The 288,358-nt window shown below is 37.7% G+C and overlaps 1 protein-coding gene and 2 pseudogenes across 4 annotated transcripts; all 3 read left to right on the top strand.

Annotated features, from left to right (window-relative positions):
* Positions 1–29,265: 29,265 nt before the first annotated feature.
* LOC105716099 (large ribosomal subunit protein uL22-like) lies at positions 29,266–29,812 on the top strand (annotated as a pseudogene).
* A 75,428-nt stretch (positions 29,813–105,240) lies between these two features.
* Positions 105,241–286,955, top strand: MAP4K3 (mitogen-activated protein kinase kinase kinase kinase 3). 4 transcript variants are annotated; one of them, XM_012450641.2, is made up of 34 exons: positions 105,241–105,646; positions 156,673–156,730; positions 186,732–186,822; positions 198,551–198,615; positions 202,256–202,311; positions 202,869–202,916; positions 206,169–206,211; positions 207,577–207,649; positions 213,460–213,591; positions 213,775–213,837; positions 213,925–214,006; positions 214,106–214,216; positions 222,070–222,148; positions 225,586–225,644; positions 227,096–227,158; positions 234,934–234,992; positions 242,114–242,152; positions 242,675–242,728; positions 245,046–245,088; positions 246,834–246,993; positions 248,177–248,286; positions 252,812–252,853; positions 256,947–257,031; positions 258,806–258,885; positions 264,430–264,490; positions 264,572–264,689; positions 269,901–269,959; positions 271,866–271,969; positions 276,079–276,250; positions 278,291–278,359; positions 278,438–278,530; positions 282,194–282,264; positions 284,825–284,880; positions 285,533–286,955. In XM_012450641.2, the coding sequence occupies exons 1-34, from the start codon at positions 105,551–105,553 to the stop codon at positions 285,618–285,620; spliced, it is 2,682 nt and encodes an 893-aa protein (XP_012306064.2). In that variant the 5' UTR covers positions 105,241–105,550; the 3' UTR covers positions 285,621–286,955. The 4 variants fall into 4 exon arrangements, 3 of the variants coding, with proteins under 3 accessions (XP_012306064.2, XP_012306065.2, XP_064220091.1); XR_002478564.2 differs by having other exon boundaries at positions 105,534–105,646; positions 282,169–282,264; positions 285,533–285,567; XM_012450642.2 differs by lacking the exon at positions 227,096–227,158.
* Positions 144,598–144,694, top strand: LOC135269783 (U6 spliceosomal RNA; annotated as a pseudogene).
* Positions 286,956–288,358: the final 1,403 nt, after the last annotated feature.

Here is a 288,358-nt window from a genome sequence, read left to right as displayed (position 1 = left end):
AGCATTATTCAATTGAGAAATCTGAAAAAGCAATCTAAACAACAATCTTCCTGTCAGTGGCTGTATTATTAGACTGCAGCTTTCCAGTTTTTTGTATGTTGACAGGAAGCTGATCTCTTGAAGGAGAAAGAATAAGACAATATATACCCATGGGATCATTTATTCAGCTCCGTTAAATGTGAGTCAGGGACAGTATGTCTGCATATAGCTATTTCAACTGCAGTGAAGAGTCTGAAGTAACAGATTGGTATGATTTCCAGGAAAGTTCTAGAATGAAGTATTCATATTTAGATGATGATTTGTGAATATTTAAAATTAAGAAGTGATGGCCAGGTGAGGTGGCTCACACCTGTAATCCCAGCACTTTGGGAGGCTGAGGCAGGCAGATCACTTGAGGTCAGGAGTTCGAGACCAGTCTGGCCAAAACAGTGAAACCCTGTCTCTACTAAAAACATAAGAAATTAGCTGGGCGTGGTGCAAAGGGGGCACCTGTAATCCCAGCTACTCAGGAGACTGAGGCAGGAGAATCACTTGAACCTGGGAGGCGGAGGTTGCAGTGAGCTGAGATCCTGCCACTGCACTCCAACCTGGGCAACAGAGTGAGGCTCTGTCTCAAAAAAAAAAAAAAGAAAGAAAGAAAAAGAAATTACGAAGTAATTATTCAGAATCAGCCTAGGTTCACTAAGAAAATGATATCCTGTTTTTAAAAAGTTACTATACCAATAAAGTTGAGAAATTCCATAGCTGAAACATACCCAGTTTTAGTGACATATTTCATTAAGTCATGAAATCATCATAGACAAGGCGAAAAAAAATAAATATGGGCTCAGTGAAAATACAGTTATACAGATGTGTATTTTCTTCAGCGGCCAAATTAATGGCTGATAAATAGACCCATGTGAACCTGCAGGGAGGTTCCTAATATGTGTCACAGGGCTTAGCATTTTATCAGTGCCTGGGATAAAGTTTTGAAAAGCCCTGTTATCAAGATCACAGGGTATATTGGAAGCTGGAAGGCTAATGTTAGATAGCAGAATCTGGATTAGGAAAGTTTTCAGTAAGACAGAAGAATCAAAACAAACAAATATAGTTTAAAAAGGATAAGTGTAAAATTTTACATTAAGAATTTTATGGTTGGTCACAGTGCCACACACCTGTAAATCAGCACTTTGGGAGGCCAAGGCAGGCAGATCACTTGAGGCCAAGAGTTCAAGACAAGCCTGGTCAACATGGCAAAACCCCATCTCTACTAAAAATACAAAAATTAGCCAGGCATAGTGGCACACGCATGTAGTCCCAGCCACTCAGGAAGCAGGAGAATTGCTTGAACCTGGGAGGTGAAGGTTGCAGTAAGCCAAGACTGCACCAATGCACTCCAGCTGGGCAACAGTGTAAGACTCTGTTCTCAAAAGAAAAAAAAAGAGAAAGATTTTATATAAAGACAAAATCTGGGCTGAGCGTGGTGGCTCATGCCTGTAATCCCAGCACTTTGGGAGACCGAGGTGGGCAGATCACCTGAGGTTGGGAGTTTGAGACCAGCCTGACCAACATGGAGAAACCCCACCTCTACTAAAAATACAAAATTAGCCGGACATGGTGGCACATGCCTATAATCCCAGCATACTCAGGAGACTGAGGCAAAAGAATCACTTGAACCTGAGAGGTGGAGGTTGCAGTGAGCCAAGGTCACGCCGTTGCACTCCAGCCTGGGCAACAAGAGCAAAACTCTGTCTCGAAAAAAAAAAAAGACAAAATCTGGCTTGATGGAAGGTCATCTGACAGAGAACTAGGTGTTTTGGTCAGCCACAGGTTTTATATTGTCCATTAATGAAATATGAATGTTAAAAACAATAACATACAGCTAATAGACTCCAGGCAGTTCAAACTTATTTTCTCCCAGTTTCTTAAGGATTCTTACTTTCTTTACACTTTTCTGGATTTTTCAAATTTTCTACAATGAACATATGCTATTTTTAAGAACAGAAAAACTACTCTTAGAATTTGAAAATATTTTAATAACTGTCCTATTTTAATAACTGTCCTATGGATGTTGGAGCAGGCTATTTTGAATAGTCATAGAGGCTGGAACTAGGGAAAATGGCTTGCAGTTATAGGAGACAACTTTAGCCTAAGTATCAGCTCAACAGAGAGTGAGTTCCCGTCCCTGGAAGTGTTCACACAAATGCTGGCTAACTACAGAAGTAGCATAGCACAGCACAGCACAGCACAGCACAGCACAGCACAGCACAGCATAGCACAGCATAGCAGTGAAAATCTCTGGCTCTGCCAAACTGCTTGGGCTTGCACCTTGGCTATGCTACTTACTTAGATAAGGCATGTCCTTAGATGAGGCATTCCACTATTCCTTTAGTTATAAAAAGGACATGATATTTGTCCACGTGGTCACTAAGGATTAAATGGATTCATCTGTATAAATGTTCTTAAGACAATAACTGGCCTATGCTCAATAAACACCAACTATTATCATCTGTCAGAAGTGGTACATAAAGAATCTCTGCCTTGCTTGAGAAATTAAGACTAAGTGATTACCAAAGATTCCCTCCAATTTCATAATTTTATTGTTCTAAGTCAGGGAGCACCCTTTCTCAGGTGGTACTCTCTTATTACCTAGCCTGTACTCCTGAATAGAACCTTGATAATAACAAAATTATTGCAGGAAAGCAAAATATATTACAAAGGAAGTGTCCAAAGGCTACTCAGCATCTCATCTATTTCATTACCCATAACAGGAAGTAGGCCCAGTGGTGGCACTGGATGTATAAACCAAATCCATGATTTGAAGTCCCGATGCCTGGACAAAGAGTAGGGCATGGAAGAAGAAGAAGAAAGAAGAAAGAAGAAGAAGAGGAAGGCAGGGGGGAGAGGGAGCGGGAGGGGAGAAGGAGAAGGAGAGGAAAGAAGGAACCAACAGAATGACAGAAAACAAATTATTTATTTATGTGTTTATTTGTTCATTCATTTAACAAATACATTTACTGATCACCTACTATTCACTAGGCACTGTGCTAGTTCTAAGCCCAGGAAACCAGGCACAATTCCTGCCCTGATGGAGTCTAAATTCAATGAAAAATATATTTCAACCAAAAAATGACACCAAGAAACATAAAGTGACAGCTATGATCAGCACATAAAGGAGGAGTACCCAGGGCCATGTGGTAGAGATTTGCCCTGGTCAGAAGACAACACTGAGGAAGGCTTAACTGAGCTAAGATTTGAAGAAAGGGTGGAAGTTACAGACATAAGTACATTCTGGACAAAGAGCAATTGGTGAGAGGAAGCATAGCAGGAAAAAAAGAACTGAAAGAAGGTCATAGTGGCTAGAGTAAAGAAAGCCAAGCAGAGCATGGTTTAAGATAAAGCTGGCCAGGCACGGGGGGTCATGTTAAGGAAATTGCATCCTAACATAATGAGAAGGCATGCAAACATTTTAAACATCTCAGGGAAGGCATGAAAATCAGATTAAGAACTCACTCAGGATACACTGTGGGAGGTGGAGGGCAAAATGGTGGCAGATAGACCACTGAAGAGGCTTTTAAGATTATCCAGAAAGAGGTGAAGGTAGCTTAGGCTAGGATAGTGAGAGTGGAAGTAGGGGAAAAAGTACAGATTCAAAGAGGTTTAGGAGGCAAAATTCAATGTGAAGGGTAAGGCAGAGGGAAAGGTCATGGTAACTCCAAATTCTGGCCTGCTTAACAATGCTGGTGATGCCCTTCAGTGAGATAGGGAACAGCAAGAGACTGGGGAAGGATCAAGAGTTTGGTTTTGGCTGTGATATGTTTTAGAAGCATGTGAAACTTCCAAATGAAAGTTTTAGGAGGGAAATTGGATACATGGATCTAAAGCTCAGAGAAGAGACCTGGGCTGGAGAAATATTTTTGCCATGAATGAAGTATAGAATAAGAAGAGAAGACGGCCAAGTGCAGTGGCTCATGCCTATAATCCCAACACTTTGGTTGGCCAAGTTCGAGAACAGCTTGGCCAACATGGTGAAACCCCATCTCTACTAAAAATACAAAAATTAGTCGGGCAAGCTGCCATACAGCTGTAATCCCAGCTAATCAGGAGGCTGAGGCAGGAGAGTTACTTGAACCCTGGAGGTGGAGATTGCAGTGAACCTGCACTCCCGCCTGGGTGACAGAGCCAGACTCCATATCAAAATACAAACAAAAAAGAAGACAAGACTATCTAGGAGTGGGCCTTGAGCATTTTAATATTTATTGACCTGGGAAGAGTAGGATAAAACTGCAAAAGAGATAGAAAGTGAGCAGTCAGAGAAGATGAAGAAAACCAGGAGAGTCTTATGTCACTGAAGACAGAAAAAGACAGTGTTTCGAGGAGAAGGGACAGTCAACAGTGTAGAGCACGCCAAGAGGTGAAGGAAGGTGAATGACCCTGGCATAAGCTGTTTGTCGAGCTGATGAGATAGGAGCCAGCCTGGTAGTGACCTAAGGAGTGAGCAGGAAGTAAAAAGAGTCAACAAGTATAGATGTTCTTTCTAGAAGTCTCTGTAAAGGGGAGAAGAGAATGTGAAAGCTTGAGGGGAAGGTAGGTTGGGATAGAGCTGTCTCCACAACCCCGCCCCAAACCCAGTAGGAGTCTCGTGTATACTTTAATGTGGCAAATGGAATCCAGTTGAGAAGGAGAGATTAAATATGAAAACATAATGAGAGAGTGTGAGTGCAGTAGATGGGCAAGGAACTGAAAAGAATGCATGACAAGGAGGACTAGCTGTTTGGCCAGGGACATGAGGCAGGTAGAATTGCCTGGCCACGGTATGGTCACAAATGGTGAGAACTCTGTTGACATTATGCAAATACTGATGGAGAATGAAGCAGTTGGGGTCAAAGGCTCCATGGTGCTCCCCGGGTTTAGGGTTCTTAACGAAATATTTGCGAGAAGCTGATAAGTTACCACTAAAGAAATCCTAGCTCAGATATCTCAGAGATGAGGTCTCTGCTCAAAACAGAAATTGCAGCAGTCCCATGTGAGTTCTTATAGATCTCTTCTGAGTTGAAACCCAGACCAACCACTCTCTGAGGAAATGATATGAACTATGTTTCCTTATTCAAGACACAAAATTACTTCCCTGCACCATTCTATTTTGCAAATGAGGAAACTGAGCTGTATCTCTAGCTGGGAATCATCTCAACCAGCATGGAAGAATTTGGAGTTAGTTTTGGTCCAAGTTTCCGATGTCTTCAAAAAGGTAGAATGTCCACATGGCATAAAGCCATTATCTGAGACACAGTGTCCTCAGACACCCACAATCTCCTGTGAAGTCACAGCAAGGAAGAAAATCTACTTTGTTTGAGCATCTTCCAGGTGCCAGGCTCTCTGTAGATTGCTTTTGCAGACATTATCTCATTTAATCCTCAAAATACTCTATGGCAACTAGATTTAAGCCTCTATCCAGAATGAGAGAAATCTGCTTTGCTGGGATCTCCAGGCTGCTGAATTTACCTCTCCACTGGCCTTCACATATGGCCCCAGGCTAGCCAGGGCTGCCAGGCCCATGATGATGTAGGAAGTGAGTGTATGGCAGGACATTTCCCTGAGCTTTTCCACACTTTCCCAGCCAACCCAATGGCTGGCAAGGGCTTATATTTTTATCTTCTCAATTTTTCATCTTTCCAAGTTGTGTTCCAGAAAAATATCTGTGGTCATTGCCCAATAGTACCAGAATATACAAATGTCATCTGCTAATTTTAAAAAGGGGGTGGGGAAGGTTTATGGAGCACTTAATACAGACCTAATACATTATTCTTTTTAAGCTGACAACACTCACTCCCAATCCCCACAATCAAAACATTTCCCATCCAGTTGACAGGGCCAGAACAAGCCACTGAGCAGGGCTTCAGGGAGGAGATGGATTTTTCAAGGAAGAGGAGTTAAATTATCCCTCTCTCCATGTCTCAACTGTATATTCAGTCTGCCCTGCCATTAGGGACTCTTAGGATAAACAATTTTCTTGTCCCTAATTTCAATACCTCCTATGAGAATAAATCATTATTCTGGTTTTATGTCCTGAATTTATATAAATTTTTTTGGTATTTTTTTTTCAGCTCTAGAATCAGTGATATGAAAAGCATCATTTAGAATCAGTGATATAGGGCCAGGCGCGGTGGCTCACCCCTGTAATCCTCCATTTTGGGAGGCCGAGACAGGTGGATCACAAGGTCAGCCGAGCCAAGATGGTGAAACCCAGTCTCTACTAAAAATACAAAAATTAGCCAGGTGTGGTGGCAGGCACCTGTAATCTCAGCTACTCGGGAGGCTGAAGCAGAGAATTGCTTGAACCCGGGAGGCAGAAGTTGCAGTGACCTGAGATCACGCCACTGCACTCCAGCATGGGTGACAGAATGAGACCCCATCTCAAAAAACAAAAAATAAAAAAGTAAAGCATCAATAGAATGCTAAAAATTAACCATCAAACTTATAAAAGTAGTCCCTAAACAACTTGTTCTTAAGAATTAGCAGCTACAACCCCAAAGGATCTATGCCTTCACATGGCAAATCAACATGATGTGAATATAACCCCAGAGTGCCCTGAGGATTGCTGAAGTGGGTCAGAGACTCAGAAGCCTGCTCCACTCCCAGCAGAAGGAATTTCTACCTCCTTCCCTCTCCCACCTTCATGTATTTCCCAGCTTCTCCTCTCTCCGCTCCCACACCTCCTCCATCAATGTAAAAGTCGGGCAGCCTTTCCTCCCATGAGTTTACACCAGCCGGTCCCCTATTAACCTCAGTAATTAAGCAGTCATCAAAAAGTGATTGAATACCAGCTACATGTGAGACTAGCTAAAACCCCCTTTCATTATCTATCATCTGCTTAGCTCATTAAAAATGCAGAACACAGTACTTTGAAAATACAAACTATAGAAATGCTGAATAATAATGGTAACTAACCACAACCCCCTTCAGTCTGGGTAGAAAGCAGATTTTACTGAGATGGATCAAATTACCTAAGGAGTACATTGTGTCTACTGAGTAAAGGTAGTCAGCACCCATACATGTATGCTATATGCTTTATTCAGCTGTTAAGTCACACCTGGCATTCAAAGCCTGTTTCACAAACAGAACGGCCTTGAAAGCTTTTCCTCTTTAATATACACCCAACATTGTCTTATTCACTGGAATAATTTGAAGTCGTGGGCTCTTTTCCCAATGAGATCAAGTAGGGAAAAAAATAATGTGAACTTATCGTATGTTCAGTTTATTCATTCATTTCTTCATTGAGCATGTGCTCCTGCCTCCTATGCCTAAGGCCTTATGCCAGGCACTGGGATACCAGGGCAAATAAGACAGAGCCAGGCCCATGAGTTGCTCACAGTTTAACAGAAACCCATACCAAATATAGCAATAAAGTGTTACAGGTACCATGATAGAAATCTGCAGTCATTACAGAAAGGGCCCAAAAAGCCAGAGCTGGATTCAACCTATGGAACTTTAAACTGCACAGAGGAGATGAGAAAGAGTGACTTGACCAAAAATGCATAGCATTTCAGATACATGTCCAAGCATTATTTTTCTATGCAGTCTGTCATTAAAGGAGTAATGTTTCCAGATACAAAAGAATTTATTTCTGGCAGTAATAACAGGCATGCTTAGTGGCTATGATATTGGCTCAATCAATGTGTGTGAGATGTTTTTAACTGAGGTTGATGATTTGTATTTTCTTCTGCAGAAAACTTCACAATTACTGTCAAATATTTCTAGTTCTCAGCTAGCTGATCTACAAATAAAATAAAGCAGCGGCTCAACTCATTCTGCAACAATTTTCTAGCCCAGTGCCTACCAAACTCGCACATCCTAGAGCTGTGACTTCACTATTTAAGATATAGCTGGTGAAATCTGAACAGGGTCTGATATGGTTTGGATTTGTGTCCTCACCCAAATCTCATGTCTGATTGTAATCCCCAGTATTGCAGGAGGGGCCTGGTCGGAGGTAGTTGGATCATGGAGGTCAACTTCCCCCTTGCTGTTCTTGTGATAGTGAATGAGTGCTCACGAGATCTGGTTGTTTAAAAGTATGTAGCACATCCCTCTTTGCTCTCTCTTCCCCATTCTCCAGCCATGTAATATATGCTTGCTTCCCCTTCCCCTTCTGCCATGATCGAAAGTTTCTCAAGGCCTCCACAAGCATGCTTCCTGTACAGCCTGCAGAACTGAGAGTCAATTAAGCTTCTTTACCCAGTCTCAGGTAGTTCTTTATAGCAATGCAAGAATGGACTAATATAGAAAATTGGTACCAAGAGTGAGATATTGCTATAAAGATACCTGAAAATGTGGAAGTGACTTTGGAACTGGGTAATGGGCAGAGGTTGGAACAGTTTGGAGGGCTTAGATGAAGACAGGAAGATGAAGGAAAGCTTGAAACTTCCTAGAGACTTGTTGAATTGTTGTGACCAAAATGCTGATAGTGATATGAACAATAAAGTCCAGGCTGAGGTGGTCTTAGATGGAGATAAGGAACTTATTGGGAACTGGAGCAAAGGTCACTTTTGTTAAGCATTAGCAAAGAGGTTGGTGGAATTTACATTTAAAAGGGAAGCAGAGTGTAAACATTTGGAAAATTTGCAGCCCAAAAAGAAAAACACATTTTTCTGGGTAGGAATTCAAGCCAGCTGCAGAAATCTGCATAAGTAAAGAGGAGTCGAATGTTAATAGCCAAAACAATGAGAAAAATACCTGGACAGCATTTCAGAGACCTTTGTGGTAGCCCCTCCCATAAAAGGCCCAGAGGTCTAGGAGGGAAGAATGGTTTTCTGGCCCTGGCCCAGAAAAGTTTGAGCAAACTTGGGACACTGCTCCATGTGTCTCACACCCACTCCAATTCCAGCCATGGCTAAAAGGGCCCCAGACATGTCTCAGACCACTGCTTCAGAGGGTGTAAGCCATAAGCCTAGACAGCTTTCATGTGGTGTTAAGGCTGCAGGTGCATACAGGGCAAGAGTTGAGACTTGGGAGCCTCTGCCTGGATTTCAAAGGATGTATGGAAACACCTGGATGTCCAGGCAGAAGTCTGTTACAGGGGCAGAGCCCTCATGAAGAACTACTAGGGCATTCAGGGGGAAATATAGGGTTGGAGCCCCAACACAGAGTCCCCACTGGGGTCCTGCCTAGTGGAGCTGTGGAAAGAGGGCCCTGTCTTCCAGATCCCAGAATGGTAGATCTACCAACAGCTTGCACAGGCACTCAATGCCAGCCATGAAAGCAGACAAAGGGGCTATATCCTGCAGAGTCACAGAGGCAGAGATGTCCAAAGCCTTGGGAGCTCACCCCTTGAATCAGTGTGGCCTAGATATGAGACATAGAGTCAAACAAGATCATTTTGGAGCTTTAAAATTTAATAGGCCTGGCGTGGGGCTCACATTTGTAATCTCAGCACTTTGGGAGGCTGAGGCAGGCAGATCACAAGGTCAGGAGATCAAGACCATCCTGGCTAACATGGTGAAACCTCATCTCTACTAAAAATACAAAAAATTAGATAGGTGTGGTGGCAGCTACTCAGGAGGCTGAGGCCGGAGAATCATTTGAACCTGAGAGATGGAGGTTGTGGTGTGCCAAGATCGCACCACTGCACTCCAGCCTGGGTGACAGAACAAGACTCTGTCTCAAAAAAAAAAAAGTTTAATGACTGTACTGCTGGGTTTTAGACTTGCATAGCGCCTGTTGTCCCTTTGTTTTGGCGGAGTTCACCTTTTGGAATAGGTATATTTACCCAATCCCTGTATCCTCATTGTATCTTGGAAGTAACTAACTTTTTTTTTCATTTTATAGGCTCATAGGCAAAAGGGACTTGCCTTGTCTCAGATGAGACTTTGGGCTGTGGACTTCTGAGTTAATGCTGAAAACAGTTAAGATTTGAGGGGACTGTTGAGAAAGGATGATTGTGTTTTGAAATGTGAGAATGACATGAGATATGAGAGTGGTTTGGATTTGAGACCTCACCCAAATCTCATGTCTAATTGTAATCCCCAATGTTGGAGGATGGGCCTTGTGGGAGGGTGATTAGCTCATGGACACAGACTTCCCCCTTGCAATTCTCATGTGAATAAGTGAGTAATTTCTCATGAGACCTTGATGTTTAAAAATGTGTAGCACCTCCCCTTCAATCTTTCTTCCCCATTCTCCAGCCATGTAAGACGTGTCTGCTTCCCCTTCACCTTCTGCCATGATTGTAAGTTTCCTGAGGCCTCCCAGCTATGCTTCCTGTACAGCCTACAGAACTGTGAGTCAATTAAATATCTTTTCTTTGTACCTAGTCTCAGGTAATTCTTTATAGCAATGTGAGAACAGACTAATATAGGATTTTAGTTCAGTTAATAGCATCATACAAATGTTAAGTTTCTTAGTTTTGAAAATTGTACTACAGTTATACAGATATTAAAACAGGAACTTGAGGAAGGCAATATATGGGAATACTCTGTACTAGTTTTGCAACTTGTCTATCAATTTAAAATCAGTTTCAAGTTAAAAGTAAATAAATATATGTACATAGATATAAATATAGATAGGTATATGCATATATTTCCATTTTTTATGAGATCAGTGCTACTCAAAGTGTGTTCCACAAACTCTTTATTACCAATCATAGACAAGCTAAAGCTAAATATACAAAATGAAAGCAAGCATTTAGAAACTTTTATAACAATTTGACATTTCTAAAATATTTAAGCATATGATTCTTTTCCTAGAAGTTCATTTTTATCACATTTTTAAAAAGCATCAGTCTGTATTAGGATTCTCCAGAGAAACAGAGCCAACAGGATATGTATGTGTGTGTATGTATAGATAAAGATTTATTTTAAGGAATTGGCTCACATAATTGTAGAGCCAAAATCCAAAGAAATTGGATGGGATAGACTATGAGCTGGAGATTCAGGGAAGAGATGCAGAGTCCAAAGGCAGACTACTGACAGAATTCCTTCTTGCTCAGAGGAGGTCAGTCTTTGTTCTCTTAAGGCTTTCAACTGATTGGATGAGGTGCATCCACATTATGAATCATAATCAGCTTTACTCAAAAGTCTACTGATTTAAACATTAATCTCATCCAAAAACCACCTTCACAGAAATATCCAGAATAATATTTGACCAAATATCTGAGCACTGTAGTCCATATAAGTTGGTACGTAAAATTAACCATAATATAGTCCATGGCAAATTAAAAAGAAAAAAAAAGCCCTGCATTGGAGATATTTTGAGAAGCTTTGTGTCATATAACTTTTAATAGTCTACCAAATGGTTGTATTAGTTTAAAAATTTATACTAAGATTGCTTATTTCATATAGGAACAGGGAAAAGTCCTGGGAACAGTGTCCTGGCTGGTGTGGGGAGAGGAGGATCTAACCACTTTTTAATTCTGACCAATGAGCCTGAACCATTAAAACCTACCTTTGTATTTCTCTAATTCAGTTCCCAAACTGTCTCATGTCACAGCATTTTAATTTTTTCACAGAGCCCTTAGGCAAAAAGAAACACCTACACCAAATTTCATTTATCCAGTAGTTAGGTCCCAACAACTTAGTTGTTTGAAAAAAAATAGTAGAGGGAGACAGTCAAGATGGCCAAATAGACACAACTCTGGTGCACAACACCCAGCAAGAGAGACGCAGAAATCCAGAGATGTCCTAGCTCCAACCGAGGTACTAGGTGCATTTCAATGGGTCTGGTCTACAGTGAACAAAGCCCAGCAAGGGCAGACCAAGGCAGGGAGGGGTGCCACTTCACTCAGAAAGTGCATCTGACTGGTGAGTCAGAGGCTCCCCCTCTGGCACTCCGGTTCAGATACAGCGCTTTCCCCAAAGCCTCAGCAATACACAGAACAGGGGATCTTAGCCAGTCAAATACTGGGAATTACAAGCATAGAGTTGAATAATCCAGGACAGTGTCCCAGTTTGGTGCACAGATCTAAGCAAATGCATAAGCCCATAAGCTGGCTGGGAGAGCCTGCGGACTGAGCTATCATATCCTCCCCCTGCCCGGAGAGAGAGGGAGTTAATGTGGGAAGACAGACAGAGCAGCTGGGCGGGCCCCTCCCCCATGACCAGAGAGAGGGAGCTGAAAGTAGGGAGACAGGTGGTGTGGCTGGGCGGGTCCCTACCCTCCCCCACAAACCCCAGAGGGCTGAAGCGCTAACTCTAGTGGATTATGCAGCCAATGCCACAGTCTGAGCTGAACCCTGAATGATCTAGCCCTGTGGAGGAAAGACATAACCCACCATTAAAGGGGTGGGACTAGGTTTCATGTTTTAACAAAAAACACAGGAAGCCTATGTAGCAACGGGACAGCATTCTTGACCACGCAGCACCACCTCCAGGTCAGTGGAATAGGCTGGCCTAATCTCCCAGTGTAAACAAAAAAGACACAAGAAGCTTCCCTAACAAACTGAAAGAGTCCCTAGAAACCCAGTAGTGCCTCGAAAGGCAGACAAGCGACCTCATCAAGCAGCCTCCCTGAGATCATAGCCAGGTAAAGCCAAGAAGATGGGAAAAAAAACAGCACAAAAAAGATGAAAGCATCAAAGACCAGAACACTTCTTCTCCTTCAAGGGATCACAACTCCTCAACAACACGGGAACACAACATGACCGAGAGAGAGTACGATGAATTGACAGAAACAGGCTTCAGAAGGTGGATAATAACAAACTTTTCTGAGCTAAAGGAACACATTCTAACTCAATGCAAAGAAACCAAAAACCTTGAAAAAAGGTTAGACGAATTGCTAACTAGAATAACCAGCTTAAAGAAGAACAGAACATAAACAACTTAATGGAGTTGAAAAACACAACACAAGAACTACATGAAGCAAACACAAGTTTTAATAGCCAAATCGATCAAGCAGAAGAAAGGATATCAGAGATTGAAGATCAACTCAATGAAATAAAAAGAGAAGGCAAGACAAGAGAAAAAAGAGTGAAAAGAAATGAACAAAGCCTCCAAGAAATATGGGATTATGTGAAAAGACCTAATCTATGCTTGATCGGTATACCTAATATGACGGGGAAAATGAATCCAAGCTGGAAAACACTTTCCAGGATATTATCCAGGAGAACTTCCCAAGCCTAGCAAGGCAGTCCAACATTCAAATCCAAGGAATACAGAGAATTCCACAAAGATATTCCTCAAGAAGAGCAACCCCAAGGCGCATAATCATCAGATTGACCAGGGTTGATATGAAGGAAAAAATGCTAAGGGCAGCCAGAGAGAAAGGTCAGGTCACCCACAGAGGGAAGCCAATCAGGTTTACAGCAGATCTCTCGGCAGAAACCCTACAAGCCAGAAGAGAGTGGGGGCCAATATTCAACATCCTTCAAGAAAAGAACTTTCAACCCAGAATCTCATATCCAGCCAAACTAAGCTTCATAAGTGAAGGAGAAATAAAATCCTTTATGGACAAGCAATTACTGAGAGATTTTGTCACCACCAGACCTGCCCTACAAGAGCTCCTGAAAGAAACACTAAGCACGGAAAGGAACAAGTACCAGCCACAGCAAAAGCACGCCAAATGGCAAAAACCAAAAATGCAATGAAGAAAATGAGTCAACTAACAGGCAAGAAAACCAGCCAGTAACAAAATGGCAGGATCAAATTCACACATAACAATATTAACATTGAATGTAAACAGCCTAAATGCCCCAGTCAAAAGACACAGACTGGCAAACTGGATAAAAAGTCAAGACCCATCAGTGTGCTATATTCAGGAAACCTATTTCACATACAAAGACACACATAGACTCAAAATAAAGGGATAGAAGAAGATTTACCAAGCAAATGGAGAACAAAAAAAAAAGCAGGCATTGGAATCCTAGTCTCTGATAAAACGGACTTCAAACCAACAAAGATCAAAAGAGACAAAGAAGGGCATTATATAATGGTAAAAGGATCAATCCAACAAGAAAAGCTAACTATCCTAAATATATATGCCCCCAACACAGGAGCACCCAGAAAAATAAAACAAGTTCTCAATGACCTAAAACGAGATGTAGACTCCCACACAATAATAGTGGGAGACTTCAACACTCCACTGTCAATATTAGACAGATCAATGAGACAGAAAATTAACAAGGACATCCAGAACTTGAATGCAGAGGTGGACCAAGCAGACCTAATAGACATATACAGAACGCTCCATCCCAAATCCACAGAATATACATTTTTCTCAGCACCACATCACACTTACTCTAAAATTGACCACATCATTGGAAGCAAATCACTCCTCAGCAAATACAAAAGAACAAAAATCATAACAAACAGTCTATCAGACCACAGTGCAATCAGATTAGAACTCGGGATTAAGAAACACACTGAAATCTGCACAACCACTTGAAAACTGAACAACTTGCTTCTGAGTGTCGACTGGATAAACAATGAAATGAAGGCAGAAATAAAGATGTTCTTCAAAACCAATCAGAATGAAGACATAACTTACCAGAATCTCTGGGACACCTTTAAAGCAGTGTCGAGAGGGAAATTTATAGCAATAAATGCCCACATGAGAAACAAGGAAAGATCTAAAATTGACACCCTATCATCAAAATTGAAAGAGCTAGAGGAGGAAGATCAATTCAAAACCTAGCATAAGACAAGAAATAACTAAGATCAGAGCAGAACTGAAGGAGGTAGAGACACACACACAAAAAAAAAAACCTTCAAAAAATCAGTAAGTCCAGGAGCTGGTTTTTTGAAAAGATCAAAAATAGACCGACCACCAGCCAGACTAATAAAAAAGAAAAGAGAGAAGAATCAAATAGATGCAGTAAAAAAAGATAAAGGGGATATCACCACTGATCCCACAGAAATACAAACTACCATCAGAGATTACTACAAACAGCTCTTTCACATAAACCAGTAAACCAGGAAGATATGGATAATCCAATTCCTGCACACTTGTACTCTACCAAGACTAAACCAGAAGGAGGTTGAATCTCTGACTAGACCAATAACAAGGGCTGAAGTTGAGGCAGCAATCAATAGCCTACCAACCAAAAAAAGTCCAGGTCCAGATGGGTTCACAGCCAAATTCTACCAGACGTACAAAGAGGAGCTGGTTCCATTCCTTCTGAAACTATATCAAACAATACAAAAAGAGGGAATCCTCCCTAACTCATTTTATGAAACCAACATCATCCTGATACCAAAACCAGGCAGAGACTCAACTAAAAAAGAAAACTTTAGGCCAATATCCATCATGAACATTGACACAAAACTCTTCAATAAAATACTGGCAAACCAAATGCAATAGCACATCAAAAAGCTTATTCATCTGGATCAAGTAGGCTTCATCCCGGGGATGCAAGGCTGGTTCAACATACGCAAGTCCATAAACATAATCCATCACATAAACGGAACTAAAGACAAAAACCACACGATTATCCCAATAGATGCAGAGAAGGCCTTCAACAAAATTCAACAGCCCTTCATGCTAAAAACTCTCAATATACTAGATATTGATGGAACATTTCATAAAATTATAAAAGCTATTTATGACAAACCTACAGTCAATATCATACTGAATGGGCAAACGCTGGAAGAATTTCCTCTGAAATCAGGCACTAGACAAGGATGCCCTCTCTCACCACTCCTATTCAATATAGTATTGGAAGTTCTAGCTAGAGCAAGCAGGCAAGAAAAAGAAATAAAGGGTATTCAATTAGGAAAGGAGGAAGTCAAACTGTCTCTATTTGCAGATGACATGATTGTATATTTAGAAGACCCCATCGTCTTAGCCCAAAATCTTCTCAAACTGATAAGCAACTTCAGCCAAGTCTCAGGATACAAAATCAATGTGCAGAAATCACAAGCATTCCTATATACCAATAACAGACAAACAGAGAACCAAATCAAGAGCAAACTCCCATTCACAATTGCTACAAAGAGAATAAAATACCTAGGAATACAACTAACAAAGGATGTAAAGGACCTCTTCAAGGAGAACTACAAACCACTGCTCAATGAATTAAGAGAGGACACAAACAGATGGAAAAACATTCCCTGCTCATGGTTAGGAAGAATCAATATTGTGAAAATGACCATACTGCTCAAAGTAATTTACAGATTCAACGCTATCCCCATCAAGCTAACAATGACCCTCTTGACAGAACTGGAAAAACCCACTTTAAACTTCATGTGGAATCACAAGAGAGCCCACATAGCCAAGACAATCCTAAGCAAAAAGAACAAAGCCAAAGGCATCACACTGCCGGACTTCAAACTATACTACAAGGCTACAGTGATCAAAACAGCATGGTACTGGTACCAAAACAGAGACATAGACCAATGGAATAGAACAGAGGGGTCAGAAGCAACACCACACATCTACAACCATCTGATCTTTGGCAAACCTGACAAAAATAAGTAGTGGGGAAAGGACTCCATGTTTAACAAATGGTGTTGGGAAAACTGGCTAGCAGTGTGCAGAAAGCAGAAACTGGACCCCTTCCTGTCACCTTACACTAAAATTAACTCCAGATGGATCAAAGATTTAAACATAAAACCTAACACCATAAAAACACTAGAAGAAAATGTAGGCAAAACCATCCAGGACATAGGCATAGGCAAGGACTTCATGACTAAAACACCAAGAGCAATGGCAACAAAAGCCAAGATAGATGAATGGGACCTAATTAAAGTTTAAAGTCTCTGCACAGCAAAAGGAACCATCATTAGAGCAAACTGGCAACCAACAGAATGGGAAAAATTTTTTGCAGTCTACCCATCTGACAAAGGGCTAATATCCGGAATCTACAAAGAACTAAAACAGATTTACAAGAAAAAAAACAAACAACCCCATTCAAAAGTGGGCAAAGGATATGAACAGGCACTTTTCAAAAGAAGACATATATGAGGCCAACAAACATATGAAAAAATGCTCATCATCACTGGTCATTAGAGAAATGCAAATCAAAACCACATTGAGATACCATCTCATGCCAGTTAGAATGGCGATCATTAAAAAATCTGGAGACAACAGATGCTGGAGAGGATGTGGAGAAATAGGAACACTCATATAGTTGGTGGGAGTGTAAATTAGTTCAACCATTGTGGAAGACAGTGTGGCAATTTCTCAAGGATCTAGAAATAGAAATTCCATTTGGCCCAGCAATCCCATTACTAGGTATATACCCAAAGAACTATAAATTGTTCTGCTATAAAGACACATGCACATGTATGTTCATTGTAGCCCTGTTTACAATAGCAAAGACCTGGAACCAACCCAAATGCCCATCAATGATAGACTGGACAAGGAAAATGTGGCACATATACACCATGGAATATGCAGCCATAAAAAATGATGAGTTCATGTCCTTTGTAGGGACTTGGATGAATCTGGAAACCATCATTCTCAGCAAACTGACACAAGAACAGAAAACCAAACACTGCATGTTCTCACTCATAGGCGAGTGTTGAACAATGAGAACACATGGACTCAGGGAGAGGAGCAGCACACACTGGGGGCAGTTGGTAGGGGCTAGAGGAGGGATAGCGGGTGGTGGGAAGGGTGGGAAGGGATAACATGGGGAGAAATGCTGGATATAGTATACACCTATGCAACAATCCTGCATGACCTGCACATGTACCCCAGAACCTAAAGTAAAATAAAAAGAAAGAAAAAAGTAGCATACATAAACTAAAAGGAAAAAAATTATTTCATTCTCAAATACACATTACTTTTAAAAGGATGTGTATGCCCGAGGCCAAGAGATCAAGACTGTCCTAGCCAACATGATGGAACTCTGTCTCTACTAAAAATATAAAAATTAGCTGTGCATGGTGGTGCACGCCTGTAGTCCTAGCTACTTGGGAGGCTGAGGCAGGAGAATCACTTGAGCTGAAATCATGCTACTGCACTCCAGCCTAGTGACAGAATGAGACTCCATCTAAAAAAAAAAAAAAAAAAAAAGGATATATATGCCAATTGGGCACCAAATATCTTCTCAAATCTTGGAATCCATGTGGACACAAGCACCTTCACCTCTTATATTCCACACTAATTTTCTCTGCGTACTTACATTTTACAACTGCTGAAAATTCAGCTTCCCAAAGACAGGATATTTTTGAAAGAAATGTAGTACAGTCTAATGTTGGAACAATGAACTACCTTGAGCTAACAGTTCAGTTGATATCCAACAGATGTCAAGTGCCACTATACTTCCCTGATATTTAAAATACGTCACAGCACCCCTCTAAGTTTGCTGCAAAGTCTTGGATGCCTAAGACACAGTTCTATTCTTTTCCCATTTTTAACTGTTTTTTCATGCGCAAAATATAAGCATATTCTTTTTTTTTTTGAGACGGAGTTTCGCTCTTGTTACCCAGGCCAGAGTGCAATGGCGCGATCTTGGCTCACCGCAACCTCTGCCTCCTGGGTTCAGGAAATTCTCCTGCCTCAGCCTCCTGAGTAGCTGGGATTACAGGCACGTGCCACTATGCCCAGCTAATTTTTTGTATTTTTAGTAGAGACAGGGTTTCACCATTTGACCAGGATTGTCTTGACCTCTTGACCTCGTGATCCACCCGCCTCAGCCTCCCAAAGTGCTGGGATTACAGGCTTGAGCCACCGCGCCCGGCCCAATATAAGCATATTCTTTAAGCGTCTAGTAACTACCTCTGTTAAACCTAAAGTTATGCAGACTATAGCACTGTTATGTCATAACTCTGATTTTCACTGCTAGCAATCACAAAACTGTGTATTCTCTTTTCATTCTTTATCTGTGGTGAACATAGTAGACAAGATGACCTCCAGCGGCCAGGCATCTCAAATATATGCCTAAGAGAGCATAACAAAATATTTCGCTCTGTGTTATATTTAACTCACAATACAGTTCTTAACTATGTTACTTTTTAACAGATAATTAGATCGAGACTGAAAGCAGTACAAAAATAGATATAATTTGGTACACTTCTCACTAATGGTTAACCATTTTCAATCATGTCTTAATCTAATTCTGATTTTTCTGACCAATTATATTATTTCACTCACTCTAAATTCTTATAATTGTAGCCAAAAGTCCCTTAGGTCATAAAAGCGACTCTGACAACAGTTCTTCTGGGCTTACACACACTTGAAATCAAAAGCCTTCGTTTTCTTCCCCTGGATCAGTATCTCCTCATCGTAACCATCATCATCATCATCATCGGAATATGAACTATTTATCTTGTTTGGCTGGTGCCAGAAATGACTTCTCGCCGTCTCCTGTTTCTAGCTTTCTCCTGGCTGATTTTCTACAGGCAAGGGAAAGGAAAAGAGAGAGAAAAATCTCCCATATCCCCTGCAAGACTGTTTCTTCCTAACAACGATGAAAGACTCCCTCCCCCAAATTTTCTGAAGCTTCTTTTATCTACTATTTACTAGCAGCTACACACATTGATACAACCTGTCTCTGATATTAAGCTCCTGTCTTATAATGGAGACCATATTCCCTTTCCAGGGATAAATCCAAGCTTATCAAAACACTGTTGAAAACCTCTTTCATAATAAACAGAACACAATTTTAGATAGTGGCACAGAGTGACTTCGCACTCTAGGACAGATGTCTGATGCCAGAATGCTGTACAGTCGTGCCCTACTCAGGATCCCATTTTCAACAGCCTGATGCTGAACCTCCCCCTTCTTTCTTGCTGGGCTTTTCTATAAATCAGTTGTCAACAACAAATATATTAAATTCTTTACACTTTGATCTACTTAACATTTTGAAAGAGGCACATTATTTACTCAACTCCAAGTTCCTTTCCAATTACTTGGCAGGGTTTAGCGGGGGAGCAGTTAGCTGGATACCTGTTTGAAGCAGGTATCCCAGAAGCCACCTTGCTGTGCGCAGACATCAGCGGGCACACAGCCTTCAGCAGGAAAGCTGATGGAAGGTGCACAGTAAGAATTAAAAGCCTAGGAAAAGTACAAGCCCCCAAGCCAGAGCAGAGTAGTTGAGTGATGGTTCCTTTTGAGAGTAGGGTGGGAACAATTTCTTGCCCTGCTCCTGGGGATAAAAGTAAAATCTAAACTTTTGCAGCAGTGACTAATTCCCCCTCAGAGAGCCTCCTGCGATTGCAGAGCTAATTTCATGAGTGGTAAATGAAGGGGCTCTCAAAGGGAGAGCTGACAGAGGAAAAAGCAGAGAAAAAGTGAAAGCAAATCCCTAAACATTACCCACGTTGCAAAACAGAAGGGAATTTTCAGAAGCAATGAGAGAGAACGGCCCACCTCCAGATCTCCCTTAGACATGTTTTCTTCCTCCCTGACTCATCGAGTTTCTTTAGGAAAGCCTGGTGAGAAGGGATTATGAAGCAGGCAAGGGAGCCAGCCTTTTCTGGCAACACAGGGCATTTTGATTTCAGAATCTGCAAATCTTCAAGAACAGACCCCGGTGTGCTAGTGTTCTAGGCTGGAGCCCAGCAGCAGCTCAGCCGCAGATGAAGCAAATCAGCTGGCTGGTGCTGTCAGCCAGAGAGACCCAAGGACTTCCCTGGTGCTACACCTCTCTGGAATTTTGAAGATCTTGGGACAGGTTTGCCTTTTGAAATGTGCAAATGTCACCAGCCGGGAGTGGCAGATGCCAAGAGGCATCTGAAAACAGATCTCCATCTGGCAATGGGCTAGGTTTCCTGGGACACAGATTAGAACAGTTTGAAACAAAGGGGCGGAAGCACCGGCTAAGCTTTTCACATATTGTTATGGTCTCTGGGTCACTTCCTGCCTTTGGAATTTATTTCCTTTCGAGGTCCAGCAAAATTCAATGAATGACAAGAAAGATGCTGGGGTTTGTCTTTGCCTTGGCCGGGTGGAGGGGCAGCTCTGCCTCTGTGAACTTGTGCCTCGGCAGTGGTTGCATTCTCCCACACTGTTTGCTCACACTGAGCCCAGCAGGGGGGAAGCCTTAGGATGGAACAATAAATTAGGGAAGGGAGCCATCTCCAGTTGAGTCAGATAAATCCTCTTGTTCCTAGAAAACAGAAAAGGAAAGCATAGATTGGGAAGGGCAAAATGATGTTTTATCAAGGAGAGCTCTTTCTCACCAGCTCCCCATTCAGAGATGCAGCCAGCCTTGAAGGGAGGAGGCTGAACGTGGCTCCATCAGTGGCACCTCCGACCTCCTGGAATCAGCCAGTACATGCCAGTTAGGTACACAGGACAGTGACCTTTGCTACACAACAATGATTTGCTTTGTTTTATTTTACTAGCATTGAATTTGCACTTTGCTCCAACAAAGACTTAATGTAGCAATCACTACCTTTCTGACAGCATTTGTATGCTCATATTGGGCACTTTGAAGTTAACATGAATGCATATTGCAAAATCCTTCTGCAGACCCCAGCAATTCCCGTACATCCACTGCTGTTGTGCAGTGCAGAGACCCCCAGACCCCAAGGCAGACAGACTGTTTTGCCCCAACGGCTGCAGGACCCTATCAAAACTTAATGTGGTCCCTGCTGCCCCTGTAATTTCTTTGAAAAAGAGTGTGTCTCTCTGAATAGTGATCCACCATCATAAACAATTTCCTTCTGAAAAGCTACCTCATACAGCCATTGTCAGGAAGAATCTCGTAGAGCCTGTTCACATGTCCAGAGTCCATCTCTCTCTAGACTGAGAGGTCAGAGTTCATAGCTTTAGGAGCAGGGGTAATTTTTGCCCTATCTTTAGTCTAAACACAGCTAAACTAGCTTGAAACGCTATTGTAAATACAAAGGAAGTTGCAACTAGTAATCAGCCTTTCACCTGGTGCCACTCAACCTCCCAGAATTAAGAACTAAAGCTTCCCCTCCAACAGTTTAAACAATCTCTTTGCTCAAGGCTGCAGATGCCACCACTGTTGAGGGCTAGGAGTGACAGGGCTGCTGCCTTGGGTTATCACTGTGGCTCAGGCGTCAATCAAATTGACCTTTCCAAATTGCACCAACACATCTGTCATTCACAGAAATGGTCTCCTGTGACCTTCACAATTGTTCCTAACCACTTTAGGAAGTTCCGGGGGAAGGAAGGAAGTAGCTAAGCAGAGATGGCTCTATGAATACCAGGGTCAGGAACACCTGTAGAGTATGAAAGCAACAAGAAGTCTGCCCAAGAGTCCCCACTTTCCTCCATAAAAAAGCACTCTGGCAGATTCAGGCATTATGTTTCCATATAAAAGTATAACCTGGGTCTGGGAAATTTGTAAATTTGAACTTTACAGAATCTGATTGCACAGGGTTGGCAGGGAGCCAGGAATCTGCATTTTTATCAAGCCCACCTGCTGCTGCTAGCGCACGTGGTCTGTGGCTCAGACTTTGGAACACTGTGCTGTAAGGAATTGTGAGTCATTGTCATGTTAGCATGGAGGAACCGGTAACACAGATGAACATTGCACCTGGACTCCAGGCCAGGCTTTGGCACTCTGTGTCACCCTGGGTAAGACAATTTAGTTCTCTGAGACTAAAGGCCTCAGGACCAGATGGAAGACCTTCAAAAATTTAGAAATAGGTTCTAAATTATGGCCCAAAGTCCTACAAATTAGGAGCGCTGGTCCGAACAGAAGAACCAGGGTTCTGCAGGCATACCCTGAACAGTCGCTGAAGTTCTTCATTGCAGAAAACTTCAGTGGCCAAGGTGGACCCTCTTGCCCAGGACTGCAGTCCTAGAACTCTGTGGTCATGGGAGGTAAGAACTGCAGCAGTGGAAACATCTTTCTTTGCTCTCAGCCATTTCCAAGTAGGAGAAAGGGAAAGGAAGAAGATTCTATTTACTTAGTGCATTATATGTGTTATTTTTTAAATTCTCACTTAACCCTAGTATCATTAGTCTCCTTTTGAAGATGAGGAATTGAAGATCAAAGATGTGGAATAACTTGCCCAAATTCCCAATGTTTCAGGGCTACTGAATGCTTGAACTGAAATTTCAATTCATGTCTTCCAAGATCCAAGTTCCATGTTCTTTCCACAAAACCATTCATAACTGAAAGTTCTGCTGTGGCCATAATGAGGGCCTGGATGTTTGGAAACCCTCAAGATAGCCTCACCTCTCCCTGACATGCATCCCACACCTGCTAACCACTCTACTTCAGAATCTGATATCTCTGCAGTCTTTCCTCCATCCCTGACCTCCAGTTGATCCCTCAGCTGCACTCATTTCTTATCCCTACAACTTCTTGACTCCCAGTGATTAAAATACATCAGCTGCCACTTCTGGACTGAGGATGATGTTTCTGGCCCGCAGCTACTATAGCCATTGACTTCACGATCAAGTCAGCTAGGTCTTGGAGAACTCAGTGTATCCCTAAGGATTTCCATGAATTGAGAATCTTCAAATGAATGCTTAAGAGGCATTTCTGCACTTACTGATTCTAACCCACACACGCACAAGCACATACACACAAACAAATATGAACACATGCATACACATACATACACACAGATCTCTTCTCAACTCAGGGCAGAGATATAGAAAACCCTGCAGAGAAACCAGTGCCCTTCTATTAGGAGATGACCCATCAAACCTCAACTTTCTAATAATAGTGATTTATTCTGGAATGCTAGGCACCCCCTAGTGGGAGTAATGGAGAGAGAAGACAGACTATTTGATGCAGTTCTCAATAACCCATTCCGCCCACAACTTCCTGCCCCTTCGCTGCCTTCTCCTTCTAGCCCAGCTCACTGTTCTTGGAATGATTCATTCTTCCCATGATGATTGGGCCTTTTGCCCCATAAAGCCCTCCCTGTCTTTACAGACATAATGGACTAAAATTAAGCAGAAGGCAACTCAGGCAGAACAGCAGGAAAAACTTCCTATGGGGAGAGCTCTTGAAATGCTGAAATGGCCTTATAAGGCAAACTAAGTAAGACCTAACCGCGCTGGGCAGAACAATACAGAATATCTCAGAAAGATATTTTTGGAGAGGAGGAGGATGAGGGAAAAGCTACTTCCCTGATTTCATATATCAATGCCCCCATCCAACACTCTCACCCTGATTTCATGACTAATATAAATGCCCTGTGCTACATCTAACCCCTTCTAAGGCCAAGAGAACACCCAACATTTATACATTTGAAATAAACAGATGAAGCCTGTCCCAGCAGAGGGGCAGCTCACCCATGAACTGGTGGGCACTATGTAGCACTGTGTCACATTCTGAACATTTGTGTACTAGTACCCACTCTTTTCAAGACCACTGCCATAGTTACTCATGATGGGATTGAGTCCACTATGCTGTAACCAAAAAAGTGTTTTCTGAGTATTTACGTTATACTAGGCTTGAGATTTGTAAGCATTTTTAAGATACGCCCACATCTAGTTCAGTCCCTTCTCCAAACAAGGGCCTTAATAAAAGATAGACTACAGCCAGGCATGGTGGCTCACACCTGTAATCCCAGCACTTCGGAAGGCCGAGGTGGGCGGATCAGGAATTCGAGACCAGCCTGACCAACATGGTGAAACCCCGTCTCTACTAAAAACACAAAAATTAGCCAGGCGTGGTGCCACGCACCTGTAATCCCAGCTATTCAGGAGGCTGAGACAGGAGAATCACCTGAACCCAGGAGGCAGAGGTTGCAGTGAGCCGAAAGCATGCCATTGCACTCCAGTGTGGGCGACAGAGCAAGACTCTGTCTCAAAAAAAAAAAAAAATTATATGGAAAGTAACATATTTAAGTGCATGCACCAAGAATCCTCCTGGGCATGTTCAGAGTTCTTATTTTAGTTAAGTATTTGGTAACTTGCTCACTGGGTAAGGGGCCAGCCAGTCTCATCTTGGGGACCAGTGCCTGTCTCTAGTAGATGTGACAATTACATAGCACCGCCTTCATGCAGAGCTTTGGTTGCTATGATCTTACTCGTTCTTAGATTTGAGTCATCAGCTCATTAGTGCCCATTCAACTTAGCCTTCCTCTGATGAATCCCCTAAAACCTTGCTCATAATCCTACCGATTCCAGCACAGGATTTTCTCTGCTATGGCTGCTGCTTCATCTTGAGCCTAGTGGCTTGCATAGTCTAATCTCACAACTGCTTACAATGTTAATCTCTTTCATCTCTTCTTTTAGAACATCATTTGGTGATGTTCATCTTTCTGACAACCAAGAACCTTGGAAGAATCTCTCGCCTCAGGCGCTCCTATTTTTGTGCCTAGCTGGGCAGCCTTCCAAATCACCAGAGGCATCGGAGAACGCAACTCTCTGTGGAGGGTTAGAGGACAAATTGGACACAAGTTCACTGGATGGCTGAAGGGAAAAAGAAAGGTCAAGGATGCTGTGGCCTGGCCAGCCTCGCAGGCCTGACAGCAGGAGCTGGAATTCCTTCTTTTATAACTTGGGCTTGGATTAAAGGCATTGTTTAGTCCAGAGACCTTTGGCCTTCACTCCAAACAGAACACTCACTGACTGGGTGGAGCAAGGCTGTCTGTTGGCAGGAAGGGCACAGTGACCTCTGGCCCTAATGCCTTCCCTAACCTGGAAAGACACAAAAGTTGTGGTGAGTTAACTGAGCCCCCTGGAGTGCTCTGTCAGTATGTAGAATGTTCCAAATCATGTAAGGGGCCTGCCTTTGTAAAGAAGAGTGGTGATGTGTTTATGAGCTCAGAGAAGAAAACATATGGAGAGAAAATGAGAATTAAGAAGAATAAACCTAACTAGTGGCTGCCTTGGGTGTCTAGAAGACAAGCAATCCTCAGAAAAAGAGGCCCCAGTTCTGAGAGGCAGAGGTAAGGGAACTTCCACTCATCTGTCTCTACTTCAGAAGAGATTAAAAACCAAACATAAATCTAAAGATGAAGGTACATTCATCTGGGGAGAGGACTAAACAAGCTGTTATATTTCAAACAGCTATTAGGATTGCAAAAATGAACACTTTTAACTCACTAGTGGAAGCATTTCTTTCCTGCAAGTCACCTTGGATCAGATTCAACACCAAAGAGAAGATTACCAAAAATTCTTTTTTTGTGCAGGCTAAGAAGCATTCATTTAGGCTGTCTGTAGTAAGCTGGATTCCTGGTCCTGGATGCTTTCCAAGAAAAAGCAAAAAGTGAGCAACCAGAGCAGTTATGGAAAATTCAGGTGTGTGCTTTGTTGGTAAGGATGAGAACAGAGGGGTTCTGCTGGCCCAGAGCTGCAAATGAAATCAATGATCTGCAGTTTGGGAGGTGACCAGAGGACCCAGGCCACTGGATCAGGCCCTTAGAAAGACAGCATGAGCTTTCAAGACAGTGCTTGTGGGCAGAGGGGCAGGTCTAAGCTTCCTGCCAATGCCTCAGTCAAGTTGGCTATGTGTCTGCCAGTATCCCCAAGGGAAAGAGTTCTGTGCCAGCTGGAGCTCTCTCAGGAAAGACAGGTAGGTAGCTCTCAGATGATGTCCAAGGAAACCAGGTGAGGGCTTGAATTGTGGCCAGCGAAGCAGGGTGTGTAACACCTGAGGAAGCCAGGTGGGGGTCATGAGCATTCAGGCAGGGAAGAAGGGGTGTGGTGTGCCCATGAAAGGTGGGTGTGAGCATTCCAGGGCCTAGATTATGTTTATGGAAGAGGTTTCCATCCATATGGAATACAAGGCACTCTTGCTGTCATAAAACCTCTTCTCCAGCTGAGTTTCTGACTCTTTTAAAGCCACAATATAAGGACATTCTCAGAAACATTGAAGAGGCCATAGATTGAACAAAATGGCCAACTATGCCACATGGAGCCAAAAAAGCAAGGCAAGCCTTCTCAGAGTCCCTTTTGACATGAAGAGGCAGATAGCGATGTTTCTAAATCTTAGTAACTGAAGTTAGAGGAATGACTCTAGGTCATCACTACCTTGATTTCCCTTCCCTCACTTCTGGGAAGTTCTAAACCTCTCTACAGTGTCTTTCCACCCTTTATTTCTCCCCTTGCCTTTCTCCCACCTATTCCCAGTGGTGTGTGGGGGCCAGTTGGGGCCAACTCCCAACTCCATGTTCAGTAACTTATAATCAGCCACGATGGGAGTGTTTATGCCTTAGAAATTGGAAAATGCTGCAAATCGGAGCTTTCTGGTTTTCTCTGGAGAGCCAGTTGTTAAATAGCTACCAGTACATCATGCCTGTGACTGAGAGTTTTTGTGTTGGAGGAAGAGGCCATGTACTGAGGTGGACCACACCATAAAAACCCTAGAAGAAAATCTAGGCAAAACCATTCAGGACATAGGCATAGGCAAGGACTTCATGACCAAAACACCAAAAGCATTGGCAACAAAAGCCAAAATAGACAAATGGGACCTAATCAAACTCCACAGCTTCTGCACAGCAAAAGAAACAGTCATTAGAGTGAATCGGCAACCAACAGAATGGGAAAAAAATTTTGCAGCTTACCCAACTGACAAAGGGCTGATATCCAGAATTTACAAAGAACTAAAACAGATTTACAAGAAAAAAAAACAAACAAGACCATTCAAAAGTGGGCGAAGGATATGAACAGACACTTTACAAAAGAAGACATACATGAGGCCAACAAACATATGAAAAAATGCTCGTCATCACTGGTCATTAGAGAAATGCAAATCAAAACTACATTGAGATACCATCTCACACCAGTTAGAATGGCGATCATTAAAAAATCTGGAGACAACAGATGCTGGAGAGGATGTGGAGAACTAGGAACTCTTTTACACTGTTGATGGGAGTGTAAATTAGTTCAGCCATTGTGGAAGACAGTGTGGAGATTCCTCAAGGACCTAGAAATAGAAATTCCATTTGACCCAGCAATCCCATTACTGGGTATATATCCAAAGGATTATAAATCGTTCTACTATAAGGACACATGCACACAAATGTTCATTGCAGCACTGTTTACAATAGCAAAGACCTGGAACCAACCCAAATGCCCATTGATGATAGACTGGACAGGGAAAATGTGGCACATATACACCATGGAATATTATACAGCCATCAAAAACTATGAGTACGTGTCCTTTGTAGGGACATAGATGAACCTGGAAACCATCATTCTCAGCAAACTGACACAAGAACAGAAAATCAAACACTGCATGTTCTCACTCACAGGTGGGTGTTGAACAATGAGAACACATGGACACAGGGAGGGGAGCATCACACACTGGGGTCTGTCGGGGGGAAATAGGGGAGGGACAGCGGGGGGTGGGGAGTTGGGGAGAGAGAGCATGGGGAGAAATGCCAGATATAGGTGATGGAGAGGAAGTCAGCAAATCACACTGCCATGTGTGTACCTATGCAACAATCTTGCATGTTCTTCACATGTACCCCAAAACCTAAAGTGCAATTAAAAAAAAAAAGTTTCTTAAAAAAAAAAAAGTGTAGAGAGGAGAATAGAGAAGCCCAGAGTGCTGGGAGGGAAGTGGTGAATTATCAGGATTGGTTCTGCCTCCCTCACAGACACACACACCCCATCCCCAGCCTCAGCCACAGTCCCAGCCCCAGCTCCAGCCTCGGCTTCAGTATTTAACAGTCATTCAGTAAGAGCCCGTTCCATATCTACAGAGATGTGGAGGCAGCTTTCTATTGATTTGGAGGGCTGGATACCTTCCTACTCAAACATTTTTTGAGGTTTCTGGTAAAGAATATAATAACATAGGTACACACAGTGTACATTCTCTGGACTAGGCTATTATACCGTGCACCATATGATGCATATTATCCATTTTCCTCTTAGGGATTTAAAGGTTTCATATACAGTCAGTCTTGCTTTTCCTATTGCAATCCCCCATGTAACAGTGTGTGTTCCTCTTCCTCCAAATGCACTTCCTGTTGACCTGTGGACTCAACAGCTTATCTATTTTTTAAATGTTTCTGAGTCAGATAGTTACTACACCCTCTAGAGTAGAGTTCTTTGACTTTAAGGCACATAAAATCATCTGAGGAATCTTTTTCCAATGCAGGTTTGCATTCAGTTTTGACTTCCACAACTCTCTCTGCTTTCTACTTTTTTTTTTTTTGAGACATAGTCTCACTCTGTCACCAGGCTGGAGTGCAATGGTTCAGTCTCAGCTTACTGCAACCTCCAACTCCCGGGTTCAAGAGATTCTCCTGTCTCAGCCTCCCGAGTAGCTAGGACTACAGGCGCATGCCACCATGCCCAGCTAATTTTTGTAATTTTAGTAAAGATGGGGTTTCACCATATTGGCCAGAATGGTCTCGATCTCTTGACCTCATGATTCACCCACCTCGGCCTCCCAAAGTGTTGGGATTACAGGTGTAAGCCACCGCAACTGGCCATACTTCTTCAACTTTAAGAAGTCCCAGAGTTCTCCCAGAAGCCACTGCTCTTCCTCTTTCCCTAAGTGGCCTGAGGTAATCTGTGAAAATGGTTCGCTATTCACTTGACCAGGAGAACCCCACAAAGTCATGGAAATCAAGAGGTTCCATCTTCATGTTCACTTTAAGAACACTCATGAAACTGCCCAGGCCATCAAGCGTATGCATATACAAAAAGCCACAAAGTATCTGAAAGATGTCACTTTACAGAAACAGTGCATATCATTCGGATGATACAATGGTGGAGTTGGCAGTGCGGCTGGACACAAGGTCGGTGGCCCAAAAAGAGTGCTGAATTTTTGCTGCACATTCTTAAAAATGCAGAGAGTAATGCTGAACCTAAGGGTTTAAATGTAGATTCTCTGGTCATTGAGCATATCCAAGTGAACAAAGCGCCTAAGAGGCCCTGCCAGACCTACAGAGCTTGAATCAACCCATACATGAGCTCTCCCTGCCACACTGAGATGATCCTTACTGAAAAGGAACAGAGTGTTCCTAATCCAGAAGAGGAGGTTGCCCAGAAGAAAAAGATGTCCCAGAAGAAACTGAGTAAACAATATTATTATAGCACAGGAGTAAATTCAGCATTAAAATAAATGCAATTAAAAAGAAATCCCAACTACATTTCTAGAAGAAACAGCCTCTCACAAGAGATTGGACTAGGAGTAGAACTCTGAACCAAGCAACCAAATCTATACCCAAGTGGGGTTAGATTCCCTTTCAAGAATTTGAAATAGAATGCTATCCTAGCCAGAGTTCCTCGCCCTGCAAAGCAGAGCCTGAGATAGAGATCTGCATGCTGTAATTTATTTAAGGATCACAGAGAACATAAGTGCAGGATAAGGGAAATGAAAAAAGATAGTAAGAAAAACCAGTACAAGGGTATGTTATTGAACTGGGCATGGCAAACAGCAACCAGTGCTCATTCTGTGGGACCTGCTAACGAGCCTTCTGATATGCATCTCAGACTGTCTCAAGTATTTACCCAGCCTTTCCTTTATGAACAGTACTGATTAAATGCTTGATAACCCTTTATTTTCCAGTTTTCAGATAGTGACTTGGTTCCCTAGCATCCTCCAAAAGTTACCAATAAATATTATTTTAGTATGATTATTAACTCATAGGTTTAAATATATTTGATGTATTTAAATCCATTGCAGCTATTATTTCTAATTAGTGCTCAAATTATCCCATCTTTGGCCAGTGGAAGCTTATTCGTGTTAGTTCCTGAGTCTCAGTCATCTTTGCTAGCAGTCTTACTTTCTGATGTAATAAGATATTCTAGAGCAGCTCTATTCAATAGAGCTTTCTGTGATGATGGCAATGTTCTTCATCTGTGCTATGTGACACTGTAGCCTGTAGCCACATGTGGTTATTAAATATTTGAAATGTGGCTAATGCAACTGAGGAAATGAATTTTAAATTTAATTTTGATAAATTGTATTTCAAATAGCCACGTGAGTAGTGCCACCATATTGAACAGCAGTTCTAGAGCAGCTTTTTGTGTAACAAATGAAGTCTAGGTTCAGAGAAGCAGGATTTGTCTGCCATAGAATTCAATCTTGAGAGTGCAGGGACTGACTGCATCTAAATAATCTGGGAAATCTTTGTAAGATATTCATTTCTGAGCCTCTTCCCCAGATATTCTGATTCATCGTATATGAGGTGGTGCTCAGGAATCTGTTTTATTGTTGTTATTTTAATGTTACCATGTGATCTAATGAGCAGCTCTGGGAAACACTATATTAGACAGCTGGAATGTAATATTTATGTTACAGTTATGGTACAGTGAAAATCATTCCAACAAAGCAATTGTACATCTTTAACTCCGTATGGCCGGTTTTAGAACTTCTCAGAAGACCGCAGCACTCTGCTAGTTATGTAATCAAGAGCAACCGGTGCTTGTAGAGGTTTGCCTCTCTTCGGCTTCAGCACAGGCCTCATTCATCCATAATTTAAAAAGACACAAAACCAAGCCAAGAGTGAACAGCTTTCCCCCTCAGACCAGCCATTAGGATCCACTATGCCTCCTGCGTATGTCAAGAACTGACATTTCACCCTGCTTGCACAATGGCAAGTTAGCCTGCCACAGATTCAGGATACTGGCAGAAGACATGAGACTCCTGGGCCAAAGACAAAGGACTTTGTTTCACTCAGCACAGCAAACAGCATGAGATTCATGTTCACATTAGTTCTCCTTGCCCCCACTAAGGTCCAAGGGGGTAACACAGAGTAGCCCAGTAGCACACACAGTAGATTCCAACATAGCCAAAAAACTCCAATCATTTATAATAGGCTACAAACAAAGTTGCTCAGCTTTGCCCCAAAAAGGGTCATCATCTTTATGATACTATGCAGCAAGCAAACCTTCTCTCCATTCCAGACCGAGATACTACCTCTGTCTTCCAAGGCTGCTTTCCAATATGCAAACATCTTTGAAAAATGTGGCCAGGCACGGTGGCTCACGCCTGTAATCACAGCACTTTGGGAGGCTGTGGTGGGAGGATCATGAGGTCAGGAGTTCAAGACCAGACTGACCAACATGAAGAACCCTCAGTCTCTACTAAAAATACAAAAACTTAGCCGGGTGTGGTGGCACATGCCTGTAATCCCTGATACTCGGGAGGCTGAAGCAGGAGAATCGCTTGAACCCGGGAGGCGGAGCTTGTGGTGAGCCAAGATCGTGCCATTGCACTCCAGCCTGGGCAACAAGAGCGAAACTGTGTCTCAAAAAAAGAAAGAAAGAAAGAAAGAAAAATGCTATCAATGCTTCTGCTTGAACATGTGAAGAAATATGAGTGACAAATGGAAAATTGTCTCCCCCCAGTGCATGTCCCAGGACACTATTCCTGGCCCATCTGCAACATGATGAACCGCTAGAACCTGAACAGAACCCCTAGAACCTTTAGTCTATATAAAGATCCTTCTACTCCCTCCTAGCTATGATGACTTTGGACGTGGCTTTGTCCTCTGGGGGGATGTAGTAATGCATCCTTGGAAGAGCAGTCTCAGCCAGGTGCAGTGGCTCATGCCTGTAGTTGCAGCACTTCAGGAGGCCAAGGCAGGGGGATCACGAGGTCAAGAGATCAAGACCATCCTGGGCAATATGGTGAAACCCCATCTTTACTAAAAATACAAAAATTAGCTGAGTGTGATAGCATGGGCCTGTGGTCCCAGCTACTTGGGAGGCTGAGGCAGAAGAACAGCTTGAGCCCAGGAGGCAGCTGTTGCAGTGAGCCAAGATTGCACCACTGCACTTCAGCCTCAGTGACAGAGTGAGACTCCATCTCAAAAAAAAAAAAAAGAGCAGTCTTTAAAGTCAGTGTATCTGAATTCACATCTCAGCCACAACACTTACTAACTGTATGTCTTTGGGAAATTTATGTAACCTCTCCATGCCCCAATTTTCTCATCTACAAAATGGGAATGTTATTATACCTCAAGGTTATAAAGATTATGTGAGATAAAACATGTATTTAACCCAAGTTATATAGCAGATTCTCAGTAAACATTAGCCATTGCTATTACCACTCATTATTATTAATGTTTTCTCATGACTTTTCCCATCACAGTGGATCCACTTGCTCATAGAGAACCCTAGCACCCGCTGGCTTCTTCCTAATCCTAGCTTATACTTCCAATGCAACTTCAGAGCCAGTCTAACACCCTGTTGGGTTTGCTGTATTCCAGAAGTGTGTGAGTTATGGCCCACAAGCCAAACTCAGTCTGCCACCTGTTTTTGAAATTAAAGTTTTTTGGAACACAGTCACATCTATTCATTTACACATTTCCTAGGGTTGCTTTAGTATCGCAATACCAGAGTTGGGTAGTAAAGCCTCAAATATTTACTATTTGGCCCTTTGAAGGAAAAAGGTTACCAATCCCTGCTCCATTCTATTCACATATGATATACCCACCCCATCCAGCAACCTTTAAGATGGGTTGTTGATCAACAAGAAGGCCAGGAAAGGGTGGCAGTGAATTACTGCTATCTCTCAGTTTAACCTTTTAGAACACTGCTTTGTATTACTGTTCGTTGAGTATGTTACATAGTCCATCAGTTGGCCATTTAACAAGCAAAACATGCCGGGCGCGGTGGCTCACGCCTGTAATCCCAGCACTTTGGGAGGTCGAGGTAGGCGGATCACGAGGTCAAGAGTTCGAGACCAGCCTGGGCAACATGGTTAAAACCCCCATCTCTACCGAAAATACAAAAATTAGCCAGGTGTGGTGGCAGGTGCCTGTAATCCCAGCTACTCAGGAGGCTGAGGCAGGAGAATCGCCTGAACCTGGGAGGCAGAGGTTGCAGTGAGCCAAGATTGTGCCACTGCACTCCAGCCTGGGCGACAGAGTGAGACTTCATCTCAAAAAAAAAAAAAAAACAAGCAAAACATTAGTAAACCATCTTAGTGTAAGAGTATTAACTCAAAGACAGAAGACTTTTTTAAAAGAAAATTTCCTTGTGTTAAATAATTTTATCAAACAGTATTCTAAAAATGAATTTGCCTTTTAAATAAGAGTAAATATAGATAGAATTTGTCACTTTAATTCTCTCCACAAATGAAGACAGGCATTTGATGAATACTTATGATGGCCATAGTTAATAAATATTATTCATTAACTATGTATTTAGTACTGGGTTTCAGAAATGAGTCATGAGATATGTTTAGTCATAACAGAATAACATGTTTAGTCATTACAAATGACCACTTTCTCTTAGCCCCTCAGAATGTCAATATCCATACAGAATTTTTAACTTCTTTTAAAACATGTCCTTTCAGAGCAGAGACAGAAAGTTATTTGACATGCTGGCTCACTGTAACTTCCACCTTCTGAGTTCAAGGAATTCTCCTGCCTTAGTGTCCGGAATAGCTGGGATTACAGGCACCTGCCACCACACCCAGCTAATTTTTGTATTTTTAGTACAGATCGGGGTTTTACCACATTGCCCAGGCTGGTCTCGAACTCCTGACCTCAAGTGATCTGCCCACCTTGGCCTCTCAAAGTGCTGGGATTATGGATGTGAGTCACCATGCCTGGCCAGTTGATGTTATTACCACATTCAGAGGTCAGCCTTCAACAGCCTTCTGAAAAACAGCCCCAGACCCAAAAGTGCAAAAAGGGAGAAGGAGAGAGTGTTTAGTATTTAATAATTCATAGGGTTTTCTTGTTTTTATCTTTTTATAGAGATGGGGTCTCACTATGTTGCCCACGCTGGTCTCAAACTCAGGCTCAAGCAATTATTTTGCCTCAGCCTCCCAAAGTGCTGGGATTACAGGCATGAGCCAGCATACCAGGCTGGGAGTTTTGGTTACTGGCCAGGGTATTGTAAAGTTATCCAGGTGACTCTAAAGTACAGCCAGGTTAAAGCCCATTGACCCAGGCAAACTCCTACTGAGGCCAAGTGGTACACTTCAAGTCTGCTGCCTTTCTGCAGCCGAAAGCTTTCCAGAGGCCTCCAACAACCACAGCAAATAAACAATGGATCCTCTATGAAAAAAAAAAAAATTCAGAATTTTCCTTGGATGGGTGGGTGGGGACCGGGCTGGGTGGGGTTATAGGGTACTGAGAATAGGAATTTAGCCTTTTCAAAGAACAGGATAAAACTTAAATATTTAAGATCGACCATCCTATAATACGGGTGTGGTGTAATCCCTTAATTGATGTTGTAGCTTTGGCCTAGTTAATATGCTTTGTCCCAGTGTTTGGGACTATGTTCTCTTGGCCATCCTGTCCTTGGTTGAATATTCAGCAAGATGACCACCATTATTTAGAATTCTCCTGAGAGAGTAGCCCTAAAACTGAGGATTTGGCACGCTCCCTCTTTTCTCTTTGCCCATGGTGTTGCAATTTAAAGTGTTTCTGTGTTGTGTCTTCTCTTCCTTTGGGAATTTCCTCTGGAGCAGGAGATTAATCATTATGCAAATATTAAATACTCTGAACATTCTAGAAAGGAAGGGAATTTGTTTAAGCAATCCTGTTACTGCCATTTAAGTGAGAGATAACAAACAGCTGTTGTGATTTGTCCTGCATTCAAATTCTGTGCCGTTTGCATTATATCAAATTATATTCAATTTTTCCTTGAGATTCATATGCACCTCTGCCAAAACTTCTGGATTCCCATGAATCTTCAAATATATCAACCATCACCCAGCCTGTTTGCACCCACTCGGAGACCTAAAGGCTACTCTGGGAAAAGATAGATTAAAACATTTCTCTCTCGGAATGTTAGTTTGACTGAGATGTTATTTAGATTCTTTAAATAGCCTAAATGCTTGGAGTGATTGGAAAGGAAATGCTGCAGTCTAATGTTCCTAATAAATAGGGGAAGTCATGCTCTCTCAGGCACAGCCCTAAGGGAAAAACAAAGTCCTCTCTTTGTCCTGAAGGTCAAAACTCCATGGCTTGGCTTGTCGTATTCTCTCCCTCTGTGTCCTCGTGAGTTTCTAAACGATAGACTACGAGTTAATAATTCCCTATATTAAAATTCCCTGTTCAAATCACCATGTGGTTTCTCTCTTGGGGTCTGACCCATACTGATATGGGATCCTTGCTAAACACTGAACCCCCCAAGGGCAAAAGGCAGTGCTGCAGGGCTGGGCCCAGTGTGAGGCAAGTGAGGCAAGTGAGGCACGAGCTTTCGTGGATTGCAGGTCATTCAAGTGCAAGGTCACCTGGGGGTGAGTGCCTCCCTGAACAGTGTACCTTTAGATCCATTGCTTGCCTCACCCTCATCTATACCCTGCTCTGCCATTTTTCTTCCTTCTTTCTTTCTTTTATTTTATTTACTTTTTTTTTTTTGACAGAGTATTTCACTCTCGTTGCCCAGGCTGGAGTGCAATGGCGCAATCTCAGCTCACCGCAACCTCCGCCTCCCAGGTCCAAGCTATTCTCCTGACTCAGCCTCCCAAGTAGCTGGGATTACAGGTGCCTGCCACCACACCCAGCTAATTTTTGTTTCTTTTCTTTTTTTTTTTTTTGAGACAGAGTCTCACTCTGTCGCCCAGGCTGGAGTACAGTGCTGCAATCTTGGCTCACTGCAACCTCTGCCTCCCAGGTTCAAGCGATTCTCCTGCCTCAGCTGCCCCAGTAGCTAGGACTACAGGTACCCGCCACCACGCCTGGCTAATTTTTTGTATTTTTAGTAAAAACAGGGTTTCATGTGTTAGCCAGGATGGTCTCAATCTTTTGACCTCGTGATCATCCGCCTCAGCCTCCCAAAGTGCTTGGGATTACAGGTGTGAGCCACTGTGCCTGGCCTCAGCCTAGTCAACAGGGTGAAACCCCGTCTCTACTGAAAATACAAAAACTTGCTGGGTGTGGTGGCAAGTGCCTATAGTCTCAGCTACTCTGGAGGCTGAGGCAGGAGAATCACTTGAACCCAGGAGGCAGAGGTTGCAGTGAGCTGAGATAGTGCCATTGCACTTCAGCCTGGGTGACAACAGTGAAACGCCATCGTCTCAAAAAAAAAAAAAAAAAGAAAGAAAGAAACCACCAGGCACAGTGATGCACACCTGCAGTCCCAGCTACTTGGGAGGCTAAGGCAGGAGGATTGCTTCAGCCCAGGAGTTCAAAGCTGGAGTGCACTATGGTCACACCTATGAATAGTCACTGCACTCCAGCCTGGGTAACACAGCAAGACTACATCAAAAAAAAAAAAAGAACAAGAAGAAGAAAGAAAGAGAGACAAAGAGAAAGATAAGGGAGGGGAGGGGAGGAGAGGGGAGGGGAGCAAGGGAGAAGGGAAGGGAGTCTGAAGATTAGGTACCTTTCAGCCAGAGTAAAGAAGTCAAGACCATCTTCCCCAACTGTGCCCTTGACCTGCTACTGCCGACTTTGTCCAGTTCCTAGGAATTCATTTTCTGCTTGCACAAAAAAAAAAAAAAAAAAAAAAAAAATCACAGTTTCTATAGAGCATTTCTAAAACTAAGCAAATGTGACCTGAATTCCTTCATAAAACACTAGCTACCATATAGGCCAGATTCAACCAGCTTTTATGCACATCTGGAAATTTTAACAGAAATATGGAAGTGCTACCAAACCTGATCAACTTACTTTATTACATCTCTAAAACACTTCTGCCAGATTATTAACTGCAGCTACAAAGAATAACTCCAGAAAATGTTCTTGGATTTTATGTCATCCTTAGCCCAATATGTAAAACTCTCACAGCAGAGAGCCTAACACAGAGTGGGCAATCACCAAATATTAGCTCCTTTATCTTTCCCTTCCTCTAGTGCAAGTTGTAGAAATTAAATAGTGAGCTAAGCAAGCAGATCAGGAGAGAACTTCCGGAACGCAGGTTAACCAAAAACAACAGGATACAGGCTAATTACCGACAGGCGTGGTTCACGGCCCCCTCCAGCCACGTTTTGAGGGATGATATTGTCAGTTTTACCCAGGAACTAACCTTGGCCCAGAGCCTTCAGTTCACTTGACCAGGGACTTTGCATACCAGAGAAGTCACTCCCAGCCAACAGATACACTTTCCACATTCCCTTTAAACAAGCCTTGTGTTGGTATTAAGATAAGCTCGCTAAAGGTAACTAAGGGATAGGTCTGGAAACTATGAAACTAGGATAGGAAAAGTAGACTACATAAATAGGAGGCCCTGGAAGAACTTTAGGAGCAGCCCCAGGGCATGTCTTTGAGGTGAAGGTGGAGAGAAGCAGGGAATGTATATTATGACATACCAGTTTTGATACCTGTGTTCCAAAAAGAGTATTTATGACATTTGAGCACATATTTATTGGTTTGGGAAGGAGTAATAGTGAGATGATATGCTAAGCACTTTGACTGGTGCATAGGAAATAAGTAGGCAACAAGAAAGAGTTGCCACTATCATTACAATGTAGACTTTACTATTATTTAGTTTGTTAAAGACGTTACAGGGCGAGCTGCTAAGGTGGGTATCGTGGTAGGCTGAAAAATGGCCCTCCCAAAGATAGCAGGTTATTTTCCTGGAACCTGTAAAAGTTACCTTTATTGGGAAAAAAAAAAAAAAGGCGGGGGGTGCTTTGTAGATGAGAGTAAGTTAAAACTCTTAAAATGGGAAGATTGTCTTGGATTATTTGGGTGAACCTTAAAAAATGCAATCACAAGTGATCTTATAAGACAGAGGAAGATTTCACACCACACACACACACACACACACACACACACACAGGCAAGGTGAAAATAGCAAAAACAGAAAAGACAGACATTTGAAGATGCTTGCCTTGAAGATTCTAGCGACAAAGTCACAAGCCAAGAAATGACAGCAGCCACCAGAAGCTTAAAACAGCAATGAGCAGCTTCTCTCCCAGAGCCCCTGGAGGGAGCCCATCCTTGCCAACACCTGGATTTCAGCCCAGTGATTTAGACTTCTGGCCTCCAGAACTAGGCAAGAATACGTTTAGATTGCTTTACATTACCAAGTCAGTGGTGATCTGTTACAGTAGGCACAGGAAACTTATCCAGGTATTAACTGGCTTTTCAGCCTAGCAAGACTCATCAGTAAATAACTGCCCAGCAAGACTGAGATATGCTGTTCTAGCTAACAGGTATTAATTGAATTATGCAGTTTCAAAGATATAGACAATGGTGCTGATAGGGAGCCTTTATTTTTAGCAGTTCCAATTTCTGTGATGCACATACTCCCACCATGGCCCAATTTGAAAGGTTTAACATCTGGCTTGCAAAATTCCTTACCATTTTAATAATCTGCTTGCACAAGCCAGAAGGAGCCACCTCCAGCCCCTCCCGGTAGAGGTGCTTTAAATCATGAGAGAAACTGCTCTAAAACTGTATTGGGCATAATTTAATTTCTCCTTGATAATTCTGAAGGGCACTTCATGGTATTGCAGCTCCTGAGAGTCAGCATGGGGAACATTAATTACTGTTGCACTGCATACATGCAGAGCTGCTAATCAACGGCATGGGGGGAGATAGTTTCCAAAGCTGATGGGATGAGAAGGAAGAGGCAGAACCAGAACGTCCTAGAGACTGTCGGTTGCATGCTTTTATTCCTTAGAGAACTCTGGAAGGAATCCAGTAGAGGCCATCACATCCTTAGGTAAATTTATTATGGTATAAATTGTAATCGCAATGACAGAAATCTTAATCATTTTTTCCAATGGCATAAGGCTTTGTAATTTTCAAAGTGAATTGGATTTTTACCTTAAGCAAAATAGAATAGAGGCTTTATCTCAACCAGAAACAAATTAAGTGTGTAAAATTCAGTCTCTCTCTTCAGCCCCATGCTACTGACTTCTGTATAGCAGTCCAGCTGTATTTATCTGGGGCTTGGGAAATTTTCTTGGTTCCTGGGAAGAAAGTTAACTAAAACATATGACATCTCTGGCAGCAGTCACAATTTCACACAAAAACTTTCTTGCAATAACTTCACATATTTCTTCCCCTGCTGGAATCACTATCTCTAGGGAAAGCTTGGGTCTAAAATGACAACTATATTGAATGAAAGTGAGGGCTGAATGCTAAATCCAGCAGCTTGTATCTCTCTAGAAGTCTTCATCTTAAAATCACTTTTTATGGATGACATTATGACAGAGACAAATTCTAGATTGTTTTCTTTTTCTGCCTTGAAAGCGTAAAAATCGTCGTAAAACTTCTCAAGTAGCCAGGCATGGTGACGCATCTGTAGTTTCAGTGACTCAAGAGGCTGAGGCAGAAGGTTTCAGCCCAGAGGTTCAAATCCAGCCTGGGCAACATAGTGAGACCACCCCTCCCAATCCCCACACATACCAATCTCAAAACAAACAAACAAAAAAACCTTCTCAAGTAAAAAAATAAGCAAATACAGTTACAACTCTGGCTACTCAACAGTGTTCCCTGTGGATGATGGAGTGTTTGCTATTTACAGGAAATTGGAGGTGGGGTGGTTACTGGAGAGTGGGTTGACAGAGATTGGTGGGTTATGTGATTTAATCCTGAAATAGAATGGTTACAAGAATCAATGTTTTCAAATTTCAAATACTGTCTTGCTTTTGCCTTTGTGTATATATATATACATAAAAACAAAAGCAAAACAGTTATTAGCTATCCTTGCTAGAGATATAGCAAGGAGAGCTAATCAACTCTTTCAACATTTCAACATCAAAAGATAAGGGTATCACCTGTGTTTTAATACAGACATAGCTCAAGCCCTTTATGCTGCCGTGTAAAAGATTTTTAGAGCACATTTGTTGATAATTACAGTGATGAGATGGTATTAAAAGACTTGACAAGTCAGTTTCCATAGCAGTGCCTGTAGTCCCAGCTACTCAGGAGGCTGAGGCAGGAGGATAGAGTGAGCCCAGGGGTTCAAGTCCAGCCTGGGCAGCAAAGCGAGACCGTCTCTAAAACAAAACAAAACAAAATACAGGCTTGACAACCACCTACTGAAGGCAACATGACCATTACTTATAGGAAGGAGAGGATCAGAGCTAGGAGAGTGAAGGACTCGATTTATGAAGCTTCAGTCCCTTCTTTAGTGCCACCGAAGAGAGACAGTTCCAGTCCTCTAATTGTCCCATAGGCTTTGTCATATAAGAATGGATAATTTGCTACAAGCTTGAAATGGCTTGTAGCAATTTACCTAATGTTGCTACTGTACTGACTAATCATCTTACTTGTGAAACTATCTATACCTTGCAGAGAACTTTAAGAAAACCGCTGGGCATGGTGGCTCGTGCCTATAATCCCAGCATTTTGGGAGACCAAGATGGGGAGATCCCTTGAAGCCAGGAGTTTGAGACCAGCCTGGGCAACACAGCAAGATCCTGTCTCCACATAAAATAAAAAATAAGAAAATTTAGCCAGGCATGGTGACTATGCCTGTAGTCCTAGCTACTTGGGAGGCTGAGGCATAAGGACCCTTGCAGTGAGCTATGATTGCCCTGCACTCCAGCCTGGGTGACAAAGCAAGACCCTGTCTCTTAAAAAAAGAGAAAAGAAAAGAAAAAGAAGAAGAAGAAAGAAAAAAAACCTTTGCAGTACACATTTTCATAAGCCCAAAAGTTACTTCCTTCCATTTCTTGCAAGGCTACGAGAACCCAAATGTCTGCCTGTTACAATTTCAACCAACACTTTTCTACAAGTGAACTGTTTAAGAACCCCTAAAAAGACTGTAACAATGGGCTATCAAGTACCTATATGAGATAGCAGGAAGAAGAAAGAGACAGCACAGAGAAATAACAATCCACACATAATCCAGTAATGCAAGCTCTGAAATTCAAACACTTCATTTCAATTGCTTCCCCCAAAATTCCATACCATATTCTTGCTTTTGGAAAAAGTCTATGACAAGAAATGAGATGGTCGTATAACAGCAGCAAAAATATAATCAGGAGAAATAATGACTTTGTAATATTCCCATGCCAAAGACACAAACCTGAGTAGTGAGAGGAACATGATCTTGGATTAGGATATAGACCAAGGTTTAAATCCTGGCTGGCCAGTTGTAAGCTATGTAATAACCTTGGGCAATTCAGCTAATTCCTGAGTCTTAATTTCCTCATTTCTTACATTTGGTAATTGTGCCTAATTGAGAAAATGCACAGTAGAAACTCAATAGTAATTCTAATTATCATGCAACTGGCAGGAAGGTCCACTGTGTGGGTTTCTTTCAGGCTGTGAGTAAGTGGACATGGATTTCTGTAGCTGGTTTCTGCCAGAGGATATGAGTATTTCGAGAAGCAGGAAGGGCTGGAGGTGTGTGAAGGCTCCCCCGCGCCTGCACTTCATTTGTACACTCTCATCGTCACTGGAGGAGTCTCCTGGCTGTGGTTAAGCCTTCGATGAGATGATTTGCAGCACTCACATTCCCAGCTGGGTGGGGGAAGCCCAGACATTCTCACTCTGCCCCTCAACCAGCTTGGTGCCAGATGTCCTCTAGCTTCACCCCCAAGGAAGTCATCTAGGGAGCAGGCATCACACGGTAGCAACAGGCCTTGCCAATGATGACATCATAGGTTATATGGCCCACTCTGTTTATCTTGCACTGAGAGGCAGGACAGCACAGTAAGGAGCACAGGTTTTTTAGTTTGTTTTTTGTTTTGTTTTGTTTTTGAGACAGTCTTTCTTTGTCACCCAGGCTAGGGTGTAGTGGCACGATCTCGGCTCATTGCAACCTCCACCTCCCGGGTTCAGGTGATTCTCGTGCCTCAGCCTCCCAAGTAGCTGGGGTTACAGGAGCACACCACCATGCCCAACTAATATTTGTATTTTTAGTAGAGACAGGGTTTTGCCATATTGGCTAGGCTGGTCTCAAAGTCCTGACCTCAAGTGATCCTCCTGCCTCAGCCTCACAAAGTGCTAGGATTACAGGTGTGAGCCACTGTGCCAGGCCAGGAGCATAGATTTTGAAGTCAAACAGACCTATTTTCAAAGTCTACCTTTCTTTTCTACCCTGTGCCATATCTAAGCCTCAATTCCCTAAACTGTAAAAGATGATCAAATAGGCCAGGAGCGTGGCTCACGCCTGTAATCCCAGCACTTTGGGAGGCAGAGGCGGGGATGGGGGGATCTCCTGAGATCAGGAGTTGGAGACCAGCTTGGCCAACATGATGAAACCCCGCCTCTGCTAAAAATGCAAAAATTAGCCAGGCATGGTGATGTAATGTATGCCTGTAATCCCAGTTATTCCAGAGGCTGAGGCAGGAGAATCACTTGAACCTAAGAGGCAGAGGTTGCAGTGAGCCAAGATCATGCCACTGCATTCCAGCCTGGGTGACAAGACACTGTCTGAAAAAAAAAAATGATGAAAGGAAAATTAGGATCTCTAAGAGGTATCTGTACTCTCACGTTCATTGCAGTATTATTCACAATAGCCAAGACATAAAAACAATGTAAATGTCCATTGACAGATGAATGGATGAAGAAAATATGGTATACATACATAACAGAATATTATTCTGCCTTCAGAACAAAGGGAAATCCTGTCATTTGCAACATTAATGAACCTAAAGAACATTAAGCTAAGTAAACTATGCCAGACACAGAAAAGCAAATACTGTGTTGATCTCCCTTATATGTGGAAACTAAAGTAGTCAAACTCAAGAACAGCAGAGAGTGGAATGTTGGTTGCCACGAGCTGGAGGGACAGGGGAATGGGGAGATGTTGTAAAGGGGTACAAAGTTTCAGTTATGCAAATTAATAAATTATGGAGATCTATTATACTACGATGTGACTACAATTAGCAACACTATATTGTATACTTGAAATCTGCTAAGAAGGTGGATCGTTTAAGTGTTCTCACAGCCAAAAAAGAAAGAAAGAAAGAAGAGAAAGAAAGGGAGAAAGAAAGAGAAAGAGAACAAAAGAAAATGATGGCTGGGCATGGTGGCTCACACCTGTAACCCCAGCACTTTGGGAGTCCAAGGCAGGCAGATCACAAGGTGAGGAGTTCGAGAACAGCTTAGCCAATATGGTGAAACCCCATCTCTACTACAAATACAAAAATTAGCCAGGCGTGGTGGTGGGCACCTGTAGTCCCAGCTACTCGGGAGGCTGAGGCAGGAGAATCGCTTGAACCCAGGAGGTGGAGGTTGCAGTGAGCTGAGATCGCACCACAGCACTCCCGCATGGGTGACAGGGAAAGATTCCATCTCAAAAAAAAAAAAAGAAAATGGTAACTATGTGAGGTGATGGACATGTATATGATATATATAGGATGTATATGCATATCATATATATATGATTAGATATGGATATCTGCACATATATGCATATCAAATAATCACATTGTACACTTTAAATATGTACGATTTTCAATTGTCAATTATACCTCAATATGGGAAAAGTCTTGTCATGAAGGAGATGCTCAATAAATGGTAGCTAATGTTGTTATCTTTGATTGGTTTGTCTTTGGATAAATTTCTGTGGCCTAAATGAGAAAGCATATTTAAGGCATATATCCAAATATTTGTAAAAGCAGAGGGATGTTCTTAATCCAAATTATATGTACCAATATTGCTCACTTGAGTGGAAGGAAATTATAGAATGGAGAATTAACTTTCTAATGACTAGACAAAATTAGTTGAGTAAATTACCCAATCAGTTCAGGGGAAGAAAAAAACTTGATTCAAAGGGTTTTTTTTCCCGTCTGTGGGTTCATTCTATTACTGCAACCCTCTCATTTGTTTTAGTTATAAAGACATGGCCATTTCATTTTCAGTGTCACCCAGGAACTAGAACTATATTTTGAATAGGGACAATTGGATTTAAAAAATCACTTTTGTACAACTAGAACTCATTTACAGCTAGTTATTCAAATATCCAGTGACAGCATAATAAAAATTTAGGGCCTCCATTTAATTAAACACTCCAGTTTACAATTCCCTGGAAGTAGAAGCACATACTTGGAAACTGCTCTCTTTAGTGTTTTTAAAATAGCATCTAACATTAAGACAGTAATTTATTAAGAAATAACTTGCTGATCTGAAAGTGCTGATGTGATTTCAAAATGTCTTTAGAATGAATCCAATTCAACGAGGCTTATATGCATAGATTTGGAGAATAAGGAGCTTATCATAGGGTTTTCATAGCCCTCTCAAAATGGCAAATGAAGATAAATTGCAGAAATAAGGACTGCATGTTGCAATCAAAAGGGAACCTGCCCACAGACTGAAACAAACTTGGAAAACAAATGAATGAAAGATTAAACAATGAAATCTAAGTAATATTTCTTGTTCCCCTATGATTAAAGCCTGACAGGGACCATGAGTCAACAGTAAATCTACACTAGTTATAGTAGACCTCATTGGATTTAGGCTTTGGTAAACCACAGCTGCCTCCAATTTACCATTGAAACGTGTTTTAGGGAAATGAAACTAGCCACCACTTCCTTTCATGCATGTGATATATTATTCATAAGCAAGCCCTTATGACAGAAGAGAGCATTCTTAAAATGGTCTAATGGCTTTTTTATATTCAACAATACAATCCCCCTATATTTTTCACCTAACTTACAATATATTCAAGAATTTTCCATCATATACTTAACTTTAAATTTTTAGATGGCTTTCTTTATCTAAGCTGGCAGCTTTACTAATGCACTAGTCCAAACATATAGATGGGAGCTTCCTCAAATATGTACCAAAAAGCTCATGATATAAATTGGAGGAATCGTAGTATAGGACCACCTAATAATAGTAAAGCCAGTGTTTATTTAATATTTACTATTTACTGAACATTCTGCTAGCACTTTTGAAGAATTATTTTGTTTAATCGGCAATCCCAACAAGACAAAATTCCAGTGTCCCAGATGATAAGACTAGCAAAACTTCAAAATCCTAACAGTTAATAAAAAATTAAATCCCTAAATGAGAATAAGTTTTTCATGGGTGATTTCCAGGCAATTTATAAAGTTTAAGTTTTCCTAAAATTAACTGTAAACTGATACATATTAATCAAACATAGCAAATGTCTACAGTCAAATTTTAAGTGATTTCTCTGCTTTATTAGCCATTTATATCAGCTTTTATATGAAACTTCTTTTCATAGATGCAGTTGAAGACAAAGGATAAAAGCCCCTTTTTCATGGCGCAGTTCACACCTGTAATCCCAGCACTTTGGGAGGCTGAGGCTGGCAGTTCACTTTAGGTCAGGAGTTCAAGACCAGCCTGGACAACATGGTGAAACCCCATCTCTACTAAAAGTACAAAAATTAGCCAGACATGATCATGTGTGCCTGTAATCCCAGCTACTCTGGAGGCTGAGGCAGGAGAATCACTTGAACCTGGGAGGCGGAGGTTGCAATGAGCTGAGATTGTACCACTGCACTCCAGCCTGGGTGATACTGCGAGACTCTATCTCAGAAAAAAAAAAAAAAAGAGAGAGAAAAAGAAACCCACTGCCAACTCTGCCAACTCTAAAAGATCTTCGATGATTTTGGGCTATTCATTCATTCTCAGACTTAACCACTGACTGTGCACCACGCCCTGGGGATACAAATTAAACATGAGCTCCACCTTCAAAACACATTTAGCCTGCTGAGAGAGATAGAAACAAACCATAGCAAATATAGTGCACAATATCATATAACAGAGGTAGGGAGAATGGAGGTCAAAAGGAGGAAGTAATTGAAAAAAAGGCAATTTTTGGAAGGCTTCACAGAAGCTGTGACACTAAAGGTAGCATCTGGGTTTTTTGTGTGTGTGTGTGTGTCTGTGTGTGTGTATGTGTGTGTGTGTGTGAGACAGAGGCTCACTCTCTTGCCCAGGCTGGAGTGCAGTGGTGCAATCTCAGCTCACTGCAACCTCCGCCTCCTGGGTTCAAGCAATTCTCCTATCTCAGCCTTCTGGGTAGGTGGGACTATAGGCACATGCCACCACACCCAGCTAATTTTTGTATTTTTGGTAGAGATAGGGTTTCACCATACTGGTCAGGCTGGTCTCGAACTCCTGATCCCAGGCCTCCCAAAGTGCTGGAATTACAGGCATGAGCCACCTCGCCGGACCTAAAGGTAGTATCTTAAACATAGATGAAAATCTGTGATGTTCAGTATGTTAACTCTACTTTTTTTTCTCAGAAGATGAATTGCCTTTTCATTAATTATTTTTCTTTTTCTTTTACCTTTTTTTAAAATTTTTTTGAGACAGACTCTTACACTGTTGCCCAGACTGGAGTGCAATGGCGCGATCTCAGCTTATTGCAACCTCTGCCTCCCAGGTTCATGTGATTCTCCTGCCTCAGCCTCCCAAGTCGCTGGGAGTACAGGTGTGCACCAACACACCTGGCTAATTTTTGTATTTTTTGTAGAGACAGGGTTTCACCATGTTGGTCAGGCTGGTCTCAAACTCCCGACCTCAAGTGATCCTCCTGCCTCAGCCTCCCAAAGTGCTAGGATTACAAGCATGAGCCACCATGTCCAGCCAAAAGATGAAAAAGGCATAGGATTATATTATCTAATTTACCTACTATTTCATTACTATTTTACGTCCTATTTCTGACTTTCTGTGTCTTCTAGCACTTACCTTGACTTAACTTTTTTCTTTTAAGTAACTAGTCAGATTGTTTTACTATCCACATAACAATTATTTCCAAAGACTTGTGATGAAACCCAGTGATGCTACACCTAGGCATATAACTCTCACAAGGAGACAGGTACAAGAACATTTATCATGCATTGTTTGTAAGGAAAAAATAATGAAAACAATTTAAAGATCCATCAACAAAACAATGGATAAACTGTGGTCTTTTTATACAATGAAATACTATCTAGCAGTTTAAATTAACTAGAAGATGTGTATCGGCCCGACACGGTGGCTCACGCTTGTAATCCCAGCACTTTAGGAGGCTGAGGCAGGTGGATCACTTGAGACCAGGAGTTCAAGACCAGCCTGGCCAACATGGTGAAACCCCGTCTCTACTAAAAAAACAAAAATTAGCCGGGCATGGTGGCATGCACCTGTAATCCCAGCTACTCAGGAGGCTAAGGCAGGAGAATCGCTTGAACCTGGGAGGTGGAGGGTACAGTAAGCCAAGATCATGCCACTGCACTCCAGGCTGGAAGACAGAGCAAGACTCCATCTAAAAAAAAAAAAAGAAAGAAAGAGAAAAAGAAAAGAAAAAGATGTGTATTAAAGGCCAAGCATGGTGGATCACACCTGAAATTCCAGCACTTTGGGAGACTGAGACCGGTGGATCATTTGAGCCAAGGAGTTCACAACCAGCCTGGGCAACATGTGAAACCCTGTCTCTACAAAAAATACAAAAGTTAGCCAGGCATGGTGTCATGTGCCTGTAGTCCCAGCTACTTGCAGGGCTGAGGGAGGAAGATCACTTGAGCCCAGAAGGTTGAGGCTTTAATGAGTCATGATTACACCACTGTACTCCAGCCTGGTCAGCAGAGTAAGACACTGTCTGGAAAAAAAAAGAAGAAGAAGAAGATGAGTATTAATACATGCTGAGTGAGAGGTTAAGAAGAAAGCACATAATATATCATTTAATGAAGATGGAAAACTTGCAAGTCAACTTTAGGTCTTATTTATGGATACATATATAGTATAACTATAAAAAAGAGCTGGGTGTGGTGGTGTGTGCCTATAGACCCAGCTACTTGGGAGGCTGAGGCCAGAGGATTGCTTGAGCCCAGTAGTTCTGGGCATCAGATGGTTACCTCCCAGGAGCAGAGGACTACCAGGTTGCCTAAGGAAAGGTGAACCTACCTGTGTGGGAAGCAGAGCAGGTCAAAACTCCTGTTCTGAGTTTTGATGTAGTGGATTGCCCTGTGAATAGCCACTGCACTTCACCCTGGGCAACACAGTAAGACTCCATCTCTTATTTAAAAAAATAATAATAAAACAATATGAAAATACAGGAATTAAAACTATAAATTCAGGGTAGTTGTCACCTCTATAGATGACAGGATAGGACGGAGATAGATTGGCTACAGGGACTTTAACTACATCTATAAGATTTTAACTTCATCAGCACTTCTGGTGGCTTGGTGAAGAAAAAAAAGATGTTAACTTGGAAGACAAGGGAGGAAAGGGGAAAAAAGGAAGAGAGGAAGAGGGAGAAAGGGGGAGGGAGGGAAAAAGAGAGAAGTGAAGCAAATACGGCAAAATTTTATTACATGGCCTAGCTAGATTTTAGACAGTTTTTGTTGTTGTTGTTTTTTGTTTTGTTTTGTTTTTTTTGAGATGGAGTCTCGCTCTGTCACTCAGGCTGGAATGCAGTGGCGTGATCTCGGCTCACTGCAACCTCCGCCTACCAGGTTCAACCGATTCTCCTGCTTCAGCCTCCAGAGCAGCTGAGACTACAGGCGCCCGCCACCAAGCCCAGCTAATTTTTGTATTTTTTAGTAGAGACAGGGTTTCACCTTATTGGCTAACTCCTGACCTTGTGATCCTTCCGCCTCGGCCTCCTAAAGTGCTGGGATTACAGGCATGAGCCACCACGCCCAGCCAGATAGATGATTTTTTTGTCATATTGTTATTGTATGCTTTTCTGTGTGTTTGAAATACTCTTCTTATTTTTTTTTTGAGACAGAGTTTCACTCTTGTTGCCCAAGCTGGAGTGCAACGGCATGAACTCGGCTCACTGCAACTTCCACCTCCCAGGTTCAAGCGATTCCCCTGCCTGAGCATCCCGAATTGCTGGGATTACAGGCACGTGCCACCATGCCTGGCTAATTTTTTTTTTTTTTTTTTTTTTTTTTGTATTTTTAGTAGAAACAGGGTTTCACCATGTTGGCCAGGCAGATCTCAAACTCCTGACCTCAGGTGATCCTCCCACCTCAGCCTCCCAAAGTGTGGGATTACAGGGGTGAGCCACCGCACCCAACCTGAAATATTCTATTGTAAAATAAGAGATGTGCTAATCTTTATAATAATAGTACATGATATTATTAACCAAATGTAATAGTCTAACAAAAGTTTAGAGGTAAAAAATTAGCAAGTGGCATATATTTTCCAGTTCTACTAGTAAAGAAACTTACTGGCATCTGGGGAAGATAATATTTGCAGTGTAACTTCCCCACTCCCTTTCCAGCACATCCTTAAAGGAGTCAAATGGAATGTCTTCGAATTACAAAGAAAAGTGCTTGTGTACATTAACTCCTCTTCTGCTGAACCAAATAGTGACAGGATGAAAGAGCTACAAAGTAAAGAAGGATGGACACTCTATTCAATATTTATTTATAAATTTATAGGTTTTTGCTTTTCAAGCCCCCTTAGAATTTTTAAGAAAGAGGTCAACAGTTTAGCATGCCTCCAAATGACGAGTGTTAATGTTAATATATTTGCTAATAATTAGTTAGTTTCAGAGGCAAAATTAAAGGCTCAAGTTGGGTAGATAAAGCATCCAGGGCCATATCCATATGTGGTCTCGAACATCAAAATAGGACAAAGGGCTGGGCACGGTGGCTCACTCCTGTAATCCCAGCACTTTGGGAGGCCGAGGCCGGTGGATCACTTGAGGTCAGGAGTTTGAGACCAGCCTGGCTAACATGGTGAAACCCTATCTCTACTAAAAATACAAAAATTAGCTGGGCCTGATGGCACACACCTGTAATCTCAGCTACTCAGGAGGCTGAGGCAGGAGAATCACTTGAACCTGGGAGGCGGAGGTTGCAGTGAGCCAAGATTACGCCACTGCACACCAGGCTGAGCAACAGAGTAAGGGTCTGTCTCAAAAAAAAAAGTTTAAAAAACTGGTACTTTTAATTTACTCTTCCCCAAGATCCTTGCTACTTAGAGTGTGGTCTAAAAACTGGCAGCACTGGCATCACTTAAGAGTTTGTTAGAAACACAGAATCTCACTGCAGCCAACTTGGGTAAGAGGAGACACAAAGGAAGTAAGATGTCAATTTCATATAAGAACAAAAAATAATATTTTTTCTTCTTCCCACTCTCCCTCATCTCCCTTCCTCTTTCCTCTTCTTTTCTTTTTCTTTTCTTTTATAGTATGCTTTAAAAGGGAAACACATAAGCCAGAGAGAAGCAGCAAAATGCTTGGTGGTGAGGGGTTGTCCCCTACCAAGTACAGCACCCATGCTAGGGAAGTCCAAGACTAAAGCAGCCAACACTGCTATCTTCCTTCACCCAGCAGAGGGCAGAACCAAAGCATCAAAAACAGGCTAAGGGTATTGGGAGAAGAGTGGTCCAGGTCTCCTACCAGGCAGGACTAGTTTCTCTTAACTCTCTAGTCCCTGAAAAGAAGCACTTCCCAAAAGGCAGAATCCCAACTGAGCTGCTAGATTGTGTACTGCACTTCAGTCCAATGGAATGTTCTCACCCAAGCTGGCTCCATCCAATGGGGAGGAGTAAACAGATGCAGGCAAGGGAAGAGAAAATGTTATATGTAAATTTTTGGTGCCGCAAAAGAAGTAGCACTCAAATATTAATTTTCTCAGCAAGGCAATCTACTTCTACAGAAGGGTGCATCACATAGATGGAGCAATGGTGAGCGCACCCCTGGACAAGGGAGGGGAAGGGGTTCTTATTCCTGATGCAGGTAGCCCCTACTGCCGTGTCATTCCCCTATTGGCTGAGGTTGGATGGCACAATCTTAACTAATCTTGATTGGCTATTTTAAAGAGAGCAGGGGTATGAACCGGAGGGGCGGGGTGGGTAGTGTGGCAGGAAGGACAGTTACAGAATAAGTCAGAGCAGGTGACCAGGGGTGATTCAGGTCAAAGTAGGTGACCAGGGAAACAGATGTGAACTACTGATAAGAACTGGTGGGAAAGTTGTTTACCGAAACTAGAGGCTTGCAAGGGGGCATGGAGAACCAGGAAGTTGAACTTTAAGATGGAGAATTAAAGACTAAGAGAGATGAACATACTGACATACTGATTCTTTGAAGAGAAACTTGGAGTTCACTACATCTAACAAAAAGAATCTCTGGCTGCCTGGAGGCCCTCACATGGAAGCGGCTAGAGAAATGGTGTGTCAGAGTCTTTACCATGGTACTTGTCAGTGAGAATCCAACCAACCACATAGTCAAGTGTGGCTCAAAATGGCCAGTAATGTCTACCATTGAAAATCCAGTTTCTATCAAGAAGAAATGTAACATGTAAGAGAAACTCAAAAAAATTACGAAATGAAATGCAAAGATATGCCAAGAAAATGTGAAACAAATTCTGGTTTTATCCCACTTTGCCAGCAAAATATATCGCATAGAGGGTCATATTAATAGAGACTTTGGCCAGGTGCAGTGGCTCATGCCTGTAATCCCAGCACTTTGGGAGGCCAAGGCAGGTGGATCACTTGAAGTCAGGAGTTTGAGACCAGCCTCGCCAACATGGTGAAACCCCATCTCCACTAAAAATACAAAAAAGTTAGCCAGGCATGGTGGCAGGTGCCTACAATTCCAGCTACTCAAGAGGCTGAAGCAGGAGAATTGCTTAAACCCGGGAGGCAGAGGTTGCAGTGAGCCAAGATTGCAACAGAGCAAGACTCTGGCCACAAAAACAAAAACAAAAACAAACAAAAAAAAAAAAGAGGCTTTGGCTATAATGGGAATTCTGTGGAAAAGGCAAGACAAATAAAGGGGAAAAACAATTTTACTACAGGATGAAGGAAATATGTTTTCATATGTTGTTTTCTAATATCATTTTATGTAGATGTGGTTTCCTAACTATAGTACAAGATACTCTGTCAGGAGCATATCTTTTTTTTTTCTTTTTCCCCCAAAAAGAACCTAATGTACTACATTGCATGAAGTAGGTGTTCAATAAATGCATTAATAAATTTCAGGAGATGCTGATCTCACCAGGACTTTAATCAATTTGACAGTAATCAGATGATTAATAGTATTCATATGAAGAAAGCATATGGCACTAAAACACCAGAATGTGCCACAATCCTCTTCTCCTTATCTTAACCAAGAATTACACAGGAAGGCAGTAGGCGGGAATTGTTAGAAAAAAGCATAAACACACAAGGATTGAGAATCCTTCTTGTGCCTTAAATTTGCTATGTGAGTCCTGCTTTTAAGTTACTTAACATTTATTACAGCTTCAATTTCCACATCTGAAATGAAAGTGGAAGGCAGTAGTTCTCAAAGCAAATAAGAATTGTGGAGATAGACATCAAGGAGATAACTTGGCAGGGATTTCTACTGAATTCCCTGGCAGAGGGATTCCTGGCCTAATCCTGGAAGTGTCACAGGCTTCCCATGTTGTCCCACAAAAGAAGTTTATCCTTAATTACCTGCTTCATTTTCTTCATTTGAAAAATAAGGAAATGAAAGTCAGTAAAGCCTGATTGAATATTTGGAAAAGATTCTAAATTCTTCATGGTTCAGAGTCAATCACCCTCCATTATAACTCCTAACCAGTATTTTAATACAAATAGAATTAGCCAAAACTTTAGTGGCCCTAGAGAGAGGGGCCATAGGGTGTAAAATGATTTTGAGGGAGAGAGATCGAATCAAGGGGTTCAGTTAACCATTTTCATATGTCACTCAAGCAGCAAAGATCCTTCATTGCCACGTGAGGGAATGGGTCATAGAGAACAAAAGGGAATTGGAATTGTCCTGATTGCACTACACTCTTGAGATGCCAAAATTACCATCTTAGCCCATTTTGTGTTGCTATAACAATACCATAGACCGGGTAATTTAATAAGAAAAGAAGTTTATTTCTCACAGTTTTGGAGTCTGGGAAGCCTGAGATCAAAGTGCCAGCATCTGGAAACAGCCTTCTTGCTGTGTTTTCCTATTGCAGAAGGCAGGAAGGTGAGGGAGGAAGACAGCAAGAGAAAGTGGAGAAGGAGGCTGAATTCATCATTTTATCAGGACCTACTCCCACAATCACTGACCCATTCTGGAGACAATGGCTTTAATCCATGCATGAGGGCAGAGCCCTCACAACCTAATCACCTCTTAAAGATCCAACCTCCCAACACTGTTGCATTGGGGATTAGGTTAACAATGCATGAACTTTGGGGGACAAATTCAAACCACAGTAATAATACCTGGAAGAGTAAAAGAGGCTTGTTTTCTCCTAAGGTTTCTCCTTATGAAGCCAAGGGTCAAGAATGTGGAGCAAATAGATTATTTATTGTTTTAAGACTGCATTGTGGCTTAATCTTGGTTCAAAGAGAATGGAAAAGGCCAATGTTTCAATGTCAAATGGTAGCAAAAAAAAATCTGGTGCCAAATTCTATTATATCAGAAGTGGTTTGGGAAGCAACAAACTAACAGGAACACAACAAGAAACACATGTGCCCTCAGAACCTTCAGTTATGTCATAATAAATACATTCACTGAAAGCAGTGGTTTGGAGGACTATACCATATTTTGGAGCTATATTAAGTAACAGAGAGAAGAGGAAGAGGAAGGAAAATAGAATCTTATCAAGAAGGAAATGAGCCAAGCAACAGCAAAAGAATGTCTAGAATACACTGAAGTCAATCTATTTAGAAACCCCAGAGACTTTTAACTCTTTTGGGAGAAGAACTTTTCATCTGTAGATGCTTCTTGGTTTACAGTGCTGAAACCTGGTGAAAGTTCGGTCAGAACTACAGGATTGTATGTTATGTTCTTTAATATATTATGCAAGCATCAACTTGTCATTGAAAAAAATAACAGATTTAAACAAAATACGATCATGATCATGTAAAATTGAATACAACATTTACAAGTAGATTGATTTCTAATGCAAACGTTTGTAGCCCCAAATGGAGACTATTACCTGTCCCAGGAGGACTATTGAGATAATGAAAGTTGAGTCAAAAGATGTAACTCAATTTGTTAATGGGGTTCTTGAGGTGCCTCATGGAAAATAAACAAATTTCCTACCCACAGCAAGGACAATTTACATATATTGGATATTATTAACCAGGTAATTGCTATCATTGTAATTTATTCCTTGATTCTTAACTTGTTTCAAAAACAAAGTGGCTTCTCTGCCAAAATTCTATTCATTCTTTTATGAGAACAGAAATTTCTTCACCCTCAAATTCCACTAATTTCCATTAACTATCATTAAATTAGTAGATTAAAACTTTGTCGAGATCTTCTTTACTGAACCTATTTGTCTATCTAATTCTGCCACCCTTATTAGGGGGCTATTAACTCAAAAATGTTTGGTTTTGGCTGGGCACTGTGGCTCACACCTGTAATCTCAGCACTTGAAGATACTAAGGTGGGAAAATCACTTGAGGCCAGGAGTTCAAGACCAACCTAGGCAACATATCAAGACCCATGTGTACAAAAATAAAACAAAAAGTAGCCAGGTGTGGTGGTGCATGCCTGTAGTCATAGCTACTTGGGAGGCTGAGGTAGAAGGTTTGCTTGAGTTCAGAAGGTCAAGGCTGTACTGAGTCGTGGTCATGCCTGGGCAACAGAGTGGGACCCTGTCTCAAAAATTAATTAATTAATATATATAATATGTATATATTATACAGGTATGCATATATACATATATACACATTTATATGTATAGATGTGTGTATGTATACATATATATTTTGTGTGTGTGTGTGTTTTTATTTCTGTTTACTAGTTTCCCTCCTAAAATTAATCACTGGGGCCTCTGTTTTTCCAACTTTAAAATGAGTGTGGGCTGGGCATGGTGGCTCATGCCTGTAATCCTAGCACTTTGGGAGGCCAAGGTGGGTGGATTAACTGAGGTCAGGAATTTGAGAGCAGCCTGCCCAACATGGTGAAACTCCATCTCTACTAAAAATACAAAAAATTAGTCAGGCATGGTGGCAAACACCTGTCATCACAGCTACTCAGGAGCCTGAGGCAGGAGAAGCACTTGAACCCCGGAGGCAGAGGTTGCAGTGAGCCAAGATCACGCCACTGCACTCCAGCCTAGGCAACAAGAGTGAAACTCCATCGCAAAAAATAAAAATAAAAATAAATAATAAAATGAGTGCTTGTATCATATAAGCCTAATATTTAGGAAAATATATTTCAGTACTATAATAGAGGCAACCCACCTTCAGCAAGACAATGAAATGATGAAAAAGGTGTTGTTGTTGTTTTTTACATATTAGCTATAAAATAATTACTAAGAAGTAAAATTCAGTCATATTTATTCACAGAAGATCAATTTTATCAGGGTCTTAGTATTACTGAAATCCAAGTGTTTACTATTTAGTAATATTAAATTATCTGATGAACTGCCTTCTATTGAAGTTTTACATTTTTAAGCAAGAACGATGTTACAGATTTCTTATACAGCCATTTAAATTCACCATGTGATACTGAAAAGCATATGTATTACATTACATTATAATGAATCATTGCCACTCTGCCAACAGGAAGTAACCATAAAAAAGCCAAGAAATAATGTGATTTTTTTTTTCAGAGTTGTATGTTGACTATACTTCAATGTAGTACTTTCTCTAGAACAGATGAGAATTCCAACTTACATAGGTACATATGTATTACATATGCATAACATATATAGCAGATGATTATATGTACACAGGCAATTGTATGTAGATATATGTATATAAATATACACATAGGACTTTTAAATTCTACCACATATACATTGCTCGTTTCTCTCAGTTACAATAAAAAGAAACTGTATTTTGAATTTAGATATTCCTACTACAAATAAATAATAAGAATGTAAGATGATGGATTAATTAGCCTGATTTGATCATTTCACAACGTATACATCTATCGAAACAACACATTGAACCTTATAAATGTATAAAATTATTTGTCAATTAAAAATGAAATTAAATTTTAAGTCTGTGTTGTAAAAATCTAAATTTAGGCCGGGCGCGGTGGCTCAAGCCTGTAATCCCAGCACTTTGGGAGGCCGTGGCGGGTGGATCACGAGGTCGAGAGATTGAGACCATCCTGGTCAACATTGTGAAACCCCGTCTCTACTAATACAAAAAAAAAAAAATTAGCTGGGCATGGTGGCGCGTGCCTGTAATCCCAGCTACTCAGGAGGCTGAGGCAGGAGAATTGCCTGAACCCAGGAGGCGGAGGTTGTGGTGAGCCGAGATCGCACCATTGCACTCCAGCCTGGGTAACAAGAGCGAGACTCCGTCTCAAAAAAAAAAAAATCTAAATTTAAAAAATTATTATAAAAATAGTCTTTATACATATTACGTATCATCTGCATCTAGTATGTGGTTCTTTGAATATCTATTTTTTTCCTGCATCTAGTATGATTTTTCTTAAGAAAGTTAGATTTTTTCCATCTAAAAACATCACAAAAGTGATAACATGTATTTCCTTCATAAATCTCTAAGAGAAAGCTTCTTGTAGCAATGGACAAACTAAGAAACCAAAGCAACTTGATTTAAAAACCTACAACCGGCAAGGCATGGTGGCTCACGCCTCCAATCCCAGCACTTTGGGAGGCCAAAATGGGAGGATCACGAGGTCAGGAGATCGAGACCATCCTGGCCAACATGGTGAAACCCCATCTCTAATAAAAATACAAAAATTAGCTGGGTATGGTGGTACATGTCTAATTCCACTACTCAGGAAGCTGAGGCACGAGAATCGCTGGAACCCAGGAGGTGGAGGTTGCAGTGAACCGAGATGGCACCACTGCACTCCAGCCTGGTGACAGGGTGAGACTCCGTCTCAACCAAAAAAAAAATCTACAACCCTGAAAAAGAGCTCTTAAAAATGAGGCTTTTTCTAAAGATTAATCTTAGTAAATTACTGTGTTGTAACTGATTCTTTTGTATAGTGTTTATTAATGTAGAAATGTGTGACAGTTCAATCACTTTCAGTTCTGCAACTAATTTGCAATAAAATTAGAAACTCATTTCTGTTTTGCTTTGGGTTGGTTTTTTGTTTCCCCAAATTAAGAAAATTCCATTAGCCTTTTCTCCGTCTCCTCTAATTCTCGTCGCATCTTTGGACCCCTAACACTTGGCATGTGCTACTTCAGACAAACAAACGCTATGCAAATGACAAAGAAGTGCCCCCCAACCTTCTCCCTGTCTTACTATTTCAGAAGCACTACTCAGGGCACAGTGGTACACATTTCTTATGGCCACTAGCATCTTTTTACAATTTTCAAAGACGCTATCAAACATCTGGGTCAATTATACTTAAATTACAGAAACATGGAATTTTAGGCAACAGGCCCCTCATTTTACCACAGAGATTAAGTGACTTACTCAACATCATATGGCCCAGTAAATGGAAGTCTTGCAACCAAACTCAAGCCCTATTCTCCAGTGAGTAATCCTGAGTGTGTGTACGATAACTACAAATAACGTGTTGTGTTCTTTCCCAAACAGAAAATGAGGATCAGCACTCTAAAGTACCAGTTAGCTCTATAGGACTTCAGGCTATTCCGGTCCTGTTCTAAGTGAATAGGAATTTGTACATTATATAAACAAAGCCAAATTTTCAAATAAGGAATTAAGACAAATGCAGAAGCACAGGAGATATTTGTGCTAAAAAAAAGAGTGTGCCTCTTTTTATCTCAGAAATATTTCATATACAGTTTCTTAACTTGAAAAGTAAAGCTAAATTTGATTAAGCACATGTCTGCATATCACATGAGCCTTCTACTACTATAGAATAGAGTGGAAACCAAAAGAAATGCCATGTATTTTATGGTGTGATTCAGTTTCTTTCCAAATGACACTTCCTTTGAAAAGGCATAAATTTGGAATTTGACTTTTTGGATAATGCTGCTTTTCAATTTTCAAATATAATTGTGATGTCACTGATCTAATCTGCATTTCAAAGCTTCTAAAGCTGAGTTTACCACCAAAACTAAGAACAAGATCTCCTTTTATGGACCAAAATAAAGAGCAGTGTACTGAATTATTAGCTAAGCTTTTGTTCTTTTCTTCAAATATTTGCATGAATTATTCAGGCTTTATATGGATAGAGCTCTGAAATATTCAAATTCCTTGAGCTATTTCATTATGTAAGATTCATATCTATTAAACCCTGTAGCATGTACTTTTCCTGTGAAAGTGCAGATTCAGTTCCATTATGATTTCTTCAGTAGAGATCCTATACAGAGCAGAATCTCAGGTGGTGGAGGAGATACAAAGACATGCAAAACAATCTTCAGAGATCTTACACATAAGGGGGAATACAAAGCCATAAAATACTTGTAAACCACAAATTATAGAATTTCCAAAGAGAAAGAGACATCTTCCAGCCAGAAACTCAAAGAAAACTGTCAGAGAGAAGCTGGCATTTCAGATGGGCCCTGAATAACCAACAGGAATTTCACAAGCTGGGGACAGTGAAATGAGGAGGCTGAGATCTCAACTTCGCCCATGCTCCTGTTTCCATCTTTGAAGCCTCTTTTAGATATGACAACCCGTGCAGTTAACTTCCCAGCTATGTTGCCATCAATTCTATCTCCCTTCCTGGTAAACACATTCTGACTATCCCAGGAGTCCCCCTTTCTGAGGGCTGCCCTTTTACTGCTTCCCCACAAAGACGCCTCCTTCAGCTCTTCTGGGTGTCACAAACAACACTAATGAAGCAGCAAAGAGTAACAGTCACAGTCTCATCAGAACCTTCAACCCACATCCCTGCTTCCTTCCCATTGAGTCCTGCTTGATGAAAGATGCCATCCAAAGCTAGAAGCCTGGTGACAAATGTGGCCATGCAACCCCACCTCTCACTTAACAATACTTCTGTGACTCCCCAAATTATATTTCTCAACTTGGCACATGAAGTTTTTCTGTCCATTCTCAGCACTCTCCTCTCCCTGGCTCACAGTGACTCTTTGTAGACCCCACCACATGCACACACAAATGCGCACACACACTCACAGGCACCCTGTTGTATTTTGTTTCTGTCCTTGCTTGTGCTTCCCCTTGTATTAGTCCATTCTCATATTGCTATAAAGAAATAGCTGAGACCAGGTAACTTAAAAAGAAAAGAGGTTTAACTAGCTCACGTTTCCTTGGGCTGTACAGGAAGCACAATGCTGTAATCTGCTTGGCTTCTAGGGAGGCCTCAGGAAACTTACAATCATGGTGAAAGGTGAAAGGGAAGCAGGCACCTCACATGGCCAGAGCAAGGGCAAGGTGGGGGGGAAGTGCCACCTATTTGAAACAACCAGATCTCCCAAGAACTCACTATCATGAGAATGGCACCAACAGGATAGTGTTAAACCATTCATAAGAAATCCACCCCCCCCAACCCCCGCTGTGATCCTGTCACTTCCTGCCAGGCCCCACCTCCAACATTGGGGATTACAATTTGACATGAGATTTGGTGAGGACACAGATCCAAACCATACCACCCCTCTATCTGGAATACAACTCCATCCTTCTCTGGGTTGCCCTGAGGGTCCTGACTTATCCTTTAAGTTTCAGCTAAATTAAATTCTTTGCTTTTGAATAGTTTCTTGCTCTTCTAATGTAAATCCATTTAGCCCTTCTGGACTGTACCCATTACCTAGAATGCACAAACACTAAGTCTTGAAACTTTGCTCATTCATCAAAGAATTATTACTCCTTAGTATCAGAGAGTGGGACAGCAAAGAAAGCTATGAATATTTATAAGGTAAGTTTTGTTATTGGGGCAGGAAATATGGGAAGACTTCCAATTACAAATTTTGAACACAAATGAGTCAAAATATTGCCACATTTAACTGTCCTGCTTCTCTGGAAAAATACCAAAATGGTCCAAAAGAAGAAATAACAAGGGATCATAGCAAGTGTGTGAGCCGTGCAATAGCAAAAGAGGAAATTACAGGAAAGAAGGTCAATAGGATGTATAATTAACTGACTCTGGAGAAAATATGAGGAATCAAGGAAGAATATGATTTTGAGCCTTAGAAACTAAGGGAAAGATGATATCTATCACGGGCCAGGCACAGTGGCTCACGCCTGTAATCACAGCACTTTGGGAGGCCAAAGTAGGAGACTGACTTGAGGCCAGAAGTTTGAAACCAGCCTGGCTAACATGGTGAAACCCCAGCTCTACAAAAAATACAAAAATTAGCATGGTGAGGTAGTGCATGCCTATAGTTCCAGCTACTCAGGAGGCTGAAGTAGGAGAATTGTTTGAACCCAGGAGGTGGAGGTTACAGTGAGCCAAGATCACACCACTGTACTCCAGCCTGCGCAACAGAGTGAGACTGCACCTAAAAAAAAAAAGATATAAGCTGGGCACGGTGGCTCATGCCTGTAATCCTAGCACTTTGGGAAGCCAAGGCAGGCAGATCACCTGAGGTCGGAAGTTTGAGACCAGCTTGACCAACATGAAGAAACCCCTTCTCTACTAAAAATATTGCTGAGCACAGTGGCTCACGCCTGTAATCCCAGCACTTTGGGAGGCCAAGGTGGGTGGACCACCTGAGGGCAGGAGCTTGAGACCAGCCTGGCCAATATGGTGAAACCCTGTCTCTACTAAAAATACAAAAATCAGCTGGGTGTGGTGGCATGTGCCTGTAATTCCAGCTACTCGGGAGGCTGAGGCAGGAGAATCGCTTGAACCAGGGAGGCAGAGGTTGCAGGGAGCCAAGAATATGCCACTGCACTCCAGCCTGGGCGACAAAGCAAGACTCCGTCTCAAAGGAAAAAAATACAAAAAATTAGCTGGGCATTGTGGCTGAGGCAGGAGAATCACTTGAATCCAGGAGGTGGAGGTTGCGATGAGCCACCATTGTGCCATTGCAGTCCAGCCTGGGCAACGGGAGTGAAACTCAGTCTCAAAAAAAAAAAGTTATCTGTGATGAAATTTGGGAGGTTTAAAGGGGAGGAAATTTGATGAGACAGCAGGGCATCAAGTGGAATGTGTCACAAGCAGATCTGTAGCTTAGAACTCAGGGGAGTGGGAAGCTCTGGTGAACAGAGAGAAACTCAGCAATGACTGAAGATGAGAATAAGCAAAATTAGCTGAAATCGAGGGTAAAACCAGAGCACCAAGCACTTGGCCTTGTGGGACATCCACAGTTACAAAATGGGAGGAAGACATGAAAGCAGTTTAAAAACTGGAAGCATCAGAAGAGGAAGTGTTCCAGGACAGCAGAGCATCCTAGCAGCCAACAGGAGAGGGATAAAAGGAAGAACAGTTCGTCAACATTGCTAGATGCTGTAGAGGCATGAAGGAAAATGGGGGCAGAAGGAAAAATGGTTTCATTCAGTGACTGGGAAACAACAGTCAGAGAGGGCTTCAGAGAGGGCAATTGCCAAGAGAAAGGTGAGAGAGGAAGCTAGATTACAAACTGCAGAGAGGCAAATGTGAGTTGACTTCTAGTCAAGATGGGGCTTTGAAGACCACTCTGATCCAAAATGATCATGATAATAGATTAAATATAAAATGGGAGAAATGTAAGGCATTATCATACCTACAAACATCTCCGTAGCCCAGAAATGGAACAGAAACAATATGGTGAGTAACCTGAAGTTGCAGACCAGCTCAATCCTGCCAAAAGCAAACAGAGGCATCCAGGCGCGAGACTCATACAGGGTACTAAGAACTAAATGACCCAAGTGAGGCAGAAGACTCACATGAAATCAAGGGCTAGGATAAGGCTACCCCCTTAAAAGGAACTGCCTAGGGCTATAGGCTTGTATGCATCTGTATACCTAGGGAGGTGAAAGAACCAGACATAGTGACATAGTCTTAAAGCTGAAATTTGACCCTAGAGAAGGAACTGGATCTACAATACTATTGGATAAAACTGAGGTCTAGGCCTGGGAGGCCCAAAAAGTAGATAACACCAAAACTGTGAGACCAGGACGGTTAAGCCTAGGGGACCAGGAAGGAAGGAATGAAGGAAGAGAAGAAGGAAGGAAGGGAGACAAGGAGAGAGGGAGAGAAATAATGCTAAAAAAGACTGCCAAAAATAGAAGCCACAACATGGAGAAGAATTCACACCATTTAAAAATAAAATACTAGAATATCTGAAAATTACTTCTTTAAAAAAAATTCATTCAAGACTTTCAAAGGAATTAAGCAGAGGAATAACATTCATAAAAATTATGAAGCATGAACAGGCAGAAATAAAATAACTATGAATATTATGAAGAATAACTAATTAAAATCCTGAGAATTGAAAATACAGTCATAGGATTTTATTTTTGAGATGGAGTTTCACTCTTGTTGCCCAGCTGGAGTGCAATGGCATGACCTCAGCTCACTACAACCTCCAGCTCCCAGGTTCAAGTGATTCTCCTGCCTCAGCCTCCTGAGTAGCTGGAATTACAGGTACCCATCACCATGCCTAGCTAATTCTTTGTATTTTTAGTAGAGATGGGGTCTCACTATGTTGGCCAGGCTGGTCTTGAACTCCTGACCTCAGGCAATCCACCTGCCTCAGCCTCCCAAAGTGAGCCACCGCACCCAGCCCATTTATTTAATTCTTAGAATGAAAAAAATATATTGGCAACAAGTATCCAACTGAAGAAGCTGATGTGCATGTTAGTGTAAATCCAAATAAAGAGACTAATAGGCAGGCAAAGAGATTAATAAAACATACACAGAGATACACACACACATATAGATACACAGACACACAGATACACACATACCAGAAGTGAAAAATGAAACAAAAAGCTAATACAGTTGGTTCTCCATCTGTATCTGCAGTTTGCACAATCACAGATTCAACCAATCGTGGACAGAAAATATTCTGAAAAATAAAAAATAACAATACAACAATAAATACACAAATAAAAACAATATAGCATAACAACTATTTACATAGCATTTATATTATATTAGGTATTTTAAGTAACCTAGAGATAACTTAAAGCATACAGGAGAATGTGTGTAGGCTATCTGAAAATAGGATGGCATTTTACATCAGGGACTTGAGCATCCTTGGATTTTGGTATGCAAGGAGGTCCTGGAACCAGTCCCCCACAAATAGCAAGGGACGACTGTACTTTGAAAAACTAATAAAATTGACACATTTCTATTAAGGCTGATCAAAAAAAAAAAAAGGAGAAGGCACAAAAGTATTAGGAAAGAAAAGGCAATATAAACAATTCAAGTAAAATTTACATACACAACTTTTTTTTTCAGACAGGGTCTTATTCTGTCTTCCAAGTTAGAGTGCATTGCCACCATCTCAGCTCACTGCAGCCTCCACCTCCCAGGCTTGGGCGATCCTCCCACCTCAGCCTCCTAAGTAGCTGGGACTACAGGCATGCACTGGCACATCCGGCTTATTTCTGTTTTTTTTTTTTTTTTTTTTTTGAGACGGAGTTTCGCTCTTGTTACCCAGGCTGGAGTGCGATGGCGCGATCTCGGCTCACCGCAACCTCCGCCTCCTGGGTTCAGGCAATTCTCCTGCCTCAGCCTCCCGAGTAGCTGGGATTATAGGCACGTGCCACCATGCCCAGCTAATTTTTTGTATTAGTAGAGACGGGGTTTCACCATGTTGACCAGGATAGTCTCGATCTCTTGACCTTGTGATCCACCCGCCTCGGCCTCCCAAAGTGCTGGGATTACAGGCTTGAGCCACCGCGCCCGGCCCTATTTCTGTATTTTTTATAGAGAGGAGGTATTGCCACATTGCCCAGGCTGGTCTCAAACTCCTGGGCTCAAGCAATCCATCCACCTCAGCCTCCCAAAGTTCTGGGATTTACAGGCATAAGCAACCGTGCCTGGCTACAAATACAAGTTTTTTAATTCTTCAGAAAATGTTGCCAGGCGTGGTGGCTCATGCCTGTAATCCCAGCATTTTGGTAGGCCGAGGCGGGAGGATCACGAGGTCAGGAAATTGAGACCAGCCGGTTCAAGATCAGCCTGGCCAACATGGTGAAACTCCATCTCTACTATAAATACAAAAATTAGACGGGCATGGTGGCATGCACCTGTAATCCCAGCTACTCGGGAGACTGAGGCAGGAGAACTGCTTGAACCCAGGAGGCAGAGGTTGCAGTGAGTCAAGATCACACCATTGTACTCCAGCCTGGGCAATGGAGCAAGATTCTGTCTCAGAAAAAAAAAAGGAAAGAAAATGTTATTTTTAAACTTCATGCTAATACATTTGTATACATGGATTCAGTAGAAATGTTTACAAACAAATATAAATTATCAAAATAAACTCAAGAAGCAATAGGGAGCCTCAGTAGATTTTTAAAAATCAGTAATAGATCAAGCAACAATCAATCAATCAAAATGATTCCCTATCAATAAATATCAGGTCCAAATGTTTTTTACAAATGAGTTTTATCAAAGTTTCAATTAAGAAATAGTAGCTATCATACAAGAACTACTTTGTAAAATTGGGAAGAAAGGAGGTACTATCCAATTATTCTATGATTCTAGGGTAGCCCTAACACCCCAAACAAATGGCAGTAAAAATATTACAGACCAAACTCACTTATAAACTGAATTAAAAAGATCCTATAGGCTTCTCTGCCTATGGAGTAAGAATTCTTTTATTTCTTTACTTTCTCAATAAACTTGCTTTCACAGGAAAGAAAGAAAGAAAGAAAGAGAAAGAAAGAAAGGAAAGAAGCTTTATCTCTAATTAGAAACTTTTTTAAAAGATAAATCCTAAATCAAATACTAGTCAATTAAATTCAAGAATGTGTTTTAAGAAATAAAAATACATCATAACCAAACAGAATTTACCCCAAGATTGTAAGAATATTTTGACATCAGAAAAGATCTATGAATTTGTTCACAATCTTGACTACATATAGAAAAGCACATTTTAAAAAACCCTCAATGAAATTAAAATAAAGACATTCTACAAAAGTAAACATTCATTCATGAATTAGTAAATTTTGTATGTATTTTATTAGGATACATTGTCCTCTGACCATTTCTTCATTCATTCATTCTTTGTTTCCTTCCCCCATCTACCATTAAAAGCAAGGCTACAATAAGTATTCTCCTACAGTCTCTTTGTGGACATGTAAAATCATCTCTTTAGAGTGTATACTTAGAAGAAGCATTGCATAGGGGAAGGATGTGCTCATCCTTAAGTATTTATATATTGCAAAGGTTTGTACAAAGTTACACTCTACCAGCAGTGTATGGGAGCTTCCCCATCCCAATGCCAACGTTTTCAATACTTTCCCCCTGAAAAAAACAGGGATAAAATTTATTTATGAATTCTACCAATATTTATTGAGAACCTAGTATGTGTAAAGAACTGAAAAAGAGTAGTAGATAATGAGGCAAAACAAGTCACAGGGTGTGGAGGATGCACGTGGATCCATTGTCATAACTTTGGCTTTTATTTGAAGTGACATGAAAAGCTATTGGAGGATTCGATTCAGAGAATTGGCATGATTTGACTGTTTCAAAAGAATCACTCTGGCTGTTGTGTTGAGAACAGACTATAAGAAAGTGAAGAAAGAAGCAGGGAGACTAGTTAAGAGGCTATAGCAGTAATTCAGACAAAAGATGATGGGGGCTTAGACCACCATAAAAATACTTCATTTAACAACTTTGTATTTCCCAGAATTGCAGTGAGTCCATGTTTAGGAACTTGGGGTAGAAAAGACCTTCTGAAACAATACATAAAACGCAAAAGTTACAAAGAAAAGGATTAATAAATTTTACTATATCAAAACTTTCAATCTGTTCAACAAAATGAGATTAAAATCCCAAGAAAAGACTGGGCGCAAGTACTGTAATGTTTGTAGCAAAGGACTTGCCTTTATACATTCTCAGAAAAAAGACAAGCAAAATTGAAAAATGAGCTAAGAACGTAAATAAGCAAATCACAAAAGAAGAAACATGAATGGCAAACAAGCATCGGAAAAGATGCTCAGTCTTACTGCTTTTGTGGGGAAACACAAATAAAAAAAGGGGACACATTTTTCATACATTGGATTAACAATAAATAAGAAAGATTGATTTAAATGTTGGCGTGCATCTGGAGAAACAGGCATTCTCTTACTGTATTCCTGGGAATATACTGGCCGACCTTTTTGGAGAACACATTGGGCAGTCGTCCTTCACACTTCGGATGCACCTATCAGTAATCTCACACTTTGGTATCCACTGTAGAGAGATACTTGCATATGTGCAAAAAGGGAGCAGGTACAAGGTTGCTTCACTCTAGTACTATTTATAGTGGTAAAAACTGATAGCATAGCAACATAAATGATCATCAGAAGACTGACTCTTAAACAGTGATGCATCTGACTTATGTAAGAGCATGCAGCAGTTGAAAAGAACTAAAACATACTGACACAGAAAAAGCTCTGAGAGATATGGTTAAATTAAAAAAAAAAAAGTTAGGCCAGGCACAGTGACTGACACCTATAATCCCAGCACTTTGGGAGGCCGAGGCGGGCAGAATACCCGAAGTTGGGAGTTTGAGACCAGTCTGATCAATACGGAGAAATCTTGTTTCTACTAAAAATACAAAATTAGCCGGGTGTGGTGGTGCATGCCTGGAATCCCAGATACTCAGGAGGCTGAGGCAGGAGAATGGCTTGAACCCGTGAGGTGGAGGTTGTGGTGAGCCGAGATCACGCCATTGCACTCCAGCCTGGGCAACAAGAGCGAGACTCCGTCTCAAAAAAAAAAAAAAAAAAAAGCAAAGTTGAAAAAACAATCCACACTGCGTGATACCATATAAGTCAAAACAAAACAAAGCAAAATTCCCTCACTGGCTCTCTCTCTGTCTGTGCATATAGATAGACAGGTAGATATATACACATACACACATGTACACAGATGCAGATGTATGTATACAGTTAGATCAATATAGATATATAAATATCTAAAAAGATGAAAAGACACTCTAACTTGAAATTAGTGTTTGCTCTAGGGAAGAAACTGAAATGGGGGCTGAAGGAGGAGGAGGAAGAAAAGTTTTTATTCTTATGTGATTTTTTTTTAAAGATCCCTGTAGCTTCACTATCCTTAGGAAAAGACCTTCCTGTTTCAAAGTTACTGCTCAGTCAGGCATCTGGGCCCCTGCACTGCATTCCAGACTAGCTGCATTCCTGGTGAAGCCAGTGATTCAGCTGAGCATACCCTGCGCCAGCCCTGGGTGCAGCTATTCTGTGCTTTATTCTAGACTCAACATCCACCCAGACTGACCATAGGCAAATCAATTTCAGTTCCTTTTTCTTATCCAGCTCAGTCGTGGGGCAGTTACCTCACAATGTGATGAGGATGAGGATGCAAGCAAAGTATTCTATGAATTGCTTCCTCAATATTCTCAGTGCCTCTGGTAACCAGCCAAGCCAGTCCTGGCCATGAGGAGGTGGAGACTTCAGGGGAAATGCTTGCCGACGTTGTGCACTGTTCACAGCAAAAGCGCAAGCTGGGGAAACCATAGCTGGAAAATTTTTAGTGCAGCAAAGTGTTCCCTACCCATATGGCAGACCAGATACAGTTTTTCTTGCACTTTTTTTCAGTAAATGTAGGGCAGATAAAACAGCCTTTTACCCCAGAGATGAAGCCCTGGAGAGATCATCCATAAATTACAACTACAGATTAATTTGGGGTGGGGTTGGGGTGGAGGAAGACAGGAGGGGACTCAAATGCCACAAACAAACTCCTAAGGAGAATGCCATGCATAAAAACTTCCTGTACCAGTCAGCAGCATCCTAATGAGAGGGAGTTCACATGTGCACAACAGCTGTGTAAATTACAAAGCATACAGGGGAGAATTAACCACATCATACTACTTCCAAAACGCTCGATTCCTTCCTTCTTTCTTCTTTTCTACTCTAAAATAATCTAAAACAATCCTATAACAATTACAAACTGGGGGAAAGGCAAACCATTCTGGGAAAGAAAAAAATAGCAGCTGCTCTAGATATCATTTTCAGATTTTGGCTAGGATTGTTTACGGTTTTTTTTGTTTGTTTTCTTTTCTTTTTTTTTTTTTTTTTAATTCTTGGCTGGCTTGACAGCCCTTCAGAATTTCAGCTGATTCCAAACACAGCTCAATAAAGATCATTCCAGAGAAGCTTCATATTCCTAAGATTCCTTAAATTTCTCTTTCTTTTAACTTAGGAAATAAGGTTGAAAGAGGATGAAAAACAGCTCAGATTGCACCATTTCCTATGCAAGTTTCTTGCAAAGCAAACTGTGCCCCCCCTTCCAACAAGAACAGAGAGACATACTTCTGACTGGGAGATGGGTGGTGGGTCCTCTGGAGCAGCAGCAGGACTGTTCATCTTTTGAAAATGCCCCAGCAGGTCCAAAGTCTGTCTGAAAACTTTTTGTAAAGGAAGAGGAGCAAAAAAAAAGAGATTCTAGTAAGCTAACCATATAAAAAAGCCAGTGACTGCACTGTGGACTTCAATCATGCACCAAATATTTATTTTGCACCTAGGCTGTGCCAGGCTCTGTTCTATATGCTGAAGAGAGAGCAATAAAGACAACCAAGTGTCTGATTTCCTCAGAGTTTCTGTGCCTGGTGACCAAACTGTTACAGGAAAGGGGTCCTGATCCAGACCCCAAGAGAGGGTTCTTGGATCTTGTGCAAGAAAGAATTCAGGGCAAGTCCACAGTGCAAAGCAAAAGCAAGTTTATTAAGAAAGTACAGGAATGAAAGAATGGCTACTCCATGGACAGAGCAGCCCTTAGGGCCACTGGTTGCCCATTTTTGTGATGATTATGCTAAACAAGGGGTGGATTATTCATGCCTCCCCTTTACAGACCATATAGGATAACGTCCTGACATTGCCATGGCTTTTGTAAACTGTCATGGCGCTAATGGGAATGTAGTAGTAAGGACGACCAGAGGTCACTTTTGTCGTCATTTTGGTTTTGGTGGGTTTTAGCCAGCTTCTTTACTGCAATTATTTTATCAGAAAGGTCTTTATGACCTGTATCTTGTGCCAACCTTCGATCTTATCCTGTGATTTAGAATGCCTTAACTGTCTGGGAATGCAGCCCAGTAGGTCTCAGCCTCATTTAACCCAGCTCCTATTCAAGATGGAGTTGCTCTGGTTCACATGCCTCTCACAAAACCATGAGGACAGCTCAAGGAAGCCCTTTCCCCCTGACTGCTCCCAGCTGGGTTTCAAGTCTCTTCCTTCTGTTGTTCCTTCTCTTACATCCCTGGTTTATTATACCCTTTACCTTTCCATTATGTAATCACATGTCCCTTTGTAAACATCAAAGGAAAATAAGCAGGCCCAGGGAGCTGATGAAAATGAGAACGATGACTCATAGGAGGATGTTTTTCTATTTTTCACTTATACAAGCCTCTTCTGAAAAGAACCTAGATGGCTTTTCTTTTTGAAACTCACTTGTCTCCTGTATTATAGTGAGTTCTCGTTTTGGCTCTGATTATCAAAATCTACTCTCAGTCATTCACTGCTACGTACCTCCAGGTTACCTGGGCCCTCAGAGTAATCTGGCAATCATTTCTTGTTTCCCTAAGCAGCTTTCTCCCCTCTTTCATCCTTCATTTAGGCTATCTTAAAAAATCTTCTGCCGGGCCCAGTGGCTCACACTTGTAATCCCCAGCAGTTTGGGATGCCAAGATGGGTAGATCACCTGAGGTTGGGAGTTTGAGAACAGCCTGACCAACATGAAGAAACCCCGTCTCTATTAAAAATACAAAATTAGCAGAACGTGATGGTGCATGCCTGTAATTCCAGCTACTCGGGAGGCTGAGGCAGGAGAATCGCTTGAACCTGGGAGGCAGAGGTTTCGGTGAGCTGAGATCACGCCATTGCACTCCAGCCTGGGCAACAAGAACGAGACTCTGTCTAAAAAAAAAAAAACTTCATACTCCCTAAAGTTCCATGCTTATAGGCCACCCAACTACCACATTCGCCCACTATACCTCAACAGATGACAGTGTCTACACTTCATAGACAAAATAGAAGCCATTGGAAAACTCCCTCCATTTCCAATCATGCCACCTAGAAGATTCTCTGCATCTGCACGTATTTTTTCCTATTCTGCACAAAGAAAGGGTGTCCTCCCATTAAGGTGAGCCCCTGCACCCAAGCTTTAGATATACCCCCCTTTAGTCTTCTCAGGAAGGGAGTTCCATCTGGTATTCCCTTCTTCACCTCCCCATTCATTTCGTCCCTCTGCTGGGTCCTTTCCTTCAGCCTAACACAAAACCCTTGGCCTCTCTTCTTGCAGACTTCCTACCAAAAACTGGTCCAGAAACTCATCCAAGAATTAATGAACAAAAAAGGTACCAGGAAAGGATCTACATTAAAGATACTATTAGTTGACCATTGGATTGTTTTTCATCCCCACGACTCTCTCCTTTTTATTCATATTCATCTTTCTGGAATATTTTCTCAAACTCTATTTTCTTTCTTTCTTTTTTTTTGAGATGGAGTCTCCCTCTGTCGCCCAGGCTGGAGTGCTCAGCACGATCTTGGCTCACTGCAACCTCTGCCTCCCCGGTTCAAGCAATTCTCCTGTCTCAGCCTCCTGAGTAGCTGGGAATACAGGCGCACACCACCATGCCTGGCTACTTTTTGTATTTTTAGTAGAGACAGGGTTTTACCATATTGGTCAGGCTGGTCACAAACTCCTGACCTCAAGTGATTCACCCACCTCAGCCTCCCAAAGCGCTGGGATTACAAGCATGAGCTACCGCGTCCAGACTCAACTCTATTTTCTAATCCTTCCAGTGAAATTTTAATTTTGCCAATCATACTCTCATTCCCAAGATTTCCTTTATTTCTGATCATTCTTTTTATAGCATCTTTCCTCTTGTTTCAGGTAGGTAATATCCCCTCAAGTCTCCGAAAACACTAATTAGAGTTTGTTGGTTTTGTTTTCTTTTTAAACTGACGTCTGTTCCCTAAATTATCAGTCAGCCTTGTGGGATACTACTCATTACCGGGCGTATGCTGATAGGTTTGTATACACATTCATGTCAGTACTCTAGGTCATGTTCCTGAATGCCAGATTTACATCTTTAATTGTCCAATAACAGGTTGCTTTGACATCCCAAAGGCATTTCAAATGAAACTCAGATTCCTCCAGGCTTTTTTATTTTATCTCAGTATACAGCATGACCATCCACTCAGTTATCTAAGACCAATCAGTAATTCTTGACTGGCCCTATTTTTCCTCAACTATATCCAATACATTAATTCCTAGTGAATCTAGCTCCTTAATATCACTGGATGTTATCTCAATGTTTCCTACTTTACTGAAGAAGCACAGGTGGCATAAATCCTGGCTATCTCCACATACTTAACCATTCTATCTCAGGGAAGGTGGAATGACCTCCCTTGTAAATTTGGAAAGGACAAACTGGGCATGCTAGTTTCTGCCACCCTTCCTCCTCGTGGCTGCGAGCCACAGGGGGTAAACATCCTATTCCTCCAGATGTAGTTTTTCTCAGGGGGCATCACAGGTTGGATTCCCTGGGAAGTGGATTCTGAAATGGATATTAGTGTATAGGAGGTTTTATTGGGGAATGCTCTTGGGATCAATGCTTGTTTCCAAGGAACAGGTGTTTCCTTGTTAATCCTAAGGAAAGGGAAGGAAAAGGATGGGGAAAGAATGAGAAGAGAAGGGTGGAAGGGGTGGGGTAGGCAAGGAAAAGAAGGGAAGGGAGCAAGATTGGGCAAAGGGAGAAGTTGAGCTGAGATTCAGTCTCAATGCAGCCCTCAGCTGGATTTTGGGGAGTGCCAAAGCTGGGATGGCCTTTCAAAATTGTTTCAAATTGGGATCAAGACTTTATATTTTCTGCTCAGATCAGTCATTAGACATGGGCCACCTCAGGTAGGAGCATGACTTTGGGCCAGTGGCTCTCTTTAGCCAAGGCAATCCCTAAAGAGGACTACTAGTTGATGGTGTCTTCAAGCAGCACTCCCAACAGAAGGAATAAATTGTTTATTTCTGAAAAAGGATCTAGGTGGCACACCACGACATTCACATCAGAGGCACCTACCCTAATCAAGGGGTTTATTTAGCATCTCATTTGGCTCTCACACTAAGCTAAGACCTATATCGTAGCTTTTTTCCAGCAATAAATGTTTTAGAGTCTATCCACAATCATTTGTTTTATTGCTGTATTTTTCCAGAGGCCTAGGCTGGGATCAGGGCTGCCATTTGAACCTAAAACATTTCTCAACAACCTTCTCACTGTTCCACTGGGTCAGGCCATCCTCGTCTGCTTCCTGAACTACAGCTTCAGTTTCCTATCTGGCTGTCCTATTATTACCACTCTTCAGTTTTTCCTGAAAAATTCAACTCCACAATTCAACAAAAGGAGTTTCAAAAGCACAGACCTGATCATCTCACTTCTGGTTGTTTAAAACTCTTCCTCGCTTTCCCATTGCCTTTGGAGATTAGACCTAAGTTTCTTAACAGAGCTGGACAGGCCAATGAGCTCTATCTCATTTATCTCATCTTATTCTCTTAATACTCCACCATTCCTCACCTCTCTACTTGATGTTTCAGTGCAGAAAAAGTACTCAAAGTCTCAATTAGCAACCAAACTGTTTCTTGACTTTGCTTTTTAAATGTTTCCTCAGATAAGAATATATTGAGGCCGGGTGCGGTGGCTCAAGCCTGTAATCCCAGCACTTTTGGAGACCGAGGCGGGTGGATCATGAGGTCAAGAGATCGAGACCATCCTGGTCAACATGGTGAAACCCCGTCTCTACTAATACAAAAAATTAGCTGGGCATGGTGGCACGTGCCTGTAATCCCAGCTACTCAGGAGGCTGAGGCAGGAGAATTGCCTGAACTCAGGAGGCGGAGGTTGTGGTGAGCCGAGATCACGTCATTGCACTCCAGCCTGGGTAACAAGAGCGAAACTCCGTCTCAAAAAAAAAAAAAAAAAAAAAAGAATATATTGAACTTTTTTTTTTTTTTTTGTCAGTCTCACTCACTTGACTGTGAGCATTTTGGGAGCAGGGATACTTCCTGTTCTTACAATAGGCACTCAATAAATATTAAATAAATGCATATATACATACATATATGAAAAGGATTTATGACCTGTTAAATGCTTATTTATTAGTGGCGGGCACTAAACCTATGAGAAAATGCTCCACTTTACTATTTAAAAAGCACTCTAAAACAAGGAGGTACAGTTTTTCACCTAGAAATAAAATAAAAATAATACTGGAGGATAGCAAGGGTATGGCAAAATGGGCATCTGATACACTGCAAGTATCAGAAAAGCACTGTGGCAATATGGAACACGTCTCCAGATGTGTAAGCCATGTGCCCTAATAATTGCACATCTAGAAATCTATCTAGTTAGAGATAGAAGTACAATTTATCTTCAAATGTATTCATTGTAACATGCTTCTCTATTTTACTCTTGAATTGTCTATGTGGTCTATAATGAGCATGTTTTAATTTAAAAATCAATAAAAGGGGGCCTGGGCATGATGGCTTATGCCTGTCATTCCAGCAATTTGGGAGGCCGAGGTGGATGAATCACCTGAGGTCAGGAGTTTGAGACCAGCCTGGCCAACATGGTGAAACCCTGTCTCTACTAAAAATACAAAAATTAGCCAGGCATCATGGCGCATGCCTGTAATCCCAGCTAGTCTGGAGGTTGAGGCAGGAGAATCACTTGAACCTGGGAGGCAGAGGTTGCAGTGAGCCGAGACCATGCCATTGCACTCCAGCCTGGGTGACAGAGCAAGACTCTGTTTCAAAAAAAAAAAGTCAGTAAAATGCTGATTGGGTTAAGAGTTAGGATTACAGTTTGTCAAAGTGAGGTTCCAGGAATGCCCAATTACCTGGTTTCCTTATGTTCACCCATTGGCATAAAGACCCTGTGTATTTCCCTTTCAAATTGTACCAGAGGTGCTGCGTGTGACTAGTAGAATATGACAGAAGTGATGGCAAGATTTGGTTTTAAAAGATAAGAGCAAGGGCAGGGTGGCTCATGCCTCTAATCTCAATACTTTAGGAGGCTGAGGCAGAAAGTTCTGCTTGAGGCTAGGGGTTCTAAGCAACATAGTGAGACCCTTGTCTCTACACACACAAAAAAAAAGGCCACGAGTGTTGGCACATGCATCTCTAGGTCCAGTTCAGGTACTCAGGAGGCTGAGGTGGGAGGATTACTTGAGCCCAGGTGGTTCTGTGACCCGTTTTCCTGCCTCTGCCCTCCAGCCTGGGTAACAGAGCAAGATTCTGTCTCAAAAAAATAAATAAATAAAATTTAAAACATTTTAAAAGACACTAGAACATCTATCTGAGTCCTCAGTCTCTCTCTCTCTCCCTCTTTCTATTTATAAGATATTATTAGACAAGGCAAATTCTCTCTCCTCGTTTCTTCTGTCTATATCACTTGCTTTTGGGGAAAACCAGTTGCCATGCTATGAGGGCACACAACAATTACAGGTAGCTGGGATTACAGGTATGTGCCACCGACATGGCAAGATACTGTGGCCTCTTATCTGCATCACATGAGTGAGCTTGGAAGCAGGTCCCCAGCTCAGGTCAAGCTTCAGATGGCGGCAGTGCCAGCTAATGTGTTGACTGTGACTTCATGAGAGATCTTGAGCCAGAAACATCCAATTAAGCTCCTTCTTGATTTTGAATCTAGAGAAACTGAGTTAACAAATGTTTACTGTTTTAAGTTGCTACCTTTTGAGTACGGTGATCAACTGTCCAGCTTTTACCAGAACTGAGGGATTTACCGGGTGTAGGATTTTCAATACTAAAACCAGGGAAATCCTGAGCAAACTGGGATAGTTGGTCACCTCAGTATTTTGAAAAATACAGCTTTTTTGATATACATAATTCACATCTCATAATATTCACTCATTAAAATTGTAAGGGTTTTACTACATTCAGAGTTGTGCAACCATTACCACAATCCAATTTTAGAACTTAGAAAAGAAATCTCACACTCTTGCTATAACCCCTGGGTCCCTTGACGCCCCTCTCTAATCTACTTTCTGTCTCTGGTCACCCTAGTTTTTTTTTTTTTTAGACGGAGTTTCCCTCTTGTTGCCGAGGTTGGAGTGCAATGGTGCAATCTTGGCTCACTGCAACCTCGCCTCTTGGATTCAAGCAATTCTTCTGCCTCAGGCTCCCGAGTAGCTAGGATTACAGGTATGTGCCACAATGGCTAATTTTTGTATTTCTAGTAGAGACAGGGTTTCTCCATGTTGGTCAGACTGGTCTTAAACTCTTGACCTCAGGTGATCCGCCAGCCTCAGCCTCCCAAAGTGCTGGGATTACAGGTGTGAGTCACTGTGCCCAGCCTATGGTTACCCTAGTTTTGATAGTAACTTATTATGCAGCAATAGATAATTAATACAGGGTTATAGATAATAAAGATGATTTTTCTCTTCATTACTCTTTTACTTTATACTTTTCTGAATTTTGCAAAGTATCTTCAATATCTTAATTTAATATAAGAAAAAATAGTAATAATCTGTTTATTGAAAAGAGGCATAAAATTTCATGGAACTGTTGTTTTGGTCCACCTAGCATCCTTCTGCTCCCTGTTCTTCCGGTGACAGCACTATCCCTCTGTTTTAGGGAAGCGCCTTTCCTCAACTCCAGGTGGTTCTGATATGGTTACCGATCAAAAGACAAAGTGGATGTGTGACTTAGACTGGAACAATCAGATTTTCTCTTTCATTAATTTGAATCTTGAGTGGAGGAACATGGGGCCAGAAGATATTTTTATTTTATTTTATTTTATTTTAGAGACAGGGTCTTGTTCTGTCACCTAGGCTGGAGTACAGTGGTGTGATCCTGGCTCACCGCAACCTCCGCCTCCTGGGTTCAAGCAATTCTTATACCTTAGCCTCCCAAGTAGCTAGGACCAAATTAGCCACCACGCCTGGCTAATTTTTGTATTTTTAATAGAGACAGGGTTTCGTCATATTGGCCAGGCTGGTCTGGAACTCCTGACCTCAAGTGACCTGCCCACCTTGGCCTCCCAAAGTGCTGGGATTACAGGCATGAGCCACCATGTCCGGCCAATAGAAGGCATTTAAAGCTAATCACAAGGAGGCAGAATCCTAGAGGGTTGGTTAAAGAACTTTTGTTTCTAAGATTTCTGTCTCCTTCCTGGTTCCTGTTCCTCTTGGTCATTCAGCAATGCCTTTGATTCTGTAAACTACTCCTATATGGTTTGAAAGGAAATCTCTTTTTCATTTAAGTTAGTTTCTGCTGCTTACAATAAAAAACTCAACCGACCCAAATAATAACAATGACTATTTCCAGAAGGGTACCTCCTCTTCCCTGACGAAAATCCATAAATCTGCCACTCCAACACAATAGTTTTGTATTTGTTCATTTTACCTGCTGGTCCACTTTTGCATAGTTAGAATCACGAAGTATGTATCCTCTTACATTTAGATTTTTTACCTAACATTACACCTGTAAAAATGGTTAGTGCTTCTACAAGGTCTTCTATCCATCATTTTAAATAAATATGTTATTATCTTGTATATCATAATTTATTAAATCTTTTTTTTTTTTTTTTTTTTTGAGATGGAGTTTCGCTCTTGATACCCAGGCTGGAGTGCAATGGCGCGATCTCGGCTCACCGCAACCTCCGCCTCCTGGGTTCAGGCAATTCTCCTGCCTCAGCCTCCTGAGTAGCTGGGATTACAGACACGCGCCACCGTGCCCAGCTAATTTTTTGTATTAGTAGAGACGGGGTTTCACCATGTTGACCAGGATGGTCTCGATCTCTTGACCTCGTGATCCACCCGCCTCGGCCTCCCAAAGTGCTGGGATTACAGGCTTGAGCCACCGCGCCCGGCCGATAATTTATTAAATCTTGACCCAGTGGTTGGATATTTGGGCTGATTTTAGTTTAGTTTTGTTTATGTCTAAGCATACATAATGTTTAAAGTAAACATATTCACAGCAAGTATGTATTCCTTTCCTTAGACTACATCTACACAATTGAAAAATGGATCTGCTGTGGTGTTATCCTTGTTCCTTTCATGAATTTGATACGTTGAAAGGTGCTTTTGTGATACAAGTAATTTTCTGTCTTAAATGTTTGGATTTCCATTTATAAGATATTATTAAATCAGGCAAAGTCAGATGAATAGGATTTACTTGGTTATAGATCGTGCTCTGTGTTATGATTGTTATACAGGTATTGGTGTGATTGGAACTTTTAAATAGAAATTTTATTGGATATGACATACACAGAGAAAATGGCACAAATCCTAAGGATAGAATCCTAATGAATTTTCACAAAGTGAACCCCCATGTAACTACTATGAAGATCAAGGAGGAGTACTGGCACTCTAGAAGGCCCCTTATGCTCTCACCCAGTTTTTACCTTCTGTCAGGTAACCATAATCCTGACATCTATTACCATAACTTAATGTCTTCTACTTTCTAACATTAAATAAATGTACCCTTTTGTGTATGGTTTCTTTCACCCAGTATATTTATACTCTCCTTCTGTGTCATATGTAGCGGTAGTTCACTCATTCTCATTGCTGTGTAGTATTGCATTGTGCAGATTTACCACCATTTATTTATCCATTCTACTGGTTCTCAAATTTTGACTACTTCAAACAGAACTAGAATTACCCAGTCATAGGTTATGCATATATTCAGCTTTCCTAGACATTGCCAAACAATTTTCCAAAGTGGTAATACCAATTTACATCCTCATGAGCAGCATAGGAGAGTTCTGGTTGTTCCAATGTCCTCAGCAATCTTTGGTATTTTCCATCTTTTTTATTTTAGACATAATGATAAGCATACAATGGTATCTCATTATAATTTTAATTTATGCCTCTTCATGTTTATTGGCCATTTGGATGTTCTCTTTTATGAAGTACCTGTCCAAGTCTTTGATCTTTTTTTTTTTTTGGTTAGCTTTATTGGGAAATAATTTCCATAATGAAATTCACCAATTTAAAGAATGCAATTACATTAATTTTATAAGTGTATTTTACAAGGTAACCATCATCATAATCATGATACAGAATATTTCCATTTTCCCAAAAAGCTCCCATGTGTTTTTGAAGTCACTTCCCTTCTTCCACCTCCCTGACCACTGGCAACACTGATATGTCTTCTGTCACTATAACTTGGTCTTTTCTAGAATTTTAAATAAATGGAATAATTTAGTTAGTGGTATTTTGGGTCTGGCTTCTTTCAATGAGCATAATTTTGAAATCCCATCCATGTCATTTCAGCAAGTAGTAAATTACTTTTTTTTTTCAGATAGTCTCGCTCTTTGCCCAGGCTGGAATGCAGTGGTGCAATCTCAGCTCACTGCAACCTCTGCTTCCCAGGTTCAGTGATTCTCGTGCCTCAGCCTCCTAAGTAGCTGGGATTATAACTGCCTGCTCCCACACCAACTAATTTTTGTATTTTTAGTAAAGATGGAGTTTCACCATGTTGGCCAGGCTGATCTTGAACTCCTGACCTCAAGTGATCTGCCCACCTCAGCTTCCCAAAGTGCTGGGATTACAGGCATAAGCCACCATGCCTGGCCCAGCTAATTACTTTTTATTGGTGAATAGTGTTCTGCTGTATGGATATTTCTCAACTTGTTTATCAATTCATCTTTTGATTGACATTTTGTTGTTCCTAGTTTTCAGCCATTATGAATAAAGCTGCAATGAACTTTTAAGACATGTATTTGTATATACATGTTTTCATTTTTCATTTTTTTTTTTTCTTGGATGGTTCAGAGGACCCCTAAAACATTCAGAAAAGAGGTAAACAGGATTATTTAACATGTTTAGTCACATGAGATTGCCAAAATGATGCCTAATCTTCTTTATGTCATATTTTAGTGAATACTAATGTATGTTCCAAAATTGTATGGGATTTCTAAAATTCTAATGTCTAAGCATATGCTATCAATCATAATTAAGTGCAAAGTTATTGTAAACCACGAAAATAAATAAACTTCTTTGTCAGTCATGTTTTTAACTATCCTGAAAATTTTGTCATTCGCAGACAATTGTTGTCTTGCTTGGTTCCTTCTCAAAAGATAATCAAGCTATATTAAGGACTTTAACAGGTATTCTCCAATATAGGTTTTTAATAGTTTTTTTTTTTTTTTTTAGCTGGGTATCTATTTTTTTTTTTTTTTTTTTAGAAAGAAAGAAAGAAAAAGAATGAAGAAGAGGAAGAAAAAGGAAGAGAGAGAGAGAGAGAGAATGGGAGTATTGCTTTCTTGCCCAGGCTAGAATGCAATTTAGTAATGGGTATTGAAAACCACTTTTATACCAATAATTATACTTAATGATGTAGACAGAAAGGAATAAAGGAAGAAAATAACAAACAAGCAGCTAACCAATATTTCATTTAAACCTATGAAATGCTATGCGATTACTGAGGAGTGATTTACTTCCAATTATGTAGTCACTTTTGGAATAGGTGTGAGGTGGTAACGTATGTTTTGTGTATTTGAAGTGGAGAGTTCTATAAATGTTTATTAAGTTTACTTGTTCCGGGTCTGAGTTCAAGTCCTGGATGTCCTTGTTAATTTTCTGTCTGGTTAATCTATAGACTCGTTAGCTCTTCTTGTTACATTGATCCTTTTGCCATTATGTAATGTCCTTCTTTGCCTCTTTTGATCTTTGTTGCTTTAAAGTCTACTTTATCAGAGGCAAGAATTGCATCTCCTGCTTTTTGTTTATTTGTTTATTTTTACTCTCTGTTTGGATAGTAAATCTTCCTCCTTCTCTTTGTTTTGAGTCTTTGTGTATTGCTGCATGTGAGATGGGTCTGGATGCAGCACACCGATGGGTTTTGGCTTTTTTCCAATTTGAATATATATGAGTTCAGTACCGCCATTTGATGCTAGCTGGCTGTTTTGCCTGTTAGTTGGTGTACATTTTTCATTGTGTTAATGCTCTTTGCTTTTTGATATATTTTTGGAAAGGCTGATATTGGTTGTTCCTTTATATGTATAGTGCTTCTTTCAGAAGCTCTTGTAAAGCAGGCCTGGTGGTGGTGAAGTCTCTAAGTACTTGTTTGTTTGCAAAAGATTTAATTTTTCCTTCGCTTACAAAGCTTAGTTTGGCTGGATAGGAAATTCTGGGTTGAAAGTTCTTTTCTTTAAGGATATTAAATATTGGTCCCCACTCTTCTCTGGCTTGCAGGGTTTCTGCTGAGATATCTGCTGTAAGTCTGATAGGTTTCCCTTTATGGGTAACCTGACCTTTCTCTCTGGCTGCCCTTAGTATTTTCTCCTTCATTTCAACCCTAATAAATCTGGCAATTATGTGCCTTGGGGTTGGTCTTCTTGAAGAATATCTTTGTGGTGTTCTCTGTATTACCTGGAGTTGAATATTACCCTGCCTTGCTAGGTTGGGAAAGTTTTCCTGAATGATATCCTGAAGAGTATTTTCCAACTTGGATTCATTCTCTTTGTCACATTCAGGTACACCTATCAAATGTAAATTAGGTCTTTTCACATAGTCCCATATTTCCTGGAGACTTTGCTCATTCCTTTTTATCCTTTTTTCTCCAATCTTGTCTTCTCGTTTCATTTCACTGAGCTGGTCCTCGACTTCTGATATCCTTTCTTCTGCTTGATCAATTCGACTGTTTAAACTTGTGCATACTTCACGAAGTTCTCGTGTTGTGTTTTTCAGCTCCATCAATTCACTTATATTCCTCTCTAAATTGTCCATTCTCGTTAGCATTTCGTCAAACCTTTTTTCAAGGTTCTTAGTTTCTTTGCACTGGGTTAGAACAAGTTCTTTTAATCCACGGAAGTTTCTTATCACCCACATTTTGAAACCTGCTTCTGTTATTGGAACACACTCGTTCTCCATTAAGCCTTGTTCCGTTACGGATGAGGAATTGCGATCCCCTGTAGAGGGAGAGGCATTCTGATTTTGAGTATTCTCTGCCTTTTTAGACTGGTTTCTTCTCTTCATTATATATTTATCCCTCTGTCGTCTTTGTAATTACTGACTTTCTAACTAGGTCTCTGAGTGGACGTCCAACTTTTGATCGTCGAAATCTGAGCAATCCACTGCGCCGGACAAAACAGCGGTGTTAAGATTGATGGTGCTTTTCTGCCCGGGAACCTCCGGACTCTGCACCTAGAACTGCCGCGCTAAGGCACCAGCAAAACCGCCGTGCCGGCCACAAGAGTCGCTCTGGCAACCCGTGGGGCTCCTCCACTGGGAATCTCCTGGTCCATGAGCAACAAATATTCGTCTGAAAGTGTGACGTCCTCTCGTTCTCTGCGCTTTCACTGGGAGCTACATGCCCGAGCTGCTAGTGATCAGCCATCTTGGATCTCTCTCCCATGTTTTCATTTTTCTTAAGCAGATATCTAGGATTGGGATTGCTGGGTCTCATGATAAATGTATGTTTCAACTAAGAAACTGTCAAACTTTCCAAAGTGACTACCCTATTTACATTCCCATCAGTAGTATGTGAGTGTTCCAGCTGCTCCACATCTTAGTTAGTACTCGGCATCATCAGTCTTGTTAATGTTAGTCATTCTAGTGCATATGTAATGCTATCTTGTTACAGTTTTAATTTGTATTTTTCCAATGATTAACACTGTTGAGCATGTTTTCATGTGCTTATTGTCACTCATGAAATGTCTGTTAAATTTTTTTGCCCATTTTATAAATTGAGTTATTTTAATTTGAGGCTTTTTTTCTTTTTTTTGAGATGGAGTCTCACACTGTCACCTGGGCTGGAGTGCAATGGCATGATCTCGGCTCACTGCAACCTCTGCCTCCCAGGTTGAAGCGATTCTCCTGCCTCAGCCTCCCAAGTAGCTGGGATTACAGGTGCACACCACCACACCTGGCTAATTTTTTGTATTTTTAGTAGAGACAGGGTTTCACTATGTTGGCCAGACTGGTCTTGATCTCCTGATCTTGTGATCTGCCCTCCTTGGCCTCCCAAAGTGCTGGGATTACAAGACTGAGCAACTGTGCCCAGCTAATTAGAGTTCTTATTGAGTTGTAAGAATTCTTTATTATTCTTGATACAAGCCTATCATCAGGTGTTTATTTTACACATATTTTTTTCCAGTCTGTAGCTTGCATTTTCATTTTTATAGTTACTTATGAAGAGCAAAACTTTTTTATTTGCATAAGTCTAGTTTATTTATTTATTTTTTTACTTTTTTTTTTAGAGACTTGGCTTTGTTGCTCAGACTGGTCGTAAACTCCTGGCATCAAGCTATCTTTCCACCTTAGCCTCCCAATGTGCTGGGATTACAGTGTGAGCCACTCTGCCTTGTCTTCTTTTATATTTATGTGTAGTATTTGTGTAGCATTTTGTGTGTGTATGTAGTATCTAAAAATATTTGTGAGATACAAGGTCATAAACATTTTAGTCTGTTTTATTTTAACAATTTGTTCATAGATGCATGCTTTGTCGTGTCATAACAGGACTATTTGGGTTTTCCATTTCTTTTGGTGTCACTTTTGGTAAATTGGATTATTCTAGAAATTTCCCATTTTATCTAAATTTTCTAATTTATTGATATTAAGTTGTCCAAAATATTTTCTCTCCAACTTTGTAATGTTTGTGTGGTCCACAGTGGTGTCCTTTTTTTCAAGTCTGATAGAGGTAATATGTGTCCTCCCTCCCTTTTATTTGTATATTGTATGTGTGATCAGTTTTGCTAGGGAATTATCAGTTTTATTATTCTTTTCAGTGACTTTTCTCCACTGTACTTTTTTTTTTTTTTTTTGAGACCAGGTCTCACTCTTTCACCCAGGTCCAAGCTGGAGTACAGCAGAGTAGCATGAACATGGCTCACTGCAGCCTCAACCTCCCAGGCTCAAGGGATCCCCTTGCCTCAGCTGCTGTGTAGCTGAGACCAGAGATAACGCACAATCACATCCACTAATTTAAAAATTTTTTTCTAGAGATGGGGGGGGTCTCATTTTCTTGCCCAGGCTGGTCTTGAACTCCTAGGATCAAGTGATCCACCCACCTTAGCCTCCCAAATTGCTGGAATTATGGGCATGAGTGCCCAGCCTACTGAACATTTTCTTCATTACTTTTTTCTCTTAATTTTACCATTATCTTTTTATCCTTTCTTCAAGTTTAATTGCATTTTGTTTCTAACTTCTTGTGATACTTAGGTAATTTTTGTTTAAAGCAATAATTCTAGCCCTTAAGATAATAAATTTTCCCCTAAACAGTTTTAGCTACATCTTGAAGATTTTTATGTTTCATTATAATTTAAAATATTTTCTAATTTCCATTGTTATTTCTTCTTTGACCTATGGATTATTTAAAAGTATACTGCTTAATTTCCACATATTTGAAAATCTTCTAGTTTTTAAAATATTATTAGGTTAATTCTCCTCTGTTCAAAGAACGTACTCTGTATTATGTCAATCTTTTGAAATACATTGAAGTTTGCTTTATGGCCCAAGTTATTGCCACTTTTAGTAAATGGTCCATGTTCATATGAAATGAAAATGAATTCTGTAGTTGTTTGGTGAAATATTCAATATATATCAATTTTGTAAATTCTGTTAATCATGTTGCTTAAATTTTATGTTTTCTTTCTTATTTATTTATTTGATTATACTTTAAGTTTTACAGTATATGTGCAAGTTTGCTACAGAGGTATACACATGCCATGGTGGGTTGCTGCATCCATCAAGCCATCATCTACATTAAGTATTTCTCCTAATGCTATCCCTCCCCTAGTCTCCCACCCCCAACAGGCCCTGTGATGTTCCTCTCCCTGTGCCCATGTGTTCTCATTGTTTAACTCCCTCTTATGAGTGAGAATATATGGTGTTTGGTTTTCTGTTCTTGTATTAGTTTGCTGAGAATGATGGTTTCCAGCTTCATCCATGTCCCTGCAAAGGACATGAACTCATCCTTTTTTATGGCTGCATAATATTCCATGGTGTATATGTGCCACATTTTCTTTATCCAGTCTATCACTGATGGGCATTTGGGTTGGTTCCAAGTCTTTGTTATTGAGAACAGTGCCACAATAAACATACGTGTGCACATGTCTTTAAAGTAGAATGATTTATATTCCTTTGGGTATATACCAGTAATGGTATTGGTGGGTCAAATGGTATTTCTAGTTCTAGATCCTTGAGGAATTGCCATACTGTCTTCCACAATGGTTGAACTAATTTACACTCCCATCAACAGTGTAAAAGTCTTCCTATTTCTTCCCATCCTTTCCAGCATCTGTTGTTTCCTGATTTTTAATGATCACCATTCTAACTGGTGTGAGATGGTATCTCATCGTGGTTTTGATTTGCATTTCTCTAATGACCAATGATGACAAGCTTTTCTTCATATGTTTGTTGGCCATATAAATGCCTTCTTTTGAGAAGCGCCTGTTCATATCTTTCACCCACTTTTTGATGGGGTTGTTTATTTCTTGTAAATTTGTTTAAGTTCTTTGTAGATCATGGATAATAGTCCCTTGTCAGCTGGATAGATTGCAAAAATTTTCCCTCATTCTATAGGTTGCCTGTTCACTCTGATGATAGTTTATTTTGCTGTGCAGAAGCTCTTTAGTTTAAATAGATCCCATTTGTCAACTTTGGCTTTTGTTACCATTGCTTTTGGTGTTTTAGTCATGAAGTCTTTGCCCATGCCTATGTCCTGAATGGTATTGCCTAGGTTTTTTTTCTAGGGTTTTAATGGCTTTAGGTCTTACATTTTAGTCTTTAATCCATCTTGAGTTAATTTTTATATAAGGCGTAAGGAAGGGGTCCAGTTTCAGGTTTCTGCATATGGCTAGCCAGTTTTCCCAACACCATTTATTAAATAGGGAATCCTTTCCCCATTGCTTGTTTTTGTTAGGTTTGTCAAAGATCAGATGGTTGTAGATATGTGGTGTTATTTCTGAGGCCTCTGTTCTGTTCTGTTGGCCTATATATCTGTTTTGGCACCAGTACCATGCTGTTTTGGTTACTGTAGCCTTGTAGTATAGTTTGAAGTCAGGTAGCATGATGCCTCCAGCTTTGTTCTTTTTGCTTAGGAGTCTCTTGGCTATGTGGGCTCTTTTTTTGTTCCATATGAAATTTAAAGTAGTTTTTTCTAATTCTGTGAAGAAAGTCAATGGTAGCTTGATGGGGATAGCATTGAATCTATAAATTACTTTGGACAGTATGGCTATTTTCACAATACTGATTCTTCCTATTCACGAGCATGGAATGTTTTTCCATTTGTTTGTGTCCTCTTATTTCCTTGAGCACTGGTCTGTTGTTCTCCTTGAAGAGTTCCTTCACATCCCTTCACATCCTAAAATACCTAGGAATACCTAGTTGTATTCCTAGGTATTTTATTCTCTTTGTAGCAATTGTGAATAGGAGTTCGCTCATGATTTGCTGCTCTGTCTATTATTGGTGTATAGGAATGCTTGTGATTTTTTGCACATTGATCTGTATCCTGAGACTTTGCTGAAGTTGCTTATCAGCTTAAGGAGATTTGGGGCTGAGACAATGGGGTTTTTTAAATATACAATCATGTCCTCTGCAGAGACAATCTGACTTCCTCTTTTCCTACTTGAACACCATTTACTTCTTTCTCTTGCCTGATTGCCCTGACCAGAACTTCCAATACTATGTTGAATAGGAGTAGTGAGAGAGGGCATCCCCATCTGGTGCCAGTTTTCAAGGGGAATGCTTCTAGTTTTTGCCCATTCAGTATGACATTGGCTGTGGGTTTGTCATAAATAGCTCTTATTACTTTGAGATACGTTCCATCAATACCTAGTTTATTGAGAATTTTTAGCATGAAGGGTGCTAAATTTTGTAAAAGGCCTTTTCTGCATCTATTGAGATAATCATGTGGTTTTTGTCCTTAATTTGTGTCTATTTTTTATTGGTTACTGAAAATATTTTACTGTTATTGTAGATCTATTTCTCATTGTGGTTTTTAATTAATATATTTTAAAGTATATTGCTGCTGTACACAGAATTAGACTTGTATCTTTCTGATTGATATTATTGTTGTAAAATATCCCACTTTATTTCTAATAATGTTTCTTTACTTGAAGTCTACTGTGTACGTTATTGTACAGCTATAAAAGCTTTTGGGGGGATAGCTGTCGCATAACATGTTTTTTTCTATTCTTTTACTATTGTATCTTTTGTAAAAAAGCATATCCATTTATTTTAACCAGTATGACAATCTTTTAGCATATTATGCCATTTTTATTTAATATTTTTAATTTATAATTAATTTATATTTAATTTTAAGTTACTTAATGAGATATTTGGGTTCATAGCTACCATTTTACTATTTTTCTTTTTGCCCCACTTATTACTTGCTCCTTTTTATCTCTTTTCTTGCCCTCCTTTAGCTTAATTATTTTTAATTAACTATCCTTTCTCCCTTTTACTATTTCCATATTATGTCAGTTATAAATATTTTTATTATTCTTTTAATGGTGATCTAGAGTTTACAACATTCACACTTGGTTTATTATAATCCTTGTGTAATTTAGTATTTTTATCACTTCTGAGACAAGATAATCTTGCTGACATCCTCCTTGGACATCTATATCATTTTGGTCTATTTGGGAGTGGACATAGGCCCTCACCATTTATAGAAACTGACTCCTGGCTGGTTCTCTCCAGACAGGTGCAGGAGACCTAAATTCTCCTGACATCAGCCCATTTCCCTTTTCTTGGAGTCTTTCCTGTTCCAAGTCATGGAATCTTCTGCCTCCATGGGCTTAAGCATTAGAGAATCACCACAGCTTAACCCTCCCTCTAAGAGGAGAAGGGAAAAAGAAATACTTCTCCTTTTTCCATGAGCCAATAGACAAGAAAATAAAATATAGTTTCTCAATCAATTTATCCTGCCACACCTACTAATATTATATGAGGTTTTGTGGCCCCGCCTTGGCATCTACCCATAATTAACTACACTATTTCCATGGGAAATTAATTCTAGGCTACAAACAATTAGACTTAGGAACTTTTAAGAATCCAATATATTAATAATATGTATTCTCTATATACCATTATTTTTCTTACATCTATTTATTGGAGGAAAGAAAAAACTGCAGAGACCAATGATAAGGCTCATGATGACTGCAACAATACTCTGGTCATGTTGCTTTAGGATTTTGCTTCAACATTAATATCTACAAATGGGGTGAACATAAAGGAATATATAAATCCCTCACCAAATTGCAAGATATTTTTGTACCCTTTGTTTTCTTTGCCAGGCAAATGACATAGGGCTAGAGGGGAGTAGTAATTTTAGAAATATACTGCAAAGTTTAAAATGCAGTCATAAATACAGATGTAGGTAGTTTACTTTAGAGAACTCTGTGTTGGATGTTGTAGCACCTATCCCAAAGAACCATGAGACGGTGGCCTGGTTTAATTAAAACATTATTAAAGTCCATTAGGAAAAGCTCCAGTGACTAAATGGTAGTAATTTTGACCCAGACCATGGAAACTGACCCTTTTGCTAAAAGTAACCATACTGATTCCTAAACATGTCTTCTTCTTAGATCCTTACTTTCAATTCCAAGGAGAAACAATGTAGTCCAGACCTCTTACTATTTCCTGTGCTCTTTAGCTTTCATCTGGACTAGGATAGACTAACTTTTCATTCTGAGGTTTCAGGTAAACCTGAATTTCAAGTGGCTGCTTCAAGCCCCAAGCACTTTTTACATGATATACCAAGAGTATATTGAACTCAAGGTAATTTTTTTTCTTCAAAATTCCTTCCTGGTTCCACAGGTGTAATAATTCTTGTTTCTTAGCTTCCCCAGACCACCATTCCCATATCTAGTCTAATCAATATTGATGTGAAGGCAGAACAATCACAAGGTACGTTTGTATGTGGTTACACGGCATATCATAAGAGAATTGTATTTTTCCAAAATAATGTGTAAGTTTGGCATAGGATCATCTGAAAACTGGAAATGATCAATACAACAATTCCATGGTCATAAAATGAGCTTTAAAAGTCTGCTTTTCACCATAAGACATCTCCCACACTTAATCATTCAAGAGCTGATTATCTAGAATGTGTAATATACAAACCTGTTATTTTTTCTTTTCACTTCTGCTGCCAGATCTTTGGTCATTTCACATTTCATTAGCATTCTCTTTCTGGGAAAATAAAAGCAAATGTAGGTCAAATTATTATTTTAAACTTTCTATGTAAAGGTTTTGTAGGAAGGGTTATAATTATTGGTAAATATAACACTTTAATAAGTATTTGGTTAGGCTCTGCTAGGCACTGAGGAAGAATTAGCAAAGTTGAAGACATTGTCTCTGCTCTTAACACTGTTACAATATAATTGGAGAAATGAGATTTATGTATATTAACGTCAAATAGTAATACAAGACAACATATATTTAAACAACAACATCAAAAAAACTAGTGATACAAACATATATGCAAGAGAACTGTATAGACCTAGAAGGGGTTTTAAAAAAGGGAGAAGGCTGGAGAAGGCTGGGCATGGTTGCTCATACCTGTAATCTTAGCACTTTTGGGAGACCAAGACGGGAGGATCACCCGAGCCCAGGAATTCAAGACCAGCCTGGACAACAAAGCAAGACTGCCTCTACAAAAAAAGAAAAAAAAATTAATTAGCCAGGCATGGTAGTACGTGTCTGTTGTCTAAGCTACTTGAGAAGCTGAAGTGGGAGGATCACTTGAGGTTAGGAGTTCAAGGCTGCAGTGAGTTATGATCGTACTGCACTCCAAGGCCTGGGTGACAGAGCGAGACCATGTCTCTAAATAAATAAATCCAAAAAAAAAAGGAGAACATGGTTGGGCACGGAGGCTCACAGCTGTAATCCCAGCACTTTGGGAGGCCAAGGTAAGCAGATCATGAGGTCAGGAGCTCCAGACCAGCCTAGCAAATATGGTGAAACCCCATCTCTAGTAAAAATGCAAAAATAAGCATGTGGCACGTGCCTGTAGTCCCAGCTACTTGGGAGGCTAAGGCAGAAGAATCGCTTTAACCCGGGAAGCAGAGGTTGCAGTGAGCCGAGATTGCACCACTGCACTCCAGCCTGGGCGACAGAGCAAGATACTGTCTTAAAAAAAGGAGAACACAGTGTGAACTGACAAAGTCATCATGGAAATTCTCAGTAAGGTGGTGAGACAAGCTAGTTATCAAAGAATGGAAGGAATTTCAATATGGGAAGAGGAAAAAGAAAGAAAATTCTGCGCGCGCGCGCGCACACACACACACACACACACACACACACACACACACACAAACACAAAAGCCAAGAATTCCAAAGTCTAGGAGCGATATACATCTTTAAATATTTCAAGCATCAACATATAGAATAACAAACTTTTTTCCTCCCACTCATCTTTGTCAAATATTAACTTGTGCCATATTTGCTTCAGATTCTTTTTTTTTTTTTTTTGAAGAACCAACACAGAATCAGCTAAAGCCTTCTGCATGCTATATGATAATCTTTTTTTCTTCAACAGGGTATAACAACTATCTTGAGTATGACGTTTATCACTACAATGAATATTCTAAAATGCTTATCACAGATAAAAATATCTAGTATTATTTTATGTGTTTAAACTTAATCAGTAGCATATGTCATGTATTTTCTGCTACTTTCTTTTTCACTCAGCATTGCATTTTTTGAGATTTCTGCATATTTTAATTCCAGTTCTAGTTCATTTATTTTAACTAATATGTTATATTCCACTGTGTGATCACAGAACAATTTACTTATCCATTCTCAGATGGATGGAAACTTACATCAATTCCAATTATTTTTCTGTTAGACATGATGCTTTAATGAAAATTCATTTACCCATCTTCTTGTATGTTCAAAGGAGAGTTTCTACATGGAGAAGTAAAATTGCTAGATTGTAAGATAAAGGCATCTTTAGCTTATTAGATTTTGCTGAACTGCCTTCTAATGTGGTTATATAAGAGTTCCCCTATTGCCTTTACCTTTGCAATTCTTTTTATTTTTTATGTTTCGATACAGGGTCTTGCTCAGGGATACAGTGGCAAAACTATAGCTCACTACAGCCTCAAACTTTTGGCCTCAAACAATCCTCCTGACTTGGCCTCCCAAAGCATAGGGATTGCAGGCATGAACCACTGTGTCTAGCCAGCCACCTTTGCAATTATATCATAGGTGTGGAACTGCTAGAGTACCCTGGAGTCAATACTTTCCGTAATCTGGTTGTTTGTGTAGGTGATGCTCAGTATTGTATCTCATGATGAAGCAACCCAACCCAAGCTAAGGGTGGATATCAAACCTCTGGGAGAGAATTTAGGAAGAGCAAAGAAAGTAATGGTGTAATGGTTGAGGACTGGTTGCAGTCCTTAATTTTTGCATTCCCAATATCTAGTATAAACTGAAACTCAGATCAAGGCTGAGTAGATGTTAAATTGACTGGAACTAATTATAAACTCTGATCTGCTTCTAGCTTTCATTTCTCTAAGCTTCAATTTCCCCATTTATAAATTATGGATAACAATTCAAGAAGTCATTCCGAAGATAAAATAAGATATAAATGTGAAGACATTTATAAACTCTAAAGAGCCATGGAAATTAAGGTATAAAAGATTAGAAAGCTGCTTCTGTGTTGTGACATCTTAGATATGACCAGATAACATTTTAGTGGTTCAAAAGCATTGCCAAGTTTCTCATTGGCATTCTTCTTGTAACCCTAATAAATCATGGAGTCCCATTATGTCTGAGACTCTGCTCAGAGTCACATATAGAGATGCACAGTAATTTTATTTATTTATTTACTTATGAGACAGAGTCTCACTTTGTTGCCCCAGTTGGAGTGCAGTGGTGTGATCTTGGCTCACTGCAACCTCCGCCTCCCAGGTTCAAGTGATTCTCCTGCCTCAGCCTCCCAAGTAGCTGTTATTATAGGCGCACACCACCACACCCAGATAATTTTTGTATTTTTAGTAGAGACGGAGTTTCACCATGTTGGCCAGACTGGTCTCAAACTCCTGACCTCAGGATATCCACCTGCCTCAGCCTCCCAAAGTGCTGGGATTACAGGCATAAGTCACTGTGTCTAGCCAAGATACATAGCAATTTTTAAAAGGTATTCTAACCTTTACTTCCAACTCTGAAAAAAACATCAAAGAGGAACCCATTCATTGTATAGAGCCACGTTTGAGTTCCATTCTACTCTCTATAATTCTCAAACATCCTTTACAAGTACTTAGTTTGTTGGACTTTTGCTTATTTTCTCCCTTCTTCCTTCTTTCAACATTTTGAAAGTTGAAATGGCTCCCCTTCTTCTCTCAGTTCTCCACTAAGACGTCCACTATCCATTCCCTAAATCCCATGCCACATATGTATCAAGGAAATGTCAGAAAACACTTGCCTGGAGGAAGCATAGTCATACTTCACTAAACCATCCTAAAGTGTACATTTTTGTCATTGAATTCAATGATGTTATCTTTACTTTGAATGTTTACAAAAATAAGGTCCATCTCTGTTACTTTTAAAAGTCCATTGTTTAAAAAGAAAAAAAAGAAGAAGAAAGAAAAGAAAAAAAAAGGTTGCTCACCAACACTCTATACTCTCAGGCCTCAGTCAGAGATCTCACAACTCCAACTATGGTCTCTATCTGTATGACTCAATTTACCCTCTCATACTTCGTATTCAGAATCTGTCACTATCCTTGCAATAGCTCCTCCTTGAATGCCCTCTCATTTCCTCAAAGTCAGCATGCCTAAATGTAAACTCACATTTATTCCAAATTTAGCTTCACCTCAGAACTTCCATTTTTCATTGTTGGCATTTTGGAGGCATGTTTGTTGGCCAGGTGTGGTATTATCAGAAGAGGAAGAGACTGGGGCCAGAGAGACTAATTAAGAGCTTGCACACCACATAGCAGAAAACAGACTGCACTCAGATTTGCAGATAGGTGTTTTGAGTTTATGTGGAATGACAGAATAATGTTCTCCTTAGGTGAGAGGATACATGAACCCTAAATACCATCATCAGCAATGCAAAAGCGTTATGCTTTTAGGCATCACAACTTCATAGAAACCTTTCCAGACATTGAGATAGACATAGACTGGCCATAAACAGCTCCACACTTAAATTTGAAAGAGGCTATTCAAAAATTTCATATACAAGCTTAACCATTTGTAAATAAAATACAAAGTGATGGAGAAACTTTCATGAATTTCCTTTCTTTTGTTTATTTTACAATGAGAACATTTATTCCATCCACACATGCTAAAACTATCTTGATAGTATCAGATGCCTAGCTGAGAAAGGTCATACTACAATTTAACTACTAATTTATGTTTAACTACTAATTTAAAGATATTTATTTTTGGCTGGGTGCGGTGACTCACACCTGTCATCCCTACACTTTGGGAAGCTGAAGTGGATGAATCACCTGACGTGAGGAGTTCAATACCAACCTGGCCAACATGATGAAATCCCGTTTCTACAAAAAATACTAAAAAATTAGCTGGACGTAGTGGCACGTACCTGCAATCCCAGCTACTTGGGAGGCTAAGACAGGAGAATTGCTTGAAGCTGGGAGGTGGAGGTTGCAGTGAGCCGAGATTGTGCCACTGCACTCCAGCCTGGGCAACAAGAGCAAAACCCCATCTCAAAAAAATAAAAACAATATATATTTTTAAAGTATCTCTAAGTAACCCAGATGATATGATCCCAGGCTGAAGGTCTGGCTCTAATACTAAGAAAAGGCATACCTTGATTCAGACAGGCTTTGCCACGAGCTCAGACCCAGCAAATGGATATGTTTCCTGGGGCAGAGATCTGGGTCAGTTTGAGAAATGAATTACCTTCCCATTGACCTTGAACTGTGAGCAGGGGATAGGAGTAATGGAAAACTCCTGGTATTTGAACTATTTTAACCGAGCTTTTGTTTCTAGTTTTAATCTGTTTTGAGAAAGAAAAACTCCAATCCAGGTTTAAACCAAATTAGTGGATGATTTTTTTCAAAAAAAGATGAACTTTCTTAATCTACAAATAGATTTGCTTTACTACTGTACAGGTTTTGTTGCAGGGGTGAAGTCCTCCTAGGAGAGAAATAGTAATGTACAATAAAGCTTCTAGTGAAAAGGGCAGCAGGATACCACTCTGGGGCAGTGAATGACTCTGGAAACACAATGTATGTGACTATATGTGTTCTGGGCCAGCTCAGTCTGGCCCAACAGCACTCTGTATTTGGGAACTAGGACACAGTGCAACACCTCTTAAGCAGAGGCATCTGAGGGGAATTCTAGGCTGGATGTTACATAAAATGGAATCAGGGAAACACTATGCTCTAATCTATCATGGTATAACACATAAATATAAGAAGGATTTTACAAAAAAATGATCTCCACCATTGCTCAGTCTGTCTCTTACCCAGCCTGTACTTCCTTAGCGTTCTTCAATACTCTTATGTGTCGCTCAGTGACAGGGATGAATTCTGAGAAGTGTGTCATTGGGTGATTTCATTGTTGTATGAACATCATAGAGTGTACTTACACAAACCTAGAGGGTAGAGCCTACTACACGTCTAGGCTATATGGTGTCGCCTAATGCTCCTAAGCCACAAATCTGTAGTGCATGTTGCTGTATTGAATACTGTAGGCAATTGTGACACAATATTTGTGTATCTAAACATAGAAAAGACAGTGAAAAATACAGTATGAAAGATTAAAAAATGGTAAACTTGTATAGGACACTTCCCATGAATAGAGCTTGCAGGACTGGAAGTTGCTCTGGGTAAGTCCTTGAGTGAGTAGTGAGTGAGTGTGAAGGCCTAGGACATTATTCTATGCTACTGTAGACTTTATAAACACTGTATGCTTAGGCTACACTAAATTTATACACATTTTTTTCAATAATAGATTTATCTTAGTTTACTGCAATTTTGTTTAGTTGTTTTTTGAGACAGGGTCTCACTCCATCACCCAGGCTGGAGTGTAGTGGCATGATCACAGCTCACTGCAGCCTCAACCTCCTAGAATGGAGTGATCCTCCCACCCCAACTTCCCAAGTAGCTGGTACCACAGACATGCACAACCAGGTCTGGTTTATTTTTATTTTTATTTATTTTATTTATTTATTTATTTTTTTGAGACAGAGTCTTAGTCTTGTCACCTAGGCTGGAGTGCAACGGCGCAATCTCAGCTCACTGCAACCTTCACCTCCCGGGTTCAAGCGAATTTCCTGCCTCAGCCTCCTGACTAGCTGGAATTACAGGTGTGTGCTACCATACCCAGCTAATCGTTTTTATCTTTAGTAGAGACAGGGTTTCAGCATGTTGGCCAGTATGGTCTCAAACTCCTGACCTCGTGATCCACCTGCCTCAGCCTCCCAAAGTGCTGGGATTACAAGCATGAGCCATTATGCCCAGCTAATTTTTTTAAAAATTTTTTATAGACATGGGGTCTCCCTGTGTTTCCCAGTCTGGTCTTAAACTCCTGGGCTCAAGCAATCCTCCCACCTCAGCTTCCCCAAATGCTGAGATTACAGGTGTGAGCCACTACCTCTTTATATATTTTTAAATTTTAAAAAAAGTTAACTCATAATAACACTTGGCTTAAAACATACAGATGATATAGCTGTACAAAAATATTTTCTTTCAGGGCTAGTTGAACCCCTGGACTCAAATAATCCTTCTGCCTCAGCCTCCCATGTAGCTGGGATTACAGAGCATCCCACCATGTTCAGTCTTTTCTTTCTTTATATACTTATTCTATAAGCATTTTTGTATTTTTAAATTAAATTTTTTTTTTTTACTTTTTAAATACTTTTGTTAAAAACAAACACACAAACACAAACATTGGCCTAGGTTTATATAGGGTCAGGATCATCAATATCACCGTCTTCCACCTTCACATATTGTCCTGCTGGATGGTTTTTTTAAAAAAAACTTTTTTGAGACAAGATCTCACTATGTTGTTCAGGCTGGTCTTGAACTCCAAGGCTCAAGCAATCTTCCTGCCTCGGCCTCCTAAAGTAGTGGGATTAGATGCATAAGCCACCACGCCCGGACCCCACTGGAATATCTTTAGGGACAATAACACACACAGACCTGTCATCTTCTATGATCACAATGCCTTCTTCTAGATACCTCCTGAAGGACCTGCCTGAGGCTCTTTTACCGTTAACTTAAAAAAAAAATGAGTAAGAGGAGTACACTCTAAAATAAAGATAAATAGTATAGTAAATATATAAACCAACAGCATAGTCATAAATTATCATTATTGAGTATTATGTATTATACATAATTATAAGCACTGAATGCTTACATGACTGGCAGCACAGTAGGTTTTACACCAGCATCACCACATATATGTAAGTAATGCATTGAACTATTATATTACACCAGCTATGGTATCAGTAGACAACAGGAATTTTTCAGCTCCATTATAATCTTTATTTTTTTTTTTTTGAGATGGAGTCTTGCTTTGTCACACAGGCTGGAGTGCAGTAATGCCATCTTGGCTCACTGCAACCTCTGCCTCCCAGGTTCAAGAGATTCTCCTGCCTCAGCCTCCTGAGTAGCTAGGATTAAAGGCACACACCACCTCACCCAGCTAATTTTTTTATTTTTAGGAGAGACGGGGTTTCACCATGTTGGTCAGGGTAGTCTCGAACTCCTGACCTCATGATCCGCCTGCCTGGGCCTCCCAAAGTGCTGGGATTACAGGCGTGAGTGACCGTGCCTGGCCCTCCATTATCATCTTAAGGGACCACTGTCATATATGAAGCTTGTTGTTGACTGAAATGTTGTCATGCAGTACGTGACCATGTTTTGTTGTCTATTTTTTGGGGGGGGAACAGAGTTTCACTCTTGTTGCCCAGGCTGGAGTGCAATGGCGTGATCTCGGCTCATCACAACCTCTGCTTCCCGGGTTCAAGTGATTCTCCTGCCTCAGCCTCCCTAGTAGCTGGGATTACAGGCATGTGCCACCACACCCAGCTAATTTTGTATTTTTAGTAGAAACAAGATTTCTCCATGTTGGTCAGGCTGGTCTTGAACTCCTGACCTCAGGTGATCTGCCCTCCTTGGCCTCCCAAAGTACTGGGATTACAGGCGTGAGCCACTACGCCTGGCCAGTCTATTTTTGACATAGTCGGCACCACTAGGAATGGTTGAGTCTGAAAAGACATCATTTGAAATCTTGGCTTCCCAAGAAGATGAGAGATTCTCCTCTAGATAGTTCTTTTGTGCTTTCAGCATCTCACCTGGTAGCAACACAATGTAGAGGTACTGGGTGCTCAGTTTTGTTGGTGGCGGTGTTACATTTGCCTGGAGGTGAGAAGATAACATCTTGCCTGATAGATTGATGACAGGGCAGAAACTTCACAGTAAGATGCATGAGACCAGGTTTCTTGTCCCTAACACTTTATGACAGTGTGAGCTCAAGAATGCTTGTGATGGTATCTGACTTAGAAGGGGGCAAATACAATTTTTGGAGATTTTTCTTAGTCAGGACCAAGGGACCAGTTTGGGGTTGAGGATTTCAGAATTACAGATAACAGTATGAATGGCATCCCCAGAGTTGAGCAGTACAGCGACCCTGAGTTTGTTAGGCTATAAAAAATTGGATATAAGTTTAGGCTATAATTTAGTGTTCTGGTAATAGGTAGTTATAATCCCCCCATAGTAAACATTGACCAGACTGCTTTTGAAATACTGAGTTCAATTCTTTGCCAGTGTTTACTCTGAAAGATATTAACAAATTAAATGTGTCCATATGAAGGGATGCAGATGAGATGTATGGAGTTCATGATGGATGAGAAAGGTTGAAGGGGATTTGGGAGAATATAACTAAGAGGGGACACAATAGCAGAAGAGAAAATATGAACTTTAATAGTTAAGGTCAGCACTGATCTCCACAATGACAACTAATAATACTTTTCTGTCCCCCACTTTCCCAGTCTCTCTTTGGTATTTAACACTCTTGATTGACTCTCCTTAAAATTTTGTTTTGTTTCATTGATACCATTTGTACTACTTCAGTAGATAGTAAGATTGAATTGAAGTGCAAGAAATCTGTGAAAGCACTTGTGAAGGATAAGGAGAAAAAGTAGCAGCAGGAAGAAAGAGTGTCAAATTGCAATCCACATCTTAATACCATGAAGGGAACAGAAGGAAGGATTGGGTAGAGAGTCTGACTGCCAGGCGGCTCTGAGAAAGGCTCAATTAGGCCAGTGGGGACCCCAGAGCAAAGACTGCCCATCAGAAGAAACTGCACTGGACAACTATAGCGATTCTCTGGCATTGGCTAGGGGCTTCTAGAGAGAGGGAGACCTCTGTGTAAATCCTGTGATAGTTCCCAAAGGCATGGTGGTGGGAGGCTGTCAGCTAATCACATGCCATATAGCAAGTACCTCCCTGGAGGGAATCTGACTGGTTCATTCCAATAGGTACCATACAATTCCATTACCATATATCACATTGGGTCCCACCTCCTTGGCCTTTTCTTTGCTAAATTCTCTTACTTTGCTCACACCCTAAGTGTTGGGGTTTTGTAGGAACCCATTTTCTGCCTATTCCATACATTTTCCCTATGAGAATTAACCTCAACTCACAATTTCCAATATACCATCACTGTATGTTGATATGCACTCTAGATGTTAATTCAGGTCACCATTTCCCTTACCTACACCATTGCAAAGGTCTCCTGATTACTGTCATATCATGTCTCCAGTCTTGCCACCTGTCTCCAGTTCATTCTTCACACTGCAGCTAGTGAAATATTTCCAAGTCACAAATAAGATCATGTTATTCACATGTCCAAAACTCATCAATAGCTCCCTTTTGTTCTCAGTTTAAAAAAAAAAAGGAAAAGAAAAAAAAAACATTTAACACAATTTATATGCTCCAACATAGACTGGTTTCTGCTTACCATTCCAGACTCATCTGTTACCATATTCACCATAAATAGAACTATGTTCATGTCTTTGAATGTAAACTTTCTACCTTTGGTGTGTAGTATACTTTTTTGCCTGGTTAATTCTCTACTTGTCTTTTAAGTATCAGCTTAGATGTTCCTTCCTCTGTGAAGACTTTAAAACTTACAAAGACTACACTTGGTGCTCTCCTAAGTGGTCCCAGGAAGTACATGATAAGGGGCAGGTGGAAGTGGAATGTTGGCTGTGAATCTATAGAGGGAAGTGAAATAACGTCACTGGGACATTGGAAATGTAATAACACAGATAATATTTTATATATCAGAGCTTCTCTCAGCAAATATATTGTATGGGATTGAAAGTAATACCTTGATAAACAGACTGGAGTGGGTGACAGATCTCCCAAGGGACATGCTAGGCAAACATTCTCAATCCAACCACCCTTCCCACCCTCCCAGCCAAACCTTGGGCATTCAAAAATTTGTGTTGCTATTTTTGTTGATGTCAGTATGGTTGGGAGCAGTATTGACACGGGGCAGGCAGGGATATTATGATGCATGGGATCATCCCACACATGGAAAAATTGTTCCACCCAAAATGCTAATAAAACCTCCATTGAGAAACACTGTTAGAGGGTATGCAAATCTGAGAACTGAGCTGAATTGCTCAGAATAAAAGTGGAGGTTGAAAGTTGCCACATGAGAACTCTCATCTCCACCCACTGCAAGGCAAAGCTCTCCCTCACTTGTAAATAAATATTGAGTACCTGTTTTTTAAAATACTGGTTTAGGCTGGTTGTGGTGGCTCATGCCTATAATCTCAGCCCTTTGGGAGGCCAAAACAGGAGGATCGCTTGAGCCCAGGAGTTTGACATCAGCCTGGGCAACATCATGGGACCCCATCTCTACAAAAAATAAAGAAAACTTAGCCAGGCATGGTGTGTGTGCTTGTAGTTCCAGCTACTCAGGAGACTAAGGTGAGAGGATCTCTGGAGCCTGGGAGGCTAAGGCTGCAGTGAGTCATGTTCATGCTACTGCACTCCAACCTGGGTGACTAAGTGAGACCCTGTCTCAAAAAAAAGTTTATTTAAAGAAAATTTAAAAACACATATATTGGTTTCAAAATTTAAAAACACATATATTGGTTTCAAAAAGAGCCAAATTATTAGCCCCAGGGGCATCTAATATTTCTTTCGGCTCTGCTTCCCTGTACCTCTCTCACTGTGAAGTAATTACCTGCGAACTTTTCTGTATTCTCAATTCAAGTTCAGAGACCATGCCCTATTGCATCATCATAATCTAATATAGTGTTTGACACATGACAAATGCTTGTATTAGTTCCTTCTCACATTGCTATGAAGACATACCCAAGACTGGGTAATTTATAAAGGAGAGAGACTTAATTGATTCACAGTTCTGTATGGCTGGGGACGCCTCAGGAAACTTAACAACCATGGCAGAAAGGGAAGCAAACATGTCCTTCTGCACATAGCGGCAGGAGAGAGAAGAATGAGAGTGGAGTGAAGAAAGAAGCCCCTTATAAAACCATCAGATCTTGTGAGAACTTACTATCATGAGAATAGCATGGGAGAAACTGCCCCCATGATTCAATTGCCTCCTACCAGGTCCCTCCCACTACAGGTGAGGATTACAGAAACTATAGCTCAAGATGAGAATTGGGTGGGAACACAGCCAAACCATATCAATATTCAATAAATTTTTCTGAATTAAAATTCCCCATATCTAAATATTAGTCCTGAGAGTGTTTCTAAATTTCAGATCTACATTTTTATCACTAATTTTACATTTCCAGTCGAGCACTTCAAACTTAGCTATAAAACAGATCATCTACTTTAAGCCAGTACAAAAACCCTTCCCCAAATTATACCAGTTCCCTTTATTATGGCAAATGCTATCATGACCCTCCCAATTGTCTAAGCCACAAGCCTGCAAGTCACTAATGTTTCCCCCTGCTTCCTCACTCCCCCAAGCCTGTGAATTCTATCTCCCAGTTATCTCTTGAGTTATTTCTCTTTTATCCATTCTCAGCACTCCAGAACCTAATTCAGAGTCTCTTATATATGTTATAGCAATTGCTTCCTAAATCATATCTTCATCTCCATCTCCATGGCTGTCATCTTTAGAACTGACATCGTTAAGACTTGCATCATTAGAATGTCTTTAGAACACTCAAAATAATAGTAATTAATATTCTATGGGGTTACTGTAGTGCCCAGCACTACTTTTCCATGTATTTTCTTTTTGATTAATCAAAAGTCATAGTTTTAAGTAACTTCTCAAGGTTTTTCAGTAATGGAACAGAGAAAAGATTTAAACCTACGTAGCCCAGTTCAGAGCTGTACTAGGTTGGCTGTATAATCTTTTGGAGCTCTCTGCAGCTTAAACACACAATAACCCACCTGAAAACAAGCTCTTCACAAGCCAGCTTCTGACTTTTTTAAAAAAGTATAAATTTTTCTTAAGCATGTTTGAATTTTGTAAGTAAATTTTTCCAGCTGGTCTGTGGTAATGATTTCAAAACATACCCATATATCAAAACATCACATTGTACACTGTAAATACATTCAATTTTTGTCAGTTATGCCTCAATAAAGCTGGGGAGAAATGAAATACATAAATACATTTTTTTTTGAGACAGAGTCTCACTCTGTCACTCAGGCTGGAGTGCAGTGGTGCAATCTCAGCTTACTGCAACCTCTGCCTCCCAGGTTCAAGTGATTCTCATGCCTCAGCCTCCCGAATAGTTACAGGCATGCACTATCACTCCTGGCTAATTTTTGTATTTTTTTTAGTAGAGGTGGGGTTTCACCATGTTGGCCAGGCTGGTCTCGAACTCCTGACATCAGGTGATCTGCCTGTCTTGGCGTCCCAAAATTTTGGGATTACAGGCATGAGCCACTAGACCTGGCCATAAATAAAAATTTTTTAATTAAAAAAAAGAAATCTGATTTTTTTAGCCCCATTGCCACCATCTCCCTCTGTCTTTAGAATTTAGGCACAATTGTCTGTTGTATGTGCTATATTATTTCACATATATGTCTCTGTGTGATTTTCCTCCATTCTAAGAATCCTCAGTTTTGCTAGAAGTAACACTAATGATCATACTTTCCTAGAATCAGAAAGAGCTTCCCTCTTCTATGATTAGAAGCATTCTTAGAAGTCATCTAATCTTCTGGTGGATGTCCTGCTTGTAGTGTTTTTTTGAGCTTAGGCTTGCTCAGTATCTTGTTTCCAGAGCAGCTGATGTACTGAAAATGTGAGTGGTGGTTATGTTAAACGAGGAGTGCTGAGGTTAATAGGCCAAAGAAGGGACTCCAGTGAGTTGTCAGACAAGAAGTCCTGAGGGTGAAATTGGGATTCTGTGCAGGAGATCAAGAAGTTCTTAAGTCAGAAACCCATGGAGGATGGGCCAACAGAAGGATGGCCCGGATACGCTGGCAGGTGGGGACTGCTGCCTATCTTCGCCTTTTTGTGTTCCTTGCTGTGTGACGCTTAAATGGGTAGGTGCTTTAAGGCACTGAGTGGCCAGCCTGGCATGTACCACTTTCCATCATCTGTCTGGCTAACTCCTATGCGTTCTTCAAGGTTCAGCTTTAGGGTCACTCCTAAATCTTCCTCTGTTTGCATTAATGCCCCATCTCTGTACTTCTCACACTATTTTATGAGACTGCAAAATCCTTAAGGGCAGGCATTGTGACTTCTTGTCTGTATTCAATACCACCAGAATCTAATAAGCATTGCCCTAAATACATTACAGGGAGGCAGATGTTGGCTTACCATAAGAGAAGTTTTTTGTTTGTTTGTTTGTTTTTTGAGACAGAGTCTTGCTCTGTCACCAGGCACCAGGCTGGAGTGCAGTGGTGTGATCTCAGCTCACTGCAACCTCCGCCTCTCGGGTTCAAGCAATTCTCCTGCCTCAGCCTCCCGAGTAGCTGGGACTACAGGCGCACGCCACCATGCCCAGCTAATTTTTTTTTTTTTTTAAATAGAGACGGGGTTTCACCATGTTGGCCAGGATGGTCTTGATCTCTTGACCTCATGATCCGCCCACCTCGGCCTCCCAAAGTGCTGCGATTACAGGCATGAGCCACCACGCCCGGCCACCATAAGAGACGTTTTTAAAAAGTATATTGTATATAAGCAGAGTATAGACTAGTGGCTAAGAGTCTGGCCTTGGTGTCATACTGCCTTAGTTCAAATTTGAGCCTTCTGTGTTACCTTGATCGGCTTAATCTGTCTGTGCCCCATAAAGTGGAGATAATATTACCTGTGCCATCAGGTTGTTGTGTGAATTAAATGAAATATACATGAAAAATACTTGGCTCCATTCCTGGCATATTGTAAGCACTTAGTAATGTTAGAAATTACTACTTTTCTCTTAGTTATTATGATCATTCACTAGCAGTGTATCACAACGAGGTGGGTTGTTTTGGGAAGCAATGAGTCACCTTTTATTGAAAGTATTCAAGCAGCAGTAAATCCAGCAGAGATGCTGTAGAAACAGTTCCTGAGTTAAAAAGATTAGATGACTTCTAAGAATGATTCTAATCATAGAAGAGGGAAGCTCATTCTCTGATTCTAGGAAAGTGCGATCATTAGCGTTACTTCTAGCAAAATTGAGGATTGTTAGAATAGGGGGAAAAGGCACTGGAATTGGCCACATGCATATATTACAAAGAACAAAATATTTTCTTTGTGAGCAGTTAATTGCAAAAGCCTTTTTACTTATGTGGTAACCCACATGGCAGATCAGGCTCTTACATGACGATTCATCTCTTCTCAAAAGGACTACTGTGGCCCTGACAAAATGGAACAGACAAAACTTTAAAGCCTGTTCCAGCCCTACTGAAATGTCTTTTCCTTTTGAAAGAAGTCTATTAGTGATGCAAATGCAAAGTTATTTGCACAGATGATAATCTCAGCAAACAAAACACTGAAATCATTAGAACTTTCTTGTGCAGCATTCAGTCCTGAGCATTAAAAAGGCAGAGAGGCAGCCAAGCGCGGTAGCTCACACCTGTAATCCCAGCACTTTGGAAGGCTGAGGCGGGCGGATCACAAGGTCAAGAGATCAAGACCATCCTGGTCAACATGGAGAAACCCCGTCTCTACTAAAAATACAAAAATTAGCTGGGCATGGTGGCACAAGCCTGTAATCCCAGGAGGCTGAGGCAGGAGAATCACTTGAACCTGGGAGGCGGAGGTTGCGGTGAGCCAAGATCATACCATTGCACTCCAGCCTGAGTGACAAAAGCAAAACTCCATCTCAAAAAAAAAAAAAAAAAAAAAGGGCAAAGAAAAAGAGCAGACCTGGTTCCCATTTGGGTCAGTTTGTCAGGTCTGCTTATCTCAATCCTATTTGGCCTAAAGACGTCAAACAGTTCTCCAAATGTGGACAAAACAGAAGGAAGGCCTGCAGTCTGGCTCCTGGGCTAGTACCTTAAACAGGCAAAAGCAAGATCCTTAGCTATGGAATACCGTTTATAGTCAGGAATTTCTCAAGATACCAGAGCCTGAAGGTAGATCCATCTAGAAGATATTCAATGATAGGTACTCCTAAGGCAATAATTTAAGTGATATTTTCATATTACTGATGCTTTAAAATTTAATAATCAAAAATTACTGAGGAACAAAGGCTACTTGTATAGTTGAAGAGATAACCATTTTCAAACATCAATTTAGTCAACAGATACTCAAAGTAAACAATTTGAGAATTTAGTAAATACAAAATTTTGCTATAAGGAAAGGATTGAAAAGATTTTTTTAAAAGTATGAAGCAGTTAACTCTAAGTAGTCTGCTCTACTATTATTTGATTATACTTATCCTTAACAGGTTTGATGAGACCTAGTTTCTCAGGAGCCACGAGGTATTAGGGAATGTTAGTGGTTAGAAGGTGTGGTACCTAAGGGGATTAGGAAAGCTTTTCTGAAGCAAAAATCCAATGTGGCCATCCCCTAATTGATTAAAGCTCTTAAAAATGTCTATTGGGAATAGAAAGATAACCTTCCATTACCCTCAAGCTTTCTTGGGCAAGTATTAACAATCAGAGCTGGAGTCCACAGAGTTTAGAGATAAGATACTCAATCTGTGTCTTAAGCAGGGTGGAGCTTTGGGTAGGTAAGGTCACCGCTAAAGAGCTTCCGGATCGTCACGTGTTTATATTTTAGGTGCGGTAATGGATCTAGTCCACCCTTCACCCTCCACCCCTTCTTTGCAGGGTTGTTTGACAGCCGGTGCAGTCCCAGCCCGTCTTTGATAATTCAACCCTCTTCAAAGAGGGAGGTCAATCACTGCTTTAGTTCTGCGCTCTGCCTGCCTCCCACGCGGGATGGTGGGCAGCTGTTCCGCGTGTTCCCCTGGAGCTTCCATGCGCTGCCTACTACACACGCCTCCCTGGCTGCCCTCCTGGCCTGCCCTCCTTTGCACCCTGGCAGGCCAACTCCAAGAGTCCGAGTGTCGGGGACAGGAGCAAGCACAGCTCACTTTTCCTGGGGGCTTTCCTCACGGTGTGTTTAGTGACCCCCTCCCTGCAATCCCAGAAAGGCTGTAGCACTCGGTGGTATCCTATGTTTTGCTGCTTCTGAAGTAATAATAATAAAGTTCGGGACACTGGCTGTCTCGTAAATGACCACTATGCTATCTGCTTGGAACTAGGACCAGATAGAGCAAGATCCAACTTTGTAGTTAGGGGAATCAGAAACGAAAAGAAGCCACTTTCTGCCGGTCCCAACCACGGTCCCTGGGCCAGGCAAACCTTCTCAAGAGTCTGGCGGCAGCGGCTGCGCACGGGTCCGCAGGAAAGCCGAGGTCTTTGGAGTCCCAAACTGCTCCGCCGCCGGCCCGGCCAGGCAGGCGCCCGGAGCCGGAACGCGCACCGGTCGGGTGCGCGCCAGGCCTGGAGCGCTCCCTCCGGGATCGCGGCTGCGCAGTCGGGCGGGAGTCGGGAAAAGTGGGAGGAGGTTGGACGAGCCGGAGTAAGGGGAGGGGGAGGAGCGGCGAAAGCGGAAGCCATGTTGGAGTTTCACCCCGAGCGAGGGGCTGCGATGGTTCCCTTCTCCTTGTGGGTGTGACCGAGTTCGGCGCGGCGGCGGGCTGCGAGGGGCGGGGACGGTTAGGCCGTTCGTCGTCGTCCGCAGCGGCGTGAGGGGAGCGGCGGCAGCGGCGGCGGCGGCGGCCGCAGCAGCGTGAAGCCGGGCGATTGTGACCGCCGGGGGAGCCGGGGGCCGGCCGCGGCGCCCTCTCTCCGTGTGGCCCCCTGAGCGCGCCCCCCCTCACCTGCCCGGGAGGGAGGCTGGGGGCACTTGGGGCCCGCCATGAACCCCGGCTTCGATCTGTCCCGCCGGAACCCGCAGGAGGACTTCGAGCTGATTCAGCGCATCGGCAGCGGCACCTACGGCGACGTCTACAAGGTAAAGGCAGGGGCCGCGCGCCGCCGAGGCCGTGGGGTCCCGACCCGCCGCCAAGCCTGGGCGCCCGAGCCCGCGCTGCCTGTCCTCGGGAGACGCTGGCGCCTGGGAGAAGTGGGGGAGGAGGAGCCGCGGACGCCGAGGGCTCTGCTGCCTTGGTGAACAAAGGGCCAAATGTGTTACCCTGAGACCTCCCCAGCCCTTACCTGAGCCCTCCGGTGGACGTGATTTTTTGCCACCTCCTCTCTTGCGCGCATTTCCAGGGAAGGGCAGAACGAGAGCGGGCCACTGCTCATCACAGTGCAGAGAGGGTCTGGGGCATTTGTTGCATTGGCAGGGTCAGCGCGACGAACCGGACAGCAGGGATCTGGCGTTGTCAAACCTGCCTGCTTCACAAGGACCTGGGATTGTCAGCTCTAGGTTGGGAGCTGCTGCTCACCAGGCCTTGGTGGTAGTTATTATACTATGTTGGGCGACCTCCATCCTCCATCGACAGCTCTCAGCGTTTAGCGTCTTATCATCCTCCTATCAGTTTCTTCTGATTTTCCAAGTAATGACTTTTTATGTGTGTAAAAGCTTTCTTTCTTTCTTTCTTTCTTTTTTTTTGAAAAAGCAACTTTGTTTTCTCTAAGTCGAATTGCACTGCGATGCCATTTAAAGTTGTTTTTTTAAAAAGTGATTTGAATACTTAGGGAAGGTACTTGTTTGACAAGGTTAGAATTCAAAGTCCATTAGCATTACAGCATGCCTGTTGTAGAGGGACCACTTCTAAATGTGGGAGGATAAATCACTCTTCCCTGGCCAACTCAACTCTTGGCCTCGCAGTTACTGCCAAGAAGAGAGGAGGTTGATGCCAAATGTGGCAGCAGTCTTGATTTAGTTGTGTATCTTCTTACTGGTAACTGAAGTTGAACTCCTCCTGTTTCACATAACACCTGAGGATGCACAAAGAAACTTAATTTTGCATTGGAAAGTTTAGTCTTAACTTTATTTTGCCCATATTTAAGCAATAGGTTTTTACTCTTCAGTATAATGCCTATGTTAACTTACATATTTAATCCAGTGCAGCTAATGTTCTGCTTTAGTCTCGTTTTGTGGATGATTTGCTTTTCCCTATCATGGATCTCATCACTTTTTCGACTAGGCAGGTATATTGAGCACACCTACAATGTATGAGATATTGGGCAAGTAAGCATTTGGGTTTTAGTAAACGATAGACTTGGTTCCAAATCTTACTAGGGGTTTCTGTTTTATTGGACAAGGACAATATTAAACAGCCATTTAAATATTTATCTGATTGCAGTTTTATTTTGTGCTGCAGAGGAGAAGAGTGTAAGGATCAGAGTTATGAGAGCATGTAATAGGACCTGATTCTGTTTGGGGTGTCAGAGGCTCATCGCCTTTTAGCTGAGATCCGAGGTGTACTGGGGAAAGAGCATTATGCCAGATAGGGGAGCATGATACGTGAAGGCTCTGAGGCCGGGTTTGAAAGAAGGTCTGTATAGTCTGAGTATCCAGAGAGGAAGGATGGCCCTAGATCTTGCAGACCTCTCAGTTCTCATTAAGAGATTGGACTTCTTTAGGACAGTTGGGTACCACTGCAGGTTTTTAAGCAGGGGAGTGAAATTAGATTTAGGTTTTTAAAAGATCACCCTACTACAGCATGAAGAATGGAATGGAGGGGAAGAGCAGTTGGGAGGCCATTGTGATAGTCAAGGTAAGAATAATGGTGTTAAGGCATATGGTGATGACTGTGAAAGTAGAAGTGGATGAATGCAAGTCGCTTATGGCTGGTTGGGCAAGTTCACTTATATTCTGATGAAAAGTTAACTAAAACTTGATGAATGTATAAGTTTTAGGTGGCAGGGTATACAGTAAATTTTTTGCAGGAATAATTGGCTGTGTACTTAACTATATTAAAAAAAACAGTAGTTAAGTCACATGATTAAAAAATAAAAAAATTAGGGCCTGTAATTTCCTATGTAATAGAAGTATAGTAAGTTGATGAATCTTTTCATTCATTTAAAATAATGATAATACTAGCTGTTTTTTATGGAATGCTTATTACTTACCAGGCACTGAAGATTTTTCTAAACAGCAAACCTGTGAGATAGGTACTGTTGTTAACTACATTTTGCAGTTGAATAAACTGAGGCACAAGGAGATTAACTTACCAAAGTTGGTAGGTGGTAAAGCCAAAATTTGAACCAGTTAGAGACTGTATTCTTAACTAATAGACAGTACTGCTTCTCTAAAGACAAGAGATGGGCAGATAATGTATTACATTTTCAGTGGAAAAACTGAGGCACACAGTTTAGCATTTGAGTTGTAGCCACATTCTGAGTTAGTGTAGATCTTTAAGTAGTAGTTGGAATACTTAAGTCCTGCTGTACTGCCAGGCCTCACTGTTTTTGTCATCTGCCAAGTAGATATCAGATAAAAAGATGCTTGGTCCCTGCCTGCCAGACTCTTCCAATACCAGTGACCAAAGCAGAGAAACTTCATGTAGTTTTTGGCATCAGATCCCCCTTTTATTTGTATTTTTGTTTATAATCAAGTTTATGCTATAAAGTTACATATTTTTGTTATTTGTTTGCTGTTTTAGATTTTTCTTATACAAATTAATTGCATTAGAGAAGTACATTGGTTTTCAAAAGCATATATATATATATATATATATATATGTTCCTTAATTTGTCAGCATTTAGGTGGTGAAAATGGAATGATTGGATTACATAAATAAGAGATCCGATTATAGTCATTCTTGGAAGGTTGGAGATTTTTATTTTGAAAACGGTTTCCTACTTAGTGTAATAACATGTACTTAAGGTGGCATGGTGTAGTTAAAAGGCACTGAATGAGGATGTGGACAATCTGGGATTTATTAGCTCTGTGACCTTGTGGAATCAACCTCTCAGAGCTGTTTTGTTGTGGAGGTACCATCTGAGGCCCTTCTGCTTTTGGTCTTGGATAAATGACTCAAATTTTACTCAGTAATTAAGTTATTTTTATTTTTTTCAGGCCAATGCTTCTATACATCTCATCTGCACTGTCTAAAAAAAGTCATATCTTGTAAGTGTCCTGTAACTGCAGGCTTTATCTGTCATGAAGTGTCTGCAGCTTGGATTACCTAGGGACCTAAGAGCTGACAACTAGAGCTCTTTGGTTGGGCCTCAGGAGGCCCATAAAGTGCTCTGAAGTTAATAGGCTTAATGTTATATGTATTTGTGTTTTTCTGTGGAGATGGCTTATGGTATTCATTGCATTCTTAAGAGCTTCATGATCCAAAAAAAAAATGAAAAGAAAAAATCCATAGGCTTTGCCGTTTGAAAAAGTTTTCTTGGGGAAATTAGATAGTTCTATTATAATAGATCACATGATCAACATTTAATATGATTTTCACATGCATTGTGCCATCTTTTCTCAGGCAGTTTTCCAACTTAATTTTTATTATTACCACCCTTTAAGTCTTTATGTCCTTATGTTTTTCTAGATACATTGCTAGAAAGAAGCAGGAGATAGTAAAGCTGGAGGTAGGATAAGGCAAAAGAGGTTTTGAAGGAATCGTCTTAATATGGTATCTAAGGAGATATCTTACCTAGTCTTATGGTTTTAGTCTGGTCTCTGTGAACGATTCCTAGCCTGTGTATCCAAGACTACAAACACAAAGATTCTAGGCTTTAAGCCTTACAGTCATCTTTAGTGACTTCTGGACTGGACTTTTTAGGCATTAGCCAAATTCTGTACACAGGCATTTTTCTAAAGTGTGGTTGGGGTGCTTCAGGAAAAGCCATACTATAAGTAGGTTAAAGACTGAGAAGTCCTATGGTAAAGAAACCTGGTAAACTTTGCTTTAATAATAAGAGACCTGATTATAGTCATTCTTGGAAGGTTGGTGGAGATTTTTATTTTGAAAACAGTTTCCTACTCAGTGTAATAACATATTTATTGTACTTAAGGTGGCATGGTGTAGTTAAAAGGCACTGAATGAGGATGTGGACAATCTGGTATTTATTAGCTCTGTGACCTTGTGGAATCAACCTGTCAGAGCTGTTTTGTTTTAGAGGTAGTATTACCATCATAGGCCCTTGATGAGAAAAACTATGAGATTCTTTTTCTCTTTAATACGTATTGCTTGTCCTTAGTCTTAGTGTCTTGAAGAACATGCTTTGAAAGGTTGATACTGATTTGTTTTATCTATGTGTGTTTGGAAGCTGTTGGCTCTGAAGCACAGGCTGCAGTGTTGCTAAGCTTCCAGGTAGCATTCATGTGGTAGTCTATGTAAACAGATTTAAGTGTCTGTGAAAGCTGGCAGGAAAAAAGGTGAGGATTGGGCAATAAAATCAGGAAACCAATTTGTATGCATTTAGAGAATTACGTGTTAGTTTATTTGTAATTAGGCGTTTTTCAAGGTGTTCTACTTAATATTATCAAAGACTAATTCTTCCATTATAATCAGCATTTGTGAGAACCTTTCTGGAAAACTCAGTTCTTAAACCTAACTGATGAAGACCTTAAGCATTTAGAAAAGAACATTTGAAGGAAGCTCAAACATTGTTATTTGGGGTTATGCTTACTTTTATTTACTTCTATTTAGGATAGAATCTAGAGAGACCAGAAGAAATGGCCCTAAACTTCAGAAAGATCATTTAAAGTTGATTAAAGTAGAATTTCCTATCATCAGTAGCTGTTTGAGATGAAAAGTGACAATGGAGTAATTTTGCTAGAATGTTTGAAAAGCAAACAAACAGGTTATCTGACTTTGATACAGATCTGATTTCCTAAAGGAGGTACTTACCTCCAACCTTTGATCTGTATATGTATTTATTTGTGAAACGTATCTAATGCATCATTTTGTATTGAGAATAAATATTTAGTTCTCTCATGAGAGTACATTGAACAGCCACCATACATTGAGCTGTGTAGTATGAGAGGAAGTGTGTTAGGAACTGTGAGTAGAGTAGCAGAAGTGACAAGACTTGGTACTTGGTATTACAGGGAACATAAAATGTGTACCTGCTATTAGCTATCATGGTTTGAGATCAAAATCTTGTTGGTTTTCTCATTTATATCATAGTAAATCTCTTACTGTCTGAGAGATTCTCTAGATACTCCGTAATTGCACAACTGGCCTCTCTGTAGCACAGCATAGTGATTTGAGAACATGGTTCTGGAGCCAGGCTGCCTGGTTTCACCACCCACTAGTTCTTTGTCCTTGGGCCAATTACTTAATCCCTCTCTGTCTCAGTTTCCTCAGTTGTAAAATGGAGTTGCTTAGAGAAGTGCTTAGGACAGTACCTGACACATAATAGTGTAGTCATTGTTAATTGCTGTTAGTGTCTAGTAGTATTTGTTATTATATATTTCTTCTACTACTGTCCTTCTAACCTACTCTGTTCCTCATGCTCTGCCTCAGGGTTTTTAGCTTGCTGTCTCTGCCTAAAATCTCTTCTCCCCCAGTATCTGTTTGGTTTGCTTCTTCCTTTAAAGTCTCAGCTCAAATGCCACCTTTTAACGAGGCTGTTCCTTACCACCCTACAAAAAACAGCACTTTTCCCACCAATTTCAAGGATATAAATCAAGGATGGATCCAGGTTTATGGGACCTGAAGTTTATGCAGTTTTGAGGACCCTCATTAAAAAAACAAACTAGAATTTTTTTAAAAAGGTATGAAAGTGAATCTTTAGAATGAGAAAAGATATCCCAACAAAATACTATAACCTTAGGTTCTTTTCTTCTGAGATTTCTTTAGGCGTTTAATCAGATATGCTCACAAAAAGATGCCTTCTGGCTCCGTCTCCACCTGGAATACTCTACGTGTCCCAGCAACTCTCAGCATTCACAGAGGGCCGTGCAAGTGAAGGGGCCTGAACTTTAACTTTTGTTAGCTTCACAAAAAATTCAGTTTGGCTCTTTACCTTTTCATTATGGCATGTATCACCACGTGTTTATTTGTTTATTGCTTGTCTCTCCCCACTAGAGTGTATATCCAGGAAACTGGTGATTTGGCTTTGTTCATTGCTGTATCACCAGTAGCTGACCCACATTAAATTCTTAATGCATGTTTGTGGAATGAATAAATGAACCAACATGAGAGGAACAAACCGTAACTGTGTGAATTTAGAGAAAGGAGATGGTTGTTTCTGACTGGGAGAAATCAGAGCAGGCCTTGCAGAGGAGGTGGCATTGGGCTTGACTTAGAGTGCTGGCAATAGTGGATACTGAATGGGTTAAATGTAATGGATTATTATGTCTTAAATCTAAAATTGGTAGGCTTAATGTGTCTTTAGCATATTAAGCAATGTTCATGACTGTTATACGCATGTGAAGATACTCTGTCATTTTGAACTAAAGACCCCTAGTGACTGACTAGTGAATCTATCAGTAGGCTATCATATATGACTTATTTTTTAATTAGTATTATTTTTTAATACAAAGCCCTTTTAGGAAGAGGACTTTCTTCACCAATACAAAAAAGGCATTCAATTCAAGAGATAAAATCATGTTTTATTTTTATTTATTTTTTCATACCACCTTTATATGTACAGAAATTGTGTTTCTTTTCTGCTTTAGTTTTTTTATTTTTTTTACAGTCTTTTTTTGTTCTGGAAGATGCCACGTTTCTGAGTTTCAACTGCCTTGACCTGATTATAGGTTTGGTTTCCTGATGTAGTAATGTACTGCCTACCTTAGCCCTTAAACTCTGTAGAAGATTTTTAAATTTGACCATAAATTTAGATATGTTCAAATAAGACATTTATTTTGTTTAAGTTCTTAGAAAGTTGAGATTATAAAAGTTCTTTCTCTATAAATCATCTACCTTCCCTTGCTCAAAGGATCTTCTCTTCGTTTGCCTGTATGCTAACCTACACCATGATTGTAAGGCCTCCCCAGCCAGTGGGATTGAGAGTCAATTAAACCTCTTTCCATTATAAGTTACCCAGTCTTGTGTATGTCTTTATTAGCAGCATGAGAACAGATTAATACATGCCCCTTCCCAGCCAGTCATAAATACCACCCACCCACAATTACTGTTCCCATTTCTGTCACCATGAAAGCTCTTTTAGAATTTTGTATAAATGAATCATGAATGAATTGCCTCAGCACTCTTGATGAAAATCACTTGACAGTACACATGTGAGTGTATTCTAGACTCTTGTTCTTTTGAGCTGTATATCTGTACTTTCACCAATACCTCATTGTCTTGTTTACTGTAGCTTTATAGAAAGTCTTGAAATTAGGCAGAGTGAGTCCTCTGATTCTGTTCTACCTTTTCAAAATGGTTTTATCTATTCTAGGTCCTTTGCTTTTCCATACCAATTTTTGAATCAGCTTTTCAAGTTAAATATATAAGCCTACTGGGATTTTGTTTTAAGTTTTGAGATAAGTAATTGTAAATTCATTGCAGAAAGAGTAAAAGAGGTCTCACATACCCCACACCCAGCTTCCCCAATGGTGATATCTTTATATACCTACAGTGCATTATCAAAATAAGGAAATTAATTGGCAATACAATTAACTAAACCTTAGTCAGATTTCATCAGTTTTTGCATGTATTCATTTTTTTATATCTTTGTATATAATTTTGTGATATTTTATCATATACACAGTCTGCTGGGATTATGTGGGATCTGTCACTTAGTGGAGAATTGAGATCTCAAATGCACTGAATCTTCTGATCTATCAAGATGGTATATCTTTACATTTATTTAGATGATCTTTATCTCATCAGTATGTTGCTTTATTTTAATTCATAAATGTTTTCCCTGGCTTTTCCTACTAATATCATGGTGAAACATAATTATGGAAAACTCCAAGGTTGCATAGTAATTATAAAATTAGCCATATTTTCAGTTTTTATGAAAATTCTCACTGTACTAATGGTTTCTGACTTCCTTTGGCTTAATCATATTCATTTTAAACCCTGAGAATATGTCCTTTTATTTATTTTATTTTTTTCCAGATGCAGTCTTGCACTGTTGCCTAGGCTGGAGTGCAGTGATGCAATCTTGGCTCACTGCAACCTCCACCTCCCAGATACAAGCAATTCCCCTGTCTCAGCCTCCCGAGTAGCTGAGATTACAGGCATGTGCCACCACACCTGGCTAATTTTTGTATTCTTAGTAGAGACAGGGTTTCACCATGTTGGCCAGGTTGGTCTTGAAGTCTTGAAGTCTTGACCTTGTGATCCACCTGCCTTGGCCTCCCAAAGTTGTGGGATTACAGGTGTGAGCCACTGTGCTTGGCTGTGGACTACTTTTAATAAAATTTGGCAAAAATGAAAGGAAGACGGGGAAAATGACTATTTAAAAAGACATCCACTTTTTCTGTGTATCCAAAGATTATAACAAAGACCTTATAAACTTGGTTTACTTTTATATGTGAGAGATATGTATTTATGTGTATTTTGCAAAACTCCTATCTTTTAAACTTATTAAAGGAAAATACTACACTTAAGGTTTACTTCATCCTTAAGTGAAAAATAAACAACACTGCTAGATTGCTTAGGAGATCCTAAAAAAATTATTATCTTGAGGAACTTAAGCTCTGATATAAGGAAACAAAATCTACATAAATAGAACATCTAAGGAACACCTCTGAGGCACTATTTTAACAATTAGAAAAAACAATAAAACTATAAATACTATAGAAATTTTAATTTAAGGGAAAGATGAGTTGACTTTCTAGAAGAGCGAATCTTGACTTGGTACTTGAAGAAAAATTGGATTTGCAATTGTAGAGAACTATGAAGTCATTCCAAAAGAGTAAATATGGGTTAAAAATACTGCTGTGGGACCTAAGTGGACAAAGAAATAATAAGACAACTATTCTAAGGAGACATACTGGGAAATGTGGTAGATAATGTTTCACATATACAAGATACGGATAAATGAATGCCAATTGAAGAATTTAAAACTCACTTCACCTACAATGTAGTATTTTTCAAATTCATTTCAAATTTCTTTTCTCTCTAACCTGCTTGGGTAGCTATTTAGATGGTATTCAGTAAGATTTATTTCTTCCCTTTCATCTCTATTGATTTAAAAGTTACAGATTTTACTTTTACGCTTTCGGTGGTTACTGTTAAAATTTGAACATGTGTAATTAGTCTAAAGTTAACTGATCTTTCCCTGTTCTCTTTCTGGTCAGTGTGTGGATTTTAGAAGGCTTAATTTCATTCATCACTTTCCTATTCTGTATTGTCTCTTTGGTTCTGCTGTCCTTAAGTGTCCCAGTTTAGTTTTTATCATTTTATACAGACATTTTTATCATTTTATACAGTGCTTTTACCCTGTAGGAGTTTCTTCTTTGCTCTCTGTTTCTTCTTGGCATTATATTCCTTCATTCTGGGTTCAGTTTTCTTTACTCTTGAAGCAGTATTTGGTAGAATTTTTTTCTTTCTTTCTTATTTTTCTTTTTAAGTGAGGAACTGTATAAGGTAAACTCTGTCTTCCTCCCCATTTTTCCAATTGTCTTTATTTTGTCTGTACTTTTAAATTGTAGTGTAGTGGAATATACAACTCTATCTAGGTGGACGGTTGCTTTTTCTGAGCACTTGGAAGATATTTTCTTGTCTTCTGGTTACCTGTTGTGCTGCTGAGAAGTCTGTTATCAATATAATTATTGTTCCTTGTAGCTAATCTTACTTTTTCCTCCCTATTTAACTTTTAAGATTTTTTTTCTTTGATTCTGATATGTACAATTTCACAATGTTATGCGTGGATTTTAATAAAAATATTTATTTTTCTTTAATCTGAAGAGTAGCGTATTTCCTCAGTCCTGGAAAATTGTGAACTGCAATGTCTTTGATATCTTTTCTTCTGCTATCTCTTTCTTGTTTCTCTTTAGAGCTCCTATTGTATTCTTTAACTTTGTTATAGTTCTCCATGTCTTCTTATGATCTATCTAACTCTTTTTTTTAATTATTATTTTTAAAATTTATTTATTTAACTTTAGGTGCATACTATATCTGGCATTTCTCCCCATGTTATCCCTCCCCACCCTCCCCTCCCTCCCCACCCACCGCTGTCTCGATTTTTCTTTTTTCTGTGTCTTGTATTATGGTTCATATCTTTATTATTTTTAATTGTGTCTGTCTAATCTGCTGTTTGAAACTTCCATTTTTAAAAAAAGTTTACTTTTTAAAAAATAATTTGAATTCACAGTATAATTGCAAAGAATGAGAGAATAATAAAAATAAAATAACTGTCATATACCCGTTCCAAGATTCACGAGTGGTTAATACTTCACTACATTTATCACTTTTTCTGTCTATATATAAATATTTATTTTTCCTGAACCATTTGAGAGTAAGTTGCAGACATCAAACTCCTTTACCCTTAAACACTCTGATGTGTATTCTCAAAATCAAAGACATTTATTTAAACTGGAATAAATTATCAAAATCAGGACATTTTAATATTAATACAATACTGTTATTTGATCTACAGACCTTATTGAAATTTCAGTGGTCCCAGTAATGTCTATTATAGCATTTTCCCAGAAATCAATCAATCCAGGAGAATCATATGCTATTTTTAGTTTATAAGACTCTTTCGTCTCTTAATCTAGAAGAGTTTTTCAGCCTTTCTTTGTGTTTTTAGACACCTGCGTTTTTGAGCAGTATACATCATTTATTTTGTAGAATGCCCCCATTTGGGGTACGTTTGATGTTTACTTTTGTTTAAATTCACGTTACACATTTTTTGGCAGAAATTTATAGTGATGTGTGTCCTCAGTGAATCATATCAGGAAGAATATGATGTTGATTAGTCCCCTTATTAATGTTGACTTTGATTATTTGGTTAACATGGGTGTGCCAGATTTCTTCATTATCAGGTTATTATTTCTTCCTTTTATAATTAATAAGTAAATTATGGGGAGATACTTTGAGACTATATAATATTTTGTTCCTCATCAGACTTATACCCATTAAGTTTAACATTTATGATGATTTGTACTTGAATTATTTGTATAAGGTTGCCAAATAATGATTTCCTGACTCCATTAATTTCTTCTACATGTATTGGTTGACATATCTAGTCTGCCACCACCTTGAGAAGACGGATTACATTCTGTTCATCCTCTGTGCCAGCCAAGGTACACAGCTCTGGAGGCTAGAAATCTGAGATCACGGTTGCAATATATTGAATTGGTTTTTCTGAGGCCTCTCTCTTTGACTTATAGTTGGCTGTTTTCTCCTGGTGTCTATACATGGTCTTCTCTCTGTTTCCAAACACAAGGAGTTTGGAGTTTGGGGTTGTAATTTGGAGTTAGATATTTAGCAGAGAAGTAGGGGAGATAAGGACTGGGAGAAGGCTATTGAGTCTAGTTAGGAGGGTATAATTGCTGTTCAGAAAGAGTAGTTAGCAAAACATCCTAATTACAAATGATTGAGAAGGTAGGAGGAAATGGTGACATTGTCTGTGGTCTGTTGTCAAGAAGTTTGATCATACTGCTTTCTTCTAGTACTGTATCATTTCTATCTTTCTCTTAGTGTTTTTCTCAGGAGTATTTATTGCACACCCATGCTGAGCTGTGTACCATGGCTAGCACAGAGGATGAACAGAATGTAATCTGTCTTCTCAAGGTGGTGGCAGACTAGATAGGGGACTAATACTGAGTAATTATAGTGTTAAGTAATATGGTGTATTTTGTGATTATTATGTGATTCCCAATAAAAGTTGAGAAGATCAGAAAAATTGCAGCTCATGGCCAAATAAAGGCTTTTTAGAAGAGTTAGAGTGAAAGCTTGGGTTGTTTGGGTTTAAATAGATAAAGTGGATGGGCATTGTAGTTGAGGTGAATATTGAAGAACAAAGACCTGGTAGGAGGAGGAATAAGGAAGAAGAGATCACGCAGGAATCAGGCCAAACTACATCAAATGATTTTTGTCGGAGAACAATGGGGAATATTAGATATTAATAACAATAGTTATCATAGATGCCATTTATAGAGTATGTACTATGTATTAGGCCTCATTTTATGTAAGCACTTTATAGGTATTCTCATTTTAATCCTCTTCACAACCTTACAAGGTAGATATTGTTGTTATTTCCATTTTACAGATACAGGAACTGAGACATAAAAAGAAAGGTCAAGAATAGGCCCAGGTCAGGTGCAGTGGCTCACTCCTGTAATACCAACACTTTAGGAGGCCCAGGTGGGTGGATTGCTTGAGCCCAGGAATTCAAGACCAGGGTGGGCAATGTGGCAAAACCCTGTCTCTACACACACAAAAAAGCCCCTGAGTCAGTAAATCTAGTAAGTGGTGAAACCAGGATTGAATTTAGGCAGTCTTACCTCTAGACCCCATGCCTTGTAGTCACTGTGTTTTGTTGTAGAAAGGTAGGGGAGACCAGAATATGTCTTGAGAAACTGTCTCCAGGTCATAAATTAAATGTGATAGAAATAAGGGAACCAATTGAAGTGTTTGATGAATAGAAGAGTAGATAGTGAGCTACTTGATGGCAGGGACAACTTCTTAGTCCTCTGAGGGATGGATGTGGTGGAGAGTGTACAGTTAGTCCTTCATCTGATATTTCAGATTATGTGGAAGATGGTATACCAGTTAGGAGTGAATGGTAATGATGTGGATTAGATTAATGACAGGGGAAATTGGGGGCATAGATGACCTGGAGAGATGGGAACGTTGAATGAAGCAAGATGTGGAGTTAGATTTTGGACAGATTGATTGAGGTGTAATATCTTCAAGAAGGAAGTTGTCTCCTCTTTCTGCTTCCACCCACTTCTGTGGAGTTATAGATTAGCAGATTTGAAAGAACCAGTAGGGAAATAGTGTCAAGAAGGATAGTAGATGATACCTAAGAATAAGAATTCTTCAGTGATGGGAGTGTCAAGGAAAGAGACATCTTTTGCCTGAGTTTTCAAAGGAATAATAGCTGTTCTGTAACTACTTCCTCACTTTTAATATTTGAGAAATTCATGGTGGCCGGTCATGATTGCTCATGCTTGTGATTCCAGCACTTCAGGATGCTGAGGTACGAGGATTGCTTGAGACCAGGAGTTCAAGACCAGCCTGGGTAACATAGCTAGACTCCTATCTCTTTAAAAAAAAAAAAAAAAGAGAGAGCCGGGCATGGTGACACATGCTTGTAGTCCCAGCTACTTGGGAGGCTGAGGCAGGAGGATCGCTTGAGCTCAGGAGTTCAAGGCTGCTGCAAGCTATGATTGCAGCACTGCACTCCAGCTTAGGCAATACAGTGAGACTCTGTCTTTAAACAAACAAACAAAAAAAGAGAATTCATGATTCATGATTTCAGTTTTTCCTTTGAATAGTGTTACTTGAGCAAATAAATGAAATAAAATATAAAGCACCTATGCTGTAAGTGTACATGTATATGGAAGTTATGGTCTTTAGTTTTGGTGTTATAAGTTACTGAATATTTCCCAGTTGAAACTGGCTAGGAATGATGGAGTAGATAAGAGTAGTGAGAGATTGATTACCCATGATTGTTTAGAGTTTCCCTTTCAACACCTGTGCATCCTTAAAAGCCCTTTTTGGACTCCTGTGTTTTTTTCAGTGCCTCAGAGGTATAAGTGACTTAAAATCTCTCTGTGACCCTAGGCCAGGGGCTTCATACTCCTCTTCCTCCATTTCATTCTCAGAAGGTGACACGGTGGAAAGAAGAAAGCATTGAAAGTGCAAAGTGATAGGAAACTCAGATGGGATATGTCATTACTAAGACTTTTTCATCTTTCTCTTTTCCATGCCTGTCCCTGTCCTGTGCTCCACCATCTCTCCTGTAAATAAAAGCACAAACTCTAAACCTTCAAAAAGCATTGAGCAGAGAATATAAAGCCTTTGGCAGAAACAGGCCACACACAGTTACGTTTACTTTTTCAGTGCCATTCAGCTTGATCAAGAATAAATTTGTCATTTTTGTTTTATAATCATCGTGTTGGGGTTTTTCTTTTGGGGTCTCTTATTTCTGGTTAGTGCTGTGATGTTAATTCACTACTACTACTGGGGTCTGCTAATCATAGAAGATGTTTTGATTTGGAATGTTGAGATTTTATTTCCTCCAGTAAACTGTTCACATGAGGTTTGACAAACTTTGTTTTCTTTCAAAAACCAAAATTGGAGGTTTCTGTTAATTACTAGGCAGAACTGCTATTTTTATAGGAGGTTTGTATTGAGTTTCTTTAACTGTTTATATCATGTTATGATGCAATATTTGAATTAAAATGTAGAGAATATTTCTATAACGTTGCTTTTATAGAAAATAATATAAAGTGAAATTTAAATAAATGGTTTTATAAGATTTTAGACAATGTATTTTTAAAATATAATTTACCTTATTTTGGTGGGCTTTAGAAAAAGTCTGTAACCTAATCTTATTTTATATGGCAGTAAAGGGATCTAGTTTTTTTTTTAAACACTATTTTTTTGTAGAAAATATTCACTTATTAATACATGATAAGATTAGTTGCTTTGGACAAGAAATACCTTTTTGTTTAAGCTTATCTTTTTAAAGTCATGCTACTTAAAACATCATTTAAAATGTTTGACTTACTGTATAATTAAGTTTTTTTAAAAAATAATCTTTGTTTAGAATACTTTTGAATTTATAAAAGTCACAAAGACTCATAACCCAGTTTCCTTTTTTTTTTTTTTTTTTTTTGACATGTTACCATGATACATTTGGCACAACTGAGGACCAGTATCAGAACATGACTATTAACTAACCTCCATTGTCTATTTGGATTTCACTAGTTTTTCTCTAATGCCTCTTTCTGTCTCAGGATTCCATCCAGGATACCATATTCTATTTAGTCACTATGTCCCCTTAAGCAGAATTTTCTGGTGTATGACAGCTTCTCAGACTTTTGGGTTTTTGATAACTTTGATAGTTTTAAAGACTGCTTGTCAGGTATTTTGTAGAGTGTTTCTAAATTTATGGTTTTTTGATGTTTTTTCTCATGGTTAGATTGGACTTACAGATTCTAGGGAGAATGAAGTATGCATGCTGTTGACATAATTTATCACCGGCAATGTTAACTTTGATCACCTGGCTGTTGTAGTTGACCAGGTTTCTGCACTGTAAAGCTACTTTTCCCTACGCTTCTGTTTTTGTACTTTTTGGAAGCAAGTCACTAAACACAGCCCCACACGCAAGAGGTAAGAAGTTAAACTTCACCTCATTGAGGAAGGGAGTAGCTTCATAAATTACCTGAAATTTTTCTGTAGGGATTTATATCTTTGCCCTCATGTATTTATTTGTTCAGTTATTTTGTATTAGTATGGATTTGTGGATATTTATTTTATACTTTGGGTTATGATCCAGTACTGAATGATTTATTTTGTTGCCCATATTGCTCCAGCTTAGCCATTGGGAGCTCTTTCAGGCTCTTATCTGTGTCCCTTTGATAGGTCCCCATCATTTTGTTTTTAACAGTTACTTTCTGGCACTGCAAGATGCTTCAGGCTCATCTTGTATGTTCTCTGCCCTAGTCTGATAATCAGCCATTTTTCCAAGGAGCCCTGGTTCCTTTTATTAGAGAATGGTATTAGATACCAAGATCTGGGTCTGCGTATGTTTGCTGTTGGCATGTCATTTCTTCTAGGATCTCTCTCAGTAGATGAAGCTAGGAAATACATGTATATACTACTAAACCATGTATACATATATATCTATAATTGTTTTAGTGTCTCTCCATCTTTACCCATTTTAAGCTAAACCTGAGTTCATACTGATGTCTCTTTATCTAATCGAGCATCACATGGTTTGTTCTAGCCTTCCCCCATTGCTTATCTATAGCTTCCTAATCCAGTAGTAAGAAACCTGGCTTTCACTGTCTGATACCCATTTACATCCAAAATTTGCTCAATTTCAGTATATCTGTATAGCTTTTTAGAAATTTTCACAACTCTTGTGTTACAAATTGACAAGCCAAACTCTTCTTGTATTTTAAAGTTACTCATTAACTCTTTGAAGTAGTAGTGATTGACCGGCAGCTGTGGCTTACACCTGTAATCCCAGCACTTTGGGAGGCCGAGGCAGGTGGATCACCTGAGGTTGGGAGTTCAAGACCAGCCTGGTCAACATGGTGAAACCTGTCTCTACTAAATATACTAAAATTAGCTGGGCGTGGTGGCAGGGACTGTAATCTCAGCTACTTGGGAAGCTGAGACAGAAGAATCCCTTGAACCCAGGAAGGGGAGGTTGCAGTGAGCTGAGATCTCACCATTGCCCTCCAGCCTGGGCAACAGAGAGAAACTCCATCTCAAAAAATAATAATAATAATAATAATAATAATTATATACCACTTACTATATGCTAAGCATTATTCTGTGAACTTTTACATGTAACAACCAATTTTAGTTCTAATCCATGCTATGATATAGGAACTTTACTTATCTCTGTTTTACAAATGAGAAGAGAGAGACCCAGAGAGCTTAAGTGGTCTTTTCCCAAGGGTCCACAGCTAGTAAATGGCAGAGCTAGCAATTGAACCCAGTCTGCCTCCAGAGTCTGTACATTTGGCTCTACTGCCAAAAATAGGTGTGTGAAAACATGGTAGTGTTGGTTATCATTTTTTAAAATATTATTTTTTATGCTAAGGAAGGAGAGGGTTCAATGATCTCAAAAAAATCCCCGAAGTACCCCTCTGGATATGAGAGGAGACAGTGGTTAGAAAAGAGTAAATTTATTTAAAAAGACAAACTTGCAATGGAACTATATCCTCACTAAAGGAAAAGAATGCTTGCTTTCTTCTGGTTGAAGAGTTTGTGCCTATGAGGAAAGTAGTTCATGCTTTTAAAAAAATCTTCTGGAATCTTTTTTTTTTTTCTGCCCTCCTTAAACCATTCCATGAAGATTGCCAGATTAATTTTTCCTTCTGGTAGAAGCATGTGGTTGTCACCCTCTTCACATATGTCTCTTGTACAGAGGGGAAAGGAGTGGGTCAGAATTGCAGTTAGCAAAGGCGTTTTGTTGGCTGCCTATCAAATCAAGAACCAAATTAGTTGAAGGAATTTCTTTATTAACATGCCAGAAACATCTTATCTATTCTGTTTTACCAGAGCCTGCTTAGCATTTGGTTTCATTGGTAAGCTCATGTAGAAGAGTAGTTATTCTCAAGTTTTGTTTTCAAACAGGACAGCTCCCCCAACTCCACCCTCCCCAGCATCTGACTTAAGTTTTTTGACAGTTTTATTGAGATATAATTGTATACGATGCAATTTACCTTATAATTCAATGAGTTACACAGACAGTACGACTCATATTTGAGTATTTGAGTCTGTAATCAGAAACAAGATAGTGATAGAGGGAATTTATTCTTCCAAATGTTACTGATTTATAATCCCCCCCCACTCCCTGAGACAGTGTCTCACTGTGTCACCTAGGCTGGAATACAGTGGTATAATCTCAGTACACTGCAATTTCTGCCTCCCACGTTCAAGCAGTTCTCCCTGCCTCAGCCTCCTGAGTAGCCGGGATTATAGGTACATGCCACCATGCCTGGCTAATTTTTTTTTTTTTTTAATAGAGACAGGGTTTCACCATATTGGCCAGGCTGATCTGGAACTCTTGACCTCAGGTGATCTGCCCACTTCAGTCTCCCAAAGTGCTGGGATTACAGGTGTGTGAGCCACCATGCCCGGTCTTTCTATTTTTTTTTTTTTTTTTTTTTTGAGACAGAGTCTCGCTCTGTCGCCCAGGCTGGAGTGTGATGGCGCAGTCTTGGCTCACTGCAACCTCCACCTCCTAGGTTCAATGATTCTCCTTCCTCAGCCTCCCAAGTAGCTGGGATTACAGGTGCCTGCAACCACACCTAGCTAGTTTTTGCATTTTTAATAGAGACGGGGTTTCATGTTTCTACTTTGACGTGAAAAAGCTGGTCTTGAACTCCTGACCTCAGGTGATCCACCTGCCTCAGCCTTCCAAAGTGCTGGGATTACAGACATGAGCAACCATGCCCAGCCTATAATTATTTTTATATTAAGTACTATTAGTGAACACCAAAAGTGATTGTTATTGCCTGACATTAATTTATAAGGATTGGAGAGATATAAAAACCACAGGAACTTGATAAAGTGGCTTACTTTGATTGATCCTCATTGAAGTAATACGTTCGGTTATCTTTTCACCATAATTTCACTTTCCTTTCTTTTAATTGACTGTCTCCTTTTTCCCACTCAAATTTAATGGCATTTAATCCCATAGGATTAAATGCCATTTCTAACTAATGAAAAACACTAAGTCTGTTTCTAAGTAATAATTAAATTGAAACTAGATTGTACTTACTTCTTGTTCACCAATAAGTGCAAAAGGATTTTGCTTTGAGAATTCTCATTTTTTTTTTTAGTGCAGAACATGTCAAATTTCCCTTGTTGCTGAAACAAAAACAAAGTCGTATCAATAAGCATAAAAAATCTGAAGGAAATTTTAATACTCCTGATGCTTGTTCAATTTTAGTACATGCTTGTAAAATGAAGCCCATTCATTTGGAGCTGTTTGAAAGCTGTAACATTTAAATAGCATCTAGGAGAAATTTGGGCTTTTACAAGTACAGACTGTCATTTCACAGAAAAGAAAATCTGATTGTGAACCATACCCAACTTAATGGGCCTTTGTGTCTGGCTCATGGAGTTGCTTATAACTTCTTGAACTTCTCACTTCTCCAAAAAATTGTTGGTGACAGTATTTAAAATTCTCTATGAAGTTGGGTGGTTTAATTTTGGATAAATGAATTCCCATTTTTTACATAATACTTGGCTTTCATACAAGGTTCAAAGTATTAGATTGGTACATACTCTTAAGAGAATTGAGGCATAGTAGGCAGACAGAGTAGAAAATAGAGATCTGTAAGCAGGTGGCAGTGGGGGTGGAATGTGGGGGCCATTTCTTAAAAACATTACTGAAGTGTTTTCTGAAGAAAATGTATTCTTTTGAAAAATTTGCCTAACATTATTTTGTAAGCTGTTTTGGAATTGCTACTCGCCTCTTAATTCCCCCACAGTAGTTTCTGAAAACTATTTAATAGAAGATTTTAATGTAAACTCTAAAATTCCACCTACTAACAGGATTTAGTAGTAAGATATAATTTTATGGTTAAGAGCAGGATTTTTTTCCTGCATCTGGGGTGCAGGGGTGCAGTGATCTTCAGAGAATTGGTGCCTCTCTTTGCTTCTCATTTTGGCTTTTGATGGAGAGGTTGGTGAGTGTTTCTGTTTTCTAGACTTGGCTATTTCTGTAGAGATTAGGAACATGTTGCTTATTGTAAAGTATCAAGACAGAGAAGAACAAAATCAAGTTTAACCATGACAGTGCTTTAAAGCTGCATGCGAATCATGTTCTCTAGCAGATATTCCTTGAACTACTCTTCTCTTCACCTTGGAAGGTTGTAATAGGAATTTGTAAGTAACTGTATATGTTGTTACTTAAAGATGTAGACATTGATATGAGGAGGAAAGAATAATATACTTTGGGAAATACCTGATTCTTGTATATTTTCTGTTAAGAAACAAGAAATTAAAAGTCCCTCTTGAGTAACAAAGTGATCCAAAGCGGAGCTTAACTTAAGAGCTTCTTAGCACCTACAGATGGAGCTTGGGCACCTTGTCTGCTGATACAGGGGGCCTACCTCTTCTCTGGTCTTTTTCTTACAACTTTTTCTGATTGTGTTCACTTTCTGTTTAGTCCATATTGCTGGAATCTGTACCTCCACATTGTTACGTTGCACGTACAGTCAATGGATTCTCACAGTTAATTCCAGTCATTGTAGTGACCGGCTGTGACCCATTTTTGGCTGTCTTTGGTTTCACATGTTTTGTGATTGTGCTTGTTTTTCTCAGCAATTACCAGTATCTGACCACTGACTCTGTACCCAATCCATTCTCTGTGCTGCACTGGAATTTCCAGACTTCTGCCTTGACTGCCCCCCATCATCATAATGATGGAGAGACATTAAGGGGAATGTTGGTCTGTTCCTAGCTCCCTCATTAATCAGGTAAATGACTGTGATTCAGTTACTTAACCACTTAGGACTATAGGTTTCTCATACCTTTGCCTAAATCCTCTTCAGTTTCTGTATTATCACTTATGTGTTTTTCTCTTTCTGATACAAGGAATTTAGCCTGAGTCTTTAACTTTTAGTATATGAAAGCTTTGATGAATTTCTTTATACTCTAGGTAAAATGGAACATCGAGATGTCCTTTATGCTCTTTTCTAAGAAAAAAAGCTTAACATTTTATAAACCTTTGTTGGATCTCGCCTCACTGGTCACTTCAGCTAGACAAGTTAGTTGCATGTAATAGACAATTAGAAAATGCAAGAAATCTTTAAAAATATTAAAATTGCAAATAGATACTATTTGGTCAGATGAATAGGAATTTAAGAATGTAGCCTCTTGATTGTCAGATTAGAATTTTAGCTGTACTAGTTTTTATATTTTTTTAATCTTGGACATGTAATTTAACTTCTTTATGCCTCAATTTAACCACTTGTAAGATGAGAATGGATAATGGTATTTAAATTATGAAGTTTAAATAATTAAAAATTTAAATCTTAGTACATAACCTTCACATAGTAAGTACTTCATAAATGTTAACTGTTACTGCAATAGTATTTGTTCCTTTTCTTCATTGTCATGTAAGTTTGGGGCTATTTCCATGATGCTGTTTAGGAAAGCCCTTCTAAGTGTTTCTAGGGTTTTATTTATTTGCTTGTTTTTATTTTAATAGCTTAATCATATTCTATTATATCATCTAGGTATTTTTTTGTTTTTGTTTTCCCTCCTGCCTAGCACTAATCAATCTGATACTTTTTTGCGTTTATTTCCCTTAACTGGAATGTAAGCTTCATGGGATCAGGGCCTTCTTTGTCTTATTCCTTGTTATAGCTCCAGCTTCTGGTGTAATACATGGACTACGGAAGAACTCAGTAAATATATTGGAGGAAGACATTGCTACCATGAGACCATGAGCTCTTCGGTATATAGCTGAAAGGAGATGATAGTGACTGCAGCTAGGTGTGGCAAGATCTCCTTTAGGTTCATATTGTGGTCTTTTTCCAGGTCTGACCTGCTATCTGTCGTTGATTTTTGCCTCTGAAAGTGTGTTCACTGACTTAATTATTTTGGTCTTGTTTGATGAATCAGTGCAGTTTTCCAAAGTGTGTTTTCTGGAACATTAGATCCTTAAAGTGATCTTTAATTAGATTAAAATATTCTACAGTCAGATGGATTCAGGAAATGCTGCTAGTCCCTTTCTCCTTTTGGAGATTTACATTATATATTAGCATATTGAAGAATGAGAAGTCCTGCCATAGATGTACTTTTTAACTTTGACCGATTATTTTCCTAAATTTTTAAATTAAAATCTGAACAAATTTTTGTTTTTTTTAACCTAATGACTGTAATATCCCAATTCCACAGAACACACTTTGGGAAATGCAGAGCTAGTGTGTACTACTAAAGCCTGGGTTACCGTAGCTCATTTTTGCCTTGTAAAATGATATGGTAAGGAAAGTTAAAGTGGAATAATATATGTGACATACTTTTGTGAACTCTCTAGAGTGCCATAAAGCCTGTTGTCAGGTTAAGTCTTCTTTTATTAGTCACCATGTAGATGTATAGCCAGAGTTATTTTGTTTAATTCTGATAAACTTCTGTACTCATGAAAGTACTTGACAGATACTTGGCGTACCTAGAACTGAATGAATGATAAAGCCCTTGCCAGATAAAAACTCACTGGTGGCTGGGCATGGTGGCTCATGGTTGTAATCCTAGCACTTTGGGAGGCTGAGGCGGGCAGACCATCTGGGGTCAGGAGTTCGAGACCAGCCTGACCAACATGATGAAACCCTGTCTCTAACAAAAAATAAAAATAGTAATAAATAAATAAATAAATAAAAGCTCCCTGGTTCCATCCACTTTCTCACCAGTGGTCATCAAGAGAAATGGGTTTTCAGAATTGTAACTTTATGGTTCTATCATATAGCAAAGGCATAAGCACAAGCCATATCTTTGTGTCCCTGTACCTAGCACTATACCTGGCATGTAATTAGTTCTCAGTAAATATTTAATAGCTAAACTAGACACTGAATCCCTACACTATTCTTTCCTTATCCTCACATCATGAAATGGAGTGACTGTTTAGAGAGGGAATACAAATCGGTACACTCAATCTGGAATATGCACCACAGCTTTATAGTATAATTTAAGTAGGAAAAACATCTGCCTTCATGTCAGAAGTGAGTGTGTCAAACTTACTGGCTTTCTGTCTGTACTCTGCTTTAAAATTGGATTTTAAGTAATAGCTTTAACTAAAAATAGACACCAAGAAGACATTTCTCTGGTGTAGATGTCCTTTTCCTAGACCTCACAGAAAATTCACTTAAATTTAAGGCATAAAATTATATGGAGTACACCTTACTTTTAAAAATTACTGTTGAATTACTGTCCTGTATTTAAAAAAACATTGGATTCTGTTTATCTCTAGCTTTAGTAAAAAAAAAAAAAAAAATGGCATAATGATATCAAAATATTTTGTTCTTCTAAACACAATTTCTCAAAGGTGTACTTAATGCTAATGTAGATTATATGGTGTAGGTATTTTAATTTGAATGAAAAGATAACATACAAAAACAATTCTAGGATATTAGTAGCAATGCCTATGACATACGTGCCTTTGATGTCATTAAACCATATAGCCTTTTATGTAGTTAAAATGGCTATTCTATGCATTTTGGTTTAATTGCTATAGTGAGAGTTATAGTGAAAAGCTTTTCTAGCTTTTCAAAACTTGGAAATGTTATCCTTCATGTTATTGAAAGTACTAGTTTTGGTCTTCAACCACTCAAAGACCTTTTTAAAAATAATCTTTTAAATATTTTCATGATAAGTAATTTACCATTTGTCTGTGGAAGAGAAATACTGCTTTTTTTTACACACTTATGTGTGTGTTCCAAAATTGTGTAGTAAGATTTTTGGCTGTTAGAATGACATGTGGTTATAATGGTTTTCAGTAGAGTTTGTTATTATAATGTATGAGCAAAGAACCAAAATTTATATAGAGAGCTGTATAAGAAATGCTAGGATCTTCATAATATTACCAGTTGCTTTGTTACATTGCATTACTGTAATTTTCTAATGGGTGCAGGATGTTGCATGAATATAGGGAACTCCAATTCTCTATTGTGGCTATTTGTGGTATGTCCTGCCAATCTACAAAGGGTTGTAGATGATGTAGTGGCCTGTTCCTGAACTAGAAATCAGCCGTCAGTTAAATGACACATTAGCAGCTCCCTCCTCCACAATCCCAAACTACCATACCCAGACCTAGCTGTAAGTAGAAACTAAAAAGAGATTAACCAAAGTTACTTCTTCGATGTAGTCAGAAAAACTTAAAGAATGTTGAAAAAGCAAATGTTGGGCATAAGTATATGCAGCATTTTATGTTTCAGTTTGTGGTAAGAAGTTTTTCAAAGCACTTTTTTTTCTTTTGAAGTGGAGTCTGGCTCTGTCACCAGGCTGGAGTGCAGTGGCACGAGATCTGGGCTCACTGCAACCTCCGCATCTGCCTCCCAGGTTCAAGCAATTCTTCTGCCTCAGCCTTCTGAGTAGCTGGAATTACAGGTGCACACCACCATGTCCAGCTAATTTTTGTACTTTTAGTAGAGACAGAGTTTTACCATGTTAGCCAGGATGGTCTTGATCTCATGACATCGTGAACCACCCGCCTCGGCCTCCCAAAGTGCTGGGATTACAGGTATGAGCCACCACGCCTGGCTTTCAAAGTACTTTTTGTTTGTTTTTTTTTTGAGACGGGGTCTCGCACTGTCACCCAGGCTGTAGTGCAGTGGCACGATCTCAGCTCACTGCAATCTCTGCCTCCTGGGTTCAAGCAATTCTGCTGCCTCAGCCTCCCGAGTAGTTGGGACTACAGGCATGCACCACCATGCCCAGCTAATTCTTTTGTATTTTTAGTAGAGATGGGGTTTCACCATGTTGTCTAGGATGGTCTCGATCTTCTGACCTCTTGATCCGCCCGCCTCAGCCTCCCAAAGCACTGGGATTACAGGTGTGAGCCACGGCGCCTGGCCCAAACTACTTTTAACAATGGAAATACCTTTCTGCTGTTTTCATTCCATCATTGGAATTAGCATTTAGAAACTATCCACTTAAGTGCTATTGAGTGTCTTCAATTATTTCTTCACTTAACCACATCGTCCTTTATCTCTTGTGACTTAGACGTCTGTCTTTACATTTATTATAGTACTAGGTAAATAAGGCATTTATACAGACTGTAACATAAACACATATCATGTAGAATGTGGATAATAATTTTTAGTCTTATTTCTGTTCACACTGTTAAATTACCTTGTTTTTGTTTATTTTCAACTCTGAGTATATCTCGGTATCTACTATGCTTTATTTTTCTCTTCCGATTTCTGTTTTCTGCATACTAAATATTTTCTGGAGAAATTTACAAACTGGCTGAAACATCTAACTTAGCTTTAAGTGGTTTGTTATTGTTTTGTTTTCAAATGTTGCCCAGGCTGGATTCAAACTTTTGGGCTCAAATGATTCTCCCACCTCAGCCTCTCGAGTAGCTGGGACTATAAGGTGGTGCCACTGCAGCCAACTTCCAAGTGGATCTTTACTGAAGTTCAGCAGTATTAGAGTGGACCCTTGAAAAACAGAGAGGTTAGGGGAGCCAGCCCCCCATGTAGTCGAAAATCCATGTTTAGCTTTTTACTCCCCCCAAAACTTAACTACTAATAGCCTGCTGTTGACCAGAAGTCTTACTGATAATATAAACAGTTGATTAACATATATTTCTTATGTTATATGTATTGTGTATTGTATTCTTGCAATATAGTAAGCTAAAAAGAAAATGTTAAGAAATCATAAGGAAGAGAAAATATATTTACTATTCCTTAAATAGAAGTGGATCATCATAAGCGTCTTTATCCTTAAGAGGAAGAGGAAGGGTTGGTTTTGCTGTCTCAGGGTGGCAGAAGTGAAAGGAAAGACAGAAGAGGTAGGCACAGTATAACTTTACAGAAATACATTGTAGTTTCTGTCTGGCTTTTTTTGCTTCTTCACTTCTCTAAAAATGTTTCTATATGGTACCGATCTTCTCACTGTTAGTTTCAGTGCCTGTATCATGTGAGGATTCATATCATAAAAGACGTCAAAGCAGTCTTGGATAATCATACCCTTTTGCCAGACTGCCTAATGCCACTTTGTTTTCTGGTACTGCTGCTTCTGTGTCTTCTTCCTCATGGTCTGGCACTGCTTTGGAAGCACTTATCTCCATCAAGTTGCTTCTGTTAATTTCCTCTATTGTGGTATCTGTTAGCTCTTAAATTTCTCTAAGATCCGTATCTTGAAACCCATCACCCACCTTTTTTTTTCTTCCATATCTACAATCTCTTTCATGATTTCCTTGACTGACTCTTGTAAATCCTTTGAAGTCTTGTGCAACATCTGGGTACACTTTTCTCCAGCAAGAATTTTTTGTTTCAGGCTGGATGGCTTTCAAGGTTTTTTTCTGTAACAGCAATAATATCTTCAGTGATGAAATCCTTCCAGACATTCAAGACATTCTCTCTATTAGTGTTCTCTTCCATTGAGTTGACAGTCCTTTCCTTAGAGTATCGTGCGTAATAAACTTAAAGGTCCTTATGACCCCCGATCTAGAATTAGAGAATGTTGTGTTTGGGTCTGAATTAGAGATGTTATGTTTGGGCCAAGTAGACCATTTTGACATCTTCAGTGTTGAACTCCTGGGATCTGGGTGGCCAGGGGCATTGTCTAATATAAAAGGAACTTTAAAAGGCAGTTCCTTACTGAGAAGGAACTTCCTGACTTCATAGACAAAGCATGGAAGGAACTGATCCAGAAAAAGGGTTTTTGTTATCTAGGTTGTTTTTCTTTTTCTTTTCTTTACTTTTTGTTTTGTACAACCAAAAGACTGGCAGCTGGTGTTTGTTTTTTCTCTTCAAGGCTCAAAGGTTAACAGCTTTATAGATAAGAGCAGTCTTGATCATAAACTTGACTGCATCTGCACAAAACAGTGGAGTTAGCCTATCCTTTCCTGCCATAAATCCTGGTGCTTGCTTCTCTTCTTTACTAATGTCTTTTGGCATTTCTTTCCAAAATAGGGCACTTTCATCTGCATTAAAAAACCCATTCAGGGCAAGACACAGTGGCTCACACCTGTAATCCCAGCTCTTTGGAGGCCAAGGTGGGAGGATCACTTGAGCCCAGGAATTTGAGACCAGCCTGGGCAACATAGTGAGACCCCATCTCTACAAAAAATAAAAGAATTAACCATATGTGGTAGCATGCGCCTATGGTCTCAGTTCCCATCTCAGCCATCTCAGGAGGCTGAGATGGGACGATCACTTGAGCCCAGGAGGTTGAGACTGCAGTGATCCAAGGTCATGCCACAGCACTTCAGCCTGGGCAACAGAGTGAAATCCTGTCTGTCTCTACATATAAACAAAAACAAAAACAAATCTGTTTAGGCAGATAACCTTTCTCCCGAACAATTTTCTTAATGGTGTCTGGGAACTCACCTGCTGCTTCTTGGTTGGCAGTAGCTGCTGCTTCCATTTTCTTGACTTTTTAAAGTCAAACCACTTTTTCAAATGATCAAACCATTCTTTGCTGGCATTCTTCAACTTTAAATCCTTTTCTTTCCTTTCTTTTCTCTCTCTTTCTCTCTCTTTTTTTTTTTGCTTTAACTTGTTAATAGAAGTGGTAAAAGCAGACATTTCCCTTGTTCCTGATCTTAAGAAGATACTATATATAGGCTTTCACCATTTCCTTTGATGTTAGCTGTAGATCTTTTGTCTATGCCATTTACTAGATTGGCACAGTTCTCTTTATTTCCTCTTTGCTGAGTTTGTATCAGGAATGGCTTTTAGATTTTATTTATTTACTTTTTTATTCTGTGACGATGACCAGTTTTTGTTCATTTTTGCTATGTTAGTATGGTGAATTATATGATTGATTTTTCTAATACTAAACCTTGTATTCTTAGGATAAATCCCACTTAATCATGATTATTATCCCTTCTAACATATTGCATTATATCCCTTCTAACAATTTACTAAAATTGCAAGATTTTCTTATGTTCATCAGGTATATTTGTTTATAGTTTTCTTGTTACATCTGTTTCTTGTTATTAGAATAATACTAGCCTCAGTTAAGATGTATTATTTTCTTTTAGTTTTTCTACTTGAGTAGTTTATATAACACAATTACAGTGTTTTAATTTTCTGTTTTTCTGTGTACTATTACCAGTGAGTTTTATATCTTCAGATGATTTCTTATTGTTCATTAACATCCTTTTTTTTTTTCCTGATTGAAGTCCTCCCTTTAGCATTTCTTGTAGGACAGGTCTGGTGTTAGTGAAATCTATCAGTTTTGTTTGTCTGGGAAAGTCTTGGTTTCTACTTCGTGTTTGAGGGATATTTTTGCTGAATATACTATTCTAGGGCAAAAGTTTGTTATTTTTTTTTCCCCTTTGCACTTTATATCATGCCTCTCTCTCCTGCCTGTAAGGCTCCCACTGAAAAGTCTGCTGTCCGATATATTAGATCCCCAGTGTATGCTTGCTCTTGCTGCTTAAAGGGTTGTTTCTTTATCCTTGACCTTTGGGAGTTTGAGTATTCGATGCCTTGAGGTACTCTTCTTTGGGTTAAATCTGCTTGGTGTTCTATAACCTTCTTGTACTTGGATATTGATATCTTTCTCTAGGTTTAGGAAGTTCTCTGATTATGCCTTTGAATAAACTTTCTACCCCTGTCTCTTTATCTGCCTCCTCTTTAAGGATAATAAAGATTTGCACTTTTGAGGCTTTTTTCTAGATCTTGCAGATGTGCTTGTTTTTTTTTATTCTTTTTTTGTCTCCTTTGTTTTCAAATAGCGTGTCTTGAAGCTCACTAATTCTTCTGCTTGATCAATTCTGCTATTAAGAGACTCCTATATGGTCTTCATTATGTCTGTTGCATTTTTCAACTGCAGAATTTCTGCTTGATTCTATTTAATTATTTCAATGTCTTTGTTAAATTTATCTGTTAAGATTATGAACTCTTTCTCTGAGTTATATTGAATTTTTTTGAGTTTCCTCAAAACAGCTACTTTGAATTCTCTTTCTAAAAGGTCACATTTCTTGGTTTCTCCAGGATTGCCCCCTGATACCTTTTTAATTTTATTTTGTTTTATTTTTCGAGACAGGGTCTCACTCTGTCACCCAGGCTGGAATGCAGTGGCATGATCTCGGTTCATTGCAACCTCTACCTCCTAGGCTCAAGTGATCCTCCTACCTCAACCTCCCAAGTAGGTGGGACCACAGGTGCACACCACCACAGCTGGCTAATTTTTGTATATTTTGTAGACATGGGTTTCAACATGTTGCCCAGGCTGGTCTTGAACTTCTGGGCTCAAGTAATCTGCCTGCCTCCACCTCCCAAAGTGTTAGGATTACTGGTGTGAGCACCGTGCCTGGCCTTGGTGTCTTATTTAGTTTCTTTGGTGAGGTCATGTTTTCTTGAATTTTCTTGATGCTTATGGATATTTATTCGTGTCTGGGCATTGAAGAGTTAGATATTTCTTGTAGTCTTTCCAGTCTGGGCTTGTTTGCACCTGTTTTTCTTGGAAAGTTCTTACAGATATTCAAAAGGACTTGGATTTTGTAATCTAAGCCATAACTGCAGTAAGGGGCAACTCAAGCCCGGTAACACTGTAGTTCTTGCAGACTTGTAGAGGTACCTCCTTAGTGGTCTTCAATAAGATCCAAAAGAATTCCCTGCATTACAGGCAGTCTCTTATTCTCTTCCTTTACTTTTTTCTAAACAAATGGCATTTCTCTCTGTTCTGAGCTTCCTGGAGCTGGGGGAGGGGTAACACAAGGCCCTCTGTGGCCACCATTACCAGGACTGTATTGGGTCAGACCACAAGCCAGCACAGCACTGGCTTTTGCCCAAGGACCGCTGTGACCCTGCCTGGCTACTGCCTGTGTTTGCTCAAGACCCTAGGGCTCTGAAATCAGCAGCTGGTGAAGCCAGCCAGGCTTATGTCCTTTCCTTCAGGTTGAGGAGTTCCTCTAGGCCCTAGCACAGGTCCAGAAATCCTGTCCAAGAGCCAAGACCTTGGAACTCCCAAGAGCCCACTTAGTGCTCTACCCCACTGTGGCTGAGCTGGTACCTAAAGTGAAAGACAAAGTCCTCATTACTCTTCCCTCTCCTTTTCTCAAGCAGAAGGAGCCTTTCACTGTAGCTACCACAACTGGGCATGTACTGGTTTTCACTTGAAGCTAGCACATGTCAGAGTCTCACCCAGGACCCACAGCATACTACCTGGGTTTTGCTGCTGATTATTCAGGGCCCAAGGGCTCTTTAGTCAGCAGGTATTGGATCCTGCCTGAACTGACTCTTCTCTTTAAGGTAACTGGTTCCCTTCTGGCCCAGGGTGTCAAGAAATCTTATGTGGGAGCCAGGGCCTGGAATGGGTGCTTTTCATGATCCTAACTGGTCCCGTATCCTCGTGTGGCTGAGCTGATATCCAAGATGCAAGTCAGAGCCCTCTTTTCTTTCTCCTCTCCTCAAGAAGAAGGAAGGAATCTTTTTTTGGAACTGTTAGAGGGGTGGTGCAAGCACTACCTTAGCTGCCCTGGCTGGTGTTACAATAGGTTGCATGCCCCCCAAGTCCATTGGCTCCAAGCCCCACTCAGCCCTAGGACTTTGCCTGGGAGTTGCAGTCCTTGTGGCCTAGACTACCTTTCAGGTTTACTGAGGGCTCCAGAGTACTTCAGCCCATGATGGCAAGGCTTGCCAAAACTCAAGTTCTGACTCTTAGGACAGGCACTTCCCTTCTGACTAGGACTGATCTAAATGCTCCCTCCATAGGTGAGTGTTGGCTGAGTTCAATGCAAAGTCTCATAATCACTGTGCTTTCCCTCCCCCAAGAACACACATTCTCTGCGCCACACTGCATTTTGTGTGTATGGGGGATGGTTGACGTTGGCAATTCAAGACTGCCTTTCCTACCGTCTTCAGTGCCTCTTTCAGTGATACAAAGTTAAAACCAGGTACTTTGAGTGCACACCTGAGTTTTGGTTCTTATACAGGTGCTTTTATGTGTGTGGATAGTGTTTTTATGTGTGTTCCTTCTGGGTGTTCGGGGGTGTGGAATCTTCTGTTCTGCCCTCTTGCTCTGCACCTATCTTAAGAAGTATTCTTTTCATTTTTCAAAAGAGTTAGTGTAGAATTGGTATTATTTTCTTCCTTCTGTGTTTGGTAGAATTTATCAGTGAAGCCAGCTGGGTCAGGAGGCTTTATTATTGAATATTTTAAACTACAGATTGAGTTTCTTTTAGAAATGCAGGGCTATTTAGTTTATTTCTTTAAGGAGTTTCGGTAGTTTGTGTCTTACAAAGAATTTATCCATTTCATCCAAGTTGAAACTTAATGGCATAAAGTTATTTATAATATTTTATCATTATCCTTTTAATATCTGTACAATCTGTATATCTCTCCTTCCCAACATTGGTAAATTTGTGTCTTCTCTCTTTTTTCTTTCTTTTTTCTTTTTGGACTGTCTTTTTTTCCTGATTAGTTTGACTAGAAGTTTATGTTAGAGATAACAGAGGCTTATTGATTCTTCTCAAAGACGCAAAATTTAATGGATTTTTCTTTATTGTTTTTCTGCTCTATTTAATTGATTTACATGCTAATCTGATCTTCTACTTACTTGAGGTTTCACTGGCCATTTGCTTTACTTTAGTTTCTTAAGGTGGAGACTAAAGTCACTGATTTCCTGTTTCCTTTCTTTTTTTCCTTATACAAACATTTGTTGCTCTGTTTCCTTCTAAGTACTATTTTAGCTGCATATCACAAATTTTGCTATGTTCTGATTTAATTTTCACTCATTAAAAATATTATCTAAAATCCATTCATGGACAATTGAATTTCTAATGTAATTCCCTTGTGGTAAGAAAACACACTTTTTATGATTTTGAATCCTTTCAGATTTATTGAGACTTGTTTTATGATTGAGAGTATGGTATATATTGGTAAATGTTCTCTGTGCCCTGGAAAAGAATGTGTATTCTGCTGTTATTGAGTGAAATGCTCTGTAATTGTCAGGCCAAATTGAGAATATCGAGTCTTCATTATCTTTACAGATTTTCTTTCTACTGTCAAATATTAAGAGAAGGTTAGGGTCTCTGCACATTAATATTAAGAAAAGGTTAGAGTCTCTGTGAACTTGTCTATTCTTGCAGTTAAGCTAAGTTTTGCTTCATGTATTTTGAAGCTCTGTTCTTCACTGCATAAATGTTTAGGCTGTTATGCCCTGTAAATGAATTCAAACTTTCATCATTATGAAATGACAGCTTTTGTCCCTAGTTATGTTCTTTGTTTTGAAATCAGCTTAGTCGATGTTAATGTAACCACTGTAGCTTTCTTTTGATTAGCGTAAGCATGGTGTATCTTTTTTCCTTCCTTTTATTTTTTAACCTGCTTGTGTCTTTAATATGTGCTTTGTGTAGGCAACATATAGTTGAAGCTCACTACTTCATTTTCTTTATTTTTCTTTAATCCAGTCTGACATTATCTGCCCTTCAAATGGGAGTACTGCTTGCACTAAATGTTATTGATACAGTTGAATTCAGTTCTGTCATCTTACTACTTGTTTTCTGTTCATTCCATCTGTTCTTTGTTTCCCCCTTTTTCTACCCTTTTTTAAAAAATTGGGTGCTTTTTTTTTAGTGTTACTTTATCTCATTTATTGGTTTAATAGCCATACCTCTGTTTTAATACTTGTAGTGGCTGCTTTAGGATTTATAGTAAATGTCTTTAATTTTATCATTGTCAGTCTTTGAGTAATTTTAGGTCATTTCACATGTGGCATAAGAACATAACAACTGTATATTTCCATTTACCCACTTCTGCCCTTTGTGCTGTTATTGCCATACATTTTACTTGGCTATATTACATGCCCCACAGTATACTGTTACTGTTCTTGTCTTAATCAGTTATTTATCTTTTAAAGATATTTGAAAAATAAATCTTTACCATTTCTAATGCTATTTGGTCTTTGGTGGTGATACATATTTTTGTCACTTATCATTTTACTTCCATTTAAATACTTTCCTTTAGTATTTCTTTGCTTGTTTGTTTTTTTTTTTTCTTTTTTTTCTTTAATCCATTCTGACATTATCTGCTCCAGCCAAGGAGCAGAGTAAACTCATAGGCACTGGAAATGTAAATAATAAGAAGGGCAGGAACTTAATGGTGGAGGGAGAGAGACAGAGAGAGAGGGAGAGAGACAGAGGGAGAGAGAGAGAGAGAGAACGGCATTGAGGGGTCTGTAAAACCTAAAGCTCAACAACATTTGAAGAGATATCTCAAAAAGAAAAACCTGGTAAGAACACCCAAGAAATAAAAGAGAAGGCATAAATATTATTTGTTAATTATTATTGCAAATATAAAAAGAGCATACCTACTAATTTAGCAGTACTTTAAAAGGTAATATTATGAGCAGCTTACGCTAATAAATGTGAAGACTTCAGTGCATGGATTGTAGAGTCAAGACTGGAGACTGTAGTATTCTAGAGAAGAGATTATGGTGGCCTGAACTCTAGGGCACTAGTAATAGAAACAGAGGAGTTAAAAACATGCAACAGACGTTTATAATTCTGTGACTGGAGGAATGGGGAGGGTTAAGGCATTGGGTTATAGCGTTCTCCCTTGGGAAGTTGCAACGTGTTGGGTGGTGTCACTACACCTAAGGAATAGCAGGGTTTTTGCAGAGGATTAATTTGAGGTACATGGGTGTCAGTGGCATTGTCTAGTTGGTTATATGGGTTTGGGCTTACTGAAGTTTGGGTAAATTGTCTTATAAAGTTACCAGATTGTTTTTCTTTTTGTAAGCATGTCTCTACATGTTTCCAGAAATATAAAATACCTTTTTTTAAAACCACAGTAAACCCTCCCCATATAAATATTATGTACCCAGCTAGATCTTAATTAGATATGAGAACAAAGATCCTACTTACAGCAGTCTCTTGTAATAAACACTAAAATGTATGCTTGTAACAGGAGCCCTTAACTTTTTGGCATAGTTTCTCTGTAAGTACTCAGATTTCTCTGAGTGATATGGCTGTGACTTAGTTTCTGATTCTCTAAAAGTCATTGCCAGGATTGTCTGACCCTGCTGCTAGGTAGCTAGGCAGGCTTCACTAAAATACAGCCTCAATTCCTTTCATTTAACTACTTAAGTTCCTAAAATACTTGAAAATGAGCTGCACTCATTTGTTACTGAGGTGTTACCTGTAGACTTTTGTCTTCCTCTTGGCTTAAACAAAACTCTAAGTCACTTCAAAGATGGAAATGAGATGGTTCCCATGTGTTTTTATTTTATTAAAGAGACAATGTGACATGTATTGGAAGTGGCCTTTCCTCTTATGCTTTCATTCTTTGGATTGAAGGCTGCTGCATACTACCTCAAGCCTGCCAGTTTTAGCATAATCCTAGCCTGACCTGCACTGAACTGGCTATTATTAAAACCTTTCTGCCTGTCACAAGTGGTACTCTTCTTGCTGACTTCTTAGTGACATATAAAATACAACAATAGCTTGAACAAGGTAAACAACGTGGCTTTTTGTTACATACTACAGCATGAGTTTCCAAAGAGTATTATATTCTTTGGTTTTAGATTGGAAATTTAGTATGAGCATGTAGACAACTGTGATTGCATTTGTGATGTTTATGTTTCACACAATTCTTCTTCTTCCTTTTCTTTTTCTTTTGTTTTCAAATGAGACAAGAGTCTTGCTTTGTCTCCCAGGCTAGAGTACAGTGACATGATCTCAGCTCACTGCAACCTCTACCTCCTGGCTTCAAGCTGTTCTCCTGCCTCAGCCTCCTGAGTAGCTGGGACTGTTGGTGTGCATCACCACACCTGGCTAATTTTTGTATTTTTTGATAGAGACAGGATTTTGCCATGTTGGCCAGGCTGGTCTCAAACTCTTGACCTCAAGAGATCCACCCGCCTTGGCCTCCCAAAGTGCTGGGATTACAGGCATGAGCTACCATGCCCAGCCAATTATTATTACTATTATAATTTTAATTATTCCTGAAACCATCAAAGGAAAGGCTTACACCATGTTTTGGTAAACTTTTGGTGCCAAATGTTAACCATGCTACCAATTTCTTATCTTTTTATTTCAAATTTAATTTATAATTTTAATAAAGAATGCATTTATTTACATGGTTTAAAATTCAAAGTGCTATTTTTAAAAAGTATCATCTGGGAAATCTTGCTCCCACCCATCCCCATCTATCCCTTCTCCTTAGTTCATTATATGTATTAACAATATTTTAATTAATTTTTATTAATTTCTGTTTATTCCTTTAGACTTTATTCAAAAGGCTAATTCAAATGTACATTCTTATTTCTAACTCCTTTTACTCAAAGTAACATACTAATATTTTTCACCTTGGTTTCTTTATTTTTACTCCTTTTTTTTTTAACTGCATTCTATTAATTTCTTGGTATATGCCGTAGTTTATTCAACTAGTCCTTTTGCACTTGAATTCATTCAATCTTTTGCTTTTACAGGCAGTTTCATAGTGAATAACATCGTATGTGTATTTTGTATGTATGTAAGTGTCCTGATGGTTTCGTTTCCTAGAAAGGTGTTTGCTAGATGAAAGGGTACATGCTTCTGTAATTTTGATTGATGCTCCGTTTGTATACATTTTGCATTCCAGCAGCAATGTATGAGGGTCCTTGGAATGCCCCCCTTTCCCTACAGCTTGACAAGAGAGTGGTTGGACTAAATCAGATTTTGCCAACTTGATAAGAAAAACTATCTCACTGTATATTTTTTGTGTTTCTGTTTTCAGCTTATCATATGTTCAAAGGCCGTTTGTATTTCTTTTCTTTTTCACATACTTGCCCATTTTTCCATTGGATTATCTCCTGTGTTTCTAAGAATTCTTTATATGGGTGTATTTGTGGACTTTCTATTTTGTCTTATTGGTCTATTGATTTGTCACTCATACACTTTTAATTCTTGAGGCAATATAAAGTTGTACTGTTAGAGCTGTTTTCTCATTGCTCTTCATTTTCAGAGTTTTCCTGGCAATTACTGCTTGTTTATTTTTCAATAAGATCTTTAGAATCTGCTTTTCTAGTTCCTGGAGGAAAAAAGTTGATAACTTTTATTGGGTTTGTATAAATTATAATAACTTAAGAAGAATTGATAGTTTTGTGATGTTTAGTCTGTCTCAGAATATAATTATAATATTCTCTTCATTCATTTCTACTTACATTTCTTTAAAGGTTTTTAAACTTTTCTTCTTAAGTTTGCACATTTCTGGTTAAGTGACAATATACAAATAGTTGCTACTGGAAGTGAAGTCTATATCTTCTGCTGTTATTTGTATAATATGTTGTATATATGAAAACTTGATTTTTGTATATTCTTTTTATAGGTTACCATCTTACTGAATTCTCTTATATTTGTAGTCACTAATTCTTAATGTTGTTTTAAAGCACATTTTATAGAGTTGGTGAGTACTATGTAGGATTTTTCTTTTTCTTTTTTCTTTTTTTTTTTAGTACTAAGGTCTTGGCTGAGAGATTTATGACACTATCCATTTTTACTGGTGTAAATATGTGGCATGATGAAACTCAGCAAGTTGAAAAAGAATAATTCTTTATTTTGACTTGAAATTTCAAGGTTTTTAATTGATGAAAAGTTGTCATTTATTGTGGTGAGGGTGATGTGAAATCCAACCATTTATTGGTATGTGTTACAGCTTAGCTAAGTCCAATAATAGTACATACTACTAAATCATTCAAAAGCAAATAGTCTTTTAGATCAAGTAATAGATCTGTTAAATAGAGATATATTTACCTTACATAGTAAGAATGACTCTTTGATCTCTTATAGGAAGTGAAGAGAGATGTTATTTCTGGGCTAATATTTTTGCTAAAATTGTTTTATGAAAAGTACTGTCATATGTTAAAAATTTGGGGCTCAAAGTTAAAGCACATTGTTTTGAGTAAAAAATATTGGCAGAAGTTCAGAAATGTAAACTGAATTGTCTTTTATTTTATCTTAGTAGACTGTGGAATATTAAGCTATTGGTTTACAAATACTTGTAGGCTGGGTGTGGTGGCTCACACTATAATCCCAACACTTTGGGATGCCGAGGTGGGAGGATCACTTGAGGCCAGGAGTTTGAGACTAGCCTGCGCAACATGGTGAGACCCAGTTCTACATTTAAAAAACTTAAAAATTAGCCAGGTATGGTGGTGTATGCCTGTAGTTCCAGCTACTCAGGAGGCTGAGGCAGGAAGATTGTTTGAGCTCAGGAGTTAAGAGGCTGCAGTGAGCTATAATCGTGCCACTATACTCCAGTTGGTGCAACAAAGTGAGATCTTGTCTGAAAACAAACAGACAAACACAACCCCAAAACCAAACTTGTATTTTCCTTTCCCTTTTCCTGATACTTTAATATTTAAGTATACATGTATTCTACATAATGAACACTGTGTCTATCATCCTGAACTTTTTAACAGCTCTATTCTTTTGTATACTAAAGCTTTCCGGCTTTAAATAAGGCATATATATCACAAAATATTTTGAAGAGTAATTGAAATCTCAGTCTCCCCCCCTCCTTTTAACTAAACAGATGGAAAGAATTATTTGATAGTGTTTTCCAGAGCCCTTTATACTGTAGCATATTTGAGCTTCTGATTCTTTGAATAATGAGTGTGAGAAAATTAAAATTAGTGTATAGTGCGCTGCAATAGGTTTTAGTAAACAAAGCTTTGTTATGTCACAGTAAATAATAATGGATAAATAGGATAATAGGAGTGTCTTATATTTGGGAAATTACATTCATCCCAAAAGAACAAAGGCAGTAAGCAGAAAGACAAATTAGCCAACCCTGAGAGTGAGAAAGGAGCTGATAGTTAGCCTCATCAGGTCAAATTATGTAATTTCTCTATTGTATAAGAGTTTCAGAAGATTCCATTTTATTTTGCAGATTAAAAAAAATCCAGCATCATCAGATAGTGGAAAAACCTATTAATACTTGCTATGTAGCCTGAATAAAACCATTATTAGGTAAAAGTATATGTGTGTGCATGTGCATGTAGGTTGTTTGGTAAAATCCACTTTTTATATCTTGCTTAGATTTGTCAGCAGCAAGCTGTGTTGCTTAATTCCTTTGGTAATTTTTATACATACAGAGACCTTTGCAGGTGGGTTTATTGCACATTACAATTTTAGTACTTCATTATGAGTTGGTGTTATTTCTTGAATGGAAACAATGGCATCCATCTCTCTTTTATTAAACTGAATGTTAGAATGCTGGAAGTGTATATCTGAACTAGTATTTTATCTGGTCTTAATAATTGATATCATAGTGGAATCATTCTTTTATTCCATTTCTGTTTCAGATGTTAAGAGTTACATTGTGAGTTTCCTATTTCTGGAAGAATAATTAGAGAGTTTGATAGATTCAAATTCCTTCTGACGCACAGGAAAGCCCCTTTCTAGGCCAGTCTCAAGAAACTTTGGGAGGAGGATATAGCACTGACAAAGGGTGATAGGAACTTTGTCCAGCTTCCTTACTTCAGCCCTCAAAGATCTGTGTGGGATTAGCATGGAAAAGACAAGCTATTGCACTGGTATGTGGACCTGAAAATAATATTTGTCAGCACAAATGAGATTAATTCAAGTTATTGTCAAAGCCAGTTGCTGCCAGGCCTTTTTCTGTTTATTCTTATCCTTGGCATCATGACCATATTCTGCTTATCTTATTCCCTGAAGTGAGCCTCTTCCTTTTTTCATGATGTGGTCTTACATTTTTTCCCTGTCCATCTGGCCAAGCTGTTTTATAACTTATTTGTGAACATGCTGTTTTGATACGTGGCTGGCTGAGTGATCTCAGGTCTGGCTCTGTGGAGAGGAATGGACCTCCTCCACTATCACCCCTTCATTTGAGGACTGTTCTAGATACCTCTGGATTAAAAGCACAACAGAAAAGAATGCTATTTATTCTTGGAAGTAATTACTTAGGCAAAAATAATGTGGCTCTTGTTAATTTTTGTTCTGGAGAACCACAATCTGGAAAACCTGGGATAAAGTAGAATTTTTAATCATTTCTCTCCATTCCCATTAAATGACCTTAGTTCAAGCTGTCTTCATTTCAGGCTTACCTTTGTGCAGTGTATCCTTAGAAGTTGTTTTGCCTTCCCCTGGCTCCTCCATTTTTCTCCCAAGGTTATTATAATGTTATTGAAGTAAAAGTCCAGCAGTAACAGAAGCAAATGAGTTGTTGTTGAAGGGTGTTGGGAACAGGAGAAATGTGAAAATAGTGGTATTCATATTGGTCATTCTCTTGTAGGCAAATTTTTAGTGAATGGAGTAATGGTAGAAACATTTTTATAAAGCGTAACAAAAAAAAGTTTCTAATATTGCTACGAGTGCTTTGTAAGAGTCATGTTCAAAGCCTTGATGAAGCTTAGTTATAAATATATTTAATTTACTTTGAAATTTTGTGTCATGAAAAAGCATGTGTATGTCCTTCTCATTTCACTGATTTTAATGAAAGATATACAATTGACCCTTGAACAGCATATGCTTGAACTTGAACTACATGTGTCCGCATATGCGGATTTTTTTTTCAACCAAACTCAGTATTCGTGTAATGTGAAACCCACGTAAATATGGCTGACTTTTCGTATACACAGGTTCTGCAGGGCTTGCTGTGGGATTTGAGCAGGTGTGGATTTTAGTATGATCAAGGGTCCTGGAACCAGTCTCCTGCATATACCAAAGGACAAGTGCATATCCAGCCCTAAAATAATAGGCACGAATTCTAGAAATTGGTTCACTCACCCCAGATTTAAACATAAGTGATCTTAAATTAAAAAATGAAGTTTGATGCTCACTTTGGCAGCACATATACTAAAATTGGAATGATACAGAGAAGATTAGCATAGCCCCTGCACAAAAATTATTTTAAAAAATTAAAATTTTAAAAAGTGAAGTTTGCTATATATAGCTTTTTTTAAAAAATGGATAGATTCTAATGACTGCAGGTAAAAATGACGTTCTGAAATGGATAGGTTCTAAGTTTTATGACACATTTGAAAAGTGTATTCTCTTTTAAGATGGAAATTATCTTAAAAGACCTGTAAGAAGACAGATTTTATTGGGTAGAATATGTCATGTTTCTATAATATATTTAATCTGGACTACCATCAACTGTGTAAACATTTCATTTATTTTATACATTTGGCACCAGTTTGTACATTTTTTGTTGTTATTTACTATATTCATAGGTGAAGTCCTCAGTGATTTAATGAAAACATTTTCTAACAAGCTCAACTATCAGTTTCTCCAACCCAAAACAAATTGGAGGTGGGGATGCTGTAAGCATCACACTGTCAGTTCAAAGTAACCACTGACAGCCTGATGAGAGAGAGGAAGAAAACCAAAATGCCTTAAATTAAGCAGAACAGTCCAGATTTACTTAGAGAAGTGATTCTTAACCTTATGGATACCTGTCTTAGTCCATTTTATGCTGTTATAATGGAATACCTGAGACTGAGCAATTTACAAGAACAAAGATTTATTTGGCTCACAGTTTTGGAGGCTGGAAAGTCCAAGAGCATGGCAGTGGCATCTAGTTAGAGCCTTTGTGCTGTGTCATCCAGTGGCAGGAGGTGGAAGGCTAAGAAAGAGCGAAAGATCAAGAGAGCAGGAGAGACCCAAACTCACTTTTATAACCAACTCAGTCTTAAACAACCTGCTTCCTCAATAATGACATCAATTCATTCTCTGGCTTTATGACCTAATCACTCCACCTGCCAATGCTGTTGCATTGGGGATTAAGTTTCCAACACATGACCTTTGAGGGACTCATTCAGACCATAGTGACACCTGATGGAGTCTGTAGATGTTTTTCTCAGAAAGAAGTGTAAACATTTATCAGTTTGTGTTCAGTGTCAGGGATTCTTGGGCTCAGTGAAACCCAGCCTTGGGCCCCAGCTAGAAACGTGATTTAGTATAGGGGCAAATAGCTTTTATGTATCTTATTTAAGAGTATCACTTTGGGATGCTTTATAGATAATTGATATAATCGGCAATATTGAGTTAACAGAAAATGTTAAATTTTGTACCACACACTCAATAAGCATACAATGTTTTTTTTTTGAATTAAAAAATATGCATTTTTTTCACTTAACATTTATCCCATTATCTGGAAAACTTGGTCTTCATTCCCCAGGGATACTGGTTAGGGAAGTAATAATTCTGCATTTGCATTAAATAAGCTTCACTTCAGCCTTTTAATCGGTGATGTCCAGGAGCTTTTTTTTATTAATAAGATTATAAGCATCTCTTTCCAACTCCATGTGCAGAAATGCCAGGTTGGTATGTTGTGATCTGCCTTGGTGGGAGTGTTTACATCACTAAAACGCTACAAATCAATGCTCACTCTGTCTTCCTTCCCCTAAGCTGTTTTTTTAAACATTTACCAGCACACAACTGATTTTAATTACTTATTCAGCAACATATTTTGAGCATCGGTTGTCTTCCAGGCACTGTTCAAGGTGCCAAGGATATAGCAGTGAATAGACAGTGTTTACTTAAGTGAATGTATTTTTCTAAATCCTAAATTTTCTAGCAAGTTGGGGGACTTTTGGGTGTCTTTAGTCAAATAATGGTGGGAGATGAAGAGTCAAACAAAAGTAAATGGTTTTCTTTACCGCAGAACTTTCAGGATCTTTTAATGTGCTGGCGTGTACAGTTGATCTCTAGGAGAATATAGTATGTATTATTTCTAATACTTAACCAAGAACTCTTTTTTTTTTTTTAACCAGAATATATTTAGCACGTTTCAGAAATACTATTCTGCTACTCCAGGGCAGATATATCCTAGATGTTAGAAATTGGTGAATAAGGTCATTACTCAAGAGATGGATGTAGGTCAGAGTATGGGCAGGATTTCTGAAGACAGACTTTCCCATTGTGTTTATAGGGTGACTCATTTTTAGGTTGTGGATTGAATTATTTCATTTATGTTTTTCTAAACTATTCTGTTGTATTTTCATTTCCAGTATTTTTTTAAAGGCATTTTATGTAAAGCACTGCTCTACTATATTATTATTAATCTTTAAAAAGTGCTTTTTCTTCTAATCTCCAATTTCTGCTTTGGGGACACTTAATGATAAATGCATGTGAGTTTCTGCCACCATCTACTCCCTGTTGCTAGATTTCTTCTCAACCCTGGGCATCCCTTCCTCCAGTACCTCTCTCTGAAATGGGAGTCTCTTAAACCCCATTCATCTAACATTTCATCCTTATTAGACTACAGTGTTTCTCAAAGTGTGATTGATAGGCTATTATTGATTGAATCAGAGTCACTGGAGTGGTATTAAAACTATAGGTTCCTGGGGCTCACCTCAGATCTGCTGATTCAGAATCTGTATGGTGTGTAAGCCAAGACTCTGTGATTTAAAGCAGATCTACAAGTGATTTTTATTGAGTCGTTTAATTTCCATGCTGAGTTGTTTAAATTTCATTTTTTGGTAGGTGTATACAGTATTTCTCAGTATAGGTGCTATTGTTATTTTTGCCAGGATTGTCATGTGGCACTCTGAAGGCACAACAGGACTTTTCAAATCATTGGCTCCTACCTACCAAATACTATTATCATCCCCAGTTATTGGGACAACCCCAAATGCCCCTCCACATTTCCAAACACCTTCTTTCCATTTTTATGTGGGTAGTATCCTCAATTAAGAATCGCTGTTATATACTACTTTCATTATTCTAATTGTTGCTCTTAATAATTTAATAAACATAGCGAACCTAAGACCCCAAATTACTAACTCTGTCCACTTCCCAAACAGTTTAAAGTCTTTAGAGCAATTGAATTGTACTTCTACCTTCCCATTTCCATGATATTTTGCTCCATATTTGAGTTCTAGCTTTTAAAAAATTGCGTAGACATTATTATTGTTGTTTTTACAGTCCTCAAACTTTATCTCTACCCAAGATTGCTAGTTTATTTGATACTCCTTGCATTTTAAACTTTCCATCTAAGTCTCTTTTGATCCTGAAATATATCCTTTAGAAGAATGTGTTATTGCACGTCTTTTGGCAGTGAATCCTTGGTGTTTGTTAGAAAATGTCTTTATTTTGCCCTATTTATTGAATGATGTTTTACCTGAGAATATAATTCTAGATTTACTTAATTTTTTTTAGCACAATATTATTCTGCAGTCTTTCTGGCTTTTTTTTTTTCTCTGAAAAGTCTAATTGTTGTTCCTTTGTAGATAAATAGTCTGACTCCTTTTCTGTGAGTGCTTTTAAAGATCATTTCTTTGTCTTTAGTGTTTTGTTTTGCAGTTTCATGTAATGTGTCTAGATGTGGATTTCTTGTTTCTTTGTTTTTTTTTAAGCCTACGGCACCCGGTTTTCCCAGGCAGTCTCCCATCCAAGTACTAACAACCAGGCCTGACCCTGCTTTGCTTCTGAGATCTGACAATATCGGGCACGTTCAGAGTGGTATGGCCTTAGACGGATTTATTGGTTATTTACTTTCCTTATGACTGTGTCTCCTGAATCTGAGGTTTTATGTCTTCTACGCATTCTGGAAAAATTTCAACCACTATCTGTTGAAATACTGGTTCTCTCTTCCTTCCTTGTTTAATTAGATACATATCTTCTTATTCTATTCTTCATCTCTCTCTCTTCCTTATTTAATTAGATATATATCTTCTTCTATTCCTCATGTCTCTTTCATTTTCTATCTCTTGCTCTCTTTGCTGCTTCAGAGCTGCCATTTTGTTTACTAATTTTATGTCTGTGTACACCAGTTAGGTTTTTTTTTTTTTTTTTTTTTTTTAGATGGAGTTTTGCTCGTTACCCAGGCTGGAGTGCAATGGCGCGATCTCGGCTCACTGCAACCTCCGCCTCCTGGGTTCAGGCAATTCTCCTGCCTCAGCCTCCTGAGTAGCTGGGATTACAGGCACGCGCCACCATGCCCAGCTAATTTTTTGTATTAGTGGTGACGGGGTTTCACCATGTTGACCAGGATGGTCTCGATCTCTTGACCTCGTGATCCACCCGCCTCGGCCTCCCAAAGTGCTGGGATTACAGGCTTGAGCCACCGCGCCCGGCCACCAGTTAGGTTTTTAATTTCATTTTTTATTTCCAGAAATTCTATTTTGTTCTTTTTATCCTATCTGCCAAGTCATTTTTGTTAGCCTCTTGTTTCTGACCTATGTGTTAATTTATTTATAGGGTTAACTTTAAAAAAAATCTGACCTATGTATTTAATACTGTCTTTTATTTCTGTAAACTTTTAAAGCATACTTGATTGTAATGTTATATATCTATTAATTCCTAAAATTTAACTTCTGTGCATTTAATTTGGTTTTTCATAGCTTTTACTGCTCTGGGGGTTTGTTTCCTTTTATGCCTGATAATTTTGTTCTAAGCTCATATCTGCCTGATAATATTATGTAGTAATTTCCTGGATTATGGGTTGAAAATGTGTTTATCTACAGAGAATTTGCTGCTTCTTCTTCTGCCAGGTGCCTTGTGTTACCACCAACCCAGAAACAAATTCATTTCTTGACTTGAGGCTCCTGGCCCTCAAAATTGGTGTAAATTTTTACCCTGTACCCAACTGGGGACAGACTTATGATTCTGGATTTCTAGGTAAGATACTTCTTCCATTCTAGTGAAGGCCTGATTTGAACAAGTTGCGTATCGCGGACGGAGCCCTTTTCCCCGACCTACTTGTGGAGTGTGACTCTTAAAGGGCATTGCTGGTTTTATGCAGTGGTTCCAGTTTCAGCTTTTACCACATCTAATAAAAATCAAAACTGAAGTCCCTAGATTCCAAGTTTAAGCTAAGGTCATGTGAGCTTTTGTTTACAGCTCTGATTTTATTCAGTAAAACAGATTTTTTAAAAACTATTTATACTGTATCTCTTTGTGCCACCTGTGAATTTCTTTGCTTGTGAGTTCAGCAGTGCATGTAAAAGAGTGTTTGTTGTGTCTTGTCTACTATTTCTAGGTATCTGTAATGGCAGGGTATTTTATATCGAATCTAACATATTTCCAAAAGTGAAATCTTGGAAGATATTTATGCACATTGGGGTCTGAGCACCACTGGGCTAGAGATGCTGCTGCTATTGCTTCTATAGTGCAAAGTTGGAATTTGGTTACCTGATTTCTTGTCCTTTCCTAAACTCAGTGCTACTGTTAAATTTTATCCATACTCTTAGTGTGGTCTGCCAGTTACCATTTAAAAGTATTATTGATGTGGAACAAGTCCATTTTTGAATTCTAAAATTCAGAATTAAACTTTGAAATACAAATTTACTGATATGTTGGAACTGACTGTACTCTTTTATCATTCACAGATTATTTTCCATGTCTGTATCAAATTATTATCTGCTAAGTGCATTTTTTAAAAGTTAATGATAGCCTCAATCCTTTTTTTTCTTTTTTGAACTTAGGACTATGTAGTCCTAGAAATGTAGATCTTTAATTATCTGGTTTTAAGAAACAGCCATTCAGGTTAAGAAAAGAGAGGCTATTGTAAAGATACGTGATCTATGGAACTGGAAAGTTGTCAGGAACTCAAGGCACCTTGGAGACCTGTTCTTTTCTCAAGGTCTCTTACTTTTCTCTGTCCATCTGTTGGGTTCTTTGCTCTTTATTCATTTTTCTCTTAATTGCATCTTTTCTCTTTCTTCAAAACTTCGCTTCATGCCCAAAGTCCTGCATGCTATGACACTGGCATATAGCATGGTTTCACAGTAAGTTACATTGTATGGTGGTGCTATTTCTCAGTATTTCCAGTTTCAAATATTTTAGAGTTGTGCTGTCTAATACAGTTATCACTAGCCACATGTGGCTTTTAAAATCAAAATTAAAATTATGTATAGGCTCTGTATGCTCATAACTACAAGTATTGATGAAAGATATCAAAATCTAAATAAACAGAGACACTTGCCAGTAGTGTTCATGGATTGGAAGACTCCATATAGTAAATATGTCAGTTCTCTCGAAATTGATTTACAAATTGAAATACAAATTACTGGTATGTTGGAACTGACTGTGTACCAGTAAAACTTTATTTACAAAAATAGACATGTTTGCTGACCCTTATTTTAGAGAATTTGCCCTGTTTTCTTTTTCGTGTTAGCTCAGGGTTTATCGATAGAGTAATCTTATAGTTTACCATCCAAATTTAATAAAGTTTTTTTTTTTGAGACAAGAGTTTTGCTTTTGTTGCCCAGGCTGGAGTGCAATGGCACAATCTCAGCTCACCGCGACCTCCGCCTCCCAGGTTCAAGCAATTCTCCTGCCTCAGCCTGCCAAGTAGCTGGGATTATAGGCACATGCCACTATACCCAGCTAATTTTGTAATTTTAAAAATAGAGACAGGGTTTCTCCGTGTTGGTCAGGCTGATCTCGAACTCCTGACCTCAGGTGATCCATCCACCTCATCCTTCCAAGTGCTGAGATTACTGGTGTGAACCACTGCGCCTGGCCAAATTTAATAATTTTTTAATTGTTTAAGACTATACATAGACACTATTAGTAATTCTACTGGTGCAATAGGCATAGGAGTACCCTGGGCAAAGCAGGGATGTATGTCACTCTGTCAGTTTTCCTATGAATTGGTTGCCCTTGTAGTGGGCACATACCTAGTAACATGGTTTGGCTGTTTGCCAACCCAGATTTCATCTTGAATTGTAAGTTCCCGTAATCCCCAGGTTGTGGAGGGGGACCTGGTGAAAGGTAATTGAATCATGGTGGCGATTGCCCTCATGCTATTCTTATGATACTGAGTTCTCATGAGATCTGATGGTTTTATAAGGTGCTTCCCCCCTTTTGCTCGACACTTGTTCTTCCTACTGCCATGTGAAGGAGGATGTATTTGCTTCCCCTTTTGCCATGCTTGTAAGTTTCCTGAGGCCTCCCAACCCTGTGGAACTGTGAGTCAATTAAACCTTTTTCCTTTATAAATTACCCAGTCTCAGGCAGTTCCTTATAGCAACATGAGAACTGACTAATACACCTAGTCTAATCAACTATGGAAAAGCAAACATGAAACCATCCTTTCAGCAGTGAGTATGGGTTATCCATTTTCTTCTGAAAGGGAGTGGTTGTATGGGAGGTACCCTGAGGTTTGGCTGGCCTAGTACACTCAAAATAGTCTGTTTTCTGTCCCCAAGCCTTTGCTCATGCTTTTCTTTCTACGCCCTTTTCCCCATCCCCTTTCTATGTTTTTTGTATTTCAGGCCATCTTTTCAAACCTCTGCATAAATGGTATCACCTGCATGCAGTCATTCCTGTAACTCCTTTTCAGGCAGTTGGTAGTTTAATTTTATAAAAGTCAGTAACACAGTGCTTTAAACTGGATCCCTAAACCTGGCTGTGTATCAGCAGTACCTCGGTAACTTAAAATACAGACTCCTGGGTCCCATTCTTAATCGCTTGACCTAGAATTCAAAATTTATAGCAATATTTTGTTATTGTTTCATACTTAAACTCTTTATGTGATATTTATATAACCATCCAGCTGGTTAAGTATTTGGAATCTGTTGATTTAGACTGAAATTATTTGATATAAACATTGACTTTTAGAATTAGAAGGAACCTTAGAAATAGAATATTTTAACCTTCATGTTTTTAATTTGTGGGCAGAGGGATCAGGAAGAAGACACACAAGAAATTACTTGCTCAGATCTCACTGCTGGTTACTGGCAGAGCCAGGACTAAACGTTGCATTTGTTTCCTCTCATTCAGAACTTTTATTCATATTCACATTGGACAACCCCTTCTACATAGTAAGGTTTGAATACTCCAAGGGACTTAATACATAGTAGATGATGGTCAGATGTTTTACTGATAATGACTGTTTCTAACCCACTTTATATAGTACCTAGCACATTTTTTGGCTCTTAATGATTGCTGCTTGAATATGTTGTTAACCCTTAGTTCACACTCAAGGAATGCCTTTCTGATAGTTGGAGATTACTTCAACGATCAGCATGAAATCATCTCAGAAAAATTCTTTCCAAAACTAGTTCCAATCTGAATGGCCTCTAAAAGGCTTACTGAACCAAACTGAATTCTGGTACGGCTTTGAAAGTTGTTACTTTCCAAGAGCCCCTCTAAGCCAAGATCAGTTTAGGCCTGGAGGGTTTTCTTCACCAGTCCACTTCCATTTGAGAAAAGTTACCCAAAATCTATGAGATTGTGTGATGGGGGAGGCATATACTGAAATAAGGTGTGGGACCAGGGTCAGGAAAAGGCTTGTGGGAAGTTATGGTAGCCTAAGCTGAGCTTCAAAGGATGTTGCAGGCCAGGGGAGGGAGTTGGAGCAAAAGCATGGATAGCTTTGGGGAATGGCAAGTTGTTTACTTTGGCCAGAGGATAAATTAGAAGTTAGGGAGTGACTAGAAATATAAATGGGGGCCAGGTTAAAACGCAAATATTTCACAATTTCATATCCACATGCAAAAGATTGAAACTGAAGCCCTATCCGACACATATAATTCACTCAAAAGTAGATTATAGCCTTATATTTAAGAAAACTATAGAACTCTTAGGGAAAAAAAATCACAGGAACAAAATATTTGTGACCTTGGATCAGGCAAATAATTTCTTAGCTATAACACTTAAAATACAAGAAACAAAAATTAGTTAAGTTGGACATCATCAAAATGAAAAAATTTTGTGTTTCAAAGGATACTCATAAGAAAATGAAAAGACAACCCGCAAAATGGGAGAGAATATTTGCAAATCATGTGACTGGTAAGGGATTTATATCCAAAATATATATAAATAAACAATTTAACATGGACAAAGAATTAGATAATTCTCCAAAGAAGATATTCAAATGGAAAATTGAAAACAGGTCCACACAAAAATGTGTACACTGATGTTTATAGCACCATTATTCATAATAGCCATAAAGTGGAAACAACCAAAATATGGTATTTCCATAGAATGGAATACTATTTGGCAGTAACACATAAGTGAGTTTGAGACATGGATGAATCTGAAAACATTACACCAAGTCAAAGAAACCAGTCACAAAGGACCATGTATTATTTGATCCCATTTACATGAAATGTCTACAATAGTCAAATCCATAGAGATAGAAAGTAGATTAGTATGGTTGCCAGGGATTGAGAAACAGAGGAATAGGGAGTGACTGCTAATGGGTCTGGGGTTTCTTTTTGAGGTGATGAAAATGTTTTAAAATTCGATGGTATAGTTACATAACTCTGAATATACTAAACACCACTGAATCATACACAATGAAAGGGTGAACTTCATGGTATGTGAATTTTATTCCAATAAAGCTGTTATGAAAAGTGCTGTGTTTAGTGAAAACTTTAAATACACTGACAGGGAATTTGGATTTTGGTCTTTAAAGCAATGGTGTGTACTCCTGTGGAGTTGTAAGTCGAGAACAGCATAATGAGAACATCACTGAGGGAGCATTTGAAGAATGGTGATCAGATCAGTGATGCAGCAGACTAGATCTAGCTGCTTAGAATGTTTTATCCTGTTTTCTGCCCTTAACAAGTATGAACATTTTATGTTACTAATTCTGAATTCAAAATTTTTAACTTTACACATGCTAATATTTTATAATTTCTATCTTGCTCTCATTTTTTAAAAATGAACTGCTCAAGGTGATTGAAAAAAGAATAGCAGTTGCAGAATGTTAGAGATAATACTGATTTTAAAATTTACCTTTGCGTGTAACCTTGACTACTGTCAATTTAGAGATAGCAAAATATGATTTATTTTAGCCAGAAGACCAAGATTCTTGGTGAATCATAATGCTTTAAAGACCATTTATTAATAAACATGGATTTTGATAAGGAAAGCCTTAGAAGTGAAGTTTCTTAAGGGCTTTTAATTATCTCTTTCCCCTTCTTTTTGTGAAATATCTAAAAACTGCCAAATAAATTACATATTTGAAGATATTTCTAACGTCATATAAGGCAAAGAACAGTAATCATTTTAGCTCTATGTTTAATTAACCCTAAAGAACTGTAATTTAAAAACTGTTAGCCTTTAGGAAATTGTAGACTGATTTACCTTTTGAAATAATTGTATTCATAAGTCAACCCTATAGTAAATATTGACTTTGGTGAACCACTTATCAGTAATTAGTGTCATATTTTTTCTGTTAAATAATATGGTGGTGTTAACTATTAGTAAATCTATTTTTAGAAGAGTACGTTGTGTACAGCAACCATTTTGGACAGATACTGTGTAACTTGTAAATAGAGAGTGTGCCCTCCTGTGGTCATTGGGAACAAAATCTCAGCTATAATCACCCTAGCTTTCTGAGTTTACATTTGTCTGCTCTTCCGTAGTAGAATCACCCATACTCTGAATTTCTTCTCAATAAGTAAAAAAACCATAGCATGATGGCAGTTGTCTTATTTGGTGGAGATGCTAAAAATATAAAAGGACAGTGGGTAAAGGAGAAGCCTACTAGAGAAAAGATAATCAGTGTGAGGAGAGGCAAGTAGTTGTTGCAGTGCTTGAGAAGCTTTATGACTATTATACCTGAATGTTGTTCAGGTACACCCTGCCTCTTTTACAGAATGCTTCCAGAATGATATTCTGGTTTTTTTTTTCTATTTGATCATTTATGTATCTTTTCATCCTAGAGAAAGGAACAAGTATCCAGCACTGTCTATTTAAAACATCTATCCCATTTTATGGAAATTAAGTTTAATTTGAAATAAGTGTTCAAATGTTTTGTACTAAGAGGATTTTGTTTGAAGGAACAATTTTTAAATGAATTTCCCCTGCAAATTTTATTTTATTTTATTAATTTATATGAGATCTTTTAATGTCTTTGTTAGAGTTAAATGGTTAAATTTTATGTTTTCAGCAGTGGCTGTGTCTCATATCATATTCAGCAGTGGCTGGCATTTTTAGTGCCCTAGTATTCTTAGAAGAATTCCACTATTAATGGTGTTATCACCTCTTGCCAGGTCTTCACCAGTCCATTAATAAGGGAGTGTTGCAACTAGGAATAATCCTGGTCATATGAATGGATCTTTCTGTGATCAGGGAATGGCATGTATTGTTTTTCATTGGTAATATGAAAATTAATTTATTAAGTTTCAGTTAACAGTTTAAAATATCAAGTTGAAAGTTCTGATCCAATTATTAAGCATTTTGAATTGACAAACAGTTGCTGCCATTTTAATATAGTTTCTGCCTATTTAGATACATAATTACACAGTTGTAAATGCCAGGAACCTAATATTATGATTTGATTTTTTAAAGTGATTTTTAATATATGGCTTACAAAAATGGATTTGTTTTGCATTGAACTACATGTATTTGACTCTATCATCAGGTGTGTTTAAAAGGATGCAGGGGGCCTGTTTTCATAATTATATACACAATCATGTTAGCCTTTCATATCCTATAACTTTTAAATGAAAAATTTAAGGCTAATCAGTTCAACTAGCCTTTGAATGAATAGCAATACAGTGTAATGCTTAAGGCTCAGACTGTGGAGTTAGACTGAATCCCAGCATGTTCAGTTTACTGGCTGTATGACCTTGTTAAGTTCTTTTGAGTTCTTATCCTTTAGTTTCCTCACTTGCAAAATGAGAATAATATCAGTACCTACTTTATAAGATTGTTGTGAGATTAAATGAATTAATATTAAAATATTTAGAACAGTGCCTGGCATATCCATACTAAGATCTATGTGTATATTAGCTATTAATATTATTATTGCCAATATTAAATTTATACATTAAAGTTGAAATTTATTGTGAAGGATAAACTATTTGTTTTGTAAATATAAATCATATTTGCATTTCTTTAAAAATATTTTTATATAACTGAAAACAGCTAAAATGCAGTTTTATTTGCTTTTTGTGAAAGCTTTCTTCACAATAATCCTTTTTTCCTTTTTTTTCCTTTTAGGCACGGAATGTTAACACTGGTGAATTAGCAGCAATTAAAGTGATAAAATTGGAACCAGGTAAATGATTTGAAATATGTATTTTCTTATTGCTAGAAAGCCATTGGATAACCTAAGGCTTATTTTAATGATGTTTCATCAGCATTCTCTTGTTTTCCTCAGCATCTTCTGGGATAAACAGAACTGATTGTATGCTCTTTTCTCCATTTCTTCGAGTTCTGCATACACCTTGCTCAGTTCTTCCCTGAAAAATAACTTATAACTGAGAGAGAAGGGGAACTCCTGAAAAGAATTTGTTCTTTCTGAACTCAGTTGAGCTAACTTGTGACAAGCTGATAGTGGTTTATTTCCAGGCTAATGTCTTGTGGTGTCACTATGATATAGTGGGAAAAACAGAACTGAATTTGGGTAGTTGTAGTTCAGTTTGTCTCCCACTCTCTTGCTCTATGAACTTGGACAAATAGCTTCATGTCTCTGAGTCTCAGTTTTCTTGGTAGATCTAGCTTCCACATTCTGTATTTCATTTATATCTCAACAGTTACCTACCAAATTGAGCAGCTTTTTATAAAGCCCCTTAAAACTACGTATTTTTTGTCTGCTTCAACTATGTTCTTTGAATTCCCCCTGCTTCTCTCAAAACGCACATTTTTAAAAGCTAATTACTCACTCTTGTTGATTCTCTCTTAGAAACGCCTTCCTAATCTTTCTTCTTCCCACCATAAGCAAGTCTGTAATTCTGCAAGTGTGTAGACTGAGTTCCATAACAATTAGTGCTTTTCTGATGACTTCTTACTTTACAAGCTGATAATAAGAGTTTATTAGTAAAACATGTTTTAGCTCCAGTATGAACAGAAATCCATTCAGAGACTTTTTCAAGAGTGGAAAAACTTTTTCTGTTTAAAAAAAAAAAAGAAAAGGCTAAATAGCCAATACTTTAGTCTTTGTAGGCCGTGTATGGCCTCTATATATAGTTCTCCCTATTTCCCTATAGTTTGCTCACTCCTTATTTAGAGCATCAATAAACTTTTTAGAAGTGCTATTAAAATGAAAATTAAGGATATACTGACTGACTGTGATCCAACCACACAGAAATATAATGAATTTTTAAAAATTTCCAGCTGTACACATTTGCAGATTTTATATAGTCATTATATTCTAAACATCACAAGATAAGATGTTTTTCTTTTTTCTGAATCTCCTATTCTTCAATTTATAAGAAATTTAAGAAGGATATTTGAAGTTGTTGAAATGTTAACTACAAAAGGAGAGATTTGGCATTTAAAGCAGGGCCTTCATTTTTAATCTTTAAGAAGTGACTGTGTTACTTAATGAAATGGTTCTAATGAGAAGTATTTTGTATATATACATAATTCCCTCAAATCACCGAATTACCTTCTCTTTCAGGAAGCCTTCCCTGACCCCGAGTCTGATTAAGATGACTCCTGACTGAGTAGCTCTGCTGTAGCACTGACCATAGCTATATTGTCATTCTAGACTTGCCTTTCTTTGTTTCTAAGTTTTAATCAAATTTGTGACCCCAGCACTGAGCTTAGGGCCTGGCACATAGAACTCATTCTGTACATCTTAAAATTTCCTTAGAAAATTAAAAACTTGAAAAAGCTTACTGTTCAAGTCAATTGTTTTCTGTTCATGAAATGTTCAAGTTGTTACACTGTTAGTCTTGAACACTGCCATGAATGTATTGATCAATGTATTAAAAGTAAAATATACAACTGTACAAAAGGAAGAAAATAAAAATCATTTGTATTCTACCACCCAGAGAAAACAAGGGTTATCACCATAAATATGTTTCATCTGTTATGGCTACCTGTTTCCTCCCCTGCCCCACCACTAGTTATTTTAATCCCTCAATCATATAATTTCAGCCCATAGTATTTCTGTATATATGCCTGAAATATAAGTATGCAAAATGTGATCACAAACAGGAACTCTCATACACAGCTGGTGGAAATGTAAAATGGTACAACCACTTTGGAAAACAGTTTCTCACTTCCTTAAAATGTTAAATATAAATTTGCCATGATGACCCACCAGTTCTACTCTTGTGTATCTATCGACACAATGATCACAATGATTTCCATGCACGAATGTTTAATAGTAGCATTATTTACAATATGTCTCAGAATTGGAAACAACCTAACTGCCCATCAACTGGTGAATGAATATGTTGTATCAATACAATTGAATACTGTTAAACAATAAAAACAAGTTGCTGATACATGCTATAGCGTAGGTGACCAAAACGTGCTAAGTGAAAGGAGGTAGACACAGGAAACTTAATACTGCATGATTCTGTTTATGTGAAAGTTTCAGAAAAGGCAAATCTGTGGTGTCAGAAAGTTAATCTGGTGAGCTGGGGACAGAGGGGTGGACTAACAATTATTGGATGTAAAGGTTCTTATGGGAATAATCTAGTGATGGTTCTACAACTTGGTAAACTTACTAAAAACACCATTGAATCATACACTTCAAATTGTTGAACTATCTGATTTTAAAGTATGTCTTAATAAAATTATTAAAGATATATCACTTAAACCATTAACAACATTACAGTTTCTTATTAATAAGACCTACACTTAGCAAATAGTTGCTATATCTATAGATTCCTCCTTAATTTCTTTTTATCTTTTTTCCTTTATCTTTTTTAACTTTCTGTTGAAGTAACTTGATCATTTATCCTATAAAGTACCTCTCAGTCCAGATTTTGCTGATGGCCTTCCTGTAGCATCATGTTATATATTCTTTGGTGAAGTGATAGATAGCTCTAGAGCACTGAGTAGACTCTGCTTTTATTTGGAGTATGGAGGAGGGAACTACTTCATGAATGGTGTCATGCTCACATGTTTCTAAGTTAGAGGGTGTGTGTGTGTGTGTGTGTGTGTGTGTGTGTGTGTGTGTATGTGTGTGTGTGCATGTGTGTATGTATGTTTAAGAGACACAGTCTCACTGTAGCCCAGGCTGGAGTGCAGTGGTACAATCATGGCTCACTGCAGCCTTGAACTCCTGGGCTCATGCTATCCTTCCACCTCAGCCTCCTGAGTAGCTAGGACTGCAGGTATGTGCCACCACACCTAGCCAACTTTTATTTCTTGTAGAGACGGGGTCTCACTGTGTTGCCCAGGCTGTTCTTGAATACCTGGTTTCAAGCGACTTCTCACCTCAGCCTTCCAAACTGCTAGGATTACAAATATGAACCACTGTGCCTAGCCTAAATTAGAGTTTTGATGGCCAGTCTTCTACTTTTTGTAAACAAAAATTAAGTCTGAAATTGTCTAGTGCAACATGTTGGATTTTAAGAATTTCTGTCTTGAGTTTGTTACTTTTTCCTTTTATTTTTTTTACAACTGATAATCAATTTGAACATGAAGCAAAATAAAACCTTTTTTAGACATTTTGACCAAATTGTTTAAATGTTAAGTTACCCCAAGGTGTCTGACCATTGCTTCTTATCTTATTCATGTAGATTGATTGATTGATTGATTGATTGATTGATTGAGATGGAGCCTTGCCCTGTTGCCCAGGCTGGAGTGCAGTGGCATGATCTCAGCTCACTGCAACCTCCACTTTCCCGGTTCAAGTAATTCTCCTGCCTCAGCCTCTTGAGTAGCTGGGATTACAGGGGCACGCCACCATGCCTGGCTAATTTTGGTATTTTTAGTAGAGACGGGGCTTCTCCATGTTGGCCAGGCTGGTCTCGAATTCCTGACCTCAGGTGATCCACCTGCTTCTGCCTCCCAAAGTGCTGGAATTACAAGCCACCGTACCCGGCCTAATTTAATTTAAATTTTTAAATTTTTTATTGTTTTGAGACAGAGTTTTGCTCTGTCACCCAGGCAGGAATATATTGGCATGATCTTGGCTCACTGTAATCTCCTCCTCCCAGGTTCAGGCGATCTTCATGAATAGCTGGGACTACAGGCATGTACCACCACTCCTGGCTACTTTTTATAGTTTTAGTAGATACAGAGTTTCATCATGTTGGCCAGGATCGCCTTGAACTCCTGGCATCAAGTGATCCACCAGCCTGGGCCTCTGGAAGTGCCAGGATTACAGATGTGAGGCACTGACCTGGCTGTTTTTTATTTTTGTGGGTACATAGTAGGTGTATATATTTCTGGGTTACAGGAGATATTTTGATGCAGGCATGCAATGCATGATAATCACATCAAGATAAATGGGATATCCATCACCTCAAGTATTTATCCTTTGTGTTTCAAACAGACCGATTATACTCTTCTATTTATTTTTAAATGTATGATTTGATTTTTTTTTTTTTTTTTACTATAGTCACCCTGTTGTGCTAGAAAATACTAGGACTTATTCATTCTTTCTAATTTTTTGTACCAATTAGCCATCTCCACATCCCTCCCACCCCTCAGCCCTGTAAGCTTCTCAACCTATGGTAACCATCCTTCTGCTCTCTATCTCCATAAGTTCAGTTGTTTTGAGTTTTAGCTCCTGCAGATAAATGAGAACATGTGATGTTTGTCTTTCTATGCCTGGCTTATTTCACTTAACATAATGACTTCCAATTCCATCCATGTTGTTGCAAATGACAGGATCTTATTCCTTTTTATGGCTGAATAGTACTCCATTGTGTGTATGTACCACATTTCTTTATTCATTCATCTGTTGATGGACACTTAGGTTGCTTCCAAATCTTGGTTATTGTGAATAGTGCTGCAGTAAACATGGGAATGTATATACCCAAAAGAAAGGAAATGAGTATATCTCTTTGATAAACTCATTTGAAGTATATGAGTGGAATTACAGGATTGTATGTTAGTTCTATTGTTAATTTTTGGAAGAACTTTTAAACTGTTTAAACTGTTCTCCATATTAGTTATACTAATTTACATTTCTACTAACGGTGTATGAGTGTTCTCTTTTCTCCACATTCTTACCAGCATTTATTGCCTGTCTTTTGGATAAAAGGCATTTTGAGTAGGGTGGATATCTCATGGTATAGTTTTGATTTGTAGGGTTTTTCCCCCAATAGAGTTGTTTGAGCTCCTTATGTAATTTGGTTATTAATCCCTCATCGGATGGGTAGTTTGTAGATAATTTCTGCCATTCTTGGGGTTGTCTCTTCTCTTTGTTGATTGTTTTGCTATGCAGAAGCTTTTTAATTTGATGTAATCCCATTTGTCCATTTTTGCTTGGTTGCCAGTGCTTGTAGGGTATTGCTCAAGAAATCTTTGCCCACACCAATGTCATGGAGATTTTCCCCAATGTTTTCTTGTAATAGTTCCATAGTTTCAGTTCTTAGATTTAGGTCTTTAATTTATTTTAATTTGATGTTTGTATATGGTAAGAGTAAGGGGATCTAGTTTCAGTCTTCTGCATATGGATATCCATTTTTCTCAGCACCATCTATTGAAGAGACTGTTCTTTCCCCAATGTATGTTCTTGTACCTTTGTTAAAATTCATTCACTGTACATATCTGGATTTATTTCTGGGTTCTCCATTCTATTCACTGATCTATGTGTCTGTTTTTTCCAGTAGCACGCTGTTTTGACTACTATAGCTCTGTAGTATAATTTGAAGTCAGGTAATGTGATTCCTACAGTTTCATTTTTTTTCCTTAGGATACCTTTGGCTATTTTGGGTCTTTTGTGGTTCTATAAAAACTTTAGGATAGTTTTTTTTTCTGTGTTTGTGAAGAATGTCATTTGTATCTGGATAGGAATTGCATTAAATCTTTAGATTGCTTTGGATAATATGGACATTTTAACAATACTGATTCTCCCAGTCCATAAACATTGAATATCTTTCCATTTTTTTGTGTGACTTCTTCAATTTCTTACATTAATGCTTTATGTTTTCATTGTAGAGATCTTTTATTTCTTTGGTTAATTCCTAGGTATTTTATTTTATTTGTAGCTGTTGTAAATGGAATTTCTTTCTTGATTTTTCAGATTGTTCCCTTTCAGCATACAAACATGCTACTAATTTTTGTATATTTATTTTGTATCCTGCAGCTTTACTGAAATTATCAGTTCTAATAGTTTTTTGGTGAAGTCTTTAGATTTTTCCAGATAGAAGAACATATAATCTACAAACAACGATAATTTGACTACTTCCTTTCTAATTCAGGTGCTGCTTTATTTCTTTTTCGTGTCTGAATGCCCTACAAATATTTAATATATAAATATATGTAATATATATTATATGTATAAAGGGGTCAGTTCAGCAAGAAGATATATATAGACAGATGTGTATGTGTGTGTGTGTATATATATATAGTATACATATATATGGAGAGAGAGGATGTTTATATAGGTATATAGTGACCTTCTTAGCTTTTCTTACAGTTTTTGTTTTGAAATCTATTTTTTCTGATGTAAATATAGCTACTCCTGTTCTTTTTTTGTTTCAATTGGCATGGAATATTTTTTCCCATCCCTTTATTCTCAGTCTGTGAATCTTTATAGGTGAAGTATGTTTCCTGTAGGCAACAGATTATTGGGCCTTATTTTCTTCTCCATTCAGCCACTCTGTTTTTTGATTGCAGAATTTAGTTCATTTGCATTCAGTGTTATTATTGATAAGTAAGGACTTATTCCTGCCATTTTGTTATTTGTCTTGTGGTCTCCTTTCTTTCTTCCTATCTTCCCTTTAGTGAAGGTGATTTTCTCTTGTGGTATGATTTAATCTCTTGCTTTTTATTTCTTGTGTATCCATTGTATGTTTTTTGGTTTGGGGTTGCCAGGAGGCTTGCAAATACTATTTTACAACCCATTATTTTAAGTTGGTAACAGCTTAACACTATTTGCATAAACAAGCACAAAGAAACTGTAATTAAAACTCTATACTCTAACTCAGTTCCGTTGTTTTTTTTTTTTTTTTGAGTCAGAGTCTTGTTCCGTTGCCAGGCACCAGGCTGGAGTGCAGTGGCGCGATCTTGGCTCACTGCAGCCTCCGCCTCCTGAGTTCAAGCGATTCTCCTGCCTCAGCCTCCCGAGTGGCTGGGACTACAGGTGTGCACCACCACACCCAGCTAATTTTTGTATTTTTAGTTGAGATGGGGTTTCACCATGTTGGCCAAGATGGTCTCGATGTCTTGACCTCGTGATCCGCCCGCCTCGGCCTCCCAAAGTTCTGGGATTACAGGCGTGAGCCACCGTGCCCAGCCTAGTTCCCCTGCTTTTTAACTGGATATCCACATGCAAAAAAGGTTATACCTAACACCACATACAAAAATTAATTCAAAATGGACTATACTACATGTAGGAACTAAAACTATAAAACTCTTAGAAATAAACATAGGACTAAATCTTTGCAACCTTGGGTTGGGCAGTGTTTTTTTTTTAGATACTGCTCCAAAAGCATCTTGACTAAACTAAAATGAGATAGAATTACATCAAAATTAAGAACTTTTGCCCTGGAAAATGACACCACCAAAAACGTGAAAAAACGGTATAGAATGGGAGAAAATATTTGTAAATTACATATCTGTTAAGAAACTGCATCCAGAATATATAAAGAACTCTTTTTTTTTTTTTTTGAGACGGAGTTTTGCTCTTGTTACCCAGGCTGGAGTGCAATGGAGCAATCTCGGCTCACCGCAACCTCCGCCTCCTGGGTTCAGGCAATTCTCCTGCCTCAGCCTCCTGAGTAGCTGGGATTACAGGCACGCGCCACCATGCCCAGCTAATTTTTTGTATTTTTAGTAGAGACGGGGTTTCACCATGTTGACCAGGATGGTCTCGATTTCTTGACCTCGTGATCCACCTGCCTCGGCCTCCCAAAGTGCTGGGATTACAGGCGTGAGCCACCGCGCCTGGCCTATAAAGAACTCTTTAAATTGAATTAAGAAAAGAGGGAGACAAATAACCCAGTTTTAAAATGGGCAACGGATTTGAATACAGACTTCTTGAAAGAATACAAATGGCCAATAAGCACATGAAAAGATGTTCAACATCATTACTTTTTAAAGAAATGCATATCAAAATCACAGATGCCAACTTATACCTGCTAGGATGGCTATAATAAATATAGACAGTAACAAGTGTTGATATGATCATGGAGTAATTAGGACCCTAATTGCTGGAGGTAAAGTGATACAACCACTTTGTATTGTGTTGTGTTTTGTTTTGAGACAGAGTCTTGCCCTGTCACCCAGGCTGGAGAGCAGTGGTGTGATCTTGGCTCATTGCAACCTCTGCCTCCCAAGTAGCTGGGATTACAGGCATGCACCACCGCACCTGACTAATTTTTATATTTTTAGTAGAGACAAGGTTTCACCATGTTGACCAGGATAATTTCTAACTCCTGTCCTCAAGCAATCACCCCCACCTCAGCCTCCCAAAGTGCTGGGATTATAGGTGTGAACCACCGCTTCCGGCCCACTTTGGAAAATAGTTTGACAGTTCCTCCAAATAGTTAACCAGTGAGTTGCCACTTGACCCAGAATTGTCACTGAAGAGTAATGAAAGTATATATTTACACAAAAACTTAATTCATGAATGTTCATAGCAGCATTACTCATGATAGCCAAAAAGTAAGAACAACCCACATATCCACAAATTGATGAATGGATTAATAAATTGTGGTTTGTTCATACAATGGAATATCATTGAACATTAAAAGGGAATAAATATGTGTATAACATGGATGAACCTTGAGAAAACCATGCTAGATGAAAGAAGCTGGTCATTAAGGACCACAAATGGTATGATTTCATTTATATGTGAAATGTGCAGAATAGGCAGATCTGTAGATACAAAACGTAGATTAGTTGTTGTCTGGGGCTTGGAGGAGGAGTGGTAGGAGTAGTGAGTGACTGCTAATAAGGTTGAAAATGTTTTAAAATTGATTGTGGCAATGGTTGTACAATCCTGTGAATATTTTAGAAACCATTGAAAAATACACTTAAGTTGGGTGAATTATGTCTTATTAAATTTTCAAAAGACAATACTTACTGCAATATTAATGCTTAAGACAAATTTTAAACAACTAAAAGTATGTACTCCCACTGCATCACTTGACTAGCCTTACAAAAAAAAAAAAAACACTAAAAGTAGAGTTGAGCTCTCACTGATTATAGGTTTGTAAGTATTACCAATGATAGGACTCCTAGGAAAACTAATTCTTTTACTTAGCAGAAAGAAAGGAACAAGAATTTTCTTCGTGGTAACTAGGAAAAGGTTGAGGAAAATGCAAGAGTGAAAAGGGGATTAAATATGATGTTTGGAACTGAGGAGAAAGACATTTCCTTAAGGAGTTGTGAATGACAAAATATAGGTGAAGGGTGGAGCACTATGTGAGTTGAGAGCAAGGGAAGGGTGAGGAAAAAAAGTAATTAAAAGTGTTATCCTTTGGGAAATCTCCTGAACCTGAATCTCCCAATTTGGAGACCAAACAGAGAAGCTGAGGATGGATAGCAGAAGAAGTGGGATTGGTATTGGGCAACTGGCCTTGTGGATGTTCTTTTTAGTTTGTATGTGCAGAATTTGTGAAGTGGTGAAATTTTGGTTATTTTTTGTGTTATTACATGTTGTTATATTTACCTTATTTTTGAACACCATTACCTGTAAATTGGTGACTAACTTTATCTGATTTTGCACAGAATTTAGTACTGAAAGTGCCACATCCCAGGAAATCCTTAATTACTGGGCAAACAGAGAAGGTTGGTCACCGTAGTTGTAAGTTATGCTGTTGGTTTAATACTAGTGTTTTTGCTCTGTGTGTGCGTGGGTAGAGGCAGGCAGGGAGAAATATACATTAAATGTATCAGTAGTAAAGTTCAATGTGGAATAATATAAAATATAGAACCAAGAATTAGGAACATTTCACAGATACTTATTGAGTATTATGTTGTTAAGAACCTTCCTAGTTAGGCATTAGACCTAGCAGCAGCAAAACATGATCCTTGTTCCAAAAGAGATCACTGTCTATTAATAATGGCTTTTTTTTTTTTGAGATGGAGTCTCACTCTGTCGCCAGGCTGGACTGCAGTGGTGCGATCTTGGCTCACTGCAATCTCCGCCTCCGGGGTTCAAGCAATTCTCCTGCCTCAGCTTCTCGAGTAGCTGGGACTACAAGCGCATGCCACCACACCTGACTAATTTTTATATTTTTAGTAGAGACTGGGTTTCACTATGTTGGACAGGATGATCTCGATCTCTTGACCTCATGATCCACCTGCCTCTGCCTTCCAAAGTGCTGGGATTACAGGCGTGAGCCACTGCGCCCGGTCAATAATGATTTTTTGAGAAGCTTGGCTTCTTTTCTTCATAACATAGGCATATTTTTAGAGTCAGAAAAAATGGAAAGAATTGTTAGTAAGAATGTGATGGTACTAAAGTCTTCATTAGACTGTTATTTCTTTGAGGATAAACATTATATCCATTTTTTTTACCATAAGATTCCTAGTGCCTCCTCTACTGCCTGGCACCCAGTAGACACTCAGTATTTACCGGATTAATCAAATTAATGGGGAATCTAGGGAGACTAAGATAGAAAATTTAGCTTAGCTGAGTACAGTGGCTCACGCCTGTAATCCCAGCCCTTTGGGAGGCTGAGGTAGATGAATCATCTGAGGTCAGGAGTTCAAGACCAGCCTGGCCAACATGGCAAAACCTCATCTCTACTAAAAATACAAAAATTAGCCAGGCATGGTGGCACATACCTGTATTCCCAGTTACTCAGGAGGCTGAGGCAGGAGAATCGCTTGAACCCGGGAGGCGGAGGTTGCAGTGAGCCAATATCATACCAGTATACTCCAGCCTGGGTGCCAGACTGACTCTGTCTCAAAAAAAAAAAAAAAAAAAAGAAAAAGACAGCTTAAAGATGGGTTAGTTTAAACCATGACATTGCTAATAAATAGCTAACATTTATTCAAACTTGCTTTATAGCAAGCACTGTTCTAAGTGCTTTACATGTGTTGACTTATTTTATCCTTATGTTATCCTTTTTTTTTTTTTTTGCAGATAAACTGAATTACTGAAAGTTTAATTACTTTGCCCTAATTAGGAGCTGGGATTTAAACTGTCAGTCTGACTCTAGAGCCTACCCTCTTCCACCAGGGGTGGTGGTAATGTGGAAACTATTAGGTTCAGTGTGGTGGGCGGGGGGGACGGCTTTCATTCAGTTGTGTGTATGTTTGTGTGTGTTTCTGCTAAGTGATTTTTATGCACATTAAATGAGTAAATGAAATTTATTGGGGCTGAGATATAAATATTTCTTCAAAACTGGTGTATATGCCTGAATTGGACATCTTGGGAGAAATTGGTGTGTAATAAACCAAAAGATAAACCAGCAAATAAACTCCTTTCTGAAGATTAGAATGAATCAGTATAATTAGCAAGCTGTTCTTCACACTCTGATATAAAATGTAAAAGGAATCTTAAGTTACAGTAATCTCAAGTGACTAGCTGAGAAAGTCAAAATATGCCTGGCCGTTTATCAGGTTGGAATAACAGATAACAGATAAAGCCCCAAACTTAAAAGAAAACTATTTCTCCCAAGAATGATGCATCTATAAAGTGTTGTAGCAAATCCTGTCTTTCAGTGACTACAGCCTGCTTACTTAAAAACTGTGTTCTTGAAAATCATAGACTATCAGAAACTTGGCTGTATATAATTATACAGGTTCAGTATGTCTTACCTGAAATGCTTGGGATCACAAGTATTTTGGATTTTTGATTTTTTTTTCAGATTTTAGAATTATACTGACTTATTAGTATACCAGTCAATATAATGCAGAATTGGACATTAGACACTAAATATACAGTTTTGCATCATGCCGACTATTTATGCATCTCTAATCTCAAAATCCGAAATCTGAAATGCTCCAGTGAGCGTTTCCTTTGAGCATCATGTCAGTGCTCAAAAAATTTTGGATTTTGGAGCATTGTGTATATCAGATTTTTGAATTAGGAAAATTCAACCTGTATCAGCAAGAGTAAAACATTCCATTCTTTCCTGGAGAATCTAAGTCACTTTGACATAGAGAAGCATTCTTGATTTACACCCCAGATAGCAGAGCTTCAGCTAAGAGACATAGTGTTGACATCTATCATAACTTTGTTGCTTATAAGGAAAAAGAACCTTGGGTTTGCTTTGCAATCTAATCCTGAAGTCTACTCCTTTACATACAGCTCTCCTTTGCTCTAAGCCTATCAAAACACCACTTCATTTGAATCTCACCTCAATTCCATTTTATTCAAAATATTGCAAAAACTGTCTTTTCCTTTGGTGAGTTGCCCCAAGATTTATCTGGTGTGTGATTTTTCTCATTGCAGTGGGTCAGTAATCCTAAATTTGTCAGATTACGGGTTTGTTCCTGTGGCCTGTGGCTGATCATACTAGAACACTGCCAACTCTTGAGATATACTTGGGGAAAAAAAATTAAAAATGGATAAAGATGAGTGCTGTGGCAGAGCTTGCTAGTAGAATAGAACTTATATATATACTTTGGGGCTTTATTTTTAAGTTCTGATAAGGTGTTATAAATTATGTTATAGTTCTGTAATCTTTTTTATTTTTGTGATTTAAAGTCAGAATTTACAAGTTATAGTCATTTGTGATATTATTTGTAGCACTAGTTATTACAGTATGACAAATGCAGATAGGTAACAGTGATTCGTTAGGTAGCAACTCATAGGAAAAACTATTCTAAATGGGGAACTCATTCCTTTTCCAACACAATGAAAACTACTGAGATTGACAGAGAAACTTGTAGTGAGAAAATAGGGTATTATGCTTTGTTTCCGTGAGAGCAACATACATTAAATAGTAGAGCCAAATTTAAAAAGTGCGAAAAAGTACCGGTAAGACCTTATTCCACTATTTTTTCTTGAACTTCCAAAGTTAAATGTTATGGAATCTCCTCTTCTGTCAGCCTTTGCATTAGTTTGTTCTTTCCTGAGAGGGAGTAGAGGTGCTTTCTGCCTCCTTATCTTTCATCATAGAGTGGTGAAACATTGGGGATATTATTTATCTGGTACCTTTTCCCATCTCCCTTGAGTGCTTTTGTGGATCCCTTGCCACCGTGTGCTTATCCAGTGCTGCCTTGTGTTTATTGCAATCACGACCAGAGCAGTTGTTACATCATTCATAATAATTATTCTTCAAAGGTTAATCATGGATCGCTTAGCTGCTCTTAAATATGTTAGAATCATATTATGACTTGAGACTGACTGGACAGATTGGATATTTACACATTGAAAGGTAATAGTGCTCCAAAATAAAAAAGCAACTGACAAAGGACTTTTTATTCTGTTTATCTGCAATGTATTTCTTATTCTCAGCCCTCTGTATATGACCAGTGATTTGGCTTGAAGGATGTTTATTTAGCACTTAATTTAGTTAGACGGAAGATACAGAGACATGGTTCCTGTCTTCAAGGAGCTTATTATCCAGTATGAAAACTGGAGTGTTTATGTAAGTAGCAGTCTAACTACGGAGAATCACCCATTGAGCAGAGTGTGTGTGCATATGTGGGTGGTGGTGCTGGCAATAAGGAACGGTGATGGCTATGACTAGAAAGATTTAATTCATGGGTCACTTTGACTATTTACTTTTAAATACTCTAGGCTGGTAATATCTAGGTAGGATGCTATGTGAAAGGACACAAACAGTGTAGAGTAGCTGATATATCCTAACTTACTTGGTGGGTTCCATAGAAGCTGTGAGTTCGATTTCACTTGGGATGGTTAAGGAAGTAAAACTTCAGATGAGCCTTTAAGACTGGCTAGGATTTTGCTAGTAGAATAAGAGAATGGAGAGGGTATTCTACATGTGGATACTGTAAAAGCAAAGGTAGCATCAAAGTACTAGGCCTGTTTGGGAAATAGTAGTTTCATTTGTCTAGAGAAAGCAGTATGCTCTTTGTGGCACAGTGGGAAATAAGAAGTGATAAACTGATGATAGTTTCTGGAGAGCCTGAAATACTAGCCCAAAGCAGCCAGACAAAGCAGCTCACACCTGTAATCCCAGCACTTTAAGAGGATGAGGCAGGCAGATCAGCTGAGGTCAGGAGTTCAAGACCAGCCTAGCCAACATGGTGAAACCTCATCTCTACTAAAAAATACAAAAAAAAAAAAAATTAGCTGGACGTGGTGGCACGTGCCTGTATTCTCAGCTAATTGAGGTACTGAAGCAGGAGAATCACTTGAACCTGGGAGACAGAGGTTGCAGTGAGCCAAGATCACACCGCTGCACTCCAGGCTGGGTAACAGAGTGAAACTCCATCTCAAAAAAATATATATAGCCCAAAGGTTTAGATTTTACCCCGTAGACAGTAGGATTTTGTTGTTTTTGTTAGTTTGTTTTTACAGGTTAGTAACATGGTCTAACTATAGGAAGATTCACTGTGTGCAGGCAGATGGGACAGAGACCCTACTGGTAAGAAGACCTATTACTATTGTGACAGCCATATTTGAGTTGCATGCAAAGGGAAGGAAGGGGTGACTACATGAGGTTTTAGGTGGAAGAATAGGACTTAAAACATGATTGATAGGTTACAAGGGATAAGGGAGAGGTACAATATATGTCAAAATTGAGTTTACAGTAAGAATGGTTTTTGTCGTATTGTTTTGATTTTAGGGACTCATTTTCATGAGTTTTATACAGCTACGGTTTATGCCTATGTAACCTCAAGAATAGATGAGGAGCTACTAAAACATTTTATCTTTAAATCAGATCTAGTGAGAGAACAGAAAGTTGAGAGAGCTAAAAGGGTGTGAAATTAGAACTATTTTATTTAACTTTTTTTCTTTTTTGGGATTTTATTTTTCTTTTAGAGACAGGATCTCTCACTGTGTCGCCCAGGCTGGGAGTGTAGTGATGTGATCATAGCTCACTGAAGCCCCAACTCCTAGGCTCAAGTGATCCTCCTGGGCTCAAGTGAGCCTCAGCCTCACGACTAGCTGGGATTAACAGGTATGCACCACCACAACCAGCTAATATTTTAGGTTTTGTTTTTTTTTTTTTTTAATAGACTGGATCTCACTATGTTGCTCAGGCTGGTCTCCAACTCCTGGCCTCAAGTGATCATCATGCCTTGGCCTCCCAAAGTGCTAGGATTACAAATATGAACCACAGTGCCCAGCTAGAACTATTTTAAACAATATGTCATTGTTCTTGTTGGAGGGCATGATAAAAACAGAAAGAAAAGTGCCCATTGTATTCTTTACTTCCCTTAAAATCTACACCATGCTCTATTTTTCCTTGTTCTCTCCTTACTCCAGAAACATTTTTTGAGTCTGCTATAAAACTTACTTTACATATAGAAACTGTAGGGATGCTGCCATAATTTTTAGTAGAGTGGGAGGGGTATACTCCAGAGGATTTTCAGTAGAAATTCACTCCTAGGTTATGGGTATCTTCCTTGTTTTGGGTCTTCCATCAGATCCACTTGCGTAAACCTGCCTCTCGAAAGAGCTGGATCCAGTTAAGCAAAGGAGACCCAACAGGTTTATAGGTCAGGAAGCTCAAGTTAAGCCCTTCTTCCCTAACTACCTGGACACAATCCATTTGAACTAGAGAATGGTTTTCAAATATTCCTTTAAAATAAGAAAGGACTAGTTCTTTGAGATGAAAATAATCTTAATTCTTTTTATGTGTAAAGCACAGATATATATATATATATGCATAATGCATAAACATATGCAGAATATCTATGGTATTAAAATTTCATGGGGAGAGGGATTAGGAAAACAAGGTTGGGAGATACAGCATTAGGTTAGAAGTTTTTTCTTTTTATCTTAAAGAAGAAGTCTCACTGTTGCCCAGGTTAGATTGAACTCTCACCTCAGTCTCCCAAATAGCTGGGACTACAGGCTTCCAACACCATTCCCAGCTCTAGAGTAGGACTTTTTTTAGGGAGCCAGGGCCATGGTTCTTTCTCTCTCGTTTTTTTTTTTTTTTTCTTTTCCTTTTTTTTTTTTTTTTTTTTTTTTTTAAGACAGTCTCACTCTGTCACCCAGGCTGGAGTGCAGTGGCACAGCCACAGTTCACTGCAGCCTCAACTGCCCAGGCTCAGTCAGTCCTCCAATTTAAGGCTCCCAAATAGCTGGGATTACAGGCTCACACCACCATACTTGGCTTATTTTTAAATATTTTCTTCAGATGAGGTCTCACCATGTTGCCCAGGCTAGTCTGAAACTCCTGGGCTGAAGTAGTACACCTGCCTCAGCCTCCCAAAGTGCTGAGACTACAGGTGCAAGCCACTGTGCCTGGCCTCTTTTTTTGTTTAGACAGTTTGAGCAACGGAATGTCTTCCTGACTTTGTGGAACCCAAATTCAAAGTTCATTCAGTAACAATGTATGTAAATGTAAGTAATATTTATCTTAAGCATTAATCAAGAACACTTACTAAAACAGAGTCAAACAACTAAGTAGGCTGTAACTTATTTTTATCAGGTGAAGTATTTGAAGGGTTGTTTTCTTCATTCTCATTTCTGAAAACAATATGAATATTGCTATTATAATCATTTTTTCATTTGCTTTGAAATATCTAGGAATCAATACACTTATTAGATAGTTCCTTTGTATTTCTGTGTTATTGATCAGCGCTTTAATATTTCTTCAAAAATTCAAAGTTGGGTGCTGCTTCTGTGGTTTTAGGAAAGTTTTTTCTAATTTTATATTGTAATTACTTAAACCAATTTCTTACCTTTTTAAAGATTATGCAGTGGGTTTCATGATACCCTGATAGTTTAATGTAGTATTTCAGAGTATTTCCTGGTACTCCAGTAGTTTGAGACAATAATTGACAGCTTACAAAAAGTTGGAATGTTAGCCATAGATTACTGTGTAAATCAAAAAGTAAAGGTCCAAGGCCCCCTAGCCATCTGAGTGAACCCCTCCACAGGGCCAAAGTCATTCCAAAGTTACTCTGAAAAACTCCCGTTATTGAAGTGGAGGTTGAACGTGCCTCATTATACCCTCTTCCCTTTTGCAATTCAGGGAAAGCTGACTGGTATTAACATGAAGCAGATCTTAAGCTGGATAAGAAACATTTACAATCTATTCTCTCTAAAGCCTCCTACCTGGAGGCTTCATCTGCATAATAAAACCTTGGTCTCCTCAACCCCTTATCAGAACCCAGACATTCCTTTCTATTGATAATAACTCTTTAAACCAATTGCCAATCAGAAAATTTTAAAACTCTACCTCTGACCTGGAAGCCACCCCACACCCACCTCATTACCCTGCTACCAGCTGTCTCACCCTTCTAGATCAAACTAATGTAAATCTTAAATGTATTTTATTGATGCCTTAGGTCTCTCTAAAATGTATAAAACTAGGCTGTACCCCAACCACCTTGGACACATGTTCTCAGGTGGACTGTGTCATGGGCCATTGGTCACTCATATTTGGCTCAGAATAAATATCTTCAACTATTTTACAGAGTTTGACTCCTTTCATGAAAAACAGAAGTACCATTGATTTCATTTATTTTTTTCCACACTATGAAATAGAGTTTAGAAATTATGAATTTTGAATGACACTACACATGAAATTAAAAGTTAATTTGGAATTGACTTTAAAATAATTTTACGTGTAACATAACTGTATATTTTAAGTAGAATGGAAATGGGAATGGCATGAGAAATCTTGTTTATTTTTCATAGTCTAAGCTTAAATTTTTCTCTTGGCTATAAAACATTTTAAAAATTATTATGGTGTGACCCAAAAATAAAATTCTGAGCTCCCCAACCGACTGATGGACCCATCCCTCAGCCAAGGGCATTCCAAAGTTAACCTGAAAAACTAGTTCAGGCCATGCTGTTCCCATCTTAATGAGGCTTGGACATGCCTCATTATACCTTCCGCCCGTTCTAATTCAGGCTCAGCTGACCAGCATTAACATTAAAACAGAGATCTTAAGACTGATGAGCAGGCTTTTAATAGCAATAAGACACCAAGGCCAGGCACAGTGACTCACACCTGTAATCCTTGCACTTTGGTAGGCTGAGGCGGACAGATCACAAGGACAGGATTTGGAGACCAGCCTGGACAATATGGTGAAACCCCATCTCTACTAAAAATAGAAAAATTAGCCAGGTGTGGTGGCACACACCTGTAGTCCCAGCTATTCAGGAGGCTGAGGTAGGAGAATCACTCGAACTGGGGAGGCAGAGGTTGCAGTGAGCTGAGATTGCACCACTACACTCCAGCCTGGGTGATGGAATGAGACTCTGTCTCAAAAAAAAAAAAAAAGTACCAAATTCCAGCCTGACTCTAGTATAGCATCACATGACAGATAGCAGGCCCTGAAAGAAACTGAAGTATTTTATCCCAAATATATTTTGAAATGGTCCTGCAAAGCTGTCTCTTGTGGGAGAAATCTGTATTCTATAGAGAATTCCTTTTCCTTTCCAGGTCTTTTTCCTGATCCAGGTGGGAATTAACTGAGTCTGGCACTTTCTAGGTCTGACAGAAGCTCTGAAGCCTGCTACCTGGAGGCATGATAAAACCTTTCTATTGATTCCAGGTCTTTAGATAATAACTCCTTCAACTAGTTGCCAATCAGAAAATCTTTGACTCCACCTGTGACCTGAATGTCCCCGTACTTCTAGTTGTCCAGCCTTTCTGGACAAAACCAATGTACACCTTACACTTTATTATTTATTTTAGACAGAGTCTTTCTCTATCCCCCCAGGCTGGAGTGCAGTGACACCATCCTGGCTCACTGCAACCTCTACCTCCCAGGTTGAAGCAATTCTTCTGCCTCACCCTCCCATGTACCTGGGATTACAGGCATGAGCCACCACACCTGGCTAATTTTTGTATTTTTAGGAGAGATGGGGTTTCACCATGTTGGTCAGGCTGGTCTCAAAACTCCTGGCCTCAAGTGATCCGCCCACCTTGGACTCCCCAAGTGCTGGGATTACAAGCATGAACCACCACTCCTGGCCCACCTTACACATTTTGATTGTTGTCTTATGTCTCCCTAAAATGTATAAAGCCACACTGCAGCCTGACCACTCTGGGCACATGTTCTCAGGAGCTCCTGAGACTGTATTAGAGACCACAGGTCATTCATTTGGCTTGAAATAGATCTCTTCAAATATTTTAGAGTTTGACTCTTTGTCAGTGGTGGTAAAAACACATCACATGATACCTATCCTGTTAACAAATTGAAGTATTTAGTACAGTATTGTTAACTGTAACCATTATGTTTTACATTATACTCTAGAATTTTTTCATCTTACATGACTGAAATTCGGTACACATTGAACAGCAACTCCCAATTCTTCCTTCCCCCAGTCTCTGGCAGTGACCATTCTGCTTTCTGTTTCTACGTTTTTGACTACTTTAGATACCTCGTATAAGTGGAGTCATGCAGTTTTTTTGGTCCTTCTGTGACTAGCTTATTCATTTAGCATAGTGTTGTCCACATACATGCATTCCAAAGTTAACCTGAAATATGTTGTAACCTTGTTATATATTGTAGCATATGACAAAATATCCTTCTTTGTTTGGGTTCTTTCTGCCTCTTTGTTATTGTGAATAATGCTGCAATGAAGATTGGAGTCCAAATATCTCTTTGAGATTCTAATTTCCGTTCTTTTGGGTATATATCTGCAAGTGAGATTGCTGGATCGTATTGCATTTCTATTTTTAATATTTAGAGGAACCTCTATACTTTTTCCATAGTGGCTACATCATTTTACATTCCCATCAAAAGTGGACAGGGGTAGTCATATCCTGGCCAACACTTGCTATTGTCCTTTTTGTTTTAACAGTCATCTGAACAGTTGAGAGGTGACATGTCATCCTGGTTTTGATTTGCATTTCCCTGAAGATAGTGATGTTGTGCATCTTTTGATATAGTCCTGTTGGCCATTTGTATATCTTTTTTGAGAAATTTCTGTTCAAGTCCTTTGCTCTAAAAAAAAGTCCCCGGTATGATTACTGTATAAATGACAAATAAAAATTGTACAGTTTACAACATGGTGTTCTGATATATATATCTATATTGCAAAATGATCCATCACCTGTTGCTCTTTTTTAATTTTTTTATTTTTTGGGGGATAGTATTTTACTCTCTTGCCCAGGCTGGAGTGCAGTGGCACAATCTTGGCTCACTGCAACCTCAGCCTTCTGGGTTCAGGCAGTTCTCCCACCACAGCCTCCCAAGTACCTGGGATTACAGACACCTGCCACTATGCCCAGCTAATTTTTTGTATTTTAGTGGAGACAGGGTTTTGCCATGTTGGCCAGACTGGTCTCAAACCCCTGACCTTGGTGATCCACCTGCCTTGGCCTCCAAAAGTGCTGGGATTACAGGCATGAGCCACTGCGCCTGGCCCTTTGCTCATTTTTGAATCCAGTTATTTTGTGGGCTTTGTTTGCTTTGCTGTTGCATTGTAGGAATGTCTAATAACCCCTCATCAGATATATGGTTTGCAGATATTTTCTTATATTCCATAGGTTGTCTTTTCATTCTGTTAATTGTACTGTACAGAAGCTTTTTAGTTTGATGGAATTTCATTTGTCTATTTTTGCTTTTGTTGCCTGTGCTTTTAATGTCATATCTAAGTAATAATTGCCAAGACCAATACTATGAATGTTTTGCCCTGTGTTTTCCTATAAGAGTTTTATAGTTTCAGACCTTGCACTTAAATATTTAATTAATATTCAATTATTTAATTAAAGCTGGTTTTTTTTTTTTTTGTATATGTAGAATAGCATCCAATTTCATTCTTTTGCATTTGGACATTCAGTTTTTCCTAGAACCTTTGTTGAAGACTGTTTACTCCATTGCATAGTCTTGTCACCCCTGTAAAAGAGGATTTGACCATATATGCATATGTTTATTTCAGGCTTTCTTTTCTCTGTTCTGTTGGTCTATACATCTGTCTTTAGGCTAGTGCCATATTGTTTAATTACTGTAGCTTTGTAATACGTTTTGAAACCGGGAAGTGTGAGGCCTCCAGCCTTTATTCTTTTTTTCTCAAGATTGTTTAGTCTACTTGGGGTTCTTTGTGGTTCTGTATAAACTTTAGGATTGTTTTTCTATTTCTTAAAGAAAAAAGTTGCTGTTTGTTTTCCAGATTACATTAAATTTATAGATTATGTTGGGTAGTATGAACACTTTAACAGTGCTCTTTCAGTCATACAGCATGTCTTTCCATTTATTTTCTAATTGAATATTTTGTCATTTTCAGAGTACAAGTCTTTCTCCTCCTTGGTTAAGTTTATTACTAGGTATTCTTTTTGATGCTGTAGTAATTGTGATTATTGTCGTAAATTTGTTTTCAGATTGCTGTTAGTGTATATAATGCAGTTGATTTTTGTATCCTGTAACTTTGCTGAATTTATTAGTTCTAACAGGTTTTTTTGATGGAATCTTTAGAACTTTCTATATGGAATATAATGTAATCTTCCAACAAATAAAATTTTACTTCTTCCTTTTCAATTTGGATGTCTCTTATCTCTTTTTCTTATTTCTAGCCATAGGACATTTAACATCATGATCCAGGATAAAGAATCAAAAAGATGAGAATTAATTCCAGATGTATAAATTCTAACTAAGACCTACTTATTTCAAAGTAATATCTATTAGAAAACTGTTCCTTCATGTTTAGTTTTTCAGATGAATTTATATTTTTTTCTTGTCCAAAAAGGATTCAGTTGGCATTTTGATTGGAATTGCATTAAATCAGGCATTAATTGATAAGGCACTTACCATATTCAGAAGGGAAATGTCTTTTATTTCAAGTCTTTTAGCTCTCAGAATACTTTCTTATTTTTTTTTTCAGTCTTCTTTATTTCTCTCTTCTACATGTTTAACATCTTTGTGACTCTAATAAGTTAACATGGTTTTCCAGAAGCATCTTGACAAATGTCATTATAATGAAATAATTCTTTGCAGTATCAAACAGCTATTTAACATGAAAACTAACAACCAAATAGATTCTATTTAAAATGATGATTTAATAATATTAAGTTAAATATTTAATAATTAAATAAAATATAGTTTAAATAATGTTGAAAAATTTAATAATTATTATTTTTAAAGATTTAAAAAGCAAGTTTAAACTTTATGTATGGAGCCTATGCATTTTAAAGCTTATTCTTAGGTACACAGTTTAATTTGACATATTCTAATATGTTATTAAAGGATTAAAAAAATTGTTTCTGCCTATTTTTCAGGTGTTTGCTTTCCAGGAGCACAGTCATATATAGTAAATAATGAAAATTATGCATTTCTACTGTTTATACCACCTTTTTTTTCTTTTTTTTTTTTGTGGGTTTCAATTGGTTTGTACCTTTAGAATAATTCATTAATTCATTTATATTGAAAGACTCTAATGTGCTAGGGAGACACACGTAAGTAATGGGGAAAAATAGAGTAAGGGGACATAGAATTTTGACTATGGATAATTGCGATTATATATATATATAATCACATTATTACATAAAACATGATATAATTGCTTTAATATAGAGACAAAAGGGTGTAGGGGAGAGAGGGAGAGAGAGAGAGAAAGAAACAAGAGAAACAGGAGACAGAGATAGACAAATTTGTCTGAGATGATACAACTAGTAAGTTGTGAAGACAAGTTTCGTAGTTAGGTTTTCTGATTTCAAAGTGCATATCCTTAACCATGACACTGTGCTAGATATGTAGACAAGGCCAGCAGCAAAGTATGAACTTAATGTGACAGAAATAAGGGACCTATTCAGGGTTCATCTTTAAGCTATTCTTGTTTTGATTGTTGCTATAGTTTAGCTGTGTTCCCACCCAAATCTCATCTTGAATTGTTTCCATAATCCCCACATGTCATGGGAGGGACCTCATAGGAGGTAATTGATCATGGGGAAAATTACCCCCTTCTGCTATTCTTGTGATAATGAGTTCTCGTGAGATCTGATGGTTTTATAAGTGGCTTTTCCCTCTTTTGCTCATACTTTTCCTTTCTGCCACCAAGTGAAGAAGGATGTGTTTGCTTTCCCTTCTGCCATAATTCTAAGTTTCTTGAGGCCTCCCCAGCCATGCCAAACTGTGAGTCAGTTAAACCCTTTTCCTTTATAAATTACCCATTCTTGAGTATGTCTTTATTAGCAGCATGAGAACAGACTAATGCAGTAAATTTGTACCTGGAATGGAGTGCTGCTGTAAAGATACCCAAAAATGTGGAAGCAACTTTGGAACTGAGTAACAGGCAGAAGTTGGAACAGTTTGCAGGATTCAGAAGACAAGAAAATGTAGGAAAGTTTGGAAGTTCCTAGAGACTTGGAGGGCTCAGAAGACTCAGATATGGGAACATTTAGAACTTTCTAGAGACTTGTTGAATGGCTTTGACCAAAAAGTTGATAGTGATATGGACAATAAAATCCAGGTTCAGGTGGTCTCAGATAGAGATGAGGAACCTGTTGGAAACAAGAACAGAGGTGACTTGTTAGGCTTTAGCAAAGAGAGTGGCGGCATTTTACCCCTGCCCTAGAGATCTGTGGAACTTTGGAACTTGAGAGAGATGATTTAAAGTATCTGGTGGAGGAAATTTCTAAGCAGCAAAGTGTTGAAGAGGAAACATAGCATAAAATTTTGGAAAATTTGCAGGCTGACAATGTGATAGAAAAGAAATATACATCTCCTCAGGAGAAATTCAAACCGGCTACAGAAATTTATATAAGTAACAAGGAGTCAAATGTTAATCACCAAGACAATGGGAAAAATGTCTTTAGGGCATTTCAGAGACTTTCGCAGCAGCCCTTCCCATCACAGGCCCGGAGGCCTAGGAGGAAAAAATGGTATTGTGGGCCGGGCCCAGGGCTCCCCCTACTGTGTGCAGCTTAGGGATACAGTGCTCTGCATCCTAGCCGTTCCAGCTGTGACTAAAAGGGGCCAAGGTATAGCTCAGGCCATTGCTTCAGAGGCTGCAAGCCCTAAGTCTTGGCAGTTTCCACATGGTATTGAGCCTGTGGGTGCACAGAAGGTTTGAGAACCTCTGGCTAGATTTCAAAGGATGTATGGAAATGCCTGGATATCCAGACAGAAGTTTGCTGCAAGGGTGGAGCCCTCATGGTTCTGCTAGGGCAGTGCAGAAGGGAAACATGCCTAGTGGTGTTGTGAGAAGATGGCCACTGTCCTTCAGACCTCAGTATGGTAGATCCACTGACAGCTTGCACTGTGCACCTGGAAAAGCTGCAGACACTCAATACCACCCTGTGAAAGCAGCCAGGAAGGGAGCTGTACCCTGCAAAGCTACAGGGGCGGAGCTGCTCAGGACCATGGGAGCCCACCTCTTGTTATCAGCATGACTTGGTTGTGAGATATGGAGTCATAGGAGATCATTTTCGAACTTTAAGGATTAATGACAACCCTATTGGATTTCAGACTTGCATGGGGCCTGTAACCCCTTTGTTTTGGCCAGTTTCTCCCATTGGAACAGTTGTATTTACTCAATGCCTGTACCCCCATTGTATCTAGAAAGTAACTAACTTGCTTCCGATTTTACAGGCTTATAAGTAGAAGGGTCTTGCCTTGTCTCGGATAAGACTTTGGACTTGGACTTTTGGGTTAATGCTGGAATGAGCTAAGACTTTGGGGGCTATTGGAAAGGCATGATTGTGTTTTGAAATGTGAGGACATGAGATTTCAGAGGGGCCAGGAGTGGAATGATGTAGTTTGGCTGTGTCCCCACCCATATATCATCTTGAATTGTAGTTCTCATAGTCCCCATGTATTGTGGGGGGACCCAGTGGGACATAATTGAATCATGGGGGTGGTAACCCCCTGCTGCTGGTCTTGTGATAGTGAGTTCTCATCAGATCTGATGTTTATAAGTGGCTTTTCCCCCTTTTGCTCATACTTCTTCCTTCCGTGTGAAGAAGGACGAGTTTGCTTCCGCTTATGCCCTGATTGTAAGTTTCCTGATAAAGTCCTGTTCATTTCTGACACTCATAGTTCCTAGTATGTTCTCTTGCATCATATTAGCTGCTCAGTGTATGATGGCTGTTGATTATTTTCTCAAGAGAGAATATTTTAAGAATATCTGTTATCTTTGTCCAAATTAAAGCATTAGATGTTTTACAAATATACAAGTGTACACTCAACATATCTATCTACAAAGTTATAACCTACAAGATGAATTTGATCTGTTGGTAGTGGCCATGTTAAATAGCTGTTTGATACTGCAAAGAATTATTTCATTGTAATGACATTTGTCAAGATACTTCTGGAAAACCATGTCAGCTTATTAGGGGTATGAAGACGTTAAACATGTAGAAGAGAGAAATAAAGATGACTAAAGAAAAATAAGAGTGGATAATGGAAGGTGACTTGAAGTTCATGTTTACTTCATAGGGGACAGATGTAAGGTAACAGGACACATAGTTTACAAATAGGCCAAGACTTGGTTCCCTGAAGAGATGGGTATACTGGTCTGTTAGTTTACATCCCAATACAGATATTCTTGCTTTCCCTGTTTGATTTTTATATAACCCCTACTTCTATTCAGTGTGATACATGTCAACTACCTTCATGCAATGACTTGAAATTAGATACATAAGCTGTTAAATACACAAAATGGCAGTGCCACCTCCCCACCAATAGTTTGATGTTAGCAGCTTTACCATCTCTGTTTTAACAACAGTAGTTGTATAGTAATTTTCTTAGTTTCATTTTTGGCTTACTGTTTTATAAAAAATTACTGGCTAGTTTATTCAAAATGTATATGCTAATAAGAGTAGGTCTTACAAACTTAATACAGTTGACACCAGTGTAAATGATTAGGCATATCAAAAAGGGTATAATTTTAACTTTTGTTGAGTAGCCACTTAGTGTAATATTATGTATTATTTTGTCAAGGAAAGAATGAGGAAAAAGTAAAGAATTATATGAAATGTTGGAAATGCAATGATTTGTCAATTGGTATCTAAAAGGCAAAAAGACATTAGGGGTTCTGCATTCTATTTTTGTTTTCAGGGGAAAACCTACCCTCATAACATTCATGTCTCTTCTGCTTTCACACATTTGATTTAATACACCTGTTTATAGGAAAGCATTGTGTACTGAATAGAGAGAAGTGCCTATAATCTTGTTCATTTTATCTATTCTGTTAGTAATCCACGTAAACATTTGTGAAGCACCTACTACATTTTGGACAATCTTTTCCATAAATGGATGGTAATAATTATATCACCTTAGGATAATGTTAACTGTTGTAATAACTGAACTGAACATATCTGTGGCTTAACATAATAAAATTTTATTTGTTTACTTGTTTATTTTTGAGACATAGTCTTGCTCTCTCTCCCAGGCCGGAGTGCAGTGACATGATAATGACTCACTGCAGGCTTAACCTCCTGGGCTCAAGCCTCTCAAGTAGCTGGACTACAGGTGTGCCCAACCATGCCCAGCTAATTTTTTTATTTTTTGTAGATACAGGGTCTCACTATGTTGCCCAGGCTAGTGTCAAACTTCTGGGCTCAAGCAATCCTCCCACCTTGGCCTCCTGAAGTGTTTGGATTACAGGGATAAGCCATGGCACTTGGCCTTATTTTAAGGTTATGTAATAGTTCAGTGCAAGTGTTCAAGGTTTAGGATAACTTTCTTTCTTTTAGTGACTCAGGGACCCCAACTTCTTCCATTTCCTGAGGACTTGGTGTCATATAGACTGCTAATGGGGGTAAAAATAATGGGAAAGGGAAGCATTAATTTGCTCACGTTCTATTGGCAAAAACTAGTCTTTTGGGCACATCAGTATGTACATTGACTGGGAAATGTTGTCTTTGAGTGAGTGAGTAACTGCCATCCACCAATACTATGCCATTTGTGGATGGCTAGTCAGCTCTACCACAATAATAATAATGTTGATTATAATGACGTATTTGTATCCTATGACCACTTTAACAGATTTCCACAAACTTGGTGATTTGAAACAACACAGATTTAGTCTCTTAAAGTTCTGGAGTTCAGAAGTTTAAAATGAGTTTCACTTGGTCACAATAAGGTGTCAGTAGGGCCATACTCCCCCTGTAGGTGCTAAGGGAGAATTTGTTTTCCTACCTTTTCCAGTTTCTAGAGCTGCCCTTCATGACTCTTGGCCCCTTCCTCCATCTTCAGAGTCCACAGTTTAGCATCTTACTTCAGTTATCACATTGCCTTCTCTTTGTCGATTCTCGCTCTGCATCCCTCTTAGAAAGACACTTGTGACCACATTTAAGGTCCAGCTAGATAATTCAGGTTAACCACCTCCTGATTTAATCTTATCTGTAGATTTCTTTTGCCATATAAAATTAACTTACATCATTCACAGGTATCAGGGATTGGGGCCTCTGTACTTTTGTGGGCCATTATTCAGCCTACTACATAGTTAACATTTATTGAACACATTATATGTGCCATATACTGAGAACTTCACATGTATTAGTTTGTGTTTTTCTGCTTTTATTCATTATGTGTTCTATTTATAGGCTTGCCTGTTTTTTTCGGGTTTTTTTGTTTTGTTTTTGGCGGGGAGCAGTACATCTTCTGGAAGAATAATTCTTCACTTTAGTTTAAAACTTTTATCAAAAAATTTTAGACTCTCAAAATTGTAAATAATTTTTAGATATTATCTAGTCTAACCTCCTGCTTTATGGTGTCTTAAGTACGGTAGAATATTTTTCTTGGGTCTATTAATATAGGCCCATCTTTATAATGTATTTCTTATGAGTCTTGAACAAAGTTCTTTAAATCAACAGTTCAGCTCCTTTAAATTACTAATATGTTAACTCTACCTTTTTCTTATCCAAATCTACATTTTTTAATTTATCTTTAAAAATTGAGCGTGTGGAATTTTTCTTTGGATTTTTTTCCCACAAAAATGTTGAATTTAATTTGAACATTCTCACAATCACATTAGAGTTGACTTAATATTACAAAATAATACACTTTGGATCAGTAGTATTTCATGGGAAAGCTACAGTTGAAAACCTAAAGCCACTAATAGGTTTTATTAGAAATAAAGGAATAATATATAGGCAATTAATTATATAAAACATGCTAACTATTAGGTGAAATTAAACCAAAAACTGTTACTCTGGATTTACAGTCATCATAGAAAGGAATTATATAGTGGTGTAGATTCATTCAGTCAACAGTTCTTTATTGATCACATCTTTACTAAGAGTACAATGATGATGAAGACATAATCCTATCCTAGAGGACTTTATATTCTAATGAGGGCATAGACATGCCGATGTCAATGTAGTATAAATAAGGGTGCTCCATACAAAGATCACTGTAGAAGTTGTGATGCTTACAGTTATCAGTAACAGAAACCCCAGCTGAAGTAGCTTAAACAATACGCAGAGTTTATTAGTCATATACAGGTATATCTGAAAATTACAAAGACAGGTGAGTCTTGCTATAATAGATCAACATGCTTCCTTTTACCTGTTTCTCTTCAGTGCTTTCCACAAATTAACTTTACCCTAAGGCTGACTCCCTTTGAGGTTGTATCACGACTACTAATAACTCACAGAGATACCCCCTAGAAAGAGAGCTTTTGTCCTCTAACCATCAAGCCAAAGTTCTAGGTTCACGCTGACTAGATCAACTTTGATTGTATACGACTCTTTCACTAGATTGAAGAAAAGTATATTTTTGGGTTGGGTGAGAAACTAGAAGTCCAGAACTTCCAAAGTACCTAGTATATCCATAAAAATTGGTGTTAATCCTATTTTGGCTTTATTATTTCTAACTTCGATTTCTTCTAATATATGGAAAATCAGGAATCCTTAATAGTGGGAAGTAAAGTGATAAGAAGATCATAGTTCTGTAAACTTCTAAATTTTTGAAAGCCTGAAAAATTGTCTTTGGAGATCTGTGATTTTGTGCTCACATCAATGCAGAACTTAAGAACCTGACATAACAACCGTTTCTTCTCCATTATTTCTTTCCTGTAACTGGGACAGTAGGTAGATTTTGATATTGGGTTCAAATGATTCATGGTTGGGCTGTTTCAAGTCTCAATTACATTTGCAGTAGGAAAATGCCAAGGCCAGAAATGTCAGGGCTTACTACCACAATGAGCTCATACTTATGATTTGAGCAGGAACTGGGAAAGCCTTCTGTTTTTTACATTGCTACTAACTTACATTTCATCAGGCTATTTATAGTATGTAATACTTTAAAAACTGAATTAGTAAAACAAAGCTACTTTTATTTAAGAGTAAGCACTTCCATTTGTTCTCTTTCTGCATAGTCTCTGGTTCACCACATTTGCATTCACTGTAGTTCTGTTTCTCTCCATGACAAGTGTTCATTCAGGAGCCACAGCATGTGACACTGCTATAGAATTGCCAGATCTCATTTTAGAGAATTTGGACAGGGAGGGAGTAGGAGAGAGGTTATTTGCTAGTAGTCTGACCAGGCTAAAATACAATCCCATGCTGCATCCTAACACAGTTGGAACAAGGCACTCAAATACAGAATAAGCCTGTGAATGTGGGCCATTAGGTAATCCAGTACTGCTCCAGTGTGGGCCTCTCAGCTCTACAAATAGCCTGTGGAGACAAATTTGACACACTTGGTGTATAATGGTTCCTGCCCTAACTTAAAGAATTACTTCTTTATGCTAAAATTATATTAAATGTTATTTAGAAATGAAGGAAAAAAATTACATTTCCTATTGATGGATTATACTGATGATTATGTCCAAGGCATGATAATAATGATAATAATAATAGCAAATACTTATATAAAGCATACTCTATGCCAGGCACTGTTCTAAGCATTTTACATGTATTGATTCATTTAACCCTCACAACATCCCTATGAGATACGCTATTATTATTTTACCGAGAATGGAATCGGCACAGAGAAGTCAAATAATTTACCCAAGCTCACACAGCTTAGTGAGGAACAGAGTTAGGATTTTATTCCAGAAAGTCTGGGACCAGAGTTTATACATTTAATCACTATTCTATATTTTCTCTCAAGTCAGGAGTGAAATTGGCTGTGTTTTATTTGTAACTCATTAATTATGTTATACTTATTAATAGGTATAACTATTTTATTGTCTTTTGAAATAAATGAGCATTTTGAAACTTACCTCTATTCAACATGCTTGTTTTTTATTCTAGGAGAAGACTTTGCAGTTGTGCAGCAAGAAATTATTATGATGAAAGACTGTAAACACCCAAATATTGTTGCTTATTTTGGAAGCTATCTCAGGTACCTATTGTTTGTTTCCCTTTTGAAAAACAATAATGATTTCATCACCTAATAGATTAAACAAAATAAAGTTAGTTTTAATACCATGTTTTATAGGTTTTCTTCATGATTTGAAGATAGGATATTTTCACATGAATGGAATTTTTACCTAGGACCTATGTTAATTCTGTAACTAATACTGCAGTCATATGACTTGGGAATTCTAGATGTGCTTTTAGTGAAGATGCTGGCAAGTAAATACTGACTTTTATGGTTAGTCTTCCAGTGGTGAACTAGTGATCTAAATATGCCATTCTCTTGCCCCCTTCTTTTAGACTTAGGTGAATTTAGAGTCAGGAGCATCTCTTCCAGTTATATTTTTATCAGAAACTTTTTTGTTTATTTTGTGCTTCAGTTCTAAGAGTACTATATTACCTTATCTCTTTCCTTCATTTTGTCCAAAGAACTAGGAACTATAATCATCTCTGTAACTTATTTTTTCAGATCCTAAAGTGAATTTAGGACTGTGAAGTTCCTTCTACTTACTTTGTTTTGGTAGCCAGAACCAAGCCAGGTTCCTAAGTTATATTCCATAGGGGATTACCTTTGGGTCAAATCTTGTTTTCCATTCACTTCTATATGCAGCTGTGAGCTGATCAGTGGTGACCTGATTGTTTTTAAGCTTTCTCCAAAGAGAAGATTAGAGAATATTTTACTATTTTTTTTTCTTTTTTTCCTTTTTGTTTTGGAGACAGGGTTTCACTCTGTCACCCAGACTGGAGTGCTGTGGTGTGATCATGGCTCACCACAGCCTTGACCTCCCTAGTCTCAGGTGATCCTCTGACCTCAGCCTCATGAATAGCTGGGACCAAGGTACGTACCACCATGCCCAGCTAATTTTTGTATTTTTTGTAGAGATGGGGGTCTCACTATGTTGCCCAGACTGGTCTCAAATTCCTGGGCTCAATGAATCCACCTTCCTTCCTTGGCCTCCCAAAGTACTGAAATTACAGGTGTGAGCCACCCCGCTTGGCCTTCCCTATGTATTAAAAAAACTCTTCAGTTTTTCTTCAGTATACTTTAGTAGCATCCATCATACTGTAACTTATTACAGGTTCCCATTTTCATATGATCCAGGTACAAAACACTTTTCTCTTCTTTATTTGGGCACAACAGATAGAAAAGACTGGTCATCTTTCCAGCTTTTGAAAAGCCACCTGGACCTGCTGTTCATGGTTATAACCACTCTTGTACAGCTTTGATTGCCCCACCCTGGGTAAGATGGAGGTGGGGGTTTTATGGAGACTTAAGGGAATTAACTAACCCTTTTCTCAAAGGGATAGGTACTACCCCCAGGTCAGTGACTGTTACACATTTTAAATGAGTTCTTTAACAGCCAATTTAAAACCACTTATATGGTGAGTGATTCAAACAGCAACCTAACACAGACAGTTTCTCCATCAGTTTGTATGTTAGGAAGCCCACTGAGCATAGGCAGTTACTGTATAGGTTCAAAGAAATACTCTGTTAAAACCATTGAAATTCATGATACAAATAATTCGTTCCTGCTAATACAGTTAAAAGCACCATTTCAAAACCGTTTCTCTTACTGCTATAGGTCCTAACAAAATGACCTACCCACTAGGCTCAACCAAAAGTATTACAAGGTGTTTTTTTTTTTCCCCCAAGGGCAAGCTGGTCTTTAAAAGAGCATTTTTTCACCAGGGACATTGATCTCAGAGTATCTCTCAAACATGGTCTGAATCTTCCAGAACTATGGAACCATCTAAAACCTAACCTGTTATTCCAGGATAACACCACCCATTTATGTGGCACCCTTGGTATGGTGAAATGAGCATGATCTTTTTGCCAGAGACAAATCGTATCTTTGGTAGGTAAGAAGTTAAGTTCTGGAGACAGATTGTCTGGGTTTAGACCTGGTTCCATCACTTATTAAACAATAATTTAATCAGTTTGTGCCACTGTTTCCTCATCTATAAAATGGAGATAACAATAATATCAGCATGACAGGATAACAACGAGTACTTCCTGGGTAAGTACATATGAAATACTAAGAACAGTGCTTAGAATATAATAAATTCTCAATAAATATTTGCTGCTACTACTATTACTGCTACTATTCCTACTGCTTCTGCTACTACTACTTCTTAACTTTTAAAAAGTATTATTTTAGTGCCTCATTTGATCTTTCAGCAACCTGGATAGCAGTATAACTCTGTGGTAGATGTTATTTCCATTTTACAAATGAGATTATTCAGAGAATTTAACATCTGAGTTTTTTATTTTATGATTTTGCTTTATTGCAAATATAAAGAATACAAAGAGCAGAATTATCCGGAAACCAAAGTAAAACAGACAAAAATAGGATCTTTTTTTTTTCAGTAAAACTGTTCTTTTAGTGTTCTATAATCTAATATTAAGAAATACTGATTTAAGTATTTTATTCTATAACTGATGTAGCTGATCGAAGTGTTATGAAGGTAAATAGTAGTATAACATAGAACAGCAATTAATCCTATTTTCTCTCTTGCTGTTTTCTTCTCTAGAGATCCTTCCCATATTCCCTAATGGAAGTTCAGGTTCAGCCAAGTTTGGAGTAGGGAATCCTAATGATTAGACTTGTTGGATATTAGAACTGTGAGGGACTAAGAGGTGTTGTCATACAGTCCACTCCCGTTTATAGAAAAATGGAGTGGTGGATAAATGACTTATTTAGGTTATCCAACTAATCATTAGTGGCACTGGGATTTAAACCTGGCTTTGCAGGTCGCTGTTTAACCCAGAAAGGCCAGATTTAGTCTCAGAGAAAACATGATTTCTTGTATTCCCTGTCATTACTGAATGACTACAAAAGGGGATCTTATTTAAACTGTTCATTGCGATGTTCTTCCTTCTATGTTGTTGCTATTACAACCTGTATAACAAATTTAGACAAGAAGTTGAGGAGACTGAGGAGATGTGGTTTGACCATTGATAAATTTCCCTCTTGGAGAATCAGACTTATCCTATGAATTTTCTTAGTAGATGACTAGCATGTAATTAAGTTTCAAAAGCCTATTTTATATCAGGGTGGCTGTACTCACTTCTGAAGAGTTACTGAAACTGAGCTCCTTTAAAGCAGAATACCTGGCATTCTTCTTAACAAGGCCTTTCCTACTCCACTGTTCAATATCATTAATACACTGTACAACAAGAAGTAGATGGACAAAGCTTTAACATTTAAAGATTTTAAATAGTCTTGGTTTGGTGTGTATTTGTATCTGAATATTTATGTTTGTGTATTTATAAAACAATAGAGTTAAATCATCATAGACCTATTCTTTACAATTCTTTTAGAGCTTAACTATTACTTCTTTTAAGCTAAAGATGAGTTTACATTAATTTCAGGTTCCTTATAAGCATTTCTTAGCCCAGCATATCATTTAAGAATAAGTTAAGAAAATGGAGGCATTCCTCTCAAACTTGAACTCAGTAAAGCTTGGGGAAAAATAACAAATGCTCCTTATACAATAAGCCAATAGAAGATTTGATCCATACAGCAAAAACTATTTAGAGTAGATATTTTAAACCTTTGGGCCGGGTATGGTGGCTCATGCCTGTAATCCCAGCGCTTTGGGGGGCCAAGGCAGATGTATCATCTGAGGTCAGGAGTTCGAGACCAGCCTGGCCAACATGGCAAAACCTCGTCTCTACTAAAAATACAAAAAATTAGCCAGGCATGGTGGCACATGCCTGTAGCCCGAGCTATACTCGGGAAGCTGAAGCAGAATTGCTTGAACCCATGAGGTAGAGATTGCAGTGAGCCAAGAATGCTCCACTGCACTCTAGCCTGGGTGACAGAGCAAGACTCTGTCTAAAAAAAAATAATAAAATAATAAAATAAACCTTTGAATTACAGAGTACTAGTTTAGATGAGCATACTCTACCTCGTAATAAGAAATATGTAAATCACCATGATTTGCAAAGTGTTTTTACATCATATCTTAGCATGTACGGTACAGTATTGATTTCCATAGATATAAAGTATCTAAAACCTAATCCTTGCCTTTAAGGAGCTTATAATCTAATAGGAGAAGTAGACATGAGAAATAATCATAATATGCTAGATACAGTAATAATGTAGAAGTAAGGCACAGAAGTGCTAAGGATGATAGAATGTCTGATTTTGGTCAAAGTAGGGGAATCTGAGAAAGTCATACATATATGAATGATGTAATTCCCAAATATTGGTTGTTAAAAGATTGGTAGACAATTATATGTATAGAAAATTGGAATTTTTGGCAAAGGGAACACATGCATGAAAAATCATGAAGGATTCAGGAGATAGCTACTGGTCTCACATTAGAGCCTGGGAGGGAAAAGGGGGTACATACTTATTTCTCAGTATGTATAAGGATTGGTTTCAGGACCCCAGAGGATACCAGAACCCATGAATGCGCAAGTCCCTTATATAAGTGGCATAGTATTTGCGTATAACCTATGCACATCCTCCAAAATTATCTCTAGGTGACATATGATGCCTAACACAGTGTAAATGCTATGTAAATAGTTGTAACACTTTATTAATTTATGTTTTTTTAAATTGTTGTATTATTTTTATTTTTTCCCCTCTGAAAATTTTCTGTCTCTGGTTAGTTGAACTTCACAGGTGCTGGACCTGTGGCCTCCAGAGGGCCAAGTGTAATTGGAGTACGTAAGATTGTGGAAATTAAGGCAAAAAAGAATCTTTTGTGCTTTAATTAGGATTTATAGGGACTGAGCATACTTGCTGAAAGATTTTAAGAGAGTTAGTATATTCTGTGGAGGATGGACCTAGGGTGGAGGGGATTAAGACAGTCAATTTAGTTAAAGTAATTATGGTGTATTTATTACGGTAATCTGGGAAAGAGATGTTGATCTGTTGAGTTAAATAAAATTGGGGGGAAAATATTTCTAGAGCCAGAGACAGTGCTAGGAAGGGAAACAACAGGATTTTCATTCGAAATATATTTATGAATGTCTTTTTGAATACTTAGAATATGAGAATAAAGATTACAGTTAAGTCACTTTATATCCAGCTACTCTTACTTTTAAAAAGGGGAACTTTCTGATTTGGGAATATTTTACATTTACAAGAATTTGCAGAATGGTACAGAGTTCTCTGTATTTCCTTCACTCAGCTTTCTCTGATGTTTACATCTTACACAACTATGGCACTTTTTCACAACTATGATGTTAACATCTGATGTGATACTATTAGCTAAACTGAGATACCTTATTCGGATTTTATCAGTTTTCTGTTAATGTTCTTCTCTTTTCTGTTTTTGAGAGGAATTAGGATTGTATCTTAAAGTTGATGTTAATTTGTTGTTTGTTCAAGCCACGGTTTCTCACCTTCGGCACTATCAGCACTTGAGGCCAGATACTTTTTTGTTGTGAGGAGTTGTCCTGTGCATTGTGGGATAGTTATTAATATTAGTACCCCGTCCTCTGTTAGTTGCCACTAGCACCCCCTCCCCGAGTTGTGACAACCAAAAGCGTATCCAGGCTTTGCCAAATATTCCTTGGGGGACATAATCACTCCCAGTTAAGAACCACTGCTCTAAGCGAAAAAACTTTGGTGGGGTTACATATACCTTCCTCTACTAGTATTGCTAGGATGTTTTCTACAAATCATTAGTTCTGAGGGGTGCAAACTTATGTGTTTTGTTAAAAAAAAATGAGTGCATTGAAAAAATAATTTGAGTAAATAGTGAACTAAACAGAATCAGAAGTTTTATTTCTTTTTTCTTTCTCCTCCATTTCTTCCCCTTCTCAGCTTTCCCCGTCCCTCTCTGCTCTTTCTTCCCTTCCTCCTCCTCTTCCCACTTTATCTTTTCTCATACCCTTCCTTCTTCCATTTTGTTACCCCTCCCTTCTCTTCTGTTCTCCCTCCTCTCTCTCTCCAACCTCCTGCTCGCTACAGGATTTCTCAGAGCCTTTAATATACCAGTGACCTTGCTAATTTCCAGGAAAAGGCTATGTGATATTTCTAAAAACTGACTTAACTATACAGTGGTTTCTCTCTGGAGCATATTTCACTTAGGATTGATGTTCAGTGACCCACACTTTGGAAATGCTATGCTGAACCCTGAAGGATTATTAAGTATAATTATAAAGGAATCGATCACCTTGTGTCCTGTAGGTACACCTTCCTTACCCCTCATTATTAAAGGGAAAGCAGATGGTATAGGTTACCTATAAATTTGGAATGCAGTAATTTTTCCTTATTAGTAATTTTTTGATGAACCAAAAGAGTTTAAGTTTTGTTCATATTAAATAAGTTATTCTATACTAAAACATCTAGCTGTTACTAAACTTTCTATTTTTCACATTGTTGATTAAGGTTGAAATTATTTTGCTGAATATAGTGGAATAGCCATTGCTTTGGTTAGCAAGACAACAGCTCACAGTACAGTACAGGAATCAGGGGACAGCAGCATGGAGGATAGATAACCCATCCTGTCCCAGTGAGGATGACTCGGTATGCCAGCTTCTAGCAGACTAATTAGAGAGTTGCTGATTCTCAGTGGCCTTGGTCACATTTTATTTTATTTTTTAAATTATGCTATATTTGAGAAAAATATATAAATATACTTAGTTTGGTTGATCAGTTTTAAGTCTGTAATGTATTACAAAATGTGGAAAGATGAAAAAGTGTGTTTTAGGAATTATAAGATTTTCAGAACCATAAAATAACTGTTAGAATTTTGGTCCCTTTATGCTCTGGTAAACATCAAAATAGTTAACTTTTTTCCCTCTACTTACTTTTCTATTTCTTATAAGATAGATAATTTACAAAATGAGAAAAAAGAATTCTAAGGATTTGTTGTGTCAGGACATTAATACTGATACATTGAACATTGACCTCAGTGGTTAATTTTATTTCAGTTGAGACACCTAGGGATGAAGATTTTATAATTGGCCTGCATAAAATGGGCTGATTGACTCAAGACCTTTTCTATTAGGCATATGGCTTGGTGACTGACCAAAAGCTAATACAGATTTATCAGTGTAAGAGAGAAATTCATGGAACAGATGAAAGTCATTTCTCTAATAATCTATGACTACTTAAGCTTTTTTGATAATACCAGACTTTAAATAGAATATTATAAAAGTTAAGTGTTTTAGACATCTTAAAAAGTAAAGTAGTAATATATACAGTCCTGATTTTTTTTTTTTTTTTTTTTACCTATAAGCTGGAAAGTCATTTTACATAGGATGAATAGAAAATTATATGTTTAAGCAAAGGGAGAAAAGAGAATAGACCAACTTCAAGTAGAAGGTAATGTCATACTGAAATATGTAAAAAGCGAGAACTCATTTCCTGCAAGGAAATTGTTTTCAAACTGGAAGGGGTAGAAAAAATATTAAGATGGAATTGAAATACAAGATGGTGAGTAGATAATTTTAGAGCAGCTAGATACCTTAAATTTTTAGACATTTTTAGATTTATATAAAGTATATCTCATATTGAAAATTTAGCAAGGCCGGGCATGGTGGCTCATGCCTGTAATCCAAGCACTTTGGAGGCCAAGGCGGGCGGATCACTTGAGGTCGGGAGTTCAAGAAAATTTAGCAAATACGATAGTAGTCCATTATCAGTAAGTATCTTGACAAACAGAAGAGGTGTCAAAGATTAGAAATCATCAATGCTCAGTTTATAAATGAAGGGAAAAGGTGGTTTCTAGAAAATAAAGACTATTAAAGTTGGTATCACTCATCAGTCACTAGCAAAGCTGTAGGATAAATTATTAATCAGATAATTAGTGACCACTTAAAGAAGTTGTGAGTAACATGACTTTAGTAAGAAGTCATGCCAGATCAATCCTCTGTCTTAATTTTTTTCCTTAAAAAAGAAAAAAAATTATGTATTTATACTTTCACCGAGTTCCAGGAGCAATTTAAGATGACTTAAGTAAGTACACTACAAGATAAATTTTAACAAAAGGAGTAGAAAACAGCTTGCATTTATTGTGCTATATTCCAGGTCTTTTACTAAGCAGTTTACATATTACTCTATTAATCCTAAGCAGACCCCAAAACAGTCATTCAACCTGTTTTTGTAAGCTGTGTGACATCCCCGTTGCCTGCATCTTAAGCACTCTGGGCAGGCATTTAGCATGAAAGATTCACTTGTGGCAGATATGAAGGTATTTTAGAGCTGTGGTTCTCCACCGTTTTGGGCATAGAACCCCTGAGTATCCCCAGAGAGCTTTTATTTCATATGAATTATATCTGTTGCTATTTACCATACTAGAAATGAAAGCTGAGACATTTTTAAAACTCAGGAATACAACTGATAGCTGTCAGGGATGACAACATTATCACACTTCACGTAGTCTCTGGGAAACTCTACTGTACTTTCATGAGAGAAAGAGAATGTAAAGATCAAATAATTTCTTTGTGTTATAAAAATGGGTTGACCTTGCTTGTCCCCTGAAAATGTCTCAGGGCCTCTCAGGGTACCCCTAGACCACACTTTGAGAACCACTGTTCTGGAGGAAGGATTCAAGTAACCTGGAGAGATCAGGCTATGGAATCCTGCGTTCTAGATATATCCAAATTGGAGCCAAAGTATCATTCAAAATATTGTTGACTAATGGACTTGCCAGAGTCTTTGGACCTCAGGCAGAGGCAGAGAAATGCCAAATGATAATTCTAAGTACTCTACATAGAGTACCATTCATGTTTTAAAATATTTATAATATTACTTAAGCTCATTAGTAAACCCACTAGTACAGATTAAAATAGTTTATAAGCCAAGTTCTTACAGTTGCTACCTCTGGAGGGTGGACTCTTGATTTAGGTTCTTTCGGATGCTAACCAGCTGTTTCTGGAGTGTGGGAGTTGGGAGCAGGAGTGGAGAGGTGTATTTCCAATTAGGATACTTAAAGATGTTAGCTCCCTGCTCCAAGGATGTAGATTAAACCTCATGCAAATGTGTATTATGCTTTGCTGAATCATTTTAAAGTGATATGCTAGGAGAGCTAATAAGACACCTGTCAGAAATAAAGGGATGTGAATCAAAACTACTTTTTTTAAAAAAAAGTATAAGATTTAACAAATAAGAAAAAAGTCCTATGCTTAGTTTCGATGAGCCAGATAGATAAATCTGAAGCTGGAGAGAGAACTGGTCTGCCTTTTGTTTTAAAAAGATCCAGAGGTTTTTGTTAACTACAAACTACTGTAAACTAGCAGTTTAATATAGTTGCTGAGAAGTTAAAGATAGCTTTCAGCTAAGTTAATAGAAATACAGTGATCAAATAAAGGAGAAAATTGTTAAGAGTTTCTGGGGGATTTATGCTTCTCCTTGTGTAGCAAGGACTAGTCATAAGTACCTTCCTTGTTTTTAATAAGACCATACATCTACCAGTCCTACACGTCCATTCTGAAAGTTCTTTACAACAGGCCACTGGGCAGCTGGCATATGTTTATGTAAGTTGTATCTATTGGTATTTGCCATATTAGAAATTAAAACAAATTTTTATATTAGCTGTATCCTTCAATTTCATTTATATGTGGACCCCCTGTGAATTGTAAATCCTGGGTGGCTTCAGATTTATTTTGAGCTTTACTCTCTTTAGCATTACCTTCTAGAACCATGATACCTTGCTACTTCATACTCTTAAGTTGATTGACCTTTGCACTCTGATAGCTTGTGCTCTCTTTTTGTATGCTGCATTGTCCATTGCAGTCAAGTCAGCTCACCTCTTTGGTCTAGCTAATCCCACTACCACCAACCATATGTGACCTATGACTCATAAAAGCATCTCTACTTTTTTTTTTTTTTAAGAGTCAGGATCTTGCTCTGTCACCCAGGCTGGAGTGCAGTGGCACTATCATAGCTCACTATAACCTTGAACTCCTGGGCTCAAGTAATACTCCCCCCATCCCGACCTTGGCCTCCTGAGTAGGAAGGACTACAGGTAGGCACCACTTCTCCTGGCTAAGTTTTTCTGTTTTTTAAGAGATGAGAGTCACTAAGTTGCCCAGGCTGATCTCAAACTTTTGACCTCAAGCAATCCTTTTGCCTCAGCCTCCCGAGTCACTGGGATTACAGGTGTGAGCCACTGGGCCCGGGTCAGCATCTCCACTTTTTAATGTATTGTTCATATAACACTAAGAATAGTACTTGATTTTGGATACCACATTTTAAGAGAGACGAGGACCATCTAGAGATTATCTACAGAAAGGTCACTAAACTGAGGAGTCTGTAAACAAAGGATTGTTTCATAGTGTGATCCCAGCCTATTCTAGGTTTATTTCCTGCTACTGTCTCTTCAGGAGTCTTTCTTCAACTCACATTAAATCACCCACAGTCTCCCACATGTGCATTTCTTTCAAGTCTCCATTCTTTTGCACAGGTTGCTTTCCTGTCTCTGGTAAATTTCTACTTTAATTTCAAGACCCAATTCAAATGTTTTCTCCTCCCTAAAATTTTCCATTCATTTTCCTAGGTATTTTCATCTCTGGATTCTCAGAGTACTTTATATATGCCTAGACTATGCATTACTTGAATTATGATCTAACCCAAGTCAGCAAACTTTTTCTATAAAGGGATATATAGTAAATATTTTAGGCTTTGTGGGCTACATGGTCTCTGTAATGACTACTCAGCTCTTCTGTTCTAGCACAAAAGCAGCTGTAGACAGTATAGAAATAAATGAGTATGACTCTGTTCATATAAAACTTTATCGGCACTAAAATTTGAATTTCATATATGTCATGTGTCAAATATTATTGTTTGTATTATTTTCTCAATCGTTATTATTAATTTTAGTTACAAGTGACAGAACCATTCCCAACCATTTTAAAATAGGAAAACGATTCATAGTGACAGAGGTGTGCAAAATCAGGCAGCAGGCTAGATTTGGCCTGCTAGCCATATTTTCCTGACCTCAGTCTAATTTGATATGTTTATTCTTTTAGTCATTCATGCATTTATTCATTTATGGAACAAATATTTATTTGCTGGCTATTCTTCTAGACATTGAGAAGGCAGTGGTGAGAGAGACCGACATATATTAAGGTAGAATCTTTTTTCTGCATTAGACGGAGCTTGCTGAGTTCAGAGATTTTTGGTCCCATCTCTGTACCAGGAATAGTACATTTCCTGGTACATTTTAAGAGATTAAGTAATGAATGACTGAACAAAGGAATAAGCTATATAAATCACTGCTGATTATTTCTCCTATGACTATATGATTACAACAGCTTATAATTTGAGTGTCAGAAAAGTGCTATCTAAAGAGAAGTGAGTGATAAATTTTAAGAGTATTTTGGGAAAATTATTGTTGAATCTAGATATGAAGCTAACATTTACATTTTGCCTGTTTTGTTAATGAGAGTGCTATCAAAGTAGTATGCTTTTAGATTTATTGCCATTTTTCTGTGAAGAATCTGGATAGATGTATAAACTGTTGGGGAGGGGAAGTTTTGAACTAAAGGAAAATATTTTCATTATTTGGATGTGCCTGATGACAGCTTTATATCCAACAAATGGTGTATTATAAGTTTAAAACCTCAGGTTGGATTATAGTAACACATATTAAGTAACTCATTTACTCATAAAGATTAATTATTTTAAAGATAACACATTGCATTCGTTGTTTTTCAGTGTTACAGCATACACCCTTAAAATCTTTGTTACCTCACACAGACAGTTTTAATCATGAAAATATGATACATGCTTGGTTTTTCTTTATAGGCGAGATAAGCTTTGGATTTGCATGGAGTTTTGTGGAGGTGGTTCTTTACAGGATATTTATCACGGTAAGACCAAAGTTATATTTTTATAGGGATTAGGTTGAATTTCTTAAAATACAGCAATTTACTATATTAAAATATCAACATCATCTTAAGGAAAGCAAGCTATGTTTTATCGTTATATTGTTTGGATATATAAAGGTATTTTAGATATATATGGAAGAAAGGAGGAGTCTTTGCTTTATAAGTTGGAAAATTAAATGCAATTGAATTATTTTGCTAATTCTGAAGAGGCATATTGTAGTTAGTTCAAAAATTTAAGCTCAGATCTGTAAAAATGCAAGGGCTTTGCCAGCTAAAGCTAAGCTGGTACAATATCCAGTGTATGCATGAGTAGTGATAATACAAAGATAATTGATTTTGCTCTTACGTATTCAATAAATATCAATTAAATGTTTATTCTCTTAGATATTGCCAGATTCTGAGGAATTCAAAAATGATTACAACATTTTTCACTGGGATTTCAAGGAGTATATAAGAAAGATTTGTAAAGTTAAACAGCTTTTGTCTTTTCTGTTTCTATTAGTGGATTATTGTCACAAACTGCAGAGTAACCTTTTGATTAGTGTAAAATAAAATAATGTCTATTTAATGTATACTTTCTGAGAAGATATTTTGGACCTTTTGTCTCACTTTTTTCATAGAATTTGAGCTCCTATTTTCTAGTGTGGGGCCACTTAAGTAATTTGAGGGGCGAATTACACTAAAGCAGAGGCATAAGACTGTTTGGACCTGAATTTTACTGTTTCTATTTTACTTCATTTCACTTTATCTTCTTGGCATAGGTTTTCCTTAACATAAAGATTGACATAATAGTATTTTACTGGGCTGCTAACTACAGTTGAAATAGGAAAAATGATGGATTTTCTAGAATCATTTTAGAAACTTTAATAAGGAAAATGAGCTTTACATTGGTCTTTACAAGATAGGTAAACTGGGTAGAAAAAAGACAAAGAAGGGCTGGGCACAGTGGCTCAGGCCTGTAATCCCAGCACTTTGGGAGGCCGAGGTGGGTGAATCACCTGAGGTCAGAAGTGCGAGACCAGCCTGGCCAACATGGTGAAATTCCATCTCTACAAAAATATAGAAATTAGCCAGGCGTGATGGCATGTGCCTGTAATCCCAGCTATCGGGAGGCTGAGGTGGGAGAATCACTTGAACCTGGGAGGCGGAGGAGACATTTTTCCTCCATCCCTATGACAGCCAAAATCCCTAGTTATCTTCTGTGCTTTTCCACACCTTTAATGAGGATATATTCCTTTGAGGATTCTAGTTTTATTTGGGTGTTTGTTTTAGCTCTTCTGCAGACCTAGGGCCTTGTCCTGTACCCATGTAGAGGATAATACTAAAACCCTAGCTTACCAAGATGGACCTTCCCGTAAGAGATAACTAGAATGTTCTTTCACAGTTTTACTTTCTGTTTTTCATTTCAGTTTTTGCTTTTGTCTCCTGGGAAAGTATCTTACTGTTTGCAAACTTAGCTAGTAATTTAAAAGGTTATTTCTAAAAAAATTTTTGCCTTTCACTTCTAGGTGTTATTTTCAGCATTTTCAGATTATCTTACTTATCATATTATAGAAACAGAAATCTCAAGGAGGTATATCTTACTGAATGTGGGTGGGTTTGGAAGCCACAGAAATAAGTTATTTATGGTTTATCCATAGACATTTAAACCCAACCCTGTCCTTAAAATAATCTAAGTGGAATAGATTTCTCTCTTTCATAATTGTAAAATACCACAAGTACTTGAAACCAAACATGTTTACAAATCTGTTAAGTTTATGCAAATGTGAGTTTACTATCTAGCCAAGGTTTCCACCTTTGGAATTTAATTCAATTTCTAGAATAGTCTCTTTCACTTTCTTTATTCTAAAGTGATTTAATAGTGAAAAAAAAACTACTTTATAGTGTACAGATGCTCTGTTTGTGCTGCCATAACAAGATGCCTGAGACTGAATAATTTATAAACAACAAATTTATTTCTCACAGTTCTGGAGGCTAGAAAGTACAAGATCAAGGAGCCAACAGGTTTGGTGCCTGGCAAAGACCTATTTCTCATAGAGTACAGACAGTGTCCTCACATGGCAGAAGAGATGGAAGGGTTAAAAAGAGTGGACACTGCTTAAAGTCTCTTTTATTAAGAGTCTTAATCTCATTCACAAGAGAGGAGTACTCATGACCTAGTCTTCTCCTCAAAGCCCCCTCTTTGAGATTAAGTTTCAACATGAGTTCCAGAGGGAATTAGCAGAAGCACACAGAGGAAATATTATTCATAAGATTAAGACCTATGTATTGATGTGGAAAAATGTTCACCATAAGTGAAAAGAGTAGGTTTCAGAATTGTCTGCTATAATATGATTCCACTTAAGTGTTTCTAGGATACATATAGTATATAAAATGTCTGTATAAGATCATCTGGCAGGTTATAGACCAAATTATTGGTATTGCTTACTATTGAGTAATATTTTGGATAAAGAAGAGACATTTACTTGCCAAACTTTTCTATAGATTGAAATTTTTTAGATTGGACATATATTAATTTTATAGCAATATAGCTAATATTTTTATAATAAGTATTGAATCAAAACTAGTCATAGTACATGTTCCACATCAATTAAAAAGCTTTAATAAAAACTAGGTAGGCCAGATGTGGTGGCTCATGCCTGTAATCCCAGCACTTTGGAAGGCGGAGGTAGGCAGATCACCAGGTCAGGAGATAGACACCAGCCTGGGCAGCGTGGTGAAACCCTGTCTCTACTAAAAATACAAAAAAAGCTGGGCATGGTGGCGGGTGCCTGTAATCCCAGCTACTTGGGAGGCTGAGGCAGGAGAATCGCTTGAACCTGGGAGGCGGAGGTTGCAGTAAGCCAAGATTGTGCCACTGCACTCTACCCTGGCAAAAGAGCGAGACTCTGTCTAAAAATTAATTAATTAATTAAAAAATAAAAATATTAAAAAATAAAAACTAGCTAAAGGATGTCCTGGACATCCTTTCTTTTAATGTTGAAGAGATGATGTTGATGAATGAGATATAAAAATGAGAACATAATTTCAGTGGCTACTTTAGACATTCTTTCATTCCATAAATATTTATCAGGCTGCTTTTTTGTGTCAGGCAGTGTTCTGTACGCTGGAGATACAAAGATGAGCAAATCAGATTTTTAAAAAGCAAAAACTTGGCTGGGCACAGTGGCTGATGCCTGTGATTCCAACACTTCAAGAGGCTGAGGCGGGAAGATTGCTTGAGCCCAGAAATTCAAGACCAGCCTGGGCAAGATAGTGAGACCCCATCTCTATAAATATAAAATAAAAAATTAGCCAGGTATGGTGGTGCATGCCTGTGCCCCCAGCCACTCAGAAGGCTGAGGCAGGAGGATCACTTGAGCCCAGGAGGTCGAGGCTGCAGGGAGCTGTGATCATACCACTACACTCCAGCCTGGGTGAGATAATGAGACCCTGTTTCACAAAAATAGCAAAAAACTGGAGCCAGACACAGTAGCACAGTAATTCATGCCTGTAGTCCTAGCTTACATTTCAGTAGAATTGTTTAGGTATATTAAGTCTGTTGCTTAAACTTGCAAAACTTTATTATATATTGAAAAATGCATTGACTAATTTTATGAGTGTTGATTTTCTTCTTTTACAGTAACTGGACCTCTGTCAGAGCTGCAGATTGCATATGTTAGCAGAGAAACACTGCAGGTAAATCAAGTGCTAATTTAAAAATAACATTTTTCATTAAACTAAATGTTTACTTATTGTGCATTACCTGTTCAGCAAAGTAGGAATTAAATATTTTGGTTTGGTAAACTCTTAAAATTAGTTTTAATGCTTTTGAAAATTGTGCAATGAACTCAAATTATGCTTACAAATAAACACTTTAAAGCCTAAATGTGATGATATAACCTAAAATTTAAGCACTATCGATCTGTTATTGTATGTTTTCCTCTTAATACCAAAGAAAGCCTTCAAAGTTAAGCACTATCTTGGGAATTCAAACACTCTGATACTAATTAGGTATATACCTTTTTAAAGTTATTTCAAACTATTTGTAGAATGTACTGAAAATTTTCTTAGAAATGTTACTCGTTTTCTTGATTTTTTTAAGGGATATCTCATTAAAATATATTAAAGATACTACTAGATCTTCTGTAAAGATTACATAAAATACACAGAATACTACTCATTTGATCATATAAAAACCCAAAGTGTGCTCCATGATAAAATCTTGTTTATTTTTCTGTTTTTTGAAACTCCAGGGATTATATTATCTTCACAGTAAAGGAAAAATGCACAGAGACATAAAGGTATACATTATATTTTTAACATAATAACCCTCTCTTTATTTTTAAATACTCTGATCAAATTGTTGAGCAAAGTTGTTTTATTTGATAAATTTATCTAAAATATGTTACCATAATAAAAATGAGTGATACTTTTAATTAATATTTTTATAGCAGCTTTATTGCAGTACAATTCACATACCATAAAATTCACCCTTTTAAAATGTATCATTCAGTAGATTAATGTTTTAATAACTCATTTTAGCTTCTTTGTAGTTATTAGTAAAATGCAGAGTAAGTTCATAGCTTTCATCAAGTTATAGTTTTTAGTAAGTTTTATGCTTTGACTATTTCAGTAAGCTTTGGCAGTCTTAAGTCTAAGTCTTAGTAATGCGTCAAAATGGATAAACTGAGCCTTGACATTTCTCATAGTCTTTTCTTTTTTTGAGATGGAGTCTTGCCCTGTCACCCAAGCTGGAGTGCAGTGTTGCGATCTCACTGCAACCTCCACCTCCTGGGTTCAAGTGATTCTCCTGCCTCAGCCTCCTGAGTAGCTGGAATTACAGGCACCTGCCACCGTGCTTGGCTAATTTTTGTATTTTTAGTAGAGATGGGATTTCACCATGTTCACCAGGCTGGTCTTGATCTCCTGACCTCAGGTGATCCTCCCACCTCAGCCTCCTAAAGTGCTGGGATTACAGGCATGAGCACCGTGTCCTGCCTTTTCAGAGTCTTTTATTTATTTAGCTGGCAGAGGAGAGCAGGTGTTCTAGATGTGCTGGAGTTAGCTCAGTGGCACAGCAGGTGCTATAATAGGACTCCTAAGCGTATTTCTAAAGATACTGCCATCTCCCCAGTTTAGATTTTTTTTTCTTTCACTTATTTTTCTTGTGCCTTCCTTGTTCATCTTTCCTCCTGTTTCTCTCTTCCCCTTTTATTTTCTCACGCTTTCTCTAACATAAAGATTCTTAACCTTTTTTGAGGATTGGGGCTGGGGCAAACCTTATTGCTCTCTGGATCTCTGATGATAAACCATGAACTCTCTTCTGAGAAAATGCCTTTATGCGCATGTCCTCAAATTTTCCATGAAATTTCAGTGGACTCACAGATGATCTGCTGAGATCCCTTGTTTCAAGGTATTCTTTGTAAGCCACTTAAAAGACATAAGCAAAGAGCTTTTGGAGTTCAAAGGTAGAAGAGATCATAGGAAGATGAGTAGCTTAAAAAAGGTTCTTTGTCATGGCATGTAGATGATCTGGGAGGATTGATAGATTTTTGTCAGAAATGGAAGTTGGAGTACATTTCAAGCAGAGAAAACAGTGTGAGCAGATACAGAGGTTAGAAAGTGTGAGGCCATTTTAGAGAACATAAAAACTGTACCATATTATTGAAGAGAAGAATGTATGAGACTAATGAGAGATGGGGCTGGTTGGGTAGTTTGGTGTTCCATTATCCAAGGACTTGTGTGCTAGACTTCAGAGTCTGGGCCTAATTGGGCAGATTTGGGCCATCACCACCATTTCTACTCCTGTCTAAGCCACCAGAATATTATATCATGTGGTCTTCTGTAGTAGCCTTCTAAGAGGTCTCACTGCTCCCATTCTTAGTGGTTCTGTAGTCACTTTTCCAATTGGTGACCAAAGGGACTTTTTTCAATCAGATCTTAACACTTTCCTGCTTATAAACCACCATTGGTTTCCCATCATACTCAGTATAAAGTCCAGATGCCTTTACCATGACCTACAAGGTTATACATGACCTGACCCATGCATTTCTCTGTGACCTCATCTTACATTCCACTTCTCTCTGTTTTACTCATTCTTTTCCAGCCACACTAAACTTGCTGATCTTGGAATATGTTGAACTTATTCTGGCCCCAGGTCTTCAAATTTCCTCCTACTTTCCTGAAATAGTCTTCTACCAGATTTTGATGTGGCTCTGTACCCTTACTTCACCCAGATCTCTGCTCATATATTACTGCCTTCAGAGAGGCCTTCCCTGCCCTGTCTTCAGAGTAATTATCGCTGTCTGACTTTGAATCCTCTGTGGGTTCATTCATTCATAGATAGATGATAAATATATTTATTTTTAGTTTTTTTGCTCCTACTTGGATGTAAACTCCATGAGAATTGGAACTTATTCATTACTGTAACCCCAGAGCTTAAAATAGCACCTGACTACTAGTAGTCTCTCAGGGTGGGGGGAAGAAGGAAAGGAGGGAAGGGAGGGAGGAGAGGAAGGCCAATTATGTACAAGTGACGCGATGTAAACTCTAACTTAGGAAAATTAGTCTAAGCTAGGGATAGGCCAAACTGAAGCCTCTGGCAGAAGTCTTAGATAGCTAGGGACTAGAAGAAGTTAAAATCCCTGCTCCTAGTCTCTTTCCTTTTTCTCTTCCCCCCACCATTCCATAGAGCTACAGTAGTATCAGTGGGTGGGTGCAGCTCAGCTTCACTGGTGACATTTGGAGTTTGGGAACTTTTTTCTTTCTCTTCCACCCCTATCCCCTACGCCAGTCTTTTACTCTTTGTTCCTCATGTTGGTTGAGAGTAGGAGCATTCCCAGTATTTTCTCCACCCTGCACCTTAAACTAAAGAGAGCCCACAATACCTTTGGGATATAGTATTTCTACCTCTTCCAGAAGCTTTGAGCTTATTGAAGATGAAGTCATCATTATCTTCTTTGAGCTTAAGTCAAGAAGCAAAAGTGGCTAAAATGTAACCAGATCATGCAGATGGGTGATATTTTAATTGTGTGGGCCTGTGACTAGTTTATATACTGGATGTGCCTAAGCGCTTGACAAGGCACATTAGGAAAGTCTCACTTACCAACACTGGTTCAATTGATGGTGAGTTCCTAGAAAAGGAGGTTCTTTTAAAAAAAAAAAAAAAAAAAGGAAATAATAATCAAGTTTAAAGTATAATATAAACAGTTGAAAATGCATTGTAAGATTACATTTTAATGTAGTAATAGTGTTTGATCAAGGAACAAATAACATTTTGATGAAAACTAATATATCACTTTTATATTAACATTCATACTATGTTAGTAGCAGCTTTTTTGCAAGGCAGAATATTTTATAAGGATAGTCAAGTTGCCTAAAATGTAGACAGTAGATTTTCCTGTGACTATAATGATATAACATTTTAATTAAGCACACTTTAAGTATTTCTAGGTCTAAGGCTGTGATTATTTTAAATATGTTTATTTAATATATATGTGCTGTCTGATAAAATATCTATTTCCTACTTTAACTAAAATATTGTTACTTTGAAGGGAGCTAACATTCTATTAACGGATAATGGTCATGTGAAATTGGGTAAGTAAGTTGGAATTTGTCACATGCACAAACCTATTCTAAAATATAGTAAAGTTTTTGTTTTCCTTTGTAAGACCAGGTTTCCCTCTCCTTAGACAACATCTATGTATTTTTAGATGGAAATCTCATTGCCGTGCATATGTCACCTCTTTGTATCCGCTTCTCTTAAACAGGAATAAATGTCTGTCCTTCACATAAGACAGATTTGTTGTAAAGATACTATGAAAGAATATCCTTTCTGAATTATTTCACCTCTAAACCCAGGAATATGATTTCTATAATAGAAATCTGTACAGAATTACCTTGTAACCAAAAAAAAAAAAAAAAAAAGACAAATATCAAAAAATCAATAACTCCAAAAACCCTTTATTCTTTACATAAAGCTTTTAAAATAAAATTTGGTATTACTTATTTAACAATGTAATGTAGATGCTGAATGTTGCTTTATTTCAAACAGTAACATATTTCATTTTGTAACTTTAGGTTGTTAAATTTGCAATTAATATAGAGTTCAAAACCTAAATAATGACTTAATTTTCAAGTTTAAGACAGAACAAATGTTCATTATAGTTTTTTGAATAAAGTCATATTTGTTAGTATTAAATGAAATAGTTAATAACAAATACCAGTTATTTTAAACTATATTAGATAAACCCAAATTAAAAATATGTATTTTATAAAAATATAGATATAACTATTTTAAACTATAACCTGCTGTAAGATTAGTCAGATTTAAGAATATGTATCTAGAAATTAACATGTAATAAAATTTCCCTATGTGACTTCTAAATACGGGAAAAGCAGAAAACATACGTCCTGTTCTTTTTAGTTATCTATTGATTGCTTAATGAACAGTTTTTATCAGCAGTTTAGTTTAATATTTTGTGCCAGTGTTATGTGCCTCACTCAGACATATTATTTATAATATATCTTACTTGAGAAGGATTTAGAAGTCATCATTAGTAAACTAGAAAATATTAGCTCTCCAAATACTTATCTTAAAGAATAGTAAGAAATCATATATAAAAACAATTTCCTGATAGTGACTGATATTGGTACTAAATGTATTGTTAAGTTTGGGAATATTCTGATTGGATGTCTTTTCAAGCTACAGGAAGACTTACTGGTTTATCTGATGTCAGCCATGGGTATGGAGAAAGTGAATGGAATATCCGTGATATGTGTTCACTACTTTGTGGTATTTTAATGCTAGTCCATTAAAGTTAAAATTTGTAATATGATGTTTGAGAATGTCTAGTATTGCTGTGTAATTAATAAAAATAATTTTTAAAAGCTTCTTCTTATGTTGCCTTAAACAGTTTTACTTTCTCTCAGTTTTCTAAATGTTTCTCATTTTTTTAATAGCTGATTTTGGAGTATCTGCACAGATAACAGCTACAATTGCCAAACGGAAGTCTTTCATTGGCACACCATATTGGTAATTGTATTTTAATTGATATTTTATATTTTGTTCTATCATTATTGGATATAGCATTCCTAAAAAATAGACTGGTCAAAATTTTTCAGACTAAGACAGATTAAGAAAAAAGTCATCAACAGGGCCAGAAAATTTTCTACCATGTTATTTTTCATTAAGCAGAAAAGGCTTTAATTATTGATACTGTTTTCAGGAACCTTAATATTAGTTCTAGCCTTACTGGAAAATCCTGGCTCTTTTTCCTGTACATTTCTCATGTATTTTCACGTGTTTTTTATCTTTCTTCACCCCCATTTCCAGTTCTTACTGTGATTAATCTTTCATCATTACATTATTCACAGTACCTGTTTGCTGAAAACTTTTTGGCTTATCTTGGTTGCCTGTAGGAGCAAATGCAGATTTCTTGACATTTGAGTCTTCTGTGGCCTGGCCTCTGTTAGCCTTAGCTCCTACTAGTCTTCTCCATGGACCTTCCTTTCTAACCATATTTCTGTTAAATACTCACTGATCATAATATAAAAACTATCCTACTCATGTATTTACTTACAGAATAATTTTTGGCCACTTTCTGTGTGCTAGATGTGGTATTAAGCAGTGTAATTATAATGGTGGATTGGTATAGAGCTTTTTTTGTTCATACCATTACTTTGATGTAACAGCACCTTGAAATTCTTGCCATGCTTTCAGCTTATGTGCTGACACTCGCCTGATGCCTTCTTCATCTGACTCATCAGCAGTCATGTAGTACTAATTGCTACTACTCATTTTTTGTATTTAGAATATGATGTATATACCATTTTCATGTCAGCTTATCTTTTCATCAATATATATTTTAAAAGTCAGATAGTGCTAAAAAGGCATGTGAGAAAAACTCTTAGTTGTAACTTCTGCCATCTCTAGCATTATTCATTTACAGATACTGTGTTATGATAGTTGATGATCTTAGCTCTCTTCATCTTCCAGTCATATTATCTTTCCAATGTACTTTGCTGAATCAGTTGACAATACTTTCCTGAAAAAAGTTTTTCCTGATTTTAATAATTTCATTTTTAATTTGCTTAGTTTCTTCTTTTTCTTTTTAAATCCCTCGTTGACACTTTGCATACCTTTCTGCATTTTACAGTTTTGTAAGATGCCTCTGTATAATTTTTTATACCATAAAGTCTGTACCATTATCTGATTTTGTCTGGTGGGTGTTGCTTTGTTTTATTTTGTTTTGTTTTCCTAGAATAACCCTTCCTGGAGTCATCTTCCCTCCTGTTCCAGTCTGGACTGTTTAATTCCCTAGATTTTTGCCTAGCTCTGCTCTGGCAATTTTTCATCTTCAGCTTAGCATTCCTTTCTTGGTTTCTAGGTCTTCTTTCATGATTTACTCCTTCCTTTTTGTGTGTGTAGAAAGGGTGTATGGAGAGTAACATTTTTGAGATTTTGCATGTCTATCCTTTTACATGATTGATAATTTTGGTAGGTAATTCCAGGGTGAAATTTTTGAGGCATTGCACTAGTGTCTTCTGTGGTGCCCATAGGAAGTGTGATACCATTATGATACATGATCTTTTGAATGTAGTTTCTCCCCCTAGAATCATTTCTGGTGTTTTGATACCCCATGATTATATACCTCAAAGTATACTTGTTTTTTGATTATTTTTACTTTTATTCATTGTACTTGGTATTTGTGCTTTACAGTCTAGAAACTTACATCTTTTTAGTTTGGGGAACTACTCTTGTATTACTTCTTTGATAACTTCTTTGCTATCCTTTTTCCTGCTCTCTATGGAACTCATTGGCTATATATTGGACCACTTAAATTAATCCATTAATTTTCTTATATTTTCTCTCATTTAAAAATCTTTTTTGTTCTACTTGTAAGAGTTCCTCAACTCTTTACATTCATATTTTCATGATGGAGGCTTCCCTCAAATGTCTGCTAATCCTTATGTTTTAGTTCACTTCGAAGAGCACAGCTCTAAAAACTGGTTCATAACTCTGTGTGTATGGGAAGTTGGGTGTAAAGCTGGTTGTTAGTGTTCTAGAACTGGTCAAGAGAAGGAAGCAAAGGTATTCTTTATTCTGTATACATACTTCTACTTAATCACGTCCTCTCCCTTTAACCTCTTCATTCCTTGGTTCCTGGTATCTGTTAAGTCTGCAGTGTCTCTTCTTCATCTTGGTCCTTATCCAATGGGAATGGAAAAGGAATAGTTGCTGGGACTTAATGGATAAGAGTAGGAACATGAGGGACTAACTGTTGACACTTTCTGATACTTCTGTTTTCAGCCCAACCTCAACCCTACTATTGCTACTTTTTAACCCTAACTTGTCAACATTTCCAGGATGTTGAAGACTTGTTGGCTGCTAGTTGTTTTTTACCTTGGCACCTGCTTAAGTTTGCCCTGCCTCCTGTTTGCTATATCATTTACTATTCTTCTATTTTTAGTCTGTGGGTTGTGGGTTTAGGTAAAACATGTCTGCTGGACTTTTCAAAGATGGTATGTGTATATATTTCTCTTTGTTCTTCTCTTTATTGTTTTGGGTTGATTTCTGAGCAGAATGAGGGCTTGAATTGCTGTCATTTCTAAGTACACTGTCTTTACAGTTTTATTGTAAACATCTCTCATTAAATCTTCAGGATCTGACTTGATTCTATACAATATTCATTCACTGAATGTGAATGTTGACGCTTTCAACTCCAGTTTCAGAGGTTAAAAATTTGTGTCATTACTCTTAACAATAATGTGGGAAATATCTTGGGAACATGTGAGATTGTGAATTATGTAAAGTTAAATTTGGGAACACTCCCCCTGTGTTTGTCTTTCTGGTATTGTATCTTTTTTACCTACAATCTAAGAATTTAGAATCTCTCTTCCAAAGTGATTAGGTTGGCAGTTATTCAGTTGTTTGAAAAAGTCTGCTTGAAGTTATAGTTCTCAAAATTAATACATATATACCTTAAACAACTTATTTCAATTTAAGACATATATGTACATTTATTCAACAATCTTTGAATATAGAATCAAGGCCTTTTCTTTGAGTAGACACTTATTAGAGTTCCATTTTAGTAATGCAAACCACACGCATCCCAGTGCATCAACTACATTTCTTAGTCAGGTTTATTGAAGTAGAAATTTAACCTTATTAGGTGTACAGTTGTACAAATTCATACAGTTGTATGCATGTTGAGAAATTTGTATGTCGTGGTGGTTAAGAAACCACCAGAATACATTGACACCATCCAAAAAATTTTTTCTTTTGCCCCTTTTTAGTAAATGCTCTCCCTCCATCCGTAGCATTTGGTTTCTGTCTCCATTTGTGCCTTTTCATTGAGTGGGATGCAAATGAAATCATATAATCTGTAGCCTTCCCAGTTTTCTTCCATTGTTATGTTCTTATCTAATGTACCAGGTTTTTTGGCTCATCTTTAGAAATTTGCCTTTCTAAAAGCAACGTCTTTCTAAAACATTCACTTTTTTTGAGATGGGGTCTCACTCTGTTACCTAGGCTGGAGTGCAGTGGTGTGATCTCGGCTCACTGCAACCTCTGCCTCCCTGGCTTAAGTGATCCTTTCACCTCTGCCTCCTAAGTAGCTGGGAACACAGGCATATACCACCATGCCCAGCTAATTGCATTTTTTGTAGAGACGGGATTTTGCCATGTTGCCCAGGCTGGCCTCAAACTCCTGAGCTCAAGTGATCCTCCTGCCTCAGCCTCCCAAAATGCTAGGATTACAGCATGAGCCACTCCTCCCAGCCAGCATTCACTAATTTTTAAACCTTCGTTATAAATCAGTTTTCATAATACTTAACTATATGTTTATGATAGCAAATGTAACTGGAATAAACAGTTTCAGAGATGAACGCAGTTGACTGATAAGCACACAACTTAGCTGGTAGGAGTAGACATTTCCTAGGTAGAACATTTCCCTTGTATTTTCTTAGAGAAGGGAGAACATCAGCTAATATGGTAAACTGGGAAGGGGAGGCAAGTTAAGAGAATATCACTTGTATGCATTTCCCACTCCACTAGGGGATTTCTACCAGCTAGTTGGAATCTATCCATCATAAAAGTAATAACTGACACTTTGAAATTCACTTTTCTTATAATAATTCAATTTTCATAAGATCTGTTTTGAAATTTAAAAGATTTTGAAACTAGGGGTTTTGAAAGTTAGGGGTTTTTTTGTTTTTAATTTTGCTGACTTACTTGACCTCCCTGAAATCGTACCAGGAAGATAAATGAATATTTGTAAGACTATCTAGACTGCTCTTGAGTATGGAAGAGTTGAGATGTTTATCTCAATTAGTTGTTTTTAAAACTATTGTTTAGGATTTGAAAACTTTTATATTTGAAAATTAATTTATACCAGTCAAATTCAAATTTATGGAGGTATAATTAGAATAAGACTGTAGCAAAGTTAAGAGAAACAAAAAAAATTACTGAATTTGGGTAACTTTCCTCTGAATAAATACATTTTTTAAAAGTAGACACTCATTTTTATAACTAATAAAACTGGAAAAAATTCCAAATAAGTTTTTAATAAATATGAATTAAATATTAAATATGAAGATTGTTGGTGCCCAAAGGAATAGTTTTGATGAAGTAAAAACTGAGGCTGCCAGATGGCAGTTTTTTGATAAAAGGAAGTAGAGCTCTATATTGTTTATTACAAATATTACTTATTGAATTTTACATGTACAGAGAGATTGGGAGAATGAATGAATTTTGGGCATGTTGCTCTATTAGAATTGGTACATTTTATTTATTTATTTATTTATTTTTTGAGACGGAGTTTTGCTCTTGTTACCCAGGCTGGAGTGCAATGGCGCAATCTCGGCTCACTGCAACCTCCACCTCCTTGGTTCAAGCAATTCTCCTGCCTCAGCTCCCCGAGTAGCTAGAACTACAGGCGCACACCACCATGCCCAGCTAATTTTTGTATTTTTAGTAGAGACGGGGTTTCACCTTGTTGACCAGGATGGTCTCGATCTCTTGACCTCGTGATCCACCCGCCTCAGCCTCCCAAAGTGCTGGTATTATAGGCGTGAGCCACCACACCCAGCCTCAGAATTGTACATTTTTATAAACCTTTTTAGTAACTATTATAAGGAAGTAACAAAGGAATCACCAATAGGGGACTGAAGTGGAGGGCCTTTTTTAAAAAAAAAATTTATTAACAAAGGTTTAATTGACTCACAGTTTTGCTGCATGGCTAGGGAGGCCTCATAAAACTTACAGTCATGGAGTAAGGCAAAGGGGAAGCAGGCACCTGCTTCACAAGGTGGCAGCAGAGAGCACGCAGGGGAAACTGCCACTTTTAAAACCATCAGATCTTGTGAGAACTCTCTCACTACCATGAGAAAAGCATAGGGAAAACTGACCCAGTAATCCAGTCACCTCCTTACAGTTTGAGAAGAGATTTGGATGGGGAGCCAAACCATATCATTCTGTCTCTTCCCCCTCCCAAATCTTAGGTCCTTTTTACATTCTAAAACCAGTCATGTCTTCTCATCAGTACCCCAAAGACTTAACTCATTCCAGCATTAACCCAAAAGTCCAAGTCCAAAGTCTCATCTCAGGCAAGACAAGTCCCTTCCACCTATGATCCTGTAAAATCGAAAGCAAGTTACTTGTGAAGTGGAGGGTCTTAGGAGATGTCAAGATCTTTGAAAAGGTAGACCTTTTAAGTACATATTTATTTTTCAAAAATCAAGGCGTATTTAGGGCAAATAGTGATAATTCTTTGTGCCTTTTGGTGGGAGTATAAAGGAAGAGATATAACAGAAGGTTTTTCTTGTCTGGAATATTTATTTCAGGATGGCTCCAGAAGTCGCAGCTGTTGAGAGGAAGGGGGGTTACAATCAACTCTGTGATCTCTGGGCAGTGGGAATCACTGCCATAGAACTTGCAGAGCTTCAGCCTCCTATGTTTGACTTACACCCAATGAGGTCAGTGCATCATCATTGAAGAATCCTGTGCTTAAGGTTTTTTCCTCTTAGTATGATGTCATGAATAACTAATTTTCTTAGTCTTGTTTTGCCTTATTTGGGGAATAAATAGTGATAGAATTTGTGTTACAGATTAAAATGTGAAATATGAAAATGCTATGTGATGATTTGTTGATTTTTCAGAGCATTATTTCTAATGACAAAAAGCAATTTTCAGCCTCCTAAACTAAAGGATAAAATGAAGTGGTAAGTATTTTTATGTTACTTACTTTTATGGTAAGATGAGTAAAAAATGAATTGGAATATAAAAATCTAATTTTCTAAATTTCTCAGGTCAAATAGTTTTCATCATTTTGTGAAAATGGCACTTACCAAAAATCCGAAAAAAAGACCTACTGCTGAAAAATTATTACAGGTATTTTTTTTACCCTGAAATATATATATTTTTCAAAAGATAAAATGTTATTCCATCAGATTTCTAGTAAGTGTTCTGCATTGTATTTAATTTTTATAGCATCCTTTTGTAACACAACATTTGACACGGTCTTTGGCAATCGAGCTGTTGGATAAAGTAAATAATCCAGATCATTCCACTTACCATGATTTCGATGATGATGATCCTGAGGTAGGAATTGTTTTTACCAACTGGCATATATAACATATGTGTGTATGTATATATTGTATGTCTGTTTGTACATCTCAAAATCAGTTATAAATATAGGAATGTGAAAAAAAATAGTAAAACCATTATTTACAGTGTGTGAAAATAAAAGTTTATTAACTTTTATTAATGTTTCATTTCTTTGTTAACAAACTCTTCATGCACATTTTTTACTTACCTAGTAGTCTGCTTATTGAGTAGGTTGCCTTTTCATGATGTTTCTGTGACACAGAGCAAGTATCTTTTCTATGCCTTGGGAAATTGTCATATTCCTTTCTAATTTTCTTTCTAATCATGATCATGATGTGCATCTGTTATTTACATAGTAATTTGTGAACTGAAAGGTTACCAATGAAGTTTATGCAATTACAGTTAACACACAGTGGTAACTGTTATTTGAACCATGTTGTAGGGAACTATATTATGGTAACTGAAATTGGTGTATAACAAAACTGTAAAATAAGAACTGTCTACACCCTTTTCAGTGCACTAAGTGCTACATGATTGTCTCTTAACTCATTCTATGTACTTGTCATGCTGAATTATAGTGTCTTTAAAAAATGTATTCAAAGAACAGAAATAATAAACCAAACAGAGAAGCAATCTATGGAATGAAGATTCTTCTGAAACTTTCTCATACAGCAGGGGAAGAAATTCATCTTTCTTATCCAGACATTGTTTTGGTGTTATAATTATAAATTGTTATAAATCTTTATGGTAAGTGGGTAAAATAAAGAAATTTAATTATTCCAGGGGTAGAATGAGGAGAAGCTGGTACATTCCTTCTCACAGTAGCTTAGGATAATGTTTTCCTTAAGAGAAATTCCTAACTTTTTATTTCAAATGATTCGTAATTGTAATTGCTAAGTGCAGTGTTGTCACTCAAAATGTGAATGTATCTAAGTATTTCAGCACTTGCTGTAATACTAAAACTATTGTATTCATACTCTTAAAAATAAAAATAGATGAAGTGGCTCACGCCTGTAATCCCAGTGCTCTGGGAGACTGAGGCAGGCAGATCACCTGAGCTCAGGAGTTTGGGACCAGCCTGGCCAACGTGGTGAAACCCTGTATCTACTAAAAATAAAAAAATTAACCGAGCATGGTGGCTCATGCCTGTAATTCCAGCTACTCGGGTGGCTGTGGCAGGAGAATTTCTTGAACCTAGGAGGCAGAGGTTGCAGTGAGCCAAGATCATGCCATTGCACTCTAGCCTGGGCAACAGAGCGAAACTCTGTCTTGAAAAAGTATATGTATATATGTACACACACATACATATCACATCTACTAAGTCTAGTTTAAGTTTTTTTATAGGTTGTGCACTATGGAAGAAGTTTGACTTTTTAATGTGTTTCCCATATAGTTTCTATTTTAGAAGTAATTACACACTGGTGTAATTGTAATTCTGATTTTTATTCAGTTTTCTTCTCCTATATGTTAACCCACTTACTATGTACAGCATTAAAAGATTTAATGATTTTATTAAATTAACATATTATGCTAATAAATTAATAATTTATTATGCTGTTTAAGCTGGGAAGGTAAAACTGTTCTCAGAAATAATCATGGGTTTCATCCATGTTCATTGATAAGTCTGTGTGAGTAATATGCATGTTACCTGTTTTTGTTTGGTTTTGCTACTTTATATTATATCAAAAATCTAGGGGTTTTCCTAGCTCTATGGCTAGCTAGCTGAATGCCCTGCCACTTAATTTTACGTCTCAGTGTCCTCATCTATGCAATGAAGAATAATGGTTGTTTCATGAGTTTAAGGATATAATGCTAAGGTGCATCAAAACACTTTGTAAACTACAAAGCACGTTGCACATGTAAAATTTAAATACCTAACTTTTAAAATGACTGTTGCTACTGTTTCACCTTCACAAGTATTTAATATTTCAGTCTTTTAGATTTGTATGTTTTTTTCCCTGAGATGTACCTACACTGTGAATAGTTAGAGTCTTGTTCTTGATTTGCCTTATTGAATCTAAGACTTAGAACTTAATGTTTTTGAATTGTGTTTTCCACAAAGATAGATCTAAGAGTTTATCTCCTCAAAGATAATACAATAGCTTCAAAGGTAGCATTTCACACACAGAGGAAGCTATTGGGTATTGCAGTACATGAAATAATACTGGCTGAGAGACCTTAATTTTAGTATGGAACTGCAGAAGTTTTTCAGATAAGACCTGTTTTACTTCCAAAGATTAGAGTAATGTCCATGAATTAACAGTAAGTAGAACTCATCTCCATTCTGCCCACCTTCAGAATATTCCTGTATGAAGTTGGCAGTGCACATAGAATGGTTTTAATAAAGCAAAAGGAAAGAAAATAGAGGACTACTGCAAGAAAAAGCATAAAGGGCCAAAAAAAATTCTGTTTACCAAGAAAAAGTGCCATAAATCATTAACACATTAATGTGTAGTGTTCCATTATTGGAACTAGGTTTCTGGGAGTTATTTATATCCTAATGCTCAAGGTCATCGTCAAGGTCTGATTTTTCACACAAAAAAATTTGCAATCTCAGGTATAAATGGGTTAAAGCCTTTAGCATTATTTCATTGCATTTATCTCTTATCCTTTTGATATAAGAAGTTGAGGCAGATTTTTGCAATTTTACAGTTTTCTCCTCTGCAACAGGGAAAGCTACTTGCAACTTGTAAACAGCTATTGAATTATTGAAATACTTAGTTTTTGACTGTTTGTTTATATTCAACTCAGTGAACATTCACTGGGGACCTGCTGTGGATAAAACATATTTCTTAATCTTGAGAAGCTCACCATTTCAGGAGTGAGAAGAAAAACCAGCCAGCTTTTGTTATGAAAGTCAGAGACAATGTCACAAAGGAAGTGACATTGCTAGAAAGGAGTTTGCCAATAGGAAGATGCCAGAAAGACCAAAGTTTAAAAAATAAAAATAATGGTCAAAGAATTGGGGACTTTTAGAAACTCATCAGGATACTTAAAAAATGATAGCCATCTCCCATATGTAAATGTTTGAATATACTAATTTTCATAAATTTTAGAAATGTTAAAATATGGTCTTTACCCTTAAATGAGATTCATGTAAAAACAAATGCTATTAAGGTTACGTATGGATTAAGAGCACATCAGGTGTCTGGGTGCAATGGTTCACACCTGTCATCCCAGCACTTTGGGAGGCCCTGGCAGGTGGATCATGAGGTCAGGAGATGGAGACCATCCTAGACAACATGGTAAAACCCAGTCTCTAATAAAAATACAAGAATTAGCTGGGTGTGGTGACTTGTGCCTGTAGTCCCAGCTACTCGGGAGGCTGAGACTGGAGAATCTCTTGGATCCAGGAGGCAGAGGTTGCAGTAAGCCGAAATCACACCACTGCACTCCAGCCTGGGCAACAGAGCGAGACTCCGTCTCAAAAAAAAAAGAAAAAAAAGCACATCAGATATATGAATGTTTGTTATTTCATTTGTTTAGGTTCTTATCTACTAAATAGTAGATTCATGAATTCTTACGTTAAATAATAGCTTGCCATATGATATTTATACAGCAGAAATATTTAGACTTTTGATTTGGAATTTTAAGAGATGTTTGACAGGATAAATTTTATTTGAATTTTTTTTTAATCATTAACAGTTACCTTTCTTTAAAAATATCGAAAATGCAGCTGTCCCTTGATACACACAAGGGATTGCTTCCAGGACCCTCAAGTATACCAAAATCCTTGCATACCCAACTCCCGCAGTCAGCCCTGCAGAACCCACATATATGAAATGTTGGTCCTCCATATACATAGGTTTTGTGTCCCCAAGTAATCTGCATAGAAGTGGACTTCTGAAGTTCAAACTTTTGTTTTTCAAGAGTAAACTGTACCTGGAATGAAGAAACAATAAGGTTTTACTTTCCATATTTTCTAAAATTCCTGGCAATTTTAAGGGAAGAAACTGGGGTAGGGAGGTTCTCTGTAGTTTTGGTTAAAAAAAAAAAAAAAAAAAGGTATGTGACAGTGTATATACTTGAAAAAGATGAGGACCTAAAAGTAAATTTGACAACAGTAAACAAGTTTACCTGTAGGCATTTACTTGTAGGATTTCTCAGTCTGAGCACTGTTGACATTTTGGGCCAGACAGTCCTTTATTTTGGGGGTGGGCTGCCCTGTGCATTCTAGAATGTTAAGCGGCATTTCTGGCCTCTTCCAATTAGTTGCCAGTTAATACCCTTTAATCCCCAGTTGTAACATCAAAAAATGTCCCCAGATATTGCCATATGTCTCCTCAGGGACAAAATTGACCCTGGTCAAAAAACACTGGCTTATGTTAACTAAGATTTATCGTATTGTCTTTGTCTTTCCTTCATTTCCTACAAACTTTACATTCTCATCTAGCTCCCATTGCAAAGGCCCTGTTACTTGTATTTATATTATTTGATGATACAATAATCGTAGAACTTTGAGATTATAAAAGTTGAATAAACATGAATGGTTTATAAGGGCAGGGTTTTTTTCAAGTAGTAATAAAAATAATTTTAATCACATGGCATGTAAAGCATTGTTTAAAAAAATAGACACCATGCATCATTGTGAATGGCTTGTTTCTTTAAATGCCATTTATTAGAATGATTATTTTCATCATCGCTTCTCTAAATATCATGTATTAGTTATTAAAAGCCTGTTGTCACAGGTGTCTATGACTAGTATATATTACATTTATAGAGAAAAATGAGAGTGTTTGTATTTAGAAATTAAAGGCTAAATTTTGATTTTAAAAATCTTAACCATTTTTATTAGTGATCTTGAAAAAATTCATTGAGTTTCTTTTTCTCTTAACTTTTAGTTTCGAGGTACATGTGCAGGTTGGTTCTGTAGATAAATGGTGTATCACAGGGGATTGGTGTGCATACTCTTTTGTCACCCAGGTAATAAGCCAAGTACCCAGTAGGTAGTTTTTTATACTTAACCTTCTCCGAAACTCAGGTAGGCCCCTGTGTCTATTATTCTCTTCTTTGTATCCATGTGTACTCAATGTTTAGCTCCCACTTGTCAGTGAGAACATGTGGAATTTGGTTTTCTGTTCCTGTGTTAGTTCACTTAGGATAATGGCCTCCAGCTCCATCCTTGTTGCTGAAAAGGACATTATCTCATTCTTTTTTATGACTGTGTATCTGTACCACATTTTCTTTATTCAGTCTACTGTTGTTGGGCATTTAGTTTAATTCAATATCTTTGCTATTGTGAATAGTACTGCGATGAACATAACATGTGCATGTGTCTATGGTAGAACAATTTATATTCCTTTGGGGATATACCCAGTAATGGCATTCCTTGGTTGAATGGTAGTTCTGAGTTCTTTGAGAAATCCCCAAACTGCTTTCCACAGTAGCTGAACTAGTTTACATTGTCACCTGCAGTGTGTAAGCATTCCCTTTTCCTTGCTGCCTTGCCAAAATCTGTTATTTTTTGACTTTTAAATAATAACCATTCTGGCTGGTGTGAGATGGTATCTCATTGTGGTTTTGATCTGCGTTTCTCCAGTGATTAGTGATGTTCAAGCATTTTTTTCATATTCTTGATGGCTGCATATATGTCTTTTTTCGAAAAATATCTGTCATGTCCTTTGCCCACTTTTTAATGGAGTTGTTTGGTTTTTGCTTGTTAATTTGTTTAAGGTTCTTACAGATTCAGGATATTAGATCTCGATGATGCATAGTTTGCAAAAATTTTCTCCTATTCTATGGGTTGTTGTTTACTCTGTTGATAGTTTGTTTTGCTGTGCCGAAGCCGTTTAGTTTAATTAGATCCCATTTGTCAATTTTTGGTTTTGTTGTAGTTGCTTTTGACATCTTCATCATGAAATCTTTGCTCATGGCTATCTGGAATGGTATTTCCTAGGTTTTCTTCAAGGGTTTTTATAGTTTTAGATTTTACATTTAAGCCTGTAATCCATCTTGAGTTGATTTTCATATATTGTGTAAGGAAGGAGTCCAGTTTCAATCTTCTGTATATGACTAACCAGTTATCCTAGTACCATTTATTGAATGCAGAGTTTTTTCCCCATTGCTTCTTGTTGTCAGGTTTGTCAAAGATCACATAGTTGTAGGTGTGCGGCTTTATTTCTAGGCTCTCTGTTGTGTTTCATTGGTCTGTGTGTCTATTTTTATACTAGTACTATTCTCTCTTGGTTCTGTAGCCTTGTAGTATACCTTGAAATCAGGTAATATGGTGCCTCTAATGTTGTTTTGTTTAGGATTGCTTTGGTTATTGGGGCTCTTTTTTGGTTCCATGTGAATTTTAGAATAAATTTTTCTATAATTTTTAATTTTTGAGAATATATCTACATAGCCTTTGTCTAATGATGCTAAAGGATATCCTTTTAGAAGTCTAGCTTTTTAAGTTCAGATGAGCTATTTTAGAATCGATTCTGCTTATTTGAAATTCTAGTAAATGTAATACCATTTTAGAGTTGTTAAGTGTAATCTTTCATTGTTAGAAAACAAATTATTTAGCATTTCAGAAGATTGTACCTAACATTCTGTTGCCTCCTTTAATTTCAGGGTGGGCATCTTTCATTCCCTGGCCTCATTTAACAAAATCTTGTGGCAGTCCCTTGCTCCTTTTATACATGAAATATTTCATTGTCAAAAGCAATTTTTGGAAAATAATACTATTTTCTTATTCAACCATCTGAATTGGTACATGTGAAGAGAAAATAATCAGTCAAGTCTCTTTTTCTTTTTTTTTTTTCTTTTTTTTCCTTTTTTTTTCAGTCAAGTCTCGTTCACCTCTGTTCTAAAGAGTGAAATATGGCTTTTGTATAACTGGATAGTCTTTCATACAATCATTTAATTTCTTGAGTTAGTTATCAGTTTGTTCCTGACATGCTAGCGGTTCAGTTTTCAAAGGATTTCTCTAAATCGTATTTTTCAGCTTTTTTTTTCCTAATACTGGAGGCCTTTGACACATCTCATATTGGACATTCAGAGTATAAGTTTTCCAGTACTCCTTTGTGATCACATTTAATTAGGCTCTATAAATAATTTCAAGGTGTGAAACTTCTTTGTAAATTAAAGGCAAATAATTGAATACTGGTATATTTCCTACTTATGGAAATTATAATGGTACATCTATCATCAAGAGAAACTGAGATGGAGTGAAGAGTATTTTTTTAATGACAAAAAAAAAGCTTCTGAAAACCATAAAATACTGTATGTTCACATAAACATAAGTTATGTAATTTTGGGAAATCTTAATTAAATCAGTTATGATTCAAATTATGCTGAAAGTGAAACAATATCTTCTATAAATGTGTATGGTTTTTGAATATTATTTCAAAAAACTGTAAATTAAAAAATAAACCTTAACTTCTAAGCTCAGCCGTCATTGAATGATAGACGCAAATGGTAATGTTTACCCTGTTGTGTTTCCTTTCCCTTAAGAATTTCTTGATGTCAGAATAGATCCAGAACACTTAAATGAACTTGATTCATCTTTGTAGAATGGATCTAGACAAGTCTAATGTTGCACATACAAATAACCAGAATACGTTACTATTGTGTTTAATTTCATATGTATTTAATCTAGCCGAAGAAGTGCCCCTTCTAGTACAAATAATAATTTATGTTGTGGATAATAAAAATATTTTTTCACCTTCATAGTTTGAACTGCTGTTGTGATTTGCTCTTTCTTAAAAAGAATTTGCAAAGTTGTATTTTCCTTTCGTTTTTACTTAAAATGAAGTGTTTTTACTTAAAATGAAGTATTTTTTCCTATTTGGGTAGTTTTGTGGACCAAACTATGACTTGATTACCAAATGCTGCATGTCGTTGCTTTTGTTCTTTTCTAGCCTCTTGTTGCTGTACCACATAGAATTCACTCAACGAGTAGAAATGTGAGAGAAGAAAAAACACGCTCAGAGATAAACTGTAAGTATATACTATACACAGTTTATGATTTAATGATAGAAAATAAGATTTTAAGTTACAATTTAGTTATTTTTATTTTCTTCTGAATAATTTTTCTTTCTAAACGCTGTTAAAGTTTAATTAGAGCAATAAGAATTTCATTTTCCTTATTCTTGTGGAATTTTTGGTGGCAGAATGGGAAGTATTTATGTTTTTGCTGTTTGGGAGGAGAAGGTAATTCCTGGAATAAGCAGGATAGAAGTAATTAAGGCAGTGCCATTAAACTCCTATGTGTACCTAGAGAGCTTGTTAAATGCAATTTCAGATTCAGTACACCTGGGATGGATCTGCGGTTCTACTAACAAGCTCCCATGTTATCATATGCTCATAATCCAAGGGTAACAGAGAAATAGAGGTTCGCAAACTGCCCTAGCATCTGAGTAACCTGGCGGCTTTTAAAACCGTATTCGGAGGCCAGGCGTGGTGGCTCACGCCTGTAATCCAAGCACTTTGGAGGCCAAGGTAGGCGAATCACCTGAGGTTGGGAGTTCAAGACCAGCCTGACCAACATGGTGAAACCCCATCTTTTAAAAAAAAAAAAAGTACGTATTCGGGCCCCACTTTTCCGGAGTCCAATTCAATAGGTCTTGGATTGGCCCAGAAATCTTTTAAAATAGGCCTCTAGTTAATTCTTATGGACAGTCAAGTTATGGGCCCACTGAAACAAGCCATTCATTCACATGGGATCCAATACTATCAACTCATCAGTGATAAACTGCCCACAGGAATCCCTCCAACAATAGTGCTTAACTTTTTTTTCCTTAGAAGCGTTTATTCTCTAAGTTTTGTGCTAGTGAAACCTGGAAAGCATGGTGGATTATGTAAAAAGCTTAAGAGTGGGATTTGGTACTTTGTTTGCCAACAGTTAGTTGTGTGATCATATAAAATTATCTTTACAGCTACTGCTGAAGTCACATGTTTTAGATTTGCTAATTTCACCACAAAACTATTTTTCCAAAAATGACATCCTTAGCATTTTTGGGAAAAAATGCTCAAAAAAGAGCATTTCTCATCTTTTTCATATACATAAAGTAATTATGAAATATCTTTATCATTTCTTTAATATACAAAAAGTAATTAGAGGCCAGGTACAGTAGCTCACGCCTGTAATCCCAGCACTCCTGGGGGGCTGAGGCGGGCGGATCACTTGAGTCCAGGAGTTCAAGACCAGAATGGCCAACATGGTGAAACCCCATCTCTGTATAAACTACCAAAATGAGCCAGGCATGGTGATGCGCACCTGTAATCCCAGCTACTTGGGTGGCTGAGGCAGGAGAATCACTTGAGCCTGGGAGACGGAGGTTGCAGTGAGCCTAGATCATGCCACTACACTCCAGCCTGGGCAAAGAGCAAAATTCTGCCTCCAAAAAAATAAAGGAATTAGAGATGTCTTGCAGTTGATTTAGAAAACTTTATGTATTCAGTACTGTTGAAAATGTAAAGTACTCTCTATCTTGTTATCTGATTTTATTTAAAAATTACATCGTCGGTTTCTTTATATCACAGTGTAGTTGTTTCTGAATCACTCTGTGGTAACATATCAGTGATTCTCAACTTTTAAGTTCATATGCATGTGTATGCTGTTTCCAACTAGATGTCTAGGCTGGGCGCAGTGGCTCATGCCTATAATCCCAGCATTTTGGGAGGCCGAGGCGGGTGGATCACTTGAGGTCAGGAGTTGGAGACCAGCCTGACCAACATGGTGAAACCCTGTCTCTACTAAAAATACAAAAATTAGCCAGGCCTGGTGATGTGTGCCTGTAGTCCCAGCTACTCAGAGGCTGAGGCAGGAGAATTGCTTGAACCTGGGAGGCAGAGGTTGCAATGAGCTGAGATCCTGCCACTGCACTCCAGCCTGGGCGACAGAGTGAGACTCTGTCTCAATTAAAAAAAGGGGAGGTGCATCATATGAGAAGTCATGAGCACAAAGGGTAACAACAGATACTGGGGCCTACTTGAGGGTGAAGGGTAGGAGGAAGGAGAAGATCAGAAAAAGTAACTATTGAGTACTAGGCTTAGTTCCTAGGTGACAAAATAATCTGAATGACTTTTAGAAAGTGCAGATCAAAAAAGAAAAACCCCAATGGGATATCGTTTCACCCTGGTATAAATGGCTGTTGTTAAAAAGCCAAAAAATAACAGTTGCTGGTGAAAATTCAGAGAAAAGAGAACTCTTATATACTATTGGTGGGAATGTAAATTAGTACAATCACTGTGGTGAACAGTTTGGAGCTTCCTCAAAAAACTAAAAATAGAACTACTGTGTGATCCAGAACTACTGGATTATGCATCTAAAAGAAAGGATATCAGTATATCTAAGAGATATCTGCACTCCCAAGTTTATTGCAGCATTATCACAATACCCAGGATAGGCCTGGTACAGTGGCTCATGCTTGTAATCCCAGCACTTTGGGAGGCTGAGGCGGACAGATCACCTGAGGTCAGGAGTTCAAGACCAGCCTGACCAACATGGTGAAACCCCATCTCTACTAAAAGTAAAAAAAAAAAAAAATTAGCCAGGTGTGGTTGCATGCACCTGTAGTCCCAGCTACTTGGGAGGCTGAGGCAAGAGAATTGCTTTAACCCAGGAGGCGGAGGTTGCAGTGAGCTAAGAGCGTGCCATTGTACTGTAGCCTGGGCAACAGAATGAGACTCCGTGTCAAAAAAACACACACAAAAAAACACAAAACCCCAATACCCAGGATAAAGAATCAACCTATATGTCCATCAACAGATGAATAGATAAAAGAAATGTAGTATATATACATATCAGAATATTATTCAGTTATAAAAAAAAAACAATGAAATCCTGTCATTTTCAACAACATAGAGGGAACCGGAGGACATTAATGTTAAGTGACCAGGCGTGGAAAGACAAATATCTTATGTTCTGTCTCATAGGTGGTAGCTAAAGTAGTTGATCTCATGGAGGTAGAAGTAGAATGATGGTTACCAGAGGCAGAGAAGGGTAAGATAGGTGGATGGAGAGAGGTTGTTTCATGGGTACAAAAATAAAGTTAAATAGAAGGAATACATTCTACTCTTCAGTAGCAGAGTAAGGAAATTATAATTAACAATCATTTATTATATATTTGAAAATAGTTCAATTTGTAATGTTCCCAACACAAAGAAATGATAAATGTTTGATGTGATGGATATCCTATTTACTGTGTTTCGATCATTACACACTATATGCATGTATCAAAATATCACATGTACCACCATGAATATTTACAATTATTAGTATCAGTTTTGAAAACTGAAAACAAAAATCTTTGGAGGTCAGTGTATGGTTGATGGTAACATTAAATGTCTTTTACTGTGGAATAACTTTTTAAATTGTTATATCATTAAGAATATAAAAACAGATCCTGGTTTTACTTTTTTTTCTTTTTTAGTTGGCCAAGTGAAATTTGATCCACCCTTAAGAAAGGAGACAGAACCACATCATGAACTTGTAAGTAGTGTAGCCTTAGAATGTTAACACTGAAATAAATGTTTTAATTTGTCTCTGTGTGATGTATTAGTACTGACTAAAAAAGCTAGTTGTTAATATTTTCAATTTGAGGTCCCAGCTTGGTCAACATAGTAGACCCTGTCTCTACAAAAAGATTTTTAAGCTTAGTTGAGCACGGCAGTGTATACTTGTAGTCCTAGCTACTGGGGAGGCTAGGGCAGGAGGATCCCTTGAGCCCAGGAATTCAAGGTTACAGTGAGCTATGATAAAAGCCACTGTACTCCAGCCTGGGCAAAAGTGTGAGACCTTGTTTCTAAAAACATAAAATAAAATTTTTTTAAAAAATTGTGGGAAACAAGAAGGTAAGTAATTCTCAAATTCATAATAAATAAATCTGTGTTGCTGAATATTTTCAAAATTATTTTAGGAGAAACTTTCTAGTTTTAACATTCTCTGATTAAATGTTTTTAATGCTGGCTTTTAAATTATTTTTTTATTTTTTATTTTTTCTGTTTTTTGAGGAGCTTTTTAAAATATATATCTTTAGGATAAATGCCATGGTTTCCAAACATTAGAGTCTTATCTGTTTAGAGTACTAAAACTTAGGAAGATGAGGCATACATAGTAAATGAAGTTTGTCGTTCATTTAAGACTTGCTACAACTTTATGAATATACTTTGCATGATTCTTTTGTTGTTGTTTTATATACTCCTTTCCAGATAAATGATAATATATTAGATTCAATTGTAAAAGCAAAATACTTTGCAGCTATTTGAGATGTTAATATTCTATAGAACAATAAAAAAGAGACATTAGAAAATACAAAATTAATTCTAAAGAAATTATTTTGCCAGAGTTTCATATGATGTCTGTTTCATTTTTTTATTTGCTATTTAATAACGAGAAGAAAGTAACTGTTAATAAGTCCTAAGGATTGAAGTAGGAGCTTTCTTCTTAAATTTAATGCATATTTTAGCTCACTTGACTGAAGCATACAAAGGGTGTCATTAGCCTTTCTCTTATAGTTCCTCTAATTCAATGTACCAGTGTGGAGGAATAGAAAGTTAAAGAAAAAGTCTTAAAGTAATCATACTGTAATACCAAAACCTGACATTTATGAAGAGGGATGGAAAAAATTAAGAAAAAGTAGTCATGATATTTATAAATGCTAATTGTGTTTTGTTAAGGCAGTTTGAGTTTATTTTTTGTTTCTCTTTGTAAGTTGGCATTGCCTGTATTTAAATTCTGTACTAATTTAATAACTGCATTTTAGAGCAAAGTTGTTGTAATGTTGCTTTTTTATAAGCTGCCTAATACAGTTTGACTTTCCATTTGCCTTAATAAAATTATATTAGCAGGACTTACTTCCTTTGTGAAAGTTTCCCTTTGTGAATTTGTGGCTTTTAGTACTAAGCATAAATAACTTGGGTTTCTTGGTCTCTGCTAAACAGCCCGACAGTGATGGTTTTTTGGACAGTTCAGAAGAAATATACTACACTGCAAGATCTAATCTGGTATTTCTCATCTTCTGATTTTCTTTGTCAGCATTGTTTTAATCTTAATTGTTTTTTTTAAAGATCAAACATTTTGTCCAATTTAAGCATTGTTTTATAAGTTGCTATCATTTAGCAAACTTACACATATTAAGAATTGTAGCAATTTTTTCCCATAACAAGTTACATAAATGTCTACTCAAATATAATGCTGTAGTAATAAACAAACATGTTTGTCTTTTTTATGAAAAATGTTAATTTTTAATTTTATCACTCAAATATTAGGTTTTTTTTTTTTTTTTTAAAAAAATGACATTTCCCTGTAAAAATGTCCGGTTTAATGATATAACTTGTTTAAATGAACTAGAAACCACCCATCCACATATATATGTAAACTATTCATATGTTATATGGTACACATATTCATATATATATTACATATATAATGTTCATATATCATATGGTACACACATATATTCATATAATATATGGTACATGTATAATTTTTAAAGATAATTTGTTCCTGAATTAACAATGAAATCATTCTAAATGAAGTTTTAATTTTTCAGCATTACTATCATTTCTAGTTTCCTTAGGACAAAATTTAGATTATAAAGTATTCCTGAAGTTATAAATGCTGTCTTACAATTACATAAGAAAAAATGAGAAATTGTTGATATTCAATGTTAAATAATACTTTTAATAGTTTTTATTAAGTAAATAGTTGTTTCTGCTACTGTGGTTGGCGAGAGCCCCAAGTTACCCCCATATTTACTCTATGAGATTCTACTGTTCTGCCTTTTAAATGGAGTTTTCCTTCTCTTTCCTTCCTCTTTCTTTACCTTGGTAACATACATCTTTCAATTTTGGTTGGCTTAAATGATTCTTTCTGTAAATTTTTTAATTTAGGACCTCTGACATTTGTAAAATATAAAAGAGATTTTAGACATAATTTCCCTTCTTCAGGGAGGTTGCTGTCCTATTGGACAGAATATACTTAACATCTCAACTCCTACCCATGCAACAAAATATATAATGACTTAGCAAAATTTTGCCAGGTGGCAAACGTTGATGAGGGAAAGCTAACATACAGTAGGTACTATAGAGATGAGAGAAGGAGAAGAGCTTTGGGGCTCATGTGGCCTGTCTGGCTTCTAGGAGGAACTAAGACTAAAAGTCAGTATTGCGTAGGAACATGGTAGATTTTTCTGGAAGAGAAAGAACAGATGCTGGCTATGTTTCATGGGAATTGCAAACAATTGCCGACACAGACCACAGGTTTGAGAGATGTCAGGCAAAGAGCTGGGATTTTGAAATTATTATACTAATCTGAGATTCATTTTAAAAAGTAGATTTAAATTATCAAAGAAGAAGTGATAAGATGAAGCCATGAAATTGCATCTGTTCCCCATTGTTAGATTTGAAGAAACAGTGAAAAAAAAAAGTGGATGATGCCTATGTTTAACAGTCAGGTGGAACCAACGTTGGAGGTAGGGAAGAAGCAGTTGAAAAGCTAGGAGAGCCAGTAAATGCAGTGTCTCAAAAGAAAGAGGGATGGCCTAAAGAAACAGAACATATGATGATTGAGAATTAATCCATAGGGGCCAATTGAGATAACATATCTGAAGAAAACATAATTGGTGATTTCTGGATTGAAAATGTTTTCAGAATTAGACATATAGGCTAGAATGACAATTAGTGAAATTTATTACAGAACTAAAGATAGCACAATCAAAATTTTTAATTGACTTTAGTGTTTATTAATATCCTCCATGTAGAAAAGATAACAAGTCTGGAAACATAATACTTTAAAATTACAAATACTCTTTTCGGTGCCACTTGTGAAACTAGCCTAGTAACTTGAATAAATTACCATATTATGGCTTTGTTGCCTGGAACTGCTCCCACCTTCATCCCTGCTCCCTGCCCTATAATCAGGAGTTTCTTGTGGTACAGGAGAGAAGTTGACAGGGGGTCTTGTGACAATGGAGGGATTTAGGGACTGTTAGGATAGTTCTGGTAGAAGAGGGATGAATGAAATATTTGTCATAGTGTACAATTTATAAAACCAACCTTAAAGCTCACTCCTAATGGTAACAAAAGCCAACATTTATCTAGAGGATTTTATATACCAGGCATTATTCTAAGCACTTTAAATATATTAACTTATTTTTGTTTTACAAATGAGGTGATTTAAAGTGCAAAGAAGCTGAAATTCGTTACTCCTTAGCTAACAATAGCAGAGCTGGGATTTCTAAGCAGCCTTGCTCAGGAATTCAAACCTAAACCACTGTGCTGTATATTGCCTCTACCCAACATCATCAGTATATATTTTTAAAGTAATACTGTGCTCCCCTCTCCACATTTTAAAATAAATATCTATGTCCCATGGTTATGTTTTTTTGTTTGTTTTTTACTGTGGTAAAATACACATTACCAATTTTACCATTTTAACGTTTTTTACATCTACAGTCCAGTGGTTTTAAGTACATTCACATTGTTAATGCAGCTGTCACCACTATCCGTCTTCAGAATGATTTCATCTTCCCAAACTGAAACTCTATACCCATTAAACAGTAACTCCCCAGGCCGGGCGCGGTGGCTCACGCCTGTAATCCCAACACTTTGGGAGGCCGAGGCAGGCGGATCACGAGATCAAGAGATCGAGATGATCCTGATCAACATGGTGAAACCCCGTCTCTACTAAAAATACAAAAAATTAGCTGGGCACGGTGGCACGTGCCTGTAGTCCCAGCTACTCAGGAGGCTGAGGCAGGAGAATTGCCTGAACCCAGGAGGCGGAGGTTGCGGTGAGCCGAGATCGCGCCATTGCACTCCAGCCTGGGTAACAAGAGCGAAACTATGTTTCAAAAAAAAAAACAAAAAACAGTAACTCCCCATTCCATCTTCCCTCCAGCCCCTGGCAATGAACATTGTTTTCTGACTATGAATTTGACTCTAGGTATCTTGTATAAGGGGAATCATAGCATATTTGTTCTTTTGTGACTGGCTCACTTTACTTAGCGTAATTTCATAATATCTTCAGGGTTTCTCCATGTCACATCATGTGTCAGAATTTCCTTTTTAAGGCTGAATAATACTCCATTGCATGTAAATACACATCTTGTTTATACATTCATCCATTGACAGACAGTGAGTTGCTTATACCTTTTGGCTAATGTGACTAATGCTGCTATGAACATGAATATACAAATACCTGTTTGAGTTCCTGCTTTCAGTTCTTTTGATATGTAACTAGAAGTGGACTTGCTGATAATTCTATCTTTAATTTTTTAAGAAACTGTCATACTATTTTTCACAGCAGCTGCAACATTTTACATTCCCACCAGCGATGCACGAGTTCTACTTTATCCACATCCTCATCAGCACTTGTTATTATTCTCTGTTTTGTTTTGTTTTTTACTTTTGATAATAGCTATCCTAATGGGTATGAAGTAGCCATAGTTATTTCTGTTGTCTAATTTTATCAATTCTAAAATTTTGGCGCTATGAACAAGATTTTGTCTCTAACAAATGCTTATGGCTGACCACTTAAAGCTTGAGGAATCCAAAATGTCTAGTGCTCATCTTATCTGGCAGTTGGCACCAAGGTAAAAACCCTAAATCCCTTTGGGACCAGGAAAAAAATTTACCCCTTTAAAGACCTTGCTGCATAAACATTCCATATAATCCATGATTTCTGGTTGATTTAAATGCCAACTGTATTTGTTTTATGATTTTGTAAGTGAATTTAGAATGTTGTCTTTCAACTTTTATTACTATCCAAAAGTGCTCTCTTAAAAAAAAAAAAAAAGAAAGAAAGAAAAATCAGGTAATTAATATATGAAGCCAGAAGACTAGGGCTTGATTTTTTTAGAATTGGCGGTTGGTATGAGAATTTTTGAAAGATGTCTGACTTTAAAACAAAAACTCACTGTAAGTTGATAATTAAAAGAGTTTGCCCAAAACCATAAAAATCAGTTTATCTGATCTGCAAAATGCTTTCTTCAGGTCAAAAGATTGTATTACATATCCATCTTAACTGATACTATTTTTTTCTAATTTGCATAGTTTTACTGGCTATTTAAGCCCATATACCAATGAAAAAAAATTGAAAGTTAATTCTGTATAAAACACTACATTGGCCAGGCGAGGTGGCTCACACCTGTAATCTCAGCACTTTCAGACACCGAGGCGGGCAGATCACTTGAGGTCAGGAGTTTGAGACCAGCCTGGCCAGCATGGCAAAACCCCGTCTCTATTAAAAATACAAAAATTAGCTGGGCTTGGTGGTTTGTGTCTGTAATCCCAGCTATTTGGGAGGCTGAGGCGGGAGAATCACTTGAACCTGGAAGTCGGAGGTTGCAGTGAGCCAAGATCTCACCACTGCACTCCAACCTGGTCAACAGAGCGAGACTCCTCCTCAAAAACAAACAAACACTCTATGTTATGGCCATGGAGGGGCATAAATAAATAGTAACATAATCATTGCTCTAAAGAATTGTATAGTATACCTCATCTGCCCATACTCATTTCTGAGCCTGCAGTACAAAAGTCATATTCAATTTTTAGGCTCCTTAATCTGCTTTTATTAGTCAGAATCCTGCTTGATCAGTTAATATTCTGACTCTACTTGTTTTTCTGACTTTTTAAGAAATAAAAAAATATTTGAATTATCCTGGATTCAACCCCTGTCTATTTCTATAAATCAACTACTGCATTAAAAGGTGTCTCACTAACAACCTTATTTGTGCCATAATTTTCTCATTTTTGATGGGAAAAAATTTCTCCTGTTCTCTTTTTCTTGGTTAAGATATATTGCTCAAGTATTTTTTTCTTTTGTGTTTTTGTAGCCAACTGTATCAATTCTATTGACTTCCTGCTGCTTTCTCATCAGGTATAGACTTAAATCTCCCAAGGGGATTTTTTTTTTTAACTACAATAAGATGTTCTTGATCATATGCTTTCTTTTTCCAGTGTTCCATGTTACATCCTTTGTTCATTTTCAGTTCTTTCTCACACTTCGTGTTCTTAGAAATTCCATCTGAAATTTAGAAATGGTCTCCCATTTATTAAAATGAACCGCTGAAATTAGGACTTCGCAACCCAAAAAGATATTTTAATTGGGCTTGGCTAACGATCTTGAACTTTTAATCTGTACTAGATTAGTGCATGTTTTCAGCTCATGTTACTTGTTTGACTCTACTGTGTAAACACTGTTATTCATTAACAAGTCGATGCCTGATCGAAACTACTAACTTTTTTTATGCTGGCATACTCAAGTGTTTCTTGTTTAGCTTATGAAGAATGGCCATAGGATACCATCATCTTGGGTTATTTTGAGTGCTTTTCCAAGCATTATTTTAGTAGCATTTTTCTGATATGGAGTAACTTCCAAATCCTTTTTGAAAAGCATTTTAGATGAGACTTTCTTAGCCTGCCCCAAAAACATGTAAATAGCTACTAACTTTGCCTTGGTTTCACTTTTGTTCTTTTTTTATTTCTTCTCATTTTCCTTATCCAATTTTCTGTCTGAATTCCTGTCAGATAATAGGTGCTTGGTAAACACTGGTTGTATTAAATGAGATTAGGCACTTTTTAGAAGGATTTAAATTAATGTTTTCTTTACAGTATTCCTAGTACATTGTTTTTGTTCCATAGTTGCTGTAACATAGTTTAGGAAGAAGAAATTGTTAAAGAATGAGCCCCTTTGAATTTCAGCTTTCCTGGTAAGACTCGGGACATGACACATTTACTCATCGGACTTGGATCTATCTACAACTTCTCTCCTGGCCTGAATGTTATTCTGTATATGAGCCTATGCTCTATTTTCAATTACTTTATTACTTTAGTTTTTTTAGATACTTTTCTTACCTTTCTAAATATGCTGCTGATCTCAGTTCATTTTCTTTATTTTTAATCATTATTGTCAATCTTTTACTTGTCATGTATCAGATGAGCTGAAAATTCTTATGACACATCTGTGTTTATATAACAGAAGCTATGGCCACTCTACACTAATGTGTGCTTTTGGAAGCTGTCATTTGATTAAAGGCTTAAGAGATTATATTGGCTAAAAATGTAGCTGGTCTGGCAGAGGGCCCAGTTGTCTATAACTGAAGAAAACAAATTTTGTATTTATTTAATTTAGTACTTCTCTTTACTGAGTACTGCAGTTTAAGGATTCAGTAGTAAAGTCATAACCACTTAAATTGTGCAGTTTTGTGATAAAGTCATTTTATCCTGTTAAGATATATCATTATAAATTAAAGAGTATAGATATCCTTTTTCATTAGAATTTCATGTGATACCAGTGTGACAGTCAGCTAATCCTTTTTATTTATGATGTGTTATCTTTTCTGACACTGGTAAGAGTGCTTAGTATGCACGGAAGAACACAGATATTAAAGAAGACAAAATTTGAGTCTTGTCGAAACCAGGATTTTGATTTTAATTTTCATCAGATTTTTTTTTTTGACAGGTCTTGGAATATTTAAATTTTAAAGTGCTTTTTTCTTAAATGTAATGTATTGCTTAAAATCCTTATATTCTTAAGCTTAGTATTTTTTGTGATTTAGGATTAGCTTTGTGTATCTCAAACAAGCTGAAGTTTTATTTATGGGAAAATAAACAGTTGACATTTGAATAAACATTTATTTATGGTGCAGTCAGTGTGTGCCAGGGACCATGCTAGACCACAGGCTGTAAGGAAAGAAGATAGATTTGATCATTTCCAATTGTTTGAGGAGCTTAGTTTTATAAACATGTAAATAGATTAAAATGCAGTATAAGTGCTAGAGGAGATCTGTGTGTTAAATGCTGTGGAGACTTGGAGAAGGCTGCAGATAATCTTCCCTGGCAGTCTTGGAAGGCTGCTGCTCCAAGGTGACTTTTGTGTTAAACCCTGATCGTGACTCTCAGAATATCTTGTAAAAAAAAAAAGCACTTTAAATACACTATATGCTAATGTAAATAACATTCATTCTCAAAATGTCAGATATTCCCCTTTTATGGTTAAAACAGTGCATAGATTACAGTAGCTCTTTAAAAGGGGGACAAAAGTCAACTTTAATCTTTTCATGGTTGTTGGAAAGCACATTTCTTTTTCTCAAGAAGGCATTTGAGTTGAGCATGTATACTGTTCACCCTTTTAACTGTTAATTCTTAACACTGTATAACTCACAGCATTAAGTCGGAAAGTGTTTAAATAGTTGAGGAACTACCTTAATATTTGTTTGAAGTTTTGCTTTTACACTCTAAAAAAATTATTAAAAGTCCTTCAATACAGTTTATAATATTATACAAGTTCATATATGTAATTTACTTTTTAAATAGCACCCAATTTTGTATCTTTAAAAAATTATTACCTACATGAAACAGCAGTAGAAATATGTGAATGTGTATATATACATAATTATTTTAGATACTATATACAAAGTAAACCAAGATTTTTGTTGCTTATTCTCTTTGAACATTTTTGCTTCATTATAACTTGAGAATAAATACCTTATTTGAGCTTTTTTCTTTCTAAAAACTGATTTCTACAAAAGTTAATTAAAATAACAGTAACCAAAAATGAAACTTGCATATATTAGTCGGAAAAATTCCAAGAAAAACACTCAAATAATAAAATACTTAAATCAGGACTATGAACTTGTGAGATCCTTCTTTTTAAGAACGTAGAGCAATACAGATTTATTTGGGGGTCTGGAGCTTGTCTTTTAATAATAATACATATTAATATATCATGTATGATATACTACTAGTGTACTAAATATTTTATTTTGTACTATTAGGATCTACAACTGGAATATGGACAAGGCCATCAAGGTTGTTACTTTTTAGGTGCAAACAAGTAAGTAAAATTCTCTTAAAACTTAATGTAAATTCAAGAATGATTAAGTTGCCTTTAATATTATATTCTAATATTTAAGGTAGTAAATTGTATTAGTTTGGTAGATATACTTTACAATATCCATTTAACCTTTTTCCATTGCCTCCTTGCTCATTATTTAGTTAATAATTGTCATAACGAGAAGCATCAACATAATTTTTTTTATCAGGCTACTTTGCTGATCTTAGAGAAAACCAAGTGTATTCCCACTGAACACAGATAGATGTTTTAGCAATTAATTTATTTCTAAAGTTGATCTGTTTATTCCTTATATTTGTTTTTTGTTTGTTTGTTTATTCCTTATAAAACTTGCTTTGGTACATCTCTAAGATGGGTTGGTCACTAAAAACAGCTGGAATTATTCATTTAACTTAGAAATCTTAAATTTTTGGCTATAAGGTTTTTTTAAAGTAGGTAGTAGTTAAAATGTGTGTCTGAATTCTTAAAAGTTACCAATCTATGCAGTAAATAAATTCAACAGTTATTTAACGCCTCTTCTACACCGGGCACTATCTAGTTGATAGGGGCACAGTGGTAAAAAGGCAGCTTACAGACATTAACAATTTAAGTTGTTCATTTGCCAGGTATGATGGGGGACAGAACTTTGCTATTCCCCTTAGAGTCTTATTTTCTAAGTTTATGGATAAATTATCATCACAAAAAACTAATTCATAAGGGAGTATAATTTAAATTACCAAAATCTTCCAGCAGTGTATATATTTTAATAATCAGAACAATTTAAAATTTCTTTTCTTTTTTTTTTTTTTTTGAGTCAGAGTCTTACTCTGTTGCACAGGCTGGAGTGCAGTGGCGCAGTCTCCGCTCACTACAACCTCCGCTTCTTGGGTTCAAGTGATTCTCCTGCCTCAGCCTCCTGAGTAGCTGGGATTACAGGTGTTCACCACCACACCCAGCTAATTTTTGTATTTTTAGTAGAGATGGGGTTTCACCATGTTGGTCAGGTGGTCTCGAACTCCTGACCTTGTGATTCACCTGCATTGACCTCCCAGAAGGTGCTAAGATTACAGGTGTGAGCCACCACACCTGGCAAAATTTCAAAATATTAATTTCAATTGCATTAGAGAGTTGAGACATACATATTCCCATATTTTAAGTTAAGCAATTGATAAATAGTAACTAAAGACAGATAGCTCAAGTTTTAAGGATAATAATGCAAAATCTTGCCTCTGTCTTTTTTTAGTAAACTAAATATCAAATGTTTAATTTTTTTACTTAAATATACTATTCTTTCATAACACAGAGAAAAGGCTTTAATGACAACCTAGAGATATACATTAGTTTTGCTTTAGGGTGAACTTCAGATAAATACTATTGTAGTTTAAAAAATATTTTTAGCTTTGATACTATTATTAAGTAGTTATTATTATTATTAGCATTTATGTTTTTTAAAATGGAAAATACGTGTAAAATTTTCCTGGTAGAAAAATGAAATTTTACCTAAATAGTCACTATTTGTGATTTATAAATTGTCTTAGTTTGTTGGTGGGCAACAAAGGAAAGTTTATCTCATATTGGATTAGCAAATTAAAAAAGTGTTTTTATGTTATTTTCTCTAAATGTGAGATCACTAATTTTAAGAACTTTGTTAGTAAATTTTAGTGTATTTTAAGAGACTGAAAGATTTGGAGAAAACATTTTTTTACCTTTTTTTGATTTATTTAAAATATATTTTAAAAATTTGTACATGCAAAATGCAGAAAATAATGTGGCCCCTCACTAAATGCTTTTCCAGATTCCTTAGTCACTGTTGTCTGATTTCTGATTGTTAGACATTTTCATAGTGTGTAATTATTTTAGCTAGGTAAAATGTTAATAATTTGCCCAACCTTCATTTTTTGATTAATTGGATCCCTGCTTAAGAAACTGTATTCTATTTAACAAACCCTTGGCAAGGTAGGTTGGCCAAAAGTTTGATCCTTGGCTGTGTTTCGTGTGTAGGTATATACATACATCATGTGACATGAGCATGGATGTAGCACTTCTCTTGCTGTATTGATATGTTTGCTTTATTCTTGTGATTAGGCAGTGTTTTAAAAACTTACAGGATTTCCTGCTTTCTCCATAGGTGATCAGGCAGGCAGATTTCCGTTGATGAGTTTCTACCTATTCCAGACCATGCAGAAACTATGTAATTAGAATTGTTACATAGGAGTTTTCTTTTTCTAACAGGAAGCATATGTATTTTGACTTATACTTGGTTGTCTCCTTTTCTTTGGAATTCTAATCTCACTAGGGTCAGCTTTTTCTGATAATTTATTTAAAACCAACAAAATGTTATTTTTAAAAGAAGACACTAGGCTGGGTGCAGTGGCTTATGGCTGTAATACCAGCACTTTGGGAGGCCGAGGCAGGTAGATCATCTGAGATCAGGAGTTCAAGACCAGCCTGGCCAACATAGTGAAACCCATCTCTACTAAAAGTACAAAAATTAGCCAGGCATGGTGGCAGGCAGTTGTAGTCCCAGCTACTTGGGAGGCTGAGGCACGGGATTCGCTTGAACCCAGGAGGTGGAGGTTGCAGTGAGCTGAGATCGTGCCATTGCACTCCAGCCTGGGCAAAAAGAGCAAAACTCCATCTCAAAAAAAAAAAAAAAAAAAGGGTGGGGGACACTAAATTATTTATGTTTGGTTTTAATTTAGGGAAAAAAGTGTTAAAGGTAAATTCTTTTCTAATAAGTAATAGTGAAAAGAGTAAATTGAATTACACAATGCATGCCACAATTGAGTATAGTAATAGTAAACGCCAGATGGCTTTTCCTGTAAACCACATGACTTTGAGAAATGTACCTCTATTATTGCTAGTAAAATGGAGAATGTAATAGTACCTGCCTCATAGGATGCTAAGGTTGAAATGGAATAATCCCTGTAAAGCATTTAGCACATTTAGGCTTTAGTCAATACTTATTAGTTGCCCTTATTTATGGTAGTTATTCAGTAAATAATTATTGATTATATGAGCAAGTAGATAATATGAGTGAATAAAACTGCTCTTTAATTTTAGGGTAATAGGGCATTTTTTTTGGTTTGATATGTAATCAGGGTAGTACTTACAGATTGGGGGCAGTTAGACAATTTTGAAAGATATAACCTGTAGCACTGATTCCTTAGCTAATGCAAATATGCTGAGTATTTTGGTGACCGTTTTAGATCTCTCCCTTGTCTGTTTGTACATTGTTTTATCTTTAACCTTTTCATCAAAATTTCCTACTCATTTTAGATTGACTTAGAATTCATTATCTGAAAGCATTATTTTTGTTTTGTTTTGTTCTTTACTTTCTAAAAGTTCCATAACAGAAGAATTCAAGTGGACTAGTGAATAGTGACATTGTTTATTGTATAACACTCAATCTTGGTGAATAAATCTGTATCACATTTTCTCCAGTGTTCTCAAGATGTAATATTTACTGTAAACAGACTTTTTAGCAAATTTAGCTGTATTTCATTTTCTCTTTTATAAAGCCTGGAAAGTAAATCATACATCCTACTTTTCATTAAGACTGCATGAATTCTGCAATTTCATTAATAAAATATCTTAACATATAATAGAGATTTATAGGTAAATGAATTAAAATGTACATATGAGGCTGGGCGTGGTAGCTTACGCCTGTAATCCCAGCACTTTGGGAGGCCGAGGCAGGCAGATTATGGGGTCAGGAGTTAGAGACCAGCCTGGCCAACATGGTGAAACCCATCTCTACTAAAAATACAAAAATTAGCTGGGCATGGTGGTAGGTGCCTGTAATCCCAGCTACTCGGGAGGCTGAGGCAGGAGAATCACTTGAACCCGGGAGGCAGAGGTTACAGTGAGCTGAGACCGTGCTGTTGCACTCCAGCCTAGATGACAGAGCAAGACTCTGTCAAAAAAAAAAAACCAGAAAACAAAATGTACATATGCATCCCTGGGCCATGGACTGTCTGCTTTTTCATGTTCACTTACTCAACCATTCTCTTATTGCTAGAGAACTCCCAGGAAGAGTCTTTTTTTTTTTTTTTTTTTTTTTAAAGACGGAGTTTCGGTCTTGTTACCCAGGCTAGAGTGCAATGGCGTGATCTCGGCTCACCGCAACCTCCGCCTCCTGGGTTCAGGCAATTCTCCTGCCTCAGCCTCCTGAGTAGCTGGGATTACAGGCACACGCCACCATGCCCAGCAAATTTTTTGTATTTTTAGTAGAGACGGGATTTCACCATATTGACCAGGATGGTCTCGACCTCCTGACCTCGTGATCCACCCGCCTCGGCCTACCAAAGTGCTGGGATTACAGGCATGAGCCATCGCACCCGGCCCGAAGATTCTTTTTTCATAAAGTGGAATGTCGGCTGGGCCTGGTAGCTCACAGTTTACGCCCATTATAATCCCAACACTTTGGGAAGCTGAGGTGGGTGGATCGCTTAAGGCCAAGAGTTCAAGACCAGCTTGGGCAATATAGTGAGATTCCGTCTCTACTGAAAAATACAAAAATTTAGCTGGGCATGGTGGCGTGTGCCTGTAATCCCAGCTACTTGGGAGGCTAAGGCACGAGAATTGCTTGAACCTGAGAGGTGGAGGTTGCAGTGAGCCAAGATTGTGCCACTGCACTCCAGCCTGGACAACAAAGCAAGACTACATCTCAAAAAAAAAAAAAAAAAAAGTAGTATGCAGTATAAATTCAATTAAATATGGTACCTGAAAGTAAAACTATTAATACATTTTAAATTATCTTCCTATTTTCAAATCCTAATATTTTCTATTGGAAAAAGAAATGTATCAAAAAAGATTGCCATGTGCTTAAGAAAAAAGTATTTTTTTCACATCTAAAATTATGTAAAAGCCCACTGTACAGTTCAGAGACACTATGTTTAATTTGATAAAATAGTTTAAAGCAGCACTTCTCAAATTTTCAAATTTTTGGTCTCAGAAGTTTTTTTACAATGTTTAAAATTATTGAAGATTTCGAAGAGCTTTTGTTTATAGGAGTTATATATAACTGTCAGTATTTTATAGTATTAGAAATTAAACTTAAAACTTCAAAAAATTTTTAAAAATAATATTGTCATTATTTGTTATTATAAATAACATACTATTCTTGTGTGTTTAAAAAAAAATCTCCATTCTTAAGGACCAGTTCAAATGCCACCTCTTTACAGTGCTTTCTTATATATATAATGCACTGATTTCAGCAAATAATTGCCATAAAAGGTTTTATTATATATGTCCGTGCACTACAGCACATTTTTTGTTGAGGTCCACTAATAAAATTTTTTTGAAAAACATAGCTATTTTTTTCTGAGACAAAATAATATTAGTAAAAAAAGTAGCATTGTTTTACTTTTTTTTTCCTCAAATCTTTTTAACACTGTCTTAATAGAAGGCATCTAAATTCTCATGTCTGCTACTGCATTTAATCTGTTGTGGTATCATACATCTTTTAGTCTCTGGAAAACTCCAGTGTATACTCGTGAGAAAACAAGAGCGACAAAGGTATTACATATTGTGAAAATAGTTTCGACCTTGCATACTGCCTACAGGAGACTAAGAGACCCCAGGATTTTTATACCACAATTTGAGAACTGCTAGTTTAAGGAAATGTTAGTCAATAATAATAAAAAAATTCTAATCAAGTCCCAACTCTGTCCTAAATTACTCTTCTAAGCATTTTACTTACATTAATTCAGTAGATCTTCAGGCAGACACTTTGAAATAAGTACTGAGATGATTTCCACTTCACATAGCAGGAAACGGAAACATAGGAAAATCAAAGTCATCCAATGCCATATCCTGTGATGGTGAACTCAGGATTCATGTTCAGGCAGTGTTGGGTTTAAAGCCTGTCTGCATTTTGCTCTGCTGCCTCTAGACAGAAGCTCCTGCTTTCTTAGAGTTGGCCCTTGGAGAGCTTTGTGAATAAGATAATATTTGACTATGGGACCTCACTTTTGTATCTCCAAATTAGGACTTGGAGTTTTATGGTTTTCCTATAGGATCTATCACTCTGGAGTCATAAGTTTGTCATTTTTTAAAATTTAAATTGTTACTAATCTAGGCTAATTAAAATAGTGGATGCCTAAAAACTATTAATTAGTTACAGAAGATAACCATACCTTTTAGTTTCTCTAGTTTAATGTTTTGTAATTCTAAGGGCAGTTTTTCCTCATATTTATTAGAAGGGAACATTATTAAAAGGTGCTACCTTTTAACTTTCAGGGAGAGTAAAATTTTTGCTGAATCACTTTTATCCCAGTAGTTCATTAGTAACTATATTTCTCTCCCCTGTTAGATTTGAGAAGTCTATTGAATTTTTATGCTTGAAGAGTGTAATTTAGGAGGTGTGCTGCATGAACTTGCAGTGAAAAAAAGTAAGAGAACTTCAGGAATGCCATAAGTTCTTTCTTACATTCCTGAAAATTAAAGCTTTGTATACTGCTCCTAATGGTAAAATCCTCGACCTGGTCTGATACAGGCTTAGTCTCCCAAAAGTGTAAATGTGTTTGCCTGTGCGCCACTGGAGAACAAATCCTTCAGGTAAGTGAGTGTCTTCTGTGAAAGCAAAGTGCTACTACATTCATGTATTCACATCACATGCATGCATGCTTCCGCAGAGAGAGCCAACATGGTGAGTTTCATTTTGTAGGATTGCCTGAGAGCATGATGTTATTTTAAAGCGTGTCACCTTCCCTATTTTAAGAAAAAGAAAGTATATATATAATTTTAGGTGTCAAGTGTAACATTCCAGGTAAAATTTGAATCCTGGAAACTCCTGACTGTGACTCTGCAATTATTGTTTTGTCAGTACTGTTGTGACATTCCATGGTGAGTTGTCTTCTGTTTGAACTGATATTTTTCAATAAATATTAGGATTTATTTTGTTCATTTAAAATACATACATTAAGACATTAGCCACAGGAAAATAGAGGTATCTCATTAAATATAACTTGATGTTTTATGGTTGCAGAGGTGATCACTATAGCAAATTTTCAGTAAATGATAAAAAAGTAATTTTTCAAAAAATGTATTAAGTGATAAAAACATACTTGATAGTCCTTTGATAATTTATTCACATTATTTTTTTGTTTTTTTCTTTAAAGGAGTCTTCTCAAGTCTGTTGAAGAAGAATTGCATCAGCGGTAATTTTAATTTTTAATCTTAAAGTACTTTATGTTACAGACAAGTAAAGTCAGTTTGCCCTGTTCTCTGTTACATAACCTATTTGTTTTTTTTCTTTAATAGCGACAGGGTCTCGCTCTATTGCCCAGTGGATTGCGGTGATGTGATCGTAACTCACTGCCTTGAACTCTTGGGCTCATGTGATCTTTACACCAAAGCCTTCCAAGTAGCTGAGAATACAGATGTGTACCACCATGCCTGGCTACTTTTTTGAATTTTATTCTTGGAAATGGATTCTTGCCATGTTGCCCAGGCTGATCTCAAACTCCTGGTCTCAAGCAATCCTCCAGCCTCAGCCTCTGTAGTAACTGGCATCACGATCCACCACTCCCAGCTCCTTGTTTTAATTCTGAATCTATCGCATCCTATAAAGATGTAGAAATAAAATTTTATCTTACAGTAGCTTTTCCTGCATTTTTGAAAATGTCTTCTTATGCTGTTTTGGTAAAATCTATTTAATAATCTATTATCCTTCTTTTTAGAGGACATGTGGCACATTTAGAAGATGATGAAGGGGATGATGATGACTCTAAACAGTAAGTTCTGTCTCTGTTTTTGGTAAAGAGAAAATGTGTCATTTGACCTGATTTCATCAATTGGCAGCTTAATATTGATGGAAATTTTAATATCATTAGTAATGTAGTATTATAGATTGTACTTCGGTTTCTTTCCTTTTTTCTATTCTAGTTGTATTAGCTTGGGCTGACATAACAAAATACCATAGACTTAGACAATAGAAATTTATTTCTCACAGTTCTGGAGGTGGAAAGTTCAAGATCAAGGTACCAACCAACTTGGTTAGGGCTCTGTTCTTGGCTTATAGACAGCCGTCTTCTGGCTGTGTCTTACCATGGCCTTTCCTCAGTGTATGCATGTGGTGGGGTCAGAGGTAAGAGTGATCTCTCTCCCTCTTCTTAGAAGATTACCAATCCTGTGAGATTAGGACCCCACTGTTACAACCTCATTTAGCCTTAATTACTTCTTGAAAACTCATCTCCAATTATAGTCACATTGTGGGTTAGGACTTAAACGTGTGAGCTTTGTAGCAACACATTTAGTTCATTTTTTCCAAAGAACTTATAGACTAGCAGTTGAGGGCATAGGTTTTCCTTTTTACCTCACTACTTTGTGATCTTGGATAAAGTTACATAACCTTCCTAGGCCTTGAAATCCTCATCTGAGAAATTTGTGCTTCATCATCTTACAATTTTTTTCTCTTTTAAGACAGTGTTAGAAACAAATTTTCAGTGCTCCAAAAGAAATAGCACTCGAGCATAAATTTTCTCAGTAAGGCAAATTTACTTCTATAGAAGGGTGCATCTCTCAGATGGAGCAGTGGCAAGAGCAACACAAACAAAGGGAAGCAGGGGTTTTTAATTCCTAACGCAATTGGCCTTAGCTGCTGTGTGTTCCCCTATTGGTTGGGGTCAGAGTGCACAGTCTAAGCTAAATGTGATTAGCTAATTTGAAGAGCACAGGGAAGAACAGTTTTGGTGGGGAAAACTGTTACAGTAGGGAGGGGGTGATTTCTTGGTGAGCATGCCTGAACACAGCAGGGTGGGAGGGGCTGATAAATTGGCAAGATTACTTTAGACAAAGAACAGGGAAATAAGACTTCAGGGCAGACAATACAAGGAAGACAAGACCTCTTGGAGAAGAACACCTTATCTGTAACAAAGTGAAACTCTTTGAAGAGGAACTGTCTAAACTACTTGTTTTTAACAGAAAAAGTCTTGCTTTATGGCCCACCTAGAGTGCAGTATTGTGATCTTGGCTCAGTGCAGCCTCAACCTCCTGGCTCAAGCAGTCCTCCCACCTCAGCCTCCTGAGTAGCTGGGACTGCACCTCCATGCTTGCTAGTTTTTTATTTTTTTGTAGAGATGAGTTTCCGTCATGTTGCCCAGGCTGGGCTTGAACTCCTGAGCTCAAACAATCTGCCTGTCTCAGCCTTTTAGAGTGCTGGAATTATAGGGATGAGCCACTGTGACCCTCCTCTTTCTATTTCTAAAACTGATCCTGAGTTATAATGAATCTTAAATTCAGTCACATTCTGCCTATAATTTCATAAAGCATATATATAGTTTTTGATGAGCTTCATCAAAGATGTTCCATATCTAACAGTAGCACAAGTGAAGTTTACAATATGATACATTTTGTACCACATTGTTCTCAATTATTTACCTTTCAGTTTATATAAACTGGAATTATAATTATCTTTTCTAGTTTTAATTACTATATAGTACTTGGAACCAGGAAAGTCTATTACTCAATTACTTGTTTTTAAATTAAATTTAATTCTTTTAATAAAATGTACATAGTAAAATTTTGATAAATATAATGTCGTGATCTGGTCAGGGTTATTAACGTATCCATCGTCTCAAACGTTTATCATTTCTTTGTGTTGGGAACATTCACTATTCTCCTTCTAGCTGTTTGAAATGGAATAATGCATTATTGTTAACTATAGTCATCCTACAGTGGTATAAGACAATAGTACTTATTATTTTTCTTATATGACTGCAATTTTGTATCTTATATCTCTCCCTTTCCTCTCCTTTTCCCTGCCATTCTCAGTTCCTAGTAAGCTCTGTTCTGCTTTTTACTTCTATGAGATCTATTTTTTTTTAGCTTCCACATGAGTAAGAACATGCGGTGTTTTATTTTCTATTTTTGCTTATTTTACTTAACATAATGCCCTCCAGTTCCCAGTTATTTCTGAATAATACCTCAATCAACCTTTCACAAAATATTTTGGAAAAAACTAATAATCATAGAAAATGATTCTTGTCTTGCAGTTTTTTTCTGTATCTTTGTAAAATGAATAGTTCTGATTCTAAACTTTTCTGTTTTTAGTTCAACTCTGAAAGCAAAAGTTCCACCTCCTTTACCACCAAAGGTAGACAGATTTATTTTTCAATTTGATTTATGTGTATGTGTTATTGTTCTGACAATTTAATACTTTGTTGAGAGTAAGCTTTTCATTTGTGATCCACAAAGAAAAATCATGAAATCGATATAAGTAAATGATTTTTTATTATATTTGTCTTTTTTTTAATGCCCAACTTATATTTAATGTTCATTCTTTTTTTTTTCCTCTTTCTCTTTTTTAAGACAGAGTCTCACTGTGTTGCTCAGGCTGGAGTACAGTGGCATGATCTCAGTTCACCACAGCCTCCTCCTCTTGGGTTCAAGCAATTCTCCTGCCTCATCCTCCCCTGTAGCTGGGATTACAGGCACACACTACCATGCCCGGCTAAATTTTTAGATTTTTATATTTTTTATTATTTATTTATTTTAACTTTTATATTTTTTAGTAAAGACTGGGTTTTGCTTTGTTGGCCAGGCTGGTCTCAAACTCATGACCTCAGGTGATCTCCCTACCCTGGCTTCCCAAAGTGCTGGGATTATAGGCATGAGCCACTGTGTGCCTGGCCTTATTTAATGTTCATCTTAAGTAACAAGTTCTAGGAATTAACACTGGAAATTATTATATTAATGGATAAGTGTTAATCAACTTGGGTTAGAAAACTCACATTTCTTATAAGATTGTTTTTCTCAAAATCTACAATTTATTATTGATTTTAAGAACAAATTTATTATAGGTATTTAATTTTCAGAAGATAATTTTATATTAAAAATATCAAATAGTACAACAATTTTTAAATACTTTCTAACAACAAAATTATTTTTCCAAACAAAATTATCCTAAAATAGTAATTTCAACTGATAGGGTGTTTTTTTTAAAGGTAAAATGAGCTAATAAATATTTTATTTTATAAGTTCATATGCATAGCAAATTTTATTTATAAAATGAGCTGCCTTAAAGTTTAAAATCAGAGCATTACAAATGAGAGTTGGAGTCTTACCAGTCTTGTCATTCAGTTTACTACTATTTCTATTTATTTTCATTTTATACAATTGAGACAATCCTGATTCATACAAGTAAATAATACTGTACTTGCTTTTTTAGTTTTATCGTAGCAGAACTATAGAGATCTGAATTTCAAAGAAATTAGTGCTGAGCAATAATAAGAGACACGTTTTTAAGAATTTTTTTTTTTTTAAGAATTTATAAATTCTCCAAACCTTTAGCCAACTGTAGGTTTTGACATTGTGTGTACAAAAAATGTCTCAGGCATCCCATTTGCTGTGTTGGTATTCTCCAACATGATAACATTTTAATTTGTATCCTCTCATGCCCCTCGTCTGAAAGATTAAGCATTAGCATAAAGACATCGAGTCATCTAAGAGACAGCTTAGATTAGCCTTGAACTTTGACTAGCTTGAATGTTTAATATAAAAAGAGATTCATTTAAATTGGAGGAGATAAGAAAGACTAGAATATTTTTATTTGGCTAGTCTAAGTGGGAAGACTTGTGAGGAATTAATAAAAACACTTAGAGGCCCTTTTATTTGCACAGCAGCAAAACCTGAGATGTACACATTTTAGTATACATTTTTGGAATATATTTAAAACAATAAGATAATCTGAATTGGATGGTCTAGTAACCTTTAAACTTATCTGGTAAACCTCTAATGTATATTAGAAATAGTTGTGAAAGCGACTAACGTATAATCATACTTATGTCAGGAAAATAATTTGATGTTTCATTGTTGGTCTCTTTTTCTGTATCATTTCAGCCTAAGTCTGTCTTCATACCACAGGAAACGCTTTCTGCTGAGGATGATAATCAAGGAACAATCAAGAGATGTCCCTTGTCAGGGAGCCCAGCAAAGCCATCCCAAGTTCCACCTAGACCACCACCTCCCAGATTACCCCCACAAAAACCTGTTGCCTTAGGTAATGGTGGAGGGTGACAGCAAATGTGTTACCAGGTTTTCATACTATGTGGGAGGAAGAAATACTTTACAGAGATTATTTGAAACTCCTTTGGTGGAGGAGGAAAGGAAAGCAATAGCTGTGGAGATGTTTTCTGCTTTTTGCCTACTGGTTTAAAGTGTTTTTATGACAGGATTCCCTGTGACACAGTCTGAGATATTTTGTCCTCATTTCTCATTTCATATTTAGCTTTCTCTTTTCTGGAGATTGGTTCCCCATTCATTTAGCTACAGTGTAGAAACAATGCAAATTAAACTGTGAGCAAACATGGAAAGTGTGTTTTGCTTCTAGGCTACTTCTGTTTTAGAAGAGAGTACCTTGACTAACTCCTTATTTCATTTAATCATTTCTTTAAAAAAAATTGGTATTATTTGCTGGTTATTTGCCTCCAAATTAATACTAGAAGATGCTATTTTAACACTGTAAAGACTCCTCTGTGTTTATCCAGAAGAAGCAATTTTAAAAAGAGCAACTAGGCCGGGCACGGTGGCTCATGCCTGTAATCCCAGCACTTTGGGAGGCTAAGGTGGGTCAATCACCTGGGGTCAGGAGCTCAAGACCAGTCTAACCAACATGGTTAAACCCAGTCTCTACTAAAAAAAAAAAAAAAAAAAAAATACAAAATTAGATGAGCATGGTGGTGCACACCTGTAGTCCCAGCTACTTGGGAAGCTAAGGCAGGAGAATCACTTGAACCCAGTAGGCGGAGTTTGCAGTGAGCCAAGATCACGCCATTGCACTCCAGCCTGGGCAACAAGAGTAAAACTCCTTCTGAAACGAAAAAAAAGAAAAGCAACTGAAGTTTATTGGATGGCATAATATAAATCACCCCGTTTCTAAAAGTAGTTATAAATTCAGTATTTGGTTTTTTAATGCTAACAAATACATGTGCTTAGATACAACCTGAATTTAAATATGCCTAATATGCCACAAATACAGGTATAAATAGAAGAACATATAGAACATCTATATATATATGTTCTATATATGTATATATGTAAGGTATAAATAGAACATATAGAACATATTCCAAATGAATAATGATACTATCTCAGAGTTAATATTTTTATTTCCTACTTGATAACTTTCTGAATAAAAATTTTCATGAAGAATAATCATTTTCAATAAATATATCTTACTGAAGGAAATGGAGTGAGCTCCTTCCAGTTAAATGGTGAACGAGATGGCTCATTACATCAACAGAATGAACATAGAGGCACGAACTTTTCAAGAAAAGAAAAGAAAGATGTACCAGTAGGTATTGATATTCATAAGTTCTACTTGTATTTGTTTCCTTTTTCACTGTTAAGTTAGTTTCATGCTTACAATTAGTGAAACTATAGCAATAGTATATTTTACAATTATATTGATATTTTAGTATATTATAATGGTGAATAGATTATTTAAATCTTGAAAAAAGTAACTCTGCTATGGTAAACTTGAATGACGACTTTTTATCATTTACATTATTTAGACCAATTTGTTATGTAGTACATTATAGAACATCTTTATACAGGTAAATGCTTAGTTTTCTTGTGATTGTTCACAAAATATTATTATTCTCATTGAGGATAATTGATTCCTAATAGTTTCTCTTACAGTCTTATGAAGTTATGAAAAGAAGGACATAGATAAAGAAAGCTGTAGCTTCTACTTCAGGACAAAATTCTAACTATAGATCGGGGTCCCCAGCCCTGAGCCACAGACCAGTAATGGTCAGTGGCCTGTTAGAAACCAAGGGTGAGTAGTGGGCTAGTGAGCATTACCGCCTGAGCCCCACCTTCTGTCAGGTCAGCTGCAGCATTAGATTCTCATAGGAGTGCAAACTCGATTGTGAACTGTGCATGCAAGGGATCCAGATTGCACACTCCTTGTAAGAATGTAACTAATGCCTGATTATCTGAGATGGAACAGTTTCATCCCCAAACCATCCCTCCCCTGACCACCCTTCTGTGGAAAAATTGTCTCTGTGGAAAAATTGTCTTTCACGAAACCGGTCCCTGGTGCCAAAAAGGTTGGGGACCACTGTTAGAGATTACATAAGTAGTGACATTGCTACTCTTACCACTTCAGGAAAGGTGAAATTAGCCTTAGCAGCTACTCCTGTCACAATTGTTAGCTAAAACATCATAACTATTAAAACATAAATGTTATTCATCAGGAATCATAAAAGATAAAAAATGTTAAACATTTGTAAAGAACTGACTTATAATCACTGAAAGACATTCATCTATCATCATAGAATTTAAAACAGTAGGAAATCCTCAAAATCCCCAATATCTCAACAGATGTTAGGGAGATGAATGAGATTTTTTTTTAAGTTTTTGTATATACTATTATTTTATTTTTATAGAAATTTGGAGTATATTCAGTATGTTTGTACACACGTGTGCTATGGTTTCTGCAGTAAGCATATCACTAGAGGCTTTGTGCTATATCTTTTTAAAAATATTTCACTATAGAATATGACACGCTATTCTTAAAATTCGGTTAAAACATTTGGTGTTATTCATTGTAATTTGTGAAATTTAGGTTATTTTTAACAAATGTATAAACTGTCCTTCAGGAATGGGTCTTAAGAAGTTCTATCCAACTGAGCAGTGCCTTTTTGCTTTCAACAATTTAAATTTTAACAGACCTGCTAACATAATAGTACAGAAATACAGCTGAGTGACTATAATACAGTAGAGAATAAATAGCCTCTGGGAGATGTAAACTTTTTTTTTGAGATGGAGTTTCACTCTTGTTGCCCAGGCTGGAGTGTAAGGGCACAATCTCGGCTCACTGTAACCTCCACCTCCTGAGTTCAAGTGATTCTCCTGCCTCAGCCTCCCAAGTAGCTGGGATTATAGGTGCCCACCACCACACCCAGCTAATTTTGTATTTTTTCAGTAGAGATGGGGTTTCCCCATGTTGGTCAGGCTGGGCTCGAACTTCTAACCTCAGGTGATCCACACTTTGGCCTCCCAAAGTGCTGGGATTACAGGCATGAGCCACCACGCCTGGCCAATGTAACTTTTTTTTTTAACTTTTCCTATGGTACTAAGTAAACATTTTTTATGTATGCATTTTTAATTCACTTTTGTGTTACCTTACTTCATTAAGATAAGGTAATTCTGAAATAAATACATCCATGGCTCTTATCATAAGATAAACAGTATCAGTGATAAATTGAAGCATGCTTACAGTTTATGCTATAATTCTCAAAATTATTTACGGCCCTCACACCTGTACTTTCAGCGGCCAGGGCAGGGGGATCGCTGGAGACCAGAAGTTAAAGACCAGCCCAGGCAACAGCAAGACCTGTCTCTACCAAAAAAAAAAAAAAAAAAAAAAAAATGTAGCTAGACATGGTGACACATACCCGTAGTCCTAGCTACTGGGAGGCTGAGACAGGAAAATCACTTGAGCCCAGGAGGTCTAGGTTACAGTGAGCTATGCTTGCCTGCCAATGCACTCCTGCCTGGGTGGCAGAGCAAGACCCTGTCTCTTAAAAAATTTAAACAATGACAAATAATAAATTTAAGCAGTATTTTTACTTGATTTTATTTTATTATTTTGTTTTATTTTAAGGTGGAGTCTCACTGTCACCCAGGCTGGAGTGCAGTGGCACGATTTCAGCTCACTGCAACCTCCCCCTCCCTCTCCTGCCTCAGCCTCCTGAGTAGCTGGAATTACAGGTGTGTGCCACCACACCCGGCTAATTTGTGTGTTTTTAGTAGAGATGGGGTTTCACCATGTTGGTCAGGCTGATCTTGAACTCCTGACCTCGTGATCAGCCCACCTCGACTTCCCAAAGTGCTGGGATTACAGGTATGAGCCACCATGCCTGACCTTATTTATTTTAAATAATATTTACAGCCATTTCTATTACTCCTTATGTTAAATCTGAGAGTTATAACTTTCAGAGCTCCCTGATTTAAGGGTGTTTTGAGAGGCTAAGACGGGTGGATCGCATGAGGCCAGGAATTCGAAACCAATTTGACCAACATGATGAAACTTCATCTCTACTAAAAATACAAAAGTAGCCAGGCGTGGATGGTGGCAGGCACCTGTAATCTCAGCTACTTAGAAGGCTGAGGCACGAGAATCGCTTGAACCTGGGAGGCAGAGGTTGCAATGAACAGAGATTGCACTACTGCACTCCAGCCTGGGCAACAGAGCAAGACCCTGTCTCAAAAAAAAACAAAAGACAAACAACAAAAAATGATGTTTTGCTAAAATAGATGACATCAGATAATTTAAGAACATCAGTATAAGAAAAAAATACATAAATTATTTGCAAAATGGAATAAAAAGTTATCAGAAATTGTTGGTAATAAGCTGTTTGCATCCTCAAAAATATATCTACAAAGTAAATTAAATCATCTTAATTTCAGAAATGTTATATTTTTGTGTCATGTATGAGAAATCAATTAACAGTAGCTTTTTTATTAATTTTCATCTCCTTGTTTAAGTGACTCTGGTGTATAACAGCTCTAGGGAAAAATTATGTCATTCCTTAAAATTATGTTACTGAGATTAACCTTGAAAGAAATCTAGACTGTCATAAAATTCCTGTTTAAAGTATACCCAGGGGTTTCCTCTCAGGGGGACAGTCCATATACTCAAGAATGTGGTCCCTTGGAGAAATATCTGGCATTTTTCAGGATAGTGTGGGTGAGCAAATGTGTTACATTTCTTCTCCTTATAATTGCTTGTATATTCTAACCAACGATTAATACATTTGAATTCATCAAAATTTAGAATTTTAATTCGCAAAACACATTGTAAACATGGTGAAGGTTATCTACACATGAGGAGAAACTGTTACATATATAACAGATAAAATACTGAAATCTAGAATATATTTTTAAAAGCTCCAACAAATAAATATGAAAAAAGATAGTTAAGAAATGGGAAAAGAATTCACAAAAGAGGAAATACAGATAGCAAATGAACACTGTTTTTAAAAAGATTCTTAATCTTCTTAGCAGTCAGAGGCATGCAAATTAATGAGGAACACATGAGAAAAGGTTTTTTACTAATCAGTTTGGTGATATTGCTGTGAGACTGGAAAGAACCAGGAACTCTCATATATTGCTGGTGGGTGTGATGTGATATGTACACCCTGAAAAGCAGTTTGACAGTCAGTATCCACTAAAATGTAAAAGGTACGGACCCTTTGTACCAATAGTTTCTCAGTATACCCATTCTGTGGTATACTTCTCACAGTATACCCATTAAAAAATGCACTCATACTGTGTGTAAGTAGGTATATGCAGAAATGTTTATTTCAGCATTCATGTCATAGTAAAATATTGACATAATCTAAATACCCAGTAATGTTTAAGGAATAGCTAAATAAAGTATGCTGTGCTGCAGTTAAAACAAATGAACTAAATCTATATGACCTATATGGATTACTGCCCAATTTTAAGGCTAAGAATAAGCAAATAGTATATAACTATTTTAAACACACACAAAAACATTTTTTTCTATGGGACCATGTATTTACATATATACCCAAAAAGTCTGGAAAGCCATATGATTACGTAAGTTTATCTCATTCCCTAGAGAAAGATTTGGAAGGTTTTACACCAAACTAGTTTTTCTGGGGCAAGTGCTAGAAATATGTGCATTGTAAAAGAATTATAGGGAACTTCAGCCTTAACTGTAAAATTTTGTTTTACAAAGAATGTGTTCATGTATTTTATTTGGATAAATGTGTTTGAATTACAGTATTGTTATGCCGAACAGCAGCCAAAAAAGTGTAATCATACATGTGTTCTTTTTCTAGAAGCCTATTAGTAATGGTCTTCCTCCAACACCTAAAGTGCATGTGAGTACTAAATATGAAATAGGCTGTTTCAAGCTAAGTACAATGACAGACAGTCACTTGTATGTGTTATCTTCACTTAGGTTTTTTTTGTCTGTTTGAAAGAACCGTCATTATTACTGAAAAAAAATTTCTAAGATTGCTAATTTAAATATTATTTGATTACATCTAAAAAGTAGCTTCTCAGAATAAAATTATAATAAATTATACATTTTAAAGCTCCTTGATTCCAAAATGTATCTGTATCTTATTTGCAGCTATTTTTGAAGAAATGGGAAAAAGGCCCTTGGTCATACTAGAAGTACAAAATGTAGATAGGACGTTTTTTCTGAAGTTTTTTCAATTATGAAAAAGAATTTTTTTTTTTTTAGACATGTTCTTGCTCTTTCATTAGACTAGAGTGCAGTGGCACTATCATGGCTCACTGAAACCTCGACTTCCAAGGATCAAGCAACCCTCCCACTTCAGCCTCCTTAGTAGCTGAGCCACCATGCCTGGCTAACTTTTGTATTTTTCAAAGAGATGGGGTTTTGCCATGTTTCCCAGGCTGGGGTCAAATGATCCACCCACCTCAGCCTCCCAAAGTGCTAGGATTACAGGAGTGAGCCACCTCACCCAACCAATTATTAATAACACAGACTTTTAAAATGAAAAGGAGCAATGAAGGACCATCTGGCCCAAGCCTCTTGTTTTGTCCAGGAATAAAACTGAGACCCAAGGAACATAGTCACCAAGATCACAAAACTCCACTCAACTCTAGCCACAATTTAGATGTCATGTCTTATAATCTGGCTTGTTTTAGAGTTTTGTTGTTAAATTAGACCCTGCTGTCTTTCTTTCTCTTTTCTGATTTATTTTTTTAATTGACAAGTAAAAATTATACCTATTTTTGGTATACAACATGATTTTGTGATGTATGAATATGTTATAGAATGGCTGAATCAAGCTATTTAACATATACATTAACTCAGTTTTTTTTTTTTGTATATGGCAAAAGCACTTAAAATCTACCTGTTAGTAATTTTCAAATATGTGATATATTGTTACTTACTATAGTCACCATGATGTACAGTATATCTCTTGAACTTACTCCTCCTAACTGAAGTTTTATGTCTTTTGACCAACATCTCCTCAACCCCTCATACCCCAACTTCTGGTAACCACATTTTACTCTGTATGGTGGTTTCTGTGAGTTCAACTTTTTCAGATACATATAAATGAGATTATATATATATATAAAATGTATCATTTGTCTTTCTGTGCCTTGTTTATTTCACATAGCAAGAAATCCTCAGTTGTCAAAAAATGATAGGATTTTCTTCTTTTTTAAGGCTGAGTAGTATTCCATAGTGAATATATACAGTTGTTCCTCAGTACCCATGGGGAATTGGTTCCAGCACCCTTCTGGGGATACCAGGAATGCTCAAGTCCCTCATATAAAATGGCATAGTATTTGTATATAACCTACATGCATCCTCCTATACCCTTTAAATCATCTCTAAATTACTTATGATGCCTAATACAATGTAAATAATTGTTATTCTGTATCATTTAGGGAATAGTGACAAGAAAAAAAAGTCTGTACAGTTCAGAACAGACATAAGCATCCTTCCCCACCTCCCCCCAAAATATTTTCAGAGTTTGGTTAAATCTATGTGCAGATCCACAGATAACAGAGGGCTGACTCTATCCCATTTTTTTTTAATCCATTCATCCAGTAATAGACACTTAGGTCGAGTTCATATCTTGGCTTTTGCAAATAATACTGCAACAAATATGGTAGTGCAGATATCTTTTTGACATACTAATTCCATTTCTTTTTTTTTTTTTTTTTTTTTTTTTAGATGAAGTCTCACCCTGTTGCACAGGCTGGCATTACAGGCATGTGTCACCACGCCCAGCTAATATTTTTTGTAATTTTAGTGGAGACAGGGTTTCACCATGTTGGACAGGCTGGTCCTAAACTCCTGACCTCAGGTGATTTGCCCACCTTGGCCTCCCAAAGTGCTGGGATTACAGGTGGGAGCCACCGTGCCCAGCTTCATTTCTTTTTGATATAGACCCAGTAATGGTATTGCTGGATCATATAGTCATATTGCTGTTTTTCTTAGGCTTAAAATTGTATTAAATTAATGTAATTTTAGTTTTTAGATAGGACTGCATTTCCTTTGCTACAAGTCTATCATCTAAAAGCTTAAGTAGCACTGGTCTAGAAGAAGTCTATAGTTTTTCTAGTTTTTTACCTGCCAGCTCTACTTTTTAGCCTTTTTTTCCTTTTTTTTTTTTTTTTGACAGAGCCTCACTCCGTCGCCCAAGCTAGAGTGCAGTGACACTATCTCAGCTCATTGCAACCTCTGTTTCCCAGGTTCAAATGATTGTCGTACCTCAGCCTCCCAAGCAGCTGGGATTACAGGCATGCGCTACCATGTCTGGCTAATTTTTGTACTTTTAGTAGAAATGGAGTTTTACCATGTTGGACAGGCTGGTGTCAAACTCCTGGCCTGAAGTGATCTGCCTGCCTCAGCCTCCTAAAGTGCTGGGATTATAGGTGTAAACCACCACACCTGACCTTTTTTTTTTTTTTGAGACAGAATCTCGTTCAGTCACCCAGGCTGGAGTGCAGTGGTGCCATCTCAGGTCACTGCAACCTCTGCCTCCCAGGCTCAAATGATTCTCCTACCTCAGCCCCCCGAGTAGCTGGGACCACAGTTGCCTGCCACCATGCCTGGCTAATTTTTTTGTATTTTTATAGAAACAGGTTTTACAGTATTAGCCAGGCTGGTCTTGAACTCCTGACTTCAGGTAGTGTACCCACCTCAGCCTCCCAAACTGCTGGGATTACAGGTGTGAGCCACCATGCCCAGCCCTTTTTTACCTTTAAATTCTGCATTTTGATTAGTACAGAGTATATTTTATAATCTATGTGTTATAAAGTATATATACTTTATATTTGTAATTTATATCATACTTAAATCTTTTAAAATAATTTTCCATATTAATTTATGCAGTATACTTTATATTATATAGCATATATATTATAGCAGATAAATATATATACAATGGGGCAAAATTTCCCACTTGACTATAAGACAAAACACTTACCTCAGGTTTTCAGCTTGACAGGGAAAAGCTATCTATGAATGCCAGGTAGACTCCAACTATACAAATCCGCTTAATATTGGGAACTGGCTTGATGGTTTTGTTCTTCATTTTGTCTTTTAAGTTTCTAGGGGTTAGCAGTACCTCAACATATAAATTTCCATAGCTATCTTAAAAGGTCGTTATTAACATTAGTTAAATGATACAGTTTCTGCCCTACATCATCAAAGCATGTTTCTGTTGGTCTCCTACTACCTGATGGTATCACCAAGCTAAATTGTTCTTTTCCGACACTAAAATCTTTAAAAATATATTGGTTGGTAGATTTCTATCATTAAAAGGGAAATTTTAAGGTCCATGTTTTAATTATGTTAGTATTTTTAATCCGTTATTGTCAACTAGTGATGTGATCTCAGCACATTACCTCCTTGTTTGTGAGGAGGATATTCCTTCTGTAAAATGATGCACAAATGCTGTTCTTTTAATTTAGGCCAACATGGCAAATACTGAAATTTTCTCTGACCAAAAATATTTTTGTACTGTTTTTCCCTCAAGTCGTCAGTAGTAAAAGTGATTACATGAGTCAACATTTTTGTACCTTGAGTATTTAAAAAGATAATTTCAGAATTAATATTTTACTCTTTGACAACATAATATGAAGTTCAAATGAGTGATATATTTCATTATGATATATTTATTATCTGAAAAGTTTATAAATGGACTTGATAAGTAATATTATCATCAAAGAGTTAAGCTTTTTAATGAATCTTACCAGGGAAAATAATCAGATTGCTCAATTGAAAAAAATAAAAAATGAAGTCTATATGTTTTGAGGTTGAAGCACATATATGAATTTCAAGTCAGCCATACCTGTTTCACTTTGTAATGTGAAATTCAATTTCTGTCGATAGTCTCTCACATTTAAATCATAATTACACTTTATATATTAAAGACTTACTTGTCACTGTTTCATATTGGTTATTCTTTGTTTCCCTAGATGGGTGCATGTTTTTCAAAAGTTTTTAATGGGTGTCCCTTGAAAATTCACTGTGCATCATCATGGATAAACCCAGATACAAGAGGTAGTACTGTATGTTTTTAATCTGTTATCTTCCTAATTTTTTAAAACTGGGGCCATGAAAGCATTTGTGATTTTATTTATTTTCTGAATATCTTTCTGGGGAAAAAAAAAGTCTCATTATAATTTTTTGTTTAATTTTAAGGTAAATAAGTTTCTCTGTGCTGTTATCAGTGTTTGAGGTGACACATAACACTAAAATTTCACTATATAGTTATCATATCAATATAGTGAAGCCAAGTATTCTATGCCACCTTAGTTTCTTCCAGAAATGTTTCTGCTCCTGCTGCACAGTAGTCTGGTATCTTTTTTTATTTTTAGAGAAAGGGTCTTGCTCTGCCACCCAGGCTAGAGTGCAGTGACATGATCATGGCTCACTATAACCTCAAACTTCTGGCCTCAGGAAATCCTCCTGCCTCAGCCTCCCAAGTAGCTAGAACTACAGGCACACACCACCATTCCTGGCCGGTTTTGGTTTTGTTTTTTAATTTTTTATAGAGATGGGATCTCTCTGTGTTGCCCAGGCTGGTCTCAGACTCCTGGGCTCAAGCAATTGTCCTGCCTCAGCCTCCCAAAGTACTGAGATTACAGATGTGAGCCACTAGCCAATAGCTTCATTTTTGTCAAAACACCTATTATTGAAGGAATTTAGCTACTGAGGATCCAGGGTTTAACGACCACTTTTGAGGATCTCTGACCTTAAAAGGGACCATAATTAGAATAGTTGTCTTTAGGCACCAACTAAGAACTGTCTGTGTCCTCTCACTGTATATATGAATCTTCATAGCTGTCTGTCTATATAAGATACACATAGAACATTTAAACATGAACATTTTTATATACACACACGAACTCTTATTAAATCTTCTGAGTACTTTTATGTCATAGGCAAAGAAACTGGCACTCAGAGATGTTCATTGTTTATAGCCAATTGGTGGTAGAAAGGGTTAGTTAAAACCAGTACTGTCTGACCACAAATCCTATGCCATGAATCTGCCAGTACAAATCTTAAATGCTGGGCACTTTAGGAATGCTGTTAGCATTCTATACTGTTCTCAACATACTTCAGTTTAATCTAGAAAAGTTCTTGACCTGTTACTCTGTATTATCGTAAAAACAGATCAGGCACTTGTTCTTCAAGTTGCCTGCTTGGATCTCTTTGAAGTATTCTTTGCTTTCTTTCCTGTTCTAAAGCCTTTTTAATAAATTTCCACTTCTACTTTTGCTCTGGGGAAAAAAAAAAGATTGGACTGGACCATGGCCATGCTTCTCATATCTTTTAGAAGATATTGAGTACCCTAGCAGGTATCCAACTTTGAGTTAACTTTTTAAGAGACAATGGTCAGATTCCGGGTTATTTTTATAGTGCTTATAGTGTAGCTCTGAAAAAAATATTCTGTAGAAATAATTAGAATCTGTATCAGCTACTCTCGATTTATATTCTGTATGTCAGTTGCACATCAGCCTCTCTTAAGGAGGTTTTAGAAAAAGGAGCTGCAGATTCTTTGCCAGTTCTTAGCACTCTCTGATGAGTGAAGAACCATGTCACTCTTCAGAACCTCCCTTACATAAAAATTCTCTTCACTGCTTTGAGGCTAATGTTTACATATAATTCAGTTTATAAGTCTAAAGTGTCTAACCTCTTCTTTATATTCACTGCTTAAAATCATGGTAATTCTTGTATTTTAATACATATTTACGGAAGTTTAGATTATAGAAATCCTATTTTTAAAATATTTTATTTACCAAAATCAGTCAGTAAATTACTTTTATTTCAGATCAGTACTTGATCTTTGGTGCCGAAGAAGGGATTTATACCCTGAATCTTAATGAACTTCATGAAACATCAATGGAACAGGTATGTTATTTTGTATATTCTCTTTTTTATTATTTTCAAGTTACTGTAAGTACACATTAGACCAGAAATAAGATTCAGTTTCATGATTTGCTGCTGCTTTTATTCTTTTTTTTTTTTGAAACCGAGTCTTACTCTGTTGCCCAAGCTGGAGTGCAGTGGTGTGATCTCAGCTTACTGCAACCTCTGCCTCCAGGTTCAAGCAATTTTTGTGTCTCAGCCTCCCAAGTAGCTGGGATTACAGGTATGTACCACCACCACGCCTGGCTAATTTTTGTGTTTTTAGTAGAGATAGGGTTTCACCATGTTTGCCAGGCCGGTCTGGAACTCCTGATCTCAGGTGAGCCACCTGCCTCGGCCTCCCAAAGTGCTGGGATTACAGACATGAGCCACCATTCCTGGCTAATTGTTATGTTTTTAGTAGAGACAGGGTTTTACCATGTTGCTTAGGCTGGTCTCAAACTCTTGGCCTCAAGTGCTGGGATTACAGGTATGAGCCACCCCACCCTGGCCTCTTTTATTCTTAAAACCTTCATCAGATTGGGTGCAGTGGCTTATGCCTGTAATCCCAACACTTTGGGAGACCAAGGCAGGCATATCACCTGAGGTCAGGAGTTTGAGACCAGCCTGACCAACGTGGTGAAACCCTGTCTCTACTAAAAATACAAAAATTAGCTGGGCGTGGTGGCGTGCGCCTGTAGTCCCAGATGCTCGGAAGGCTTATACAGGAGAATCACTTGAATCCAGAAGAAGGTTACAGTGAGCCAAGATCATGCCATTGCACTCCAGCCTGGGCAACAAGAATGAAACTCTGTCTCAAAAAAAAAAAAAGAAAAGAAAAAACAAAACGTTCATGAAGCATGTTCTAATTACCAGATACTGAAGACATATTCACAGGCCTAATCCATACCCTTGAGAAGCTCATGATCTAATAGGGAAAACAGACATATAAACCAGTAACTACAACACTCGGGATTAGATGTCATATTAGGAATTGAGTATAAGACATTGGCCACAGAGGTGGATGTCACCAGCACCTCCTGTGAGGATATGAGAAAGAGGGGTGGCCGGGTGTGGTGGCTCACCCCTGTAATCCAAGCACTTTGGAGGCCAAGGCAGGCGGATCACCTGAGGTCAGGAGTTCAAGACCAGCCTGACCAACATGGTAAAACTCTGTCTTAAAAAAAAAAAAATTTTTTTTTAATAAAATTAAATTAAAAAAAAAAAAGAGAAAGAGGGGCATTTGAGATGGACCTTAAACGATGAATAGAAGTTTGCCACACAGACAGGATAAGCATGACAGCAGTGAGATATGAAATAGCATGGCAAGTATAGGAACTGTGAACGGTTTTATTGAGATATAATTCACATATCATACGATTCATCCATTTAAAGTGTACAGTCGAGTGGTTTTTAGTATGTTCACAGGGTTGTGCATCTATTACCACTATCAATTTTAGGACATTTTCATCATCTCCAAAAGAACCTCCATAATCATTAGTGGTCATTCCCCATTTCTCCCTTCTTCTCCCATAGTATGGGGATGTTTTTGAGTGTCACAATGAGTAGGGGAAGCTTTTGCCATTTAGTAACCAGGAGTCAGGAATATGAAACAACCTGCAAACTGATAATGATGATGATATTAATAGCTAGTATACTTACATAAAGCTTACTGTGTGTCAGGCACTGTTTTTAAATGCTTAACCTATATTATTTAGTCTTCATGAAGCCTCTCAAAGGTAGACACCATTGTTATTCTCATTTCGCAGTGGAGAAAACTAAAGCACAGAAGGGATTAGTAACTTGCCAAAGATTACACAGCTATTCAGTGGCTGGACTGGGATATGAACCTAGACAAGCTAGCTCCAGATTCCATGCCCTTAACTACTTCACTGTATTCTCTCTCCCAGTTGTATGGCTCCTGTAGAGAAATGCTGGACCTAGAGAAAGATCAAAGATCTAGAATTGGCCTAATTGAATGACCAATTCAACATGGAGGTTGAGGAGAGGTCTAGGTTAACTTCCAGTTTTGCACTTGAGTGACTGGATGCATGACAGTAACAGAAAGATAGAGTGTAGTATACTGAAGGATATGTTGATTTGAAGAGAATGGTAAATACATACACTTTAGTCATACTGAGTTTGGAATGCCTTCAGGATGTGTGACTAATTCTCTTTTATCAATATAAATTGATTACAAGGTAGGGTGTGGTGACTCATGCCTGTAATCCTAGCACTTTGGGAGGCTGAGGCGGGTGAGTCACCTGAGGTCAGGAGTTCAACCTCACCTGAGGTCAGCCTAGCCAATAAATGAAACGCTGTCTCTACTAAAAATATAAAAATTAGCTGGGCATAGCTGTGTGCACCTGAAGTCCTCGCTACTTGGGAGGCTGAGACAGGAGAATCCCTTGAATCAGGAGGCAGAGGTTGCAGTGAGCTGAGAGTGTGCCACTGCCCTCCAGCCTGGGTGGCGGAGCAAGACTCCATCTCAAAAAAAATAAAAATTAAAATAAATTGATAACAAATATAATGGAAAGAAAAATCTGTAAGTAATGATTTATTCATGACTAAACATTTTCATCTTCATATTTTTAAATCAGATTTTCTAACAAGATCCTAAACTGCGTGATACATTGTAAATCTTTTAATCTGGAAATGGTATACAGTGAAATGGCTGAAAAGTGCCTAAGAACAGGGAAAGGGAGGAAAAGGATCTTGTAATTATAATAATTAGTAAATAAATAATTCAAAGGTAGTAATATTTTTCTTGGATATAATGAGATATCCAAAAATAATATTGGTAACAATATTAATTGTAAGGCATAAGACCAACTTTATGCATAGGTGAATCACGTGAACATTTATCAACCTAATTTGAAGAAGAAATTTGAAGAATTTATTGTTGTTTTTGAGACAGGGTTTATTCTGTCACCCAGGATGGAGGGCAGTGGCGTGAACACAGCCCACTGCAGCCTTGACCTCCTGGGCTCAAGTGACTTTCCCACCTCAGCATCCTCAGTAGCTTGGACTACAAGCACATCCACAATGCCCAGCTAATTTTTTGGCATTTTGTAGTGACTGGAATTTCACTTTGTTGCCCAGGCTGGTCTCGAACTCCAGGACTCAAGCAGTCCTTCTGCCTTAGCCACCCCGGGATTACAGGTGTTAGCCACCAGGCCCGGCCAGGACTCTTAAGAGAAGGCACCCATCAACCACACATAGTCCCAGTCTGTAATTCCCTTCTTAGTTGCTTTAGCATTTGAAATTACATTACTAGAGTAATTTTTTTTTGAAACATTGCCCTTTAAAGGAAGCATTTTTTTCTATAGGAGTAAAGAATTAGTATATGTGGAGCCTGACGTTTTCATCTTACTATGAAATTGATGATTAGGTTGATTTTCTCTAGACTTTTGGGGAAAGAAACAGTGGCATGAGCCTTCTAGACGGGAAGATTCTGAAAGGTGAGAAGATGACACAAAGCAGGGTCCTGATTTAAAATTTTTATCTGCCTTTATTATTTATAACTAACATTTATTCAGTACTCTGTGTGTGTTAGACACTCTTCTAAGTGCTTTACAAGGAATATCTTGTTTAATTACCATACAACCCTATGAGATACAGATATTCTGTTTTATAGATAAGAACACTTGAGACAGAGATTCAGTAAATTACCCAAGACCACACAGAGTCATTGATAAAACAGATATATGAGTCAAGGCAGAATATAGAAGTTACCCTTTTTAACTGTTATATTCTTTTTTACTAAACTGATTATTTCACCTAGAACCTAACTTGCTAATGGAAGAAATCATTGAAAATCTAGTAAAGCTTTAGAGTTTTTAAAGTTGTTAAAAATGAAAATTCAAAATGAAATCCAGCACTTTTCAAAAGAAAACTATACATAAATACCTTTTCATTGTCCCTATGTTGAAAATAGGAAAAGAATTTGTGTCTTGTCCTGCTACTTTATGTATGTTTATATTAAATAAGCAAACCCACTTATATTTGCAAACATATAATTTCATAATAAGCCATAGATGTGGTATTGATAAATACTTTGTAAATGGATGTTTGTATGAAAAATAACCCAGTTCAACACTTGAATTAAATAAAAATCTGTTTCTTGCTACTTTGATAACATGTACTGATATGTGGCCTAGAATAAGTCATTGCCCCTTCTCTGCCTGATTTTTTCAGTATAGCCAATGAAGTCCCAATTTTGTTGTGAATTTTTTGTGAAAAGCAGAAAGTAGGAAATGGATGTTGATATCTTCTCTATCTGAGGCACAGATATAGGCATATTTTACAAATTAAAAAACTGTATTGGCAATGCCACATTTTGCGTGTTTGGAGAAATTGGGTATTTTATGTAAATACATTTTCCCAGGAAATGAAATAAAATTTTTATTAAGATATTACTTTGTCTCTCCTCCCTTTTATTATTACCTTTTCTCTTTTGGTTATTCAGTCCAATTATTATTACGGTGTTTCCATAATGTCCTTAGAGGCCTTGACGTGTTTCCTCATTCATCCCTGCATTCTCTGTATTCCCTTCTCTCGTCTCGGTTGGTTTGGGAGTAATTAGCTGTAGGAATTGCCAGAGCGAACCCAGCAACAAAGGTTGTTAAATTGGGATGCTTAATAACGTATGTCAGTGACTCTCAAACTTCAGTCCGCCTCAGAATTACTTGGCAGTCTGGTTAAACCATAGATTCCTGGGTGCTCCTTCAGAACTTCTTACTTCAGTACGTCTGGGGTGAGGTCCAAGAATTTACATTTCTACCATGTGCCCAGGTGTTGCTGATGCTGCTGATCCAAGGACCACTTTAAAAACCACTGATACGCATAATGAAATGTCTAAATGAGAGTAGTTTTTTTTTTTCTTTAATATATAGATTGTGTTCCATGAAATTCCCTTTTCTTTGCCATAAATTGTGACCACTTTCAGGCTTCCAGAGATGCCTCTCACTTATGGTACTAAATTTTAGTAATGAATTTCATATATATATATATCTCCTTTATGTTTATGAGTTTTGATCATGTTCTGTGTCAGCCTTTTTTACCCTCCATACCTAGTGTTTCTGTATCCTGTGTTCCACTACACCATGATCCTTTTTTTCTGTATCATATACTCTAGAAACCATGCGTTGCCTATTATGCCTAGATAGGTATGTTTTGGGAGAAGTAGACAGGAGAGTCTTAATTATTCAACCCCAGAACCAAAATAAAAGAACAGATGTTATTTGAAAATGTTCTTATTCCCTGCATAGTTTGGGGTTACATAGCCCTTAGTCATAAGGGAGACTTGAGCTGATCATATCATGTTTAGGCTAAAATTACATTGCTAATTTATTTTTTCTCTCACATAAATATGTATGTATGTATATCATCTTGTTTTGAATCCTTGATAAAGTTAATTTCTGTTGAAAATAACTTACTTTTTAAAGAACTGACCTATAGATATGACAGCTTACATGATTACTGTGTACAGATTTACATTGCTATTGTGTATTATTCTTTGTAAATTTTGTGCCTTTTTTTAATCAGCTATTCCCTCGAAGGTGTACATGGTTGTATGTAATGAACAATTGCTTGCTATCAATATCTGGTAAGTATTTTAGTTTTTAAATACCTTACAATTGTTACTATTTGTTATTGGCTTTTATGTCATATCTGTTTTTCTTTATAGGTAAAGCTTCTCAGCTTTATTCCCATAATTTACCAGGGCTTTTTGATTATGCAAGACAAATGCAAAAGTTACCTGTTGCTATTCCAGCACACAAACTCCCTGACAGAATACTGCCAAGGTAAGGGTATATCCTTAGAGGCAATATGATGTTAACAGTTCATTCTCATAAATACTATGCTACAGAAAGTGAAAGAGCACTCAGTTTGGGTTAATAGAAATCATGTGTGATGAAAAAATAATACGTAATATATTTTAACAAGTGCTTATTGATAACACTCTTGTTCTAAAATTTTTCTGCTTTATACTTTGAAATTACATCAGACATTTTCTCTGAATTTTTAATTCTTAAAACTAGTTTTTTTCTTGTACTTTGCCATAATTTTACATTGCATATAGTGCCTTTGCTTTTGATATATGTATTTGTGTTAACTTTATAAAATTTTTCTCAAAGTAAAGTTTCTGTAACTAGGAAAAAAAATTATTTATTGAAAAATGTTTTTGCAACTTGGCATGGTGGCTCATGGCTATAATCCCCATACTTTGAGAGGCTGAGGCAGGAAGATGGCTTGAGGGTAGGAGTTCAAGACCAGACTGAGCAATATAGCGAGATCTCATCTCTACAAAAAATATTTTTTTAAAAATTAGCCAGGCATGGTGCTCGAGCCTGTGATTCCAGCTACTCAGGTGGCTGAAGTGCAAGGATTACTTGAGCCCTGGAGGTCAAGGCTTCAGTGAGCTGTGATCATGCCACTACATTCCAGCCTGGGCAACAAAGCAAGACCAGGTCTCAGTGTTTTTCATTAGAAGATAATTGGTTTGAAGTTGAGGGGTTTTGCTTTTCTACATACAGTAATTTTTTTATAATGCTCTGTTCTTTCATTGCTTATTATAACATTGGACCTCTTTATTGACTGAAAGATTTTCTAACTCTGGTATATATTGTATTTTATAAAGACTTTGTAATATGGCCATTCTTTTTGATAATATTTGTTGTAAAGCAACTAACATAAAACCTTTATTTTTAAGTACCTTGACAATCTGCTGTTCTCTGTTGCTGAGTTTACAGTGTAGCTAAAATTTGCTCCTATGTATACATAATCTTTTTTAAAATTAGCCTTTTTGATGAAAATTATATAAAAATATATAGGATGTTCTCTTTTCTTAAAATAGAGTATACAAATTTCTTTTTTTTTTTTGAGACAGAGTCTCTGTGGCCCAGGCTGGAGTGCAGTGGCATGATCTCAGTTCACTGCAACCTCCACCTCCTGGGTTCAAGCAATTCTCCTGCCTCAGCCTCCTGAATATCTGGGATTACAGGTGCACACCATCACGCCCAGCTAATCTTTTTTTTTTTTTGAATTTTTAGTAGAGACGGGGTTTCACCGTGTTAGTCAGGCTGGAGGGTATACAAATTTCATTGGGATCATTTCACAATTACTCAAAGTTGGACTTGATTTATTATATTTTACTATAATATACACATAAAGTGCCCTCAAGGACTATATGACACATTGACTTGGATGCATTTATGTTTTGATATCTTTTATTAGAATAGAGACCTTTTTAGCATATTTGCTTTCAGCTTTGTTCAGTTCTTTCAGATTTTACTGAATACAACAAATGTGTATGAAATGTCCCATGTATAGATGAGACAAAATTGAGTAAGATATAGTTTCTTCCTTTAAGGAGTTTCCATATGGTATGATTTTGCCTATGCTGAAGATAGGTATTCATTGTACCATATTATAATTTATTTTTAGTAAAGCATAAGCTTTGGAATTCAAGTAAAGTTGAATTTAAATCCTGGATCATTCACTTACTAGATATGGGACCTGGGATAAATTATACAACCTCTCCCCATATGTTCAGCTGTAAGGGTATTTCACCTCCAGGTTATTATTTCAGGGATTTTATTATAGTCAGTCTTTAGTGTTTTTAGTAGTAACAGCCACAAATACGTCCTTCCCACTTTCTTCAGTTTCATTATCTAGTAATTAATTACTGTAAAATCTCTTAATTCTCTCACTTATTGGCAGGAAACGTAAAACCCTTCTAGCATGATAATATTTTATGTATGTGTATTCATACAATTTCTTCTACCATACAGTTAGCACAGCTTGAGCCTCTACTGAGCATCTTGTTAATCTGACAATAAGGAGCCTCATGGTTCTCATTCTGAAAATAGGTACTCACTGCACCGTATTATGATCCATTTTTAGTAAAGCATAAGCTTTGGAATTCAAATACAGTTGAATTTAAATCCTGGAACGTTAACCTACTATGTATGGAACTTTGGATAAAATATACAACCTCTCCACATATATTCAGCTGTAAACAGAACCAGTGTACTGGTTTGAAAATGATAAATTATATATATAAAGTACCTACCACAGCATCTAGTAAGCACTCAAAAAATAGACCTATTGACATCATTATCGGGCATGATAAATTGAACTATGCCTTGTAGTATACCCTAAAATATCCTATCTTAACTACATTCAGACTATTAGTTAATTTAGAACTCCAGTTAATTGGGTGCTGGTAAAATAAGTTATATTGCCTTTCATAAAATCATGACTAAAATAAAGGCAAGTCTGTAGATTACTATAGAACATTAACTAAATTTTTGAACATTTCAACGTACTGCCCACACTCTATTTTGAAAAGTTTTTGACATCCTTAATTCTCAGCTGTACTTAATAGTTGATTTTTGTTTGTGTAGTAGTCATCCCTATGGTCTTTGAGAACTTGCAGTTAGTCTTCCTGGGCTTTGACCAGTTCAGTGTTTTAACTCATACGTTAGCTTTGGGAGCCAGGAGACAAGTTCACAAGCGTGGACAGGAACATTAAACTTTTTGCCAGCTGAAATCTATCAGGAACCTGGTTCAGATTTTTTTAAACTCTAAAAAGCACTTTGGTTCAAAGCAGATTCATTGACAGTGTGGGGAGTTTTTTGTTTTGTTTTGTTTTATTTTAAGCTGCATTAAACTCCAATGTATATGAAAGGTGCGTTTTTATAATTATAAATTATAATGTGACATTTTTCCTAATATAAAGTTAGTCAACCATCTAATGAGGTGTTTTAACCAGAAATTTGAAATCAGAATATTCAAGATTGCCATTGTAGTTCAAAATCTGAATAAATTTTGTATCGTTGTTTAAGTGTCACAGTATGAAGAACATTTTGATTCACAAAGACAAGTACTTAAAAATAGTTAACAGTTCTTAACAGCTTACCTTGCAGACTCCGAATAATGTTCACTTAAATTGATACAGCATGTAGTTCCAGCTACTGGGGAGGCTGAGGCAGGAGAATCACTTGAACCCTAGAGGCAGAGGTTGCAGTGACCCAAGATTGCACCACTGCACTCCAGCAAGAGCGACAGAGTGAGACCCTCTCTCAGAAAAAAAAAAAAAAGGACCTGAGCAAAAATCTAGCCTCAGATTTCTAGGCTGTAACCTACTTTGTTGTTGGAGTGACTAAACGACACAGATGTGTAAAATGCATGGCACACAGTAAGAACTCAGTAAATGAAGCTACAATCATGGCTTTTCATAAATCGTCAATATATAAAATGTATTAAAGGTTAAAATTAGAGTACTACAATATTATATTTAATATATGCTTGGCTATCACTCAGTTGCTGATTGCATGGTTATTAAGAACATCCATCAGGAAAATTCTTCTGAGCTTGTTTGGAATTGCATTGAGCATCAGACATGTGCTGTACAATTTTATATAAAATTGTACAATTCTAATTAAAAAAAAGACTTACACAGAGCACTGGCATCTATCTAATCTTTGGCAAATTTACACATTTAAGTTTAAGTGGCTTATGCCTGTAATCCCAGCATTGGGGAGGCTGCACTTTAGGCAGATTACTTGAGCTGCAGAAATTTGAGGCCAGCCTGGGCACCATGGTGAAATCCTGTCTCTTTCTTATAAAAATTATTTAAAAAAAAAAAAAAAGAGTTTAAATGTGTGTACAGGTCAGGCACAGTTGCTCACACCTGTAATCCCAGGACTTTGGGAGGCCGAGACAGGCAGATCACTTGAGTCAGGGATTCGAGACCAGCCTGGCCAACATGGAGAAAGCTTGTCTCTACTAAAAATACAAAGATTAGCTGGGCATGGTGGCTGGTGCCTGTAATACAACTATTTGAGAAGCTGAGGCAGGAGAATCACTTGAACCTGGGAGGCAGAGTTTGCAGTGAGCTGAGGTCGTGCCACTGCATTCCACCCTAGGCTACAGAGCAAGACTGTCTCAAAAAATAAATACATAAAAATCTTTGGCCGGCTGCAGTGGCTCACACCTGTAATCCCAGCACCTTAGGAGGCTGAGGCAGACAGATCACCTGAGTTCAGGAGTCTGAGACCAGCCTGGGCAACATGGTGCAACCCCGTCTCTACTAAAAATACAAAAATTAGGCGGGTATGATGGTAGGCACCTATAGTCCCTGCTATTCGGAGTTCTGAGACAGCAGAATTGCTTGAGCTGACAAGGCAAAGGTTACAGTGAGCCAAGATCACGCCTTGTCCAAAAAATAAAATAAATGTAGTTTTAAAAAAAAAAGTGTGTACAGAAACGGCTTTAACTTGAGGTTTTTACAGTTTGATGCACCAGCAGTGTTTATTATATTAACTTACATTTTAAAAGACATTTGCGTGTATGTGTAGTTTGTAAATTGTAGTTTTAAAAAATAATTCAGAATTGATTTTTATCTATTAAATTCAAGTCAGATGTTTGCAAAACCTCTATAGCACCTTTGCAGAAAATCCATATCCCACTTTTCCTTAATAGAGAAATATAGATTTCTAAATAAAAGAAGTTCTTGACAAATAGTTATAGTAAGACAACTTTCTACGTAACTTAAATTTATTACATGTACTAAAAATATCTTTCCCCAGTTTTTGGCTTATCTTTTCACTTTCTCAATGGTATCTTTTAGTAAACTAAAGTTACTAATTCAATAATTGACTACCACCTGTAGTTTGAGGTGCTAGGGATGAATCAGTGGGGAAAAAGTCAATTAAAATGTAACAGCGTTTTCCTGTATGATTTATTCTTTTGTATTTTCTTAGAGAAATCCCAAGGTCACATATTTCTATAGACTTCTATAGTTTGTTTTCATATTTAAACCCTTAATCCATTTGGAACTGATTGGGGGCCATGAGAAAAGGATCCAGTTTATTCTTATTTTTAATAAATGACCTAGTAGGTCAGCACCAGTTTTGAACTCATCCTTTCTCCACTGATCTGTAACAGTAACTTTTACATATACTAAGTTTACCTACATGTATTATATACTCACTTTTATTTACATTTAGGAAATTTTCTGTATCAACAAAAATCCCTGAAACCAAGTCTTGTCAGAAGTGTTGTGTTGGTAAGTAAACTGTCCAATAGCATATGGCTCTCTTGCTTCACAGAGCAGCTAAGAAAACTCCATGAGACTTATTGTAAAGTCTGGCATAAAACAGTACTACCTCAGGGCATTCTGCCTCTAATACTTTATTTTTCCCCCTTAAGTAAAACAAATTTCTTGGTCATTTCATCTCTGTGTAGACTAAGCCTAATATATGGTACCTTGCAAATAATTTATTTGTCAATAAATTGTTTAGCAAACAAATTATTTGTTTAGCAAATAATTTATTGCCTAGGTAAATGGAGAAAGTAGTATGACTTTTTTTTTAAGCAGTATTTTATCATACTCTGTTTTTCAAGGGTCCTGTTACTTACCGTTCACAATTCTGCTTAGTAATGGCTTGTGAGATTACATTTATTCCTTCAGCATGTGTTTTTATGTTCGCCTTCCCCTCACCTAATTTCCTCCCCCACCTCCCTATAACAATTAGTTGTTATATTTGCATGTAGCCAAAGCAAAAAAATGATTTCTTTTCCTTAAGTTACTGTTATTATAAAAGGGAAGATAAACACAAGTCATTATACCACAAAGTATAGTGTGGAAAGAACTCTAAACATAGGCTCACTGAAGAAGGTGGCATTTGGGCTACACCCCAAAAGAAGGCAGATTCAAATTTTAACTGTGAATAGATGGAGAGGCCATTTCAAAAAGAAGAAATGATACAACATGTGGAGGCAAAAGAAAATTATAAAACTTACACAATAAATGCTGACTATTCCACCTAGCTGGATACAGATTGTAGAGAGGAGAATGGCAGATGAGTGTGAGCTGTTGGCCTTGTGTGAACATGTACTTTATTACTATTGCAGTAAGGAAGGAAGTCTCATGCTAGAGCAGTAGCAGTGCAGATAGCAAGGAAGGAGTGTCTGGGTGTGAAGGGAAAAGATGTCAGAGGTGACTGAGGCCTCAAACCCAAAAGACTGGCAGAAGGGCAGAGTGTTGTTAACAGGAAGCAAGAACAGCTGGTTTAGAGCAAAAGAGGATGACAGGGTTGGGGTTAGACATGGTGGTTTGAATCACTGTTAGAACTTCCAGCAAGTTGAAAGTCTGACTTGACTCTACCTGGGGACAAAGGGGCAGGTTTTTAGGAAAAGTCAGTTATAGGAAATAATTTCCTATATTGACTTTTCTGTTTTATTTGGCTGGACAGTTTTGCTGTTCACCTCCTCTCTGCCATTTAAATCTTTCAAATCGATGTGAAGTTCATGAATTTTACTGCTGTTGCCTTTTCACAGTTTAATTTTTTTATCTTTATTCCAAACATATTTACTTCACATATATTTACTTTACTTTTTCTGGTTTATAACCAGGAGAAAATTTCAAAATCTGAGGCAATTCAGTTTTCTTATTTGTAAATCAGTATTTTAAGGTTTGATTAATGTATGTGATGTTTTCTAGTCACCATAAGAATTTAATAGAAAGGAGAAAGATGGACAAGTGTTTTATTTTCAGAAACAAAACATTATTGCCTCTGAATATTACAACCAAAAGCACCTAAATGTGTTGTATCTTATGAGTTTAACAACTTCTTCCCCAATTTGCTTTGACCCTTTTATCAGAATGTTGCCACCTCAGGTAATTTTTCTGCCATCTTAAGACCAAAAGTCCTTCCTCCTACCCCATAGCCCCATTAAAACCAGCAGTTTCATTTGTGCATACAAGTAAAAATCCTGCAAGGTAAGAGGACATTTCCTGCTATTACCTGAAACAGTGTTTTTTTCACCTAGCCCTCTAATTAAGAAATTGAACTGGCACCCCACTTTTGATTTTGGTGTATGTTTAGTTTTGGTTTTTTGAGCATGCATTTATTGTCATAAGGACTTTGTATTGTAAGAGAACTTACACTTTTTTTTTTTTGCTTTGACAGTAAGAAATCCTTATACAGGCCATAAATACCTATGTGGAGCACTTCAGACTAGCATTGTTCTATTGGAATGGGTTGAACCAATGCAGAAATTTATGTTAATTAAGGTAAGCATTAAAGTCAAACTATCTTATTCTTAGTATAAAAGCTTGTCAACCTTACTGTTCTTTAAAGAAACATTTTTTTCAGTTAATTTTCAAGTTAATGATTTTGGACAATACAGCAGGGTTGTAAAAATCTGCCCAAATGTAAGGAACTCAATTGGCCTAGTAAAAGTTCTATAAGAGACTAGAGAAATAGTTCAAGGGTATGGCAGGAGGGAGCTGGAAATAGTGTCTCACATACACAGCCTGATGGCAGAAACAAGTACTAAAAGATCAGTGAAATGTTTCCGAGATACTCTGGTTGACCTCCATCCCAGCTAAAAACAACATACAGGTTACAGTTTGGACTAGGAAAACTAGGGATAACCATAATGACGGGGAAGCAAGCTGTTTTCAGTTGTATACCTACTTATTAATTTGCCCAGGCCTCCTTTCCACAGATTTTTTTTTTTTTTTTGGCTTAAGTTTTTCTAGAATCACTTAATTAATGAATAATTTTTAAAATACTATTATTTATCTATAGCTGACATTTAAAGAAAAACAAACATTTAAAATGTGTGAAGTACAGGCTGTTACTTACATCAAGGAAATACCAAATTAATTTTTAGAGTTCTTTCCTTTGCTGTTATATATGGACTAAGTGATCTTATTTCATGTGCATTCGATCTCAGTAGAAATTAGAGTCAGAATATAGCTGGAGTGGGATTCTTCCTAAATTTTATAGTATTAAGATGTTTAAAGGTATTCACTCCTGTTGTTTTAAATCCTATACATGACAAAGAAATCTAGTTTTCATTTTTATATCAGTTTTAACCTCAAGAAGAAAATATAGTTTGAAGAATTTGAAACCTATTGAAGTATTAATTATACAGGTAAATGCACTGAAACAAAAATTATTTAAACTGAAAGCTCAGGGGAAAATAGCCTTATAAGTTGTCTAAAGCAGAACCACTGAATACAGCCCGTTTATGGCAAAAATTGTTTTGTTCTTAGCTCCTCTTTGTTCTTGTTTATTTGACAAAAGGATGCTGTATCAAAGATGTAATGGTAAAGTCTGCACAGTTTGATTTTTCCGCAACCCCTTCCTTTCCTAGCTTTTTCCTTTCTTTCTTCCTTAGTCTGTTTTAAATATGTTCTTCCTATTCCTTTTATTCCTAACCTCTATCAAAATGAAAAAGGTTCATCATATCAGTTATTCTTGTATACTGATAGACTGATTAACCTGGTATGAATTAATTTTATACGTTATCTAATATGTTAAGCCATTTATCCTAATATATAATGAAAGACGCTTTTCTCTATTAAGGGTATTGTAGGTATCAAGAGCATGCAGGGGGGAATATATAGTTTGAAGACATGGGAAGCTTAAAAATTATCCATCCAAGGCTTCTCTTTTCCCAATAGATGGCACCAGGAGATTGGCATGGCTCTAATGAGGCCTGTTACCAGCATTCTGGTAGTGAATTTGTAATACAATTCTACTTGCAGGTCTCCATCAAGATTTTAATCACTCTTCTCCCTTTCCTTAAACTTTCTGAGCTATAATGTTTATCTGCTTTCCTTAATCTTAACCCAGCTTTCCTTTTGTCTCTGTATTTAACATTATTTCAATTAGTATTTATGATATTTCTGTACTAGAACTCTTCATCAGATGTATTCAAAAACATTTTTATGCTTTCTATATTATTTCCTCTTTTTTTTTTTTTTTTTTGAGACGGAGTCTCACTCTGTCACCCAGGCTGCAGTACAGTGGCACGATCTCGGCTCACAGCAACCTCCACTTCCCGGGTTCAAGCAGTTCTCTGCCTCAGCCTCCTGAGAAACTGGGATTACAGGCACCCAACACCATGCCTGGCTAATATTTGTACTTTTACTAAAGACGGGGTTTCACCATCTTGGCCAGGCTGGTCTCGAACTCCTGACCTCGTGGTCCACCTGCCTTGGCCTCCCAAAGTGCTGGGATTACAGGCATGAGTCACTATCCCTGGCCTAGACTGCATTTTCATCATAAATAAAAGTTAAAAATTAAAGATCTCCCCAGCAAACATAATGTACCTATTGCAAACAAGGTACCATGTCATTTACTAGAGACACAGAAAAATATGATATAGTTGCTGCCCTCAAGGACAATCACCAATAGCAACTGGATTTAAAACTATTAGACATGAATCCCCTTCTGTTAATGAAGTATACAAATTGCTTAGTTATTGTTGGAAACTATGCAGAAGTAGTAAAAATCTGTTGGTTTTTCTTTTAAAAAAAAAACAGAAGCATTGTTTCTGTGTTTCAACTGTAAAAGTTTAAAAATGCATCTTTAAACAGAAGCACTGGTTTTTTTCCTGCTTCATTCCTCCTTATTTCAAAAAGAATTACTTAAATTGCTGTACCTTATTTAAAATGACAGATTTTATCAAAAGCACGTGCCCCAAGGTAATGGGAAAGCTCCTAGAGAAGAGGTTTGGAGAATATTGATGAAGTGTCTGTGCCTGTGGGATGGAGGCCTCACTTAGCAGCCACAGGGAAAGAAGGAATGTGGGAACAGCAGGTGAACGCAGAGTTTCACGTTCCAGCCACAAGTACCGTTTTGTATCTTCCAACACTTTAAAACTACTAGTTACGATATCCCCCGTTGCACCTTTTACTTACCTTTAGAATTTATGATTTGCCAGATTAAAAAGAATACAAATCAAATCCAGTAGCTTCATTAAATACTACCAATAACTATTTGGAAAATACAGTGAAAACAGCAGATTTATAAAAGCAACAAAAATATATAAGAATGAACTAAATAAAATGTGCATGAGAGTATTTTTTTAAAAAACTTTTTTGTGAAGAAAAATTTTAGAATTCCCCTCGTCATCCTCCGTTTTAGTCAGCTCCCTGCCTCTTTTTTTTAAAAAGGAAACCTAGAAAGTTCTTACTTTTCTTTCTCTTTTTACTAGCTATGCACATATCCCTAAACATTAGAATTAATTTTATTTAATTTTTCAACAGTATGTAAGTGGAATTATAAAGTATATGCTCATTTGTGTCTGGGTTTTTGTTCAACATTGTGTATGTATACAGCTATAGTTTATTTGACACAGCTATAGCTTATTCATTTTTCAGTTCTCTTTATATAATTTTGTATTTTGTGAATATGCCATAATCTTATCTATTTTACTGTTAAGATGCATTTGGATTATTTCCAGTTGTTTGTTGTTCTGAACGATGCTGCCTTGAACGTTTTTGCATTTGTTTCTTGTATGTGTGTACTCATGTTCTCTAGAATGTATGCCTAGGAGAATTATTGCAAGGTCATAAGGAATGTGTATCTCCAGCATTAATAGATAATGCAGTTAACCAGTGTGGCTGTGCCCCTCTGTCTCCCACCACCAGTGTTGTATGAGCATTTGCTTACTCCTCTCGGATGCTTATTAATTGTCAGTCTTTTTAATTTTAGCCATTCTGGTGGGTATGTATAGTATTTATCTCATTGTGGTTTTATTTCTTGATTACCAATGAAGTTAGTGTTTTCCATCCTTTTTTTTTAGTCCTTCAGAATGTGAATTTATTCTTTGTAGCAATAAAAAAGAAATTTTAAACATATAAAATTAAAATGGGTTTATCAATAAAATATATGAAGAAGCTAACCTTTTTTTATTTATGACTTTTTATGTTTACATCTTACAAGAGGAGTGTCTCTTGCTAATTAGCATTTCAGTTCTCAACTTAGCATTTGCTCAGTTGATTAAGAAGGCAGAGGAGTGTAACTGAAGAAGCATGAAATTGGGAGACAGGAGACTCTGCCACAAAGGCCAGGCGACCACGGGCCAGTCACCCAGTTCTTGGGCCCCAGTGTCCAACTCTGAAAAGAGAGGGTTGGACACGTGACTTACAAGTTCTCTTCCAGCCTTAATGTCCTAAAATCATGTAATTATAACTTTAAAATATTTTATGGTGGTAAACCTAAAATCTTTATAAAGATACTTCATAATTTAGATTTTTCTGCAGTACCTGAATTTCTGTGAGAAGATGCAATCTTTATAGTAGAAAGCTGTTTTATAGTATTCTCATTGAATTATTTGGCTTTTATTTTCCTTGGTTTAATGTATTTTTGTTTCTTTCTCTAGCACATAGATTTTCCTATACCATGTCCACTTAGAATGTTTGAAATGCTGGTAGTGCCTGAACAGGAGTACCCTTTAGTTTGCGTTGGTGTCAGTAGAGGTAGAGACTTCAACCAGGTGGTTCGATTTGAGACGGTCAATCCAAATTCTACCTCTTCATGGTTTACAGAATCAGGTTTGTAATTTTTATGAAATTATTAAGGGTAATACATGTACTGGTTTTATAAGTAGTGAGTTTACTGTATCTCTTATTAAGCAAAAAGTGCATAAACTGCCAGTCTTAAATAATTATTATTAAACTGGAAGAAGAGAAGATTACGCTCTTTAAAATAATTTATTCATATGACACATTTAAAACTTTGGTAGGCAGGGCATGGTGGATCACACTTGTAATCCCAGTACTTTGGAAGGCCAAGGTGAGAGGATTGCTTGAGTTCAGGAGTTCCAGAACAGCCTGGGCAATGTAGCAAGACCCTGTCACTAAAAAAAATTATATAAAAGTTAGCTGGGCATGGTGGTGCATGCCTATAGTCCCACCTACCAGGGAGGCCAAGATGGGAGGATCACTTGAGCCCAGGAGGTCAAGGGTGCAGTGAGCTATGTTCGCACCACTGCACTCCAGCCTGGGTGACAGCATGAGGTCCTGTCTCTAACTAACTAACCAACCAACTAAATCAAGCGAACATTGGCAAAACATGTATCCTGAGAGCATATACACCAGTTTTTTTATTAAGAAATGAATATGATAAGGATCTGATCCTCAAAGTCCTGTATATATTATTGGTATATATATTTGGTATATATTAATAAATAATTGTGCATGAACACACCTCTTGCTATAAAATGAGCTGTATACCTGGGTTGTTATTTGATTTTTGTGACATGTATTCTAAATAACAGTGTCTCTCTAAGGACACTATGTATAGGTAAACTGTAAAGTCATATTTGCATTAATCTTTCTTGGAAATAATTAAATTAATATTACAAATTGAATACCAACTAAGGTACTTTTTTCCTTCAAACAAATAAAAGGGAAATAACAATTTATATAGTCTCAAATATTTTTAATATTTTGATAATACTTTTTATTTTATATGTTTCACATTTCATTTTTAGAGAACTTCACATGCATCAGATTGTTTTGATTATGTTCATTAATATGAAAATGAATATGAAATGCATATGAGCATAGGAAACATTTAAAACAAAACTTGGGTACTTAACGTTTTCATACCTCTCAGAATTTTTAAGTATTTTATATACTTTTAAATGGTATATACCTGAAAATTTGCATTTTACATAACTCCAGTTGCCCTGCCTCCCTGAGGTGATATTACCTTTTTAATCACATTCCATCACTTTGACAAGGAGTATTGGTAAGAGTGGTCATTGAGTATGTATTATATAGCAGCAGTTACCAGACTTGAGCATGCATCAGAATCACTAGGAGACTTGTAACACTGCTGGGCCCCACCCCCAGAGCTTTTCATTTATGGTCTAGATCTGACCTTAGAATTTTCATTTCTGTGAATACCCAGGTGATGCTGATGATGTTGATACAAAGACCATAGTTGAGGCATATATGGACAAATCTCAGCCTGGGCAATATAACCAGACCCCATCTCTAAAAAAATTTTTTTTAATTAGCCAGGCATGGTGGCCTGCACCTGTTGTCCGAGCTCCTCAGAAGGCTAAGTCAGGATGTCACTTGAGGCCAGGAGTTCAAGGCTGCAGAGAGCCGTTATTGCACCACAGCATTACAGCCTGAGCAGCAGGCTCAAAAAAAAAAAGAATTTTCATTTCTGTCAATTCCCATGTGATGCTGATGGTGTTGATACAGGAACCATAGTTTGAGAACTACATGTATTTACAAATCTCCAACTAATAGAAAAATTGTTTTTTAAACAAGGAAAAGTTACATTATAAGATATTTTAAGTCTAGTTTGTTTCCTAGTGCAGCCAGCTTTCTGTATCCATGTGTTCCACATTGCCAGTAGTATTGACCGCAGCCAACATATGCTCTGTTGAGCACTTAAATTGTTTAGCTTACATCAGCGTTTAAATCCAAATAGCTTGGCTCAGTCACTACATGTATATTACAAAAGACTTATGTACATTTCAAGTACTGTTACCCTCAGAATTCTTTTTCTTAAATATCTCCTTGCTTTAAATATTACAGTTTTCTCTAGCTTACCAAGATTTGTTTGTGTTGTAGATACCCCACAGACAAATGTTACTCATGTAACCCAGCTGGAGAGAGATACCATTCTTGTATGCTTGGACTGTAAGTTTTTATTTATAAATGTCTTACTTTAATAAGACTTCTTTTATCTTAGTTTCTGAGTGACTCTTTTTCCTCTAGGTTCTATAAAAATAGTAAATCTCCAAGGAAGATTAAAATCTAGCAGAAAATTATCATCAGAACTCACCTTTGATTTCCAGATTGAATCAATAGGTAAGTCAAAGTTATATAATTCTTTGCATTATGAGCTCCTTAAAATAACTTATCTGCTAACTATCCAAAATTAAAGATTGATATTATTAAGGACTCACTTTTTTTAAATAGAGAATATGGCTGGACATGGTGGCTCATGCCTGTAATACCAACACTTTGGGAGGCCAAGGCTGGTGGATCACTTGAGGCCAGGAGTTCAAGACCAGCCTGGCCAACATGGGGAAACCCTGTGTCTACTAAAAATACAAAAATTAGCTAGGCATGCTGGCACGTGCCTGTAGTCCCAGCTACTTGGGAAGCTGAGGCATGAAAATCACTTGAACCTGGGAAGGGGAGGTTGCAGTGAGTTGAGATCATGCCATTGCACTCCAGCCTGGGTGACAGAGTGAGACTCTTGTCTCAAAAAACAAAATAAAAATAGAGGGTATAATAAATATGAGGTTACTGTCAGCCTTCATTCTTACACATTATCTAAAATTGTTTAATAACTGTAGTGTAGATAATGTTATCTTCCTTAGAAGAAATAGTATCATTTCTCATAACATAGTTATGAATTCCCATTTCCTCCAGACATCTATAGGGTTTTTCTATAAGTACTTTAAAATTTAGTACTTAGTATACCAGATTATGTTTTGGCTGTTGTATCTGCTGATCAGAGATCTGTAAGTATGTGGAAGTTTCTTCTTGTCATTCTCACATTTTACTTAATAGTTTTTTTCTGGAAAAGGATTTCTGACAGAGTCAATATTTTTAAATGATTACATTCAGGAAAAATAAGGTGAAAATTAACTTATATAGGATGGTGCTGGGAAAATGAATGGGATTAATATTTAGGCACACTTTCTGGTGTTCTTAAGTAAAATAAAGATATTTCCATGTATGTATATTGGCAGAGGGTGAGGCTAAATGTAGTTAGTTCATTGTCTGATAAGTCAGTTTCAAGGAACATCTGATCAAGATGTTAAAATGGAATCTGTGCTTTCAAAGACATAGCCAGGGCCAAACAGCAAGGTCAACAACAGAATCTCAAAGCAGTGTACAGGTCTGAAGCTAACAGGCCTCCTGGTCTCCAGTTATAGAAGTATCCCACAGGAGATGGAGAACCACAGCCAGGTTCATTGCTTCAGGTGCCTGATAATCAAGCATGATGGTTTTTTAGGTGATTTTTATCTACCTCCCCCCATAAAAGAGAAGATAATCCCTATCCTGTACAGACTTTCAGACTGTAGACAGGGAATTCTGAATAAATCAATGTTTAACACTGATGCTAAAATCAAACAAGATTAGAACAGAAAACACAAATTATAATCTAATCTTATAAAAATTGATTTTTAGAAATCTAAATAAATTGTTAGCAAATAGAATTATCCATTATCAAATAGTAGACTATCCCAGGAAAGCAAGGACGGTTCAGCATCAGAAAATGTATTTATGTAATACACTGCACCAAATATTAAAAGAGAAAATCATGTAATTCTTTAGTAGATGGCCAAAAAGCATTCAGTAAAATCTGTCATTACTGATTTTTTTTTAAATAATACTTCTTAGCAAATTGGGAATAGAAAGGAATGTCCTTCACCTAGCAACGCCTGTTAAAAATATGTTTAATGATCAAACTAATTCCCATTAAAATGGAGAACTAAATAAGGATATTTGCTATTATCACATTTCAATATTGTCTATTAGATGAGAAAGGGAAAGTATGAAGATTAGAAAGAAAAAGATAGATCCTTTTTTGCTGATGGTATGATTATGTAAAGAGAATACAAAACTCTATTAATAAATTACTAGAGCAAATAAGAGAATTGAGTTAATTAGAGTTGGTAGATATGAGTTAACACCAAAGAATAGCTTTCCTAAATAATCAGTGAAAAACTTAATAGGAAAAAAAGATTCCTTTCACAACGGCAATAAAGTAACACATATAAGAATAAATGAAATCCAAACATTTTTAAGATCATTATCTAGGAAACTCCAAATTTTTTCTTTAAGACATGAAAGATTTAACAAGTCAAGAACTACATCATGTCCATGGGTAGAAAGACTAAAACAAGAAAGATGCTAGTTCTTCAGTTAATCCACAGATTCACTGCATCTGCAGTAAGAACCCCAACATGATATTTTGTGCCACTTGATAAGCTCGTCTTAAAATTCATATGGAATGGCCAGGCACAGTGGCTCACGCCTGTAATCACAACACCATAGGAGGCTGAGGCAGGAGAATTGCTTGAGTCAGGGTTTCAAGACCAACCTGGGCAACATAGGGAGACCCCCATCTCTACAAATAATTTTTTAAAATAAAAAATAAATGTATGTGGAAGAGACAAAGACCAAGAGTGATAAAATAAATGTTGACAAATCCTTTTCTACCCAATATTGAAACTTACTATGAAGACATAGTGATTAAGGTAGTGTGGTAGCAACAGAGAAATAAATAGGTAGAAGAGTGGGACAGAAGAAAGGGACCAGAAATAGACCCACATGGAAATGGAAATTCATGGCACTATGTATTAGTGGGGAAGAAATGGGCCATTCAACAAATGATGCTGATACAATTGGTTACCTGCAGAAAACAAAATTAAGATTTCTTCCTCCCTGAATGTATGCAAAAATATGTATTAAAGATGTAAATATAAAAAACAAAACTAAAACTTGCTCTATTTATGCCCTGTGCTTCAGTAATTCTGTTTATAGGTATCTACCCCCAAGAAAGATTTGTACATGTATTCAAGATGTACAAAATATTTATTGCAAAATTGTTTATAATAGTGAAAAACTAGAAATAACCTAAATGTTCATCATAGCAAATGTATGAAGGTTAGAAATATTCAATATAAAATTGATATTGATAGTATAAACTTACGGCATAGTAATCGTAAAAACATGCATGAGAATGATAAGTACCAAATTTACAATAGTGGTTATCTCAGGGAGGATAAAGATTTGGGAACTGGGAATAGGGGAGGGCATGTAGGGGATGCCAGCTGTATTTGTTTTTATTTAAAGCAAATACGGCAGAATGTTAGGATTTGATTGGGTAGTGGATACACGTGTATTTTTATGCTGTTCTCTGTATTTTTCTGTATGATTGAATTATTTTATTTTTGAAATTTATCAAAATAGGCGAAATGCGGTGGCTCACGGCTTTAATCCCAGCACTTTGGGAGGCCAAGGCAGACAGATCACTTGAAGCCAGGATTTAGAAACCAGCCTGGCTAACATAGTGAAACTCCATCTCTACTAAAAATACAAAAAAATTAGCTGAGCATAGTGGTACACGCCTGCATTCCCAACTAGTTGGGTAGCTGAGGCACAAGAACCACTGGAACCTTAGAGGCAGAGATTGCAGTGAGCCGAGATTGCCCCACTGCACTTTAGCCTGGAAAACAGAGCGAGACTCTTGTCTCAAAAAAAATAAATTATCAAAACCAACATTTCTGTAACAAAAATATTTTTAGTGAATTTTTTTTCCTACCAAAAAGATGTATAAGCTCTGTATAGTATATTTTTAAACTTTTCAAATGTAAAGATGCCATATAAATATGAAAGCGCTGACATAAATTGTGAATTGAAACATTGCTATATGAGATGGAGGGATGAAATGATGCTTATCAGTTGAACTTTTGTACTATTAACAGTAATTGAGGTGTTCTTGCCTGCTAGTTTGCCTACAAGACAGTGTGCTAGCTTTCTGGAAACATGGAATGCAAGGTAGAAGTTTTAGATCTAATGAGGTAAGTAAATTATGTCCATTAAGTAGTCACAAGACATTATCAAATTCCACTTCAAACAATTCTCTAACTTTAGAAGATTCCCAAATGATACAAGTAACACTCTATTGGCTAACTTTATTAATACTTAATGTATTTAGTCTATTGATAAAGTCAGTAGCCCATATCTATAGCCACCTGTCTCTCTCCATTACTCAAACAATTTTAGTGCATATTTACTGTGCTTCCAGATAATCACTCTGAAATTTAGAACAAGAACTTGCTAATCTGCTAAAATTGAGCCAGCTATGATTTTCTTTCAACTTTCCCAGAGGAACGCCTGGAGCAAGAGTGCTAGTGCTGGTTCTCTCTGGCCTTAAACACTTTTTCTACCTTGTACTTCAGAAATAATGACCAATGGCCGGGCGCGGTGGTTCATGCCTGTAATCCCAGCACTTTGGGAGGCCAGGGCAGGTGGATCGCCTGAGGTCGGGAGTTCAAGACCAGCCTGACCAACATGGAGAAACCCCGTCTCTACTAAAAATAAAAATTAGCCAGGCATGCTAACGCATGCCTGTAATTCCAGCTGAGGCAGGAGAATCGTTTGAAAACCTGGGAGGCGGAGGTTGCGATGAGCCGAGATCATGCCATTGCACTCCAGCCTGGGCAACAAGAGCAAAACTCTGTCTCAGAAAAAAAAGAAATAATGACCAGTGCAGACTCTAAGTAAAGAGTCCTACATTTCTCTGAAAGCCCACTTGCCTCTGATTTTCATCATCCTTATTCATTTGACATGTATGTAATTCTTTGCCCCCTTTTCCTTCCCGTTTTATTAACCTTTAGCTATGCATCTCATGAGGCCTTCCTACCTTACAGAAATAATTTAACTCCAAGCTGTGTGACATATTCAAGTCAGTTCAACATTTATGCTGCGAAGTTCTGAGGTTCTAAACATGAACAAGATGTGTCACTTGCCCCCCAGAATGTTATAAGCACGTAAAATCGTCCAAAATTCTTCCAGTAACCTCCAAGCCTGTCTCAGTCTTATAACTTGGAAGGAAGCTGATTTGTTTCTTAAACTGTCATTCATTAAGCTCAGAACGTTTTTTCTAACAAAGTAAGCAATGTAGCACAGTGTTCATGAGCCTGGGTTCCAGTGTTGAGACACTCAGCTTCGTCTCAAGTTCTGCTAGTTAGTAGCTCGGTGACCTTGGCATGTCACCTAACTCCTTTCTACCTATCTTTTTTCATCTGTGAATTGAGTTGTGATTAAATGAAACTAAGCATGTAATGTGCTTGGCCTGGTTCCTGGCCTATGGTAAGTGTTTAAAAGGTGGCTACTACTATGTTTCTAAAAGTAATTCCCACAAGTAGACTCACACTTTCTAAAATCACCTGAGGAAGTAGAGCAGGGAGATAAGAACAGTCAACAGCTAATAAACACTAGTCAGAGTAAGAAAAGCCTTATAGATAGAACGGAGAGTCGTTTAAGAAAAAAAAGGAAAAACCCCAAAAAGTCACCTGAGAACTACACAGGCAACCCATCAATACGCACCTCCAAAAATGTTAGATTCTTCTAGTAGGCAAACCCCAAAATATATTGGTAATCTCAGTCATGCTGAGCCACCGGTGTTGAAGTGAGTGTGCTGAGCGTGTTGTTTCCTTCAGGTGTGCTGGGTTACAACCGAAGCTAAGAGTCATTGGTGTTTCCAGAAAATCTACTTCTATAGGGGTATTGATGGAATAAACTTAATTTCAAATCTGTTTTTTCTTCAGTCTACCCAATTTTGGGGAGATGCTACTGCTGTTACAATTCATAATATGTTGTGTTGAGTAAGCTGTGAACAGTTGGTTTCTCTTTTTTCTGTATATTTATTCTTATTCCCCAACTGGTAATTGGTCACACTGAGGAATTCTTGAAGGATATATGGTCATTAGAAAACATTATTTCAAGACAATGGGGAAGAAGTGGGAAAGATAATTATTATGTATTGAGTACTTCCTTAGCTAGGCATTGTACCCACGAATCCTTTTAAGAACACTGCAGGGCACTACTGCATGGTAGATCTTTTCTATCCCACTTTACATAAGGCATAACCATTTCTAGCAGATTATAAATAACATTGCCCAGTAAGTGGGAGAACTGAGATTCAAACTCAAGGCATGTCTGGCTTTTAAATATTTCCTGTTATACTACATGGCAGCCTTTTAAATAAAAGAACCAGATCTAAGTGGCTTACTGCTGCCAGTAACCTTGCCATTATTAGCATTGACATAAATGATGAGAGTTTCTAATAAATAAAATGGATTTAGTGCTTTGCTTTTAAGTTTTTCCCTTGAAGTCTTAAGATTTAACAAGGAAATCATTTTCCTTTGCCTGTATTTTATGGTTAACTCAAAATTAACCACATTTCCCCTAGACTAACAAACTGATGTACCTACATGCTGATTTAACAGATAGTCATGCAGGGATATATTTTCATTTTAGGAATTATGTTTCTTTTCTGTTGAATTATAATGAAGTACCCATTAAAATTTTTGTGTCTTTAATTTTAGAAATTAAATTTATGTTTTAATTGAACAGGTAACACAAGAAATTTCAGATAGCACAAGAATTTTCAGGCTGCTTGGATCTGACAGGTATGAAAACGGGCTGTGTTAAATATATAGTACTAAACATGTTTCATAGATCTAGCATGAAACAGATTTCTTTTTCAAGAGAATCGAAATGTCTGGAATATGCTCAACATTGAATTTTTCACACTATAAGAATTCACAAGTCGGAAAGTTAGAACCCATTTGAAAATGTACCTGATCTTCCAAATAACAGGAATGTATGGATCTGTCAGTACTCGTTTGCATTAAACATACTAATGTCTGATTTGCAGCAGCAGGAGGAGGAAATGCCTTATGTTAATGACCATAACTTTTTGTTGTTAATGCCAAATAGGATTTTGGAGACCTGTTCTGATTTACCTTCAGATGCTTGAACTGCAAATCGTTGATAGAACTTGTAATAAGAATTAGGTTCCCCCAAATGGTTTCTAATACAGGTTTCTCCCCACCCCTGACTCTTAGAACGCTGGCCTAGAGGTGGGAGGTAGTGGACAGCAAAATTACTTCCCGGAGCTAGAACTGGCCCTCTAATCACAGTGATAGCAAATTATTTCTGCCCACCATCAAATGAGCAGCATTTATAGAGGCATATAATGTAGAAGCAATGGAAAATTTGGGGGCTAACATTAGTTTTCAAGAATAACTTTGTTCTTTGTTTTTTGTTTATTACTTTTAGGGTCGTGGTTTTGGAAAGTAGGCCAACTGATAACCCCACAGCAAATAGCAATTTATACATCCTGGCGGGTCATGAAAACAGTTACTGAGAATTGTGCTTTGACAGTTAACTCTAGAAAGAAAGAACACTACCGCTGCAACATTAATGGATGCTTGAAGCTGTACAAAAGCTGCAGTAACCTGTCTTCAGTTACTTTGTAATTTATTGTGGCATGAGACAAGAGGGGGAAAATTTTGTTTTAAGTGGTATGGATATATTTAGCATATTGAACCACACAAGTGCTTAATTCATTGTTATGTAATCTTTGTACATATAGGCAGTATTTTTTCTGTGCAACTTCATATTGCTGAAGACATACACTAAGAATTGATGTAGATAATGTACTTTTATGAGATGTACAAGTAAGTGTCTTATCTGTACAGATGTAAATGTTGATGAAAATGCAATTGGGGTTAATATTTTAAGAATTCTTTAGTATATTCTTGGGTGTGGCTATATTACAAAATGGGATGCTGGCAATGAAACAATACATTTAACACTATTGTATTTTTATTATATGTAATTTAGTAATATGAATATAAATCTTGTAACTTTTAAAATTGTAATGGAGGCTGTAATCATTTTATAATCTTTTTAATTTTAATGCAAGTACACTGGTGTTTATATTTGCACAAAGTATTGAGATGTGATGTATTAAGTCACAAAAGTAAGCTGTGACACTGTCTATAAGCATTTGGCTCCACAAATGTATTTGGGTTGTTTTCTATGTGAAGCAAACCAATTACAATTAACCACCTGTTGTAGTAACTGGTCTTTTTATATTTAAGCAGAATCCTGTAATAATGCTTGTCTTTGCTTAAAAACAATACCTTTGAACATTTTTGAGTCACAGAATAGCGGTACCGTGATATAATACTGCAATTGTGGTCTGAATTACAGTATGCACAAAGAATTAATTAGCATTATTAAAGAGTCCTCACTAAACATTTCATATAATCACATTGAAGAACTGTAACATTCCATAGAGTGAAGTGGTTCAAATTTCTCGTGGAATTTTTACTTTTGTTGGCCTTATTTTATGATCCTTTTCATATTTCTTTTGATTGAGAGTATTAAAACATGGCCAAAATGATTTAGTTACTACCTCATACAAACAATATAATGGTTACTACACATCACAGGAACCTAGTTTTGGTTTAAGTCATTTTTGATTGCTTTTTTCCAATGGAATATGTATATACCAAGTTTTAGCAAAATGCACACTTTTGGCTCTTTTTGGTATATGTTCTTTATATTTTAATGTGAGTATATACATTAAGAACAAACTAAATTGTGATTTATGGTCTTCATTTATTTTAATTGATAATGGTTTTAAAATATGTTCCTGATTGTACATATTGTAAAATAAACATGTTTTTAAACATGCTGTTGTATAGTAGCTTGTCATGTGGCTTAATCTGTATATAGTAACACTAAAATACATTAAGGGGGGAAAACTTTATTTGTTTTGTAGTTAAATTCTTAAGTACTCAATTTTGGTCCCTCAAATCATGATTTTTATTTGATCTGTGATTTCAATTTCATGAAGCATTAATATTTCCACATAGGAGAATAGGGTAACTTCCTGGTAAGAAAAGTCAAACATTCATAAGTTTTCTGGTTAGAGACAGGGGTCTGCAAGCTACAGTCCTCAGACCACTCCAGCCTACTGTCTGTTTTTGTAAAGTTTTAATGGAGCGCAACACCGCGTATTCATTTACATGTCGTCTGTGCTGCCTCTGTGCTGCAATATTAGAGATGAGTGGCTTCTGAAAAACTATATTGTCTGAAAAGCTTAAAATTCTTACTTTGCTGACCCTTTACAGAAAAAAATTGCTAGGGCCTGGGTTAGAGAAAGGAAGGGAGTGTTAGGAAATGCAGTTCTATAGGTAAGGAAGGGGAAGATTAAGAGAGAAGAACTGGATTGGGGATCAAGGGGCACCATTTCCACTATTGCTTATGCCACTACCTGTCACAATGGCCTTGAATAATTTCCTTTAACGGTCTCTGTGTCTAAAATCGTACAGATGCTAATAACCATAACAACTGTTCATTTATCACTTTTCCCAAACACGTTGTGAATAATCCTAGCATTAATGACTGACTGACGACTGTGTTTTAAGACACATCTTTGTCAGTATTACATTATCATCAATTTCCTGAAAAACAGACTGTTGGAAAAGATTTTTAAGAGATCAAGATTTGTTTTTGGCTCTTCCAAGATTGTTGACCCTTTTTCGAACCACTTTTTCAGTTTTTAAGACTTTTAAGTTATATTAACGGTCATATCTCGAAAAATTTTAGTCATCACATTTAACTGTTAAGCACTTAGAAGCATTTTCAAAAAATAAAATATACAACTGGTTTTGTATTACCCAGGAGCTTTCTAAAGATATATCTTGAGTCATAATCTTGAAGGCTGAGGCTCAGTAACCTATGTTTTTATAAAGTTGTACGAGTGATTCTGATTTGCATCCCAAGCATGAAAATCACTGGTGGGCACTAAATTTAAATCAGTGCTTCTGAGTGTGTCCAGGTGTGCCTCAGAATCATTTTTGGTAATAGCTAAAAGTGAAATTTCTAGACTCCACCCATCAATTTTTGATTATGGATCTTTATGTACCCAAAAAGGAAGAGAGCCACTCAAATGTTGGACACAATCTATTTCATCTTTATTGAAGTTCAAGCAGTCTTACTAGCTAATTGCATGGACATTGGTTTTGAGAAGAATGAGATCAACTGGTTATGGGCCTAATGGCATCATTCAGCTTGCACAGGTGACTCTGA

This window comes from Aotus nancymaae, unplaced genomic scaffold, assembly GCF_030222135.1.
Source record: "Aotus nancymaae isolate 86718 unplaced genomic scaffold, 86718_ANA_hifiasm-v0.15.2.pri h1tg000057l, whole genome shotgun sequence".
In the NCBI taxonomy this organism is placed as follows: domain Eukaryota; kingdom Metazoa; phylum Chordata; class Mammalia; order Primates; family Aotidae; genus Aotus; species Aotus nancymaae.
The sequence above is the reverse complement of the archived record's forward strand: the minus strand, read 5'-3'. Positions and strand labels throughout refer to the sequence as shown.

Bases quoted from the DNA above. Each gene is read 5' to 3' on its own strand.
- MAP4K3 (XM_012450641.2), top strand. From the start codon at position 105,551: ATGAACCCCGGCTTCGATCTGTCCCGCCGGAACCCGCAGGAGGACTTC. The intron at 202,312-202,868 runs GTAAATCAAGTG...TTGAAACTCCAG, and splicing joins TTAGCAGAGAAACACTGCAG to GGATTATATTATCTTCACAG. The intron at 207,650-213,459 runs GTAATTGTATTT...TATTTATTTCAG, and splicing joins TTCATTGGCACACCATATTG to GATGGCTCCAGAAGTCGCAG.